Source organism: Alligator mississippiensis, chromosome 9, assembly GCF_030867095.1.
Source record: "Alligator mississippiensis isolate rAllMis1 chromosome 9, rAllMis1, whole genome shotgun sequence".
NCBI classification, from domain to species: Eukaryota; Metazoa; Chordata; order Crocodylia; family Alligatoridae; genus Alligator; species Alligator mississippiensis.
Window position 1 is genome coordinate 29935660 of NC_081832.1, and position 283782 is coordinate 30219441.

Genomic DNA, 283782 nt, shown 5'->3' on the forward strand with positions numbered 1-283782 from the left:
GGTTACCTTTCAGCATCATTTCCCCTGCTGGGCCTTCACAAATGCATTCCTTAATGTTTTTTTTCCAGTGTTTTCCCAAGGATAGAGGTTCACAGCCTTGGATCTTCTGCAGCTCAATTTTTGAGCTGGTCACCACTATTCATGCCCTCACAACTAGATTACTGTAATATGCTTTACATAGGGCTATCCATGAAGATTGTATGGAAGCTGCAGGTGGTGCAGAGCACAGTGGCCCACCATTTGACAGGGCTGGGTTGCTAGACGCACATAACTTAGGTATTCCAGAATCTATATTGGCTCCCGATAGCTATTTGGGCACTATTCACAGTGCTGATTTTGACCTAAATGGCCTTGGTACCTGTGGCAGGGCACTGTGTGTGCCTGCCACTTTCAGGGCCTGGAGCTGGCAGCCACCAGGTGCCTGACGAGGGCAGCCATTTTGGAGGCAAGGGCTGCCTATATAAACAGGGCAGTTTGGCTTCTGGAGGCTAGGCAGCAACATTGCCTGGCTGGAGGGCTGCTAAGAACAATCTGGAAGTAAGGGAGGAGCTGAAGAGGATGGTAAGGAGGCTCCTGGTCCTGGGCATGACCTAAAACTGTACCCTGCCAGGAGTGGGTGGCCTGGTGGGGCTCTCAGTGGTGCGAGAGCCCCCAGGAAATGCCAGGCCAGTTACCACCCCAGTGGAAGGTGGGTCGGGGCGCCTTAACCCCTAGCTCCCACCACTGGGTGGGTAACCCCAGTGTTTGTTTGAGGGGCCCAGAGGGCGGACCCTGGAAAAGAGTGAGGGGCTAGAGACCCAGCCCGAACAAGAGAGTACCCTCGGCTGGCCCATGCTGAGGCCAGGACCAGGAAGGTCAAAAGGGCCAGGGGCCCACTGTGAGGGATGCCCAAGAGCCAGGGGCCTGGGGTCCCAACTGGCCTGGAGGTGGGCCAGGGCTAGTAGCTGAAGGTCCCGGGGGGGACCATGCCCAAGAGGGGAAAATGGCTTCGGGGGGCTAGGTAGCCCGGATGAAGGCGGAGAGGCCGCCTGATTGGAGGGATTGTGGAGGGGTCCTGTTTGGAAGATTCTGGGGCCCAGCGTGGGGGCCGGTGAGGATATGAACAGCAAGATGCCATCTGCGAGGCTTGGGCTGCGGTATTGGGGAGGATAGGAGCCGCAGAGAGCGCCCCCTGGCATCGGGGCACTAAAATGGGCAGCCTCCCACTTAATTGACATCAGTCAGTGAATCAATTAACATCAAGGCGTGGTGGGAGAGAAGGCGGGCAGTTGGCCCAAGGACAGGTGGGTGGGCCACGGAGATCATCCCCGAAGAGGCCCCCTGTTACAGTACCACATACCTAAAGGATTGCCTTCTCCCTTATGCCCCATTGTAATTCCTAACATGACCTAAGAGCAACCTACTACGAGCACCATGAGTGTGACAAGTCCATTTAGCAAAAAAACATGCAAGGTCATTTTTCACAGTTGTTAGAGCCCAAGCCTGGACATGTTTTGGGAGCTCTGTAAGACCTTGTTCACCAAACAAAACTGGGATATGATGTTGTTTAGGGTTTGCTTTTTTTTTTTTTTTTTTTTTTTACCTTGATGTCCTAGTTCCCTTTTAAGTTGTTTTGGTCCTTTTTTCAATAACCTGTTTTTAACCCTCATCCATTCTCATGAAACCATAAACATTTTTGTTTTCATGGGATAACTTCTTACCCCGCAATTCAACATTTTGGTTTCATGGGGTAACCCCACCCGCATGAACAAAATAGAACTAGTGACAACAATATAAATATATGAAAAACTAGTTATTAAACATACAGATTGTTTGAAAGAGTATTTATGATGATTTGAACCCAAAATATTATTTAACTAGAACCATGAACAAAATTTAAACATTTTTTAAAGTTTCAAAACGTGAATGAACAATTTGCTAAGACTGCAGTTCACAGTTTTCAAACTAACGATTACTTCCAAAAACATTTCCTAACTGTTTTAACTAAATATTGGATTCCTCACAAAGCAGCAGTAATGTACTGTGGTGCATACAAGCAAATTGCTTACAAACTTCACATTGTTTCCAGGTTTTTCTGTCATCTGTCCTTGGACAAAATAAGCACAACATCCACTTATGCTTGCAGAAGGTTCTACTGGGGTGTTTTGGGGCAATTTGTAGTTTAGGGCAGCTATACCAGACTTAATGGACTTAGACAGATTACATGTATCCATCATTCTTTGTTTTATTTGTCCGTCAATCAACTGTTCTCCAGCCTCCTGCAAAAAAAGTGCCATCTTCTTAAATGTGATCTTTGCTTCCAGTTTGCATTGTGGCCTAGCCAAATGATGAGGCTTGCAATGGCAGCCTGTGACAGGGGGCACACTCAGGGCCAAGTCTCATGCCAGCCCGCCCACCTGTCTCTATGGGTCAGTCTGCCCTGTCTCGCCTGCCACGACTTTGCTGTTCCCATAACCTGGTGGAAAATGTGGGAGACTGCCCATTATATGCTCTGATGCCAGGGGGCACTGTCTGCGGCTCCAAACCTCCTCTATACTGCAGCCTATGCCTTGCAGATGGCATCCTTGCAGATGGCATTATGCTCCCAGCCTAGAGCTGGGCCAAGCTTAGCCCTTACTGTCAGGCCCCTTTTACACATTCACTCCACCCTCCTCTCACTAGGGCCTCTCACACTCCACCCTTTCACAGGGTTTCTTTCTTGCATCGACAACTTGTTCCACCCTGCTTCCTCTTGGAGTGGCTCCCGTAAGACATAGGCTTTATCTGTATTAAGTCTTGGGTGGCAGACATACAGTCTTTTAGGCCTCTGCTGTGACCCTCACCTGGGTACTGGCTAGCCACATTCCTGACCTGGGACAAGCTTGCCCTGGCCACTGCTGGGGCAGTTTTACATAAACATACACTAGGCCCCCAGGCCAACATACTGGGCTCCAAGCCCTCTGTTCCCTCTTTCTGGGGCTCTATACTTCCCTCAACTTGCTCTCCAGGGTTGGCCCATGTGCTGCCCTTCAGGCTGTCCCACAGACCTACTCAGCTCACCCCCTTGGGCTGCCCTCCAGACTGACCCTCAGTCCTATTCAACCCTCTTTCAGGCCCTCACTACTGCCCCTTCTCTGGGGTTACACATCTACCCCCTTCTTCAGGGGCTCCCTTTCACAATGGAAAGACCTTGCAGACTCAGGAGTAAATATTTGCAGATTTTAATTATATACAGTAATAATTATAATATGCAGATCAATATTAAATGATATCAAAAGCTTTAAATACTCTATTTGCAATACAACAAACAATTGGTGACAGATAGGGGGGACAAGGCTGAACTCCTCAACGAGTTCTTTGCCTCAGTGTTCCTCAGTGAGGGGCACGACAAGTCTCTCACTGGGGTTGTAGAGAGGCAGCAGCAAGGCGCCAGACTTCCATACGTAGATCCTGAGGTGGTGCAGAGTCACTTGGAAGAACTGGATGCCTTTAAGTCGGCAGGCCCGGATGGGCTCCATCCGAGGGTGCTGAAGGCACTGGCCGACATCATTGCAGAGCCACTGGCGGGAATATTCGAGCACTCGTGGTGCACGGGCCAAGTCCCAGAGGACTGGAAAAGGGCTAACGTGGTCCCCATTTTCAAAAAGGGGAGGAAGGAGGACCCGGGCAACTATAGGCCGGTCAGTCTCACCTCCATCCTTGGTAAAGTCTTTGAAAAAATTATCAAGGCTCACATTTGTGAGACCCCGGCAGGGCAAATTATGCTGAGGGGAAACCAGCATGGGTTTGTGGCGGGCGGATCGTGCCTGACCAACCTAGTCTCTTTCTATGACCAGGTTACGAAACGCCTGGACACAGGAGGAGGGGTGGATGTCGTATACTTAGACTTCAGGAAGGCCTTCGATACGGTATCCCACCCCATACTGGTGAACAAGTTAAGAGGCTGTGATGTGGATGACTGCACAGTCCGGTGGGTGGCGAATTGGCTAGAGGGTCGCACCCAAAGAGTCATGGTAGATGGGTCGGTCTCGACCTGGAAGGGTGTGGGCAGTGGGGTCCCGCAGGTTCGGTCCTTGGACCGATACTCTTTAATGTCTTCATCAGCGACTTGGACGAGGGAGTCAAATGTACTCTGTCCAAGTTTGCAGATGACACAAAGCTATGGGGAGAAGTGGACACGCCGGAGGGCAGGGAACAGCTGCAGGCAGACCTGGATAGGTTGCACAAGTGGGCAGAAAACAACAGGATGCAGTTCAACAAGGAGAAATGCAAAGTGCTGCACCTAGGGAGGAAAAATGTCCGGCACACCTACAGCCTAGGGAATGACCTGCTGGGTGGCACAGAGGTGGAAAGGGATCTTGGAGTCCTAGTGGACTCCAAGATGAACATGAGCCGGCAGTGTGACAAAGCCATCAGAAAAGCCAATGGCACTTTATCGTGCATCAGCAGATGCATGACGAATAGGTCCAAGGAGGTGATACTTCCCCTCTATAGGGTGTTGGTCAGGCCGCAGTTGGAGTACTGCGTGCAATTCTGGGCGCCACACTTCAAGAAGGATGCGGATAACCTGGAGAGGGTACAGAGAAGGGCAACTTGTATGGTTAAGGGCCTGCAGACCAAGCCCTACGAGGAGAGACTAGAGAAACTGGACCTTTTCAGCCTCCGCAAGAGAAGGTTGAGAGGCGACCTTGTGGCTGCCTATAAGTTCATCACGGGGGCACAGAAGGGAATTGGTGAGGTTTTATTCACCAAGGCGCCCCCTGGGGTTACAAGAAACAATGGCCACAAGCTAGCAGAGATCAGATTTAGACTGGACATTAGGAAGAACTTCTTCACAGTTCGAGTGGCCAAGGTCTGGAACGGGCTCCCAAGGGAGGTGGTGCTCTCCCCTACCCTGGCGGTCTTCAAGAGGAGGTTAGACGAGTATCTAGCTGGGGTCATCTAGACCCAGCACTATTTCCTGCTTATGCAGGGGGTCGGACTTGATGATCTATTGAGGTCCCTTCCGACCCTAACATCTATGAATCTATGAATCTATGAAACAATGGTGAGTTTATACAAAAATAACAGTTAATAACTATTTACACTTAAGAGTTGATCAAGTTGACAGATGCAAAGCTTTATACCAGTGGTCTCCAACCTTTTTAAGCACAAGATCACTTTTCAAATTAAAGTGCAACCCAGGATCTACCTCAAAGAAAATGTAGAAATGACAGTTTATATATATATATATATATATATATATATATATATATATATATATACACACACATATAAGGTTACCATATATCCAGTCCAAAAAAAGAGGACACCTGTGGGCAGGAAGGAAAGAGGGGGTGGGGTGGAGGACAGAGAGGAGGGTTATACGAAGGGAGGGACAGTGATATGCTCATGCCCTGCCTCTGCCCCTCACTCCCAAGCCCCTGCACCCCACAGTGCTGCCAGTGCCCCACACTCCCAACCTTCATCTCCCTGCCCCTCCAGCACTGTCGGTACCCCTCACTCCTGACCCACAGCCCCTGCCCCCCCAGCCCTGGTGTCCACACTGTTCACATGCACACACACACACACACACACACACACACACACACACACACACACACAATCTGTTTCTCTTACCTGGGAGTAGTTTGCCGGGGCCCGTGTACAGACCACATGACCCCCAACAGCCAATCACCTTGACTGCTGCTCCCAGCCCCAAGCAGCTAGCCTGGGAAAGCAGAGGAAAATCAAAAACCTGGACATTTGCTCACATGTTAAAAACCTGCCTGCACATGAGTACAGGGGTCCAAAAAAGAGGACATGTTTGGGAAAACTGGGACATATGGTAACCCTAGGACTGAGACTGAGATCAACTGTCAGAGACTCCACAATCAACCAGTCAATCACGATCTACCAGTTGGTGACTACTGACTTATACACTATGCTAAATACTCATTATATTAATCCTCCAATTAATTATTCACAACTAATGACTATTTACCCCAACTTATGCCCGAAGGATGGAAGGAGGGGCAGTCCCTTTCTCCTTTCATCACGTGCTTTGAGGGCTCCAACTGTCTCAGGCTATTCCACGTAGGCCCAGATGTCCTGCAGTCTGCAGAGGCTGTTCTCAGTCCAGACCCCTGAAAAATGCCATTTCTTCCTCGCACACCTCTGTACACACTTCTCCACCTGTGTACTGCCTCTCCAAGCCCGAAGTGTGGGGGCACAGAATAATTAATAAAGAAAAATGGAGGAGCAACCCATATTGCAAAGTTCTGTGACTGTTTACTATTCCCTGGCAGTTTTGTCCCTACCTCTACCAGGGGTAGTGTATGTGCTCCCCCACCCCATGCCCGTGTCCCCCCCACCCATGCCCCCCACCCACTGTGCCCACCACAGTGTTCAGCACTAGATAGCACAGCAGCATCACCAGAATTGTAAGTTTGCAACTATGTTTGGAATGTGGTACCCCTTAAAACTTCAATATTTCAAACCTTCCTATTTCTTATAATTGATATTCTCATTCCAGAACCACAACAAATAGTTCAGGTGGATGCTGCCTGCGAGACCCACCCCCCAGGATGTGCAGCATCCCTGGTGATATATAGGTAATATCAGAAATGTCCCACTGACTTGGGGGTGGGGTCTGCGGGCAGTGTTTGAACTTTTGTTGGTTCAAAATCCCCTTCTTCTTTCTTCCCCTCTGTGCAGGACACTTTGAAGATCTGAAATTGAAAATTTTCAGCATTAAAGAAAGCATAAATCAATACCCACCCATTAGAAGCAACTTGTTTCATTAAATAGGACTGTACCTTTTTCTATTTTCCTATTTTTCTGTTATTTTAACAATTTTTGAAATTTTCTTTAATCTATCATTTTAAATGATTTAAATGATTCATTATAATTTATAATAACTCTATAATTTTTAATTTTTTAATAGACAAATATTGTAATTGCACCTCATTTTCAAAATAAAGATTTGAAATCGTACCAGTTGTGTGGCATATTTTCTTTCTTAGGCAGATTGGTAGTTTCATAGGCAGATTGGCAGTCAGGGGTGGGTTGGGAGAGGTGATGACTGTGCACGGGGATCCTTTGCTCGTGGGGATCCGTCTCAGCATGGGGATCCTTTGCTTGGCAGGGTTTATCTGAGTGATGGCATTACTGGAAAGAGTTGCAGGGTGGACTGTTATGGGAGGTCAAATGCTTGTCCAAAATGCTTGTTTTATCCCCAATCCCAATGTAGGGTGATCCTGGCAAGCTGAGGGTGTAGCACCTTTTTTCAAGAGACTCCCCCTGCCCCCGCTCCCCACCTCCACACAGAGAGACCCATCCCAAGCCCAACAGGCAAGCTGCAATACTTGGGCAGGCATGGGAGAACTTTCCTTAACATTTGAAAGAGGGCAATTAGCAACTCTTCTGAGCCTAATGCTTGGGCATGGTGGGTCAGCTGCATGCATATATGCAAGATAGGTTCACAAAAGACAGGAGTCATATGAATCATTCTCTTTTAACAATCCTATAATGATTTTCATTTACCATTTCTTTTATTTTCAAGACTAAAACCACGAGTGAGTTACATTTGTATGAATCCAAGTATTCACTGAGAAATCACCCACCCGCCCATGCAGGGCAGAGACAAAAAACCCCCACAAAAAATAACATTCACAATTTCAGAACTCAATATTAATAGTTAGCATCAACTACTTACAATATTTCTACTAAGAGCATCAGAGATTATTCATCTTTGTGTTCTTTAGTTTTGTTTGCATTTTTTTTGAGTGAGGGAGGGAGTGTCATAATCTAGAATGTTTATAGTTTATATAACAGTAAAGTATAGACCAGAGTCACCAGCAGTTGGTATTGTATAGTTGTGTAGGTATTGTATAGACAGTTTATAGGTAGTGTAAATAAGCAATGCTGTATAGGTGCTGGGGAGGAAAATCCCATTTTTTTCTACTTTTTGTCTATTTTGCTCTTTTAATTTTTTTTCTTTATTTCTTATTTAAATCTGTTTAAATTATTCCTTTTTTTTGATAAAACAAAGTTATTTAAGTGCTCCACATTTTTGCAAGAAAGATTTGAAATTGTGTTTGTTATGTGTGGCATGTTTTGGCATGTGGCATGTGTGGCAGATTGGCATGCATCAGTCCATGTGGAGGTGGATAGGTTGAGAGACAACGTGATGACCACTTCCCTACCACCCACCTCAGTGTGCGGATCCTTTGGTTGGGGGCATTTATGGAGTGATGGCATTACTAGAAAGAGTTGCAGAGTGGACTCTTATGGGAGGTCCAATGCTTTTTTTACCCCCAATCCCAATGTACAGCTAAGATGCACCAAGCCAGGCCAAGCAGCAGGCAAGTGGGAGGGAAGCCCTTGGCCCAAACACCATCCCTGGGTGCTAAGACACACCAAGGCAGCCCAGGCAGCAGGCAAGTGGGAGGGAGGCCTTTAGCCTAAGCACTGTGCCTAGGTACTAAGGTACACCAAGGCAGGCCAGGCAGCAGGAAAGCAGGAGGGAGGCCCTTGGCCCAAGCACCATGCCTGGGTGCTAAGGAGCACCAAGGCAAGCCAGTAGAAGCAAGTTTGTTAAATAGTGGAGTAATCTTATTTATTCATATCACAGCTGAAATGATCGAAATGTTAGTTAGCCTAGCTCACTTAAGAAATGGAGGAGCAAGCCATATTGCAGACCTTCCAATGTGGAGGCCTTGTTAATTGTTTGTGACATGACCAGTACGCAGTAAGAAGGCGACCCACCAGCTGAGGGGGTGGAGAGACAGGGGAATGCCACTGGTAGTCAAGTGGTGAAGCATTAGGGGTTTTGGCCAGCACCAATTCTAAAATTAAAATGTTGTTTGAGTAGCATGGGTGTGTGCACATGCATGCATGTATGAATGTATGTATGTGTCTTGGTATGTTTTCAAACAAACAACCTGCTGAGGTTGCTTTACTATCACAAAGCATCAGTGTCTTGGAGAAACAAGACCAAGAATGTTGTTCTCACTCTGGCACGCAAAACAAATATCCTTGATATTGAAACTGACTTCAAGACTATATTTCAGTTAACCACTGTTGCTCTTGTAAATTGTAGCTTTTGTTTATGAAAGGTATTTAATATTAGATATTAAAGTTGGGGGGAAGAGTTTTGATTCACGGATTTTGATTCACAGATGTTGCTTGATTAGCAGGAGTGTGCATGGGTGTGTGCATGTATGTAATGTGTGTGCATGTATGTTGACCTAGCCTGTATGTATATGTGTGTGTGTGTATGTGTGTGTATATATGTGCATGTATGTATGTGTGCATGTAGTTGAAGTGTTGGAGCAGTCCATATTGCAAACGTGGGGTGGGGGGAAATGCCGTTGGTCAAGTGTTGAAGCCCTGGCCCTGACAGCGAGAGTTATTTGAAAAACTGCACTGTGGCAAAAATTATTTTAATTAAAAAAAAATTAATTGATTAATTTTAGTGATTTTTCATTGATTTTTTTGACTGCCATTGGTAGTCAAGTGGTGAAGCATTAGGCTTTGTGGCCAGCACCAATTCCAGAATTAGATATTAGGTAATTAGGTATTTAATATTAGATATTTAACATGCCCATGTACATTTGCTTCTAAATTAACACAGTAAAAGGACTGCAAGCCAACTAGCCTGGGTGGGGCAGAGGGAGGGGGAGTTGATTCACAGATTTTGATTGACAGATTTGGTGAATCTATTTATTTGTGAATAATTTGGAATACTATCCATGCATGTATGTATATGAGAAAAGGTGGGACCTCCCTCACCTGAACTCTAATAAGCAGGCAGGCTCAAGCCCTGGGCCTGACACCAAGCACAATTAGTCCTTGGTGTCACAATAAATTCAAATGTTATTTTCACTGGAAAGTCACAAGACATTAAAATGAAGGGTTTGTGGCCAGTTATTTTTTATTGAAAAAATCACAATAGATTGAAATTTCATTAGGCAGGGTTGGAAGGCCCACCATGCAGTGAGTGGGGAAGCTAGGATGCAGTTTTTCAAGCATTTGAACAAATCTTACAATGTAGAGAGCTTGTTCATTTGCTGATATATGTGCTGAGTGCCGTTGGTAGTCAAGTGGTGAAGCATATTTGTAGCATGAGTGTGTGTGCATGCATCTATGTATGTATGAATGTATGTATGTCTGTTGGTATGTTTTCAAACAATTAAACAACTTGCTGAGGTAGGTTTGCTAACACAAAACATGGAGGTATCAGTGTCTTGGAGAAACAAGGCCAAGAGTGTTCTTCTCACTCTGGCATGCACAACAAGCACCGCACCATGAGATAAAAAGCAAGACAGCTCTTTCTTCCCCTCAAAAAGGACAAAAATGAAGAAATTAGCAGTGCAGGAAAGAAACTGGATCCTGAGTATGATGAAGAAACAAGTTGTGTAGTGCTTATCCATACCATAGATATTGTATTGATAGTGTATATGTATTGTATAGGTATATAGGTATTGTATAGTTGCGTGGGTTTTTTTATAGATAGTTTTGATTCACTGATTTTGATTGACAGATTTTTGATTGACAGATTGAAAGGCATAAATTAGATGCCCTCTGTGGCAGGCTAGTACAGAGTGCTTCTGCGCTGACCTACTCCCCTTACTGTGCCTGACTACCTTCCAGGCTCCGAGTACCTCCCTGGGGGTGCCTCAAGTCTGGCTGACCCCCTTCCTGGAGCACACGTGCTAGCCTGGGGGTAGTGCCGCCACACTCAGGGTCTGGCGTGATCCTGTTGCTGTGTCCCCTGGGAAACACAGGCCTGGTAGCCCTTGAGGGTACTCAACTCACTTCAAGAACTTGGGGTGCTACCCTTAGTCTGAAGCACAAATAGTGGTCTCCCTTAGCTGAACCAAGGGGACCCCAAGGCATAATCTAGAACCACTCCCAATAAGTATCCCACGCTAGGTACAAAGGAGAACTTTATTGGTTATAAGGAGTAGGTTTGGAATAGAGTACAGGGTTGAGCAATATCAGAGAAATCCCATAGAGCAAACAAGGTGGCTGGGATAGCCTTTGACCATGCATCTGAGTTACTGCAAGCTATATATCTAGTTAGATCTCAGGTAGCTTACTCACGAGTATCATCCAGAGGCAGGTGGAGATTCCCTCTGGAGGCAGGCAGTTCATTGATCATGAGTTTCAAGAGAGAAAGCGAGTTTCAGATGGTCCAGTTCTTCAGTTTTCATCATGGCTACTGCCCCTCCTCCTGGGCAGTCCTTAACTTATATAGCACTTATGACCTCATTTACCTGGTCCAATGGAGGCCAGTACCTGTTGGCTGCCATCCAACCAATTTGAAATGCATCACTGGTTGCCGGGCAGACTGGCAGGATCTTTAGCCCTCCGCCCCCCCCCCCCCCAGTCAGGTTGGCATTACTTAGAACAATAGGGAGCGTAACCTGTAAGAGAACAGACTCTTACCTTTCCAAGGGAGATAAAGACCATCATGTCCCAGGATGCCCCTTTCATGGAAGTGTGTATTGTGGTTGAAGAAGCCAAAACCCACACAATGTCACCAACTCCAGAGCCGCAGGTTGACTTATTTGATGCAGGTGTCATGATACTGAGGCTTCCCCTCATGCCATGTCTCCCTGGGTCTTAGCCCACACAGGCGTCCTGGGAACTTTCCCTTGCTGGTATCTTTTTCCCAAGCTGACACAGTTCTACCACAGTTCTTTCCCCAGCCACTCACACAGGGGTTTATCCTACTCTTTTACCAACCCCAGGCTTCCAAACCCAGCAGGGAACCTAGCCCACTCTCTAGCGGCTCCCTGGGGCTATGTCCCCACCTGAAGGGATTTATGAAGCTGGCTAATGAACTTTGAGGGCTCTTTCTCTGCTCTCTCCTGCTTTACTCTCAGGTGCTGCACTGGCCTCTGGCCTACTTACAAAGGCTTCAGCATGCATCCACAGGGTGGGACAATGCTGCCAGCTCTTCCCAGACCTCTTCACTCAGCACACACCTCCTACTACCACCCCTAGGGTTGGGGCGACTCCTGGGCTTAAGGGGAGCCTACTAAGGCAATCCCTGGGCTGGAATTTTCCCAGGCTCCCTAACTGATTTTTTTTCATCTTGAATCCCCTGGCTGGGGATAATACATGTATGGTGTCCCGATTTGGGCAAAATTGACGGTAGTTCCAGTAAGGTGTCCCTGCTGGGACAATCTTCTTCAAGCGTTCAGGCAGAGCCCAGCATAGGACACTCTGAAGGTAAGTGCCCCTTAAACTGCTTGTTACTTAGTGAATGCCTAGTTGTGTGCAGTTTGGACACTGCAGAGCATAGGCGCTTTGGGCCTGAACAGTGGTGATGAATAGGGGGTGTATGTGTACCCCGAGAGCACTGGTGCACCCCTTGACTGGCTGTGATGGGCGGGGGGGAGGGGCTGGTAGGAGTGCTGACTTTCCCCCCTGCAAGTGCTGGCCAATTGTTGCAACTGCTGCAACCCCTTCCTGTGGTCAGCCACAGCAATCAGCCATTGCGGGATTGCCTGGGGGGGGGATGTCCCCCTCCTGGTCTGCAAGATTGGCTGGTTGGCAGGACTGGTTGCAGGGGCGTGGCACATGTCCCCCCCCCCCCGCCAACTAAAGCAGCACCAGTCACCCATGAGCCTGAAAGGTCTTTCTGGTTTTAGCATGATGGAACCAGAGAGCTCATGCAGAAGCAGCTATGAGTCTCGGGGAATACCTGTTGGCTTTCTAAATGTTGAGCTCCTTAGTTTTGTTTGCTATTGTGGAGAGTGACCAGAAATCAGGAGTTACAGTGTTCTGTTAAGTGTTGCTAATTTAGCAGTTGCCTTAGATGTGGTATTGCTGGAACAGATGGTTATATATTTCTTTAAACAGGATTCAGACCTCTGAACACAAGGTTAAAAACAAATTTCCAGAGCAGTCTGAAAGGCAGCAGGGTCCTCTGGCTAGTGCTTTAGGGGTTAATTCCTGTAGCTATGTTATAGGGCTCTGCTGAGTCATTCAAGGACTTTTTTCAGCATGAACTTGCATTCTGAAGCCATACATCTGGCTCTGACCTTTTAGTGCAAATCATGTTCATAGCTATTATTGTTAATGTGGAGAACCACTTTCAGGATAAAGTGGAGAGCTAAAGTGCAACCACTGTTCCTTTGAGGTATGTCTGCATCATGTGCCTGATGCTCTCCTGAGCTCACTTCACTGACCCACTCCTGTTCACATATGTCAAATGGCAAAATGTGCCAAAGAAGCTGCTGGTGACTGAGGTCTCAATAGCATCCATGGGGAGCTCCCTTTGGAATGGCCTTACCATCCACCTTCAGAATTCGGCATGCTCAAGTGTGCCTCTGCCTGAGAGCCCAAGGAATATTGTTGGAGACCTCACTTGGAATACAATTAACTGAGCATCCTTGTTTGATTCACCCACTGAAATCAATTCTGTTTTGTTTCTGCTGCAGTTGAAGAAAAAGCTGTGTTTGCTACAATACTGATCCTAAGCCCATGGAAGTCAAAGGGAGTATATCTAACAACTTGAATGGACTTTGGAACAGGCCCTGTTCAGCGAGGAGGAACCTAAACCACAAGACATAACAAAGCAGCTCCATACCCTGGGCAGCACTGGCTGTTACATGGTTGAAGGTGGCAGCATGGCTAGCTGCCACCTGTGGCAGTGACTATTTTTGTGTACCCCACCCCTCAGTTAATGCTACTGCCTGAACCTGCCTAGGTTCACCTGGAGAAAAATCCAATGAAAGCATTCTCTTTGCTTCATCTCAGTGTCAGGGTGGGTTTGATTTTGTAAGACTTCATCAGACTAATTTAGGCTTTGCCATAAAGCCCAGATGCTGGGAGCAAGTCAGATCCCAGTTTCATTTTCTCTGAACCACTAAAGTATGGAGAGATTGGATGAAGAATTCTATCTGCAGATAAGGTATCTGTCCCTTAGCTCCAGGTAAGTTGCGTCTCTTACAGTGCCAGCTTTGGCTCTATGGAATCATTTGGCAGCCATTTAAGGACCCCAGCCCAGTGTTTTTTTTTAACCTCTCTGAGAATACTCCTGACAACAAATTAAAATCTCTGCCATTGCAGTCCATTGAGAGAGAGACTCTGTAACTGCCTTGATAGATTCAGACAGAGGCCTTTAGTTCTGGCAGAGCAAACAAACCTTGCTCTACAGAGAAAACAAACAGCTGCTTATCCATCCCTGACCTTTCACCATGCTTCCTCCAGCACAAGGAAAGTTAAGTTATAAGAAGACTGACAAAATACAATGTAGTTACTAAGAGGGTTTCTTTAAAACAGCATCAGGCACAGCTATCAGCACAAGGAAAGGCAGACTGGATGTGTCTACATGTGCATTAATGCACCTTTTCTAAAGTATCCGGGTTGTAGTCATATTGGTCTAGAGCAGGGGTGGGCAAAATACAGCCCACAGTGGATCTTTGTACAGCCCACAGTGGGTCCCTTGGTCCTGCCTGGCCCAGGCACTGTCTAGCTGTGGTGCATCCTGCCACCCACTGGGCCCGCAGTGGGGCTGGGGCAGCTCTGTAACTGGACTGCTTTTCTAAGCAGCCCAGGTGGTAGTGGCTCCTTCCAGCTGCCACCACTGCTGGTCTTAGCTCCATGGTACCAGCTGGGATCCACACTGCACAGCCCTGACACCACACACCCTGTGCCTGTTCCGGGCTCATCCACCCAGGCTCAGCAGCAGTGGCACGGGACAGAAGATGTTGCTCAGCATGGGGAAAATGTGGCCTTGACCCCTCATTACTGCCAACTCTTCCTGCTGTAGGTGCCCAGAGCCTGGGCCGGGCTGTCCTGCATCTATGCCACCATCACTGTGTGCCTCCAGGATGCCCAGAGAGGCAGTGCTGGCAGCGCATAGCAGACACAGGACAGCCTGGCATGAGCTCCAGGAGACTGGAGCAGGAACGGCTGGCAGTGGTGAGGGGGAGGGGCCATTCTCCCCTCCCCTGTGATGAGCAACAGCTTCTGTCTCGCACCTGGGGTTACTAGGAATAATGGCCACAAATAGAGAGAAGGTTCAGGCTGGGCTTCAGGAAACATGAATTTACAGTTAGGGCTGCCAGACTCTGGAATGGGCTCCCAAGTGAGGTGGTACTCTCTCCTACCTTGGGGGTCTTCAAGAGGAGCCTGGACAGATATTTGGCTGGGGTGATATGATCCCAGCACCCATTCCTGCCCAGGGCAGGGGGTTGGACCTGATGATCTGTTTAGGTCCCTTCCGACCCTAAGTACTATGATACTATGATTGCTGCTGAGCCTGGGCACAGGGTGCATGGGGGCTCTGCAGCATGGGTCCCTGCCAGTACCATGGGGCTGGGGTCAGTGGCAGTGGGAAGGAGCTGCTGCCACCTGAGCTGCCTAGAAAAGCAGTCCAGCTGCAGAGCTACCCCAGCCCTGCTGCATGCCTGGGGGCGGCAGGACGTGCCACAGTCGGGCAATGTAGAACAAGCATGGGGGCCAGGTCAGGGCTGTGCTGGGTTCTGGCTGATCCACTCCGGTGGGGGTGAGTCTGTAGTAGGAGCGGGACAGGGTGGGGGCAGGGCTGGGGCTGCGCACTGTTGGTGGTGGTGGGGAGGCACCGCAGGGCACAGGGGCTCCAGGCTGTTGTGGGTTTGGGGCAGGTGCTGACCAGCTCAGGGGGGAGCATGTGGGGGACTCCCATGCACACCCCACCATACCCACAAACCCTCCCCCACAACAAACCCCACAGCCACACCCTCCCCCACACACAATCACACACCCCACAAACCCCACACTCACCCACACAATCCCCCCAAACCCCACACCCCTCTCCACACCCCTCCTCCTACATACACATACCCGAATGCCTCTGGGGGAAGCCCTGCTCACTGCTACATGTACATACCCCCTAATGAGCATCCTACACCCCCCACACACTCCCAGCCACCCTTCCCTTCCACAGCCCACAAACCCCATCCCCACCCACACACATGCCAACACATCCCCACAAACACCCCCATACCCACCCACATCCACGCCCACATCCTCCCTCACACCCCACATATGCATACATCCATACACACAACCCCCCACAAACCCCACACCCTCCCACACATACCCCCCCACCCCTCCACATCCCTCTCACAATATACAAGAGTTAGACTCTATTTTAAGCTATTAGGCAATCACCTCTATATACATCACACAAACACACACAAATCAGGTAAAAAAAATGTGGTTTAAAAAAAATAAAATTAAAATGTTATTGTCACTGTTTGATTTTTCGTATATAATTTGTTTTTTTCTGGTTCCAAGATGCAAACTCCCTTCCCAAAAAGAGTACTTCTGGGGGCAAAGGGAGGGACTTCTGGTGGCAAAGGTCAGGGGTTAGTGGGCCAAGATGGTGACCATGGGGTGGGGTACCTGTCAAGGAGCGGGCCTAACCTTGAGGTCCTCGACAGCTCACCAAAAATTGTTAAGCAGCCCTCCACCCAAAATAATTGCCTTCTGCTGGGCTAGCGGTAAAAAGAATCAAAACTCATGGCAGAGGTGATATCTTTTATTAGACCAACTAGATATTTGCAAACAAATGTCTTTATTTGCAAGCTTTCAGGCACAGGCATCCTTCATCATTTACCTAGGACAGAGGCGGGCAATTGTTTTGGGCAGAGGGTCGCTTAACAAGGTTTGGTGAGCTGTTGAGGGCCACATGCGTAACCCTGCCCCTTGACAATTGCTCTGCCCCCTGATCACCATCTTGGGACCAGAAATCCCATCCCTAACCCCTGACCTTTGCCAGCGGAAGTCCCTCCCCTTGCCCCCCCTCCCCCAAATGTACTCCTTTTGGGAAGGGGAGGTTGCCATCTTAGAACCACAAAAAACAACTAATATACTAAAAGTCGAACTCCTACTATAACATATTTTAATTTTATTACAAAAAATATTTTTGTCATGATTTGTGTTTGTGTATTGTATATAAAAGTGACTGCATAATAACTCAAAAATAACTTCTTAGTCTTTTATATTGTGTAGGGGGTGTGGGGAGTGTAGGTGTGTATGGTGGGGTGTGGGTATGGGTGTGTGCGTGTGTATGGTGGGGTGGGGATGTGCATGTATGGTAGTGTGGGGGGTGTGGGGGTGGGGAGAGTTTGAGAGTGGGTGTGGGTGTGGCTGTGTGGGGGGCATAGGGTATGTTGGGGGGTTGTGTGGCATTTGTTGGGTGTGGGAGAGTGGTTCTGGAACACAGTCCTCTCTTGCAGTCAACAGTGTGTGCGTGTGTGTGTGTGGTTTGTGGGGTGCAAGGGAGGGTGGGAGGGGTGTGGGACCCTCCCACCATGATGCAGCAGCAGGCAAGGGAACTGGTTCCTGGCTCTGGTCAGCACTGCACATCACAGCGAGAAGTGCAGACCCAACCAAGTTGTCTGTATCGCTGGCGCTCCCCGCACTTGCATGTCCTGGAGGGATGCCCCCAGGTGCTGGAGCTGGTTGCCTTCCCAGCCTCAGCTGGCTTCAGTGCCTGGGTCTTCCTTCCTGTGCTGCACTTGTGCCAGTGATACAGACTGCCCAGCTGGAGTTGCACTCCTCCCTGCGATGTGAGGCTGAACACCAGCGCCGAGCATAAGGGCCCCCCTGTGCTGCTGCTGCCCCCATTGCCTACCAGGGCTGCATGCCATGGGACAAGTGTGGGAGAGGTCCCCATACTCTCCTCATCCTCCCTCACATCCACACACTGCCCAGGCAAACTCTGTGCTGCCCTGTCTCAAATGGACTGTCACCAGTCCCAGCCCCAAGCTCCTATCTAGCTGCAGCCCTGCCCCCATGGCATCCCTTTCTGCTGCCCAGAAAGAGTGGGACACTGGGGAAGCCTGCAGCACCAGCCCCACCTGATGCTAGCGAGGCTGGACCCTTCTGCCCAGGAGGGAGGCAGCAAGGCATAATAGTGTATGTTGGAGGTGGGTGTATGTGCCTCGTGGGCGGAGGGGCTGGGCGGGGTACAATTTGTTGTGGGGTGCCACAGGCCAGATGCCTGGTGGGTGGGATGCAGACCACGGGCCATATTTTGCCTGCCTCTGGACTATGAGAACTTTTACAATTTTTGTAATCTCCTGTGCCTGATGAAGGGTATCTGTGCCCAAAAGCTTGCAAATAATATTTTTTTGCAAATATCTAGTTGGTCTAATAAAAGATATCACCTCTGCCATGAGTTTTGATTCCTTTTCTAAGGCACATTAAATTGAGTACCTCCAGGTGCATATACACGAGCATGGAAGCTGCTCTGACGCAGTGGAATTTCAGCTTTTTTAGTGATGCTTAATGTACAGTAAACTATAGTTTCATAGTAGGTAGGGTCGTAAGGGACCTGAGCAGATCATCAAGTCCAACCCCTTGCCATGGCAGGAAAGAGTACTGGGGTCAAACGACCCCAGCAAGGTATGCATCTAGCCTCCTCTTAAAGACCCCCAGGGTAGGAGCCAGCACCACTTGTCTTGGAAGTTGGTTCCAGATCCTAGCCACCCTGACAGTGAAGTAGCACCTCCTGATGTCTAGTCCAAATCTACCCTCTGTCAGCTTGTGGCTGTTGTTTCTAGTCACTCTTGGTAGTGCTCAGTGGAGCAGGGACTTTCTCAATGCCTGCTGGTCCCCCTGACTAATTTGTAAACGGCCACTAGGTGCCCCCTCAGCCTTCTCTTGTGGAGGCTGAACAGGTTCAGGTCCCTTAGCCTCTCCTCATAGGGCCTGCCTTGCTGACCCCTGATCATGGGAGTGGACCTCCTCTGGACCCTCTCCATGTTGTCCACATCCCTCCTGAAATGCAGCACCCAGAACTGGACGCAGTACTCCAACTGCAGCCTGACCAGTGTTGCATACAGGGGGAGGATCACCTCCTTGGACCTGCTTGAGATGCATCGCTGGATGGATGACAAGGTACGGTTGGCCTTCCTGACCGCGTCCCCACAGTGTTGGCCCATGTTCATTTTGGCATCAATAATGACTTCAAGATCCTTTTCAGCCTCTGCACTGATGAGAAGGGCATTCCCGAGCCTGTAGGTATGTTCCTGGTTCTTCCTCCTTAGGTGCAGTACTTGTCAGTGTTGAAACCCATCCTGTTCTCATCTGCCCACCCCTGTAACCTGTCTAGGTCCGATTGCAGCCTATTCCTCCCTTCTAGCGTGCCCACTTCCCCCCACAACTTAGTGTCGTCTGTGAATTTGAACGGGGTGCTTTTTACCCCCTCGTCCAAGTCGCTGATGAAGATGTTGAACAGTGAAGGCCCAAGGACTGAGCCCTGCAGAACCCCACTGCTCACTTCCCTCCAGGCCAAATAGGACCCATCCACCGCCACTCTCTGGGTGTGGCCCTCCAGCCAGTTAGTGACCCATTTGACTGTGTAGGTGTCGACGCCACAGTCTCCTAGTTTTTTAATGAGAATGGGGTGAGAGACAGTGTCAAAGGCCTTCCTAAAGTCCAGAAAGACTATGTCCACTGCTACCCCTGCATCCAAGGATTTTGTAACCTGGTCATAGAAGGCCACCAGGTTGGTCTGATAGGACCTGCCTCTAATGAACCCATGTTGATTGCCTCTAAGCATAATCTCCCCTGCTGGCCCCTCGTGGACGTGCGCCAGGATAATTCTCTCAAAAAGGTTACCCAGGATTGAGGTAAGACTAACTGGCCTATGGTTTCCTGGGTCCTCCTTCCTCCCTTTTTTGAAAATGGGAACCACATTGGCCCGTTTTCAGTTCTCTGGCACCACACCAGAGCACCACGAGTGCTCGTAATGCCATGCCAGGGGTCCCACAATGACCTCTGCTAATTCCCTCAGCACTCTGGGGTGGAGGTCATCAGGACCACCTGATTTAAATATGTCCAGTCCCTCCAGAAGTTCCCTGACTAGATCCTCACTGACTCTAGGCCTGGGTATGCCTCCCCTGGGGTCTATGGGGGTCCCGGTTGGGGGGGCGGGGTGACCTGATCCCTGCTCAGGAAAATGGAGGCAATGAAATTGTTGAATAGGTTAGCCTTGTCGTCTGGTGCGATGACCAGATTTCCTAGCGTGTCTTGCAGCGGCCCCACATTACCCGGTACCTTCTTTTTACCCTCTATGTATTTAAAAAAGGATTTCTTGTTGTCCTTGATCTGGGTAGCTAGTCCCAGCTCCATCTCCGCCTTAGCCTTCCTGACTGCCCCCCTACAGCCCTGAGCAACCGAGGTATAGTCCTCCTTGGTGGTGACCCCTCCCTTCCAATGGGTGTACGCCTCCTTTTTAGCTAGGAGACGTTCCCGTATGCTTTTGGTGAGCCATGGGGGCTTTTGAGCCCTCTTGCCCCCTTTGATCCTTGTTGGGATTACCTCCCTTTGGGCTTGGAGGATCGTCTCCTTAAGGAACGACCACTCTTCTTGGACACCCAACTCCTCTCCCCTCTGGGACCTCAGTGCCTCCCCGACTATTCTCCTTACCTCGTTGAAGTCCACCCTCCTGAAGTCCAGGGCTGATGCCTTGCTGCAGACCTTTGCCACCTTGTGCTGGATGGTGAATTCCAGCAGGCGATGATCGCTGTCGCCCAAGTGGTCGAGCACCCGTAGACCCTTCACCAGGTCATTGCCCATGGCCAGGACCAGGTCCAACAAGGTGTCTCCCCTAGTGGGGCTGTGCACCTCTTGGGATAGATGGAGGTCCTGTATCTCCGTTGTTGTGCCTCACATTAGCGTAATGTCGCAGTTTTTTACATGATACTTTCATGCACAGTAAAATAGTTTACTGGACATTAAAGTGTACATGTAGACACACCCAGTGACCTACTATAGGAATCCCTCTGGCTAGCCCATTTAACAAAGGCCTCTCTAACAAAGCCAGTGCCATTCTGAACCCATGCCTGAGGTCTGATAATGTACTAGTTACAGTGAAATGTGTGTGTCGAAGGGCCAGAATTAGACACCATGCAGTGAAGAGAAAGGAGTTTTGTTGCCTCTCCTTTATAGTGTTCTTTGTACTCATCCTAGTAATAGCTACAAAGCCTCACAACACCTACCTAGGTCATCTACTAATGACCACCACTGGCATCTGGCCAGAAGCCTGCCGATACCACTTGTCCTCACCACCAGCCGGTCCAGAGAGGTGATACTCCCCCTCTGTGCGACTTTGGTCAGGCCACAGTTGGAGTACTGCGTCCAGTATTGGGTGCCACACTTCAAAAGGGATGTGGCCAGCCTGGAGAGGGTTCAGAGGAGGGCCACCCGCTTGGTGAGAGGGCAGCAGGACACACCCTACGAGGAGAAACTGAAGGATGTGAACCTGTTCAGCCTCAGCAAGAGGAGGCTGAGGGAAGACCTGGTGGCTGCCTACAAGCTCATCAGGGGGGATCAACAGCAAATAGGCAGAGTTCTTTTCTCCCCAGCACCACCTGGGGTGACGAGGAACAATGGTCATAAGCTGACAGAGAACAGGTTTAGGTGATAGGTTTTGGAGATCAGAAGGCAATATTTTACAGTTAGGGTGGCCAAAATCTGGAACCAACTTCCCAGGGAGGTGGTCCTTGCCCCTACCTTGGGCAAATTCAAAAGGAGGTTGGACGATCACCTGTCTGGGGTCTTGTTCCTGCCTGTAGCAGGGGGTCAGGCTAGATTATCTGTTCAGGTCCCTCCTGACCCTGGCTACTATGAAACTATGAAACCAAGGCCCAAAAGATTTCTACCTGGCTTCAACATGGCTGTTGAAGTTGCTCAGGATAATGAGCCAAGGTGACTCTAAGAGCAGCTCATACTAACTCATAGTTGGGCATCTGTGGTCCAGGAAGGTGTCACATTCACCAGCACAATTCTCAGTTCTCTCCAGTCCCAACACACACACACACACACACACACACACACACACACACACACACTTGAATGAATTGTACCTAGAAATTGGCACCTTGTGTGCCTGAAAACAGATGTAATAAACACAGCTAGCCTGCCCTTTTCATACTAAGCTACTCTCTGGAAACATCTACCCCAAAACCCACCCAGTAGTATTAGCTAGCCAGCTGTAAGTAATATGCGCACAGGCAGGGGCCTCATTTATGATTAAATGCAGATCATGGAAAATGCATTACGCGGCACTGATTTATGAACCGCTATTCAGAGTAGCTTCTCTGATAAGGACACTCACTAATTAAAGATCTGGATCAAGACTACCAATTTATTTCACAATGGCCACAACTTAACTGTCAGTAATAAGCTCTGGTTACATCTGATATGGGCACATGTGAACCAGTACTTTAGTAAGAGAAGTCTCCAGAGCACACAATTAGCTCAAACAATTCCCCTGAAAGAGCATTTTGCTAATGTGATACAAGATCATGCACTGCCATCTTGTGGATCCAGTTAGTGACTCATGTTATAACTTCCTGTTGCTTTGTTGATAGTCTCACTCATTCTGCCAGATTATTGTCATTGGTCCATTAGAGAACAGATTATTACAGCATAATATGTTTCTCTTTGCCCCATCCCAGTGCCAACCTATACCCAAAAATTATTTGCCTGCTCTTAAGTGTCTCCCTTACTCACCTCTGGCTTTTTTCCCGCTGCTTCCCCCCTATTCCCGCTTTACCTTTTGTTTTCCTAATTTCTACCTATTTACATTCTCATTGACATCCTGTCACACTTTTAGCTTCTCATTCCTTGGAGTCTCAGAACAGCAGACACTCCCTATGCCTGAAGAAGGGCAATTGCGCCCAAAAGCTTGCTAAGAACTTTTTTCCACACACATTTACTCAATGGACACATTTACTCAAAGAACCTTGCCTGCCAATGAAACAATGCATTCCTTCAGCCCCCAATGCCCACAGGACCCTGGGCATCTTGTCAAAAATAAACAACATGATATTGACAAAATAAGTAACAGGTCCCAAGTGTCCATCCAGTGTGAAGCACAAAGGGAGGAGTCTCCACCATGCTAGAGGCTACATATGTGTTGCTGTAGTACCCTGCCTCCCTGCCATACCCAGTGTTCCAACAGGACAGAGCTCCTATTGCTTGCTGAGACAGGGACTGAACATCTGGATGAAGGGATTCTCCACACTGCTGCCAATTGGGATATTAGGAAATCTGTCCTTAATGCATGTAATGCAATTTAATGAGTACTTACTTGCTCAGCTGGGATTGCAGAGGTCCAGCAGCATGGTAATGTTTGGTGGGCTAAGACCCCTTGACTTCCTGATGGGCATGAGTGCTGCTTTCTCAGCCTCAGACAGAAGGTGTAAGGAGCACTACCGAGTTTGCTTGCTCAGCTCCTGATGTCAAAGGAGCATCAAGGGAGTATCTGGGCAAGTATGAAGCAAAGAGAAAGGAGAGAAAACTCATCCACACAAACATCTAGCTAGAGAGGGCGACAGCAGCTTAAAATAATAGGAATAACCCTCCTTCAGCGTGACAGGAAGCTGAGGGTCTCAATAGGAGGACTCAGGTGCCCGTATACCAATGCTAGGAGCATGGGGAACAAGCGGGATGAGCTAGCCCTCCTGTTCTCCTGTTCTCCGATGGGCAGTACAGCCTAGTAGGGATAACAGAGACCTGGCGGGACTCCTCACATGATTGGAGCATAGCCATGGAGATGCAGTAAGATGGAGGTGCAGCTCCAGTAAAGGAGCAATACACCTCCTTGGAGCAAGGACAACAAAAGTCCTTCTTTAGGTATGTAGGGAAAAAGAGGAAAGCAAATTGGAGTGTGGGGCCACTGCTCAACAACTAAGGATAGCTGGTTACCGACAATCAGGAGAAAACTGAACTAAATGACTACTTTGCCTCGGTGCTTCACCAGGTCCTGGGGAAAATCATGCCGGATAGGGTACAGAATGAGCAGGGCAGAAATGATTGCCTCCCTACTGTTACCATAGAACTGGTGTGTGATCAATTAAAGAAATTAGACAAATATAAATCAGCAGGACCCGATGAATTTCATCTGAGGGTGCTGAAGAAGCTGGCTGGCATCATCACGGAGCCCCTGGCAAAACTGTTCCAAAACTCGTGGCATTCCAGAGAGGCCCCTGAGGACTGGAAGAGAGCCAATGTTGTGTCCATCTTCAAGATGGGGAGGAGGGAGGACCTGGGTAACTATAGGCTAATTAGCCTAACTTCTATCACAGGGAAAATCCTGGAAAAATTAATTAGTCTATGTGTGATAGGCTTGCAGAAGGTAAGATTCTGAATGACAGCCAGCATGGCTTCATCATAGGCAGGTCTTGTCTAACCAACCTCATCTCCTTTTACAATTAGGTGACTTGCCACCTGGATAAGGGAGAAGTGGTGGGTATTGTATACCTTGACTTCCAAAAAGCCTTTGATCTGGTATCCCACGATGTTCTTGCAAGTAAATTGGAAGATAGCGGGCTTAACTGCGAGACAGTTAGGTGGGTACAAAGCTGGCTGCGAGGTAGGACCCAGAGAGTCCTAATGAACAGATCTGTGTTGTCTTGGCAAGAAGTGAGCAGTAGTGTCCTGCATGGGTTGGTGCTTGGTCCTGTACTTTCCAACATCTTCATCAATGATTTGGATGAGAGGGTGAAGAGCTCACTGGCCAAGTTCACAGATGACACCAAGTTATGGGGAAACATGGTCATGCTTGAAGATAGGCTACAGATACAGGTGTATCTAGCAAGTTGGGTGAGTCAAAACGAGATGAAATTCAACTTTGAGAAATGTAAAGTGCTCCACCTGGTGAAGAACAATCCCCTGCACACCTACAGGTTTGGTAACACCAACCTGACCATCAATATGAATGAAAGAGACCTGGGGGTAATAACAGACCACAGCATGAATATGAGCCGGCAATGCAACTCTGTTGCTAGCAGGGCAAATAGTACTCTGGTATGCAATCAATGCATCTCCAGCAAGACCAAGGTGATTCTTTTGTTCTACTCAGCACTGGTGAGACCCCAACTGGAGTAATGCATCCAGCTCTGGGTGCCACACTTTAATGTGGATCTGGTACAACTTCAGAGTCCAGAGAACGGCCACCTGTATGATGAGAAGCTTGGATGGCAAGCCATATGAGGAAAGGCTGAGGGACCTGGGACTCTTCAGTATGAAAAAGAGAAGGCTGAGAGGGAACTTGGTATCAGTTTACTGCTATGTCAGGGGAGTACATTAGGGGCTCAGTGAACAACTTTTCACCAGGGTGCCCTTGGGGAGAACCAGGAGTAATGGTCATAAACTCCTGGAAGACCACTTCAGGCTCAATATTAGGAAAAACTTCTTCACAGTCAAGGTGTCCAGACTGTGGAATAAGCTCCATCGAGAGGTGGTGCAATCACCTACCCTGGAAATCTTCAAGAGAAGACTGGATAGTCATCTTGCTGGGGTCAGGTGACCCCACTTGTCTTTCCTGCCTGGTGCAGGAGGCTGGACCCGATGATCTTCCAAGGTCCCTTCCAGTCCCATATGAATCTATGAAAAGGAATGCTAGTGCCAGATATAAAAATGTTTTTGTTAGATCCCAACTCCATGCGGTGCCCAGCAACTAGGGAGATGACGATCCAATTGTTCATGGATCCTGTTACTCATTAGCCAGAGCAAGCAGGGAGCAAACACCAGCATACATTGCTCACAACAGCTTTATTCAGAATGGAGACAGCTTTGGGCCAGGTCCCTCAGACACACAGCCTGTGAACCAGGGGACCTGCCCCGAACATTAGTTTTTTTCACATTTTATACACCTTGGTCCATGCTCATTAACATTTACTCCACCTTCACCCCTCCTTTGGTTCCACCCATATCTCCTCCTATCTCTAGCTCCACCTCTGTTTACTGTTTACTTCATTAGCATGGGATTGCTTATGCATTTCATTTATTTACATGCCTTTTTGCTATGGGCGCATGCTTAAGACTTTGACCTCCACTTCCTTCGGTCACTCGCTGGTTCTTTCTGGTTTCTTGCTGACTCCTTCATCTCCAAGGCCTTGCTTCTGCTTTATCTTCTGATGATAGCTGGTGAGCTGCATCTTGTTCTTCTTACACAATAGGCTCCATACTTTACAACACTACGACCTTGTTAGAAAACTGCTTGCCTACGTGTTTGCAATGTTATTTTTAATACATCATTCTGCCTTGTGGTCAGCAGCTCTGCTGAGACGTAGAAAAAAGCCCTGTATTCAGCTGCAAATCCAGTGCTCCCCAAGATCCAAATATTGTCACCCTAACAGCTTTCAAGATAGTAATGTGGGGGAAAAGATGTTTCTAAGGGAGATGGGGATTTTGGATTTGGATGTGGAAGGGGTTGCAGAGAACTGGTCAAACAGAACATTGCTACTCAGAGAAGCAAGTAGCACTATTTTAGCAGGCCTGCAGGGCTCTCTGGGGTTGCCCACACCATGGTAGCAGTGTGCCCTAGCAAGGATGTCTCTGAACATATCCCACTCACCTGCTCTTGCTCACATAATCCAAACACAGAAATACACTGGTGAAACTGCTTGTGCTGTTCCCCATGGCTAGTTTCAAGCATTCTGGAGGCTGAGGTCTCAAGAAAGGTGGTGGGCAGATGCCCTCAAAAAGACCATACTAGCGTATTTGCAGGTTTGATGCATACAAGTGGGAGTGGGTGGCCAGGGCATGCTTTAAGAATATCCCTGCCAGGACACACTGACACCATGACTTCAGTCCTATGATTTGGGAACAGAGAGCCAGCCAAGCAAGGCTAACTCAACAATTTGACTACAGCAAGTTGCTCATACTGCTAGCTGGTGGCTACAGGGAATTTACTGTCTTCAGAGATAATTACATGCTTTAAACAACTTTGTCTCATAAGCCCTTGTGAGGCAGAGTTACCTGCCTGACAGATGGCACAGAGAAGTCTATGAGGATCTGTTCTGGGGATACACTTTCCCTGTCTCACCAATTAGCAGACCCTTGCCCTCGTCCTCTGCTCCCTCTTTTCAGAGAGCACTAGCAGAAAGGAGAGCATAACAATGCTTGACTTATATGCAAGGAATACAAGGAGGCTGAGTAGAAGGCTGCTTAACTCTTTCTTCCTTTATACACCCACATAGGAGATAGACCGTATGCAGCAAAAACTGCCCTTTGTGAGGTCACAGTGACCCTGAGCTGGAATTCCCAACACCCCTCACTACCATACAATTGTAGCATGCACAAGCCTAGGTGCTATTCAAAGATAGTCAGCTTGCCCCAAGGTGGTTATAACCTAAGTGAAACAAGACCAAATGAGCAAACATATGTACCACAGTGAAGTGGGGGAGGAAGGACCAGGGTACTAGTAATGGGGACAAGTTTCTACATAGGCTCGCAGTACACATGACCTTTGGGGGCTGTAACTCAGTTAACAGTTTTTAACTAAATATACCAGTGGCTTTTGTCCTCTCCTAGGTGGTGCACTGCACTTCATCACCTCCCTTGGCTATCATCGTTTAGCAACTACTTTAATGTGAGAGTCATTATTCAGATACTTTGACATAAATTATCATTTCCATAATTTTAAGTCATTGTTTGTTGTTTCCACTCAGTGATCTCTCTCACACACTTTTAGGCCATAATGAGCTTTGCCTTCACAGATGACTTGTTTTCCTTTATCGTTTTCTAACAGCAATGATTTTTTGAAGCATCCTAAAGAAAATAAATACAATCAGAAAGAGGCCTTAGGAGCAAAGAATTTGTCTCCAGCTATTTGACTTCTGCCATGTTAAGGGAAATAGAACTAGATACAATCTTGTAAATGCATCAAAAAAACCTGACTACAATCAGTTTCCCCTTGCAAGTGAAATAACCCACAGGACCCTGAAAAGTCAGAAAGGGCTAACAGATCTTCTGGAATTGGATCACCAAATTCAAATCTCTTAACTCTACCAAATCCCTAACAGCCTCATCAGCCCTTCACAGCCATTTCCCAGCACTTAGGAAATACACACAACCAAAAAATAATAGGTAAGATGCAGGCATTGCTGCTTGTATATTCCCTGGACCAGGGGTAGTTAGCCTGCAGCATTCATGCTACAATGGCACAGGCAGCTGGGTTGTGGCATGCATCAAATAACATAAGCGGGGAATATAGTGACAGATATAGCAGGGCACAGAAAGCAGACCAATAGAAGATACAGGAGAAGGGAACTGGAGTGGCATTTGGAGGATGCGAGGCTTACCTTGTGGCATGTCTGCCAAAACCACTGCCTGCCCACTGCCTTGGAATATCACAGCTGCGACAATACCCCACCCTTGTCCCTTGAGGCATTTTTTATGGGTGTTACCTTTTCATATCACAAATGCTTTATAAAATTACACTAGTCATTATTTTGTTCCATTAAGTACCAGTTACATGGTAGTTGGGGATTGGTCAATGAAATGCCTGCACAATGCTATGAAATCATTCTTGTGATGTTGCTGTAAGAAGAGCTTATCAGAGTATATAGTTCCTAGAGTTGGCTAATTTGTTAGATGCAATTTAAGTGTAGCTAGGCTGTTCACAGGCTTTAGAGGAGGGCTCATTTGTGTACTTAAACAAATTAAATATGAAGAACCTGTTTTTTCTATATTCATATAAAGAATATACAATATCATATAGTTCAGAAACTGCCCTAGAAAATTATCCCTACAGATTTTCATTAGAATTTTTATTTTTTGATATGTTCTTTCTATCACAAAATCATAGAAAAGTATGGCTGGAAGGTAACTCACGATGTCACCTAATTCAGCTCCCTGCTCAAGACTGGATCATACCCATTTAAACCAGCTCAAATAAGTGTTTGTTTAATTTGCTCTTAAAAGTATAAGTCCTTTTTGAGGCAGCTTATTTGTTAAATTCCTGTCTCAATATTAGTTATTAAAAAGTGTAATAAAATAGTTCAGATGTTATTCCTTCTCTAAAAATATTTAATATTATCAGAGATGGATAGTAGGGCTGTGTGAAGCTTCAGTCCCTGATTCGATTCAGTGGAGATTTGGCCCAATTCGGTGGCCAGATCTCTGAATCCAAATGGAATGAGAGGACCCTTTAATCTCTCCAAATTGAATTGAAACCCTCCGAATCGATTTGCGGATAGACGCAGCTTTAAATGTTTTTTCTACATACCTCTAGGTAGCAGGCAGCTTGTGAACACTGTGATGGTGGGGTGCATGGAGCATCCCACAGAAGTGTGGGGGGCTCCCCAGCGTGCTTGGCAGCAAACCCAGAAGTGGACCAGAAGTACTTCCGGTCTACTTCCGGGTCTGCTGAGGAGCATGCTGGGGGGGCCCCCTGTGCCCCTCCGGCTCAGCAACTGCTGCCTCCTGGGTTGGGGGGGGGGCACCCAGGGTCCCCCTGGTGGCCAATCTCTGATCTGGGGGGGGGGGTGCAGGGCGCCCCCCCCCCCCCCCAGCATGCTCCCTGGCAGACCCAGAAGTGAACCTGCAGTGCTTCTGGTCCACTTCTGGGTTTGCTGCCGAGCATGTGGAGGGCCCCACCCTGTGGGATGCTCCATGTGCCCCAGCATTACAGCGTTCACAAGCTGCGCTGGTACCATGAGATATGTAGAAAAAACATTTAAAGCTGTGTTGTCTATGTCTGAATCATTGATTTCCAAATCAGCACTGAATATTCAGATTCGGATTTGGCTGAATCAAATCGGGGACAGTGATCTGAATCAATTAATCAAATCACTGTCCCCGATACAGGCCAAATCCGAATAGGGCCCACTTCGCACACCCCTAATGCACAGCATGTTTTGGTAACCCCAAGATCACTTCATCAGATGCATCAAAAAGGATTTATGTGATCAAAAGCTCACAAAAGCTTATGCTATATATGTTATATATTTCTGGTTTAGTTAATCTGTAAGGTGTAAATCTACTCTGCCTTCTGTGTGACTTCAGACTAACTACCTCTTTCCATTGAATATTAAATAATTTTGAGAATCAGTGTTTGTACTGACTGACCACTGCAGTGAAACTGATTAATTTTCAGCTTTGCATCTCAAATTGAAATATAAATTGAAGGAGCAAAAGTCCATTTTAATATAATGGAACAAATAAAACATAAATACTGATTCATCTAAGGCTACAGAACTCCATTATCTTGTTATTTGAAACCGAGTATAATCCACGATTGCATCATGTGTATGTACACACAAGGGGACAGAGTTCCTTCCTTCCTTCCTTTTTAAGGTTTTTAAGACTAGTTTAGATAAAAACTTGTCTAGGATAGTTCAGATAAGGATGATTCTAGTTTAAGCAAGCAGCTGGACTACATGATCACCTGAGGTCCCTACCAGCCCTACTTTTCTGATTCTGATTATGTCCGCTGCTGCTCCAAAAGGCGTTCCCGGGCTGCTTTTGCTCAGGTGGCTGACCGGGTCTGCCCCGGTCCTGCGGGCGGCCCCCAGAGGGTGCCCCGGGTAACGGTAGCAGACCCCCGAAACTTGCCAGCCACGGCCTTATCTGGACCATCAGTGGGTCCAGTGGAGCCGCAGCCTCCAGTGCCATCACGCCTTCAGCGGGCACTCATGGGGCTCCAACCTCCCCTACACCCCGGCCAACGCCACCTTCGGTCGTGGGTCTCTCAGTTTCTTCGAACCGACCCCGCCTTGTCTCTTCCCTCGTCCCCGACCAGCTTGACTCGATGTCTTAAGCTGGACTCTGGTCCGAGAACTACGAGACCTGAGGCCCTGTTGCCCCTGCGGGCTTCCTCCCCGGCTTCCCTGCCGGCTTTCTCTCCGGTTCCTTCACCGGCGTCCCAGCCGGCTCTCCCACCGGTTCCTTCACCGGCGTCCCAGCCGGCTCTTCCACCGGCTCCACAGCCGGTTCCCTCCCCAGCTCTCCTACCGGCTCTCTCGTCAGCTTCACAGCTGGCATTCCCGTAGATGCGGCTCTTGCTGCTTTCACCGCTCCCGGCGCTGCTGCAGCTTTTCCTGCCCGAGGCAGAGAAACCCCGTGTGTGCCCGCTTATGACCTCGGGCTTCCCCGCGGGCTCCATGGTCTCCTGCAGTCTCCTTCCTGTGCTCCCAGCGCTGTACTTTATTCCCACCGGGTGGCATCTCTCGCTGACGTCACCCGCTCTCAGCTGGATGTGAGCGTGGCTAACAAAATGCGCGGGTGATTTCCCGGCGTGCGCTCCTCTGCTGTCCTCGGCTCCTGCAAGGGGTAAGTGCTTCCTTTTTCTTTGGTTTTGGGCCAGGGTTTCCCTATAGCCCCGGTGTCCCTGGGACACTGATTCATAGTATTCTTCACTCCAGCCAGCCCAATATTCAGCTCCATTTAAACCTTGGGCAACTGTAAATTCACAAAATTCTGCACAGGCAAACCCATTCACGTGACTAAGTGATTAGATGAAAGAGGACTTGCAGCCCATCCTTCCCTGTTTTAGCCCAGTAGCTTAGTGGTCAGAGCACTTGCCCAGGAGGCAGGTTTGAGTCCCACCCCTCACCCAGAGTGGGGTTTTAACCTGTAGCTAACTAATGAATAGTGTACTAACTACCATGCTGCAGCTTAAGCACTAACCAGTCCCCTCTCCAGCTCCTCCTGAGGCTGGTCTTCCAGGCAATCAAGAAAGTGATGTGGGGCCAGGAGAAAGAATACAAGCTAGGGGATGCGTGGCTCAATAAGACAGCTACTGTCCTGGAAGGGTGGAGACCCTGGATCTTTGCTCACAATGGAAACTTCCTCATTGCTGTCCATCCAATTTATCCAGTAGCTATTCAATGGATGGTGCAGTGGCTCAGGTTCAAGGACAGGACACATGATAATGCCTAACCTACAGCCTGGTGGTTAAAGATACTGTGGTGGAAGTTGGAGCTACAGATTGAAAACCTGCTGGGTGAAAGGGTCAAGAACCCAGGTCCCCTACTTCATGGGCAAGTGCCTTAACCAGCAGGCTGTTGGGATATATCTCCTCTAGGTTTTTACCAGGCCACAATTTTAGTGCTTACATTGAGTGCAGGAGTATGGAGCTGTGTACCTCCCCAGGCAGAGGGCTGCCTACTCAGCAGCTGTATGTATGTGTAAGAACACAGAGTAAGATCAAATGTGTTTACATGCCAAAAATGACAGTTACATGGTTGGGTAAGTGACACCTAAGCATATAAAGTGAAACAGGATTCTGCCCAAGGTATTTAATGATATCGCATGAAAGTGTGTGGGTGTGCGTGAGAGAAATATTTTAAGTTGGACAAACCTGATTCAGGTCTTCGTCATTTCTCCTTAAATGTTTAGTTCTATTCTTCTCATATACAGCATTGTTTTCCATTCAGTGAAGTGGAATTTCTTGAGAACATGTGCACTGGCTTCTACTTCCCAGGCAAGGATCAATTGCAAATCCTTTCTCTATGCTCAAATAACTCTCAGGTACTTTCTGCTTTGCCTGGAAGCAGTTATAAGTGTCACCTGATGTGCCAAAATTTTGTTTAGCAGCAGGCTGGCAGGATGGGCAGCAGTAGAGGTGAGGAACAGAATACTTGGGTAGAGTTTGTTTTCCCTCACCATCCTCAGCAGGTGTTGAAGCATGTAAGCCATTTACACAACTTTGCTGCATGGTGGCAGCATCCATATCACTTCTGATATTTGTCTTTTCATCAGTTTCAGTTTTCCTACCTTTGTTTAAGAGCTCTTCTTTCATAGTCTTTGCTGGAACTCCATTCTCAAAGTAAGACTGTGTACTTGTGAAGTGTTTTCTTGCGTCTTCATGCTTATGTACATTTTCAAAAGACAAATGAGTTGGGAAAATAACTTGGTGACTACAGTGAGACGTTCTATATGCATCATCTGCTTTTTCACTCTGGCTACTCATCCTTGTTTGTTCAGGTTTACAGGTTCCTCTAATAGTACCAGGACTGGTTTTGACTATGTTTTTAACTGACTGGGAAATATCTCCATTAGGGAAGAGGCCATCTTGTGGCATAGTTCCACATCTACAAGACAAGAGTTTCTTCATGACTGAGTCTCTAGAAGGCACAAGGTTGGATTCAGAATCCAGATTCTCCAAAGGCATATAAGTATTATTGGCCTTTAATTTAGTTTCTCCACCAGAGGAGAAGGCTATGTTTTCGATATTCCTTGTATGAGGCAAGGTCATGGTACTTGGTTTATCTTCAGCATGTAATGTTCCAGCTGCAGGACTCCGACTCTCTTTTTCACTCTGGTGAAATGGGGGTATCACACCCCCCCCCCTTGGTGGAAGAAGAGGGGTGGTTGGGCTCCTGCTCTCAAGTAGGAGAGGTGGAGGGATCAAGAGACCCTCCTGTTTTGTGTCTGCATCCTCTGCAGCAGGAGGTATCTTTGCTTTAGATGGCATCTCACATTTTTTCTGACCTCCAGGCCACCCAAAGCAAAAGTTCAGAATACTTTGCATCTTCAAATCTCTTTTTCTTTTTGTTGAAGAGGTATAGCGGGACTTGTCACCACTGTATCTATCACTTAATAAAGAGTGTGCAGAAAATCTGGGTGTTACTGCACTTCCTCTTCTGAATGGTTTTCTATTACTGCTTAGGAATTTTTCAGTACCAGAATTTCTCCACTTTGAATGCACTACGACATTCAAATCACACAACTGACTGCAATGACATGCAAAAGCCTCTGTTAAGGGCACATACCCTGCTGCTGTTTCTTTCTTAGTTTTGTAGTTACAGAGATCTGGCTTTAAAGGACGAACACTGAAAGACCTTTCTTTGGATGTGACTGGCACAACAGGATGTACTATGGGACTGGAAATCTTTAACTGAGGCTTCTGTTCTTCAGATGAATGGAAAGGCTGAACTGTACACTGTGTATCCTTAGGGGTCACAGAAAATTGGTTTGCATGCACAGATTTAACTATGGTAAACACATGATCTATCTGGAGCCTAGGAAAGTCAAAATTAGATGATTTTGTCTGTGTTTTCAGGTGTTGCTGGGTTTTAGGAATTGGGATTTGTTCCCATTCTACCTGTCCAGTAACTGGTGTGAGCTGCTTATGTAACCCCTCAGGTTTTGGCAATATAGAAATATGTAACTTGTTAAAATATTGGTTAAGATCAGGTTCTTTAAGTTTGAAAGTGAAATGTGAAAGTCCTCTGCCTATCCTAATTTTTGGAGAAGTTGTCTCAGCTGCTCCTAATGAAATAGATGGAGTTGAATAATCTGTTTCCAATGTTAGAGATATAACAAGTGAAGATGAATCAGTGTGTGAACAAATATGCTCACTTATTTGTGGTCTTTCAAGTTTTGCTTTCAAAGGATAATCTAAACATATATTTGCTTGTTCACCAGATATTTCCAAGCAGAATACGCTATTTCCATGAAATACAGCAGTTTTCTTCTCATTTGATTTTCTACTCACGTGTTCATGCAGTGTTGACTGCTTTGGACACTCACAAGCAATAGTCTCACGAGAACACCCTCCTCTAGAAATAAAAGAAGTTTGTACAGTTTTGTTAGGCCTTGAGGTTGGAGGACAACCAACAGGCAGTTTCTTTTGACTTAATCTATTAGCAATGTAAGGTTTCTCAATTGTGAAAACAGCAGGCACTTGTGATAGCTGCTCAATACTGAGTAGCTGTGGGGATGCACTTTGAGAAGATAAACGCTTTCTAGAAGATAAGGCAAACCTTGACTGATGAACTCTGGCTGCACAACTTGCAGCCAAATTGTCAACTGTCTGATTTTTATTAAGATAAGATGGAACCTTTTCTTTTTGGCTGCTCCTAGAGTTTTGTGCTTTTGTTCCTTGTAGCGGAAAAAGGTCTTTCCAATTCTTATTTCTATTGGCTGGGCTATTTTCTGGGGCCAATAAAGCATCAGTCAAGTCACTGGCTCCTTTCTTTCTATCCCTTCCTTCTTGTAGAGACTGGTACTGCTCCTCTATATCAATGTAAAGTTGAAGATTGTTTTTACTGTCCTGGTCAGCAAAATCTAGAGCAGAAACATCAAGTTATTTTCAGTTAAAATTGACTCTTTAGAATACAAAAATGAGAAGGTTTTAGTAAGGAATCACCTGAAGTTATTCACAACATTTATAATAGCATATAATGCCATTAATTAAGTACCAGCAACAAATTCATTATAGAGAAACATATAATTCACTATTTAGTCTTCAAAACAAAACACTCTTGAAAGCTTAGAACAGAGTTTGGAGTCTGACCTTCCTTTACCTTTGCAGCTACAGTGACTATTTAAAAACCTTGATTCCCAAATACAGACATCAGATCGCTTTTCATGCCACACCCCGATGAGTTGTCATTGGACATAGCACCTGAAAAATAATAGAAGAAACTTGGAAAAATGCTTTGCAAAAGATAGATGGCATTGGACACAAAAAAATTCCAAATTCAGCATTGTTGGAATTTCAAAATGTTTTATTTTTATCCATTTAATTTATAGATTGCTTATATTTTTCAAGACTGAAAAGAAATAGAAAGATGGACCTATCATAGTACTGCCTTCATGCTTTAGAGAAGCTGGGGCCAATCCTTTTGGCAGGCATGCCAAAAGGTAAGCCCTACACATCTTCCCCAAGTGACATTCAGATCTCCTTTCCCTGCTTTCTGTCCCCTGCCTTACCTGCTGCTGTTTCCTTCCTGATCTGCCATGTGCCATGCACAGAAGCTATCTGTGCATGTCCTCTGCAAGCTGGCCCCCCCTGCTTTATACCATATTTAATGGGCAGTTACTTAGATCACTGGCCGTTTTTCATAGTTATTCAGATTTCTACTGAGATGCCCCAGTCACTGACCAGTACCTCACCCTGCTGCACAAACATAAAAGTCTCTTTTGCTGGTGAAGAGAACAACTGACATTACCACAATTGTGTGCTGCTGCCGTATAAAATGCAGAAATCTCTGAATCACAATAGATAGATGAGACAGAATCAGAAAATAAAAAAAGAGCTTCACACAAAGGATTCTAAAAATACAGTGTAACTACAGATTTTCATGGAGATGCGAGACCTAAAAGACCTGCTAATTCAGTTCTTATCCTATCTATGTAAGCATATTCATATTTCAAGACAGTGGAAAAAATCATGTTCAGCTAAGATGAATCTAAATCCACACACAACTGTTTAATATCATTGTTGTCAAGTAGACAGCATCCTCATCAGCACCACAAATTTTGAAATACCGGCACTTAAAACCTTAGGAGGCAGCAACCTATTTTCTGTAGCTACTGACCATTTCTGCCAAATTTTTTTGTTAATTTTAACAGGTTTTTCACTGTGGTAACTAAGGGGATTGAAATTCATTAGCTCTTGAAAACAGAAAAAAAAAATGGTGCTCATTATCTTTTATGAAAAGTTTTACAGAGCTCCAATATAGAAACTTTCCAAAAAATGTCTCTTGGATGTAAGATTTGTTTCCCTTTGCCAGTGGCAGCAACACTGGAAATTCTAGTGCTGACAAAACAATGACAGCATTTTAACACCATTGCACATAATCCTGCTCAGTGCAGATCTAGTTGACAGTGCGTAAAAATGCTAATGCCTCATCTATATTTAAGCCCCAAACAGTGTTACCACCAGCAGTAATGTAACTGGGGTGGGGACACAGGGCAAGCATGACACTAGTCCCAAGGATGCCAGCAGCATGCTGTTGTGCTCTGCTACCAGGCTTCCACCTCATCCTCATGCTTGGTATCTCCCCACTTTCATTGTTCTCTGGCACCTCTGCCCAGGGCACTGAAACTGCTAGTTATGCCTCTACCACTGAGTTAAACTGATGATGGCAATGGCATAAAAGCAACAGCAAATGGGTGGAGGAGTAAGTGACAAACCACTGCAACCTCTTCAGTCCAACTATAATCAGGAAGCATTTATATGACTCCTGCTTGGGGACTGCAAGGCACTTCCACTGCTCAGGGGGAGCAGTAGCTTGCACTACAATCCTACAAGGAAATATAAACAGGCCATATTCAGCACAGGTGATTGCGGGCTCCAGAGGGAGGCTTGTGCCATGACTTTGGACTCCCAATGCATATTAGCCTAATGATTCTAACTGCTATTACAACCCCCACCCCCGAGTCAACTGGTATTAACCCAGCTCCTGTGGACTGCCATAAGCAGGCATCACCACCCTTCCATCCTATCCCGAGAATGAGGTTGCCCCTATGTACTTGCCTTTCCATTACGCCCTCGCCCACCCCCGCCTCTTCTGTGGGAGACGAGATGCCAAGCAGGGTCCCCACACCCTGCCAGCCCCGCAGGAACTGCCCTGCGTCCTTCCCCAGGCAGAGCTACCCCATGAGGCTGCTCTCCCCGCTTACCAGCGCACTACCCTGCTCACAGCCGCTCCCCACCCTGTGCTCACCTCTTCCGGGACCTTTGAATGAACTCACTTGACGTAAGGCTGCCTCACAATGCCGCGGAGTGACGTCACACAGCTGTGACGAAGCTCCGGGCAACAACGCCATGCCCCAGCCGTTACTCCTCCCTGCCAAGAGGCCGCAGGCGCCTCCCCTGCGTCCCGCCTGTTCCCTCCTGTCCCCGCTTCCGGCCAGGCGCACACCGCCCTGCCCCATCGCCACGAGAGAGTCGGCTCTTCTGCCTGTCGGGCCGCCGCGCTTGGGGCCAGTTACCCTTCCCGCAACCCCACCCCTATCCCCTGCAGAGCTGAGCCGAGCCGGTAGCTGAGTCCGCTCCTAAGCGAGGCCAGTGACATCATGCCGGGGGTGGGGCTGGGGCTGAGGCCAGGGCTTGCTGCAGCTGTCACCAGCTTGAGCTGCACGCGTGTGGCGCAGCGGAAGCGCGGGCGGCTCTCCCCTCCCGCACTAAGCCCCGGGGCTAGCAGCGCTGCTGAAGCCCGGCAAAGCCGGGAATGTTTGGAGACCGCGTTACGTCACTCTAGTCTGATAGGCCAGCGCTCCTGCCAGTCAGAAGAGAAGGCTGCGCGGCTGCACTGTCTCGGGAGCGGATTAGGCTGCCTTCTGGTTCAGGCCGGAGGGAAGGGGAGCGTGTCGCCGTCCCTAGCAGCCCCCGCTTGGTCCCTGACGGCGTAGCGAAGCCAGGTACTGCCCCGGCCGGCGCATCCAGCTAGGCGGGCCGGGCCGGCCCCCGGCCAAGGCGGGTGACAGACTTGGAGGGGAAAGGTGGGTCCGGGGCCTGGGCTGTCCGGGCTCCGCTCCTGGGGAGGGGGACTTCCTGCCAGCGCAGTTAGGGAGCTCGGGCGCATAGGGGGGTTAGCAGACCACTCACTTAGGCCCGACAGCCCAGCCCCTGGCTTGTTTACTTTTCATTCCATCCAGGAAGAGCGCACACCAGCTGCTGCAGCTTCCTTAGCCTGATGAAGCGTTTTTGAACCCGAAAGCTTGCTTAATAACTATTCTCCAACCATTTGGGTTGGTCTAATAAAAGATATCAAATTCACCCAAGGAACCTTGTCTGCCTATAACCTTGGCTGCAGGCACAGTTGGGCCTTAACATGTGCAAAGAAAGGCGGGGCGCTTGCGAGTCTGTCTGGGCCTCTGTGTCCTGTGCCTGTCGCTCCCGCCCACCCCTGGATGCTCCAGCTCACACAGGCGGACAGGTGGCTCTGGCTCCTTTGCCACTTAACTGCAGAATTCGTGTGTGAGGCGCCTCCCAGAGTATCATTGCATAGGCCGGCCGTGCTGCCTACCGCCCTCTCCTGAAGACTTGAGAATGTATTAGCGGACATGCCTCCCTGGGAGGCCTCCCACCACTGGGATGCTAACATGACTTGGGGCATCAGTTTAGCGAGCTGTTATCCCAAGCAGCTCTAGCTTTTCTGCGCGCATTCAGGCTTCAGAACTGGTTGTCTGGGTGCATGCCAGGAACTCCCCTTTGCTCTTTTGTTTGCTAGGAACAAGCTGTGCTGGCAGCCCAGCAGTTCTGACTGGAGGATTATCTTTACAAACCAGTGGCAACCCAGTACTTTTGTTGTCACCAGCTTGCAGTCAGGTTAGGAACAATGGAGCTGTGCATTTAGAAACCCCGTCATAACCCTATTCAGGGTTATTACAAACAAGGAAATGATCTGTTGCACAGATCCCAGCATTGTAGGGTAGTAGGGCTGCAAGAGACCACGTGAAGCCATCTAGTCCAGCCCCTGCTCAAGGCAGGATCATCCTTGACTAAACCATCCAAGTGAAGTGTCTGTTCAACTTGGTCTTGTGGATTTCCTAGGATGGAGATTCCACACCTTCTCTAGGTAGCCTGTTTCAGTGCTAAAGTTCCTCCTAATCTTCAATCTACGTTTCCTCTACTGCAATTTGAGGCCATTCCTCCTTGTCCTGTACCCTATAGCCATATAACCTCCCTTTAGGTATTTGAAGACTGTTATTACATCTCCCTACAGTCTTCTCTTTTCCAGCCTAAATAATCCTTGTTCTTTCAGCTTTTCCTAATAAATCACATTTCCCAGGCCTCTAATCATTTTTGCCACTCTCCACTGGACTCTTTCTAATCAGTCTACATCTTTTTTTGAAGCTTTGGGCCCAAGATTGGTCACAGTACTCCAAGCGAGGCTTCACCAGTTGTGAATAGAGAGAAAGAATAATTTCCCTTGATTTGAAAGCAGTGTTTTGGTTAATACAACCCAGTATGCTGCTTGCTTTTTTGAGAGGAGTCCAGTTAGTTCCTGACCTCTTCGCAGAGACTGTTTTTTTATAGGAAATGAAAACCTTAGTGTAGGTAGGCAGTTCTCAACTTACAACGTTTCAAGTTACAACATTTCACACTTACAATGTTTATAAATTGACACCCTGTTTCAACTTTATGATGTCAGTTTTGACTTAACAATACTTGATCCGATGTGATGCTATGCCAGTCAACAAGTTTGCTGTGTTGCCTGCCTCCCTGGAGAACATCTGTCCCAACTTCCTTGGATACTTCGTTTAAGAAAGCAGACAAGACTCCAGAAAAACCTGCAGCCAAGACTCCTGAGAAGACTCCAGCCAAGAACCCGTCAAAAAGTCCAACCAAGAGCCTTTCAAAAAGTCCAGCAAAGTCACCTCAAAGAAGTCCTTCCAAATCGATATGATTGCTATTGACAATATAAATACATTAATGTAGCTATATTACTAATCTATAGTTGACGTAGTACAAAATTCTGCCGTATTTTTAGTAAAAATAGGGTATCGGGCTTTGGTTCAGGAACCAATCCCCCATTTATAACCTTGTTTCTTATGAGAAAATTGGTTCCAAGTTACAACGTTTCGACTTAAGACACAGTTTTCAAGAACCAATTGTGTCATAAGTCCAAGGACTGCCTGTATATGTGTTTTGTTACTTCCTTATTATCCTCTTTAAAAAAAAAAACCCCAAACTCCTCCTCTCCCTCAAATACATTTCTCTCTTCATAGATGCTACTATTTGTATTTTGATGGGCTATATTGGAGAAATGTAGGTGTAGTTAGGTCTGCATAGTATTGTTACAGCGCTTAATTGGATGCCATTTTTTGGCACTATTGTTAGCAGATTTGCCTGTCACTTTAGGATGTGCTCATTGATTAGAGTTATGTTTCTGGGCTCTCTGTAATTCTATCAACATACTGCTTGTGTCATTTGTATTTCTATACTGAGCTCTATCTCTCCCTTCTGCAAGTCCCCACCCTGCAGGGCTTAGTTTCAACAGAGCTGGGGTTCCTTTAGCCACAGAATCAGGTAAACACACACACATGCACACACATTAACAGAGTACGTCTGAGCAGGCAGGGTAAATAAGCACTTCTAAACTGACACCCTCATATGCCACAGACTCAGTTCAGCAGGGCAACAAAAAATGCAGTCAGACACACACACGCAAGTTAACAGAGCATGTCTGAGCAGACAGGGTCAACCAGCACTTCCAAGCTGACACCCTTATATGCCATGGACTCAACACTTCCCCAATTTCTTGCCACAGTTGTCCTGGTAGTAACCCCCTTGATGAGCAGACCCCACAGGATTTTTGGGCATTACGGGGATCTTTGGCTTAGGTAAGAGGAGCAGTGCTGCAGAGCAAATGGGGAAGTCGAGGAAAAGAAAGAGTAAACGAGATTCGGAGAGAGAGTATGGCATCCAGCTTGACCATAAAAGTTAGTTTATTGCCAGGTGTATGAAACTTATAATGTTACTAGTAATAATAGCTATACAAGGAGAGACAAACAGATGAAACGGTTACAATATTACATGGTTTCATTTGGGTATTTGGGGAAATCTAGCTCAATTTTGATCAATAAAAGTCAGGTTTAGAAAGCTATTCCTGGAGTGAGAGAGAGAGAGATTAAAATCAAGTCTGAAGTTTAGAAAGTGGGCTTCAACAAAGAGAGACAGAGTTGGGATCTCACCACTCAGTAAAGCGTGAGCTAGTCGAGGTTCCCAGGTGTTTGTTGGAGCTCATAGACAAGCTGCTCAGCTTAGGGTCCAGAGTGCTTGAGACAGGTAGAGCCCCCAGCACGATCAGTGAAGATATTCCAGGCAGAAAAAGGAGACGGTGAAGTCCCTGTGGAACTGGTGCAGCTTTTGGATCCAAGAACAGAAACTTGAGCTTGGGTAGGGGTTCTTGTAGGGAAACAACAATGGTTCAAGGGAGAACAGTATTTTGGGTACCAGTAAAAATCATCATTAGAATTGGTCTGATAAATGCTGGGCTGGGTGTGTGCAGGTGTGGGCTGATTAACATCTGGAGCAGAGATCCTTCATTATGCAGTGCTCCCCTGCTTCTCTGGTTCCAGAGTTCAGTGCAGTCCTTTCCTTGGAATCTGTTTTCCACTCTGAATGCTAAAGGAGGTGCCTCCCTGTCCCATCTTTGATGCAGATGAGACTAGGGTAGTTACCTTAATCCTGTCACCCTTGTCCAAGGGGTTTAGGTGTCTCTCTCACTGCATCTTCATTGCTTTTTGTAAATCCTTCTTCTGATCAGTTCTGGTTTAGGCAAAGGTGGGGGTGGTCCTTCGTAAGTCAGACAGGCTGGGTACTGTGCCAGGGTTCCCCAGGAACACAGAGCTGGCAGGTAACACTGTCTTGTGCAGGCCTCCTACTGAAGATTAATGTCAATTTCATTTGAGTGAGGAGTGTTGAATAAAGCCATGGTTATGGCATTGTTCAGATTCTCCTCCTCTTAAGGAGCCCTGAGGTGTTCAGGCCAGAATTAAATACAGAAGGGGGCTTGTCAAAGGTAAAAGAAACCAACAGTTTCATCTGGTTTAATTTAAAATAAAACCTCTTTGTCATTTCACCATCATCTAGCCCAGAAAGATTAGGCTGTACAAAGGCTGAAAGGACTGGAGCAAGGTCTTTTTTTATGTTACTTTTCTGCCTTCTAGCATTTGCAATGACTGCCTTGTGGAAGGACATCTTACATAATGAGCAGCTTATTCAGGATGTAGCAGCAATCGCTGTGGATGCAGCACTTCTTGAAGGAGTTCTGATGAGGACCGAAGAGGATTCCAATGTGTCTGATGTAAGCATAGAACTTATGTGGCTTGATGACTCAACGCTTTTACTTTGAAATATTTTCATCTTTTAAAAAAGATCAAAGATCTCAACAAAATTTCCACTCCAAAAAATAAGAGCCTGGTAAGGAAATGAGTGCAGCTGCCACAGCTTGTTTGTGAAGGCCTTGTGAAATATACAGCATGTTACAATAGCTGCATAAATTTCCAGGCTTTTGTGAGGACAAAGGAAACAAATGTTGTCCCATATACTACTGTATTTACTAGATTCTGAGGCGAGGTTTTTTCCACATTTTACATGGGGGGGGGGGGGGAGGGGGCGGGAAGCCTTTCATCTTAGAATTAAGTATGAGGATGAAGGTGGGGGGGGGCAGGCAGCACAGCTGCTGTGGCTCAGGCTCTGCCTGAGGTTGGGGCCATGGCTGCAACCACTGCTTCCCCTCCCCTCTCCCTTGCTCCTGCCTCTCATTTTGCCATCTCCCTCCCACAACCTCTTTCCCCCACCACTATTTCCCTTCCCACCCTACAAGCAGTCTCTGTTCCTTGCCTGCCCCTCTCCCACTTTACTCTTATTTTTGCTCTGCACTGGCAGGTTCTATCCACATGCAGCCTGGGACACTGAGCACAGCCCCAGCTGACACTGTAGCAGTCTGAATGGCTGCTACGGAGGTAGGCTTGAGGTGTGTTCAGTGCCCCAGGCTCAAACAGGGATGAAGCCTGCCACCATGGAGCAAGAGTAATTGGGGAGCGGGGGAAGGGAAGACCTGAGGTTGCAGGGGGTGGGGGCAAGCACAAGCAGGGGCAAGCTGCTTGACCTCCCCTGCAAAAGTGGGGGGATGAATTAATGATTACCCTCCAATAATTGGATTCTATGCATGGAAAATTATAATATTTATACATTTCCCATGTATAGAGCTTAATTATTGGAGGCTTGTCTTAAATTCATCTTAGATTTGCTTAAAGATGGTATTTGTTTTTGAGGTGGCCTCAGTTCTAATCGTGTTAGTTTAGAGGCATGTGAGATCTGGACTGACAGTGTTTAAAAGAAAAAAATGTTGTGTTAAGAGAGGCAGTGAGTGCTAATTTTAGAACTGAATGCCTGGAACTGCTCCACTGCTCAAGTAGAAACTGGGATTTTTCTCCTTCTAAATGAGAAATTCAGTGAAGCCTTAACTATGGAGTTGCTATTCCAAACTTTATGTGCTTACGGAGATGTCAAAGTCAAGCACTCAAAATTCATTAAATTTCACAGTCACACTGTAGAGCTTTAGGCCCAGAGGTATGCAGAGTGAAATCTGCAGGAAGGTTTTATTCTTAGAGTGTATAGATTTAAGGATCTCATCTAGAGCAGAGGTTGTCAACCAGGGCCTACCTGTGGGGGTACTTGGGAAGGCCCTAGGGGGTATGCATGGGTGGGGGTGGAGCACCCCCACCCACCGCCCCGCACCACCACCTCCCAGGAGCAGGGCTGGAAGTGGGGGGGGGTGGCGAGTGCAGCAGCTCCCCTTTGCAGGCTGCACAGGCAGTGCCCACCCAGCTGGTTGGCTGGCCACAGTTGGGGGGCTCGCATGTGGCAGCCACCACTGCCACCTACCACCCTGTGCTGGCGCCACTCCACATCCAGCCACGTGCCACCCCCTCCCCCTGCTTCATGTCCGGCCATACGCACTCCACCCCACCCTGCAGCCACCGGGGTACATCTATTAAAAAAGGTTGAGAACCCCTGATCTAGAGCATGCCAGTTTTAAATTGGAACCAAATCAGGCATCAGCCCTGCTGCTTTGGAGAGAGGAATATGAGGGTGACTTGTCCATTTTATCTTTATCCCAGGTGGTGAACTTTGCTCCCTTCACATTGCTCCCATCTCCAGTACCAAGCGCTCTCTTTGAGCAAGCCTATGCTGTTCAACAAGATTTTAATCTGCTTGTGGATGCTATTAGCCAGAATGCAGAATTCCTGGAACACACTCTTGCTAGGTATTTATTGCATGGTGTATTTTAACTAAACACTTAACATGTAAGGCTTACCTAACTTAGCACATATTTTTCAAATTGTTGCCACCTGTCATTTCGTTACGCCAAACCATATATATTCCTCCAGCCCTTCACGTTCTCAACAGACAATGTGAATACCTTACTTCCTACACTGCTGATTCTGGATATGCCTGTTCAGGTAGGACAGCCTTGTGCAAAGGTAGCTGAACCAGGTGTATCTGCATCAGTTTCAGATTTGGAAGCAGTGTAGCTAAGAGAGTTTTGACAGAGGGCTGCGGTTTCTTTGACTGGCTCTGTGTTGTGCTATGTAGACACACCCACACTGTGTGTTGCTTCTGTTTTCAGTCTGGCAGCCTTTCCCTTTCTCTAGCATGTTATTTTAATGACACAGTTGCTAGTATTTCATAAGTGGATTATACAGTTAGGTGCACTATACATTTTAAAATTCTTATTTAAACTTATCAGATTTTTAGCTGTGTCATCAAAAAGCTTTAATGTTTTTGGCTTTTCCTTACCAGCAGATTAGAAACCTAGACAAGAAAGTGGTGTTTGGGAGATGTCATCGTTGCCTCAGTATATTTTCCATTTTAGCTTGTCTTGTGGACTTGCAGCCTACTACCTGGCAGCTTGTTAATCCTTGGGCTTTACATTCACTGTTAACTAGGTTGCTAGAAGGACTCTTTAAGGCCTTGGGACCTTGCTCTCTCTGCTGCAGTTTATTAAAGGTCTTGTTTCCTACAGCCATTACCTTGAAGAGGAGGTTCTTGCAGTTTCAGATTCTGATTACTAACCTCTATGATTCAGTAAAGAAAAGGTGTATAGGCCTTGCCCTAAATTGTATCTGGCTTTCACTTCATTTTGTTCCTACCCCTGAAGATCTAGTAATCCTGAGGAGGTAAGGTTACAGCTATGGGATCTTAAAGGAGCTGTTTGCTGCTCAGATTTTCTCAAGCTGTTCAAAAATCAATCTGTGGCTTTTTGAGGGGGAGGGTGAAGGAACAAATGTTTGAGCCACCTGAATTGCAGAGTGCTCTCCATGGGTATATTTGTATACATAAACTCCTTTCCCTATGGGGATGGCTGCTGCAGTGGTGTGTGGAGGGCCTGCTCCACACCTCTGTGAAACCTGTTTCTTTCGGTGTTGTACCCAAAGCAGAAGTTTCCTAGGGAGGCATAGTGCTTGATCCCTGATCAGGTTGCAGAGCCTTCTCATCCTACCTCATGAAGGAGGGCACTGCTAGCTAGTCAATCCCCCCCAAAGCCTGGCCATAAAAAGGAAATAGAGGTCACTTACAAACAAATATTTTCTCAGTATATGACCCCTCTAGAGGCATATTGACCCTTCCTTCTGCTCCCTAGTCAGCTACAAATAGGATGAAAGAGACGATGGAAGAGAATCAGATGGTGGCAGGAAGTGGGATATTATACACTTGGTATATGGAAGGCAGAGCTTGAGGAACACATACTTACCAGTTGTCATTAGTGTCTGCATGCCCAAACCCAGGGTTCCTTCTTTATAGCTGTTGGGTGTCATGCATTAGGAATGCGAAAAGCTGCTGTGGCAGGGCACTGTTGGTGCTTGCCACTTTAAGGGCTAGGCCAGGGAGATGGCAGGTGTCTGATGAGGGTGGCCATTTAATATGCCCAGCTCTCTGTGCTGGGGGAGCCATTTGAGACCAGCCAGCAGGGGAAGAACATCTCCCTGTTGAACTTCTTGGGCCAGGAACAACTTGGAGGTATATGGACTGGGGCTGTGGGGATGGAGGAGGCCCCAGGCCCTACGCATGACCTAAAAGTAGCCCCAGGAAATGCCAGGACTGCAGTCCTCCCTTGTGAAAGGTGAGTAGGGGGTGCCTGATAACCTCCAACCCCTGCACAGTCCTGGCTGGGGAAAGACCAGGCCTGGGAGATCTGTGAGAGGCTTGAAACTCACTTGATCCAGTGGAGTTGTGAGGGAGAGAAAGCAAGCGGCTCAGACCTGACTGGTTGGATACCTAAACTGGTCTATGCTGGGGCCAGAACCCAAGGCGGGTCAAAAGGGCGAGGAGCCCACTGCGAGGGATGCCTGGAGCAAGAGGCTTGGGATTCTGACTGGCCTAAGGGTGGGGCCAGGGCCTAAGGGAGAGCCGCAGGTCCCAGAGAGAGGACCACAGCTAGAGAGGGAGAAGGGTTACAGGTGAGCTTAGCTGCCTGGGATGGCATCTGTGAGGCATGGGCCACGGTGTAGGAAAGGTATGTATCCACAGATAGTGCCCCCCTGGCATCAAAGTAGTGAATGGGCAGCCTCCTGCTTAATACATCAGGATAACACTCAAGTCATGGCAGGCGAGTCAGGGCAGCCTGCCCTAGGCAGATGGGCAGGCTAACTCGAGATCTAGCCCTGAGAAGCACCCCCCCCCCCCCAGTTACAGCTGCTAATAAGGTTTCAGGTTTCTATGCAAGGCCCTGATCATGACACCAGTGAACCTATTGATGTGCCAGTTTGGTAACTTGAATTTGGTAGTGGCTTCCATGATTTGCTATGTGAATTATACTAGGCTCCATTAGGGATAGGAAGATTGGTCTTTCCCTCTGTATTTTTCATTTTCTTTCTCTCCTCCTTTCCCCAATTAAGGCTGAAGTGCAGCTATAAGCAGAAATTGCCTCAGAGCTTTTGTGCACAGAAGCATTTTCCTATGTCTGTGCTTCTGAGTGATTTAGATAAGGGTTTGATCATTTGAAACTCTTGCCAAGTACACAGGGGGATGCTGCAGAGTTGTTGCTTGTCGCAGTGTTGGTCTAAGGACATACGCAGGCAAGGTTGTTTGGGTAGATGTGATATCTTTTATTAGACTAACTAAATAGCTGGGGAAAAGTTTTCAGGCAAAGGCTTTCAGGCACAAACACCTGTAAACCTTGGACATAAGGCTTTGCATTTAGGGCTTTTACCAGTGCTTAAGAGCTCAGTCTGGCCAGAGCTCCATATATTGGGCTGGTGAATAAACACATCTTGGTGCTTACAACACACGGCAGATTTTCTTGGATAATGATTTAATTTTGTTGCTCCTTTGTGACAAGGTAAAGTGATCAGTATAATGTTTTCTTTTCTCTTTAGCACCATCCAAGTAGATGCCTTCACAGCGCAACTTTTTAAAATCCACAAGCAAGTTTTGAAAGAAGGATTAGCCCAGGTAACCTGAAGTAAAACCACAGCCTCCCCTTACCCCCAACCACCTCTCCTTCTCTCTCTTTTTTTTAAATCTGTCTCACCTGTATTAGTTCAGACCACTAGGTAAATGTACATGGTTTGTCTTCAGATTACGTTGTGTTAGCCAGACACACCTTCAAAAATCAGTAATTTGTCCCTGTGGCATGGAGCCATCATGAGGCCCATACCAATGTTGGCCCACCCACCTGTCTAGGGCAGTCTGCCCTGTCTCACCTGGCGTTTCTTGATGTATTAATAACTGGTATAAAAATGCGGGAGGCTGCCCATTTTATGCCCTGATGCCTAGGGCAATATACACAGCTCCAACCTTCCCTATACTGTGTCCTATGCCTCACAGATAGTATCCAGATTATTATCCCTATCCCAGCCCCTAACTTCCTCACTCATACTAGGACACCTTGCCCCTCATGCACACTCTGGGCTCCTTGCTTCTCACTAGGTTCCATACCCCTCATTAGGCTCCATTTCCTTTCCACAAACTCTGGGCTCCTTGCCCCTCACTTGCTCTGGGCTCTTTGCCCCACTCTGGACCCCCTTGGTCATGCCAACTTCCTTGTTGGGTTACCCACCAGGTTGTGGGAGCTGAGGCCATAAGGCGCCCCATACTCACCTTTCACTAGGGAGGCAACTGATGTACCATTTCCTGGGGACCACCCTGCCACAGGCAGCCCCACCACACCATCCATCCCTAGCAGGGTGTAGTTTTAGGTCTTAACCCAGGGCCAGGAACCTCCTGCCATCCCCATAGTTCCTGCCCTGTACCTCCAAGATACTATGTGAGCGGCAGCTCCATCCAGGCAATGTTCCCACTCCAGCTGTTTGCAGCAAATTGCTGGCTCCCCTGCTCAGGCCTGCTCTTATTGCCAGCAACTGAGGCCTCTTCTGCAATCAGGTGGCCTCCTGATGGCCATGTGACCCCTGATTGGGAGTGCAACTACCTGCAGGGTTCTCTGCCACAGTCCCTTTGAGCAATCAGGCATATAAGTATATAGGGTGTTTTTAATGGAAACAGTTTACCCATGTATGGTAGAGTATGGTGATGATGGCATACGCTGAGAGTCTCAAACCCCCCCAAGAAATGGCTTCTAGTGTAGTGCCACTTTGTCAGCTGTAGCACTTTGTGGCTTTCCCATATAGAAGTTTATTTTATGCCATAGCTACATCAGTATTCTCTTGTCATGAGATGCTTATGAAAAAGGGACATGAATTGTACAGCCCTAACCTGCTGTGTTCATGTGGACAGAACCCAACTTGATCTCAGTTGGCATTTTACCTCAGTAAATTGACTGATCTGTCTGTGACCTGTAGCTATTGGTAAAAAAAAGTCTTACTGTGCTGGTCAGGAGTGTGGGAGAATGTCAGTCTGCTGGATTTTGCATTTCATTTTCCTTCTCATGCAGTCATTGATTTTAGGAATAAATCGTTCAGATTATATGTTTGACCATGGTGAAGAAGGCTCTCCAGCACTGAAGCAAGTTGAAATAAATACCATTGCTGCAAGCTTCGCAGGCCTTACCTCAAGAACTACTGCAGTGCATCGGTAAGGGCAACTTTGTAACATGCTACATGGAACACTTCAGCAAAGTGGCTCTTTATTTAGCCAAGGAGGAGGTCTCAGTGGTGCATCTGCTCCATACAGACAACCTGTTGTATCTCCTCAGTCTCCACTGACTCTCAGAATTAATGCCTTACAAGTCTGGGGTCAACACAGTAAACTGAGTTTGCCAATTTATTATTATTTCTCTCTTTTGCCATAGGCATGTGTTGAATATTTTGGGAAAAACAAAGGAAGCTTCAACATTAATGTATAACAATCCAGCCAAAGGACTTGCAATGGGCATTGCCAAAGCTTGGGAGCTCTATGGCTCAGACAGGTAAGAGAGGGAGGACCCTGCTGTTGAGCCCCAGCTCAAATCTGGGATCGTGCCCGGTATGCAAAGGCCAATAAAGATACCAGGGGTGAAAGTATAAAGAAGATTTATTGCTAGCAATAAAAGGTGCAAGCGGAATAATTTCACATAACAAGCACACAGATTTCTAATTCTAAGCATCTTTTATACAGGGGTTTTGGACCTTCATAAGCATCCTTGTTTGCTAATTGGTTATAAAGGAGTGACGCAAGGAGTTCTTTACTGAGCATGTCTCTATACCTGTGTTTTAGCTATGTATCTCATTTACATACATGCATGTTTCATTAGCATACTTTTTCCCCACCTAGGGGCGTGATTTTTAGTATTTTAATGAGCTCTTTGACCCAGTACTCTGATTCTGCTTTTGTTTTCAAGCCTCCTTTATCTAAGACTGTCTCCTCCTTATCATTGCAGATGGGCATTCGTCACATAACATTCACTTTTGCTTGGGCTTTGCATAGTAGTTTCTAGGTCACTCCTTACACTGCAAGAAGCTATGTGGCTGTGAATCCCTGAGCTGTATAGAGCACAAGTCTTTATTTCTTTGTCCCTTAAAACAGGGATGTCAGACTCATCTCCTTAGGGGCTAAACCTGGATTGCAGTGCTCCTTGGGAGCTGAATCCAAACCTACCTCTGGTGGTTTCTGTGGTGTCAGGGAACAGCAGGAATTAATGCAGCCATTGCATCCCCCTAACCCCTCACTGGCAACTTGCTTCCTCAGTAGGGCTCCATACTCCATGGTTCAGCAGCAGGCCCTGCCCCTTGAATTCTCAGCCCCTCTAGGAACGGCACAGGCCAGATAACATAGTTCCATGTGCTAGATTTGGCCAGCGGACCCTATGTTTGACATCCTGTCTTAAAAGAGGTCTGTTTGATGCACTCAACACACTTTAAATGCTGTATTTCTATCAGTCTGCTACCATCTTAGAAGGAGAAACTCCCATTTTTCAGAACATGGGGCCAATGGTTTGGGTGTTATACACTGCTTTATGTAAAGTGATATTCAGATGCTCACAAGCACAAGAAAGGGGTATGATGTAGAATGGCTACTGGAACACTCAGGGTGCTATAAAACTTCTTATAGCTGTCCTCTTTTCTTACTATCTTTGCCATTCGTGCTGGGGAAAAATACTATTCTAGTAGGAACATGGCAGCTGGCACTGTCCTTCCATCACACTTTTTTTTCCTTAGAAACAGCTAAAAAATGGCAGAGAACATCTGCTCGCAGGGCTTGCAAGCAGCATAACCCACCAAGGTGAATTTACATAAAAATATAGAGAGAGGTTTGAAGTATGGAGTATAGGCTGAGTCTCGTAGGTTCTAATGAAGTTCTTGGGTGTTTGTTTCAGGGCTGTGGTGATGTTCCTGGTTGAAGATATCCAAAGGAATATTTTTGATCAACGCTGTGTAGAGAATGAGCTGTGGAACAGGTGACTGTTTAACTTCACAGAATGATATTCTTTCAGATTTTTTTCAGTTAAAACTTTTGTTTCATCTCCCATTAATAAGATCGATATTGCATTTACTTGTCATTCATTGCCTGTCTGTATAGAACCTAGAAGTCTTTGGCCATGCTTACAGAGTGCTCCAAGCCCTTATGTCAAGTGCATATTTTTCCTATTCTCTCTGTCTTCTACTTGCTTAACCACAGGGTTCAACCTCATAAGATAAACTTATAATAGATGTGTGGCTGTGGTTCCATTCTTGTAGCTATGTGAAGTAGTTGGTATTTCATTATGTTTGCTGTACTTGGTTTTTCATGGACTTCCTGAAGTTCCTTACAAAAACTTCTCAACTCGTTATTCACCCTTGCTGCCTCGGTATCTTTATTTTCAAAAATATTTAGCTGTATTTTCAGTGGTATAAGCTGTCCTCATCGTGCCTGGTTCTATCATTCTTAGAAAACAATAAGCCTTGTAAAGGTCTACTACATCTGCAGCAGTTTTTTCTCAGTATTTTTTTTGAGCTTAGAACTGGCTGTAGAGAGCAAAGTTACAGGCAGTACCCACTCTGTACTCATGCCTGCTCTTCCTTCCTTCTCAAGTTATTCTTTGGAGTTCCTCAAAGTTTGGTTCTTCTGCTAATGGCTCAAGTTGCCTATAGAATGCACATTGGTTCACTTCTGTCAGTTCCCTTCATTGCTCTGTAGTTGCGTTTTGATAAGAGGTTTCCATTTTAGTCCTTTATTGGTGTTTGCTTAATATCTTTTTGTCTATCCATAAATATCCTTTTTAGAATGCTGTTACATTTTTAATAGATTTGAACACATCAGATAGATAAAAAGAAAGGTTGGCACAGTATTTTTCTCCTTGATATAAAGGCTCCCACCGAAGTAGCAGCAAATAATATGAAAGATAAAATTACACGTTCATGAAATATAATGCCACAGTTTTCTGGGCGACTGTAGTGCCAGAGTAGGAAAGGAGAATTCCCAGCTACATGGAATGAGTCTTCAAGACTAGCTAATGACAGTGGAATGAAGTTAACCAGTTCTAAAATATCAGTCACATAAGAAACAAAAAATCTTTTTCTCTCTTCCCAGTATCATCTTCAGTAGTTTAGAACTGAGTGGTAACAACCCAGGTTGTTTAGCCACCTGTGTCCTGGATCATTTAGGCTTGTGGTTTGGAGAACAGACAGAGGATGTTGAGGTTTACTCCTATTTATAGTCTTCCACATTTTGGCCACTGGATATTGGAGCTGCACATTCTATTCAGGACTCATTAGGCTTGGGTGTAACCCTCCCACACAACCTCTCTTTTGTGGTTTGAAAGACAGCTCACTGCTAGGGATGCACCGATAAAAATTTTCTTGGCCGATACCAATAGCCGATTATTAACCAACCATATTGACCGATGCTGATCCAATAACTGATTTATTTAACCTTTTCTCCTTTTTTTTTTTTTTTTTTTTAAGCACTCTAGCAGCCTCCTGCATCATATATATCAACATCCCAGTGCTTAAAATGGTGGTGGTGGCGATGTTTGAACTAAAGCTCATCAAATGAGCTTTAGTTCAAGCGTCACCACCATCATTTTGAGGCATAGACACAATTCTAAGCGGAGTAGGGCCAAGTGGGGCAAGGTTGGATGCAGACTGCCCACTGTGGGTTCAGGGCTCTCTGCCCTACTGCCTTTGCCCTGGGAGCTCCATGCTAGCTGTGCACCCCCTGCCTGCCCGGCAGTGGAGGGTACACCTAACTGCCCTCATTGTTGCTGAGCCGGCAGCCAGTGCAGGGCTCCCGAGGGAAAGGCAGCAGAGCGGAGAGCCCAAAGCCCCAGTGAGAAGTCTGGATCTGCCCTGTGCACAAACCTGGTGGGACATATGCCCCCTATGCCTCCCCCAGAGAGGTGTGCACACTGAGGGGGAGCCGCCTGGGGCTCTGTCCTGCTCCTGGCCCCACGTCCCATGCACCACCCTGGCTGGGCAGTGCCCCTAGCCCCTGCCCCGTTCCCTCCCTCACTGTAGCAGCCTTGATCTGCGCTACCACACTCCTTCCCTCCCCCATGCCCCTTCTCCTCCATAGATTTACCTACAGGGAGATGCTCTTCCCACTGCCCAGCTTTATTCTTGGTTACATGCATGTGTGGAGCCTTACATATGCATGTAACGTCTTGCTCCTGGCAGCCCCAAGTAGGACCTCTTGCAGACTAGAATGCTGCCCATCTGCAAGGGGAACCCCACCGTTTCCCAAGGGAACCCAGGCATCTGAGGGATCCAGACCCATGAAGGAAAGGGAGCCCAGGTTTGCAGGGCCCTGGCCAAAAGGCATAATTATCAGTAAACATTATAAAAAGCCGAGAATGTCATTTCCCCTTTTATCAGTGCCGATCCCATAGGCGCCTCTACTCACTGCTCATATCTTTTGCAGTGACTTGTCAGAGGAATCCTGCTACTCATACAGTGCTATAAAATTCGGAAAAAAGCAGCTGGGAACTCCTTTATGTTTCTTGATCTGCAGTGTTCTATGTAGGTCAATAGAATGGTCTGGAATGAGGGAATAGTCTTGGGATCATGAGACTATGGAATCATATATGGTTAACTTCATTACTCTGCTTTGTGCCCAGTCCTTCAGTTCTGTAGGAATTAAAGGTAAATAATTTAGAAAACACAAGTGAAAAAGAACTGGCAGGTTCGAGTTATACCCATTTCCTCTTAGGCACCATTAGGGAAGTTGACTTCATTTGTGACTGTGAGTTTGCTGTCATTATATTAAGTTCAAAGACTCTGTTAATTCTCTTAAAAGGAATGTCCAGGTGATCCGGAGACGGTTTAAAGATGTTTTTGAAAGGGCATCTTTGAACGAAGACAGGAGATTATTCATGTAAGTACATGTCAAGGTCCCATTAGCGGAGTACAAAATGCGGAACCTAGCTCGATGAAGGAGAGAAATGTGAACTGTGTTTTTCTTACGCATGTCCTGAAAATGGGCACTTCCAGTCAAAGTTGTTGACATTTTTGTTTCTCTCTAAGGTATAATAGCTTCTGCATTTTTTTTTCAAATGTACCATTCCTTTTAAAGAAATCCCAGAGCTTGATTTTCTTAGAACTGAAAGTAATGTTTATTAGTGTTGGGTGTTTTTTACATGTATAAATAGCTTTGTCACCTATAGAAGTATAAGCTCTCTCTTTTGAACCACAGCCTTGAGAGCCCTTCAGGTTTGCCCTGCTAAGTTTGCTTATATGCATTTGTAAAAAACCTTAACTATTTCACAGAGTACCACAGCATGATTTTTCTGTTTTACCATCAATCTAAGTGCTACCAGGAATTGCTGAGAAACCTTTTTTGTATAGTTATTTGTGCCCATGTAAGAAGCAGTGTGGTTCTTTGCTATATTCCTTTTATAGATCGCTAGCATTTCATTCATTCTACTGAACTCTGTTTTTTCATCTCCATGCATCCTGGCCCAGTTCAAACAATTGAAGCCATAGTATGAAATCCGTACATCTCAAACAGTGTGCTTATTAGTGTTGTTAAAACAAATTGAGACGGCTCCTAGACCCAGCCATGCAAGAAGGCAGGCATGCCCCAGAGCTTAGCTATGTAGTTTTATTAATATTTTTCACCAGTTTTAAATGTTGATATTTCCTTTCACATCTAGTTCCCTGGACTTTTAATTGGAAATTCTTGGGAAAGGCAGATACTAACAGAATGCCTGCATTTCTTTTAGGCAGACAAGGTTCTTTGGGTGAATCTGATATCTTTTATTAGACCAACTTAAACAGTTGAGTGTCACGGTGCGGTCCTACAGGAGGGCCGTGATCTCCTTAAGGCCCCCTCTTCCGTGCCAAGTTGGCCCAAGAGCACCCTCTGATTCTCGCCCGCCACATCTTTGATGGTTTGAATTGGATGGGAGGCTGCCTTACGTCTCCTTGGGCACGGTTAGTTGGGACCTCCGTCCCCGTGTTTTCCCGGACTCACCGGGGGTCTCTCTGCATGATGGGTGCTTCCCGGGCACCCTAGCCTTATGGGCTATGCGTGGCTCCAACCACCCCCGATACCACGTCCCAAGCCTCGCAGTTGGAATCGACGTCGGTCTGTCTCTCTCTCTGTACTCATGCCCGTGTCCCGGGCCTTCTCTGTTATCCTGGGGCTCTCTGTGCCCACTCGGGGCCTTCTCTGTACAGTGACCCTCTCTCTGGGGCCTGCTCAAGTGCTGCCCCCTTCTCTGGGGCTTGCCAGGCCCACCCTAGGGCTTCTCAATGAGGTGCTCCCGTCTCTGGGCTCGCCAGGCCCAACTTGGGCTTTCCAATAATATCGCCCCCTTTCTGGGGCTCGCCAGGCCCAACTTGGGCTTTCCAATAATATCGCCCCCTTTCTGGGGCTCGCCAGGCCCAACTTGGGCTTTCCAATAATATCGCCCCCTTTCTGGGGCTCACCAGGCCCAACTTGGGCTTCTCAATAAGGCGCTCCCTTCTCCGGGGCTCGCCAGGAGCATCTTGGGCTTTTCTAATAATGTCGCCTCCTTTCTGGGGCTCGCCATGCCCGCGCTGGGGCTTCTCAATAGTGCCCCACCTGGGGCTTGCTACACCCGCACTGGGGCTTCTCAAATGCCCCCTCTCTGGGGCTGGGGTCTAAGCATCCTGTAAGCTGCGCCCTCACTGGCACCAGGGCCCCCATGCTGCTGTGGGTTCCCCCTAAGTACGCTGCGCCCTCACTGGCGCTGGGGTCCTCACACTCCGCTGTGAGGCCCCTTTGAGGATACTGCGCCCTCACTGGCGCCGGGTTTCTCACACTCCATTGTGAGTCCCCGATGAGGCCTCCTCCAACCCCTTATAGCCTCACCCAAACCACCAGTTTAATAAACAACAAAATGCTACAGAAACTCGAGCCTCCTGGCTATAACATAATGTAAAGCCGCCTGGCTAAACCACGTTGCACAAACGCCCTAGAGCTGCCATCCATAACTCTGCTCAAGCAGTACCTGCGGGTCTCGCTGCGTCTCACATCCCTACTCTGGGAGCTCCTGCCTCTCTGGTTGCTGGCAGGGAACTGCCAGCCTGGTTTCAGCCCTGGGCTTTATAAGAGCCAGCCTCTGCCTCCTACAGGCAGCTGACCGCTGGCAGGTGTGGGTCATTTGCTCCCTCCAGTTGCCCTGGCAACCCATAGGTGGGCTCCTATTCCCTGCTAGGGCTCCCTATGCACTGCCAGAGCTTTTCCTCTAGCAGTTTCTGCCCTCTAGGAGCAGGGCACCTCAGTGCTCTGTGACATTGAGGAAAAAAAAATTAAGCAAGCTTTCAGGTTTAAAAACCCTTTGTTGGTCTGAGGAAGTTTCTGCAGTTGGTGTGTGCTCTTCTTGGATGGAATGAAAAGTAAAGAAGCTAGAGGCTAGGTTGGTATTTATACAAGATAGGCAGTCAGTGAAGATATTAATTGAGTCAGTGGGTGAGAGACAGGCTGGGTGAGGGGGAGAGAAGTGGGATGAATAGTGGAAAGGAACCTGGGGAGTCAGATGTCAGTCAGGTTATAATGTGTCATAAATCCAGTGTCTATATTTAGTCCATGATTTTTAGTATCCAGGAGGTTGATGAAGTGGAGTTCATAGGTTTGTCTCTGGGAAGTGTTGTGTAAGTTTCCTTTGAGGATCAGGACTGAGAGATTGGAGAGAGAGTGGTTTTCTTGCGAGAAATGTGCCCCAACTGGTAATTGGGTATTCTTGTCTTTGATAGATTTCCGGTGTGCGTTCATTCTGGTGCAGAGTTGTTGTTTGGTCTCTCCTATGTATTTTCCATCAGGGCATTTGATGCATTGGATGAGATGTATTACATTTCTGGAGGTGCAGCTGCAAGATGCAGGAATGCCGATGGCTCTGTTGTGGGGTGTAATAGTTGTGAGGGTGGTGAAGATGTGTTGACAGGTTTTGCATTTCTTGTCATGGCATGGTCTGGATCCATTTGGTGTGTTCTGGGCTGTAGGAAGTTTGCTTCTGGTGATGAGGTTAGTGGGGTTTGGTGCTTGTTTGAAGGCTAGGATGGGTGGCTCTGGGGTAAAAAACAAAAAGGCTCTGGGTAAAATCAATGTCAATTGCTGAATTTGGACATGATTTCAATAGGGTGGGTATTCGGGCAATGTGTGCTTTCTCAAGGAGTACAGAACCGTGCTCACATTCAAATTAGAGGTAGTATTTTCTTGAGGTCAGCAATGCACATAGCAATTGCTGCACTTGCCATAGGGATGCAGTACAGCAGCAAACAGGAGGGCCAGTAACCTGAGCACTGGGATAGGAGGTGCCTGCAGGGCTACCTGCCTAGAAAAACATGAAAAAATTGGGTAATGCTTTTGGAGTTGCTTAGCCTGAATGCCTCACTTCTAAAATTGCCAGTGGTTTGATGCATAAAGATAGCAAGTCCTACAGCTGCTCTTTTGGACTATGAAAAGTCTTGCCTGTTCATCTTCATTCAGTCATCCATTACCTGTTCCACTAGCCAGTCATTACACAAAGCTACTTCTGCCTGTTTAGTTCTTAACTGACATTCGGTCTCACTGTTGGGAGAGCCATCCCTTGTAAGTAGCCCAGAGACTGGAGGAGGATGGCATAATCTTTTGGTTTCTGTTTTAGAGATGGCCAGGAGGTTGCTGTGGTGTACTACAGAGAAGGTTATGTGCCAAAGAACTACAATAAACAGGTGAGTACTGACTGCTTTTGCATGTGCTTTTTTTAAAAAAGCACATGCAAATGTAAAATGCAGGGGAAATGCAGTGCAGTGCAAAATGCAGTGTTACCTCAAGTGTCCAAAACTGTCACCCTGAATGGGAATTGTTCATATCCCCAAGTCTGTTACTTGCATTGAAAATCTCCTGATGATCAGAACTTAGCGCCCCCCTGACATTTGGGTAACTCAGATTTGCGGGGTATCCAAGAAGTGGAACCAGGATTCTCCAGAAAACTTCCTGCTGCAAACTGTCATTGCCTTCATAAGAACAGTTCAGTGCTTTTACTAAGCTGAAGATAACATGCAATAGAAACCTACGCTTTTTGTTGGACAGAGCTAACCCTTTAATTAGAGACAGTGTGTGACCTGGAGTATTAACTTGGGCCTATGTTGAAAAAATACTTGATCTAAAATTCAGGTTAGCTTTACTTGAGAGGTTGCAGGAGATGAACAGGGATCCGGGTTTTTCGTTTGCCACAGAAAAAGGTGATTTTCTTTAAAGGAGAAAAACCCAAGAAACCACAGGCTTTACCTTGCAAGCTGGCAGACTTCCAGCTTGCAAGGGGCTGCTTGGGGCTGGGAAGAGCAGGCCACAGGGTGCACCACGTGCATATGCACACACAAATACATGTGGCAGCCAGATAAGCTCCCTCCAGGTAAGTCTATGGGAGGAGGAAAGTGGGTGGGAGTTCACACATGATACATGATGGGGCACAGGTCACTCAGCGGGGGGACAGGCAATATGAGGGAGTGGAGGGGGACACGTTCCTTCAGATTTCTGTACTCATAGTGGGGTGTGGAGCATTAGCCTGGCAGGACCAGTTCTGGGCAGGAGCTGCCTCCACAGCCCAGTGGGTGGGAGTCAGGACAGGAAAGAGCACTACGCCACACCACCATGGCCAGCAAGGTGAGGGACTCCCTGCCTGCCCAGCAACAGCAGCAGGCACAATGCCATGCTGCCATGCCTCACCTTGGCCATGGTGGTGCTGTGCTCCCTTCCACTCCAGGTCTCAACCACTGAGCTGTGGAAGCTGCTCCTGCCTGGAGCTGGTCCGGCCAGGCTGCAGGCCTGCATCCCATTGTGGGTGCAGAAATCAGGAGGAGGCACATGTTCCCCCCCCCACCCCCCAACGCGTTGTCTGTGCCCCCACACACCCTTTCCCATGTATGCACCCCCTTCCACTTCCGGGTCTGCTGCCGAGTGCACTGGGGACCCCCCACACTCCTGTGGGAGGTTCCATGTGCCCCAGTATCACAGCATTCATGAGTCGCCTGCTACCTAGAGGTACGTAGAAAAAACATTTAAAGCTGTGTCTATGTCCAAATCACCGAATCTCTCTGAATTGGTTTGCAGGGTTCGGATTTGATTCAGAGAGATTAAAGGGTCCTCTGATTTGATTCAGATTCAGAGATTTGGCCACCGAATTCGGCTGAATCTCTGCCGAATCGAATTGGAAACCGAAGCTTCACACAGCCCTAATACCTATATATATAGTGGTGCTTCATTTTAATCACAGAAAACGTGGATTTTGGGGGTTTTAATAAAAAATATTTGGATTTTTAAACTGAAAACCAGGATCCCTAGTGATGAGGTATTTCAGACCAGTGCCAGAGTTGCTGCTAAAGCTGCTGTTTGAGTGTAAATGCAAACAGTCAACTGAGGAAGTTAGACAGCATTAGACAATGGAGGATGGCCAGCCTTTGCTAGTGTTCTTTTGCTAGTGCTGTTCCCAGAAGCAAAAGTTAGAAGTCCATGTGTTGGTTACTGTGCACTGGTGCTCCTACCTAGACTTTAACTATTAGCAATTGAATACTAAAGGGGGGCAAGGGAATTTAGATTAAATCAAGTAAGTGTTGCTTTGTTTACCTCTTAGAACTGGGAAGCACGGTTGTTGATGGAAAGCTCCAAAGCAGTCAAGTGTCCTGACATTGCTACCCAACTTGCAGGGACCAAAAAAGTTCAGCAGGAGCTAAGCCAGCCTGGAACCTTAGAAAGACTGCTGCCCAACAATACAGAGTCTGTTGCTCGCCTGAGAGCAACCTTTACTGGCCTCTATGCTTTAGATATGGTAAGTAGTTGGTTTGTGAGTAAAGCAACAGTCCTGTGCCTGGCTTTTTGATCACAGCTGCTCTTAATTTGTGTGATTTTTTGTTTGTTTGTTTGTTTGTTTTTCATGTTTTTTCAACTAGACCACAAGAGTAGGATACTGAAAACACTTGAAAATCCATCTCTCAAAGGTGGTATCAAAACTTAAGATTTTTACAAGCAAGAGAGAGAGCATTTTCTCTGGCTTATGGCAGAGGTGGGGCTACTGTTTATGCTTAGTTTAGGAACGTGGATTATCTTGCTGCTTGCTAGAAAAGATATAAACGCAGACGGAAATATGCTGAAATGTTGCTACTGTTACTTTTTGCTTCCTCTAGGACAAAGAAGGGGATAAGATGATTGCCATGGCCATTGCTGATCCAGACCGATTTGTTCTGAAGCCTCAGCGAGAGGGTGGAGGTATTGACTTCTGTTACTTTTCATTAACTTCAGAGACCAAAGCCTGTTGTTCACTAGGGGACTTGTTTTGTATTTTCAGGGGAGTACTTGAGCCTTGTCTGTCCAAGGCATCTCACTGTAATGCTCTGTGGCTAGAATAGTTGTTTCTTTTCAACACCTCCTGCTCCTCCAAGCTACAAGTCTTGAGTTGCACTACTGAGAGGTGCTGCAGAAAATCTTTTTTTTTTTTTTTCTCATGTCCTTTTCCTTTCCAAATAGAAGGAACATTTTACTGTCCTTGTTCAGCATCCTCTGGTGGCTTAGTAGCTGGGGTTCTCCATCCCTTTCTTTTTCCTCCCGGAGCATGTTGGTGTTGAGAGCCAAGGAAAAGACAGATGTTTAATATTTTTTCCTGGAAGGTGTCAGGATTTTTCAGCATTCAAACCTGTTAGGGCCTGTTTGGTAGCGCTGTGCCTGCTGTGCTCTTGTGAGCCTTTGTCAGTATAGGTTTTGAAGACTGCAGTTACGACTAGGTAATCTCTGAGAGATTCTAGGACCACAACAGTGAGGGACCCTTGAGTCCAAACCATGGGTTGTAACCAGGAGTTCTATGGAGACCAATGTCGTATCTGCAGTATGGGGATTATATTTACAACTACCTGTGTTTGTATAGCAGGGGACGTTTGTATTCTTTTCTATTTAGGGCTTCTTCAGGGCCTTCAGGTGGAAATGAATCAAATGGCTTTTGCAGCTGTTGGGATTTGTTTTAAATTGATAATTATTTGCATCAGGGAACAATCTCTATGGTGAAAACCTCAAGCAAGTTCTGGAGAAAACTAAAGACAGCCCAGAGAGAACTTCCTATATCCTAATGGATAAGATCAAGCCTCAGCCAATGATGAATTACTTGTTGAGGGCCCACTCTCCCTTGAAAATATCAGAATGCATCTCTGAGTTGGGGATTTTTGGTGTCTACATCAGGTGAGGTTTTGGCTTGCTTTGCCATTTCACTTTGTCCAGGCCTGCATCATTCCCTGCACTTCAGTGAATTCTAACCAGCCCAGGTAGAAGGCATTGTAGTGAGACAGCACCAGCAAAAAAGGCGTGAAAGGGGGCATACACGTTCAGAACAGAATGCAGCTTGCCACAGGTTCAGCAGTTCTCTGTGCAGTTCACACAATTACCAACCTCATTCCTAGGTGCCAACAGATGAAAAACCCTTTAAAACAACAAAAAGCCAGGCCAGTGACTGACAAAGGTGCCTCCAATAAAAAAGATTAGAAATTAGAATACAAGAGTTGTCTCTTGGACGCTAGATACTGCAGGAGCCCTGAGGCTACAGGAAAAAAAAACTTCATGTGTTTTGTGCTTAGTTCTGCAGCAACCTTAAATGGATTTCAGACTGGGGATTTGCATTACATGGGCTATTCAACAGAATGGTGCAGTTATTTCATTATGTTATCCTGTGCTGCATATTTTGATATTATGTTGATCAATCAAGGGAACTTTTGAGATGTAGTCAGATAATGGTCAACCCTAACAAAGCAAATAGTTCTTTGGGATTGTGTACACAAAGATACAGCATGCAGATCCATGTTGGCCCCTGGTGCTGCCCCCCATGCACTACAGATCCCAGACTAGTTGGAATGGGTGTTGCATGTGGCATGTTCCCTGAATCTGATAGTGGGGTGGGGAAGATGAAGGGCTCAAACCCACTCACGGACCAGCCCTATGTTACTCATTAGGGGTGTTCGAAGCAGGCCCTATTCAACGTAGTGGGGCCTATTTGGACATAGACACAGCTTTAAATGTTTTTCTACATACCTCATGATACCAGTGTGGCTTGTGAACTCTGCGATGCTGGGGCGCATGGAGCGTCCCACAGGAGGGGGAGGCCCTCTGTGTGCTCAGCGGCAAACCCGGAGGTGGACTGGAAGTCCACTTCCAGGTCTGCCAGGGAGCGCCCTGGGCACCCCCCACTACACCCGCCCCCCCCAGCTCAGCGATTGGCCACAGAGGGACCCTGGGTGCCCCCCCAGACCCAGGATACACCAGTCTCTGTGGGGGGGAGGGGGCCCTGTGCACTCCCCGGCAGACCCGGATGTGGACCGGAAGTGCTTCTGGTCCACGTCTGGGTCTGCTGCCAGGCACGCTGGGGAGCCCCCTGCGCTCCTGTGTGACATTCCATGCACCCCAACGTCACAGCATTCACAAGCTGCCTGCTACCTAGAGGTATGTAGAAAAAACATTTAAAGCTGTGTCTATGTCTGAATCGCTGAATCTCTCTGAATCAATTCGGAGGGCTCTGATATGATTCGGAGAGATTAAAGGGTCCTCTGATTCTATTCAGATTCAGAGATTCGGCCACCGAATTGGGTCAAAGCTCCACCGAATCAAATCAGGGACCAAAGCTTCGCACAGCTCTATTACTCATCTGGTTCATGGGGCCAGATGAGTTTAACACCCCTAATTTATGCTGCAAAAACCCTGCCACTGCTGTGCTGGCAGAGCCCCCTAATTAAGACCAACATAGAAAATTGAAGAAGGTTGTGTTGGGACAGTAATGCCATCTCCACAAACATAAATGCCCTCCTGTCTTCATAACTTCATCCACACTGGAGGTGCTTCTGGCAGAGGCATTAGCCAGGGTGTAACCTGATGATGGTCTGCAGGCACACTTTGTAGGGGAGACTAAGCTTTCACTTAAAAAAGAACAGTTTGAGGCCTATGCAGAGTTTGTCTTGATTTATAATATAGCTCCGTTACATGTGGCTTTGAAAATCAACATTTCCCAGTGATATTTCCAGCCCTAACATTACAGCATATGCTGGTGACTAAGAACCAACCAGAAACCCACCAGCCTCTATACAAGCTGACTGAAAGGAACCAATGTCTCTGGTGTCTAGTTAACTGGGATTTTTTTAAATTGAAATTCAATACTGTGGGTGCAGGACATTTTCTTTTAGTTTTTAAGACAAATGCTATAACTAGTTTCCCCTACAACTCCCCCTGGCTTCACAAGCACAGAGACACAGTGCATTTTAATCTTGGTCAAGGCTGGTTGCTTCTCCTCCCTGCCCTGTGCTAAGAGGTCCCTTCCGTCCCTAGTGTCTGTGAATCTGTGAAGAACATATGGGGTGACTGAGTTCCTGAGTTTCATTGTGCCAGTTTGTGGGTGTGCACATGGGAATAATGTCTGTGGTGGTGTAGTTGTTATACTGCTGTTCATTGCCTTGTTAATTGCTCCATCCTAAGATTGATGATGACAGTCTAGCACCTGAGGGGATGTCCAAACATAGGCTTAGGGATTTGCATGTGCCATGAGACACCAAAGTAGAATTCCCCAGTATCAGCATAAATGCCAGTCATTTGCATTAAGCTTTGCATTTTGCCGATTATTCATTAGACCCTTTCTTTGCAGGCAGGGCAAAGACCTTGTGATGAACAAGCATGTTGGTCACCTCTTGAGGACCAAGGCTGTTGAGCATGATGATGGAGGGGTAGCGGCTGGTGTAGCTGTGCTGGATACTCCCTACTTGATATGAAGAGGATTCCTTTCTACCCTATGGCTGAGCTAGCCCAAGGGTTGACTTGCCAGGGAAAGATTTTTTTTTTTCCTTTAGGGTGTGTTTACCAAATGTCTTAACACAGGTCTAATCAAGTGAGTAGAGGCATTCCTCCTGTGTCAGGATTATATGAGAGAATGTATGATCATATTACACTAATATTAGTATACTAATATTTGTATGCAGTGCTCCCCTTTTAATTTTTCCCTCAGAACTGGCTTTTGTTAGGTTTTTCTTTTATTGCTATCTTAATTCTACTTGCTCAGTGTCCCAGTCACCACATCTGCTCCAAGCAGCCATGTGAGTGCAAGGCTCTGAAGTGTCCTGAATGCTCTGCATTCTCCTTGAAGGAGACTGCCCTGTTCCTTGGAGCTCTGTGGAACTGGGAGATGGGCTTTCCATTGTGCAGTGGTACAGAACATGACAGTTGTGTTACTCTTGAAGTTCCTGATAAGGGAGGGTTACATTTCCTTATTTTTGCTTGTCTTTTTCCATGTTTTCTGCTTTTTCACGTAGTTGCTGTCTTCAACAGCATTTGCTTCCTGAGCCAAAGAAAAACCTTATGGTCTAGGAAAAAGGCAACAAGGAGGAGTTTAGGCCCAAAGTTCTTTCCCTTACCTCGCTAACTTCTGTTTCTACATATTATGTGGGACCCTTCTAGCAGTTAATGTCTTTGTTTCTACTAGAGTAACCTTATGGGCCCAGGGAATGTCTGGGTGTGCTCCTGCTCTACCTACTTCCTGTGAGTTTTAGCTCTTCAGAGCTGAAAAATCTTCAGAGCAGGAAGTGGTGGATGGGTAGCAACACAGCCTCTGCCTAGTATCCTTTCTGCAGAGGTGCTCTGTTTCCACAGTGCTGTATGCCCTGGGGACTTGAAAACGTCACCGGTAATCTTAGACTAATCAGGCAGTAGGTGGTTTTACTGGTGAAGAGCTAAATCCAATAGCTTCTGTGATTTGAAGTAGAGCCAACTGATGATGATGCTATAAAGTGCTTAGGGGTAAAACTTCTGATTTCGCTGCAATGTGAAGTGGGGAAGAAAGTCAAGTGTGCAGAATTGGTGAATGCCAGACTTAAGGTAGCGTCTGCTGCCACCAATATATGCATTAGGGTGCAGTTGTCAGTATTGTTTCCCCTATACACACCTTCCAGCATTATTGCACACCAGTCAAACCTGGCTCTGAAGAGTCATACCTTTCAATTCCCTTAGGGCCTTTTTCTGTGATGCTCATGGCTGTGGTATCCAAGTGATTCACAGACATTAATTAAATTTTCTCCACTGCTCCTATGAAGTAGAATGTGATGATTCTCTTTACAGATGCGGGGGCAACTGAAGCAGGGGCAGCCTGACCAAACACTAACTTCAGAATGCTTGGATTCACATCTACAAGAGTGTTTCTTTACTATAGGGGTTTGGAGATGTGTAAAATAGCAAACTAAAAAAATGCCAGGATCCATTGTGTTACATGGTACTGACACGTATGTACATGGGTCATCACCTGGGCTGTACTCTTGAGTGTTACTGCACAGACCTCTTGGGCTACTGCAGTAAGTAATATGGAATGGCAGCCTATTACTACTCTCACCAATAGTAGCAGGAGCATTTTGAACAGGAGCATTTTGTAATGAGCACAGACTTTTTTTCCCCATTCTCTCTGTCTCTGTTTCTGTCTCATTTTTGTCCCTTCATTTATGTGGGTGCACAAATGAATTTTAATTTCATGCAGTTTTTGTTTTTTTGGGGTTTTTTTGCTGTTGAACTATGATTTACAGTCAATAACATTCCTGGAATGGGATCTTTATTCCCAAGCTACTACAGAAGCCATATGAGTTCAAAGAGAAGCAAGAAACGTACTCACAGTAAGATGCTGAGATGCCCTGGAAAGACTGGCACGTGCCCTGCACACTTCCCTGGAATAGTAGCAGGAGGAGAAAAGATTTAAATAAAGCAAATATTTCTTTAAAATAAGTTTCCATCTATCTGATCTATGCCCTCAACTCCCAAGATGCATTAATTGTACAGTCATTGCGTGGCATGCTAGCCATAGTTAAGATGGGTTGGGTGTTTTAAATAGGCACTTTTAGGCCTTAAAGGGTGCTTGTACACTTGACAAAATTTGCCCTTTCTTGTGGTTCAATGGTGTTACAGTTTTCACGTGCATGTTTTTCTGGCATTTTAAAAGTCTTCTGGTGTTTTAAAGTAAAACGCATCCCGACATATTTTAGTTTGGGTCGCAAGGAATTAAAACGCATCTATGGATTCATCATGTGCAGATAGAAATGTATTCAAAGATGTGTAATGAGCCCCTTTGTCCACCAGATAACACTGCAACTTTCGTGTAGTTCAACAGCTGGTGGACAAAGGGGTGCTTTGAATTGCAGATAGGAGGGGAAGAGGTTACCTGCCCTGTTTTGGTAACTGGGTGTAATGTGTTTCTTTAGACACCAGGTATTCCACACCAGATGTTGCGGTCCAGTCAGCCCAACACTGAATCAATGTTTGTTCTCCTGGGTGGATACTTGCCGCCCCGTCACCCCATGCCTTTGCCAGGGTGACAACGGCACCATCACCCCATTATCCATGGTTTCAAACTGCTTGGGTGCCTAAAGGGACTGCTTTCATTTACCTTTCAGTCAGACAGAGCAAATGGTGTTGCCTTCTCATAGCACCGCTTTTTTTTTCTTGTGCTGGCTGCTGCATCTGTGATTGCACAAGGTCACCCCGCAGTCAGACTCATAGCAGCAGGCAAGAATGGCACCTAATCTGCCACATCCTGGGCTATTTTCAGATGCCCTTAGAGCAACTGGTGCCTGCATGCCCATAGTACTGTGTGCAGCCAGCCCATTACCTCCACACTCCTTTGTGCTGCTGTGCTAGTCATGATTGCAGTCTCACCCCACATTCAGACCCACACAATGGCAGCAGGCAGCCAGCACTTACATTGCCGTCATTAGGGTTGCTATATTTCCAAGTTAAAAAATGAGGTGTCCTGGTTGAGCCCCATCTGTTGTCCCTCATTCTAGGACTGAGGCCCCTGAGCCATCCTACTGCCCCCAACTTGTGACGTGGGCACCACTGGCCCTGACTCTGCCCCTCGCTCCTAACCCTCAGTACAGTACCCTGCCCTGCTCCCCCCCTCCCCCCGCCATGTGCTGTGCTGTTGCAGCTTGTGGATTTACTGATTTTTTTCCAGTTTTACAAGTTAAGCAACCCTCCATAATGTTGCAAACAACTGTTCATTTGGCATTGATGACAACAGAGCCAGGAACAAAGCCTGGCAGCCTGGCCTGATCTGATGGGCACGTACACTGAAAGAAAAGAAGACAGAAAAGGTTTTTTACATAATTAACTGTTACTGATTTATTACGCATAACTTGCATAACCAACTGATACAGAATTTTCAAGGTAACCATTAGTAGACCTGTGCAAATAGATTTCACAGATCTACTAATTTTCACAGATCCAAATTTGATTTGGGTTCGGATTTGGCCGATTCGGATGCCAGCTATTCAATTCGGAGCTCCGAATTGGTTTTTCGCTTTGATTTGGCCAAAGAGAGAAGGGCAGTCCAGCTTGGACTCAAAGGCCAGTACTAGTGAACTGCCACCTTCTTCCTTGCTTGAGGCAGCAGGACATGCAGTCGGAACCCTGGTCGGCAACCACTCAGGAGTGGAGGATGGTCTGGCTACCTCTAGTCATCTATATGCTTGAAGTTTGAGTACATCCGTTAATTTGTGACAATGCCTAAAACCTATGTAAATGCCAAGATGGTGTTATTTGTTGTTTTGTGTCCTTACAAAATGTCTCTCAGCAAAACACATCAGTTCATAAAATTAGTAGATTCTGAGTTAAAATACATGCTTATACAATGCTAACTCTGTCCTCATTGAACAATGCTCTATATATCCATAGAATGCATAATATCACACTGCCCTACTACTGCCAACCTACCTACTGTAGCACTGGGAAGAGACATTCTGGTTTTCTCAAGGGACATTGTAACAGGGTGAAAGACAACCCTGTACTTGAGGGGGTAGCCCCAGGGAGGGGGCAGAGAATGAGGCCAGGATGAGGGCAAGGATAATTAGACATTGTTCACTGCTGAGGGGAGTTTCACACTGGGGGAGAGTTAAATGGAAGGCGGCAAGCTGGAGGGTTAAAAGTGGAGGTGTCTGAAGGGAACGCTGCCCTCAGGGCAGTACGAGATTGACGGCACGTGAAGACTAAAAGCCTCACTTCGGCAACTGATTGCACCCGTGTGGAAACCCATGGCAAGGGATTGGATTACGGAGAGGGGAGGAGGAAATATTTACTTACCTTTAGGGTCTGATGAGTACAGAATCACTGCGAGCAGATGAGTGTCTCTGGCATCTGAATGGCAAAAGAAGAAGTGGAGTGGAGGTCAAAGCAGTGGGGAAAATCCGTACAAAATGTGGCAAGAGACAAAAAGGGGGAGGAATAAAGCTTAGGAGACTTGTGAAGTGTGGTTGTAAACACTCGTGGGGAGCACAATAAAATGAAATTTCATTTTACCTATGGCTCAGGTAATTGACTATACTATCTCTTGGGGATGACTAATTTTCTCATTCTCCCAACATCTTAAGGTATGGCAGGCGAGTCCTCATGGGACAGAATTTGTTAGTCACCCCTATACCGGCCACAAGTGGTGCCTTGGCTAGGAAGACAATGCTAAACGCTCCCTGGAAGGATGGAGAACATGGAGGGGTAAATCCCCACAGACTGGCAGCAGGCACAACCACTGATATTGAGAATTCTGCAGGGCCAACAGGCTGAAATGGAGGAATAAGTGTGCATGATGGCACAGGAAAATGAGGCAAGGATTCACCTATTTTCAAGCTAGCAAGACCTCAGTGAGAAGATTGAAGCGCAGCAGGTAAACTGGTCTCACAAGGGGGAGGGGACCAGGATGCCCAAAATGTCACCCCAAGATGATGTCAAGGCTTTTCTAGAAGCCTTTGAGCAAGCCACCATAGTAGCCAAGTGGGATCCAGCCATCTGGGCAATTCACATTGAACCCCTGCTAATCAGTCTGGCACAAGCTGCCTATAGAGCGCTCACCCATGCCAAATCCGCAGCAATTTTGTATCAATTGCAGCTGTCCCCCAAAGCCTATAGACAAATATTTTGAGCAAGAAAGAGAGGGAAGGACCTATGACCTGAGCTGTTAGCTCAAAAGCTGAGGGATTTAGTTGAATGCTGGCTGCAACCTGAGGAATGTATCCTTGGAGAGGTCGTTGACCTAATCATATTAGAACAATTCCTGGTAGACCTAGGGTGGAGTGCCCAGCAGTGACTTATGAGGCATCAGCCGAAGACCATAGAGGAAGTTCTTAGACTGGCCAAGGATTATGTCATAGTGGAAGCAGAGGGAGATAGCTACAACAAGGAAAGGAATGTAGCCAGCTATGTCCCTAATAGAGGTGAAGGACAAAAAGGGAGAAGGTCTGAAATAGCTAGAGTCCCCATTAGGGAGTTTTGCAATGGGGAACCCTGAGAAATACTCTGTTACCATTGCAGGAAGAGAGGACACCTGGCACGGTCCTGCCCCTAGAAGCTGCACTCTGAAAGTGCACCAGATTATCCTCATGAGGAGAAAATAGACTGCAGCTTCAGGAGGCACAAGGGGCCATGAAAGAAAAACAAATTGCTAATTGATGTGCACATAGGAGACACCATTATCCCAGTGGTGGACATAAGGATGCACAAAGACCATGGTCAGGGCAGACCTCATCCCATCCCAGATGGGCACACCCAAAAATGCAGTGAGTATGGTCCACATACACAGGGCATCCTATACTTATGAAAGAAGAAAGATTAGGCTCACTGTGTCGGGATGAACTGAAGAAATAGCCATTGGCTTAGCGGAAACTTTACCATGCCCCATGCTACGCATAATTGATTGGCCCCACCTGAGAGGCACAGAATGCTTGGATGCAGGTGTTGCAGTGGACATAGTCTTTCTGGACTTTCAGAAGGCCTTTGACACTGTCTCTCACCCAATTCTCATTAAAAAATTAGGCGACTGTGGCATCAATGCCTACACAGTCAGATGGGTCGCAAATTGGCTGGAGGGCCATACCCAGAGTGTGGTGGTGGATGGGTCTTCTTTGACCTGGAGGGATGTGGGCAGTGGGGTCCCCCAGGGCTCGGTCCTAAGGCCCGCACTGTTCAACATCTTCATCAGTGTCTTGGACAAGGGGGTGAAAAGCACCTTGTTCAAATTCATGGATGACACTAAGATGTGGGGAGAAGTGGGCATGCTGGAGGAGACGGACTGGCTGCAACTAGATCTGGACAGGTTACAGGGGTGGGCGGATGAGAACAGGTTGGGTTTCAATACGGACAAGTGCGGCGGGGAAGAAGAATCAGCAGCATACCTACAGACTGGGGAACTCCCTTCTCTTCAGCACAGAGGCAGAAAATGATCTTGGAGTTGTTATTGATTCCAAAATGAACATGGGCTGCCAATGTGGAGACACAGTCAGGAAGGCTAACTGCACCTTGTTATGTATCCACAGATGCATCATAAGCAGGTCCAAGGAAGTGATCCTCCCCCTCTATGCGACACTGGTCAGGCCGCAGTTGGAGTACTGTGTCCAGTTCTGGGTGCCACACTTCAGGAGGGATGTGGCCAGCATCAAGAGGGTCCAGAGGAGGGCCACTCACATGATCAGGGGGCAGCAGGCCAGGGCCTACAGGCGGAGGCTACGGGACCAGAACCTGTCAGCCTACACAAGAGAAGGCTGAGAGGGGATCTGGTGGCCATCTACAAACTGGCCAAGGGGGACCAGCAGGCAATGGGAGAGTCTCTGTTCCCCCAAGCACTACTGGGAGTAACAAGGAATAACAGCCATAAGTCGAGTGAGAGTAGATTCAGGCTAGATATCAGGAGGCACTACTTCACAGTCAGGGTGGCTAGGATCTGGAACCAACTTCCAAGGGAAGTGGTGATCGCTCCTACCCTGGGGGTCTTCAAAAGGAGGCTAGATATTCACCTAGCCGGAGTTGTTTGACCCCAGCATTCTTTCCTGCCCATGGCAGGGGGTCGGACTTGATGATCTGCTTAGGTCCCTTCTGACCCTATCAACTATGAAACTATGAATGGTTGGAGGTACCAATAAAGCAGCATGTTATGCATGGAGGTCCCATTCCAATGAGGTTTTGCTACTTCACATTGGAAAGCAGCTCTCATATTCTTGGACTTCACCCTGCACTGGATCACTGTCTTGTGCCCCTGCTGGGCAAGTCTGGAGACATCCAAGTAGATGTGCAAGTTCATACTCAGGCTGTTGCCGATGCTGAACTGGCTTTATCCCTCAGGCTCCCCCAGCATCAGCACCAGGCTCTTAGTTTCTTCATAGGATGAAGTTGTCCTAGTCTTGCGCACCCTGACTGGCTGTCTTCTCTCCCTGGTCTGCTCTCTTCTCTCAGCCTCAGACATCTCATATCAATAAGGGGTATCTGTACCTAGGCCCCTGTGTCCTCAATTTATAGGGCTTTTATTCAGCAGGTCAGGAAAAGTTCACCCCCCACCTTCATGATGGTGCAAAAGATTTGTACAAAAAGACATGCTGGTGCCATCCTGGCAACTTTGTTTCTTTTGTCTTTCTTTTTGCAAAAAAGGCATCTAAAATCTGTGGACAGTGTAGGTAAAAAATGAGCCATGTACTGATGGGTATCCTAAGGAGGGTTGTCTACAGGATCACTTTATTCTGTGCTGTGAGAATCAGACAAGCGGAGAAGAAGCATTCTGGAAAAAACACCAAGGGCTTGCCTGCCTGCCCAGCTGTCCAAGTTGCAAAAAGGGTGCCTAAAATCTGTGGATGGTGTAGGTAAAAAATGAGCCATGTACTGATGGATATGCCAAGGAGGGCTGCCCACAAGGTCCCTTTTGGGCCATGGCACAACAGAGGGCTAGCCACAAGTTGCCCATGTGTCAAGGAACCAGTCCCTGCTCAGTCTCCATACCTGGTGAAGCAGTAAGTCAAGAACAAAGGAAGGAAGGAATAAATAACAGTATGTTAGCTATATGGCATGTCCACCCAGGGGAAGACAAGGAGGAAAGCCTGTAAACAGAGCAGTTGTACACATACTGGATTTAATCCTTATTAAATTAAATAGGTTTATAAAAATTTAAGTAGTTTATTTTAGAATGTTTCATCATTGTTTGCACGTAATAGGCACATACCAATATTGAGGCAGCAGGAGAGGCGCATACCAATCCACCCTGCTGCTGTCTTTGGTACTGAATTACAGCAACAGGTGCATGTGAACCACTAATAAACTACTAATCTGCTCCCTCCTCACTCCTGACACACCCCTCCCCACCAAAATACAAAGCCAGGGACCCTCATGCTAACCCCTACTGGTAAACTGTGCACTCCTGCACGGTCATAGGCCCCCACACCACACCCCCAAACCACATGAACTCCCACCCATTGTGAACTCACACACACACACACCACACAAACTCCCACCCCTCCCCCACACCCTCCCACACCCTTTTAAAGGGCCACTGAAAGGCTCCCTTCCCCAAGCCAAGGATCCGCACAGTAACTTTGTGGCCATCATAATCCCATCCCACCCACCCTCACAACTCCACCCCACCTCACCTCACCCCACCTACCCTCACAACACTGCAGTGGTGTGCAGTGACAATGGTAAGTCAAGTGGTCGTAAATGGCAGCCAGGAAGCTGCTGCAGGCCACCAACCAAACCCCATCCCCCGCCCCTGCTATGTCCACTGTGGGCAATCTTATGAGGTTTGATGGCCGGCCACAGGCGACTGCGGCTGCCACCGCCCCCCCCACCCAAGCTCCATCTGCCCATGCAGGACAACCACTATGATGCACAGTTGCACAGCCCTCAGCACCTGGGGTCATGTCGTATGCGGTTGCAAGACAACTGTTGTGAGGGTCCCGCTGAGCAGCCACCAGCCCCCCTGGGAGGACAGCCTCTGCTCCACAATGGCAATGGGCACAGACCATGCCACTATTGCATGTGCCCCAGGCCATGCACAATGCTCTTTATGCAGGCTGAAGTTCACCCTAGCCACTATGCCTTGCTGATGCTGATCCTGCTGGTGCTTCATGCACACCTGTACTCGTGGTTCGGGACAATTAGCTACAATGGTGCAGGGGGCAAGCCTGGTTTGCCACACAACCTCTGCCAACAACTGGATGGATACCTAGCACAGTGGATGGATACCGAGCACAGTGCTACATGACCCTAAGCCCTGATACTGAGGATGACATTGCCACAGGAATTGATGCCTTCCTCCTGCACAGTTCTGGGGAAGGGAAAGGGGATGACATATAAAAAGGTATGTGAACCTTATCACACCTCTGTGTGTGTGCTGTGCGGCAGTCCTCTGAGGTGGCGTGACCAAGAGGCTTGGGCAGTGCTGTTATGCCATTCTACCTACCCTACCTACGCCCACAAAAATAAATATCAATCTCATGTTTTAATATGAACTAGTTAATGTCCTTTATTTCTCGGCCACCACAACTTTGATGGAATAAGGTAGGGAAATAAACACAGTTCTGAGAGATGAAGAAGATTTTGTGTCTGCAGTTCAGCAAAAATAACTCTTTGGCACAGTTATGTCTCTCTTAGATAACTAACATATTAGATATATTTAGTTCCCTTTCTCTTTGGGAGCTCTCAATTTCTTGGTTGTTTGCCCCATTCTCCTCCGCACGAATCCCAAGCAAATGGCAATTCTATGCCACCTTGTATTTTCTACTGATATCAAAATCTGGGGTTCTCTTCTCTTTGTTAATCTTCATCCATTCTTGTTGCTTTCTCTTTTTTTAAATCTCTGGGATGGTACCCTATGTCCTCAGGTATCAGACTTACCAACTCAGAGGTCTCCCTCATCACCTCACTTCAGCTTCCCAGGTAAGTGTCTCTCCAGGACCCTTCTTCTGTTCCTTTCTCTCTTCCGTCTGTTGTCTCTCTCTCCTGTAGTCTTTCTACAGATTTCTTCCGGGTTTCTTCTCTTTTCTAATTCTGGGCTCCGTTCCCCTTTAAATCCTTTCAGCTGTTTCCTGCCTCTCTCATCAGTGCTCTCTCCTGGCTCCCTCTACACATGCTGCTCTTTGTTTTTGTTTTCATCCAGGTCCCCACTCTCCTCCATCTGGGTATCCCCACCCCTTTCTCTCTGGACTCATTGCTAAGGTAAATTCTCTGTTTCCCTTCACTCCTCTGGAATTCTGTAATAGGGAAGATGTGGTGCCCTGTTACATATTCCATCCAAGAACTTACTAAAATAGGAACATATAGAAACAAATAGGAACCCCTCTCCTGTCAATTGGCTTTCTTTCCTGACCATGCACCCCCCCCCACTCTTGCTCCCTGAACTGCACTGGTTCTCTCCTGATTCTGCTGGCATTGGGGTACCTCTTGGTCAACTACAATGCAGATGGGGGAACAGGCTTAGCTGTAAAACTCCTGGCTACCTCCTGGACAGGGACAAGCCAAGCGGAGCTCATATGCACTTCCCAGGGGGGCAAGGGGATGACCCACTTATAAATAAGGGGCTTGTTCACGCACTTAAGGACATGATCCTTAATGCACATGTCTCCTGCAGATCCACCTGGTACTGCATGGCCAGCTCAAGAAACTGGTTTGTGCAGTCTGGGAGCTGCTTTCTGAATTCAATGGTCCATGCGTTGCAGCTGATCATCCTCTCTAAGCTTCAGCGAAGCCTCCATCATGCTCTCTCTGGAGTGTTGCTGCATGTGCTCCACTCCAGTGTGAGCTGGGGTCTGAGTTTCAGATGCACATCCCCAGCTGGCATTGGACATGGTAGCTGGTAACAGGAACAGGAAAACAAAGTGTTTGTCATGAGATATCTCTTCTCCAAACATTCAAAAGGATGGTTACTGACCTCCAACACTGCATGCACAAAACCCCCAGCACATGCAACCCAGTAGCCTGCCATAGTGCCCAAAACAGTGCTTGCCATAGTGGCGCAAATGGCTATAATGCCCATTCCTCAGTACTTACAAATCCCTGCCCATGCATCTCGTTGCATCTCGGGAACAGAAACCAAAGTTTGGGTCTCAGGAGGAACTTCTGACGTTAACCTCATCTGAAGTGTTGTCCTCTTCATCATCATATGCTCACTGGTGGAGCGGTTGGAGAGACTGGGGTCATGATCAGGTTCTCCTCCTCTTGGCCATCCCTGTCATCCAGCAGCATCAAGCAATCACCCCACATCTCCGACATGTTTATTGTTTCCATCTCAGGACACTCTGTAGCTCCTTCATTAGGACACTCTATAGCTACATATTAGCACTCTGTAGCTCCATCCAGGACAACACCAGTCTCAAATGACAAGACAAGAAGCCTTGCCTGCATCATAGATTTTGTAGATTTTTAGGGTTGGAAGGGACCTCAGTAGATCGAGTCTGACCCCTGCCCTGGGCAGGAAAGAGCACTGTGGTCAGACGACCCCAGCTAGGTGCTTTTCTAGTCTCCTTTTAAAGACCTCTAAGGTAGTGGAGAGCACCACCTGACTTGGAAGCCCATTCCAGATTTTGGCAACCCTTACCGCAATGAAAATTTTCCTAATGTCTAATCTAAATCTGTCTGTTTATGGCCATTGTTCCTAGTAACCTCAAGGGGAACCCTGCTAAACAGAGTATCCCACATTCCTTGCTGCAACCCCTGATGAATTTGTAGATGGCTACAAGATCCCCTCTCAGGCTTCTTTTGTGGAGGCTGAAGAGATTCAGGTCCTTCAATCTCTCCTCATAGGATCTTACCTGTAGGCCCATAACTATATGAGTAGCCCCACTCTGAACCCTCTCAAGGTTATCCACATCCCTCTTGAAGTGCGGTGCCCAGAACTGGACACAATACTCCAGCTGCAGTCTTCCCAATGCTGCATAGAGGGGAAGTATCACCTGCTCATGACACACCTTCTAATGCATAGATGATTCATAGATTTCATGGACATTAGGGCTGGAAGGGACCTCGAAGATCATCAAGTCTAGCCCCCTGCCCCAGGAGCAGAAAGTAAGCTAGGGTCAAAGGATCCCACCAAGATAAATATCTAAACGTTTCTTGAATGAGTCCAGAGTAGGTACCTGCACCACTTCTGGAGGGAGTCTATTCCAGGTCTTGGGGGCTCAGACAGTAAAGAATTTTATGTCCAGCCTAAAATGGTCTTGGAGGAGTTTATGACCATTGGTTCTTGTTTTTGCTTGGGGCGCTCTGGTGAACAGACGTTCTCCCAGATACTGATATACACCCCTTATGTACTTATAAGCATTCACCAGCTTCCCCCTGAGCCTGTGCTTTTCCAGGCTGGAGAGTCCCAAGGCTCTCAGCCTCTCTTCATAAGGCCTATTCTCTTGCCCTCTGATCATGCGCTTGGCTCTCCTCTAGACTCTCTCAAGCTTCTTGACATCCTTCTTGAACTGTGGAGCCCAGAACTGGATGAAGTACTCCAGCTGCAACCTCACCAAAGTCAAGTACAGCAGGAGGATGACATCCTGAGATTTATTTGAGAAGCATCTGTGATGGGCTAGCTGGTAGTGATTTGGCCCAGGGGTTTTGAAAGGGTAAAAGATGATTGGAGGGCTTGGGATTCCCCTTCCTAATCAATCAGGCCCCAGAGACTCACTCTCCATGTCCCCAGATTGGCTCCTTGGGTCACCTGGAGGGGGATAAAAGGGGCAGCACAGCTGACTCAGGGGAGACCCTGTGTGGGATGATGAGGAAGGAGTTTCAAAGAGTTAGCAAGAGCTGGGCCAGTGGGACAGAAGCAGTTGCCCGAGAAGAGCCTAAAGGAGCAGGACCTACAGGCAGCAGTTGAACTCTCAGCAGCACAGCCAGCAGGAGAGGCTCCCTGCTGGGCTCCTGGATCCCCATCAAGAGGCTGCAGCCAGCAGGAGAGGTTCCCCACCTGGCTCCAGCAGAAAGCTGTGCAGTGACCCAAGAGGCTTCCAGCTTCTTTAGCAATAGGCAGGGCAGCTTGATGTAAGGCAGGGGCTTCCAGAAGGTCAAAAGCCTTAACAGCTTGGAACAGACCTGGCTGTGGGGTAGCGTTTCTGTTTATCATGTGGGAGATCTGAGTTCAAGTCCTGGTTGGGTTAAGTAGGGGTGAGTGAAGTGACAGGGGTGAAGTTCTTGTTGAAGTGGAGGGGGTCATTGTGTTTTCCCTCTTCCCCACTCCAGGTACCTATGCCCTACATCTCTTGTTATTTGGTATTTTTCATTTTGTGCACTTTATATTTTGTCAATCAGTATTGTTTGTGTTTTGTATTTTGTTAAACCTGTCTTTTGTTAACTAGATGAATATGTCTACAAATATGAATGCCTAACCTTTATTGAATCCCATCCCCTCAGGGTATTGCAGTGTCCCCTATACCCCCTGGTTTATATATGTTATGTTCCCACCATAGTTTCTCTCATTAAAAGGTGTGTGGTTAAATCCCCATTGGTGATCTGGCTCTGCTTGATAGAGAAGGAGGGTCCCTAGACCTCCCACAGCACTCATGCACCTGCTCTGATCCCTTCAATTGGAGAAGGGGTACATCTTGGAGTACCACTCGGGTTACACATCTATGGATGCAAGCCAGAGTTTTGTTTGCTTTACCAGCTGCGACATCACATTGGTGGCTCATGTTCATTTTGTGGTCAATCATAACCCCCAAGTCTCTTTCAGCAGTCTTTCAGCAAGCGTAGCACTGCTAAGCCTATAAGTATGCTGCGGGTTTTTTTCCCCGAGGTGGAGTACCTTACATTTATCAGTATTGAACATCATCAGGTTTGGATCTGCCCACTTACTGAGTTTATCCAAGTTAGTCTGGATCATTATCCTGTCCTCAGGTGTGGAAACTATGCCCCAAAGTTTAGTGTCATTGGTGAACTTATCCAGTGCACTTCTGACACCAATGTCCACATTATTGATAAAGATGTTAAAGAGAACTGGTCCAAGGACAGAGCCTTGGGGGACACCACTGGTCAGAGAGCATCATAATGATTCACTACCATTGACCACTACTCTCTGGGTCCTACCTTGGAGCCAATTTCCCAGCTATTGGACTGTGGTGTAGCCGAGGCCACAGTTGGCCAATTGTTCCATGAAGAGGTCATGGGACACCAGATCACAGGCTTTTTTAAAGTCCAGATATATGACATCAATCTCTTCTCCCTTGTCCAGGTGATATGTCACCTGTTCATAGAAGGAGATGAGTTTGGTCAGGCAAGACTGACCCGTGACAAACCCATGCTGGCTATCCCTCAGGATGTTGCCCTCAGCCATCTTATCCAGAAGGGTCACCTTGATAATTTTCTCCAGAATCTTATTGAGGTCAAGTTGATTGGACTGTAATTCCCGGGATCAACTTTCCACCCTTTCTTGAAGATGGGTACCACATTGGCCTTCTTCCAGTCTTCAAGTACTTCACCTGAGCGCCGTGAGTTTTCTAATATTTTTGCCAATGTTTGGGCTATGACACCTGCCAGCTCCTTGAGTACTCTAAGGTGTAATCTGTCAGAACCAGCTGACTTGAAGATGTCCAGCCTCTCAAGGTGATCCTTTACTAGATCAACACCAATGCTGGGTATACATATGCCCTCACCCCGGCCGTCCCATGTCTTGCTAGGCAGGGTGGTCCCATTGGACTGATGAAAGACCGACGCAAAGTACCCAATAAGCAGATTGGCTTTTTCTTGGGTGTTGGTTATCAGCTATTCCGTTTGGTTCAGCAGGGGTCCAATGTTACATTTGCTTTTTTTCTAACTCCCTACACATCTGAAAAAATACTTTTTGTTATCCTTGATATGTGAATCTAGATGGAGCGCAGTTGCAGCTTTGGCTTTCTTGATCCACTCCCTGCAGGCATGGACCAGTGCTGAGTACTCCACCTTGGTGGTAATTCCATCCTTCCATCCTTTATAAGTCTCTCTTTTGAGGTTGTGATGGTGGAGCTTACGATGCCTCTCCGTATCGTCTTATAATCTCCCAAAGAACTATAAGTACCCCAACTTTCCCACCTGCCACGTCTTGGAAGTTATTATAATATGTTCTAATTTATGATGTCACTCGTCGGGAGGGTTATTTTATATATTTTGGGGGGGGGAGTTGTTTGTTTTATTTATTTATTTATTTATTTTGTGTGTGTGTGTGTGTGTGTGTGTGTGTGTGTGTGTGTGTGTCTATTAGGAGTCCTGGTATTATAGAGGAAAACTTTGCAGGCCTTCTCGACTATGCACACGCACTCGCCGATATGTACATATATATTCACAGTCGGATGCAGATTAATACTTGTCTTTATTTTTATCATTTATCACGCTATACAAACTTTCTTTACCTTTAAACAGAAGTGGTCCATTTATATCTTTTTTTTTTTTTTTTTTTACCTTATCAGGTATATCAACTTTGCAATTCTATCTATATGCTGGTCTTACATAACTACTATCAGTTCGGTCGGCCTGAACTTGGTATTAGAAAACCAAGTCTCTTTATCCCTGGTTCGTCTGTTTATTTCTTTTTGGGGTGGAATTTTCTCTTCAAACCCTGCCGTATACTTTCTCTTTATTTCTGTCACTATAAGTGTGTACCTTTTATCTTGCGTGTGCCTGAAGCCTTGAATCCTTGTGACCGACACCCACATGCTGTCTCCAAGCTTGTGTGAGTGGGTCAATTCACTCTCTTCCTTTTTTTTTTTTTTTTGTTTACTTCTCCGGGCAACCACCAGCCGTGTCCTGCGTTGTGTCTCTCCGGGGATCCACCCCTCCTCCTCTAAGCTCTGCTCTCTCTGGCATTGTGAGAAGACCTGAGGTAAGTCTCTTATCCTCTGGGGATCTTCTTTTTCCCTCTTTTTCTTCTTCAGCCTCTCTCTCTTTTTTTTCGTTCTAGACTCCCATCTCTCCTTTTTTTTTTCCTCTCGGAGCTTCTATCCTTATATGGTAATGGCTCCAGAAGCGGCATTCTCCGGCTCCTTTCACTGCGTCGCTGTTTACTCTTTCACAGAGTTGTGAAAGGCCTCACATTCCCTGCTGAGCCAAGGGGGTTGCAGTGCCCTTTTGCTACCCGTTCTCTGAGATGGGATGGTCATCCCCTGTGCTGTCAGGATCACTCCCTTATGGAGCAACCAGTCCTCTTGGACTCCTCTTTCTGTCAAGTCATGGTCCCTTAGGGCCTCGACAATGAGCCTCCTGAGCTTGTCAAAGTCAGCTTTTCTGACATCGAGGACTTCTGTATTACTGACTGACTTGCCAGCTTTGTGATGGATAATAAAGTTGATCAGCTTGTGGTCACTATCACCCAGCTTTCCATCAATTCTTAGGAAACTGACTAGGTCATCCCCTTTGGCCAGTACCAGGTCCAGCAACGCTTTACCTCTTGTCAGCCCATAGACTTCTTGAGTCAGGTAGAGCTCATCCACGCATGTGAGGAAGCTTTGCAACTGATCAGATTTGGCCGAGTGCTCTTCCCATGAGATGTTCAGGTAGTTAAAATCTCCCATGACAACCATGCACCGAAAGCATGCAGCCTCAGCCAGTTCCCTGGTGAATTCTTGGTCTAGCTCTTGGTTCTGCTTAGGAGGTCTGTAGTAGACTCCTACCATGATGTCCCCTGTGCCATGTTCCCCATGTATTTTAACCCAGAGAGACTCCAGTCATCCTTCCTGGGTGACAATGTCAATTTGCAGGGATGTGTCCATGACATAGTGAGCTACACCCCCACCCCTTTTATCTGTACGATCTCGCCTGTACAGTGTATAGCTATCTATACCTGTGGCCCAGTCATAGGTGGAATCGCACTAGATCTCTGCTATCCCTATGAGGTCATAGTCATTCTTGTTTAGCAGGAGGACCAGTTCCTCCTGTTTATTCCACAAGCTCCTGGCATTGGTGTACAGGCAGGTAAGTGTCCCACTGGAGGCCTGTAACAGGAAACCCTAGCCCTGTTACCAAGAAACAGGGCAGTCCCTTTAACCCAAAACCTTCCATAGGGGTTAAGGATCGAGCCCTGCCTGCTGGTCAGGTGACAGGAAGGGGAAGGCCAGAACCATATAAACTACAAGTGGAGAAAGCCAGAGAGGGAGCAGAGAGGGGGACTCCCAATGACTATGGCGCAGCTGCAGCAGCCTCTTTGAGAAGAATACACCACGCTGTGAGACAGAAGCATGATCAAATAAAGAAAGCAGGCACTTTGTCTCTCTTATTTCTTTATCATTATTTTCATTTTATGGCCATAGGAGCCTATGGTTTACGTTTGATGTTAAAAAAGCCGGTGGTTTGTGGCTCAGGCTATAGGGCTGGAGGAGACCTGATTAGCACCAAGGGGTACTGTGAGAGAGGACTCGAGAAGCCCTGCTGCATTAGGGCCATGAGCCCAAAGTTGCTTGATAGGAGCCTTGAAGCCAGGTCCTAGTGGGTGGACTTAGGTGAAAGGCCCTAACTACAGAAATAGGGGTAAAGCCAAAGGGGGCTGAGGCCCCAACAGTCTGGTGCCACAGGGGTGCACAGTGTAAAAGGGCCAGTAGGCCTGGTGTCGTAGAAATCGTGGAATGGAGGGCATTGAGCCCAAGTGAGTTAGAGGGCTAGAGCCTTGGAGTCAAGCCCCGATCGGTGGGTTTTGACTGACAGGCCTATCTAGAGAGAGGGTAAGCCCCCAGCGGCTAAGATCTCCAACATAAAGAGAAATGTATAAAACCATCTGTGAGGCATGGGGCACATCAAGGGAAGGTAGGAGCATGCATTTTTGCCCTTAAGGCAATACCTCATTATCCTATGGGTGGTGAGCTTGGAGCCTGGCTGGGAACCTATGGGTCAGCCTCCCTCTTTCTTTAGAACCAAGTAACAGCAAGTTGTGGCAGGTGAGTAAATGGGTGGGGGGTGGAGGAAGCTGATCCCCAGAGAAGAAAAATCCAGCAAAACTTGATGGGGGCATATTTACCGGCATATTTAAAAAAAAAAATACAGCCAAAGACAGCCCTCTGTCACAGGGCCCCTGCCTTCCCTACAGACCATTCCGGGGCTAGGGTAGGGGTGGGTTCCCTTAAGTGCCTTAGCCTGCTGGATTTACAAAAGTTGCCCAGTGGGCTTGCAGTGGAGGTAATCCCCACCCCAACTCCTGGCAGGCTTAGTTTAAAGCCTGGTCAAGCAGGTCAGCCAGTCTGGCTGAGAAGAGCCCCCTCCCCAGCGGAGTGAGGCCATCTCTCCCCAGCAGACCACTCTCTCTCTCACCAAAGAGAGGTGAGTTTTGTCTTCAGCATCCCCATCCCCATCCCCTGATGAGCTTATTTTAAAGCCCTGAGTAGGAGATCAGCCAACCTGCAAGAGAACAAACACTTCCTGTGGTCATGGAAGCTGAAGCGTTCTTCATGAAAGAGTGCGGTTGGCTTTACTTATCACTTCGTCACATTGACGACTCATGCTTATTTTGGAGTCAACTATGATTCTGAGGTCCCTTTCTGCTGCTGTGCTGCTTAGAAAGTCACCTCCCAGCCTGTAGGTGTGTTGGTGATTTTTTTCTCCCTAGATGTAGCACTTTGCACTTATCCTTGTTAAAATGCATCCTATTCTGTTCTGCCCACATTCCCAACCTGTCCAAATCCCCTTCCTGGGCTCCCATCTCACTAAGGCTCTTGCCCTTCAGTGCCTTGCTTATTTATCTTCTGAGCTCATCGAAGTTAGCCTTTCTGAAGTCTAGCACTTCTGCCCTACTAGTTGTCTTTCCCACCTTTCTCCGGATAGTGAATTCTGACAATTGGTGGTCACTGTCCCCTAGGTTTCCCTGTATCTGCAGATCATCCACCAGGTCATCCTCTGTAGCAAGCACTAAGTCCAGTAAGATATTTCCCCTAGTGGGACTGTATACCCCCTGCATTAAGTGAAGGTCCTGTATGCTGGTTAGGAAATGGGTAGATCTAGCTGATTGCTTCTCCCAGCAGATGTCAGAGTAGTTTAGGTCACCCATGACAACCATGTCCCTTAAGTGAACCACCTCTGAGAGCTGCCTTGAGAATTCCAGGTCTAACTTATCCTCCTGTTGTGCTGATCTATAATAGACCCCCATTACCAAGTACCTTTCCACCTGGTCCCCTTCTATTCTGACCAACAGTACCTCAATTTGCCCCTCATCCAATCCCATCTTGATTATTGTGTCACAACCCAAAGTTGTGATTTTTTGTTTGTGTGTGCTTCGGCACTGCTAAATTATTTTCCCGCTAAATTGCAGCTTCCTTGCACGGTGGAGTTTTCTGCTGCAGAAGAGAACCCCGGTGCAAAGGAGAATTTCCCGCCAATTTGTAGCTTTCTTTGCAGGGTGCATTTCTCCTCTGCAGAGGAGAAATGCTCGTTGCAAAGAGTTCCCGCCATTCGTATTATAATTCGAGCCCCATTATTGGCTAGTTCTAAAATATGCACATGTGGCGGCTAGTGATTGGCTTGCTAGCCGTATAAAAAGCTTGAGTGGTTTCCGCCCAAGTTGGAGGACTCCACGAACATCAGGAGGAATTAGAGAACTCACCAGGAGGAGGAGACTTCGCGCTGTGTGAAGATCTCTAAGCGCTGCGGATCCTTATGGACCCAACGCATTTCTTAAGAAGGCAACAGAGGTCTAAACAGCCTCTGGCCTCTCCCCATCGCTGAGCGCAATCCTAGACATATCCCTTTCCTGTATACTAAAGATTTGAACCCACGGAGCTTTAACAACTCCAGGGCCAGAGAACCGAACTAAACCCACGGAGCTTCGACAACTCCGTGGGAAAGAAATTACCGAACCCGCGTAGCCTTAACAACTCCGGGGCCAGAGAACCGAATTTCTCGTAGTCCTCCAACAAGGATTTAAGCGGAGCTGCACCTGGAAACTGTCCAGCCTACACCGCGACCATCTTGGGTGTAAGTAGATAATCTTTAAATCAACCATTACGCCTCCGTGACTAATTCTAGCTCGCCCCCGGTCTCCTCCGGCCCCGCGTGCCCGGGCTGCTGGTCACAGCCCGCATGCGCAAAGACGGGCCCGGCTCACCCCCAGCCTGCACATATTGAAGACGTGTATTGCTCCTTAACATGGAGAGCAATGCCCTCCCCTCCCTCTTTTTCCCCTCTATCTCATCTGTATAGCCTGTAGCTCTGAATGCCTACTGCCCAATAATGGGTAGGGTCCCACCAGGTTTCTCTTAACCCAACCAGGTCAAAATCTTTGTGTGTAAGCAGGAATGTGAGTTTCTCCTGCTTGTTCCCCATGCTCCTAGCTCGTTCCCCTAGAGACACCTAAGCCCCCTGATGGGTATCCTTGGTACCCCTCTCCCTGATGCCTAATGGGTTCCTTAGTACTTACGTGGACTGTTCCAGTGTGTGGCTCATGGTTTGTTGATCCTAGGTTCATCCTGTCTTCAGCATCCCCATCCCCTGATGAACTTATTTTAAAGCCCTGTGTAGATCAGCCAACCTGCAAGAGAACAGATGCTTAACTTTTGAAGAGAGTTGTAGCTCATCATGTCCCAGCATGCCCCTTTCATGGTAGTGTGGAATTGTGGTTGAATAAGCCAAAACCCACATGATGGCACCAACTCTGAAACTGCAGGCTGACCTATCCAATGCAGCTGCTCTGATGCTGGCCACAACCGCTGACCAGGAGGATAGATGAGAAGACCATCCTTGGAGAGAATGATGGAAAGCTAGTCATAGAATGGAACAATTGTGCATGCTGCCCCAGAACAAGAGTTCTCATCCTTGGCCTGATGAAATACACATTTCAGGGCCTTGATCTTGCTCTGGCACAGTGTCCAGTTCTGGTTGTGCCTGCATGACTTCATTTGCTTTGTTATTGTGGTATACACTTGCTTCCTACTTTTCAGCTGCTCAATGATCTTTTCCTCCAACAAGTCAGTCAAATCCTTAATTTCTTCTCAGGTTCAGTTGGGGCCATGGTTGACAAATATATCAGCCTCCTGGTCCACTGCCTGCATATTGGACTTGTTCTTCTGAGACATTGAGAAGCTTTTTATCCCAAAAAGTTGTCAAGACTGAGGTAGCCTGACAACAGTGTCACGGAATGGTTTTGGCAAATTTTGGGAGCTGTTATATAGACATGTTGAACAAACCTTTTTGAAAGTTTCATGTACCCATACCTATGAAGGTGTGAAATGTGTCTCAGAACTAGCAGTCAGGGCAATTTGATCAAGTAACTATTCCAAACAAAGCAACGGTGATAGGAATAGTCTGGCCCAAATCAACCCACATCATCCATACAGATTGATAATGTCCCACTGCTGATCACACCCAAGAGTCTGTGGCTGGCAGCTCTTCCTTCAGGCAAAACTTCTTCTACCCCTCACTGTACCAACTGGTACCTCTGGTACAGACACCTAGATTGGTGAGGGATCTGATAACAAGGAAGAGGCAATCACATTGAAAGGGGAACTTATTCATAATCAATTTAGAGCAGTTGGGCATGGGATATACTTGATACCAAAGTCAGAGATGAGATTAACTGTATCAACTGAAACTGTTATGTTTCAGGTGGTCCCAGCCATGAGTTTACATTCTTGTGCAAAAGGGAACTGATATTATAATTTAGTCATTTGAATACTGCACATAGGCCCAGATAAACTCAGTGTCCAGCATCTTACCCCTAAGGTCCATGAACGGGTTCCTGGGGTCATCCTAAATCCCATAACTTCTCAGTGGATGGGTGGTACATCATCTGCCTCATACCTACCCACCATGGTACAAAGTAAAGTCTCTGCTGTGCCAGTGCCCAGTGAATGGCCTACTGAGCAGGGTAATCATTGAAATGCAAATAGCAGGTCACTTTCAATGCTGTTCAGCTGTATTCAGCTACCATATCTATTTAGACGACCCCCCCCAGTGAACCTTGGTTGTGCTGTGTGCTAAACAGTGACCATGCTGCATATTGGAAAACAACATGGCTTCATGGAATCCAGATGTAATGAGCGAGGAGAACCAAATGGAGATTCCAGATGAAATGTGTGAGGAGGATGACATGGAGAATCCTGGTGAACTGAATGAGGATGCTGAAATGGAGAATCTGGACGAAATGAATGAGGAGGACAAAATGGAATTGAGTCTCCTGCTGATAGTCTTGGATTTACTGGATAGCATAGAAGCACAGCTACATATTGCAACATATGTGATGATGATCCTTGTACACATTTGCAATGATATACCAGCATGTAAACATACCTTGCAAAAAAGGGCAGTTAAATGTGTGGTGGATTGGGAGAACTGAGAGGCAGGCACAGAACTGGCAGCTGACAGGGATTTGTGGATCAACATGAGGAGCAGTGACTGCAGTGTCTGGGTCCATGAAAGCAGCTCTGACTGGTGGGAACGAATCATTCTGATGACTTGGAACAATCAACAGTGGCTGGAGATGTTCTGAATGACTAGGATGACATTTAATCACATTGTCTCAATGCTGGGGTTTAAAATAGTGAGGCTGGCCATGAGTCACTCCATCAGGCTGGGCAAGAGGGTGTCCATGGCCATCATGAAACCAGCCACCCCCACCAGCCTATGCTACATTGCAAACCAGTTTGGCATGGCTCTCTGCATGGCCGGGATGGCAACTTGCAAGCATAGGCAGATTAATGCATAGACCAGTTGTGCATGAGCCCAGGGGCCCCTACCAATCTGGGGCCCCAGCCCCAGGATCCTCATCAGCAGGGAAATGAAAGCTGCGGTTTTAAACTCAGTGCCCACCTTTGGCGCCAAGTTTAAAACTGCGGCTTTCACATTTGTTTCCCTGAGATCTGAAAGCGGGGCCCCTTCACCAATGGGGTGTGGGAAGGGGCCCACAGGGCTAGGGTTGGGCAGGAGAGCCATGCTGCACCTGGGGGAGGGGGTGGGCTGAGCGGCACTGTGTCTGGGGGGAGGGGGCTGACCTGGGCTGGGAGAGCTGTTCCCCACCTGGGGGGAGGTTGAGGCCGGGCTGGGCCAGGAGCCCTGTGCTGCCCTGTGCCTTTGCAGGCAGCAGTACTGGGAGAACTTTGGGGGCTGTAGCCCCACCCCTCCAAATTCATCTTAGCCCCCTGCAGCCACCCCTCCCAGTGCCCATGCTCACTCGCAGAGACATGGCATGGCACCACTGGCTCGGCCCAGTCCAGCAGGCCCGCTGCATCTGCCTGGCTGCACGGGACAGCGGACAGCAGTTCCCTGCATGTAACTATAGCAGTGGCCAGAGGGGGGAGCGAGACTGAGCTGCAGGAAGCTCGTGGCAGGGGAGGGAGGCATGGGGGGAGGGGGATGGAGGGCTGCCTCCATGATCAAGAGTGGAGGAGGGGGAGGTATTCTGAGGGGAAAGTGTGTTTCTGTGTGTTTGTGTGGGTCTGTGTGTGTGGGTCTGTGTGTGTGCCTGTGTGTCAGCCTGTGTGTGTATGTGTGTGTGTCTGGGTCTGTGGGAGGGTGTCTCTGTATGTGGGTCTGCATGTGTGTGTGTGGGTCTGTGTGTGGGGGGGGTCTCTGTGTATGTGGGTCTGTGTATATGTGTGCTAAACCCAGGCCTGTGTGTGGGTCTGGGTGTATGTGTTGTTCTGTGTCCATGTGCAGAGACAGTGGAGTGTATGTGCCTGTGTCTGTGCCCACCTGTGTACATGCACATTGGGTCATAGTGGGGGCAGGGAGCAGCGAGAAAAGGTGGGCATGTGCCCCCCCAGCCCAGCAGGGTCCACCCAGCCTCCCCTGCCAGCAGTAGGAGGAGAAGGGGCCCCTCTGCCCCCCTGCAGCCTAGCTCCCATGGGATGGATCATGTCCTGTGAAGGGTTAATAAAACCTGGGGGAGAGTTGGTATGAGCCTGCAGGAGTTTGTGGCTTCTTGGTGGAGGGGAATTGGTATGAACCTGCCTGCAGCTTGGTGGGGGACTGCTTGCTAAAACTCCAGGAGCACTTACCCATGGCTATGACTGTACTAAGAGGTAGTACACAATAATTACATGCCATGGCAAGACTAGTTAATTGGTGCTAAACGTTCCTTTCATGTAGGAAAAGATTGCAGCAGGGCAGATGGAGGGACAAACCCCTGACTTGACCCCCAGCTATGAGGCTAGTACCAGTGGTGGTGTTTGCTCAGCTTTCCCCACCACCCCCGCACATCTTAAAAGCACCCACCCTAGAACCCACCCATGCAGCAGGAGGTGCCAGAGGTGGTAAATTGCCATTGAGGGGGTGTGGCTTGGCACATGTTACCATGTTAGTGGTAACTTGTGTTGCTTCTATAATTACCTTCCAGAAAACCCAGGCACACATGATCCCAGACCCCTCAGCCAGGATATGCTGCTACCAGACTGATAAATAGTTATTGAAATCTCCCACAGTTGATTTTGTAGCCTGTAGGGGGGAGGCTAAGAAGGTGGTTTTGAGAACATGGGGCAAAACACATTTGCTTTCTTCCCCTGCAGAACAATAAGACATAGAAGATGATGTGATGCTGGCATTGTGCACTGGAAATTGTTTTTTAGTTATGTTAAATAAAAAAAAAACAAATATAAATTGTCTTGAAAAAAGCATTTTTTTGCATTTGTAAATAAAAGGTAGTTTTTATTTATTTGGTTTTCTTGACAAATAAAAGGTTTTTATTTATTTATTTTTAATTTGTAAATAAAAGCTTGTACCTTATAGTTTCTTCTGGATATGGTGTGTTTTTTTCATAACCAGTGACAGTGGGGGGTGGAATGGGTGGAAGGGCTTCCTGCAGTTACCTGAACTATGAGTAGGTCCCTGCCAATGGGAACTGCAGCAGGGCATTGGGGAAGAAGAGGGAGCAGCTGCCCAGGCAGAGGAAGGCTTTCTTATTTTTATTTCTTATTTTTAAACAGGTATTTCTTTTCTTAAAGGTACTTATTTTTGTAACAGCGATTGATTTTGCTCTGTACCAGGAGTGGGCAATTATTTTGGGTGGAGGGCCGCTTACCCAGTTTTGGCAAGCTGTGGAGGGCCACATGGGTAGCCCTGCCCCCTGGTTACCATCTTAGGACCAATGTCCCAATGTCTTGGGACCAATGTCCCAGGGCCAGCACCAGTGGGGTCCAAAGTGGGGAGCAGGCTGGCAGGGGTCTTTGGAGTCAGGCTGGGATGCACCAGCAGGAAGAGGGGAGAGCTGGCCCAGCTCGATATTGCCCCTGCCAGCCAGGACCCTGTACCCCTGCTGCCCGGCTCTGGGCCCTGCTGGCACTGGCCCCAGGACACACTGGTGTAGGTGCCATGCTCCCGCTGGCTCCCCGCCCACTCACTCCCAGTGTCCCTAGCCCCATGGTACTGGCAGGGGGCAACGTGCAGCCCCGACCCCCTGCTCACTGGCGGGGAAGGAGCTGGTGGTGAAGAGGTGGGACTTCTGATGGCAAAGTTTGGGGGTTAGGTGGTGGGACTTCTGGTCCCAAGGTGGTGACCAGGGGGTGGGGCACCTCTCAAGGGGTGGGGCTACCCATGCAGCCCTTGACAGGTGCATGCTTGCTGCTTGCTAAACAGCACTTCACCGGAAATAATTGCCCACCCCTGTCCTAAGCGATGCACTCTGCATCCACCATGCACTGGGTTCCCAGAATGCAATGATAATAAATAGGAAAGTTACCCTGAAATATGTAAGTGTGACCATGTGCCAAGGCACACCCCCTCAATTGCAGACTTACCGTTGGCTGCTCTAGCACCTTGCTTTATTCTGTGGCAGCTGCTTTTCTTGGGTGATGGGTGTGGTGGCTGAGGGTGCCATGTAAACAGCGGGTGGTGGACCACCATGACCATCACCAGGTACCTCATTACTGACACAAGGGCTGGGGGGATTTACTGCTCTGTCCCACCATGTTTTTTTCTATCAGTAATGAACTACATTTCCCAGAAGTCCCTGCCATTGTGTCTTGGGACAGTTTCCATGGAGACCCCTGCAGCAGCTATTCTGTGATAGCACTGACCAGGGGTTTCTATGGATAGCAGTCTAGATGTGTGGGGCTGTGCATAAGGACACATGCAATTTTGGGATGGCTAAAGCTTCTTACCTTAGCTAGCACTAGTCCTGTTGTCAGGGTGTGCAGTGGGCACTTGGCATAGCATGGAGTTGTACCACAGGCTTCCTGGTATCTTGTGGCAGTGATAGTGTGATCTGCCAGTGGGGCACAGCCATGATCAGCAACCTGCCGTGCCCTATGTCATCACCACAATCCCTCCCACACCCCCAAACCACATGAACACTCCTTTCAGCAAGGGGCTTTGCCATCTCAGAACCAGAAAAACACCTAATTATATTCTAAAAAGTGAACAACTACAACGCTCATTAATTTGTTTTCAAAAAAATATTTTTGTCACAATGTACATGTATTTTTGAGTGTATATAAAGGTGATTGCACAATAGCTTAAAATTAAGCCTTACCCTTATATACCGTAGCGGGTAGGGGGCATAGGTGGTGGGTATGGATTTGTGGGGAGCTGTGGGTGTGTGGTTATGTCTCGGCGGGGGGATGGATAGGTGGAGGGGTGGGTGTAGGGTGAGGGACCATGTAGCTATGTGAGGATATGTGGGGTGCGGGTGGGTATGGGGTTTGTGGGGGTATGGCTGGGGTGTGTGAGGAGGTGAGGGTGTGGGGGTCTGCAGGTAAGGCAGTGTGAAAGGGGTGTGGGTGCATGTGTATAGTGGGTTGTGCTTGTGGGACTCTCCCTGTGAACACACATGCTTACACACACACACACTCTGTGCCACCCTCACTCTACACAAACACACACCCCGACACACTGTGCCTCCCTCACTCCACACCCTCCCCCCGACACACACTGTGCCTCCCTCACTCCACACACGGACACACACTGTGCCTCCCTCACTCCACACACACACACACACATACAACACATCTCTGTGCCTCCCTCAATCCACAAACACACTTTGTGACACACTCAGTAAACACACACACACTGTGCATCCATCTGTATGCCCCACGCTCTGAGCCTCCCTCACTCCAAATACACTCTGCACCTGCCTCACTCCACATGCACACTCTGTGCCTCCCTCACTACACACACACACACACTGCATGCACCAAACTACACACACAAGCACGCATGTGCACGCACACATGCACGCACACACTCTGTGCCTTCTTCACTCCAGACACAAACTCTGTGCTTCCTGCACTCCAGACACACACTCTATGCCTCCCTCAATGCCAAAACACACATAACACACACACTGTGCTTCTCTCAACACACACATACACACTCTCTTCCTCCCTCATTACACACACACTGTGCCTCCCCCACTAGACACACACAAACTCTGTGCCTTCCTCACTACAGACACACACTCTGTACCTTCCTCACTGCAAAAACACACACACTCTCTGCCTCCCTCACTCCGTGCACACACACACACACACATACTCACTCTATGCCTCCCTCACTCCACACACACACACAGTGCCTCCCTCACTACCCACACACACACCAAACCTGCCTTCACTCCACACACACAGTCTATACATCCCTCACTCCACACAGACACACAAACACTGTCTGTGCCTCCCTCTCTCCACACACACTCTGCGCCTCATTCACTTCACACACACACACAGAGCGACTCACTCTGTGCCTCCATCATGCCACACACACACAAACTGTGCCTCCCTCACTACGCACACATACACACCTCCTCTGCCACTCTTAGTATACACACACATAAAGCCTCCCTAAATACATACACACACAATTTGTGCCTCCCTCACTGCAAACACACACACATACACACACACACTGTGCCTCCCTCACTCCATGCACACAAACAAACTCTGTGGCTCCCTCACTCCACACACACAACACTCTGAGCCTCCCTTATGTCACAAGCCAAGGGTGTGATTTTTGTTTGTGTGCGCTTTGGCACTGCTGAATCATTTCCCGCCACTCGTAGCTTTCTTTGCAGGGTGCATTTCTTAGTTGCAAAAAGAGAAATGCACGTTGCAAGGAGTTCCCGCCATTTGTATTCAGATTCGTGCCCCACTATTGGCCAGGTCTAAATTATTCCTACGTGGCGGCTAGCAATTGGCTTGCTAGCCATATAAGAGGCTTGAGCGGTTTCCGCCCAAGTTGGAGGACTCCATGACTATCAGGAGGAGGAGAACTTCACGTCTCGTGAAGATCTCTAAGCACTGCGGAGCCTATCGGACCCAGCGTGTATTTCAAGAAGGCTATAGGGGTCTGATCAACCTCTCGCCTCTCCCCGTCGCCGCCTGATCCCTCGACGTACCCTTCCCTGTGCGCAAAGTTCCACGGAGCCTAGCAAACTTCGTGTGAGTGAATCCAGAGCTCTACCCAGGTTCAAGTCCTGCAGTTTTTTTCTTCCCGTCGCCGAAACCCCATTGCAACGTACTCCTAAGGTTTTTGTTCATCTCCCGTCGCCGAAACCCCATTGCGATGTGCCCTTATGTTCTGCAGGTTCGAGTTTTTTGTTTTGTTTTGTAACTGCAACTCAAGCAAGTTTTCCTGCCTGCACCACGACCATCTTCGGTGTAAGTAAAATAATCTTAAATCAACCACTAAGCGTCCGTGCCTAATTCTAGCGTGCCGCCTGTCTTCCCCGACCCGGCATGTCCGGGCTGCTGGCCACAGCCCGCCGTGCGAAAAAGGCCTCGGACTGCTCCCCTTACTCCACACACACACACACACACACACACACACACACACACACACACACACACACACACACAGTGCCACCCTCACTACACACAAATATACTCTGTGCCTCCCTCAGTACACACACACACACTGTGCCTCCCTCACTCCACACACACAGTCTGTACCTCCCTCACTCCACACACACACCCTGTGCCTCCTTCACTCTACATACACACACACACACACACACACACTCTGTGCCTCCCTTCATCCACACACACTCTGTGCCTCCCTCACTCCACACATACACACACATACACTGTGCCTCCCTCAATACACACATACACATGCTGTGCCTCCCTTACTGCCCACACACACACACTCTATGCCTCCCTCACTCCACACACACACTATGTGCCTCCCTCACTACACACACACACACACAGTGCCTCCCTCACTCCAGATACACAGTCTGGGCATCCCTCACTCCAAACACACACACACTCCATGCCTGCCTCACGACACAAAACTGCGTTGTGCCTCCCTAACTACACACACACATTCTGTGCCACCCTTAGTGATGAAGCACCCCTGGACTTTCACTGCATTTTAACCAGGGAACAGCTTTGCATGTTTTGAAAAATTATTTTATCTAACCAAGGGCATAGAGTAGGTTGTTTAGGCTGGGGAAAATTTCTTGTTGCGTAGTTGCTGATTGCTGGCCTCGCTAGAAGGAAAAGCTGTATCAACAAAGTTCCAGAGCTGGAAGGGGGGTTACTTGCTGGGCTTGCTATACATTTCATCACATCAGCAAGTTTAACCTGTTACGTAGCTATATAAGGCAGACGCCCACTGGGGTGGGTGTGCTTGCTTTGCGAATGATTGCCAAGCACCACTTTCTGTGCAAAAATAAAGATTAAGTTGGATCCTTCACCCCTGTGTGTTTATTGGCACAAGCGCACCGGGCACGAACTCACTGTCCTTTGGGGACAACAATTTCTGGCGACCCAGATGGGATGCTAGCTGACTGCCTTGCCTGGTCCACCTCTTCGGCTCCGGCAACAACTGTGGACGGCGCGAGGGCCAGGCGCCACCGACCTTATTTGTCAGAGGTCTGACTGTCTCCTGGTTGCCTGACGGAGTCAGGGAGGGGCACAACGGCGCAACGCTCAAAGGACCAACTTAATCAGGTGGGGCAAGGGAGGTTTCAATGGACTGGTGAGTACTTCTTTCCATATTTTGGGCAGGTTGGGAAAGAGACGGCTTTGAAAGTTCAGACCGTGTAGACGCCCTAGGCGAGTGAAATTGGGTGGCAGCCCCATGAACTCCCTTTAATCAGTTTGGTTGAGGCTGAGCGGCGGTCGCTGTCCGGTAGTTGGATAATGGGAAGTAACCAGTCTAAGATTCCACCCTGCAGTCCCTTAGGATGCATTTTGAAAAATTGGCCGAAGTTTGGAAGTGACCCTATGACAAAACAACAGATGATTCGGTATTGCAATACATGTTGGCCACAGTACCAACTTGCGGATGGTGCAGCCTGGCCGGAGAATGGGTCTTTGGATTATAACACAATCTTGCAGTTACAATTGTTTTGTAGGCGCCAAGGGAAGTGGGATGAGATGCTTTATGTAGAGGCATATATGACTTTGTATGGGGATGGGGCCACGCAGAAGTCGTGTGGGATATTTAGGGAAAGCAGGGTAATGGCTTTACAGGGGGTCACCACAGTATGTCCAAAGGAGCTGGAGGAGAAAGACATGCAGTTGCTAATTGCTCCCATGGCTCCCCCGTCTCATCCTGTGAGCCATGCGTCACCACAGGGAACTTTCACTGCACCTGTAATGGCTCATCAGGGACTCCCGGCTGGCTCGTCCAGTTCATCGTCCCCCACCTCCCCTGACAGCCTTGGGGTGCTGTCCCCGGGTCCAGCGGATGCAGGTGATAGCAATCTGGCGATAAAAGGGACTGTAGAAGATGGGGAGTTTAGCCCTGTGGTGAGTCGCGTACGATCAGGGGCCCAAGCAGTAGTTCAGGCCCCTTTACAACAAGCGGTGGGTCCTGAGGGTGAACCAGTTTTTGTCCATGTGCCATTCAGCACGGCAGACTTGATAAATTGGAAACAGTCCATGGGCCAATATCGCCAGAATCCGGAGGCAATGGCCCAGTTGTTCTCTACTATTTTCCTCACCCACCAACCAAACTGGATAGATATTCAGGCCTTACTGGCCGCTCTTCTGACTCCAGAAGAAAAAAGGTTGGTCTTAGAGAAAGCACGCATGATAGCACAGCAGAGTCACCCAGCCGGTGATGTAGATGAACTTTGCCCTAAGGAAAATCAAGACTGGGATCCCAACACCCGAGGGGGCTGGAAGGAGTTAGAGCTGTATCGGGAGTTTGTGCTGGCTGCTCTCCGGGAGGCTATCCCCAAGCAAAAACATCTGTCTAAATTGTATGAAGTGCGGCAGGGTCCGAAGGAGGATCCATCCAGTTTTTATGGGAGGTTATGCGAGGCAGCCAGACAGTGGACGGATTTAGATCTGGAGCTGCCAGAAAATGCCAAGATGTTTAACACACTGTTTATAGGACAGTCAGCCCCAAATATTAAAAAAAAAAAAAAACTACAGAAAACTAAAGGAGCAGCTGGAATGAGAATCAGCCAAATAACTGAAATTGCTTATAAAGTATACTCCAACAGAGATCAGGTTAAGGAAAAAAAGGAAGATAAGAGAATAAAGGCACAGGCGTCGTTACAAACATCGTTGTTGGCAGCGGCAATTGTAGATCAGAGAAGTAGAGGATGGGGCAGGATAAGTACAGGGCATAGAGGAGGCGTGAGCTATGCTCCGGGAGGCTACAGCCAGGGTCCCAGGCTGGAACCTAATCAGTGTGCTATTTGCAAGCAGAAAGGGCATTGAAAAAATGAGTGCCCCAAGAGGGGAGAGAAACTGGGAGGAAAGAAAGTGTCTCATCAGTTCCTGTATATGCCTGAGTGCCCCATACCTTTGTTTGGGAGGGATTTGCTGTGCAAATTGCAGGACTATGAAGATACCAACTGAGGAAGCCTGGAAAGCTCAGGTGTGTCTCCTATTGCAGGAGGGGGAGGAAGGGAGAATTCCCCCAGAAGAAGATGCTGTAGTACCATGGGTATGGGCGGGAGAGAAGCCAGGAAGAGCCAAACTGGCCACCCCTGTAAGCATTGATTTAAAGCTGGGAATTACCCTGCCCAGGGTGCCACAGTATCGATTAAAAATAGAAGCTTGAAAAGGCCTGGAACCATTGATAAAGAGATTCCTTAAACATGGTTTGCTTCGGGAGTGTCAATCATCTTTCAATTCCCCCATTTTGCCTGTAAAAAAACCCCACAGTAATGAGTATCGTTTTGTGCAAAACCTCAGAGCTGTGAACAAGGTCACGGTGACCCTTCATCCGGTGGTAAAGGACCCTTATACTTTGCTAACTACTTTGTCTGCAGAGGAACAGTGGTTTACAATCCTGGACCTAAAAGATGCCTTCTTTTGCATCCCACTTAAAAGAGACAGCCAAGAGATTTTTGCATTCGAGTGGAAAGACCCGAATAATAGGAGAAAAACCCAATTGTGCTGAACAGTTTTGCCTCAGGGTTTTAAGAACAGTCCCACTATTTTCAGCACTGCCTTAAGTACCGACCTTCAGAAGTGGGACAAAGGAACATCAGGAACCCTGTTACAGTATGTGGACGATTTGTTAATTGCAGCAAAAACGAGGGAAGAGTACCACCTGCTGACCGTAAGTTTACTAAACTTCCCGGGACAGGTTGGATACCAAGTATCTCAAAAGAAAGCCCAGATAACAGAAAAAAGGGTACGATATTTGGGATTTGACATCTCACAAGGCCAGAGGATGTTGGGCCCTGAAAGAAAAGAGGCCATCTGTCAGATGGCAGTCCCAAAAACCAAGAGACAGTTGCGAGGCTTTTTAGGTATGGCAGAATTCTGCCGGATCTGAATCCCCAATTTTGAACTAATAGCCAAGGCTCTTTATAAGGCCACTACTGGTAGTGAGGGAAATTTGCAATGAACGGCAAAATGCCGAAAAAGCTTTAACACTATCAAACAGGCCCTTATGACAGCGCCGGCCCTGGGCCTACCCGATCTGAGTAAACCATTTCAACTTTATGTACGTGAACGCCAAGGAGTAGCATCAGGAGTGCTAACCCAGTACTTAGGTAGCTGAAAAAGAGCAGTGGCCTACTTCTCCAAACAATTGGATCCCACTAGTTTGGGATGGCCGGCCTGCCTGCAAGCAGTGACAGCTACCGCTATGCTAATAAAAAAATCTAAGAAACTTACTTTAGAACAACCAATAACTGTATATACCCCACATTCAGTGCTAACAGTGATAAATGCAAAGGGGAGAACCTGGCTTTCCCCTGAACGAATGGCTAAGTACCAGGCAACTCTCCTGAATCAAGGAAACATCCAGTTGCAAACCTCTAGTACCCTGAACCCAGCTACGTTGATGCCATTGGAACAGGACGAAGGATTACAGCATAATTGCATTAAAACTATTGAGAGCGTGTGTGCTAGCTGGCCGGATCTTAAAGATGCCCCGCTACCTAATGCAAACCTTGAATTCTACACAGATGGAAGCAGCTTCATGAACAATGGAACCCGAAAGGCGGAATACGCCGTGGTTACATCATGAAATACCGTGAAAGCAAATGCCTTGCCTCCAAATACCTCTGCACAGAGAGCTGAGCTTATTGCGCTAACCCGAGCTCTCCATTTGGCAAAAAAAAAGATAGCCACTATATACACGGATTCGAAGTACGCCTTTGGAGTCTTACACGCCCACGGAGCTATATGAAAAAAAAGAAAACTCTTAACGGCAAGTAAAAGCCCAATAAAGCATGGAACAAAAATCCTGAAATTACTTGAAGCCGTAACGGAACCACTAGAGATAGCTGTGGTGCACTGTAAGGCCCATCAAAAGGGAGATGCTAACGTTATTAAAGAAAATCAACGAGCAGATGCTGCGGCGAAAAAGGCAGCTAAAAAACAAGTTCAAAAAACTCAAATGTTGGCATTGATGCCTCAGGTAGTGTTACCTGAGAAACCTCCCAAATATACTGAAAAAAAGAACCAACTCGCAGAAAAATTGGGAAGCAAAGAACAACAAAATGGATGGTGGGTTTTGCCTGAGGAACAAGTCCTGATGCCAAAACTGATTCTTAACAAAGTGCTCCAAAAATACCACCAGAGCACCCATATGGAAGCTAACGCCATAACCCAAGGTCTCCAAAAAATTGTAGTAAAACCTAAAATAAAAAAAACAGCAGAACAAATAGTGCGTAGAAACCCTGTCTGTTGTGCCAACAATCCTAAAATTTCTCCCAAACCTCCGCCAGAAGCAGGAAGGCAAGAACTACTAGCAGAAGAGTGTTGGCAGATAGATTTCTCTGAAGCTCCCAAAAAGGAACACTACAAATACCTGTTAGTACTCGTGAACACTCTAACTGGATAAACTGAGGCCTTCCCGTGCCGAACCAACAAAGCGAAAAAAGTGGTCCGAGTAATGCTAAAAAAAATGATTCCACGATTTGGAATCCCAGAGGGATTAGCCTCAGACTGAGGGCCACACTTTGTGTCAAAAGTGACCCAGGCAGTTTCCCGGGCTCTAGGGATACAATGGAACCTTCACACAGCATGGAAACCGTAGTCAAGTGAACAGGTGGAACAAATGAATCAAACTCTAAAAAGACAGCTGGCTAAACTATGCCAAAAAACTCAGCTAAAATGGCCCGAAGCTCTGCCTCTTGCCTTGCTTAGAGTGCGCATAGCCCCTAGAGCTAAATTGGGAATTAGTCCATTTAAATTAATGTATGGCAAGCCATATCCTAAGAATCCAGTGGTAACGCATGAAAGTCAAATGCATGTAAAAGGGAAAGGTTGGGTAAAAGATTATTTGTATTCTTTATCTGCTGTATTGTCTTTTCTCCACAGGTATGTCCAGAAGCAACTTCCACTCCCCTTAAATATACCAGTCCATAAGTTCCAGATCAAAAACGAGGTGCTGGTCTGGATGTGAAAAAACGAGCCGCTTCAGCCCAGGTAAAAGGAACCATATCCTGTGATTCTCACCACTCACGCTGCAGTGAAAGTTCAGGGGATAAAACCGTGAATACACTACACCTGGGTAAAGGCCACACCAAAAGTACCACCTGCAGGAGAAGTTGCTGAATGTGTCGCACTGAAAGCCAACACAAACGAACACCGTTGAACAGCAGAGCCAGTAAAAAAACTTAAATTTCTGTTTAAACGTCAACCATGTAAACAATAGCTCTTTGCACAGGCATAATGTTTCTAGGGTCTAAGGGGTTGGTGCATCAAAGGTTCGATAAAAGTCAAAATGTGTGGGTTCATTTGGCAAAAAACATATTAAATGTCACTCATTTTTGTTTAACAAGTGAAATATCGGTTAATAATATTTTCACGTCATGCCTTATAGGGGTGCCCACTCCATTGAAAGCACTCCAGAATCAAACTTGGTTTGCATCTGGGGAAATAGGAGGTCCAATCAATTACACTAACAACTCCATGTGGGGAACCATTACCACAAAAAAAAAACACGCTAGCACCTTTAAAATAGATTTGTTAACAGTCACCTCCCCTAATAATACCAGCTGTGCCAATTTTGTAAACTGTACCCAAGCTTGCAAAAGCCTAACCAAAGAAACAAAAATTTTCAATTGCTCAAACGTAACTAATGTATCTTGCAACTACGGTCATGTTATATTACCCAGGGGGGTGGTTCCTCCTTTGTGGAAAAACTGCCTATTCATATATCCCAGCCAATGCCACAGGAGGCCCTTGTGCTCTGGGCCTGTTAACTGTCTGGCTACCGGGTATGCCTATAACCTCTAATAAGTGTCACCGGAGAGGTTTAAAAAAACTAAGAATCCTGTAATAGTAACATAAACCTCCTAAATAAGGCCGAGGTAGTGTCCTTAGCAGTTTCCATAGTAGGGGTGCCAAGCCTAGTAGTGAACGCTGAGAGGCAGCTTGGTAAGGTGGCCTGTGCCCTGGCAAAGGGCCTAAATACAACTTCACAGGCCCTAGCTGCCCTCAATATTGAAATGAAAAAACTAAAAAAAGCTACTCCGCAAAACAGAGCAGCCATAGATTACCTGTTGCGGAGGCATAACCACGAATGTAAAAAGTTCAAGGGAATGTGTTGTTTTAATTTAACAAATAACTCCGAGTTAATAGAGTCAAAAGTGCAAAAGTTAAAAAAGGTTCTGTCCCACATTAAACAAGGGGAAGGGTTCAACTTCTCATGGCTTACTTCTTGGCTTCCTAATTTTCCGTGGCTTAAGCAAATTTTCCTATTAATTGTGGCAAATATATGTATTTTCTTGATAATCTGTTGTAAAATACAGTGTGCGCCAATGTGTTGTGAGGTACTCAAGAAATCAATTTCTTTCCCCGTTCACTGTGTAATGTTTGTAAAATTATCAGTTACAAACCCGATCCAAAATAATCAGGAGGAAGCGAAAAAATTTCTGAAAATGAAAAAATAGTCGAGGACTATGGGCTTTTTCCATAAAGGCCATAGCCTTGAAGGGGAGATTTGATGAAGCACCCCTGGACTTTCACTGTATTTTAACCAGGGAACAGCTTTGTATGTTTTGAAAAAGTATTTTATCTAACCAAGGGCATAGAGTAGGTTGTTTAGGCTGGGAAAAATTGCTTGTTGCGTAGTTGCTGATTGCTGGCCTCGCTAGAAGGAAAAGCTGTATCAACAAAGTTCCAGAGCTGAAAGGGGGGTTACTTACTGGGCTTGCTATACATTTCATCACACCAGCAAGTTTAACCTGTTACGTAGCTATATAAGGCAGACGCCCACTGGGGTGGGTGTGCTTGCTTTGCGAACGATTGCCAAGCACCACTTTCTGCGCAAAAATAAAGATTAAGTTGGATCCTTCACCCCTGTGTGTTTATTGGCACAAGCGCACCAGGCACGAACTCACTGTCCTTTGGGAACAACAGTAGTACACACATACTGCCTCCCTCAATACACACAGACACACACAATCTGTGCCTCCCTCACTGCCCACATGCACACACACACTCCGTGCCTCTCTCACTCCACACACAAACACACTTTGTGACTCCCTCTCTACACAGACACACACACTCCGTGCTCCTCTCTGTAGAGACACACACTCTGTGCCTCCTTCGCTCCACACACACACACACTCCATGACTTCCTCACTCCAAACACAGTCATCTCTGTGTTGCCCTCACTCCACACACACACACACACACTCTGTGCCTCCCTCTGTACACACATCTATGCCTCCCTCACTAGACTCACACACACACACATACTGTGCCTGTGCCACACACACACACACACTGTGCTGCTCTCACTACACACACACTCTGCACCTCCCTCAGTATATACATCAGTGCCTCCGTCCCTAGAGACAGCCACACACACGTGCACACTCTCTCTGTGCTCCTCCCTCAATCCACACACACACACACACACACTCACATTCTGTGCCACCCTTTGTACACACAGACTGCCCCCTCAATACACATACACACACATGCACTTTGTGCCTCCCTCACGGCACACATAAACACTGTGCCTCCCCCACTCCACACACACAAACACACACACACACTCTGTACTTCCCTCAATCTACACACGCACTCTGTGCCTCCCTCACTCCCCACACACAAACTCTATGCGCCTCCCTCACAACACACACACTCACTGTGCCTGACTACACACACACACATTCTGTGCCACCATTAGTACACACATTCTGTCTTCCTCACTACACATACACACATACTCTGTGCCACCCATAGTACAGACACACATACTGCCTCTCTCACTCCACACACACACACACTCTGTGCCTCCCTCACTTCACACACAAACAGACATCTCTCTGCCTTCCCTCACTCCACACACACACAAACACACTTTGTGACTCCCTCTCTATACAGACACACACTTCTTGCCTCCCTCTGCACAGACACACACACAGACTCTGTGCCTCCCTTACTCCACACAGATTCAAACACGCTTTGGGCCTCCCTCACTACACGCCCCCCACCCCCTTTGTTTCTGCCTCAGTTCACACACACACTCAGACACACTGTGTGCCTCCCTGACTACATACATGCTTTGTGCCCCACTTACTACACCCCCATGAGCCTCCATCACCACATAAACACTCTGTGCCTCCCTCAGTACACACATCTATGCCTCCCTCCCTAGACACATCCACACCCACACACTCTGTGCCTCCCTCACTCCCCCCCCACACACACACAGAGTCTCTGCATCCCTCACTCCACAGACACGCACACACTGTGCCTCCCTCACTCCACACACACATTGTGCCAATCTCACTACAAACACACACTGTGCGACTCCCTAACTGCACACACAATAACATATTCTGTGCCTCTCTTAGTGCACACACACACAAGCACTCTGTGTCTCCCTCACTCAACCACACACATTCTGTGCCTCCCGCGCTCCAAGCACAGACATCTCGGTGCCTCCCTCACTCCACACAAACACATTTTGTGACTCCCTCTCTACAGACACACACACTCTGTGCCTCCTTCTGTACAGACACATACAATCTTTGCCTCCCTCACTCCACACACACACACACTGAGCCTCCCTCACTCCATGCACACACACATACTGCCTTCCTCACTATACACAGATACCCACACAGATGTGTGTGTGTGTGTGTGTGTGCGCGAGGGAGGCACAGTGTGTGTGTGTCTGTGTGTGCCACCCTTAGTACAGACACACATACTGCCTCTCTCAATACACACACGACTCTGTGCCTCCCTCTCTCCATGCATGTCCCCACCTCACTCCACGCGCACACACATTCTGTGCCTCCCTCACTCCACAGACAAACAGACATCTCTGCCTTCCGTCGCTCCACACACACACAAACACACTTTGTGATTCCCTCTCTACAGAGACACACACACTTCCTGCCTCCCTCTACACACACACACACACACACACACACACACACACATACTCTGTGTCTCCCTCACCCCACACAGACTCAAACACTTTGGGCTTCCCTCACTACACCCCCCCCCCCTTTGTGTCTGCCTCAGTCCACACACACACACACACACACACACACACACACACACACACACAGTGTGCCTCCCTGACTACACACACATGCTCTGTGCCCCCCTTACTACACCCCCGTGCCTCCCTCAGTACACACATCTATGCCTCCCTCACTAGACACACCCACACCCACTCTGTGCCTCCCTCACTGCACACACACACACACACACACACACACACACACAGAGTCTCTGCATCCCTCACTCCACACAGACACACACACAGTCTGTGCCTCCCCCTCCACACACACACACACACACACACACTGACTCCCTCACTCCACACACAAATAGACATCTCTGTGCCTCCCTCACTCTACACACAGTCTGTGCCACATACTGCCTCCCTCATTAGACACGCACACTGTGCCTCCTTCACTCCACACACACAGTCTGTGCATCCCTCACTCCACACAGACACACGCAGTGTGCCTTCCTCACTACACACACAACACACAGCCTTTGTGCCTGCCTCAGTCCACACACACACACTCTGTGCTTCTCTGACTACACACACATGCTCTGTGCCCCCTTACTACACACACGCATCCTGTGCTTCCCTCACAACACACATGCACTTTGTGCCTCCCTCACTCCATACACACACACACACACACACACACACTCTCTCTCTCTCCCTCTGGTTCCCTCACTCCATACACAAACACACTTTGTTCCTCCCTCACTACACACACAGGCACCTTTTGTGCTTGCCTCTGTTCACATACACACACACTCTGTGCCTCCCTGACTACACGCACATGCTTTGTGCCTCCCTCATTAGACACACACTCACTCCACACACATACACACACACAGTCTGTGCCTCCCTCACTGCGCACACACACACGCTGTCTCGCTCACTCCACACACACACACACACACACACACACACACACACACTCACTGTGCCTCATACTACTATACAGTACTGTATTAGCATGGCTTTTGCCCCACATGCTACTGTGCAGTATTATTGGCAGGGATCCAGGTTTTCCATTTCCCATGGGAAAATGTAATATACAGCAGATTTTCCCCAGTACTGGAATAAAACTCATATTTCTCATTTTAGTGGAGAAACCCTCATATTTTGAACTTTTGCAGTGAGCTTTCTGCAGGCTGGCAGAGTTGCAGCCTGGGGTGGCTTGTAGGGAGCAGGAGGAGGGCAGTCAGGTAGGGAGTGCCACATGCATGTATATGCACATGGCCGCCAGGCAGCCTGGAGAGCAGCTCCTGCAGGTAAATGATGGTGTGGCAGGGCACTGTTTGTGCCTGCCAGTTTAAGGGCCTGAAGACAGCAGCTGGCAGGTGCCTGATTAGGGCAGCCATTTTGGATTCAGGCTTGCCAGTATAAACAGGGGCCCACTGTGAGGGATGCCCAGCGCTGAGGGCGTAGGGTTCTGACTGGCCTGGAGGAGGGCCAGCAGAGCCAAAGGTCTTGGGGAGATCACACATGTAAGGGGGAAGCAGCTCAGGGAGCCTGGAATGAAGGCAGAATAGGTCACCTGAATGGAGGGATTGAGTCTGTGAGGCTTGGGCTGCCGTGTAAGGGAGTAATGGATCTGTGGATAATGCCTCTGTCATCAGGGCAAGAAATGGGCAGCCTCCTGCTTAATGATCAATTAATTTAATTAGCAACAAGGTGTAGTAGGTAAGAAGGTGGGTGGTTAGCCCAGAAACAGGTGGGCGGGCCACAGGAAAATCAGCCCTGAGAAGGCCCCCATTACAGGGGGGAAGTTGGGCAGGCTGGGGAAGCTGCCCTGTGGGGCTGGGGGCCACAGTGCATGGTTGCAGGGCCCCAGCTGGGAGCAGGATCGGGTGCTGGCGGCTTGTCTGGGGTAAGCAGGGGGGAGGGCTGCCTCCCCACTGCTGGACACCATCCTGGGGGATGCGGAGCAGGGCAGGGGAAGCTTTGGGGGTTGTCAGAATTTTTTTTTTTTTTGTATTTTTTAAATTGAAGAAAGCCAGGAATCCTGGCTATTACGCTACTGCGCAGTTAGTGTCTCGTGTAGACGCACCCAGTAGGGAGGAGATCTACTTGCCTCTAAGGCTGCAACCCCTAGTTCTGCTTGTACCCTGTCCCAGGGACAACGGGACTAGAGGGAGTCCCTGGCCCAGGGCCAGGGGAAACACTTACGTATGCTCCGCAGGAGAGGGGAGCAGCGGCGGCGTGCAGGCCGGGGAACCACCCGCACGGCTCGTTAGCCGCGCTTTCATACGGCTGAGGCGGAGTGACGTCAGCGAGAGGCACCGCTCAGGAGAAATAAAAGGCGGCGGGAGGACGCGGAGCCCGAGAGGAAGCCTGGGAGTGGAACCGGGCCCCCGCAAGGGGCTTTAGCTGTGGGCCGAACAGGCTGCAGCCGCGCCGGGAGCAACGGAGGCGGGGAGAGCCGCGCCGCCGGAGAAGAGTGGCGAAACTGACGAGGGAGCCGGCAGGAGCCCCGAGGAGGAGCCCAGAGAGAGGGCCAGCTGGAACCACCGGTGAGGTAACTGGGGACGAGCTGGCAGAGGCTCCGGGGAGCCGGCGGGAGACCCCGGTGAAGGAACCGGATTAGAGCCGGCGGAAGCTCCGGTGAAGGAACCGGATTGGAGCCGGCGGGAACCCCGGTGAGGGAACCGGGGAAGACCAGAAAGAGACCCCGGCGGGGTGTCGGGGAAGAGAGCCGCAAGGGGCGGAGAGGGCCCTCGACTCCCAGTCCTCGCTCGGGGAACGAGGGACAGAAGGTCCACGACCAAAGGTGGCGTTGGCCGGGGTGTAGGGGAGGTCGGAGCCCCGTGTAAGCCCGCCCATGGGCGCTTCGGCACTGGAGGCCGCAGCGAGGGGGACACCCCTGCTGCGGGCCCAACCGCGACCACGGTTGGCGAGTTCCAGGGACTCCCCAGCGAGAGCAGGGCAGGCCCGGTTAGCCACCCGCGCCAGAGTTGCCCGGGAGCACCTCCTGGAGCAGAGGCGGGCACATACCCTTTGCAATAAGTGGGCAATGCATGAACAGAATAATCTATTTGTAGAGGAGAATACTGGAGTCAGAGATTCCCCAAGGAGAAGTTGCGGGGAACAGATAAAGATGAGGCTAATCATTCTCTGCATCTGACCTTTTCCCAGTCTCAGGGGGGAGTTGGATCAGAACTGAACTTCATGAGTCAGCTTTATCTGTTAGGGTGACAATATTTGGATCTTGGGGAGCACTGGATTTGCAGCTGAATACAAGGCTTTAACCTGTGGCCTACCAAAAGCTGCTAACCACAAGGCAGAATGAAAGCTAAGCCAGTCATTTGCTTATGCTAAGTAACCATCTTAACTGTGTCAACCATTTTCTAGGAAAAAGCAGCAAGTGAGTCTGTGTGCTGTGAATGAGGTGAAGCTTTAGGAATGCGGAAGATGGTATAACATAATTGGAATGTGAAAGAACAACACATAATTGGTAACAGAATCTGAGATGAATGTATGTGAAAAGGTGAATGGTGATTGGTGAAGAAGCTTCCAGGTTTTGGTCAAAGTCCACCCATTGACTGAAGAAGTAAGTTCAAGGCCTTGGACATGCACTCATAGGAAAAAAGCAAGTAAATGAATGAAATGTATGGGCAATTCCATGTTAATGAAGCAAATAATAAACAGAGGCAGAGCTTGAAATAGGAGATATGGGTGGAACATAGGATGAGCAAGGGTAGAATGAATGGTAATGAGCATAAACCAAAAATGTATAAACTGTGTAGAAAACTTTGTTCAATGCAGGTCCCCTGGTTCACGGGCTGTGTGTCTGGGGGATGCTTGTCTGAAGCTGTCTCCATTTTGAATAAAGCTCTTGCTAGCAATGTGTGCTGGTGTTTGCTCCCTGCTGGCTCTAGCTAATGAGTAACAGGACCTGTGAGGAATTGGATCATCTGTCTCCCTAGTTATTGGGTGCCACATGGAGTTGGGGTCTAACATTATCCCTTTAAGGGCAGGCAAGATCTAGAGGGTTCCATGTGAATATGAGGCAGCAGCAGGTTATTTGGGTGAGGCAAGGAATCCATGCAGCTTTCCTAACAAGATTGAATGGTTATTAGGGGCCACTGCAGGTTGTGTGTAGCCAGGGAGAGATGGAGTGTAAGATTAATGAAATTTTTTTCTTCCTACTCCCTCCAGGGAAGTGGGCAAAAAGAGATTAGTCAGTCACAAGGCTGTGGGGCATGAATGGGTATGGCTCATGACAGTTACCTACAAGACACAGGAGTTGAAGTAGAACTGGCTAACATGGAAACCCCCAAGACCACATGGGGCAGAATTTTAACCAACTCAAGGAGATAATAGGCCTGGTGCCATGGGAGGACAGACTGATGGATAAAGTGTTCCCAGGAGAACTGGGAGCTTCTAAAGAGCACAGTATTGGCCTAATAAGAATAGCAAGAGACCAAGGAGCTTCTAGGGTGCCTCAAAAGTAAAGAAAAATATACAGGCAATGGAAAGATGAGGCAGGTCACCAAGGAAGTACGTTAGGAAATATCTAGAGCTTGCAAGGACAAAACAGGTAGGCAAAGGTATAAATAAGATACAACTGATAAGGGAGTTAAGGACAACAAGAAGAGGTTCTATAAATATGTTGGTCGAAAAAAAAAGACAAAGTAAGAAGTGGGTCTACTACTAAATATCCCTGGTGAACTCTTGACTGAAGATGCAAAGAAGTCAGAACTGCTCAATAGCTACTCTTCCTCCAGGCTACTTCAGAAAATACTTAAACTGTAACCAGACAGCTAACAAGGGTTATTTAAATAACTGGGATTAGCTGAATGTTGCTATAATGAAAAAGACTGTCAGAGAGCCTTTGATGCATGAGAATGAGTTCAAGTAAGCAGAGCCTGATGGATTTCATCGGGGGAGGGGGGGGGGAAGGGGGACTGATGGAACTTACAGAGGAGATCTCTGTACCTTTGGCAATAATATTTACCAAATTGAGAGACCTGGAAGAGGCAGCAAAGGACTGAAGAAAGGCCAACATAGTACCCTTCTTTAAGGAGAAAAGAAAAGGAAAAAAAAAACAGGCTAAAAGGAGGACAAGGGGATTGTAGGCCAGTTAGCCCAGTGATTCTTAACCAGGGTACAGCACAACATTAATACTGTTAGATGCGAAACCATGATTCACAAGATAAACCCAGAGATTTCAAACAAATCCATAGCATTAAAAACATTATGACCTGATGTATTTCTGAAGTTGGTAACAGAAGAATTGCTCTAGTAGTTTTTTTTTATAGTAAACACAAAAAAACAAAACCTAGGAGCCGCCCTTTTTCCAAGGTGTGCCTCAAGTCTAAACAGGTTGAGAACCACCGGGCTAGTTAAAACTCCTACAAATGGATCTATGCTGGAATGGCAGGATGTTTCAACTGGAGTCTCGCAGGTAATCCATATAAGGAGAGGTTGAAAGAGAGGGACATGTTCAGCTTGCAGAAAAGGTAATCTTCAGATATTTGAAAAAGGTTGCCATAAAGAAGAGAGGAAACACCTTTTTTTCCACTGCTGCAACATGCAAGATATACCAATGGCTTAAAGTTGCAGTAAAGTAGGTATAGATTGAATAACAGGAAAATGACCTTCGCAGTTAGAACAACGAGGCAATGTAACAGACTGTCTCGGGAAGCTACAAGAATCTCCATCTGATATTTTAAGGACAAGTTTGATAAGTATTGGTTGAGGATGATCTAGGAGTAGCTGCATCTGGAGTGTTCTGTAAGGAGGAGCAATTGGAAGCCCAAAAGTTCCCCTCTCTCCCCCTTTGACCCCAATGGATTTCTGGGATATAAATAAGAAAAGCTCTGCATACCAGAGCAGGTGGATATTGGCTAGGACTGTAAGTATGGAGATACAAGACATCTTGTGGGGTGCAGTTAAGCAGGTACCTAAATCTGAAGGGAATCCCAATTAGCAGTAAAGGCTGCACCAGAGAGGTAAAAAACAGATGGTCAGACTCGTATTCCTAATTGAAAACAACAGCCATGTTTGTATACCAGGTCAGGCACCCAGGAGTCCAGATGCACAGCAGTGTAAGAAGGGTCCAGGACTGAGCTACTACAGAGTATGAAGCACTGAGCAACCAGAACCCAACTGAAGGGCCTGAGCTTATATACTCATCCCAGTTGGCTCTGCAGTTGATCAGCTCAGTGTTTGCAGCTTGTGCTGCTCTGGGGCCAGGTGGTCTTGCTGAGTGAGCAGACTGCCCTCCAACAAGGACCAGGCACAGCAGCAGAAGAATGAAGCACAGCTCTACAACTGATTTATGAAAGAAGATTAAAACCTCCAAGATAAGATTATGGAGGAGATGCAGAAAGGGGAGTTCTGGCTGTCCAGTTAGAGGGTGTGATGTGTGGTCTCACGCTGTTTGCTATGCCCAAGTGGCAGAGCTGAAAGCAGGGTGATTGGGTTTTCCCATGCTTTCCTGGCTTTCCCAGTTATGTGGGGCCAGGAAGGAAATTGTCCCCCTCCTGTTGTGGCTGGTGCTCAAGTCCTTGTTGCTTATAGGTGTTGGGGGTGGGTGGAGGATCTCTTCTTCCAGAGCATCAGGTGTTGTATGAGCGACCAGGTTCCAATCGGTCTGACCCAGAGCACAGGTGCAAAACCCTATAACTAGGAACCTCTGGGTTTTAGTCCCATCAGGAGCATTGGCATAGCCCAGTCAGAAAGCCTAGCTTTGTTCCTTCCTGGGATCAGGGAGGGATGTTGCCCTATGGTCAGACTGGTATAGACTGGGGGGGGAGAGGGGTTGACTTCCTCTATAGCAGGGGGACAGGCCCTCTTCTGTGGATTTCTCCAGTGCATTTTAATAACTTGCAGGGGCAGGGTACTGACAGCCCTCATCCCCTCCGATTTACTGTGCCAAGCTGGGGTGCTTTTGATGTCTTTAGCCATTGTACCTTATACTTGTCAAACAGGATTGACTGTGTCATTTTAGGAATAGATTAGACAAGGACTTATCTGGGATGGTTTAGATAGGGGAGCTGAGCAGGGAACTGGACTAGATGACCTCCTGACTGATTTCTTTCCCTCTGCAGCTAATAACCAGGAGGGTCAAAGCAGGGACTTGAGCACCAGCTCACGGTACCATCCTTGCTGGGCTGCTTGCCTGTCCCGGCTACTTATCTAACTTCTTTCTCTTGCATCTACCACTACATCCCAGTCCCTGTGTCTCCCCAGAATCGGTTTTACTCCCCACAACTCCTTGTCCCACTCTATTTCCCTGGCAGCCTGAATTCTATCCTAGATTTTGGGTCAGCTCCCAGCCAGAACTAGTCTACCTTGCTTTCTATCTTCTTGCACAATTTCTCCACTACAGTCTCAGTCTCCTCCTACTCCTATGCCAGTCACTACAGCTCTTCCTCCCCTCCAGTCCCTTTCTCCTGATTCCTGGTCTTACTCATTTCCTCTCTGCACTTAAACCAGACATCTTCCCCTCATGATACCTGGATACCAGCAGGAGGGGCAGTGCAAGCCTAGGAGAAACGGGCTTCCCTTTCCCATTTCCAGTGCCCCAGCCTGTGCCACCACTGCCAAGGAGAAGCTGCCTTGAGGCCAGGCATACTGAGATGCTCTGTGGTGATGGCACATGTGCAGGCTGCAAGGGTGGAATCTTCAGAGATGGTAGCTGTCACTGGGTATATCTACACAAGACTCCAAATGTGCAGTAGACTAATTCTACTGCACATTAGTGCATGATGGCAAAAACCATACTAATGTGCATTACCATCACTAAAGAGGTATGCACGCTGGTGCAATAACTATGGTACATTAATGCACATGTAGATGTGCCCACAGTTCAGGAAATCTCCAATGAACCCATGCGAACAGCAAATGTTCAAAGGCTTGTAGTCTGGGTAAATTAATGTGGACTTACAAGCGAATGGAAAAAGATGGATTCCAGACAGAAAGGTTATCAATTTTCAGTTGCTGCTCCAAAGCTTGTGGGTGATACAGCTTTTCAGAGGAAATGTTTCCAGAAATTTTAGCAGGGCCAACATTTTTTTCCCAGCTTTTCTCAGGAACAGCTGAATGGCTTTGGCTGAAATTTCCCAACAATCCTGCCTGAGATTGTCCTGCTGTAGAAAAAATTCAGTCCAAACAGTGCAAGTACTACAGTACATCCCACAAAGCTTCCTTAGGTGCTGAAGACCCAGAGATCTTGAGAGCTTAATTAGACTGTCTAGATGAAGGAAGATGAATCCTTTCTTGAGTGACAGCTGTGAATTTCTCCCCCTTTAAGGGGAAGAAAGGTCCAATCTGTTAGCCTTGAGTATGTGAGGGCAGAAGCTGGCACAGAGGAATACCTCCCTCTGTTCTTGAGTTTTCTTGAAAGACCTTTGAACTGTGGCCATCTTGATCCTGTGTTCTTCATGGGAAAGAAAATATTTTAGTGGTCCATCGTGTGTACGCAGAACAGACTCACCTGAAGGACAGTGCTGAAGCTGGGGGCGGTAATTGAGTTATTTCTATCCTATAATACAGATGTCATTGAAAACACTCCAGGGCTTCAGCAAAAACAAAGGATTGTCTTATCTGGAATAAAATGTACTTTGGCAGCTAAGGCAATCTGTACACCAAGCAGAGCATACCTAGCTGTTATACAATAAATAAGTGCTTAATGAATGAGAAACTGCACTGGCAATGACATGGGCACCTGCAGTTCATTGAGTGGAGAAGGAGCTGAGTGCTGGTATGGCTACAATGTAAGCACATGTACTGCTGTCTATAGTGGAATTTATATGTGCACAAGCATTCAAAGACCTTGCCCTACAGGAAGGGGAAGTGCTACAGATTCCATCTTCCAAATTTCAGCATGAACAGCAGGGGGCCACAAGTGCACTAAGAATGGGAGCAAGTGGTTACTGACCTGACCTAAAAGGCAGAGAGGGGAGCTAGGGAGCCAGAAGCCTGAATGATTTGGCATATAGAATCACAGGGCGCATCTACATGTACCCCCAACTGAGCAGTTGCTACTGCACAGTCATTTAGTACTTGCTTAAGCTAAAGTACAAGCTAAAGCAAGTACCAAATGACTGTGCAGTAACCACTGTTACTTGCAGCCCTGGCAGCATGAGGATTGTTTCTGACGCTACTGCGCAGTAGCAAAGAGCTACTATAGTAGCATAGGTGTCATGGTTCATGCCTCTGCCACTACATTGCTGTAGTGATGAGCTACATCACCGTAGTTTGTTGCTATGGCAATGTAGTGACTTGTGTAGACACACCCATAGTCATTGAGAAATAGGGCTGGAAGGAACCTCAAGAAGTCATAGTCCAGCTCTCTGCCCTAGTCCTTATCCCAACCATCTTATACAAATCCTTGTCTCATCTATTAGTGAAAGCATTTCCAGTGCTCACCTCCATGCACAAGGAAGTGTTGGCTAGTTTGTCCTCTGTGCTCGTTACAGGAGTTTAGTTTAACCAGGGGGTTGGTACAGTCTCAGGATAGTGCAGGGAGAGGAATCTGAGGAAAGGGTGGCAATATGGGGTGTCATAGCTGCACAGGGTGGTGAGGAGGATGAGAAAGCTACTCAGGACATGAGGCAGGAAAAGGAGGATGAGCAAACTGAAGGTTCTGTCCCTGCTCCATGTGGCCATAACTCCAGAAAAATTTTTTTCCCCTTTCAGTCTGCCTTCCCCAGAACAAGGTGTGTGTCTCATTGGGATGCACGTGGTAGGCAGGAAAATATGGTAAATGCTTCTTACAATGAGTCAGAAAACAAGCTCTTGGTCCAACCATCTGCATTAAGGAGGCCTGTGACTGTCTGCACCAATGACACCACGCAAAGGACAGCAATTAGCATTTTCATCATAGCAGCATGAGCCATTGGCGAAAGCACATCTGTTTACAGTGTGCACTAATGGCCACCCTTTCTCCCAAGAGCTGCCCTGAGAATGATGGCACAATGATTAGGACACTAACCTACTACCTGTTTCACCTAGTTCAAGCCCCTGCTTGCATATGGATTTCCTGCATGACCCTGGAAAAATCTCCCAAATGCAACTTTCACTCGCCTGGTCCCAGAGTGGACTCCAAAGTGCTCAGTGCTCCCTGACCAACCAACAGGAAGATGCAATGTACGAGTCCCCTCAAGCAGGGTTGATAATGGCAAGAGAAGTCTGATCAAGGAGCTGCCTGAAGTCAGCTAAAGGGAGGGGGGGGGGGAACAAACCTCAGGGTTGGGGAGGTGTTATAGGTCCAACACTTATCCAAAGCATTGGAAGGAAGCCACAAACACAGAGTTAAATATGCCTGGTTGGGCCCACCTAAAACTTTACTGAGCCCACAAGGCACTGGTGTCCAACGTGCAGTGTACATCACTGGTCCAGCCATTTAGTGTCTCAACCATAAAGAGCATGCAGCTAGGCAGCCCTCCACTGGGTAATGTGAATGGCCTTCAGTAGACTTTCAGTGGTGTTGTAACACTGAGGTTCTAATCCCTGCTCGGGGGGAGTGGGTCTAGTGACCAGAGTAGGCAGTCAGTAGGCCTGAGGAATACTGGTTATGGAAGTTGATCTAGCTGCATAGAGACAAAACACCTGCCCCATTCAGATACCAAGGAGCCTGAACTTGGAGACAAATGTGGATCCTAGACTCTGAAGAGCCTGAAAGACATTTATTCCTTCATGTCTTGGTTTCCCCAGCAAACAGCAGTGATATTCAGCTACAGCCTGCCCCGTACAGAGCATATGATGGGCTATCCCAAAGATCAAAGGGATAGAACCCCTAGAACAGTGGTTCTCAACTGGGGTGGGCTTTATATCAGGTAACTCTACTGCAGGCAGGAGCACACTCTCTTCCCCCAGCCCTTCCTAGTTTGCTGCATACAGGCTAGTGTCACCAATTGAGAAGCACTGCAATAAGCTGAGGCAGCATAACAGTGGTTCTGAAGTGATGGAGGGATGCCCTGACTCTAAAAACGTGAGAACCCTGCTCTAGAGGGACCTTCTAAGTTGATCTTGTTGTAGGAAGGGCTTCCATCTTTGCCCATAGGAATAATTATTCCTCTTGAGGTGTGTTCTGGATGCACTGAGAATTCACATTCAGAAAGAAGATAGAACCCAGGAGGCCTGTCTCTTGTCTCCCCACCCCACAACCTAAACTATGAGAGCTGGGAAAGATCCCAGGAATCTTTGCTCCTAGACCCCTGGCCAGAAAACCTACTTCCCTCCCAGTGCAGCCTCATCCCCATCCCCATGACTTTATATCCTTTGCCAAACTCTCCATGCCAGGAGCAACTGTAGTACTGAAAACTTTCCCCATATCCCATCCACCTTTGCTCCCATGGTGTTGCCAATCCTGCTTGGTCCTGTGGGTCAACAAGGCCACTCCCATGGAGGACCTAGGGAGCACAGCCTAGAAAGGAAGCACCTAGGTGGGGTTCACAAAACAAGCCAAGTGAGGGCCACTTGTGGGGTAAATAGGGCAGGTCTCCAATCCTATCCTTAGGCCCCCTGGACCTTTGACAGGGGGAAAGGAGGTAGGTATTACTGCTGGAACCAGTGCCTGCTTGGTTTGTTTCAACAGGTTCTACTTTTGTCCTGCAGAACTGTCTGCCTGGCCTGGACCTCCAGGCCTGAGTGCCCCAGCAAGGGAGGTGAGGGGTTGTGGATGTCAGGGTGTCAAGAATGTGGGGGAGTTATGGTGCCACTAGTGCTTCAGGCTGCAGAACCCATCACCTTCTGATCCAGCACCCACAGGAGGAAGTGCATGTGTAAGATAACTCAAGACTTTTCAGAGCCTGGGCCATGAAGCTCAGGAGAAGGAGAGATCATTAGGGAAGGATGGGAGTGTTCATGGATGGGGCAAACAGGCCTGCCCTGGTCTAATCCTGCTTACAGCTTTTGGGGGCTACTACAGTACAAATACTGACAGATAACACAAGGCTTTACTGACCAGCCAGTTGAAAGAGATGGTTCCATGCACAAATTCAAGAAGAAATTCCCACCCGTTTGCCCCATACTGAAATCAGTGACAGCAGGTCTTAGTCAAGTCTACTGTAAAACCCATTTTACTACGTGGAACAAAGTACTGGTGTCTCTTAAAACTGTGTGGCAGGTCGAGTTCTATCAGGGAGAAGGGAGGGGCGGGGGCTGAGGAGCCACATGACTAAAGGAAGATGTAAGGCTGAAGCAGCATATAAGTCCAGGGCTGAAGCTAGCCCTGCAGGCTGCCCAGGAAAGAGCTCTGCACTGAGACAACGGTGGCAGAGCAATGGTCAGAGAGCCCACTGCTGCAAGGCCTATACCCAGAGAAGAGATGCTGTGCCAAGGTGACTCTGACCAGAATAACTGAGTTACTACAGAAGAGAAACTGACTATGGGGCTGAGATCTCAAAAGGAGCTAAGCCCAGGACACAATGGGTTTTCATGATAAAGCCAGCATGCTTGGAGGTTGGGCTGAGGCTAGCTGGGGTTTAAGACTACAGGGGTGGCATGGATGTCCCATTAGAGCCAGAGGGGCACATGACTGCTTGAAGCCCTGCCAGGGGTTAGGCTCAAAGCACTGATAGGGCCAGAGAGCTCAGAGCCTTTGTAGGGCAGAGATGGGGCCACGGAGCCCGCCACTGCTCTAGAGGAGAGAGAACCCATAGCCCATGAGGGGCAAGATCAATCCAAAAGGTCAGGGGCCCAGAGACAGAGATACAAAGGCCAGGGGCCTGAGATACTGACAACCGACAGGGCTGAAGCCCAGGAGCCAGGTCCAGAACAGTGGGCCTTGGCTAAGGGACCAGCTAGAGCAGAGGGGCGAAGCCCCAACAAGTGAGTAAAGGCCTGAAGTGGCCTGGTGACTTTGAGGAAAAGACTTCAAGTGGAGTGAGGATGCAGAACACCTGTGAGGCATGGCCACATCTGTAGGGGAGGTGAGAGACTGAATAGCTCATAAGGCAATGGGTGCCCAAAGGGCACACCCACCGACGGACCGGGTTTGGGTTAGTGGAGTATCCGGGAGGGGATCCACTGATGAAGGAAGGATAAGGACATATTCTAGGACCCTTAGGCAGCTTCCCTTTAATGATCTAATAATGACATCAAGGCATGGCAGGAAAGAATGGAAGGGAAACTACCTACGCCCAGAATAAGACAGTAGACATTTGGCCTCCAGGGGATGTCAGAGCTGCCCCCGGGACCCTGTCCTGCTACAATGTAATTTAATTCTAACACTATTTATACACTGGGAGAGGGGTTCCCATTTCATAAATGCTTCTCTGAAAATCTTCTGCCAGTTTAGACATAAAGATGTAGAAACATGGTCTAAAGCTGCTGGACATGCTCTGAGACTTGCATCATGAAGGTCTCAGTGAAAATGCAAGAAATAACAAAGTTCAACTCCTGGCTAAACAGCCTCACTGCCTTCTGTGATGCCAAGTAGAAACAATGAAATCTGAAGTGAACACAACCCAAGACCCTGATGACACTAGGAACCCTAACCTCCAAGTCAAAATAGAACACCAAAAAATAATAAACAAACCAAGGTATGTTGCAGATTGACTTGTATCTTTTGACTTGTATTCCAAGTAGAACAGAATTCTCACTGTTTTCCATCCAAAATTATATAACAAACCAAGATTAAAAGATTCCATCCAAAATTATATAACAAACCAAGATTAAAATATGCTTTTGGAGTATTAACAGGAGGTAGCAAGCCAATGGCACATCTCTGCCACTATTGGAGCATATGGATCTGACATCCACACCAACGTTACCGATCACAGACAAATACTTTTCACATAAGGACAACAGGTGAGGAAAGAGCAATACGATATAACCAAGTTTTGGCATTTGTGATAAAGCTCTGAGTTTATTTTACCCAATACAAGCATCAGACATTTCTCTGGACAAAGCCAGCACTTTGGGCTGCCATACAATGGTCACTGTAGCAAATTTAAACACCTATATTTTTCCCCATCTGGTAAAAGTGTAAATTTATTAAAAGGTCAAAAACTATTTCTAATACAAACATGTAACAAAGAAAGTATCTTCCCAGGTCAGAACTAAGTAAGTGCTGGAGTTAAACAACATGACAATTCAAGTGTAGCAGAAATCCTGTCATTGTCAGCAGCCTTCATTACTGGTTACATTCAGGCCATCGGTCTTGAGTACAGTATCAGTATTTCCACATCATAATGCATCCACAGGTCAAATTTAAGCACAGATTTGATTGAAACAACTTTTGCTAATTTCTTTTGATGAGGAAAGTGACATGTTGGAATAAGGCAATTCTGCCTGCCTTTTGCTACTCTCCCTTGTAACTACAGACACGTATCATCATTGCCCATTAATAGGAAAGATACCGTTGCATAGTTTTCTTGATCACATTTCTCTTTGGTATAAGTAGCACCCACTCTATACCCCATAACCTTAAAAGGCAACTAGAGGAGCTGTCCCTAGTGAGATTAACTGGCTTTGGTTCAGAAGGGACTTCCTGGCACCACAAATCAAATAAAACAACAGTGCATTACAAAGCCTGCTCAGGGACTAAACTCATCTTTCTGTGACTATGATTCCCCTGTGCTACGACAATTTAACTCCTGGTACCAAGCAATTAAAAAATAACAAAATGTTGATACCAGAAATCTTATATAAAACTTTAATAAAAACCAAAGCCCTCTCCAGCCAGTCATTATTCCCATGTTAAAACAGGCTCAGTAGACAGACAGAAAATTAAAAATAGCTATACAGCTACAAAGAGAAAAAGAATTATTTTAAAACTCCCTTCCAACAACATATTGGTACAGAAGAATTTTATGTGGGGACATCTAAATGAACCATGCTAGACTGGCTTGTTTAATTTAGATAGATATATATTACTTTAGAGACATTATTGCTCAAAGTCTTGAAACTCATGGTCATCTGCAGGTGTGCATATCATGCCCATGAGTGGAGTGCTACTTTCCATCAAACCCACTAATTCCCACAATAAGCAAGAGGCCAGGCCCCACCCATTACACAAGGTTAAATAAGGAAACACCAAATAAAGTGATGAACAAAATGATGGAAAGGAAACAACTGGGAGTCATTCGGCAGCAAGTGAAGGAGGCTGGAATTTCAGATATGCAGTATAAATTGATAGTAAAATGTATGCACTTTCCAGAGGCGCACACATCTACAGCTACAGTCTAAGAGGATGACTGACAATCTCACTCGTCGGTTTTATTTTCCCTCATTTACAGCATTGTACTTTCAGCTTTTCAGAAAATGGCTTCTCTCCCAGAGAATACAATACTCACTGGATGGGCCACATTCATAAGGACCTTTGTTCAGAATGGTGGCATATCATTTTGCTACAGGACAGTGTTACACCTATTGTTGAAAAGGAGGCTTATAACAGATTGATCTGCCACTGTTGAGGTATCTCCCAGGTCCCGGTCATTTTTGGCAATCTGCCTTAATACACGCCTCAAAATTTTACCTGTAAAAGCAAACAATCACTGGAATTATATTATACCTGTCCATAAAAAAGACAAACCTATCAGAAAAAAGAACAACTGGTTTCCAAGTGACCACAGAAAATGACCCTCCCTTCCCCACTGCCCTTGAATAATCCATAATGGGAAGCAGTGACTTCTTTACTGAAGTCTAAATGTACAAGCCAAAGTCATTTACAAAATGTACAGGATCCCCCCCCACCCTCCCTCAAATCTGAAGTAACTGTTCTGGACTTCAGACACACACAAGGAGCTCTTCACTACCTCCTATCCCCTCACAAAGCCCAAGCATTCAGGCACCAGGAGCCATGCTCTTAAGCAACAGTGAAAACAGACTTCTTACCAGAGCGGGTTTTGGGCAGGCCAGGAGCATGCTGGATGTAGTCGGGGGTTGCTATCGGTCCGATTTTCTCTCTGACTACAAAACAGAAGTTTTATGTGATACCAAGTTCTGCCAGAAGAATTTTTAAGGCCAAGTGACTCAGCAAAAACTTGAACCAAACTGATTAGTAAGCAGGATGGATGTGCACACTACATTGCTCACAACTCAGTTTTCAGTAAAGGGAAGAGGATAGGCAGGATCCCTGCACCTGAGGGCAGAGCCTGGGGAAAGAACAGAACATGCAGCTCTCAAGATAGTAAGGGGAAAGGGTGCATGGTAGGTTTTCCATCGACAGGCAAACTTCAAAACATTTTCGTTCTTTCCATTGTTTAAAGGCTTAAAATTCAGACTTCTTTCCCCAGGGCTTGTGCCTTTTTCTTGTAGTAACAATTTACTCCCCCTGTGTTTCCTATACAGCAGAAGGAAACAGCTGCTACTCATTTAGTGCCTTCATGTCCCATATTCATTTGTAATGTCAAACCTTGTAACAGTTGAATTTCAGCTCCCTCTAAGGTAGATCTCAAATCATTGTGATTTCCACATTCAACATTTTAATGAATTGCTCTGGATAGTGTAATGATACCCCAGAAGCTTATTCCCAGTCTTTTTGATCTCCCACCTTTATTTGTGCCAGGTCTGTGTATTTGCAACAGCATACCACAAGCTGTTACTATGCTTAGTCGTGAGAGAGAGAGACACTGCAAAAGGGCTAGTCCTTGGGACCACCTACATGCCATTATTGTTATTCTCACAGCAACCTTTGTCTGTACTTCCTTCCTCTAGTAGCACAGGCTGGGTTTAGAAGAAGGACACTGAGGCTGATGCTAAGTGTTTGCACACATTAAAACAACAGATATTGATGAAACCATCTTTATTAAATTCTACACATCAGGAAATAGATCAGTGTGAGGAACTCTGCAAGCAATCCCACTCCTCTGCCAGAGAGAGAAGGTGGGCCTATCCCATCACAGCTGACACGAAGCTTTGGCAGGAGACACAGACTGCCTTGAAGAACAGAAGCCCTAGAGATCATATTCAGCTGTCAATTCATGAGAGGCAGGGATGGCATCACATGATAAGCTGTGATGCTGAGAGGTCTAGTTTTAGCTTTTGCCAGCCATGTCCTGTATAGGAGGGCACCTTTCCCCAGACATACCAGTGCTATATTCTTATGTTAGTTAATTAGCCCTCCCAGAGTCTTCATCTAATTTCAACAGTGTACCTCACCTCAAATTCTCCACAGCACGGAAACTCCGACCATCCCATTCTGCATCCAAAACACAGAGAGTTCTGTCATAATTACCTTGTTTCTTCAGCTCCTCTTGCAGGGTCTTGCTGAATTCATGGCCATCTCTCAAGGTCACAAAGCAGTAGAGGCACTCGCCTTTCACTGGGTGTGGGTGACTAACCACTGCTGCCTCAGAAATGGCCTTGTGCTCAGCCAAGGCAGACTCTACCTCTGCAGTGCTCAGCAAGTGGCCTGGAAAGCAGAAAAAGGTAGTGCTTTACTGGATCAAGCAGTGTCTGGCTTTCCCATTCTCTGGAGCTTTCCAGCAAGCTGAGAGCTCACTGTGGAAACTCTTATACTGAAGGCAACCCTGCCATGTGCTTAAGAGAGATTCTTCTCTGTTTTACAGCAGCTGCCAGCTTGCTCAAGGGAGAAGGGATATGGGACACACTTTTTTATCTTGCCATCCTCTCTGTGCCTTCTAAGAATGATAGGACTTTTGTACAACACAGGCTGATGTGCATAAAGCTTTTTGTCCAACTGATGGACAAAAAGAGCTGGAACAGGACTCTTCATGGTGGAGTATACTGCCCCTGACCTTGCAGTGTCTGACTACCATTAACAGGCACCAGCATTTCAATCAGAAATATTGCAATGCTGCATAATACTTATGGACTGTCACAGAGTTATGTGTGTCATGTTATCAGCCCACTGTTTGAGAGAACTTGCATTCCTTTAGCGCCTTCTACCCTAAAGGAAAAGGGGGATGACAATCAGATAAGCTTCCTTTGACACTTACAGGACAGAAGGGAAGTAAAAGGCAGAATAAGAACCCCCCTGCCCCCACTGTAGAAATGTGTTTGTTGTGCTGTCTCAGCATTTTACTAGGACATTTTATCCAATTGGGATTGGCTGAAGGAACAAAGGCTATGCTGCCATTGGTTAGTAAACTTGAAAAAGTAAGTTCAGTGTTAGAGATCTGTTTTTTATTTAACATTCGTATGAATTTTCCTGGTAGTTGCCCTCACCAAATAAATATTGCTAGTCATAAGACATTAATAGAGTCATTCACCTGACATCTCTGATCCATAGAACTGTAAGCAATAACCATGGCTGTACACTCCGAGAGCCCCCTGAACTCACACAGCATGGAATTCAAGTACACTCTCTGAGCCTCAGTAATCTCAAATCAGTCACATAGGGAAGGCCATGCCACTGTGGAAATAAGTTTAACCAGGCCTCTAACGTGACCAAGAGGAGAGACAAAGAGAGAGAAAGAGAAGAGAAAAAGATGTTGATGCTATGTGTTTCAAAATGTTCTAAGATAAAAAAAAACCTTCATGCCTTGTTTTGTCTGTGTGCAGATGTTAACCTCCTCCGTTCCAGGAACCAAAAAACCCAAAGCTGATAGCTGTTCCCAAAACAATGTGTTTGCTGAAAAAGTAAACTGCCTACGCGTGACAAACGAATAATCAACTTCTTCCTGTTTCTTTCAAGGTTGCTTTGTCTGAACCCTGCATCTTTTCTCGCTGTCTAAAGTATAAATACGCTTGTAAACTTGTAGAGGTCAGAGTTCCTTTGAGAACCCTCCTTGTGATCACTTGTATAGCTTTAAATAAACCAAGATGGCTCTGCCATTTCTGATACAACCACAACACGAAGTTTGATTTCTTCCACACCACAAAGATAGATCATGGGGTCAGTGGAACAGCTCCAGCAAACACTGTTCCGCAGAAGCACTAGGGTGGTAGATCAGTCATTGTTTCATGTGACACAATGGGATGTACCTGCATCCCTTCATGAACATCACTGCTAAACCCACATCTGCAATTGTCCAGGCCAGCTTGTTGTACTGCAGGTAGTGCCTTTGCCCAGGAGAGGTGGTTGACATCCTGTTGAAAGACTATCACTGAGGAACCATCAAAATGGCAAACTAAGCCAACTCACTGATTTTCTTTATTGACACTGCCTACTAAGTAAAGCCTAGAGCCCACAAGATGGGATAAGCATGACCAAAAGTGGGGACTGGCATGTCCCAGGGAAGCACCTAGCAAAAAATGGGAACCACATCAGAAGGAGTAAAGATCTGTGCAGGGATCAACCACATTTCACAAAGGGATCACCAGAAGGAGAGCGAGAGCGTGCCTGCACACATGGAAGGAATTCTGTTGGTCTGACATACTAACAACCCCTGCAGGCTTGGGGCATTGCTTTCCCGGACTTCAAAGACCTGCAGCTCTTACATATCTAACAACGAATTGCCTTGGTCAAGAAATTCCTCTGCCAGCCCTGCACTCCTTTCTTTCCTGGCACACTGTCTCCAAGAGGTTAACTTAGAACCTCAGCATGCCTCTTAGGTGGGTGGGGAGCTCTGGAGAAGCATGCATAAGTGAGATTTAGGGAGGTCTCTGCCACTGCAGCTACTGAAGAGGTGCTGCTGCCCAACCTCCCTCGTGTCCCACTGAAGGGTGTCAGACAAGAAGAGTATGTCAGCAGTGCACTGTTGGGCACCAAAATTAGAAACAGTGACCAGTCTCAACCTAAACCTAGCTGGTCTGGAGACAGGCAAGACCCAGTGATTAGGCCCACTTCCAGACTGGTGAACATACACAGGATACTGGGCCAAGATGAAAAAGGTAGTATATAAGTATGTCCTATGCACCTATGTATATAAGTATGTCCTATGTATTACCTAGCAGGGTTGCTTCCAGAGTTTTGCAGCTCCATGCTGCTCTTCCCAGCAATTTCAGCTGATACCAGCTAGTAGTGGCCAAAGACTGCCATGAACAGGTCCTGATGGGGGAGCTCATGGCAAGGCACATCCTGTTGGAAGGGCGAATCCCAGCTCCCATGACCCTATAAGGACTTTGTACTTGTACTGTGGATTTTATACTTGTACTGTGAATAAAAATACCTTCTATGCCCACAGAAAACAAAAGCTTTTGATCTCACCAGAAACATTCAGCATGTCATCAATGCGTCCTGTGATCCAGTAATAACCGTCTTTATCTCTCCTGCAGCCTAAAAATAACCAGAGGCATCAGTACAATGAGACTGCCAGAACATAAAGCAACTGATCAAAGACTTGTAGGACTGGAATACAACATGATCTACCATGTTTACTTGAATGCAAAATGAGGTTTTCCTCCCTAACTGGGAAGATGGGAAAAGTCCCTTGTCTTATAATCATGTAGAAGAAAATCTCATGTAATTTCTATCATTAAATTGCTACCAAAAGCAGCACATGCTCAGTAATACAAACCAGCTGTGAAATTGATTAAATGCAGCTAAGACTATGACTTTTTATGTCACAAATCCTGGAATGCTCAAAAGTTATATGCAGAAGAGGGGCAGAACATGACTATGAAGTATGTGGCCCATGTTGGGCAAACATGCTGATGGGAATTCTTTTTTTTTTTTTGGCCCTTAAAAAATGGACAGGTGTTCCCTGCTCAGAATTCCTCAGTCACCACTTCTCTCAGCCTCTCTCAGGGTGTGGCCCTGCTCTCCATGAGTTGAATCCAGATCAAGGCGCCCTGCACCTTATCTGCATATAAGTTTTTGGAGCATCCCTGGACTCGTAACAAGAACACCTGGTTCCAGTCACATGTGGGGGCTAATTAGCACATGGCTCCTTTGTGTGTGTGTGTGTGTATGGGGGATGGTTACCTAGATTACACACACATACTGAGCAGTGCTGAGCTGTGGGGTCACCATGGCTTGAAATGCTGTTGATTCTGGAGAGGCCCAGCCCAATTAACTATGTGGTAAATCACAAGCCTTTGGCTTTGGACTAATATCATGCATAGTTTGTACTACATATAAATAGGTGCCAAAGTGCTGCTCAATAGTGTATTTATGGAGTACCTATACTAAAACTTGCAGCAGTTTCAAAAAAGGTAACATACCAGTTCTGGATAAACTAAGTGCATGGGTACCATATGCAAATTGCTACAGCCATGTTTAATTTCAATGTTATTGTTTTCAAATTTGCTCCTTGCTTCAATGTGCTCAGGGAGAACAGGGTCTGACAGTAAGGAGAGAATGAAAGGGCTGCCAGGGGAAAAAGCTGGAGGAAAGCACAGAGCAAAGGGCTACCTGACTCCCCAGATTTATTTTCTCTGTTGTAGCAGTGGGAGGGGCACAAATTCAAGGCAAACCTCCAACAGTTAGATTCTATACCTGGAAAATTATAACAAATTTATAAATTTTCCATATATAGAACTTACTTATTTGGAGGGGATCATCTTATAATCAGGGTTGTCTTCTATTTAAGTAATTCCCTCCTCATGCCAGGCTCCACCAGTTCTAAGCTAATAGAACCCCAGACAGCCTGCACATTCTCCCACTCAAAAGCAGGGACATTAAAAAGTCATAAGATCTGGGACAGGACTGCTGCATGAGTCTTACCATCCCCTGTAACATAGTACCCTGGGAACTTCTTGAAATAGGTGGTCTCAAATCGTTTGTAGTTTCCATACACTGTGCGCATTATTCCTGGCCAGGGCTGCTTAAATACCTAAACAAAAAAGAGCACATAAGGGATACTGAATTAGATATCAGGAAACAGGAAGACAGAAGCCTGTATCAGTTTTAATTCTTGGCTGATAATGTAGGTTACTGTTTCTAACTGTTTGTACTTAGATCATCAAAGAAATGCAAAGATTTCTAGCCAGCAAGTCATCTTTTCTGTCCCTGCACCACTCCTTAGAGACTATCAACCAGTTCAGTGGGGGCCAGTGTTTTTGGTAGATGTACCACAAATTAGCTCCACCCCTCCGTGTGCAACTCTCAACCCGTTCCCTTGCCTGCTCTGCTGCTCTGCTTTCTGCTTCCTGTCCTGTGCTATTTGCCCTATTCGCTGCTGGGCTGCTTGTCTCCTCCCTGATCTGCCTCATGCTGTACACAGAGGCTGCCTGTGCCTCTTGTGCCGCAGGTTGGCCACTGCTGTACTAGTTTATTCTCGAGTCCATTTTAAGATCACAGCTGCACAGAGTAGGGTGCTATGTCTATTAACAAGAGCTTCCCTGCATTAGTACATGAAATAAAATGTGCTCACACTACTTTTCCTGGTCCCACAATTTTAGATTTCATAATTCTGGGGCACTAAGTTATTTTACCCTTTTGCAGCGGAATGACTTAATCATGCAGGCGAAGAGCCACTTCTTAATCATCAGAGACAAGCAGGATTTCCCATGCACAAGCCAGCATTAGAGGTCAGACAATGGGAATCCATACAACTTGCCTCGGGGCTGTAGGGAGCAATCAGCTGGGAAAGCCCCATTTCACTCTGGTCCCAATGGAATGCTTTCTTGGGAACTTCCCATAAGGAAGTGTTCAAATGAAGAGCCCCCCAAATCCTCCTGGCTTCCACAAGCTACAGAAGCAATGAAAAACATTTAAAAGGCTTCTGTGTGACTAGCAGAGCCCTGAGTCATACTCAGTGGTAAAAGGGTATCTCATATAACACCAACTTGAAGTCTGGAGTCAGCCATACTTAAGGGGGTGTCCTCACAGCAGAAGATAGGCCCCCTAGCTTGGAACAAAGATGAGTTTGTGGATTCATACACCCAACAGGAAACTGTCAAGGTCACTATGGTGGCCATGGTTTAACTGACGAGGGTGCAAGACACAAATCCAGCATTCTTTACCAGGAAGCCTTCTGCCTCTCCTTCCAGTTCTTGCCCCGACTCATCCAGGATGGCAGGCACAACACCAAAGAATGGGAATGTCTGCAGGGGAGGTTCACCACCATTAGGGAAAGAAAAAGTTAAACAGTACAAATTAGAAGCCTGTAAAAATGACAAACAAGGTGTGTAGAAGCCTGTAAAAATGACAAACAAGCAAGACAGGGTCTAGAGAAGAAATAGCCCACAACATACATCAAAAGCCAGAGAGATGGAGCTGTGGATCTTTCATAGACATTAGGGCTGGAAGGGACCTCGGAAGATCATCGGGTCCAGCCCCCTGCCTCAAGGGCAGGAAGTCAGCTAGGGTCAAAGGATCCCAGCAAGATAAGTGTCCAAACGCTTCTTAAAGGAGTTCAAAGTAGGTGCTTGCATGACCTTTGGAGGGAGTCTATTCCAGGCCTTGGGGACTCAGACAGTAAAGAAGTTTTTCCTTATGCCCAGCCTAAAATGGTTTTGGAGGAGTTTGTGACCATTGGACCTTGTCATCCCTTTGGGCGCTCTGGTGAACAGGCATTCCCTCAGATCCTGATGCACACCCCTGATGTACTTACAGGCTGCCACCAGGTCACCCCTGAATCTGCACTCTTCCAGACTGAAGAGTTGCATGGCTCTCAGCCTCTCTTCATAAGGCCTATTTTCTTGTCCTGTGATCATGTGCGTGGCTCTCCTCTGGACTCTCTCAAGCTTCTCCACGTCTTTCTTGAATTGTGGAGCCCAAAATTGGATGCAGTACACCAGCTGCGGCCTCACCATGGCCAAGTACAGTGAGAAGATGACATCCTGAGATTTACTTGAGAAGCATCTGTGGATGCAAGCCAGAGTTTCATTTGCTTTACCAGCTGCAACATCACATTGAAGGCTCATGTTCATCTTGTGGTCAATCATGACCCCCAAGTCTCTTTCAGCCATGTTGCTAGCAAGTGCAGCACTGCCGAGCCTATAAGCATGCTGCGGGGCTTTTTTCCCCAAGGTGAAGTACCTTGCATTTGTCAGTATTGAATGTCATCAGGTTTGTATCTGCCCACTTTTTGAGTCTACGCAAGTCGGCCTGGTTCACCAGTCTATACTCAGGTGTGGACGCTCTACCCCAAAGTTGGTCATTGGAAAAACTTGGCCAGTTCACTTCTCACACCAGTGTTCACATCGTTGATAAAGATGTTAAAGAGAACAGGTCAAGGACGGAACCTTGGGGGACACCACTGGTCACGGAGCACCATGATGATTCACTTCCGTCGACCACCACTCTCTGGGTCTGGCCTCGGAGCCAATTCTCCAGCCATCAGACTGTGATGTAGCCAAGGCTACAGTTGGCCAATTTTTCCAAGAGGAGATCACGGGACACTAGATCAAAGGTTTTTTTAAAGTCCAGATATATGATGTCAATCTCTTCTCCCTTGTCCAGGTGATATGTCACCTGGCCATAGAAGGAGATGAGATTGGTCAGGCAAGACCTACCTGCAACAAACCCGTGCTGGCTGTCCCTCAGGATGCTGCCATCAGTCAGCTTGTCAAGAATGGTCTCTGATAATTTTTTCCAGAAACTTTCCAGGGACTGAGGTCAAGCTGATTGGCCTGTAGTTCCCTGGATCCACTTTCCGCCCTTTCTTGAAGATGGGTACCACGTTGGCCTTCTTCCAATCTTCAGGTAACTTCACCTGAGCATCAGGAGCTCTCAAATATCTTTGCTAGTGGCTGGGCTATGACTCCTGGCAGCTCCTTAAGTACTCTGGGGTGCAATCTGTCAGGACCCGCTGACTTGAAGGTGTCCAGCCTCTCAAGGTGCTTCTTTACAAAGTCTGCACTGATGCTGGGTATAAATTCACCCTCACACTGGCCGTCCCACATCATGCTAAGCAGTGAGGTACCACTGGGTTGATGAAAAACCAACACGAAGTACCCACTAAGCAGGTTGGCTTTTTCCTGAGTGTCAGCTGTCCATTGTCCAATTTGGTTTAGCAGGGGTCCAATGTTACCTTTGCTTTTCTTCCGACTCCCCACATATCTGAAAAAGGACTTTTTATTGTCCTTGATACGTGTTGCCACGTGGAGTTCTGTTGCACCCTTGGCTTTCCTGGTTCGCTCCCTACAGGTACCGACCAATGCAGAATACTCTTCCTTTGTGGTGTTTCCTATCTTCCATCCTTTATAAGCCTCTCTTTTTTGGTGTAGGAGGTCCGCGAGTTCCCTGCTGAGTCAGGGGGGTTGCTGTGCCCTTCTGCTACCTTTCTTCCGAGATGAAATGGACATCCCTTGTGCTTTCAGGATCGTTCCCTTAAGGAGTGACCACTCCTCTTGGATTCCTCTCCCTGTCATGTCATGGGCCTTAGGGCCTTGACAACAAACCTCCTGAGCTTATAGAAGTCAGCTTTCCTAAAGTCAAGGACTTCTGCATTGCTGGTTGACTTGCCAGCTTTGCAATGGATGGTAAAAGTGATCAGCTCGTGGTCACTGTCTCCCAGCTTTCCTTCAATTCTTAGGCCGCTGACTCTGTTATGGCCATAATCTTTGAGGGATTGAACCCTACCCTGCCACTAAACTTGGCTCAGAACTGGCAGTCACTTGGGGCAGCTTGGGGCAGCCAGGACTCTTGGGACAGAGTGCTTCTCCCCAAAGATCACTTAGATAAAGGATGCTCAACCTCCAGTCTGGGGGCCAAATGTGGCCTGCAGAGCCACATCTGGCCCCAAATACTTCCCACAGGTCAGGAAATTTGGTGGCAGGGGAACAGTGGCAAGTAATACTGCCACTCCCCACCCCAGCCCTGCATGGCTGGATTGGGGATGGGTCGCTCCTCAACCCCCCATGGCTGGATTGGGCCCCATCTTGCCACCCCGCATGCCAGGTCTGGCCCACAGATAGACTAAGCACCATCTATCTGGCCCAAGAAGAAGAAGGTTGGGTACCACTGATCTAGATTGCTTGGTGTTATGCCTGCCCTAGGCAAAGTTTCAAATGTCAGGTCACAAACAGGATTTCCATTCATGCACATGTGGCTCAACTGGTGGCGCTGACCCCAGGACTCTTTTTGCAGTCACTGCCTTGGGGAAAACCCTCACCCACCAGGTGAGAATATGAAGAATTGGGTCACTGCAAATGTGAATGGATTCTACTCACAGCAGAGCCAGGCTTCATAGCTGTGACAGCAGGGAGAGGCGTCAGCATATGACCACCCTGTGAAAAGGGGGAACAGATGACACATTAGCCATGGGTTTCCTTACTATCAGCTATTCATACTGCCTACAACTCATAGGTAGCCATTTCCCATGCTAGAGGTACTTCCAGGCAGGCATCAGCAAAGGAGAAGGAGGGAGCATAAGATGGAAAGGACGACATGGAGGTGCAGATTAGAATGGGGAGCAAGATCCCATGTCTGAGTGTATCCAAGCCAGGAAAGGAACATGTGGGAAGAAATGAAGGGAGGAGTGTACTGGTGCAAGGCCTGGGGAAGGGAGGGAGCTCACAGTGGAGAAGGAACTGTAACAGCTCAACAGGAAGCCACAGAACAAAGAGACCTCACATCTCAGCCATCTCAACAAACCCCTGGTGCTGCCCCATCTGAGCAGAACCTACTTTTACAGAGCTTGGTTATAGTTAGAATAATAGGGTCAAGAAGTGACAGTAGCATTCTGCCTTGTTCATTCCCAACCGTCATGGAGAGCACAAGCTTCTCCGGGGCATACAGAAATGCTAGTCCTCATTGTACAGAAATTTCTTCAAAGCAAACCTGCCAAGATACCCAGATCCTTGGCAGGGAATAAAAGGGGTGCAAGGAAAGCCTATCATTTATGTCCCTCCCAAAGCTTTGGGAAATTCCAGATCCCCAGGGTCTTTTATTGTAGGGGATGAAGAAACCTGCCACAAGAACTGGCAGGTAAAACTCACAGTCTCTGTTTGCCAGAACGTATCCACAATTGGACATCTCTCTTCTCCAATAACATGATAGTACCACAGCCAGGCTTCGGGGTTAATGGGCTCACCAACAGTTCCCAGTATTTTCAGAGATTCCCTACTGCATCTGCAGTGAAAAATGGTGGCTTTTACAGATGTCTGCTCTAGCCTAGCCAAGGCCAGAGAAACTAGCTTATAACTTTGCTTATGAGCATGTCTGTTTTGGTAGAAGGGGAACTCACTGACCCGCCTAAAGGAAACAGAGTTTGAGTTTTCACAGAAAGGTTTAGTCACTTCTAATTCTCCAGTGATTTCAACATATACAGAGAAGGGAAGGACACAGAGAGTAACACACAGACCCAAAAGGTGTGCCTTGATTGTCCCTGTGACTCAAATACAAAGTACTTGAAGTATGCAAAACAAAGCTTAAGGAGGATTTCTGCTGCCTTCACCCTACAGTCTGTCTGGAAATGAGAGGCTGGCTGTAAACATGGAATACTCAGGATGCAAAAACTCTTCTTTCCCATACCCCACTTCCCTGTCCTGGTTTGGATTTTGGGTGTTGATGAGCTCTGTTCTTCCAAACTACCTAGGAATGTCCTACAACAGTAGTGCTCAACCTTTTAGCCAGGTGGGGGGCATGGTACCCATCTGCGGGTTGAATCAGGCCCTAAGGGCCAAGAACTGCCCTCTCCTGCCCCCTGCCTGCCAGGATTCCATCCCAGGGTTTCTGCCCCCTTTCAGCCCTTCCTGCCCTCTGCACACTGGGATTGGGACCTGGGGGCCTGGCACCATCTCCTCCGAACCCTGCACACCAGAACTGGGTCCCAGTGCCACCCCCACCCAGTGCTATACACTGGGATTGAGCACCAGATCCAGCATGCCAGGGTCCGGAGATTTGGTATCTAAGTAGTGCTGGCATTGCACCTCCAATGCCAAATTTCTAGACCAATGGGGAGCCTTGCAGGCTGAGTGACACAGCATCATGGGCTGGATCTGGCCCCTCAGCCAAAGGCTGAGCACCCCTGCCCTAGATTATACAAGTTACTTACAAGCAACTGAAGTTCTTCAAGGGGTATTTTTCAAATGTACATTTGCACTGGTGGGTATGTCTCCCACCCTGCACTTTGACTAGAGAATTCCCTGCTTTAGTAGTATCTTCTGTGAGGTCTAGCCCCACCTCTTCTCATATTCCCACACTGTGGATAAAAGTGTACTACTACTTCCTGCTTACCTGTTTCTTCTCAACTATTGCTGCTGGGAACCCATCATCCTTCGTGCTCAGAGAAGGGCAGGAACTTTAAGAACTCTGGAGTCCCACATGTTCCCAGGCTGCTTGGTGCTATTAGAGCTTAGAATGCACCCCTCAACCAAGAAGCTGTGCTTACTTTTTGACAGGCTCATCTCCAGACTTCATAAGTGCTCGGATGGCTGTGGGTGAAGTGTAGAGCTTGGTCACCTTGTACTTGTCAACAATGTTCCACATTCGGCTGACATCTGGATAGGTGGGAACACCTTCAAACTAAGCACGAGACATTGGTCAGCACAACTGCTCCCTAGCCCTACTTTCTAGGTCACAGCATCTTCCTTGGCAGCCCAGAGCTCAGGGAAGTAGCATGTTTGACCTGGATAGGGTGCTGGGAGTGCCTCACTTATTCCTGCATTCTCTAGGTTTACGACTGCTTGCACGGAGGAAAACAGCAGGAATACTGAGTGAGAGGAAGGGTCGCCACCTCCATGGAGCAGTGACCAAGCCTCCTCCATGCCCTAGATACTGACAAGCACTGGCCCACCTGGCAGTGTGAAGGAACAAGGCCTGTTTAGAGGCAAGAAGCCAACCTCCGATACTCTGAACAGTTCTCACACTGAACAAGCCCTGCAGATGTCACTGGTTGGGCAGGAATGGTAAGATAGATGGAAGACAGCTGTGTGGGGGTGGGAAGGATATTTACCCATGAAGCCATAAAAGTAATTGTACCTGTGAAAAACAACAATGAGGAAATGTTCTTCTGGTCTCTGCTTTTCCCAACAAAAAATTCCACCTTGGAGGATGGGGAGAATACAACCTCCCTTCCCCCCACACAGTGGGGTAGTGTCTCATGCTTTCCTCATAGCTACTATTTCAGCACAGAGGTGCTTCTGGGCTCTCTGCCAAGTTCCAACCCCCATCTGCTGCTGTAGCTCTAGTCTAAGTTCTAGCTCTAGCCTTTCCAGAATGAGGCAGGGGCCAGAACCTGGAAGACAGGAGAGGTGCAGAAGGACATGTGTGGATTGGATCCATGCCAGATTGCCAGCCTGGTCAAATCTCATTGCCTCCTAGTTGTGGGTCTTAACAGGTACCCAGGACAGGGGACTAAGTGACTTGGACAGCTATTATAGCAAAAGGTAGTCCCATGATCTCAATAACAGCAGTTGCAACACAGCCAGACTAACAAGTGATAGGAATAAAAACAAGGTGGGATACAACCCCAAATGGGATCAGAAGGTATGCAGCCAACAAAGGCTTTCCCAGCTTGTTTTTCCCCAGAGAAGTCTCAGACAGGAGGTTAGCCCCTCCTCCAAGGGTTGTTTAGGTACTTGAGATAAACACATACTAACACCTTTCTAAGGAGAACTTAAAATCCCTCCCTCTCAACACCTCAGATTTCATACCATCCACCAAACCATTCCCTCTGTTACACCAGTCTCATGCACTGTGTTCAGCCTGTATTCTGTATCTTGACAGAGCACAGCACTTTGCAAGGCAATGCTTACTGCAGAACATGCCCCCTAATTTCCAGCTGAATTTTCAATGAAAGCCAAGGAAAGCATGTCATGAAATTGCACTGTTTCTAGCCTGACTCTCTACATAACAAGATGGCACCAAATGAAGTGGATCAGCTGTGCTGAAATGTGTCCCAGAGCAGCTGATCTGCTACACTGCGAGAAACGGAATTCATCTGTTGCCTTGTAGGGTAAGGCCCCTGCCACTCCCAGGGCTTCGGGAACCTAATCCTGCAGAACAACACTCAGGGCATGCCTCTGCAAACAGGCAAAACCTAGGCTTGCAGGATCAGGTCCTTCGAGCCCCAAGACCAACAGCCTGGGGAAGCTGGAGAGCACAGGCAGTTCTAGGTTGCCTGTGTTCTCTCCCCTTAAAACAAAGAGTTACACTACAAAGCAGCAGCACAAAGTTACGCTACCTATTGTCATGCCCACAAATTTGGGCACTTATGGTATGACAGAGGGCCTGGACATCTGCTTGCTTTGGCTTTCTGCCACTGTAAGAATTCTTATGGCAGCACAAAGATGACATCTGTTTGCAGCCTTAGATAATAAGGAAGGCTGCTCAGCATGACAGTCTAACATCTAGGAGAGGTTTCCAGCTCCTGTGCAGAACTTACCAATACGCTGGTTGCCCCATTTGCCAAAGGTCCATAAGTGAGATAGGAGTGGCCCGTTATCCATCCAATGTCACCTGTGCACCAGTAAATGTCCTCAGGATGGTAGTCAAATACATACTTAAAGGTAGCAGCAGTAAAAAGCATATATCCTCCCACTGTGTGCACAACACCCTGCAAGAAGAATACACATGATCAGCACGACGCGTTCCAAGTGCAAAGCCATAACACTAATTCCTGGTCTGAACAGTGTCCAACTGACAAATACCAGCAGCAGAACTTCAGTACATGACCAGAGAAAGCATAACCCCTCTTCCAATGGGCCCTCATCTCCAACCTCTCAAAGTTAAGCAAACAGGAGAAAACAGAAATTAAACTACTCGTTGGCAAGCTCCTTAACTGAAATATGTCACTTCCTTCAAGGGGAAAGCCTTTATAATTATGTCTGGGACCAAGAAACTGGGAAAGGGGATGGAGTAAGCCATTGTTAGCCACTGTTCTCCGTGATGAGTGACAAAACAAGGAGCAATGGTTTCATGTTGCAGCAAGGGAGTTTTAGGTTGGATATTTGGAAAAACTCTCTCATTAGGAGGGTAGCGAAGCATTGGGACAGATTACATAGGGAGGTGGTGGAATCTCCATCCTTTGAGGTTTTTAAAGCCCGGCTCGACAAAACCCTGGCTGGAATGATATAGTTGGGGGTGGTCCTGCTTTGAGGAGGGGGTTGAACTAGATGACCTCCTAAGGTCCCTTCCAACCCTAATTTTCTATGATTCTATCATTCTATGATTGTGAAACGTACCTTGGGTTTCCCAGTTGATCCGCTGGTGTAAAGAATAAAGAGCTCATCCTCAGAATCACACCACTCAGGCTCACACTCTTTACTAGCATTTCTCATTAGTTCATGCCACCAAAGATCAACATCTGAGTTCCATGGCATCTGAAGAAGAGCATAAGATGAAAACATGATCTCCAAAAGCAGTTAGAGTAGAAAATGGAATGTGGCCCCCAGTTTAAAAATGGAAAACCTTTCAAATGTGACTGAGATACAGACACAGTGATGTCCATTTTAGTCTACAAGATGACATTAAAGCATGGGTGATTGGTGCCTCCTGAGACTGGGGGGGCACAGTTTGTGGGTGTTGGTGGCAGGATGGCAAGCGGTGACCCCCTGCAGAAGCTGGCAGCGGCATTGGAAGCGGGGCAGGGGGGAAGGAGTGGCAAGCAGCGACTGGCTGCAGAAGCTGCCGGAGGTGGCGGGGTGGGGCACGAGCAGCGACCGCCCACAGAAGCTGTTGACAGTGGCAGTGGGGTAGCAAATAGCGATTGCCCACAGAAGCCGGCAGTGGCCAATCTCAGGTGGGTCACGTGTCTCCCTGTGAAATGACTCCATGACTGTTATTTACCCAATTAAATACATAAAATAAATAAAGATTGTTAGTAAAGACACCATAAAGATTATTAGTATTTGCTTTCATAAGTAGTCCTGTCTCCATGTTATTTTACTTTAACAAATATTGCCCCAGAATTTCAATGTGTCTCAGAACCAGGGACCCTTGCTGCAAAATACAGGTTAAGCAGGTGGGATCCTTGAATTTGTTGTGGTAAGCAATGCACTCACAACCTTTCCTAGGGATCAACAAATAAGCTTGGAGTGTTAGTGACCACTGCTCTAGAGTTAGCTACTGCTTAATATTAAACTGAATGTCTTCTTCCCACCATTCTTCCCACCATTTCTTGCCATCTACATAAAAGCCATTTCTAGTCTTCAGCCCTATCTTACTGGAGATGCCATTACACTGTTCTGCCTAGAGCTCATTGTTTCTGCTTTCTTTTTTCATAGAGCTATCAATGCTCTGTTGAGAAACCCCAGCCAAAGCCCCAACTCATCTTAAGGGGCACAGCTGGATCACATATACGACTTAGGGTGGCTTTACATCTTTTGGCCATTCCTGAGGAAGCCATCTTCCAACTCCTGTCATCATTTTTGCTGCTCTAGTCTGACCTTCCTCCAGCTTAATCAACACATTTCTGGTAATGTGATGCTTTTAGTGGAGGCAATATTCCAGAGGAAGTGGCACTAATGCTCTGTGATGCCTCTAACTCAGGGGTGGGCAATTATTTCAGTTCCGGGCTACATAGGGAGTTTTGCTTAGGAGGTGTCATGGCTAGGTCAGCACCCCTCTCCTCCCATAACAACTCGCCAAAACTCCCTATGTGGGATGGGGGCACAGGAAGGCTGGGAGTAGTGGTTATTTTTGTATTATTCTTTGGTATAGACCAAAGACTTTATCTAGCCAAGATTCCGTACTCTAGAACAGTGTCTCTCAACAAGGGTGGCATGGCACCCTGGGATGCCTCAAGATCCTTTCAAGAGTGCTGGGATCATGGGACAAATTCACAGGAAATTGAAGCTGGAAGGATCTGCTGCCCACATGCCCATGAGATGGGTGTGGGTTCTGCGGGCAGGAGCATGCAGAAACCAGATTGTGGCTCTGCCCCGACAGGCCCCATGCTGACAACGACCCAGGATCCCAGGGTCTCCATGGAGATCCACCAGGAGCCATGCGAGCAGGATGCTCTGATCATGTCCACCCACCAGAGCACCCTGCCAGCAAAACTCCCAGCAGGGGCAGGGTCTTCATGGAGCCCCGCCCAGAGCCATACAGGCAGAGCACTTAGATCACATCTGCCCAGTGAAGTGGCCTGCCCCACAGCTCCCTGGTGGGTCTCCATGGTGCCTGGGGAGCGTGGCTGGGTCCACTGGCAGCCAGAAGGAACTGCTACTACTGCTGAGGCTGCCAGGAAATGGGAGTCCAGCAGCCCCAGCTCTGATGTGTGCCCCTGTGCCTGGGCTGGGTAGAGCCAATAGACCTGCTGCAGGTTGGTCAAAATTGCTCCGTGGGCTGTATTTTGCCCACCCCTGCTCTAACTGTACTGGCCCTTCCACTTTGTACTTTAATCTGTATTTCCTGACCTATTTTCCCCAATGAGCCCCTACAGCATGACTGATTCTTCTTTCTATTCAATGTATGATCTGTATTAGTTCCCAACTTCCCTAGGTTGACTTCTTGGTACTGTCTCCATGTCACTTGTCTCCAATGCATTTCTTGGTTCTAAGTGGCCTTTGTAGCTCTTTCCATGCTCAGGTAATCATTGAATTTCACTAGCGTTCAACCAGGTATGCTTTAAGTAACCCCAAATAATGTCTACACTAACCTCAAATAATTCCTTCTACACTGCTCCCTCCCCCTCTTCTTTGTCTTTATTGAATAAACTTTTCAGCAGATTTCAGGCAAGCAGCAAAGATGCAGTTTTTGATTACCATCCAGTAGAGAGATACTGAAACTCATCTTAAAATCCTAAGCTCATAAGCACATGCTTAAGCATTGCATGCTTAAGCGTTCTCACAAACAAGCTAAGGAAGTATGGGTTGGATGAATAGACTGTAATGCTGATAGAAAACTGGCTGAATTGTCAGGTTCAGAGGCTAGTAATCAATGGCTTGATATATAGTTGGCAGCTGGTATCAAGTAGAGTGACCCAGGGGTCAGTCCTGGGGCTGGTTTTGTTCAATATCTTCATCAACAACCTGGAAGATGGGATAAAGTGGACCCTCAGCAAGTTTGAGGATGACACCAAGCTGGGAGGAGTAGTAGTTACACTGGAGGGTAGGGCTAGGATTCAGAGACCTTGACAAATTGGAGGACTGGATCAAAAGAAAGTTCATGAGGCTCAATAAGGACAAGTGTGTAGTCCAGTACTTAGCACAGAACAATCTCATGCACTGGTACAGGTTGTGGTCTGACTGGCTAAGCAGCAGCTCTGAGGAAAAGGACCTGGTGGTTACAGTGGACAATAAACTGAATATGAACTAACAATGTACCCTTGTTGCCAAGAAGGCTAATAGCATACTGGGATGCATTCATAGAAGCATTGCCAGCAGATTGAGGGAAGTGATTATTCCCCTCTGTTGGGTACTGGTGAAGCCACGTCTGGAGTACTGTGTCCAGTGTTGGGCCCCCACTAAAGAAAGGATGTGAAAAAATTAGAGAGTCCAGCAGAGGGCAATGAAAATAGTTAGGGGGCTGGGGCACATGACTTCTGAGGAGAGGCTGAGGGAACGAGGCTTATTTATTCTAGAAAAGAGAACTGAGGCTTAACAGATGTTGTTAAGGAGAGAAGGAGACAGAGCCAGGCTTCCCCGGATGTCCACAGAGGATGACGTGGAAGCCTACTTAGAAGTCTTTGAAAGGATGGCCACGGCTGCAAAGTGGGACCCCAGCAGCTGGGCAGTAAGGATCGGGCCACTTCTGATTGGACCAGCACAAGCCGCCTATCACGTCCTTAACAGGTCCGAGGCCAGAGATGATCGGAAGGTGAAAGAGGCAGTACTGTAGCAATTGGAAATCTCCTCTGAAACATACTGCCAAAAGTTCCAGGCCCGGAAGAGGGCTGAGGGGGCCCGTCCCTGCCTGCTGGCGCAGATGCTAAGGATTTGGCAGAGCTGTGATTACAACCTGAGACCCGCACACTCCAGGAAATGGTGGAGCTCACAGTCTTGGAGCAATTTCTGATGGACCTTAGCAGTAGCTCCCTGCAGTGGGTCTGATGCCACCAACCCAAGATAGTGGAAGACGCTCTGCGGCTTGCCAAGGATTATGCTGCTGCTGAAAGAGATGGAGATACCCCCAGAAGAGATCATCCAGGGGGCCTGACAACAGGATCCCAACCCGGGGGACCCAGCCAGGGCCGAGGGAGGTGGGGTGAGGCAGGGAACACACAGAATTCTGGTTGGGAAGCCCAGACCTGGGACTCCAGAGAGGTAGTGTGCTACAGGTGTGGGGAAAAAGGGCACGTATTCCAGGATTCTGCCCACAGAGGTCCCAGGCTGAGACACCTATTGATAACTCCCATGACGAGAAGACGGATTGCAGCTTTGGTTGGCATAAGGGGACAGACTGCCATGACAAGCCCCTGGTCGAAGTTAGGGTGAGGGACACCATCATCCCTGCAGTTGTCAACAATGGTTGCTCGCAATCGATGATAAGGTCAGACAGTTCGATGATACTGTGACAGCTGAAAATTATGTTTGTGTGATAAAGGTGCTTGCTGAACTCTCTATGAAGATTAGACCAAGTGTTTTTATCTCATTTGTTTAGATATTAAGCTATATGTTGTTGCTAAGAGCCAATTTAAGTTTAAGATGTAGTAAGGCCTAGTAAATTTAGCAAAGCCTTGAAGTAGTAAGGCCCTGTGGGGTAGTTAAAATTAACCGTATCAAAGGAATGCAAGGCTTGTACTGCTATTGGTCAGTCTAAGGACAGTTGAAGTAAAAAGAATCTGAGTGGCTGTAAGTTATCAGCACAGTTCAGAAGCTATAAATTGGCTAAAACATCCGGAAATCATTCAGAAGGAAGATACGGCTTTGTGAAAAGGATTAATTAGCTGTTGACCTGGATTAGTGGGCCCGTGGATCTCGAGGAGCCCAAGGACTTAATACCAGGGTCCTTCTTGGTACCTCTCGGACAGCGCTGATAGGGGACACCTGACTTCGTTGAGCTTTGTGGAAAGAGAAACTTGTTGTACATCAGGCATCAGAGGGGATTGCTGATAAGTTGCTGATGTAAATTATTCTTGTCTGTCATTGTTTGTCTTGTTACTATGTGTAGTTGTATTTTTGTTAAGTCAATAAACCTTTCTTACCTTTCTACCTCCGACCATACTCTTAATCCTGAACTCTCCGCAGGCGGCTGAGACATAAATTGGCATCATGAACAGGATTGAGAGGCTCTGGTTCGGAGAGAAAGGTCAGAATGGAGGGAGTTATGTGGGCCCCGTTGGTAGCTTTGCTTAAGGAAGTGACAGGGATAGAGAATCCCGTGTGGGATAAATATAGGTTCAGACCTGCCTGGAGTGACCCAGGAACTGTACCTGATCATTGGGCTAGGTTTGCTACTGCTCCCCAGGGCAAGCCCAAGAAGGGATGCCTGTCGTGGCTGTTGGCCACGTGCTTGCGGTTAGGGGCCGAAGAACATGCCCAGCTCCAGGAAAAGGTTACCTGGCTGAGTAAGGAGTTAGAAGACGTGAGAGATTCCAACAGCATGACATGTGAGGCCGCGTGAGCTGCTCAAAGTCATTTGGAGACTTTAGAACGGAGGGAAGGAAAAATGATGATTGTGCGCGTGGTCACTTCCCTCCAGAGGAGGGTGCAGTTAGCACAGGCTGTGGAGCCATCCATCCACAAGGTACGACAATGTCTTTATGGCGAGAAACTGGAAGCTGAGCTCTGGGAAGATCCAGGGGAGGAGACTGAAGATGAGCCTGGTGCTGAACCATCCCTGTACGTCCCTGCCCAGAGGGAGGAACCTAGTTAGGTCTTCCCCGTGGTAGTAACCCGCTCAGGGCCGCAAGGAGAGAATCCCTGAGCAGAGCTACAGTCTTTTACCCATGAGGAAATTTGAGATATACAAGAACAGCATAAGTCCAAGACGGGAGAGCCAGTGATAGACTGGGTAGTTCGAATGTATAGTGAAGGAGCTTCTGCAATTTCAGTGAGTAGAGCTGAAGCAGCACAAATCATTCTGTACCCCGAGCTCCAGTTAAATCAGTTTGCAGGAGGTGATGAAAATGTTACTTTGTTTTCTGCTGCAGTCCAAGCCACTGCAGCCAGTTATGGTAATATGGAAGAAAAGCTTAACCCTGCCCCTTGGGCATGGCCCAATTTAGAGGAGGCTGTCTGCTGCTTGTATCAGTTAGCACTAACTGAAATCATTCATGCAGCAGTTTGGACTCGCACACCAGATGCAGAAGTTGTGACAGCACCGTTGCAGAGGAGGTTTTGCTGATGGGCACCAACAGAGTCCATACCTCAGCCCTGTTGGCCTTGGAGCCAGAGGTGGTGGATCACATGGTAAGAGATATGATCCGGCGATTAGTGCAGCTTTTACCCATTTTGCAGAAGCCAGGGCTGGCTAAGCCGACAAAAACCGCCAAGGCCATGGCGGTGGCCTCACTAAAAGACAAACCCGCTGATCCCCCCGAATTGCTAGGAAAAGCTGGGGAAGGCCATCCCAAGACTCTGTGAGCAAAAATGTGAAAAGACTTGTTAGCTGCTGGTTTTAATAAAGTGAAGATTAATGGATTGCCCACCAATGTTTTGCAAGGGCTCTGGGCTAAACACTGCAGTAAAAAAGCAAGCCCAAAAGCGGAGCCGTCTGCACCACCAGCAGTGCCACTGGAGGGATTCTCTGCCCTGAGGGCAGAACTGTCAACATTTTGCCAGGCACATGCGGAGCCACCAGCCTCCCCCCCCACTGATTATGTGGCCTAGGGAGCCCAGCCGGCCCAAACCCCAATGAAAGGGGCCACAACAGGGTAATAGTGGAACGGGGACTGGTATGTAAAGTTAATATTGTCCCCTTAATTTGGATACCTGTACAGATTCAGTTAAGTAAAAGTGAAAAGTTAATTGATATGCTATTAGACACGGGGGCCCAGATTTGCATTTTAGATTCTACAGATTGGAAAGGGGAGAAAGAACCACTTTATCAAGTAATTGGAGTCAGAGGCACCAAATGACCAAGACATCTGGTCCGAACAACCTTCGCGTTACCTAATGGCTCTAAAATGACAGCAGCAGCAGTAATACTTAAAAGGAGACCAAGTTTACTAGAACTTAATGTACTAAGAGGACAGCGGTTTGCCCTTGAACAAGAGAACTGGCAGTTTGGGTGTGCAGTCAATGTAGCATGATCCCACTAACCCTGCCTCCCATGAATGGAGTACACAGACCCCAGTATCAAACTCCCCCCCGAGGCCACCCAACCTATCCAGTGTATCATAAGTCAGCAGTTAGAAGACGGGACTATTATCCAAACCCACTCTCCATATAACAATCCAGTGTGGCCAGTGCACAAACCAAATAGAGGGTGGCGGCTGACTTGATTTTTGAGCTTTGAATGCTAATACTGACCCCTTGACGGCTGCTGTCCCATCACTACCAGCCTTGACAGAAAGCATCTGGTGTTATGGGCCTGCATGGATGGGATCCGTTGATCTCAAGGACATGTTTTTTGCTATTCCCACCCATGAGAGTCACTGGCCAGTATTTCCTTTCACATGGATAGGGCAGCAGTATACCTATACCATGTTGCCCCAGAGATGGATACACAGCCCCACCCTGGCTCACAGGGTTTTAGCTACAATAGCTCATGAAGTGCAAGAAAACTACCCTGACGTACACATGTGGCAGTATATAGATGATGTCATGGTAGGCAGTCAAGACAGAGAGGCTGCCACCAAGGCCTTTGAATCATTAAAAGAGAAAGTGCGTACCTTCGGATTCACACTGTCTAAACGGAAAATCCAAAAGGTAGGGCCCCCGTGTGAATTTCTAGGAATAGAATGGCAGAATGGGGGGCCCACAATATCAACTGAAGGGCTGTAAAATATAATAGAGACCCCGACTCCCACTAATCTGAAAGAACTGCAAGCCCAATTGGGAGCACTCGATTTTTGGCGTACGCATGTTCCTGAGTTTAGCGTATTAGCTCATCCCTTGTATAACCTATGTAAGAAGAGAACTAAATGAGAATAGGGTCCTGAGCATAAATATGCCTTATGAGCCCTTAAAGAAGTGGTAACTGTTCATGCCTCCCTAGCAGCACGACGTCCTGAAGGAGAGCTTTGGTTCTATATAGGTGTCTCGGAAGGAGGACCACATTGGAGCCTGCGGCAGAAGGAGTCCTCAAAAGCAGAAGGAAAACCCCTTGGATTCTGGACCTGAGGCTGGAGAGGGGTGGAAACAAGGTATACTCTCTTAGAATAGATGTTGTGTGCAGCAACAGCAGCCCTGGAAGCCTCAGAAGCACTGACAGGAGACTTACCCACAGTTATCACTACTCCGATCTCTATTCTCAGAATGGCTGTCAGACCGCCAGCTACCACCTGGGGGGAGAGCCCAAGACACACGGTCCAAAGGTGGATTTATTACGTTTTGAGCCAGGTCCAACAAGTAACCCCAAAGGGATGCCCTGCATTAGTTGAAAGAGTCACAGAAAGTACAATTAATGTTTATTCTGATCAAACAAGCCTTCACCCATCAAAGAAGCACCTCCTTTCTCGCATGAAATGGAGACCTCAGCCGATGTTAAAGTCGAGTTTACAGATGGGTCTGCTCGAGGTTGTGCCTGGAGAGCAGCTGCCTTGAGAATTTGAGATGGCAAGCAAGTAGTATTACAAGGCCTCGGAAAAAGAGCACAGTATGCCAAGCTCCAAGCAGTGCTCCACATGGCTATGTGGGAATTAGTAGAAGGTCCACGTCCTAAAAAGCCCATTTATATTTATAGCGACTCCTGGATGGTGGTAGAAGGATGCACTAAATGGCTACCCCTATGGAACAAAGAGAACTTTAAAAGACGAGGACAAGACATTTGGAGCCACGAGGAATGGGAGAGCTTACAGAAGTTAGCCCAAGATAAGCTTCCTCTACACATCTGACATGTGAGTGCAGCACATGGGAATAAGGCAGAAGAAGGCCTGGAGGCAAAGTAGAATAGGCAAGTTGATCAGCTAACAAGAGAAGAGGGCGCTGAAACCTTGTATGTTGAAGAAGAAAATAAAGCAGCTAGTCCATCATTGCCCAATTCCTCCTCCCACTGTACACGTGGAAAACGAGCTGCAGAATGGCTACATTGACAACACGGGCACCCTGGGCATGATAGAACCGCCCGTCTGGCCACGTCTTAAGGCATTCATGTAACTAAAAAAGAAGCACAAGGAATAGTTGACGCATGCATTACCTGCCACAACATCAAAATGTGACTAAAACCCTGTCCAACTGTCCTGTTGTCATTACGTGAGGGAAAGGTAGCGTGGCAGGTATGGCAATGTGATTTCATATGCCCCTCCCTCGGACCTCCCAGAAGTGACAGTACGTGTTTGTAGTTGTAGAAGTCGCCACAGGAACAACGTTTGCCCACGCCTCAGCGATAGCTACAGCCCAGGACACCTGTGCAGCACTGGAAACTCTGCTAGCTGTGTATCCACCACCTATAGAACTACAGACCAATAATGGCCCTCACTTCCGCACTCATCTTGTATATGACTGGACCACGAAACACGGCATGTTATGGACATATCACATCCCATACCATCCACAGTCTAACAGATTGGTAGAACGAGCTAATGGCATCCTCAAACGCAATTTGCGGTTAGCCACTGGCTCGGCTCTTAAAGACTGGGACTTGCACCTGGATCAAGCTATCAATTGGGCCAATAAGTGACCCTGTCCGGGAGGTAGCCCTATGCAGCAGGCCTTTGGATTGGGTGGTCTCCGCGAGCCAGCAGGAGAGTGACCTAGGGGTGGTGACCCGGGAAAGCTCCAGGCAGGAGATCTGGTGGTAGTGAAGCATCCTCAGGAAGATAAATGGGAGGAGACACTATTAGCAAAAGGTATGCATAATACATGGTGGGTATTTAAGTCAGATTCATCTAACGGGAGCCAAGCTTCTTGTTGTCTTGTTCCTACAGATAGGATCTGTCCACAAATGCAGCCATAACCATTCCTAATTGAGCCTGCCACTGAAAACAAGTCCTGCTCTGTCAACAGTCTAAACTGACTGGCACAATAAAGTGGTGGACTGCTATAACCGTACTCTTTTTATTAATGCCTTATTGTGTTTCCCGGGTAGGGCGTGTCTACCTTCCTTCTTATTACCCAGATATTAATGAACTTGCTCCTGAAGATCTCAAGGAGTGGCCTGACCCTGAAAAGCATCCCCCAGAAACACGTTCAGTTGACCTTCACACGGTCCAGCCACAGTATCCATATTGGAAGAAACCCACCACCCTGGAGCAAGTGAAGTCCTGGTCTCTGAGTAGAAGAAACAGGATAGTTGACTGGCAAGGTGGTAACTGTCAGTGCGCCTGTGGCACAAGTTATTATCTTGGGTACATTTCCTACCTGAAGGCTGGAATGGCTAACTGTGGGAGGGGAGGTGATTGTTGTAGCTCTGCTCGTTTGGGAGTTAGTTGTTACACACTTCCTGAAGGAAACCTGTTGAGCTCAACGCCCCTGAGTCTGTGACCCCAATCATGCATTCTGCATCTGTTCAGCCTCTTGAGCCACTGTGTTTATGGGAGAATCTGGCCCCTCCCATTCCTATGGCTGACAACACTCTCCATCGATGGTGTGAAGTCCACCAGGTGGGAGAGCGCATTACAAATTGGAACAAAGTTATTACATGGTTTGTAAATCATACCTACACACAGGCATGGTGAAATGGTACCCACTTTAATACAACTAGAAGAAGGCTGTATCCGCAAGTCTCCATCACTTATCCCCATCCTTTTATACCAGTAGAGTTCCTAAAGCAAATTAGTGCTATGATTCTGCCAGGGCAATACTGTTTCATTAACCCGATACAGCATTGTCCCATGAGCGACAGTGGGAACTCTTTCGGTCTTTGGGAGGTGAAGCATGGTTACAAGCTCCTGAAGAGGGAAAAATAAATGTAATCTATAAAAGAATGGAGTGTTCGCTACTATCTCTAGGCGCTCCCCCATGGAAGGCCCCGACACCGCCCGTGTTGTTACATCTCAGCTGTGTATTCTTGGGCAACCCTGTGGCACAGGATGCAGTCTGTCTGACTCACAAGGACTCACCTCCCTTCCCCCCCTCCTCTACATAAATGAAACTGATTAAGATGCAGTGAGAGACGCACCTAAGACCCTCCAGATAAGGGTGAAAAGAGTGAAACAACTGCCCTAGGTCTCATTTGCATCCGAGATAGAACCAGATGACCATTCATTTACATGAGAGATGGAGAACAGAAAGCCTGAAGCAGAGACTGCAGTGAATTCTGGGACCAGAGAAGCAGGGGAGCACTGCATGATGGGGAATCTGTGCTCCAAATTCTAATCAACCCATATTCACACACACCCAGCTCAGCATTTATCAGACCAGTTTTAATCTGGATTTACAAGGACTTTTCCCCGCCCAGACACACACACACCTCTAAGTTTAATAGGCATCTTGGGCCATACATTCCCCAGTCCCACTATGGGAGGTCTATTTAAACTTGATTAACTAAAACTCGGTTGCCGGGTTAGGGAATGCTGAGGCAAGAGACCGAGTCAGAGGGGGTATGGGCAACATTTGAACAATGGTTAAGGGTTCATCACAGCGTCCAGCCCATTGGAGCCCTAATCACAGGTGTTGTCATACTTTTCCCGAGACGACTGGTGGGAGTCCTCTCCACAAAAGATTATGAGCACCCCAATAATTATCTTAAGTCTGTTAAAAGACTATAGTAAGATCTGGAAAAGTCATGCTAAGCTGAGGCTTGTGCACAACAAGTAAAAATCCAAAATCCTGATGCTGCAAGCTATCTATTGTTCCTGAAGAAACCATAAGATATCCCATCAGTATATCTGCTATCCATAGGAATTTCAAGCTGGCTCCCAAGTTTTTGGTTACTCCCTAATCTTAAGTGTTTTCTGATTATTAATCAGTTTCTTGAGATGTTCCAAACCAGATAACCCCTTGTCAATAGAAAAGACAATGATTTACACAATTAAGGATGCTTCGAAGCAGCTGAACTGAGGGTATAAAAATCTGAAAAAGTGTGTGTGCTTCAGAAAGAAGAAGAAAGAACAGAGAAAGAAAGAAGAAAAACTCCTGTGCTGACACCATCCCCTGTTGTTCTTGGGACGCTGGAAGAACAGATCATCTCCCTTCAAGGACTGTGCCTGTCAGCTTTGCAGCCCGAGTACCTTGGACTGGTGAGATCCCAGTGCTCTCTCTCTCTTTTCACTCTAGGCATAAACTTCTGAACCTGAACTGTATCAGTTAAGCTTGAGCTCAGTTTCCCCAAATACTTAGTGAAACCAGGGTAGTACTGTAATTGTTTGTGTTTGTTTTTCTTTTGCATATCTATTACTACTAGTACCATTATATATTTCATATGCTTAGCAATAAATAACTTTTATAGTCAAACTGGTAGTAATTGGGTATATTTTTCCTTCTCTGCTTCTCTTTCCTCCCGTGCTCTGCAGCAACACTTCTTTTACCTAAGCTAAAGATCCCTGTGAAGTCCAAAAATATTGTGGGGTCTGCTCATCAAGAGGCTAAAGATTGGGATGTGCTGAGTTTGAAACACATAAGGGGATCAGCTTGTACAGGCTGATTGACCCAGTTTGACTCAGACGTGCCCTTATGAACTGAATGCTGGCCCATGAGGGTGTCAGCAGGGCACCCAGACGGATTCAGAGGGATTCTGTTCACCTGTGTGCTTGTGTCTGACTGCATTTTATTGTTGCTCTTATGAACTGATTCTTGGCATATGAGGGTGTCAGCCTATCCATGCTGATCAGCCCGGCCGAGTCAGGCGTGTCACGTTAATTTGTGTGTGTTTGTGTGTATGACTGATTTGGTGACTGGAGGAACCCAGCCCCATTGAGATTGAGTCCTGCAAGATAGCTCCATTGGGGGTGAGGGCTTGCAGAAGGGAGAGATACAGCTCCGTATAGTAACACAAGCGGCACATTGACAGAATCACCAAGACCCTAGAAACTATCCCTAATAAATGAGCACACTCCAAAGTAATGGGCAAATCTGGTAACAGTGTATAACTCCACAACCTGGTGGAGGTTTAAAGGTGAAAATCCCAACCCTCCTACATGCTTCATTGTTCACTGCCCGAGTATTGTTCAGACCAGAAAAATGGTATGTCCGACCTACTTTTCCAAACTGTTCGGCAGGAGCCCGTGTAGCTGAAGGGTTGGTTAGATGGGAATGGCCAATTATTTTCCATTCCATGAATACACTTAAGTCCCGTAGACGAAGAGATGCTCCATGTTATCTTTGGGCAGACTTAACTCAGCTATGAATGTATGGAACTTAGATAAATCCCAGAAAAAACACTGAAGGAGTAGCCAATCTCTAACAGGTGGTAGGGCTGCTCACTAGGGGAGGCATGCTCGAAGGAAAAACTTTAGAGCATACTGACGAATTGCTAACTGATGTAGAATTAGAAACAGCCCGTCTTGCTCAGGTCATAATGGATACTGCTTTTAAAGCAAACCAAAATCAAACTTTGAGTACTGCTTGTGCACAAGTTCAATTATCACTAAATATGTATTTTTCCCAGGTAATAAACAATGTTAAAAATAGAGAATGGCCCCCTGGCTTAGAGCATCATGGGATGCCTGCAACATTTGAAAAAAGATATCCCTATCAAAGTACCTGGATTACCACTTGGGAAGGCTGTGATAAAGGAAAGTGTTCATTCCTGGTGCAGGGGGTAAAAGATGGAAACTGGACCACTGCTTATTTGCTAAGCATGGGGCTAGGAAGAGGATGCCTTTGAGACTGGAATCTGCATCACGCCATATGGGAAGTAGTTACCTGCAATGGCCCTCGGTATGTAGCGCAGTCCCCCTTAGTTCAAATTAGTAGCATCTTGATTAGATTAGGGACCCTATGGAGAGGCTGACCTCTCAGCCCACCTAACATGACCTGCATATACAAGTTACCTAATGTGCCATATGTAACAATAGGGCAATGTGTTTGTTGGGAAGGACCAGGTCATTTGCTGCATGAAAATGGTACCACCTGGACTTTGTGCAATTTGTGTTGCTTAAGAGCTAAAAGTGAAGCCGTTGCTCTACTGCAATTAAGTAACCATACTATTACCCTAAAATGGCCAGAAATTTCCTCTGAGACTATGCTCATCAACTTTACAATACCCACTTCATGGGTATCAGATGTAGACATGCCACGGTTAGAAAACTGAAATGAAATAAAGAATAAGCTGCAACGCCTTGAAGCAAAGGCTCAGCAAGGCACTCAGTTGGCTCTCCTTGCTCAAGAGAGTGGGCGAATCATCTGTCTGGCTGTCAACGTGCCCGAGCCATGTAAATGGTATGATGTAATCTGCACTATTTGTGTGTCACCTAGTGTCACCTCAACTACGTGGCTAACCATCTTAAGCATCATAGTACTCTGCATTGCCCTAGTGGCAACAGCTAAATGGTGTTTTAACCGCTGTTGTAGTAAATCTGTTCATGCTATGCAAGTAAAATTTAATGGTCTCTCCCCATTTCCTGATGTAGCACATGTGGTTTTGGCATCTCAACTGTAGCTATCATAGTGCTTCAGCAAGCCAGGGGTAGAGTGTGACAGCTGAAAATTTTGTCTGTTTGATAAAGGTGCTTGCAGAAGGCTCTATGAAGGTTAGACCAAGTGTTTTTATCTCATTTGTTTAGATATTAAGCTATATGTTGTTGCTAAGAGCCAATTTAAGTTTAAGATGTAGTAAGGCCTAGTAAATTTAGCAAAGCCTTGAAGTAGTAAGGCCCTGTGGGGTAGTTAAAATTAATCGTATCAAAGGAATGCAAGGCTTGTACTGTTATTGGTCAGTCTAAGGACAGTTGAAGTAAAAAGGATCTGAGTAGCTGTAAGTTATCAGCACAGTTCAGAAGCTATAAATTGGCTAAAACATCTGGAAGTCATTTAGAAGGAAGATACAGCTTTGTGACAAGGATTAATTAGCTGTTGACCTGGATTAGTGGGCCCGTGGATCTCGAGGAGCCCAAGGACTGAATACCAGGGTCCTTCCTGGTACCTCTCAGACAGCGCTGATCAGGGACACCTGACTTCGCTGAGCTTTGTGGAAAGAGAAACTTGTTGTACATCAGGCATCAGAGGGGATTGCCGATAAGTTGCTGATGCAAATTATTCTTGTCTGTCATTGTTTGTCTTGTTACTACGCGTAGTTGTGTTTTTGTTACATCAATAAACCTTTCTTACCTTTCTACCCCCGACCATACTCTTAATCCTGAACCCTCCGCAGGCAGCTAGGACACCGCACCATCTGGGGAGCCCCGAAAGCATGGTCTGCAACCATGGGGCCTTGTACACCTATGAGCATCAATTTGTCCGGCTCACAGTGCTGGGTCGCACAGAAGAGACTGTCATGGGCCTAGCCGAAACCCTCCCCCGTCCCATGCTCTTATGAGTGGATTGGCCTTATCTGGAGGAGGTGGTCACCCGGGTCCTAACCAAGAGAGGTGGTGAGTGGGAAAAGGACCCAGGGGCAGTTTGCTCTGGGAGTCTGGAGGAGAAAACCTAGATATGGAACAACTCATAGGCGATGGATACTTCTGGGACAAGCAAAGACAAGAACCTCTGTTCCATAACATCTGGTGGTCCCAAATGGCTAAGGACAAAGGGGGGGTGGACCCCTGGAAGGCAAGACAGAGTCCTCAGTTCGAGGGGGCATCCTCTATTGGGTGGAGGACCAGGAAGATGGGGAAAGGTGCCAGATTCTAGTCCCCTGGAGGTACTGGGAGGTCCTGCTGTGGGTCACACACATGCTTCCCATGGGGGGGAGGGGGGCATCTGGGCTGGGAGAAAACCAAAGCATGCCTAAAGCGGCAAGTCTTCTGGCCTGGCCTCTATAAGATGGTGGAGAAGTTCTGTGCAGAGTATCCTGAGTGCCAGAGGACGGGAGGGGTGAAACCGGCTAAGGTCCCTTTCATGCCTATGCCCCTGGCAGGGTGCCCCTTTGACCAAATTGCCCTACACATGGTGGGGCCATTTCTCCAAGCAGGGTACCAATTCATCTTGGTAATTATTGACGCCACTCGCTTCCCCAAAGCTGTTTCTCTAAGGTCAATGACAGCCACTGTGATAGCAGGGGCCCTTCTGAAGAGGATTGTGTGGGTTGGAATTCCTAGGGAAATCCTTACCGACCAGGGAAGAACTTCATGTTCAGGATCCTGAAGGGGATTTGCCAAACCCTAAAGATTAAGCAGCTCCGAACTTTCATTTACCATCTGCAGATGGATGGCTTAGTAGACCACTTTAACCGCACCTTGAAGGGGATGATTCTGGCCTGCATACAAGGGGATCCACAGGGATGGGATACCACGATACATCCGCTACTTTTCTCCATCAGGAAGGCACCTCAGGTCTCCATGGGATACGCACCGTTTGAGTTGATTTATGGTCACAGCCCATGAGGGTTAATGGACATTATATGTGAGGAACAGGGAAAAGAGGGCAGAGACCCAGCTCAGTCGCAAGCAACTAACCCCGGCAGAGACCTGTTACTCAATGATTGAGTGGGAGTGTTTAGCCATCCAGTGGGGGGTAGAGCTCTTTTGTTATTATGTTATAGGGCGGGAATTTGTCCTGATCACAGATCATGCCCCTTTGTGCTGGCTGCGAACAGCTAAGCAGGTTGATGCGGCGGGCCCTGGCTTTAAAACCCTTTTAACCCAGTAAGGCACTGAATGGGGAAGAAGAATGGGAACATCGACTTCCTTTCACATACAGAAGAAAGGTGAGACAACACCACAGATCACCAGGCTGATACAGGGTAAAGATGCCAGCTTTAAAAGTCCTTTTTTTCCTTTCTTTCTCTTTTCTTATTTTTATCATTGTTGGGTTTTTTTCTTTCCTTTTTCCTGTTATCTCCCCCGGGGTGACTGTTGAACTACGGGGGGAGGTGTGTAACAGGGACTCAGGCAGCCCTGATTACTGAAATGAGCCCTGTTACTGAAATGGTTTTGGGCAGGATTGACCTGACTATGCACTCCGCCAGGTGAAGGGAATCATACACCCAGGGAAGGGCAAGGTGATTAGCCCGCCACGGCCAGTATAAATCCAAGGGCGGGACAAATGCACTTTGCCTTTGGGCACAGGAGGACAGATGAGGGGCTATTGAGACCCCAGAAGAAGAGGAGGACAAATGAGGAGCCCGCCTTGTGATCTAAGAGGATGCCAGGACCCTGGGACTCCAGATGGCATAACCAGTCAATCACAAGGCAGGCTACTTACCTGGGAACTTCAGCGATTCCGGTGAGTGTGGGGAAGAACTGGGACTCCATGGAGCGACCCTGCGGGGAGTCCAGAGAGAAAGGAGTCTCCCCAGGATGATGTGCTGGCAGAAGGAAATAGCATAAGCCCCCGGCCCATCGGGACAGCAATGACACTGAAAGCGGTGGTGCAGACAGTGAGAGAGCAACCAGGGTCAATCCCGGCATGAGGGACATGCGAAAGACGCAGAGAATGTGCCTCGTTAACAAGGCAATTAGTGATAGAGACTGTGATAGCAACAAAGTATCTGTAAAGCATCCGGCGCTGAGTTCCCTTATCGGGAGCTCGGACGTCCCTCGCTAATGACGTAATTAGCGAGGCTACTGTAAAGTTGCAACACCCTGCTGGGAAATAAAGTAACACTATGACAAGTTACCACCTGGGTGGCATTAGTGATTCCTAGTGCAGAAAGACCACTGAAACCCTCTTCTTTTCCTTTTTATCTAAGTCATGGCAGACGAGCCTAGAGGGAGACGGAATTAGGCTCGATCACCCATTCGCAATGGCAGGAGAGTTGGAGATTTGTTCAGAAAGAGTAAGCTATTTTTTAACCTGGCAGTATTCCTCTTTGGCCAGTTTTAGATTTCAGTTCTGTAGGCCAAGATGGTTAACCTGTACCCTGCAAGTCCTCATCGATGAGGGAGTTGAGTCAAGCCTTAAGTCAGATGTCACTTGGGTGATGTACCTACAAAACCCATTTACACTGTAAAGTGAAACACGCTCCCAAAATAGAGCAGTTCTTTCCTAGAACAGTGTGTGCACTGAAGTCCTCAAGAGTTAGCTGGGGTTCCTTCATGACTACAGTCTGAATTGAGATGAACCAGAATTAATTTACTTGCCAGAATCAAGCTGGCAAGCTTTTCCCCCCGCATAGGATGTGCTGAGTTTTACTCAGACTTTAACAAAAACAGTCTTGATGAGAATAAATTATGGCGTATTAGAAACTCTACATTTAAGTTGGGCTATCAAAGCTTTACAATGAATCACCTCAGGATTACACAGGTTTAAGGAGCAGACCACTAACATTTGCAGCCAAGCTTATAGGTCAAAGTGTCATAAAAATGAAATTTCAGCCACGCTAAATTTACCTAGCAAACAAGTCTGAAGTTAGACAAGTATGGCAAGAATCTTTTACATAGGTGGGTAGATGGCATCCAAGTGAAATGAGAGCAACATACAGAAATGTAGATTCCTCTCTTTTTCTATTATGCCCAGCAACACATAGGAGCTATAGCTAAGTAAATGCAGACAAGAACTAGTTATAGCAGGCATACCTAAATCACCTACCATTAGATTCAAAACTCAGGTCCTTATCAGTTTCCTTGTAAAGATCTCATAAACTCCTGGCACCACACTGTACAAATGTGCAGTGTGCCCAGCAGCTGAAGGATGAGTACTACCCAGATTATCAATGCAAGCTGTTGTAGCACCACTATAAAGAAGTCTTGCATCACCGGAATTCATTGGTCTAGGCTGCTAGGAAATGCCCATCAGTAATTTTACAGTAGCTGAAGGACATGTACAGAGATTCTGCATTTCCTCCAACAAGCTAGCATTCTGCCAGCCCAAGCTTAGGTTCTTTAGTATATCGTCACAGAGTCAGTCTCAGCTAGCAGTCCCTCCACAGTGGATCCATTGTACAGTGAATGCCAATTGTTCCTGTACTTTGCAAAGCTGTACTCTCAGTGAAGAATATTTTTAGCACTCACATGGAATTCTAATGAGCTCTTTGGCCTGATTTATAGACATTCTGCAAACTAAGGTGTGTACTGGACCAGCAAACACCCAGCTGAGACACACCATCATATATATACAAGTTGAGCACATACTGAGACATTTTCAGTATTAGATTACACTGATTGGCCCTTTTATTATAGGGATCGTGCTTGCCTAATCTCCCTTCTTCCTGCCACATTCTGTCTCTTTCATGTCCCCTCACTAAAATAAGTCATTTCAAAACTTTTTTGAGAGGTATTCTGTTTTCTTTGTTCATTTCTAGGTCTCCCTTACTCCTACTATACTGCAGCAGGGCACTAAGGTGCCTGCTACTGAGAGAGCTGGGAAGACTGTTCAGGTGCTGGTTGCTGAGGCAACTAGAGGGAGCTAATGGTCCGCACCTGCCTAGCCATCTGACAAGAAGGGGCAGGGCCTGGCTCCTATATAAACCACAGGCAGGAGGCCAGGTGGTAGTTCCCTACCAGTAGCCAAGGAGGGAAGTGCTCAGCTATTTTACAAAGGAGAGGCCTGATGAAGGAGCTGCATCTGATACTGTGGAGAGAGAAAGGATCCCTGGTAGGATTGAACGTTGTTATGGCCAGGTGGCTTCTGTTTACATTGTAGCCAAGAGGCTTGTGTTTGTTTGCTATTTGTTACACTGGTGGTTTGGGTGAGGCTATTACGGGTTGGAGGAAGCCTCATAGGGGACTCGCATTAGTGTGTGTTAAGATGTCTTCATGGAATCAGATTTGACCCTACTGGCAAGGTGGGAACAACTGGGCTAGCTCAGAAGTACTCAGTTGCTTTGGCTTATGCATGGGCTTAAGCTGGGAATCTGTTAGTATGAAAGCTGTTAGGGTGACAATATTTGGATCTTGGGGAGCACTGGATTTGCAGCTGAATAAAGGCTTTACCTGTGGCCCAGCAAAAGCTGCTACCCACAAGGCAGAATGATAGCTAAGCCATCCATTTGCTTATGCCAAGTAACCATCTTAACTGTGTCAACCACTTTTCTGAGAAAAGGCAGCAAGTGAGTCAGTGTAAGTCTGTGTGTTGTGAATGAAGTGAAGCTTTAGGAATGTGGAAGATGGTACAACATGGGACAGAAAAACAGGTTGGAATGTGAAAAAACAACACGTAATTGGTAAAAATCTGAGATGAACATATGCAAAAAGGTAAATGGTGATTGGTGAAGAAGCTTCCAGGTTTTAGTCAAAGTCTGCCCATTGACCGAAGAAAAGTAGTCAAAGTCTTAGATATGTGCTCATAGCAAAAAGACATGTAAATGCATGAAATGCATACGCAATTCCATGCTAATGAAGCAAACAGTAAACAGAGGCAGAGCTTGAGGTGGAGTGAATGTTAATGAGTATAAACCAAAATGTATGCATGTGAGGGGAAAAAACTATTGTTCACTGCAGGTCCCTGGTTTGTTAGTTTTTTTTGGAACCCTTGCCCAAAGCTGTCTCCATTTTGAATAAAGCTGTTGCAAGCAATGTGTGCTGGTGTTTGCTCCCTGCTTGCTCTGGCTAATGAGTAACAGGACCCATGAGCAACTGAATCGTCATCTCCCTAGTCATTGGGCGCTGCATGGAGCTGGGGTCTAACAAAACCATTCTGACATAAATATGCTTTGTATTCCACACCATTCCTTCCCATCAGAAAACCAACATTTTTGTACCAGTTAGTTACAAAAGGGGGGAAAAAGGGGTAAAGCTATTAGCATTGGGCAGATCATGGCCCACATAAGGCTCTCTATTAGTTGTTTCTCTTTATATGCAACTATTCATTTAGGCAACTACAAAAGATTTCTGTAAGTGTCAACATGCTTCTCTCCCCTCTTTCCCATGCTCAGGGGAGTGGTGTGCAGACATCTAGTGACTAAGGCCAAAGGCAAGTGTGATGTCTACTGCTAACATGCAATTGCTGGTAACCAGATCAGAAAGGCTTGTGTGGCTGTGTAGAGACAAAAGCAGTTTAGAGTGGAGCACTGGAGGGAGAAGCAAAGATGAGAACCAAAAAGAGAAAGCTGCTGCTAGCTATAAATACCTTAGGATGGATTCTCTTTGAAATCTCAGTCTTTGTTTCCTGTTTAAAAATCCACAAACAGGGTGAGTAGACAAGCACAGGATGCACATCAGGCCCTTGCCCACTTACATTAAGACAGCGAGGTTTAGGGCCGCTGAGGAAGGCCCACCAGAGAGCATACAGCTGTTTCCAAGCCAAAGGATGCCTTGACCCTGGGCCCAAGCCAGGAGATGCTCTCTGAACAGTCTCCACTTTATTTCCCAAAGATCTGTCTTTTTCACGTCTGTGTTACCACTCTGAGTGTGCACGGGGCTCAAGGGAATTAAAAGCACAGACCAATTATCCTGCAAATTAACATTAACATGGTCCTGTCAATGCAGGAGGAGTCGCCTAGTAAGAAAATTAGAGGCGCACCGATACATCGCTCTGATATCGGATTAGTACTGATATAAAGAAAACTGGCTGCATTGGATATTGGGCCAATTAATTTGGCCAATAAATGCCCATGCTGCACGCAGCCACAGTGCAGCACTCGGGCAGCAAGAAGCACAGCCCGTAGCATGGAAAGCTGCCTTCAGCTGGTAAGTCTGGTGTGGTGGGAAGGGGTGTGTGGGGGGTGGGGGTGGCAGATCAATGTTCCCCATGGTGAGGGAGTAGGCAGAAGCAGATGCTGCCCAGGCAGGGTGAGGACGCAGCTCGGGGGGGGGGGGGGGGGGGGGGGGGGAAGGTGGCTTCTGCTACTGCTTGCACCCTGGGAGGGCAGCATGCCCCCTGGATCTGCATGGGGTGGGGTGGGTTGCAACCGGAGCTCCATGAGGCACTTCTTGGCAGGAGCTGGGCTTGGAGAAGGTACCGGCAGTGCTGGGAGGGTGCTGTATACACCCCACATCTTGCCACTGCTCTGCTTTCAGTGCCACTGCCGTCAGCTGCTCAGCGCAGCCCCACCTCTTCCTGGCACATTGAGCCAGGGCTACACCAGGAGGCTGGCAGCGGCAGTGCTAAAAGCAGAGTGGCAGCAATCTGGGGTGGATGCAGCATCTTCCCAGCGCCGCTGCTGCCCTGCTCCAAGCCCAGCCTCTGCCAAAAGAGCCCACACAGCTCTGGCTGCAGCCTGCCCCACCCTGCGCAGATCTGGGGGCACACATCCCTCCGTCCATGCCTTCCCAGGGTGCAAGCAGCTGAAGAAGCCTCCTTCTCCCCCCCCGCCCGCCCCCCCACCATGGCCCTTCCCCCATACCAGACATAGCAGCTGGAGGCAGCTGTATCGGAAATGGGACTGGTATTGGCTGATATGCCTCCTTAAATATCGGTTATTGATATCAGCCCCAAAAATCTCTATCAGTGCACCCCTAAAGAAAATAAGTCTTTTTTTTTTTTCTCACCTATCCTCCTCCCAAGGCTTTGTAAACAAAAACTCAGCCATTGCGTCCCACTGACAAGCAGGGCCCAACATTATTTACTCAGTATACAGGCATCCACTGATCACCTGAGAAACTGTTAGCTACATTAAATGGAGCAAGAACATGCCATGTTGCAAGGCTGCCATTAATATATTTGTTAAAAAATGTTCCACAGGCTGACAATGAATCCTACTTTTATGACCAGCACGGAGAAGGCAGGGGTCTGGGTTATACCCTTCTCATCTTGACAGAAGTGCCACTACAGAAATGGTGTACTCATCACAAGCAGCCAGTACATCTGACCTGCAGAAAATGGTGCCTGCCTAGCCAAGCATACAACTATCCCAGGGACTGCAGTCTTTATTTAGGGTGTGCACATAAACAATCATTTTGAAAAACATTCCCCAAAATACTACCCACAGCTCAATCCCGAGGTCTCCCAATAAAGTATAAAAGAAAGCACACTCCTCACTCTGACAAGTACACAGTGCAAGCCTCAATAGTCAACCAGTTTCCTTAAAATGTTCAGCCACACTGATTGGTTCACATAATCCTTGTCCCTTCTCTGTACATGTCATGCTCTAGCATCCACACAGCTCTCCTCAGTTCCATAGAAGGGACTGACAACAAAGCCACTGAACTGCAAGTGGGGCAGCAGGAGCAGCTTACAGACAAAGTAAAGTGTATTTGCAACCCTGCATGTCAAATTGAGGGATTTCACACTGACAAGAAGGTTGCAGTCTTATTCCAGTGAGTGGTAATGAAGTAGGGCAGCGCTGTCCAACTGGCAGTTTACTAGGGGTAACAACAGCAGCTGGAGTCTCCAGGCTTCCCCTCCCTCCTCCAGCTTCTATTTTTTGTACCCACCCAGAGAGCAGGGCAAGGAAGCACAGCACAGCATGTATAGGTTGGAAATTCCTGGTACACAGCGAGGCAGGGAGGGTATATCCATGCAGCTTGTAGCCTGGGGGCATGAGGCCCTTGCTGGTGTGGTCCATATGACAAGCATCCCCCAGTCACTTAGAAGTTGGACAGCTCTGGAGTAAGGTACCTGCAAATTTACCCCAAATGCACACAGTATGACTGCGTGCACCCTCCCCTCCCACACCTTCACAAGCAAAGCAGGGGACCCATACTAGAGTGTCTCTCCTTTCTTTCAGTTCCCTTCACTAATTTCTGCTCCACCTTAAAAGCATTGTGTTCATGCATCTGACTTGAAGTCCCTTAGCTCATCTCCAGCAACTGCTCTGTAGCTGCAAGACCCACTAAACAAAGTTCTCTCTTAACCCCCAAAAAGGAATTGGATGAGACTGCACTCCAGAGATGTCATAAATTGACTGAGGTGCCAGACAGCTGAAGAGTCAGCCTGTGCTGATAAAATCATACCTAAGCATCACTATTTCTATGATTAGGTAAGCATTTCTATGATTCTATCACTCTGTACAATGCTTCTTCCACAAGAACTTGCACTAGAATTTGTAGCTCCTAATCACCTAAAAGTGTTACCTCATTTCCCCCCAACCAAATGCTGTCAAAATTCTGTCACATCTATCTTTATCTTCCAGGGAAAAAGAAGCTCACACCAGGGTAATCAAAAATGGACCTTAAAAGAAGCTGGTTTCACAATCGGGTGAGGGAGCCCTTTTCTACAGACTGGCTGCTTCAGATATAAAGCAAGAAGCTCTACCTTGCCTGAAGAATCAAGGGTTAACTGTACAGCAATTACATCTGTTTGACGTTTCTAACTGGCTACTATAATAGTGTGGGGCTAGGTTACCCCAAGGTCACCATTATGAAAGCTCCCATGTACCCCAGTTTGAGCTGCTGCTTACAGGGCATAGTGATATAGTTAAATCCCTGAAACTGGACATTGTGGCATTTTGGCTGAGGGGAGGAAAACAAGGCTGGGATTCACAGCTTTCACCAGGTTATGGACACTTTCTGAGAGGGCTTGTCATTTGCCCCACTGCCTGCCCCGAGGTGCCCGTGCAGCTGCCGCCAGCATACAGCTGATGCTGGAGCTGTGCAACCTGGTGGAGCTGTTTGCACTCTTCCCACTGCTTGGTGCAGCTGCCCAGAGTGCGGGCTGGCTACAAACAGCTGCGCTGGGCTCGTCACCTCCGTGCCGGGAGCCGGGGAGAAACCGGGACTGCACTGCCTCAGGCCCCACACTGCCTGCTCTGAGGCGCATCTGCACTTGCCGGTGCAGAGCTGGTGCCAGAGCCCGGCACAGCTGTTTGGAACCTCCAAGCTGCAGCTGACCCTGGCTCTGGGGAGTTGCTTGCCAGCTGGGATCCCAGGCTGCTCCCAGCAGGCAGCTGGGACGCTGCAAGCCCTGCTGGGAGCATTCCAGGCTCTGTTGCTGGCAGCAGCTACACGGAGCTGGCGCTGGCTTTGCTTGCCAAGCAAAATGGCCTTGCATGTCACACTTGGCACACGTGCCAGGGTTTGCCAACCCCTGCAGTACACAAACAATTAAGAGGGGAGGGAACAACATCCCTTCCCCCACATGGTATCTCATGGGAACTTACCTGTACATCCTGGCACAGCCGCTTAACAGGTGGCGACTGGCTGGTTGTCCCATCTGACACTAGTTCTTCCCTTCCCAAATGGTTGACCACAATACAGTTTCGCACAAGGAAGCCCCTATGAAAGGAAAGGAGTGGTTAAACTACACAGATGTTATGCAGGCCTCTGTAGAGAAGCAGAGGCATTTGAGGCTGCATTTTATTCCACCTACTGGGTAACTAAGTCAAAGAAACCAGTGAGGAAGAAGACCCACCCACCTTTGGCTTTACCTATTTTCAGGGATTTGAGTGGGATGTAACAAAATTACACTTAGGCACATAAGTCCACTAACATGCCTATTAGGTAGAACAGAATTCAGCCCTCAGTGTGCATTTGCTGAGTTACAGTCCATAAACCTCCCTCCTGGGCTAATGAGGTGTATATGGGCCAACTACAATTAACTGTTGCTGAAAGCAATTGTTCCATCACTAGCTACCATATGCTACACTGGCCTGCTCATTCCAAAAGCACTGTCCCAAGGAACCAACTGGTAGAGATGGTAGAGCAGAGATGCAACCAGATTCTCCCCCTCAACCACATTTCTCAGCTTCCAATCTCTGCACCCCACTGAAATACAAACATAACTCAACAATAAGACTAGTGAAAATCCTCAGCACCCTGCATTATTTCACCGGTTTACAATTGCCTTCATTATTCTCCTCCTATTTTCACCCACATTTCCTTTTCCCTCTATTGCTAAAACCTTTCATTTTCCAGATTTTGCCAGATCTTTGTAGGCTATTTCCTGTCAGCTGAGAGAAGTTTGAAAAACACATACACTATGCATTTGGAACAAGATGCAGCAGCTCATAGTAAAGAGGCACCTTTGTATATCTTCACAGTACATATCTGGTACTTGCTAGTGTTCTCCAGTTCCTAGTCACTGATTTTTTTTGACAATTTAGACTAAACCTTTCCCAAATGGGTGTTATTCTTTGGTACAGGCCAAGGACTTATCTAGCCAAGATTCCATACTCCAGAACAGTGTCTCTTAACCAGGGTGCATGGCACCTTGAGATGCCTCAAGATCCTTTCAAGGGTGCCAAGGAGTACCACACAATGTTAGCACTGTTACATGTGCAAACAGGATTCACAAGATAAATGCACAGTTTTCAAATATGAATTCAAAGTTGTAGTCTTTCTGAGTTTTTTGCAACAGAAAAAAATTGCTCTGTAGTCAAAAACCGAGTGAAAATTAAGATCTGACATTTTCCAAGATTCTGCAATGTTTAGCAGACTCTTATAATTTAGGATTATATAAACAAATATATTTCAGGAAGAATCTTTTCATTCCAGAAAGGTCAACTTACTTCTCTTTACATTTCTGCAGGGCGTCATCTGCAATCTGTTTCAGGCTAATTAGTTTATCACCTCTATAAAAGGCATCTGAAACATAGTAAGTAAATCATTAAACAGGCTCACTAGCCAGAACAGCCTGAAAAACACATGAAGGTCACTATTACTAAGAAACTAAACAAATGGCTCTGAAAGAACTGACTAGAAATGACAGAACAACATAAGAGGAATATCTGGCTGATGTAAAAAATGGTTTATAACACAACTAATTTGACAACCGAAGAAAAGAAGTGGTAAAATCCCTCTCTTGGGAGGCGGGGGGGGGGGACGGGCAGGGGGGAATAATCAAATACAGGCTGGAAAAAACCCCAAATCCCAAAGATATTAATCCTAAACTGGCAGAACACATACTGTGTAGGGGTGCACTGATAAAGATTTTTTTGAGCAGATACTGATGGCCGATCATTAACAAGCCATATTGGTTGATACCAATCCGATTGCTGATATGCAGCCCAGCAGCTTGGAGAGTAGCATCTGGTTGGTAAGTCTCTTGGAGGTCAGGACGGGAAGGCCACAGGAAAGGGAAGAGGTGTGAGGAGAGCAGATCGAGGCCTCTGTGGTAAGGGAGGGAGTCGGGTTGGGGCTGGGGTAGGGGCTGCTCAGCTGGGGCAGGGCACAGGATGGAACCGCAAGCAGCTCATCTCGGGGTGTGGAAGGTGTGGCGGGCCAGTAGGGGGTGCTCCCGCGTTGAGCCGCCCACCTCCCTGCACCCGCCCACCTTCCAGGCTCCGAGTGCCTCCCTTGGGGTGCCTCCCGTCCGGCCGACCCCTTCCCTAGAGCACAACTGCTAGCCTGGGGTTTCCGCTGCCACCATCCAAGGCTCTGGACTCAATTCTGGCTCTGTGCACCTTGGAGAACACAGGCCTGATCGTCCAATGGGTACTAGACCCAATACCAGCACTTGGGGCACTTCCCTAAGTCAGGGGCTGATTAGGAAAGTCTCCCTTAGTCCGCAGACCTAAGGGCCCTCCTAGGCATAATTTCGACCCACCCCTCAATAAGTCTCCCACACCGGTCACAAAGGAGAACTTTATTGATTACAGGGGGTAGGGCGGAAACAGGGTAAAAGGTAGAGCAATATCATAGAAATATTAGAGGAATATCAAAGGAATCCCACAGACCAAACTAGAGTGGCTGAGGTAGCTGTTTTAACACGCATCTGAGTTACTGAAGCTAAATATCTCGCCTGATCTTGAGTAGCTTACTCACTCGCATCATCCAGAGGTGGTTGGAGTTTCCTCTGGAGGCAGGGCACTCTTGGAGCATGCGGTGATGAGGAGAGAGCCAGTTTCAGATTCACCTGGATGACCGCATGGCTAATGGCTCCTTCTTCCTGGCCCAGGCCCTTAAATAACCTCTCTGACCTCAGCAGCCCGGTCCAATCGAAGCTGCCAATACCGGCCACAAGCCGACCAATCTACCAAGCATCCCTGGCTACCTGGGCCCATGCGCAGGGCCGGGCCTTTCCCCCCTGCCCAGGTGACCAGAGCATTCAGGCACCAGGCTTTTGTCATGTAGACAAGGTGGGAGATCCCCGCCCTGAGGGATTCAACACCAGCCTCTCAGGCTGGCAGAGACAGATCTCTGGAGAGGGGCACTGATGGTGGCATTTCTGCCACAGAAGGCATGTGACACCCGGATCTGTGTGGTGTGAGGGCAGGCTGCAGCTGCAGGCTGGGGCCGGGGGCTCTTCTTGGTGGGGAACAGCCTCCTGGGGTGGCTAGTCACCCTGGAATTCGCTATAGCCCCCTCCCAATGCTGCTGCCACCCACCCCGAGGAAAGCTCCGGCCCAACCCACCCACCAGGAACAGCCCAGCCCCGGCCCCAGCCTCGACCCCGGCCCCAGCCCGCAGCGGTAGCTCACCCTCGTCCCACGCACAGATCTGGCAGGGCAACGTGCCCCTGATGCCTCCCCCAGGAGTGCGCCCAGTGCTGGAAGCTGCCCCATCCCCCCACACCTCCCCCCCAGACAAGCTGTCTGCGGCTCCATTCCACGCCCCTCCCAACCCCACCTGGGCAGCACCTGCCCATGCCCCAACCCCACTCCCTCCCTCACTGTGGGGGCCTCAGTCTGCACCCCTACTGCCCTTCGTTCCCCTCCGCCCCTTCCCCCCAAAAGACTTAACAGCTAAATTCTGCTCTCCAAGCTGCTGGGCTGGGTCGCGTGCATGCTGTGGCTGTGTGCATGCACGTGGCATTTATTGGGGACATTATCAGTCACATCAGCCAAAAAAAGCCAACTGCCAATAATGTCAATTTTCCTTTTATCGGTGCTGTTATGATATGGACTGATTCACTGGTGCACCTGTAATACGGTATGGATTAATAGGCCTTTTCTATATCACTGTTCTGGGTATGACCATAAACTGCATCTGACTGGAGGGCTAGGTGGCAATGTGATGGGGCTACTCATGGCAGGGTACCTCCTAAAAAATACCACAATGCTGCACCCTCCAGAGTAAGGCAAGTATAGGGCACCTTAAAGCTCTAGCACCCGCTGCCTTGTGGATACTTCTGGGATATCACCCTGACAGAAACACTTGCTTCCTGAGATGCCAGGCAGTCAGCAGTTCTAATCTGTTGCTCTCTGGCAGAAGATACAACCACTGAGGCAATGAATGTCTGCACTTGGTCTGGCCTTTGGACTCTGTCTTGGTCTAAAGAGGGGATGGTAGGTTTAGGGCACCTTGCACTCCTCCATATTCTTTCCTAGGTGTATGTGCTCAAAGTGTTGGTGTAATGGTCACATAGACCTCTTGTGTGTACACCATGATCCAAAGGACTGAGAGCTGCCAAATAATATCGCTGTTGTATTAAAAATGTAATAACTGCCACAGAAAATATAGGTATAGGATTGATATGCAAATTTCACTGTAGTCCAGATGGTTACCTCCTTGCTTTACAAGTGACTAAATTCCACAAAACTGGCAGAGGCAGTCCCAACTCGGAATAAGGTCACAGACAAGGTATCTGGAAGCATACAGCTTATTTTAAGAGAGAAACACTGATGAGAAACTAGCTTTTGAAAATGCACTTGCTATTAACCAGTTGTCAGCAACACAATCCACTAAACAAAGTGTGCAGGCTGTTTTATATGCTCCACTCTTTATCAGCAAAGGGAGAATGATACTAAAGCCTATGCCCTTAAAAATGATCCCTTAGTTTCATAGTAGCTAGGGTCAGGAGGGACCTGAACAGATCGTCTGGCCTGACCCCCTGCCACAGGCAGGAATGAATGCTGGGTTCACAAGACCCCAGACAGGTGATCGTCCAACCTCCTCTTGAATTTGACCAAGGTAGGGGCAAGGACCACTTCCCTGGGAAGTTGGTTTCAGATTTTGGCCACCCTAACTGTAAAAAATTGCCTTCTGATCTGTAACCTAAACCTATTCTCCATCAGCTTATTAACATTGTTCCTTGTCACCCCAGGTGGTGCTGGGGAGAAAAGGGCTCTACCTATTTGCTGTTGATCTCCCCTGATGAGTTTATAGGCAGCCACCAGGTCCCCCCTCAGCCTCCTCTTGATGAGGCTGAACAGGTTTAGGTCCCTCAGTCTCTCCTTAGTTTCTAGAGGTTCACCGATATATCGGTCCGATATCTGATCGGTACCGATATAAAGAAAATTGTCTATACTGAATATTGGCCCAATGGGGCTGATAATTTGGTCAATAAATGCCTATGCTGCAAACAGCTGCAGCACAGCACCAGAGCTGGCAGTGTAGAGAGCTGCCTCCAGCTGGTAAGTCATAAGGGGAGGGGGAAGGGAAGAGCATGGGGGCGCATCAACACCCTTGCAGTGAGGAAGGGGGCAGGGGCAGACGCTGTGGGGGGGGGCGGTGGAGAGGGATGGAGGCATAGCTCATGTGGTGGGGACAGCTCCTGCAGCTGCTTGCACCCCAGGAGGGCAGGGGCGGGGGAGAGGGGAGAAGTGTGTGCCCCTGGATCTGTACAGTGCAGGGTGGGCTACACCTATGGGGTGGAGCCAGAGCTGGCGCTGCAGGGGGCTGTTCTTGACAGGGGCTGGGATCACAGTGGGCTCCAGCAGTGCTGTGAAGAAGCTCCAGCCACCCCAAATTTCACTGCAGCTCTGCTCCCAGCCCTGTACTGCTGCCCCATGCAGCCCTGGTTGAATGCCCCACCTCCACCCAAGTGCCAGGAAAAGCTGCAGCAGGTGGCGGCGCAGGACTGGGAACTGAGCTGCGGTAAAATTTGGGGGGCTGCAGCCTCTTTCCTGCGTCACTGGAGCCCGCTCCAAGCCCAGCAGCTGGCAAAAAGAGCCCCGCACAGCACCAGCAGTGGCTCCACCCTGCAGCTCCAGCTTGCACTGCAGAAATCTGGGGACACATGCCCCCCGCCCTCCCAGGGTGCAAGCGGCAGCAGGAGACACCCCCCCCCAAGCCATGCTTCCATCCCGCGCCCCCCCCCCGCCCCCCCCCCCACTGGGCAGTGCCTGCCCCTCCCTCCCTCCCCACGCCCCTTCCCTCCTACCTGATGGCACCTATATTGGAAATCGGATCGGTATGCCTCCTCAATATGCCTCCTCAAATATCTGCTATCGGTATTGCCCCCCAAAATCTCTATCGGTGCACCCCTATTACTTTCTAGTCATTTCCAATACAGCCCCTTTGTCCACACAATCTAAGAGGAATATAGAAAGCTCAAGGATATTTCTCAATTGACTTTTAAGATTAACAATTACATCTTCCAAAACTAATGTGAATGATTATGGACTTGCAGCTTGAAGAGGAATATTTTACCTGCTGTAACAAGGAGGGAACAATTGGAATCACGGATCCGTTCGCAAAGGGATTCTGCTGAGAAACCTGCAAACTGACAAAAGAATATGGTCCTTCAGCTCAGCTGCAGAAAAAAATGAAGTACTAGATTGATAAAGGAAAAAAAATACCACCACGAGGGTAGTCACAGATGCAGCTAGAGAGCAAGAATGCACAATGCACTTCAACTGGGCAGTCAAACACAGGAAGCTCCCTTAGGAAGGCTACAGTGCTTACATGGCATGAGCCCAAAGAAAGAGCAGAAACCCTGCAAAAGCTGCTTTATTTTTCAACTCAACTCTTTTAGCAAGGACAAGATAGGAAAATGTCACTTTAATGTAGCCACTGCCCATCTTTTCAGTACTTCTCAATCATTTCATTGCTGCTGACTCAAGATTGCAGAATTTATATTCCAAGCAATGACCTAGTACTACATTTACTCAAGTCCAAGATGAGGTTTCCCCCTGATACCATGCGGAAAAAAAGCCTTGTCTTAGATTCAAGTACCAGCCTAAGGCAGGTAGGAGCCACTACCTGTCTTGGACTGGGATGACTCGTGTGGTGGTGAAGGCAGTGGCACATGTACAGGGAAGTGTGGGGGAGACTGCATGATGGGGGGACTGCATGAGGGAGACCTGTGTGTGTAGCTTAGAGACGAAGTGTGTGAGACACTGCACAGCCTGCTCCCACATGGCCTATCCCCCTAGCCACTTGATCTTCACCCTCTCTGCTGCTTACCTTCAGTTCATGTTCTGGCCCCAGCCCTTCATTCCCAACCTGGCCAGGCCCAGAGCTGCTGCCATTACTTGTTCCTGGCATTGCTGAGTGCCCTGGAGCCAGAGAAAGGTAAGCTGCAGGGGGAATGGGAGCAGGTACAGGCAGAGGCATGGAGAGCAAAATGCGGGGGGACAGGTGGCAGAGGGGCAGGCATAGGCACGGGGGATAAGAGGAATAGGAGAAAGCAGTAGGGAACAGGCACAGGTATGCGGGGGCAAGGGGTAGAGGGTCTGGTCCCCTGCTGCTGCTTTGGGAAGACAAATTTAAAATGATCTCCCAATAACTAGATTATATACATGGGAAATTATAACAAATTCATAATTTTCCATATATAGAATCTAACTATTGGTGGGTTCTCTTATATACAAAATCATCTTGGATTCAGGTAAATATGGTAATTAGAACTAATTAGAACAATTCCCAGCACTTGTCCTTACCACAATGGAATGAAGAGCTCCAATTCTGGCACAGGCTAGCATGGCTACAACAAGCTCAATAATCATTGGCATGTAGATGGAAATTCTGTCTCCTTTTTTTATGCCTACAAAAAAGAAACAGAAGATAATTCCCTTGTCAGCACCCCAGCAGAGTAGTGAGTAGTTAAGGTTTCAAGTGACATGAAGTCAAAGATTTGTGCATTGGTGTTTCTAGGGAAAGCACATAGTAGAAGAACAGGATACAGAAAGACAAGTGAGAAGAATGTTTAAATTAACTACAGACAGTCAATTTAAGGCTCCACTACTTTTCATGTTTAAGGACTCCACTACTTAAACTTTATGTTTAAAGCTCCACTACTTTTCTCATGTATATTAAACATGATATTTTCCACTGAAGAGTCCCAGTGACATTTGCTTGTAGAGTGATGATCAAGTACCATGATAGTGGTCATCAGGGAACACAAGCAATAAAGCCACAGAATTAAATATGATTACTGAACTTTATGACTAAATGACAAATATATGGACACAAAGCAATTTCAAAGTCATGTATGCCCAAGTAAATGTGTACAACACTGAGACATAGAGCTTTAATCACTGAAGTTCTTGTCATGGTGACTGAAATGACTACATCTTGAAGTGTACTGAAGCAATGTCCTTTTTCCTAACACTAGCACTAAAATCTCTAAGGAGACAAGTTCAAGCAAGGTGTAAGTTGCAAGCTAATTCAACAGGATAACCCATTTAACATTACCAACATTACTTAGTTTTTAAGGAGAAAACTTGAGAGGAAAGGCAAAATGAATATTATGGTTTTCACCATTTCTGAGATGGGGAAACTGAAATACAGATGTGAAATGATTTAAGGAAAGTGTTCCTCAGCAGGTCAGTTGCTGAGCCAGAAGGAGAACCTGGATCTCCCAAATCCCACATTTGTACTCTGTACCTTGTTCCTGGAGAACATTGGCAAATTGGCAGACATCCTGCAACAACTGTCTGTATGTAATACTCATGGAAATCCCAGGGTCGTTCCCTTCCCTAGAAAAGAGAAAGCAGTTCATTACAAGAGGGTTACAAGGTAAAGTAGCAGCAGCCTAAGTTCAGTATTACATCCAACTCTCAACAGAAATGAGGTTATTGGTGAGGTTATTGGATACTCTTCTGAGCACAGAACTAAAGCCTAATAACCACCCCCGAACCAAACTCCCAACAGTCATAGGATTTTATTGAAAGCCACAGCCAAACTGAAATCCAGCTCCAAGGTGTGACACTAAAAAAGGAAGCAATGAGAATCAGCATTGGGCTCAGAGGGTAATAATCAATGGCTCAATGTCTAGTTGGCACCTGGTATCAAGTGGAGTTACCCAGGGGTTGGTACTGGGGCCAGCTTTGTTCAATGTTTTCATCAGTGGCCTGGAAGATGGCACAGAGTGCACCCTCAGCAAGTTTGCAGATGACATCAAGCTGGTGGGAGTAGTAGATATGCTGAAGGGTAGGGTAGGATTCAGAGTGACCTAGAGAAATTGGAGGACTGGGCCAAAGGAAATCCACAACATTCAACAAGGACAAGTGCAGAATCCTGCACTTGGGGAAGGGCAAACCCATGCAGCAATACAGACTGGGGGCTAACTGGCTGCGCAGCAGCTCTGCAGAAAAAGACCTGGGGAACAAGCAGCTGAATATGAGCCAGCAGTGTGCCCTTGCTGCCAAGAAGCCTAATGGCATACTAAGCTGCATTGGTAGGAGTGTTGCTAGCAGGTCAAGGGAAGTGATTATTCGCCTCTATTCAGCACTGGTGAGGTCACAACTGGAGTACTGTGTTCAGTTTTGGGTCCCCACTACAGAAAGGATGTGGACAAATTGGAGAGAGTTCAGCAGTGGGTAACAAAAATGGTGAGGGGGCTGGGGGACATGACTTATGAGGAGAGGATGAGGAAACTGGGCTTATTTAGTCTGGAGAAGAGAAGACAGAGGGGATTTAATTGCAGCCTTCAACTACCTGAAGGGAAGTTTGAAAGAGGATGGAGGTAAACTGTTTTCAGTAGTGGCAGATGACAAACCAAGGAGCAACGGTCACAAGTTGCAGCAAGGGAAGTTTAGGTTAGGTATTAGGAAGAATCTTCTCACTAGGAGGGTAGTAAAACACTGGAACAGATTACCCCAGAGAAAAATCTGTGAAATCTCCATCCTTGGAGGTTTTTAAGACCTGGCTAGACAAAGACCTGGCTGGGATGATCTAGTTGGTGATAGTTCTGATCTGAGCAGTGGGTTGGACTAGAATCACTAGATGACCTCCACAGGTCCCTTCCAGCCCTAATTTTGCATGAGTTCCCATGGACAGAAAGGGTTACAAACAACATTGTCTGCATGAGGCAATGAAAGTTAAGCTGTAAGCACACACTCTCAAAAACAATGCTCAGACCCAGGTCATTGCAATTTGTATGTACCCACCCTCATTAATGCAGATTCTCCAGACACATACATTCTTTGAAATGTAGGGCCACATCATCACTTGCTATACAGGAAGGGCCAGCTCAGGAACCCCCATTGCTTAACAGCCCCAAAACAAATGGTGCAGCTTGAGGAAAAATCCACTCTTCCCCAATACCTTTTACCCTTCCATTTGGAACAATGAATGAGAAGGTACCAGAGGGTTTTGAAATGGCTTGCCCACTCTGTACCACCCCAATTCTGGTTCCTGCTGGATGATGGCCCACTGACATTAAGGCTTCCTGCTGTGATTACTGAGACCTAGCTGCAGATTCAAAGTAAAACCTTCCCATGAGCACTCATGATAGTGACAGAAGGAAAAAGCAAGTGTTGTGATCCTCTAAGGCAGTCATTTCCAACCAGGGTGTCAGAGCATGGAGGGGTGCTAGCAGATCCTTTGAAGGGTGCCCCAAGGTGTGAGGAGATAAGCAGATATGTGCAGGCTCACGCTTTTCCTTGCCTGGCTTCTGCCCCGCCCCACTGCCTGGCAGTAAGCACTGAAATAAATTCATTTTTAAATGGGGAGCTACGCAATACACAACAGTCATGGAGGGGTGCCCTGAATCTAAAAAGATTGAGTAACACTGGTCCAAGGGAAGGAACAGAAACACCACATAGCCAGGGGAAAAAAACTTGCTGCCATTCTTCTGAGAATGATAATACAAAAATGACCTTGTTTTTTATTTTGGTAAAATAGTAGGTCTTGCCACATGCCTGTCAGACCCAGGCCACATGTAAATTCCACCCATTTGTTTGGAAACAACTTAAAAATATTTCCCACCAGTGCTAAGAGCATCAGCAGTCTTCAGGAGAAAGACACACCTCCAACCAGAATAGATGATGCATCTAATTAAGTGTTGACAGCTGAGCAGTAGGCAGCCTCATTTGCAGTGGGGCTCCCAAATATGTCGTCATTAGTGAAGCCAAACTTGGAAATTTGACAAATCCCTTGTATAGACAGGATTAGGGCAAGGGTCCAGGCACCAAATTCAGAATTGTGATGAGCAGTTGCAGCTTAGCTAGCTTGAAGCAGATGCAGCTGTTTTCACCATGTAAGAACTCCTTAGAATTCTATTTCTGGTCTAGCCAGAAATTTCTCTGTGACTTTAGGCTTAATCCACCCTTGATTGAATATTATTTTGTGAAGAGCATTTAATTAACACTCAAGCACCAAATCATAGCCTTCATGGTTACAGCCCTCAAAAAACACACTAGCAGAAATGGTTAGTCCACACAGAAGCATGGTTTGTAACTGTGGGAGCATGCCTAACAAGAGCTAAGGTTAGCGTGCTTGCTGAGTGCTCACATGAGCACCATAGCGTTGGTAAAATCCTGCCCTGGCTGGCAGGAAGACGTGCTTTAGATAAGGGCACAGGAGGCAGACTGCCTGCCACTGTGCAGCTGTGGCAACACTCCCTCCCGCTTTGGTATGTAACATAATGGTGCCCAATGCATACAGCTCCAGGGGGCTGGATGAGTGGCAAAGGGCTGGCCCCTGGTCAGACCAGGCCAGTACACAGGGCCAGTTTGCAGGGCAGATAGGGCCAGGGTGCTGAATTAGGCTGCAACCCTGCATACTGGCACAATCCAGTGTGCGAGGCCATGTCATCTCATACTCCTCCACCACCAAGTTTCTGGACCCATGAGGCATAGCACTCACCTGACAACAGTGTGGGAGCCTCAGCAATAATATGCAGAACCTCAGAATCCTGTACTAGCTCCTGCACTTCAAAGCATACTGGAATTGAAAAAAAAAAAAAAGAAAAGAAGAGAAAAATAGGACAGAGAGAGAAAGAGGGAAAGAGAAAGAAAGATAAAAGAAGGGAGAGAGAAAAAAGAAAGAGATAAAGAAAGAAAAGAGAAGAGAAAAAGGTGACAAAAAAGAAGGGAGAGAAAAAACAGAGAAAAAGAGAAGAGAAAGAGAGAAGAGAGAAAAAAAGAGAAGAGAAAAGGAGGGGAAAAAGAAAGGAGAGAAGAAAAAGAAAAAGAAAAGAAAAAGAACAGAGAAAGAAAAGAGAAAAAAAGGAAAAAGAAAGAGAATGCGTCCCTCACACCAGTGTCTCCCACTGCTACCAGCTGTGGCTCCGACTGGATCCTGGGCAGTGTCCTGAAGAGGGAGGTAGTGACATCCCAGCAGCAGCACCAGGGCTGGGGCGCTCAGGCCTCCCCAGCCGGGGCTTGGGCAGATGGACGTCCCATCCCACTTGGACTGGGGCAGCACTGGGGCACAGAGAGCCAGAGCCAGAAGCTTGGGGCATGGTGCAAGAAGCAGCAGGCACAGGGGGAGGTACTGCGGGCAGGCTGGACTGGGCGGGCCCTTGGGAAGGTGGCAACTGTAGGAGAGTAGGGGCTGGGAGGGAAGCGGAGGCTGCCCCAGGGCTCCTGCCATGGTGGGCAGGTGAGCCCAGCAGCACTCGAGGTCAGCCCAGGCCAGCCCATGGAACTCTGTAGGGATAGGGTTCAGCTGCCCTGCTTGTGAGGGGACGCCGCCTGGCCAGGGCAAGCTGCCAAGCTCAGAGGGCTCCCGGCTCAGCCTCTGTGCATGCTGGGTACAGTGCAAGCAGGGTGGAGCCCCACAAGCCACAGTGGGAACCCCCCAGACACTGGTAGCAGCCAGTGTAGGTGGCGCTTGGGGCTGAACCAGCTGATAACTTCTAACACAGCGACCTTGCACAGCCCCTGCCCTGGTTGGGCCCCAGCTCCTTAGGGGAGCTGTGAGTGGGCAAGGCCAGGCCCCGGGCTGGCTGGGACAGCTTTCCCAGGAGCTCCCGCGGTCAGGCCCTTGCACCAGTGGCGGCTCTGCCCTGCTCACGCTATGCCCGGTGTGCAGGGAGGCCGAGCCTGGAGATGGAAGCCCCCTGAGCCCAGCATCTTGCCTTGGTAGCAGTGTACCCCCACTGGCAGGGTGGTTGTGCCCCATCCCCATGGAGCTGTGTGGGCTGGCCTGGGCCAGGCCGGGCCAGGCCCCACCTCGGGTGCCACCGGGCACCTCTGCTGGCCCACCTGCCTCCCACGGCCTGAGCCCATGGAGCCCTGGGGTCAGCCTCTAACTTGCCACCCTGCCCCCATTTTCTTAAGGGCCTGGCCTGGCCTGCCTGCCCACAGCACCTCCCACGTGCCTGCTTTGCCCTGTGCTGCCCAGACCCTCCCCCGATCATCTGGCTCCAGTGCTTGATGCCTCAGTGCTGCCCCTACCCGGGCAGTACAGGGCGTCCGCTGCCCAAGCCTGGGCCCAGGGCTTGCCCACCTGCTGGAAGCCACCAGCACAGCTGCCCTGTGGAACGCGTGCCTAGGCCCCAGCCCTGCCCACCTGCAGCTCCCCTCCAGGGGCCAGGCCAGGCTGAAGGGCACAACCCAGGAACAGGGGGCAGGGCCAGAAAAACACAGGCAACTTCCCTGCCTGTGTTCTCCTGACTCTGCCCCCAGTGCCTGCTGCAGTGCTAGGACCTGTGGCTGCTCAGGAGAACCCAGAGCAGCAATTAACCCCCCTCCCCCCCCCCCCCCCAAAAAAAAACAAAAAACAAAAAACAAAAAAAACCAATTTCCTCACACGTCCCCTGACGTGCTTGGGAAAATGTCTCCACGTGCCACTAATTGGCACGCATGTAGAGGGTAGCCGATCCCTGATCTAGTCCCTCCTCCCACCCAGCCTTGTCCATGCCAGTGACAACAACCACAGGGAGACTGCAATCCAGCCCAAGCAGGCAGTCATAGAGCACAGCAGACTTTGGAAACAGATGAGATGCCTGCAGTGTATACTGTTCTCTTTGGCAGTTCTGGACTGACTCATGGATTTGGAATTTGATTTGGCTAATTTGGCTTGGAATACAGAATTTTTTTTTTAAAGTACTGTTTTCTTTGGCTTCTAGTCTCTCAAGTTATTGTTCCCAGCCTTGTTCTTAAAAGCTGTGGTTATTAGTCTTCTTAGAGAGCACAGAGGTCAACAGGTAAAATGCTAGGTGTCAACAGCACAGATTTGAGTCCCAAAACATATACATGGATTTATGTATCTTCTTATTAATATCCTTTTGTACCTCTATCTGCTCAAATTTTACTAGGTTTCACCTTCACCTGCACTAGAACCTCAAACATTCTGACAGGTTTCAGGTGCAAAATTCACATTCTAAGAACACTTTCCTCTAACTGGAAAACAGCAACACTGCTCATTTCTAGCTTCACTGCATCTTCTGCAAGTACAGTGCCTCTTCATACTTCACTGAACTGCAACTGATTTTTAGCCTCCTTATCTGCGAGTATAGCTTGAAGTGCCAGTAGAAACATAGTGAATTATGGCAACTGCTTCTAGCAGGCAAAGAAATTACTCTTGCCCTTCTCTCTAACACTAAAAACAATCAACATACTTTAAAATACTGGCAGTCCTCGACTTAAAACGTTTCGAGTTACAACGTTTCGTACTTAACAATGTTTATAAATTGACACCCTGTTTCAACTTTATGATGTCAGTTTCGACTTTACAATGCTTGATCCGATGCCAGGTCAGCGAACAGGTTCGCTGCATCACCCATCTCCTGGGAGAACATCTGTCCAAACTTCCTTGGACACTTCCTTTAAGAAAGCAGACAAGACTCCAGAAAAACCTGCAGCCAAGACTCCTGAGAAGACTCCAGCCAAGAACCCTTCAAAAAGTTGAACCAAGAGCCCTTCAAAAAGTCCAGCAAAGTCACCTTAAAGAAGTCCTTCCAAATCAATTTGATTGCTATTTACAATATAAATACATTAATGGCTATATGACTCATCTATAATTGATTGAGTACAAAATTCCTGCTTATTTTTGGTGAAAATAGGCTATCAGGCCTTGGTTCAGGAACCAATCCCCCATTATAACATTGTTTCCTATGAGACAATTGGTTCCAAGTTAAACCATTTCAACTTAAGACATGGTTTTCAGGAATCAATTGTGTCATAAGTCTGAGGACTGCCTGTACAGTACTCAGTGCTGTCTATGTGCTCCAAGCAACACAATGTACCCTTCCACATTTAAATGAACCTGAAGACTCCTGTTAAGTAAGAGCACAACTGATGACAATCTGACCACCACATCCATCGTTCAGTGCAGACCTAGTTCCAAAAAACAAATGCCTGGGCTGAGTCTCTCTCTTGAAGTGCAGCCACTCATTTGGAGGCAAGCGTCTCAAAAAGAAGCCCAGTGACTTCTTGCTGAAAGGCAAGGAGTTTGTCTTATAGAAATTATAGAGGAATAGGGCTGGAAGGGACCTCAAGAGGTCTAGTCTAATCCCCTGCCTGAGGCAGGAAATGTCTTGTGTCCCCTATTGGAATCAGTCCTGCGACCTTGGCAATACTGGTACCGTGCTCTAACCAACAGAGCTAATCAACTAATCATCTGGAAAATTTTGTCCAAGGTACTGTTCATTTCAAATCTTCATAAGAACATTAGAAAATCCATACTAAAATGTTAATTTTCAATAAAATAAATGGGTAGTCAAGATAGCAGCAGTTAAGAGGGAAGGACGTGTTATTAGAACAGTGGTGCTCAACCTTTATTCCCAGCAAACCGGATGGGCAGTGAGTGCCTGGTCCAACTGTGGGCTAGCACTTGTTCCTATCCAGCACCTGGGGTCAGCATGGCAGGCACTGTCTGGTAGGTAAGAGGGCTTCACCCAGCTCGCAAGGAAGGAGTGAGGGAGGAATGTGACCTGGCTGGAGGATGAGGGGGGTTTGACCTGCCCTGCAGGGGGAGGGTGTGTGGCTCGGCCCCAAACCAGCCCTGTGGGGGGAAGAGGGTGTGGCCTGGCCATGCAGGGGCTGGAGGCAGCCTGGCTCCAACCCAGTATGTAGGGTTTGGGGCCTGCAAATTTGGCAGGGGGGGAGAGTTGAAGGGTGGCTATGTTAATGGCCACCACTGCCCTGCTGCCTATTTTCCCAACCCATGAGGAGCCCCACAGGCCAGATGCAATGACTCTGTAGGCCTCATTTGGCCCACGAGCTGCAGGTTGAGCAAGCCTGATTTAGAAGTATGATTTTTAACTTAGCACCAAGTGTTTGGTTTATTTAAAAAAAAAATCCTTTCACTCAAAAACCAAATTCCCAAGATTGTTACTATGGAAAAGGTTTCTGCAATACTGTAGTACACTAAATATAAATACATTATACAACCAAGAACTCTTATTCAATCTTGACACTTTCCCAATCCACAGCACCAATCTGAATCCTGAATTTAAGTGTACTTGGGAAACTGTTGCTTAAAATATCTAACATAGAAGCCTACTAACATCAGAAGATTTACTAACACTTTCAGCTCTAAGAAAGGTTGTATAAGAGTGATGTTGGAGTGTGGTAGTACAGAAATTATGTGAAAGGCATGGATTTCTTACAGTGATATTTTTTACTGAACCAGGTATGTAGTTTGAATAAAGTTAGACAAGCTTTCAAATGCAAAGCATTCACCCTTAAGTTTCTGATCACAGTAGGCTAGGCACAGCACAGTGAAAAACAGCAAAGGGGAAGGAGGGAGAGTAATTCTCAGGGGTAACAGAAACACAAATAGCAGAAGAAAAGCAGCTGATTACTGGTTGATCAAGGCGTATCAAAAGGGATAAAGGGTCAGTCTCACCTGTTCTAGGTTGAAAAAATTCAGAAGTTGGGTAAAATATAATGTGCCATAAAACTGCTATCAATGTTTTAGTCCTTGGATATCCAGTCCTTCTGCCAACTGGTGTGGTTTTAGAATAGGATGTGCAATAAGCTTTTCTTCGTTCCTCTGCACAGTGCAGCAGACCAACTCAAACAGCAGAGAAAACTGTCCTATTTTGGAGGCCAGTCTTCCACAAGTGACTAACTATCCCAGAGAGAGAATTCATCTGTGGCAAAAACTTTTCAGTCTGTGCTGACAAGGTTCTTTGAGTGAATGTGATACCTTTTATTAGACCAACTAAATAGTTGGAAAAATTGTTCTTTGCAAGCTTTCAGGTACAAACACCCTTTTTCAGGCAGAGGGAGAGGCTATAGTTGTGTAGTGCTCTCTTGGAAGGTGCTGGATGACAGTACTGGCTTCTGTCCCTTCAGAAGTTTGGATTAAAGACATATTACAAGGGGATAGACTCCTCTCATGCCTCACCTACTAATGGGCCAAGAGGCCAACTCTCCTGCCTTTTCAATACAGGCCAGCTGACAAAGCAGATAATTCAAAGAGCTCTGGGGTTTATGAGAACAAGTGTCAGAAGAAAAAAGTATTTTCTGCAAAAGTTTTGCCCTAATGCCCACTTTTTGCCTACTCCCAGCAGTCAGTCTTACATCCTATTTCCTCATGAAAATAAACAGGTTTGGATGGAAGAAAGATGCAGAAGTTGTTTAATGTCAATATTTGGGGGCCTTTCCACAGGGTGGGTTCTGGGAAGATTCTGTTGAGAAACATTTCCTAGCAAGTTTTGACATATTTGGCAATGATTTCACAGGGAAGTGTTGGTGTGAAATGAAGCAATAGAAAATATTTTGGCAAACCTTGCCTTATCTGTGCAAAGAAGTCACACTGCTATAAATGCATAGACTTAGGAGACAAGGTTCCTTGGGTGAATTTGATATCTTTTATTAGACCAACCCAAATAGTTGGAGAATATTTATTAAGCAAGCTCTCGGGTTCAAAAACCCTTCGTCAGGCTCAGGAAGTTTCAGCAGTTGGTGTGTGCTCTTCCGGGATGGAATGAAAACTAAACAAGCCAGGGGCTGGGCTGGGCTGGGCTGGGCTGGGCTGGGGAGTCAGTTGCCAGGCAGATTATAATGTATCAAAAATCCAATGTCTATGTTTAGTCCATGATCTTAGTATCCAGGAGGTTGATGAAATGGAGCTCATAGGCTTGTCTCTGGGAAGTGTTGTGTAAATTTCCCTTGAGGATAAGGACTGAGAGATTGGAGAGAGAGTGGCCCTCCTGTGAGAAATGTGCCCCCACTGGTAATTGGGTATTTCTGTCTTTGATGGATTTCCAGTGTGCGTTCATTCTGGTGCGCAGTTGTTGTTTGGTCTCTCCTACATATTTTCTATCAGGGCATTTGGTGCATTGGATGAGGTATATTACATTTCTGGAGGTGCAGCTGTAAGATTCTGGGATGCTGATGGCTCTGTTGTGGGGAGACAATTTCACTAAATGTGTTTCCTACATGTATGCAATTAACCTATTAATATCATCTTAAAAAGTAACCCAAGAAACCAGCCCCATAAATATTCCACAAAATGTGTTTCTGTAGCTGGTTACCATTGTGTCTTAATTTGAATGTGTGGCAGGGTTCTCGCCATGTAGCTTGATACCAACTGCATGGTGGGGCTTGGTTGACAGCTCTCTCGTGTCAATAGGCTGACAGCTGTGTGGTGCAACCCTGCATGGAGCTGCACACTGCTGTTCTCATGGTGTTGAGTTCAAGGGGGTCCATCAGCTGGGCTGGGGTGCCAGGTCTTGGGGAGTTCCTTGCAACCTGGTAGGTTGACTGCCTTGCCCCATAACTCCCAGACAGCTGTGCAGCAAAGCATTTGACAATCCCAGCCACACAGACCGTGGAATCAGGGAGAGGTGCCCTGATCTCAGGGTCTCCATTCACAGAGACCTTTAAAAACTAGACATGCAGCCCAAATGCAAACATGGTTTTCTGGGGTGTAGCATGGTTTTCTGACATCCCTAGCACACTGGGATCTTAAAAACTGCATGTGCAGCTGGGCTCCAGCCCCAGTGTAGTCCCACAGCTGAGACTCACAACCAGCTGATTGCTGGCCCCAGTCCTCAGACCACACCGATTCATGATGGGCCACGAACACTTGGCTTTAAACTTGTCTGGGCAGGAGGAGCCCGGGATCCCTAGGCTCCCCCTGAACTGGCAAACAGTAATGGCATTATTGGGATCTGATCCCCAATTCCAAAATCACATGTGAAGATGTGATTTTGGGATCAGGGATCAGAACCCAATGTACCATTAAATAAACACATGCCAGGGACCCAAGAAAATGTAACACACTGACCATCACAATCTGATAGAAAAGGGCTGGCAAATGTACCAAACATACCTCAAAAATACTAAATATGCTAACTGGAAGCTCAAAACGAGATAAAGGGAAAGCTGCCACCAGTAGTTAAACTAAAGTTGGGCAATTGAGGCAGCAGCTGTTGCCATTGGCAGTTTTGGCTGCACCATTTACCTCAGCTGTCTTGTGCACTGCTTCTGCCCAGGATGCCAAGCTGCCACCCCTGACTGCCAGCAAGATTTGGTTGTAGCAACTTACAATGAAGGCCAGTCCAAAGTACCAGGAGAAGCAATATTGATACTGTTCTCAAATACAGGTTTCCCTTGCTTTATGCGCGTTCTGTATTTGTGAATTCACTCTTATGCAACAACACTTTTTATACCAAAAATTTGTTATATGCAAGGCAAATTCACTCTTACGCGATCTGTGTGCTGAAAGCCCAGTCAGCAGCTTTGTGAGGTGCATTGCATTGCAGGAGTGACTACTACCAAAATATAATGTCCTGTGTGGATCTGTGCTCCTCACTCATTGTCTGCAACACGTTTCTGTAGTTGTCATCCCCATTACGATAGTGCCCTGTGCTTGTGAGTCATGTCTGCTGCTGCTGAGTACCAAAATTGTCTTGTAGAAGTGATAGAAATGGGTCTGGGGTACAGTACAGTTGAGAGCTTGGAACATATCCCTATTTGTTACATTGTAAAGTGGGTTCCCTTTATGTGAATTCGAGTTATGCTTCATTTTCCAGGAATTAATGTACAGCATAAAGCAAGGGAAACCTGTAATAGCTTGTCCACATTTAGGTGATCCACAGTCAATGGAACCAATTAAATTTGCCCACACGGAAACCCCAAGCATGCCACCCCTATTTTCCCGAATCAGATTTGGCTCTGCTTTGATAGAGATCTCATCTAATCTAATTTCAAGTAAGGCAGTCAATTCTGAATTGCTCACACTATCTACCTTTCACTAGGAGTTAAGTAAACTACATTTGTTTTTCTTTCCACTCTAAATGTTGCTCACTACTCATATCCTAGGTTTCTCCTATAGTAGATAATTCACCTCCTCAATATGGACACTGCACTAATATATACAGATTTATCTACTGAACATCTAGAACCCTTCCAATCTTTTTTCTTATTTGGGGATTTTTGCAATAAAACTCATCACAAACATCAAATTTAACGAGAGTACAGCCTTTGTGGCTACGGGCAGACATTCAAAATGCCTCAGCTTGAATTGATTCAATCTTTGCAGGTTAGTTTAACCTGGCTAGGTTAAGTTTGTAACCAGACAGAAATCCCAGAAATGCAGGCACATGCCTGCAGTGGCTCAGGCTAGAAGGCAGAGGGTTCTAGAGCAGCCCTTCCTTCCCTTCCACAGAGCTGAGCTAAGGAGGGGCGTGGCCAGGCCCCAGCAGGGTGCTCTGATTAGGGAGGGGTTACCCCCTCATGAGCAGCCCAGCAGGGAATGTTTATCACCCCTAACTCAGTATTTGCCAACTCATTAAGAAAAGAGCAGAGGGACATTACCAGCTACCTGTTGATTTTGCCTTTGTCTTGTGTGCCACAGCTCGAAAGTAGCCAGCATGTGGTCTGCTAGCCAATGCTGAGAGGTGTCTGTGAGAGACAGGGGAATGCCTACTTAGCAGAGAGCGGGGAGGGGAGTGGGGGAGCAAAAGCCACATATACCCCTACAGAGACTGCCTGAGCTGCAGCCAGGGAGCAGAGGAGAGGGGCCAGCCCTGCTGTGAAGCAGAGAGCCCCACCCAGCCCAGAGAACATGCCGGGATGCTGGGGGAATCTGATCTAATTTAAACCAGCAAGGGGTCTGGGACAGACATTGCATAAACCAGTTTGAGCCAAATCAGTTAAGTCTGCATTCAACCAGATTTATCTCAAACCAGTTTCAACCATTTTCAAACTGGTTTATGTGCACTGAACATCTGTTCTCATACAGTTGGTATTGTCTGGTATGTAAACATGGGCAAGAGAGAAGTCTGAATCTCCATCACCAAGGGGTTTAAATTATGCTGCTCTGTCAGTTTAAATAATTATCCCTATCCTCTGCCTAGCACCTATGTAACTTTTTGATCGATACTATGTGAGCATGGATTAGAGAGGAAATATCTTGAATTCAAGGTCTTGTTTAGCCAGTACACGTCATTCATTAAAGCTTAACAGTCTAAAAAGAAAGATGCTTCCTTTTCCCTTTTAAACAGATAATTCTCTTTAGATACAATAAACAATTTTTTAAATGAAAGGGTTCTGAACAAAAGTCTACATCTATATAACACCCCTGATGCTTCAGCATTTTTCACATGAAAAACTATTTATCATTCTTTAGACTACAGTACTACTACCATAGTTTGGTTACCTTAGACTACCAATCCTACCCTATGAAATTAAAAGTTATTTGGAGATAATGCTGCAGTAACCAAGCTGATGAGAATGTTTCAGATGACAGCAAACATTGTAGGTATTTATCTTCAGTGAAGCATGGGTTATACCACTTGTACCACTCCATATGGGAGACAGGCTTTTTCAAATTCTCCAAAGCTTAAGTAATTTCCTTGGTCTGGATTCTATTTTTCCAAGTTGGCAATGAAAATGCAGATAGCGTCCAACTTAGTTATTCAACGAAAAGTGCTAGAGTGACTCTAGTACTCCTCTGGGATTCCATTCATAGCATCTGATGAAGTAGGTTATCACCTATGAAAGCTTATGCCTTTCTGAATGGGAATCTAAGGCAAAGTACAGACAGTCAAACAGCCCAAGGCTGAAATGATTCAATCTTCACAGGTTAGTCTAAACTGCATAAATTGAACTGATATTAATTTTTGATTCCAGAAATGCAGCCACATGCCTGCAGTGGCCCAGGCCAGAAGCCAGGGAGCACTAGAGCACACCTCCCTGCTGGACTAGACTAGACAACACCATGAGTTAGAGCGCCCCCTCCCCCTTGACCCAACAGGTAAACATCTGTTGGGGGAGGAATCGAGCCTGCCTGTACCAGCCCTCCTTGCCAGCAGAATCGAGCCTGCCTGCACTGCCTCTCTTCTTAGCCCTGCCCTGACTCCCAGCTTTGAGACCGTCAACAGGGCGGAAAGTGAGGGGGAGGGAAAGAGGGAGGGGAAGGGAGGGAGTAGCTCTGAGCTGCTGGCTGGGATTTGCTGCCCAGCCTGAGCTGGAAGGACAGGAGGTAAAACAGAGCCCACCCCACCAGGTAACCTGGCTGGGATATTGGGAGGAGCCGGCCTGGGACAGTGAGGCAGATGGTCTCTGTTCCACAACCCTCCCGCTGCAGCTTAGGCCAGGCAGCAAACCCTAGCCAGATGCTTAGAGCTGCTCCCTCCCTCCACTTCCCCCTCCTGCTGCTGACAGCCCCTGGGGCAGGCTAGGGCTGTATTAGCTCAGCCTGAATGCATGAAAAAATAACCCTAAGGAACACAAGTTCCCTACAATGCTCTAAAGCAGAGCATCTTCATCTAATATGGGGTTGGCAATGTTTTTTTGGCCAAGTGCCAAAAAACCCCTCAACCTGGACTTGGAAGCTGTAGTTGGGCCAGGGATGGACAGCAGGGGAGCCACAAGAGGCACAATCCTTATTGTGGCAGCACACCCTCGGCCATTTCCCTGCAGAACTCCCTGAAGAATGTGTAGGGCCGCTGCTAGCAATGAGCTGGACCAGGGATCTGAGCCTCAATGCAACCACTTGCAATCTTGCAGCTATCTGCTGCAAGCACCCCTGGGCTCTAGGCAAGGCCCTGCTGCCCACCACGGAGTCAGGGTTGCTTGCAGCAGGCAACTGCAAGCCTGCAAGTGGCTGCACTGGTGTCTGGAGCCCTGGCCCAGCTCATTGCTGGCAGCAGCTGCACATGTGCCTTGGGAAGCACCGCAGGGAAGGGGCTTGCTAGGGTAGCTTGTTATATTTAATGTTTTGAAGTTGCACCTGCTTATAGTATTGTTTATATTTAGCCTGATTTAATCATTGCTTAAGTTTTGTCCTCATTATCTTTTTCTTTTCTATTAGCTGGCTTTGATTTGTTTTTATAGAGCTCATAGGTGCTCATTATATTATATCTTTTTATTTTTTAAATCACTGTGAGAAATTCTTTTAACATAACATAGCAATGGCCTTGTTACGAGCTCCAATTAACTGAACTTGGCAGTAACCAGCTGAATTAGAAGGATGGAAGGATTGGATATAGTAATGAAAGGTGATAAAGGAAACCAATGAGCAATACCCAAAGTAAGACACCCGAAAAAGGCCAAATTAAGAGGTGTGATTGTGATGGGTCTGTTAGACAAAGAAATATGCTGACGGGATAAAAAATGGACAGTATGATGACTGCAAAGAGACTGATCCCAAAAGCAAAGAGTCATCAAAGGAATGAAGTTGAACAAAAGCATAAAAGGGGGAAGCAAGAATGTTAGTTGTCATTGTTGTCATATATCCAGCCTTCAACACCTGCCTGGACCACCCTAGCCTATGATGTACCCTTTGCTTCCAGGAACTGAGTGACCATTTTTTTTGTTGAGCAAAGTAACATCTGGGATTGGGCGAGGTTATTCTACTGAATGTTTTTCTCTCTCTGTATGTAGAAACTGCTAAGATAATACTTGTTGTACTAATAAAGTAAAGACTTTGATTTTAAGACGCTGAGTTGGGTGCATTCGTATTTCACGTTCCATTTAAGGGTTAATTGTGATTTAATGATCCCTAAGTAGGGGTGCACAGATAGAAATTTTGGAGGCTGATACAGACAGCTGATTTTTAAGAAGGCATATTGGCTGATACCAATCCGATTTCCAATACAGCTCTGTGCAGCTAGTAAATCTGTTGTGGTGGAAGGGGAGGGAAGGGGCGTGGGGGAGCAGATCAATACCCACTGTGGTGAGGGAGGGAGGGAGTGGGGCTGGGGTAGGCACTGCCCAGCCGGGGTGGGGTGGGTTGCTGCATGGAACCATGGCTTGTCCAGTGGGCGCGGGGGGGCCGCTCCCACCGCTGTGCACACCCCAAGAGGGCATGGGGGGGGAGGGAGGGGCATGTGCCCTCCAGATCTGCGCAGGGTGGGCTGCTGCTGCAGGATATGCTAGGCTCTTCCCAGTGGGGGCTGTGCTGGGCTGGGCCGGGTTGTGCTCCGGGTGGGCAGCAGTGCTAGAAGGAGGGCTACAGAGGGGGCTGCAGCCACCCCAAATTTCAGTGTAGCTCCCCTGTAGCCCCCTTTCTAGCACTGCCGCCGCCTGCCCTGAGTGCAGGCCTCCTCTACATGCACCAGGAAGAGTCCGGCACAGCCCTGGGCCCAGCCCACAGCTGCAGCCCCTTCCGCCCCCCACGCAGATCCTGAGGCACACACAGACCAATTTCCAATACAATCAATTTTCTTTATATCAGTGCTGATCCAATATCGGACTGATGTATTGGTGCACCTTTATCCATAAGCACTATCTGGTGGACAGTGGTGCTAGCAGGCTGGGGCTGTATTGCCTTCGGCCCCTTTCCTGCCACGCGCCTCAAGACATGCATGCAGCTGCCACCGACAGAGCCCAGGCTGCTCACAGCAGGCAATAGGCAGGCTGCAGACAGCTGCGCTGGGGTTTACAGTCCTGGCCTGTGTCCATGGCATAAGCAGCTGGATGCATGCCTCATGGTGTACAGTGGGGAAGGGGCTGGGGTTGCGCTGCCCCAGGTTCCTTCCCTGCCACCTGCCCCAAGGCGCACACGCAGCTGCCACGACGGAGCCTGGCCAGGGCTCCGGACCCTGGTGCACCAGTTGCATCCTCCTGGCTGCCTGCCACATCTGGCTCAAGCTCTGTAGCCAGCGGCAGCTGCCTAGATCCCAGGCTGGCTGTGGTGTCCTGAGCAAAATGGCCTCATGTGCCATAACCTGGCATTCGTGCCAGGGGTTGTCAACTCCTGATCTAATAACTCATTTGAGGAGGGTTAATTTTTCATGCGATCGTGCATTTTAAAAGCTCTCTGCAGCTATGTACGTGTGTCACAGCACGGCTGTAGAGTGCTTTCGGGGAAAAAATGTAACTTGTGTAACTGCCCTTTGTGCACTGAACTTCTGTTGTAATACAGATTTAAACCGGTTTCTGATCACTTATACCTGTTTTTGTATCATTTCTGTCTCTAGCCTAAGGTGCCACTCTGCCCTGTCTTCTACCTGACTTCAGACAAACAAGGCTAACTACCCCTCTCCACTATAGAAACAGAGAGCTGGGCCAGCCCGCAATTTTTTGGGGCCCCCCGCAAGATATAGTTTTGGTGCCCCCTGATCCATCGGCAGAGATGACTGTAGCAGGGTGCGGGGCCCCCTTTCCCATCCCATGGCACACGTACGCCAGTAAATGAACGTCTTGGCACATCGGACACGGGGGGAGGGATTGCAGCTGGAATTTCCGGCTGGAACAGTTAAACATCCAACCCACCAGGTGGGTGGGTGGGCTATACCACAAACGCAGCAGCCACCGTCAAACGCAGGACGGGCCGTGGTCTCTCCACTTGGTTCTGCAGGGCCCCTTGGCTGCAGGAACCCCTGCAGCCGCAGGTTCCGCAAGATAGGATGGGCCGGCCTTGACAGATAGAGATCTGTGCATCTCTAGAAAGCAATCATACTCCTAATCTTGGGGGACTTACACGTCCAGAGAGGAAACAGAATTGTTCCTACATTATTTTGTTGGATAACTTCAGAGTTGGTAACAAGCTGCACTTTGGTCATTCACTAGGCAAAACAAATCCTGCCCCTGTGTAAATACGTTGCAAAGTCCTTAAGATACACAAGCTATAGAACAAAACCTCCAAAGTATGATAGTCCTCAGTTGACAAGAGCTATTAAGCAACCTATTTTGGAAGGTATTGCTCCCTCCAGAAAAGCAGAACTGTTCAAACTTATTTGGTTAACAAAACAACACACCTTTTAAAAATAACTTGAATGCAAAATTGTGGAATAAAATAATTATTCACAGACTGGATTCTGTTAAACATGGTCTCAATGAAGACTGAGGATTCTTATCCCATTACTTGGACTAGCTGCCCAACGTTCCTCAGGTGTTGACTGCCTTGTTTATCCCTACTGATCTGATCTACACATTTTTTGCCCCTCTCAATAGCATCCCCTCCCTCTCTCTATATACTTGTTTCTTTTTGCAGTCCATTATAAAATCTGGGGAAGTAGGCTGTTGTCTACAAATGTTCAAGTCCCTGTGAAGTAAGTATCCTCTCAGGCAGGGGTTGTCAACAGGGGGTACAAGTACTCATAGGAGTACTTGGAAAGGTGACAGGGGGTACGTGCAGGCCGGAATGGATCAGGGCGGGGGTAGGGGGCAGCAAGGGCAGCAGCGCCCCTCTGCAGACAGGTGTGGGGTGGGGGGCTCGTATGTGGCGGCTACCCCTGCCACCCACCACCCCACGCCGCTGCCTTGCAGGAGCAGGGCCAGGAGGGTGAGAGCAGTGGTGTCTCTCTATGGGCTGCACAGGCGCTGCCTGAACAGCAGCTCCGCAAGCCGATGACAAGCAGCATGCGATTGCTCAGGCACGAGGTCCATCAGTAACCATCAGAGCCACAAGTGTGACCAGCCGTGGGAAAACAGGGCACAGCAGCAGTGTGGGGGGGCACGCACAGCGGCGTAGAGTGGTGGGTGCTGGCAGCTTGGTTAAAAAGGTTGAAAACCCGTGCTCTAAGGCAGTGATTTTCAAACTTTTGAGACTCAAGGCACCCCTCCTTAGACCCTTTTACTCATTTATTGATTTCAGAAAAATAATAGAGCAATTCTTGTATTTCAAAGAACTCAAAAAAAATCAAAACAGGTCAGAATGATTTTGATACTACAGTTTCCTATTTAAAATCTCTGAATTTGTGAATCATGCTTAGGTGTTTGCACGTTCAACAGTGAACTCAACAGCACCCTTAAAAGGATGTCACAGTACCCTGGCTGAGAATCACTGCTCTAAGGTGCCTCCCTACCCTGCATTCTGCCTGGTTTCAGACTAACACAACCAACTACCTCTCAGACCTTATTGGAATTACTGAATGGAAAGTAAGTTGATTTTAAGGGTGGCCCTAATTTGCTGTCCAATTTTGTGTTCTTTATGAAAAATAAATCCTTTAGCCCAGTGGCTCCCAACCTCGGATCACGACCCAAATCAGGGTCACGGGGGGGGGGGGGGGGGGGTCCACCACTCGCTCCGCTCCGACAGACTAAGGGCACATAAAAGACCAAAATAAACAAGTAAACCACATCTGGCTATGGGAGAAAAAGTTGTGAGGGCACTTGTACAAGCAGTAGTGGAACATGAGACAAAAAGTGAAAGCTGCCCTGTTAGCTACCTTGCAAATATTACCAAACTTGTAAGACCCTGGCTCTGTTCAGCTTGCTACAATCCAGGTGCAACGCAGAAAGAAAGAGAGGGTTAATCATATAGCTACAATAAATGTGAAAACAATGTTTTCTTGTCAGAAAGCCAGACTGGAGAGTTTAGCCTTCTGGGAGAGGGAGTGTTCTAACCTGTGTCTAAACTAAGCCACCACGCAATTTATGAAGAATCTTTATCTGCAGTTCTGTCTACCCTGTGGACATTCATACCTTGGTCAGCTGTCCTTAAGTAATCATTGAACCCTTGCCTGTATTAAGTAAGCTAGAGGTGCCAAACATGTGGGTTGGATCTGACCTGCAGAACTGTTCCATCCAGCCTGTCAGGAGTCTGATAGGTTGCTGGAAGTTCAGGGCTGGGGTTAGCGGCCACAGAATTTGGGGTCCCTAGGCCTTGACAGACATGACTGTCAGCAGCTGATGGAGGATTGAAAAGGCTATGTAGATACAGCCTTCACTTGCTGCCCCACCAACTGACCCCTACTAGGTCCCCAACACTTTCTGGGACCTGTGCCGTTACCACTAGACCTGTTACTGCTGCCACTGGTCCCAGATCTGGCCCTGGATGAGCTCTCACAATCCAGATCTAGCCAGAGGCCCAGGGTGAGTTTGATATCGCTGAAGTAAACTAATCCTTAAAATTAGTTTAGATACCTTTAACAGCAGCTGAGATTACAAAATGTAATTGCAGCACATGTTCTTAGTAGCCTGAGAGCATATAATAACTATTGTGTGCATCCATGCCATGTACTTAGCACACACCTACAGATAAGCAGGCAAAATAAGACCAGAGCAACAGGGAGTGTGAAATGGCATAAGCTAAGTTATATTATGTTATGGTGTAAGAAGTTAGATTCCATGAACAATATTTTCCACTTTTAGTGAACCAAACAAGTCAGACCTTATAGCAATTAAAGAACCTGGAAATAAGTCTGCCACAGAATGTTATTCTTATGGTTTTTAATTCAATAGTGAGGAGGGATCCGGGTTTTCCATTTCCCATGGAAAAACAGGAAAAAAAACATAGATTTTCCCTTTTAACAGAGAAAAATACAGATTTTTCATTTTAACGGAGAAACACATGGGTTTTCCATTTTTACAAAGAGCTCTCTGAAGGCAGTTCCAGCCTGCAAGGGGGTGGGGGGAGCAGGAAAAGGGCAGTCAGGCAGGGGCTTGCACATGGCTGCCAGGCAGCCTAGAGAGCAGCTCCTGCAGGCAAGTCTGGTGATAGAGAGAGGATTGAGGCCCCCACAAGGAGGGAGGGAGAGCAGAAGGGAGTGAATTGGGCAGGGCTGGGGCTGCTGCCCAGCTAGGGCAGTGTGTGGGGCTTGGGGCCAGAATGCATAGCTGCAGGGCCCCAGCAGGGAGCAGGATGGAACTGCAGGCAGCTCATCCAGGGGTGGGGGAAGTGGGGCTGGCTTTCTGGTGCTGCATGCACTCCCAGGAAGCCAGGGGAGACACATCTCCCAGATCTGTGCGCAGGGAGGGGGTGGATGCGGGCTACCTGCTGTGGGCTCAGGGTCTCTGCCCTGCTGCCCTCCCCCCAGGGCCTTCATGGCCCAAAAGGTGGGACTCGGTGCTGAAGGGCAGAGTAGGGCTGGGTGGGGAAGACTCATTGATGCTGCTGGGAGTGTCACCTTCCGGCCCAGTATCAGCAGGAGTGGCAGCACTGGGCGGGCGGGGGGCACATTGTCACAGTGGCGCAGGCCTCATAGTAGTGGCAACGAACTTCCCTGCCTGGCTCTGTTCTGCCTTGCCATGCCAGGTCCTGCCCGCTGAGCAGCAGATGCCCAGGGGGGAGGGCAGGAGGGCAGAAGGGCAGAGAGCCCGAGCCCAAAGCTGGCAGCCTGCATCCACCCCTTCCCCATGGGCTGTGCTTTGGCCATGCTGCCCATGGGGGAGCCAGGCTCTGTGCTCCACTCCACCACAGCAGTTGCCACCTTCCCTGGGTGGCAGCTGGAGTTCAGATACTGTTGCAGGGGGAACAAGGGGCTGCAGACCTGGGTCCCTGGCCCTGTGGCCCTGGCAGCTGGGGGGCCTTTTCTGGCAGGTTTGTTGGGGGGGGGCCGGAAACACACGGCGGGCTGTGGGCGAGGAGTGACGATCACCAGCAGGGCTGAGGGCATGTGCGTGGGTGAAGTAGTGAGCAGCACCAATAGGGCCAGAGGGCTGTGGGTGGGAAGTGAGGGGCACCAGCAGGACTGGAGGGCTGTGGCTTGGGAGTGAGGGGGCCTGACCTGCGTCCTGGTGGGTGAAGGGGGCAGAAGAAGCTCTAATTATCCATGATTAAAAAACCCAAAATCAAATACCAAGATGTATAGGTACTTAGAATTAATTTTATTATAGTGATTAAGGCACTGGTAGGCTTCCAAACTACTTTAAAATTGCAGATACATCAATAAAACATTGCGTTGAATCAATATCTATACATATATAGATATAGATATATAGTAGCATTTCATTTTAATCATGGATTTAGGGGGTTTTTAATTACAGAAATTGCAATTTTTATATGAGAATTTCCAATTTTTAAACAGAGAAAAATCAGGATTTCCGATAATGAGACATTTGATTGTCTATTGCCTGCTTTTATTCAGTTCTATCACTAAACAAAAAGAAATAAAGAGAACTGGGGAAAATGAGACCTTTTGAAGAGGAACCTATCGCCAAGAGTTATGCAGCCTGGGAGACCAGAAGTAAAAAGACATTCCAGGAATATCCCACAACTGTCTTATTTAGTAATGTTTACGCAAAAAGGACGGTTCTCCTGCTCTGGATGTTACATTTGTTCTGTAGAATGATTTAGCTTCAAAAAGTGTGTTTCAAACAAAATGTCAAGACTTCTGACAAACAAACTGCAGGATTTAAGAATCATTAAGACAGGATTTTTTTTTTCTATTTTCTTCATGCTTGTGTCTGTTGACCTGCAGGACTTGGAAAAACTCCTTTTATTCAGAGTTTACAAGAAACTTCCTGCAGCAAAGTGCCAACTTTTAAAAATGAAAGCTCAATTTCTGTAAGTTTTCAGCCCTATGGTTGCAAAGATAACCCTCCTTATGTTAACCAAGGTTAAACCAATGCACTACTAAGACTGCAGACAGATTGTGTCAGTGTCGCTTCTGATGTTGTTCAGATCTTCCACAAATATCAAGTGATATCTTGGCTATTCTTGGTAGTTCACACTGTACTTTTCACCTTCCAATGGACAGCTGCCAGGCTTACAAGAATCAGCTCCATTTCATTCTGCTAAGAACTTGTGTAGGTTAAAACAATGCTAGAGGCAAATACTGGAGCTATATCTGAAGAAGTTAACTAGTGAAAACTATAATATTGGAAACACGTTTACTGCAGCAGCCTGAAGTGTATAGCACGGGGTGGGCAATTATTTTGGGCAGAGGGCCATTTACTGAGTTTTGGCAAGCCATCAAGGGCTGCATGACAGGCAGCCAGGGGCAGATAAATATTATTTTTCTGAAATTTTTAGGGGCCCCGCAAGCCAGATAGAATGGCCTGGCGGGCTGCATTTGGCCCGCTCCTGGTATAGCAGGAGTATAGTAAGAGAAGCACACTTACAACAGCAACCAGTAGATCAGAGAAGGTGAGAGGTAGCAGCAAATTGGCACCCAAACAGTAACCTTTCTTTTTTTCTGTAAATGGGGAAGGGGGGGGCAGAGAAGACAACTGCAAATGTAATAAACACATACAGAACAACTAGAACAGTCCTTAGAACAAGCCCCTTAGATGAAAGCAAGCACCCTTCTCCTTCCAACAGTCAGAGAATTAGAAATCACCTTCCTACCCAAGCACTTTTTCTAATCTGTGAGCTTCCCTTTGCTCCTTTCTCATAGGTGTCTGTGCACAGTAGGTGTGCTCCTCTGGCTATTGAGTGTGTACTAAAATTTCCAAGCTGCATGGTTGAGACAAACTGGAAAGGCTTAATGAAAGAAATTAGAAGAGAGAGCAGTATGAATACAGTTTTATGGGGAAAAGGAAAAATTAAATATGGCAGAAGTTAAAGCAAATAAACAGATATTGAAGACACGATACTATATATTTTAACGAGTGAAAAAACAGGAGAGAAAAGTAAAGAAGTCTGAGGGTACTCATGGGTGCTGTACATTTAATTTAGTAGACTAATACTCAAATATACCACTAGAAGTATTTTAGCCAATTAACTTGACTATATGAGTAATGCTTTCTGGTTATTTAAACACCACTCAGCAAACAGATAAATTATGATAGAACTGTACAAAACATCTGTAGTGATCATTGGGTTCCATTCAAAGTCAGGCATGTGTGAGAATAACTTGTTTATTGTGGAGCAGTAGGTGAGCTTCTGCAGTCCTTTAGTATCTCTAACTACTATAACTGAGAGGAAATCTCTCCAGGTGCCTATACTTGTGCAGCAAGGCTACTATGATGTACTGTAATTACACATGCTGGAGTGTGGCAATTAATGCTCTCCAGCAGACTCCAGCGTCACATGTACCAATGTCCCCATGCTGAAAAATGGCAATGGGGGCGCTTTAATTAAAGCTTATTCAACAAAGTTTAGTTAAAGCGCCCCCACTAGCACTTTTCAGTGCAAGAACATTGATACATGTGATGCTTCAGGCACTTTAATTAGTGCAGCTCTTGTAGCCACTCTAATTAAAGGGCCCCCCTCATGCCTGGAGCACATCTATAAATGCCCCCAATTCCCAACTTCTGTAGCCTTCAAAGTAATGAAGTGTGACTAAATTTTTTTTTTATTACAAAATTGTCCAGTAACTACCATTCCCTGCAATGTGGAAACCAGCCCTAAAAATGAGTGACAACAGTATGCAGCAATCTTAGGAGACGGGTGACTCAATTAATTTTCTGCTTTGCACAGCAGGCTTGTTCTCAAGACATGGAAGAGGTAATGTGACTTTTTGAAAATCTGTTTTGTAGTTGATTATAGAAAGAAAGTCATCTTCATAAAAACATGAATGATTAGTCCAAAATGAAACTAATGAACACCATAAGCCTCCCCCAACCCATGGTCAATCCCTTTCCCACCCACCTATTTCCCAACAGCCGTCTTCCCTCAACAGAAGGGGATGCTCACTCAGAACATCTTTATACTTTGCTGAACTGCTTTTCTAGGACAGCAGCAGCTAGTTACCCACACATGCTGTAAGATCTTAGTCCCTGTCATGCTCTGACACTAGGAATGTCCTGCTTACATGACTGTCATCCAGAAATCCCTCCATACAATTCTTCCACCAAAATTTCAGAAACATGGGAGTATTGGTTGAGGAAGCTGCATAATTCTAATATTATAAAAGCCTTAGTCTGTCTGTCTGTTCGTAACGCTTTATTCGAGCTCTGACTGGCTGTCTCAGCAGCCAATCAGAGTGCTCTAAACGGACAGAATATATGGCAGAGCGCTGCCATGACAGTGGGGACTGAAGGGCTGGGGGGTGGTCAGGCCAGCTCCCCCACCCCCCTGCTCCTTTGAGGCAGAAGGGGACGGTGGGGACTGGAGCCCTGCCATAAAGGGGATGGAGCCAGAGAGCGAAGCCACCTCCTTGGAGCCAGGGGCCAGAGCACCATACCCCTGCCCCCCAACAAGTGCCGGCAGGGAGGGGAGGCAGAAGGGAGGGGTGGGGGTGGTTACCAGTAGCTGTGGCCACCAGCCTATGCCCGCCACCCTGTGACCGCAACCACCGCACTGGGCCCACACCCATAGCTGCCCCGCTGGGCCCATGCCAACCGCCAGGCCTGGGCCTGAGGCTGCTGCCACTTCTGCCACCACTGCTGGACCTGCGCCCGCCGCTGCTGCTGGGCCTGGGGCTGCCACTGTGGCACAGATGCATTGGCAGCTGTGGGGGGCAGGAGGCTCGGACCCAGAGCTGCAGGGGGGGAGAACAGGCCCAGGCCCAAAGCAGCAAGGGAGGGGGGGGGATGGAGATGGAAGCCCCAAAATGGAAGGTAGGGGTGGGGGCATGCCGGGCTCAGCCCCGAAACAGCAGTGGGGAGGTGGGGGAGGGGCAGGCCCAGCCCTGCAGTAGAGTGGAGGAAAGGGGGAATGGGCACAGCCCCAAAAGGTGGAGGGGAGAGGCAGGGAGCTGGATGCAGGCCTCTGTCCCCACCCGCACTCCACACCGTCATTCTTGACAGGCAATTGGCTAGTAAAATAAATAAAATAAAAAAAACAAACAAACCCATGTACCCATTACTCTGCATTTGTGAGGATTTATTGAGGGCATTTTCCTTTCCTACAACCCATGGCAGAAACTTGTTGGAGACAAGTTTTGTTGCATTCTATGTCATTAGGGAGTTGAGTATTAACATGTAGTAGATACCAGAATACATTAGTATTTCAATCCCAGAACCGATACCTGAAATTACTGTGGGAAAAAGCTTCATCTCAAAGATGTACATCTGTTTTCTTTCCAAGTGAGCACAAATTCCATAATGAGCACAAACAGTAATTTGGAAGAGATATCGAACTCAGCATAGATACTGAATTTAAATGCTCACAGCCTAGCACAAATATAGGACAGCAAAAGATGCAAGATTCAGGTGTAGTAATTTATCTTACAGTGGAAAAATACTATGACAAGGAGAGAGAGTTGTTCTCATCGGCATAAAATACTGCAAGGTGCAATGTAGCTTACTCTGAAGCTCAAGTTGCATTAAAGACGGAGCAGATCCTGTTTTAGTCTGTTAAAAGCCTGCCCCTTCAGTTTTGTAATAGGAAAAACTATGGGAATCATCTAAGGGAAAAGACGTTGATTTGGCAGATTGACATAATATCCCCTCCATCTTCTGCCTATAGGGATTGTATTATTGAGCCCAGTATTCCATTTGGGGGAATCATTATCCTTCCCCATGTTTTGTCATGTCCAGCAAGTCAGACAGCATTACATCTTCCCTCTCACTTTGGTATTTCCCAATATCAAGTTCTGAAGATTTTGCTTGGAGAAATAAAATAAATCCTTCTGTTTGAATAATTGTGTTGATTGTTTCATTTTGGAACTGTATGTGAGATCTGAGTCCAACAACACTAGCCAGGCTTTGACTAGACTTGAAAAAGAGATTTTTCTAAAAAACTGTTAGCTAACCTAGAGGTTGACCATGATTGATCAGCCAATGTGTTCTATACAGTGTTAAAGATTTCTAGACAAGATGCAACCATGGTAGAGAAAAGCACATATTCAAATGAGCTTGCTTACTTTTTTAAAAGAGACTTTTGTTAATTTGAGAGCACCTCACTTAGAAATCAAGAAGAAGATCCTTTGTCTTCTTATAAGTTTGTTCTTACAGTTGTACTAAGCTTCCTCTTAGCCTCTGAAGTTAATGGAAGTGAACTATCAGTCTGTCTTCTCCTGGCACCAGTGAAGGGGTATTTTACTTTAACAGCCACGCTTGTAACAGCCATGTGGCCTTGTAACATGTTCTAGACCAGAGGTGTCAAAAACACAGCCTGCAGCTTGGATCTGGCCTGCAGAACTCCTCTATTTGGCCCACCAGGCTACTGACAGGCTACCAGATATTGGGGGGCATAGCTGGGAGGCATAGCCTGTTGCAAAATTCAGGACCCCGGGGTCCAATTGAACATGGCCCTCAGCAGCAAGAAGGCGAGTGAAGGCTGAGAAAGTCATGGTTGCACTGAGGCCACATGGCCCATTGCTGCTGTGGCAAGTGGCTGCTTGGCCTGCAAGCCTATCTCTGGCCTATGTTCTTAGCTGCCAGTCCTAACGCCATCCTGTGACAGAGCCGGGACCACTGCTGCCCTGTGCCAGAGCTGCAGCAGCATGCCCAAGGCCAGAGCCAGGATATCTATTGCAGGAGCGGGCAAAATATGGCCCACAGGCCAGATCTGGCCCACCAGGCCATGCTATCTGGTCCACAGGGCCTCTAATAAATTTAGAAAATTAATATTTATCTGCCCCTGGCTGCCTGTTAAAGATGACAGGAGCTAGCAGCAGCAGGAACCAGGGTGAGCTAGCAGCCGGACCCAGCAGCTGCAACAGCTGGAACAGCCTGGGTCTGCCCCCCTTAGCCCCCAACCAAAAGCCTCTGTCTAGCAGAGGTTTCTGGCCTGGGCCCCTGGGGCTGTTTCCACCTCCCTCTGCCTCAGAGGAAAATTCAGATAAGGCGGGAAGAGGAGGGAGGCAGGGAAGGCTGGGCTGGGATGACTCCTACTAAGTCCTGCAGTCATGGCCATGCAGCCAGGAACCATGTGGTGCCGGAGTGCTGCAGCGATGGGCAGGAAAGTGGGGAAATGGCAGCAGTGTTCCCTCTAAGGTGCGCACGTGCGCAGCCATGTACAAGTAAAAATCTTGCTGCACACAAACTTTTAAAGGTGGCACTCGCCTGGAGAGAAGCTGGGCACAGAGCGCAGCGGAGGCACCAGGGCCGGGGTGGGACACTTACCGAAGGTAAGCTCCTCACTCCTCATGCAGGGCAGGGCAGGGCAGACAGTGGCTCCTCCCCAAGGGGGGCAGGGACAGGGACAGAGAAGGGCTGGTGCGGGCTCTGATGGCTCCGGCAAACTGCTCCATTCCCCAACACCACCCTGGGGAGCGAGGAGGCACATGGCATCAGGGCTGGAGAGCAGAGCAGTTCCCCAGAGCTGGCAAAGCCTGCAAAGCAGTTCCCTGAAGCTGGCAGAACCTCACATAGGGCAGGCAGCAGCTCTTCCCCGAGGTGAAGCAAGGCAGGGAGGGGGGCTGGGGCAGGCCCTGCTGGCTCTGGGGAACTGCTCCACTCCCCAGCCCTGATGCCATGTGCCTCCTCACTCCCCAAGGCGATGTGGGGGAGCAGAGCAGTTCTGAGGGACTCCTGCTGTTCCCCAGGAAAAATAACCAAAATAAGATATCTGCAATGTATATGGATGGCCAACCATCTTTCTAGATGTGGCACAGACTTCTGGAGACTGTAGACAAGTGACCCTCAACCAGGCTGCTCTAGCACCCTGGGGTTTCTTGAGATCCTTTCAAGGGTCCCGTGAGGTGTTGCACAATTTTAACAGTTGGGTGTGCACATATGATTCACAAAATAAACCTAGAGATTTCAAATAGGAAGTCATAGTGTTAAAAATATTTTGGCTGCTTACAGATGTCAACCCCCCGCCCCAAAATGGCACTTTAATCTTGGTGTGCCCCTGCACCAAATGCAGTGCATGCCTGGAAGAAGCACTGCATTCTACCGATTGATTGTGTCTGGCCCATGGCTGCCCCACAGCACTCCACTGCTCTAGGCAGCAGTTGGCATGGAGAAGGGTGGTGGCCGAACCCTGTCTGCTCCCACTTGGACACTTACTTTGGGACACTTACCGGCAGACTACGCTGCACTGAAAGGGGGAGGCAGGACCAAAGCGGCGTGCTCACGGACCAAAGCAGCGCGCTCACGACCGCTACTCCTTAAAGGGAACAATGAATGGCAGCAGCAGGCAGGGGTGGGTGGGAGTGAGTGGGTGCACGGGAGCACAGCAACAGCTGGGTGGGAGTGTGGTGCCCACCCTGGTGTCCTGGGACCAGAGCTGGTGGGGCTCAGAGTGGAGCAGCAGGAACGAGGGGCCTGGGCTGGCAGGGTTCTATGGAGCCAGGCCAGGTGTGCAAGGAGAGGTGGGAGCCAGCCCAGCTTCATACAGCCCCTGCTGGCTTGGGCCCAGCGCTCCTGCCACCCCACTCTGGGCACTGAGGGAAAAAGAGTGTGTGTGTGTGTAATGAAGGAGGGGGAGTGTGTGTGGGTGTTTGTGGCAGGTAGAGTGCATTTGTCTCTGTGTGACCCTGTGCAGAGAATGAATAGAGTGTGCACCAGTCTGTGTGCATGCATCTGCGTGAGCATGCATGCATGCATCCATCCATCCGTGTTCATGGCAGGGAAAGTGTGTTTGTGTCTGTGTATCCATGTGTAGAGAGTGAGTAGAGTGCATGCCCATTTATGCCTGTGTGTGCGCACGTGTGTGTGCATGCGTGTGTCTGTGTTCATGGCACGAGGGAGAGTGTTTGTCTCTGTGTGTCCATGTGCAGACAGTGAGTAGAGTGCATGCCCGTCTGCATATGTGCATAGGTGTCTGTGCATGTGCTCCGTCTTTAATAGGTGTCTGTGCATGCGCATCTGCATTCATAGCAGGAGGGAAAGCATGTTTGTCTCTGTGTGTCCATATGCAGAGTGAATGAGTAGGGTGCATGTCTATCTGCATGTATGCATGCTTGTGTCTATGCTTGCATGCGTTTGTGTTTATGGCAGGCAGAGTGTATTTGTGTCTGTGTGTCCATGAGCAGAGAGAGCAGAGTGGATGCCCGTCTGTGTCTGTGCATGCATGTGTCTGTGTGTGTGTGCATGTGTGTCTGCATGTATGTGTCTGTGTTCATGCCAGGAGGGAGAGTGTGTTCGTCTCTGTGTATCCATGGGCAGAGTGATTAGAATGCACACCCGTCTCCATAGGTGTATGTCCGTGTGTGTGTCTGTGCGTGTCTGAGTTCACAGAAGGAGGGAGAGTGTGTTTGTCTCTGTGTGTCCATGTGCAGACAGTAAGTAGAGTGTATGCCCGTTTGCATGTGTGCATACATGCCTGCGTGCGAGTGCTTGCGTCTGTGCATGCGTGTGTCTGTTCATGGCAGGCAGAGTGTGTGCGTCTGTGTGTCCATGTGCAGAGAGCGAGTAGATTGTGCACCTGTCTGTATGCGAGCGTCTGTGCATGCATGGGTGTACGCATGTACATGTCCGTGTTCAAGGCAGGGAGAGTGTTGGTGTCTCCATGTGCAGAGACTGAGTCAAGTGTGCACCCATCTGCACGTGTATGCATGTGTGCATCTGTGTTCGTGGCAGGAGGGAGAGTCTTTGTGTGTTCATGTGCAGAGGGTGAGTGAGTAGAGTGCGCACCTGTCTCTATGCACATGCATGTCTGTGTGTGCATGTGTCTGTTCATGACAGGGAGAGTATGTTTGTCTCTGTCCATGTGCATGAGTAGAGAGCGTGTGTGTCTGCATGCATGTGCGTGGGTCTGCATGTCTGTGCGTGCATGCATCCATCTGTGCGTGCGTGCGTCTTTGTTCATGGCAGGGAGAGTATGTTTGTCTCTGTGAGTCCATGTACAGAGAGTGAGTACAGTGCACACCCATCTGCATGTGCGAGTCTGGGTGCATGCGCATGTCTGTGAGTGCGTCTATGTTCATGGCAGGGAGTGTATGTTTGCATCTGTGTCCACGTGCAGAGAGCGAGGGAGAGTAGAGTGCGTGCCCATCTGTATGCACGCTTATGAGTATGTGTGCACGTTTGGCCATGTGCTCAACACATCCAGCCCTACAGGCCAGATAAGTGGTGCAGGGCTAACTCACAGGCTGGATCAGGCCAGAATGTGAGGCTGGTCCACAGCCAGATCTAGCATGCAGAGCCAGGTTGCAGACCAACCCCCCAGATCCATGCGCAGCCCAACCCCATACACCAGATCTATCCTTACACCGACTCCATGCACCAGCCCAATCCAGCTTATGGTGCTCCCCAAAAGCATACACAGGAAGACAGCCCCTCACCTGGAGCAACTGCAATATACAAGAGCTATACACAGAGCTGCACCAGCTGCCACCACACCAATGCCAGCAATGTTGTCAGCCACTGCTGCTGCAAGTAGCTACTTTTGCACACCCCCTACAAACACAGCACTCAGGGCTGCTCCACCAGTCAGTTATACTATGGGGGCTCCCCATGGCTCCAGCAATTTGGCAGCAGGAGAGTGGTGGCAACATTAATTGCCACAGCTCTCAGAGCCACATCAAGTAATGTTACAACTGCTATCCCAGCATTGATTTTCTGGGCTCCCATGGGTCCATGGGCTGGACTGGAGGCAGTTTCTTAATTCCCTGGCTGCTGGCCACAGAGCAACTCCAGCATCTGTGGGATGGGTGGCAGTGTCATTACCCTGCTGGCTGGGTGCACCAGCACAGTGGCTCTGGCAGTTGCAATGGGAATCCCCATGAACCAGATCTAGTCTGTGAGAAGTCCCATAGCCTAGATCAAGCCCACCAGCTCATTTGAGTTTGACACCCCTACCTTACAGTTGTTAAGGTAGTCTTATGCAGCATGGCATCTTGTAAACTATTTCTGAACCTTTATCACCTGACTAACAATATGCTTTAAACAGGGACTATGGATTCTTATCCCATTACCTGGGTTAGCTTTTGTGACTTCTTTGTTCTTGCGGGTTTACTGCTTGCATGTTTCCCTCTCCCAGCACTGCCCCCTCCTCACTCTGTCCCTCCTGCTTTTGTATTCAAATGAATACAAAAAACATTCATAAAATTCAAAGAACATGCATAAAACATTATAAATAAACATAAAAATTCAAATAACATGCATAAAACATTATATAAGGAGAGATCCTTATATAATGTTTTATGCATGTTCTTTCATAGCATCTGATGAAACAAGCTTCAGCTCATGAAACCTTGTTTTGTATATGTCTGCTTTGGTTACTGTAGCAGGACCAGGTCCAGGTCCCAGGGATAACCATAGGACCCATTGGCAGTTCCTCACCCCTGGTTCCTGGGTTTCCCCTTTCCTCTCCTGCCATGCCTTTGATATTGTTCTGAACAAAAAAACCCCAGGAGGTTGACCAAGATTCCCTGGAAAACACTAGCTTAGCCCTTCTAGATTTATAAGGGTCTTGGGTACCCAAGTGCCTTAAGGGATACATACATGGCCTCTGACAGCCACACCCATGCCTCACAGGCATAACCAAGGTGGACCCTCAGCCCAACTTTGTGCCTCTCAGGGCCCCTCTGTCCTAGTTGATGTCCAGCCCTGGTCAGGCATCTCTATCACTCTGATTCCATCTCTCCCAGGCCTTCACAGCTTTGCCTTTACTCCTGTGGGGCTCCGAGTTCACCCATCAAGTCCCTGGTCTTGTCCTTCTAAAGCCCTGGGTTCTCCCCTTCACGGGTTCTGGTCTTCTCCCTCTAGGGCTCTCAGTTCACCCCTCAAGGGCTCTGATCTCACTCCTTGGGGCTCTGGGATCAGCCTTCAAGGGTTATAGTTTCGCCCCCTCCATGGCTCTAAGTCCAGCTCTCCATGGCTCTGATCTCACTTGTCTCTGCTATGGGTTCACCCTCACAGAGCTCAGAGTGCCTATCTGGCACCCCTAAAACCCCCACCTTCTCTGTCAGACCCAAACCTGGATCCTCTGGTATAAACTGGAACAAAAGGTAAACTCCTGGGCTATAAAGGATATTATAAGCACTTTGGCTGCATAACAAAGCTGAGCTATTTACAAGCTGTCAGTTTCTTATTTGTAGTCCTCATGTCAGGCAGGCCCCATTCAGTCACTCAGCCCCAGTCCTCTCAGTGCAGAGCTCCTTCACTGGCAGCTTTCTGGGCCAGAAGGGTGGATAAAAACAATTACCAAAATAATAATAATAATAGGATTTTTTTAGATTTAAATCAGATTTTTTGATTTAATCATCTTTTTTGTTGATGCTTTATTTTAAAAAAGATAAATCTATATAGTTTGATTTAAGATATGTTAAAGCTCAAAGATATGATGGACTAGGAATTATAACTCCTAATTATACAGTATTTGAGACAATATATTCATGTAACCTTTTAGAAAATTTCATAAATAGGTCACAACAGGCCATGGACTATATTAGGGGCCCTATTTGATGGGGTTCCCAGAGGCTCCTCTAAAGATTAGGAAAAATTAAAGAAAACTCACTCTACCCAACAGGACTCGGTGCTTTGTCTAGAAGTTCCCATTAAGCATCTCTGATGTTTACTTTCAGTTTTCAAAATGTGAACTTGTGTCTCCAGAGATAACATCCCTGTCTCCACGTACTGTGGTTAACGAGAGAGAACTGATCTGATCCATCAGCCCTACTGTCTCTCTGTAAGTTACCTGTGCACAGAGTCAAGCCCTTACCTCTCTCTAAAAGTGTGAAGTTTCAAGAATTTAAATGAACAGAGAATTGTGGAGTAGATCTTGGCAAGGAGGAAGAGTCTGGAGATAAATGCAAGGAGGGAGGGGCAGTAAAAAGAGAATTTTTTCAGCAGAACATTCCAGAAGTCTTGAGGTTTCTGAGTATAGCCTCTCCATTGATTTGAGATCTAATAAGGGAATGGTATAGTAGACGGGCAAATCTATCACAGCAGCAGGCTTGCCAAGCCGTAAAGGAGGAAAAAAAAAAAAAAAAAAAAAAAAAATCGAAGATGAGAAGAAGTCTAGAAGAAAGTGAAGAAAGCCCCAAGCTAATAAAATATGGCTGCAGTGCTCATTTGATGCCCTCCTAATACCACACAGCAAAAATATGCCCCAAATACCCATGATTAATCTAGTGAATTGGAGATAGTTGACCTCCCAATCACTTCACAAATATCTGCTTCAATTAGCTTTGGTAAATGAAATAAACAAATCATAATTCATTTTTCTGATGTAACTGCAAAATTAATCTGAAAAAAAAAATCAACTTAAATCACTGCTATAAAATTCATAGCATGTACCTTCTAAAAATGAAACCTACATCTAGCTCTGAGTTGTGAATAATATGTAGTAAGGTTACATCAAAACAACAAGAATGCACTTTTTGTAGAAAACAATGATTAAAACAAGGCTTCTTCACCAGTGATTTAAATTGACTGGATTCAGGGTGTACTGATAAAGATTTTTTAGGGTGATACCGATGCCCGATTATTAATTGCCCATACTGGTTGATACTGATTCAACTGCCGATATGCAAACCCAGCAGCTTGGGGAGCAGCGTCCAGTTGGTAAGTCTGTTGGGGAGAAGAGGGAGGGAAGGGAGTGCAAGTGGGGCTGGGGCAGGTACTGCCCAGCCAGGACAGAGTGGGGCATAGAACAAAGCCACGAGCGGCTTGTCCAGAGGGCATGGGTGGGGGCTCCTGCCACTGCGCACACCCCCAGGGGAGGCATGGTGGGACACGTGACCCTGGAGCTGTGCATAGGGTGAGGGTAGGTTGCCACTGTAGATTGGGGCCAGAGGTGGTGCTGGGCTGCACTTAGGGTGGGCAGTGGCAACGGCACTGGGAAAAAGGACAATGGGGGGGGCTACAACAACTGCAGCCCACCCCATAGCCCTCCTTTCAGCGCCACCGCCCCCACCCCTGCCCATCCTGAGGACAGCCCTAGCCCAACCCTCCCCCCCCCAGGAAAAGCCCAGCACTGCCCCCAGCCCCAGCCCATAGCAGGCAGCCGGCCCTCACCCTGCTTACAGATCCAGGGGACACATGTCCCCATGATTCCCCCAGGGTGCATGTCGTGGTAGGAGCTGCCCCCTGCCCTCAGATGAGCCACTCACAGTTTCATCCCGTGCCCTGCACTGGCTGGGCAGCACCTGCCCCAGCCCCACTCCCTCCCTCACCATGGGAGCTTTGATCTGCACCCTCAACCCTTCCCCACAACAGACTTACCAGCCGGACATTATTCTCCAAGCAGCTGGGCTGGCCATCTGCATGCTGCGGCTGCGCCCATGCATGTGTCATGTATCAGCAACATTAATCAGCCAGATCATCCACAGAAAAGCCTACTACATCAATTTTCCTTTTATCGGTACTGATATAATATGGACTGATATATCAGTGTACCTCCATATTTGACTAAAATCAAATCCACCCTGTGGGCCAGACCACCTCCCTAGCTCCAGCCTAGAGCTTATATGCTGCCTAAGCCCTGCCTGTTTTGGTCATGTGGCTTTTCCAGCTGCCCACAGGTGTTTCTACTTAGGCTGGCTGCCCTCCAGAACAGCTTACAGCTGCCAGGTTAGGACTTATTGCAGTGCCCCAGCTATCCAAGCCTGACTGCCAAATTATGATGCTATTGCATAGCTGCTAGCTCTGCAACAGGTGTCACCGAGCTGGCTCAGCCCTATTGTACTACTGCAGTGCAGCTCACTCTGCAATAGGCACTCACAGCCTCTAATACCCTGGCAGCATGTTCTCCTGTAACCCATAATGAGCAGCTTAACCCAGCCAGGGCTCTCCCTACTGCTAATTCTCCCTTAAAGTAAGGAGGACTCTCTCCCTCCCTGTTACAGTTACTCTATAAGGAGCAAATCTACCCTGCCTTCTAACAAAAGGATTTACAGAGTTAGAGAGGGTTCAAGAAATTAGATGTACAACCATAGCTTATAAAAAAAGCCATGGACTTCTGTTTCTTTGGGGTTCTTGTGGAGTTCTTCATGCATTTCTTTTCTTCTGTTTTCCTTGTCACTGACAAAACTGTTTACATTACAGTTGTACTTTTATTTTGCTTCGTTAGCTTTTATTGCAAGAGACAAATAGTACTCCAGTCTCTTATGAATACTGGTATAGAACATTTTGGTAGTATTCAGGAATTTTGGAATTTTGAAAATGTTTTGAGAATAATATTCTCAAACGTTTGAGAATATTTTGAGAATAGTATTCAGGAATTTTGAGAATGTTTGCCTAATAAAAGCCAGTTTCAGGTGATCTAAAACAGTTTTAGGTGGTTTATATCAATTTTGACCACTGTCCTGGTCAAAACTAAAAAAATAAAAAAGGAAAGTGGGGGCAGAGGGTGTTGCCAGCCCTGGGTATAGGTAACCATTCAGCAAAAGAAATAAAACCTGAATTGTTAAGTATTTCCTTTATTACATTCTGACACCAGTTATTTAAAGTTCTCTCCTAATACAGAAGTGTATGCTCAAATACGCTGCAAGTAAATTTGGTAGGCCAACTGAATTCATCACTATATCAACAATCTAATCAGTACCCTACAACCTATTTTCTTGTCTATAATGTGTTGCAAAAGCCAGCTTCAGCTTTTACTTAATTACCATGTGCACAGTCTATTACTGCTGATGCAGTGCAATTTCTGAAATGAAATCTTGAAAGACCCATACATTTTATCAGCAGACCAAACCAGGATTAACAAGAATGAATGAATGCCAAACATGACATACAAGAAAAGTTACAGATTATATTTTCACTGAAGAACTAGGATTTGCCACATCAAATATGGCCTTTTCATACTGGTACCATAACTCTACTAATGAACATTAGCAGATATTTCAAAGGAAGGTTGAAAAACTTTAGAACAAACAGCTATAAAATAAACAGTAAAAGAATCTTCTTTCCACATTCATATTTACTTATAAACAGATTGTGGTCACTACCCTTTCTCTTTGGTCCTACTCCTGAGTCCTGGACTGTAATTATTGGGGATCTGGAACTTGTGTCACCCTCAGAACACAATATTCAGAAGTCCAAAACGTGGTGCTGGGGAGCAAGAACAGAACCTTGTCTAAGTTCCCAACGTAGTCAGGCTACTAATACAGCCTCACAGAAGGACCCTTTGCTTGAAAAGTGTTTCCCGACTTGCTCTGAATAAGACTTCTCTGTTGTAGCAGCTCAGAACTGTTTTTCCTGCAGTGCTGCATTGTCTTTGGGAATCAACATGGCTTCTCATCCTCACCTGGGCTGGAGTATTAATTATAGTTCAATAAAACACAGTAAGATCTGTAATAGGTGAAACCAAGAGAATTTTTGCTGGCACAGCATAATATCTACATAGTCAGTTTCTTATCTCCATTGCAGGGTTGGCTCGACCATAAAAGTTAACTATTTTCACTAAGTTCCAGATACATTTGTATGAAAGATGAACAAAAAGCATTAAAAAAATACCATTAAAGACTTCATGTCAATAAATGTATTTAGACTGGCCACCAGTCTCACATGACTAAATGGGAGGAAAACTGGTAAGGAACAGGTCGAATTCTACATTCAGAAAACCCCAGAGAGACAGTTTAAGACAGTGATTTTCAACCAGTCTTGTGGCACCTTGGACTACCATGAGATCTTCTTAAGGGTGCTGTACTATTAGATGTACAAACACGTACCTTTGATTCACAAGATAAACCCAGAGATTTCAAACAAAAATCCACAGTTATCAGACCTGTTGTGGACTCCTCTGTAAAAGGAGAATTGCTCTATTTTTCCACAGCCAAAAAATGAGTGAAATAAGCTTGTCAAACAGGATGCTGCTAAATTCAGAAAAGTTATGAAAGTGTGTGCCTTGTGTCTAAAAAAGTTGAGAACCACAGATTTAAGGCATTTTCTTTATCTGACAAGTGCCAGGCTTTAGATTTCTCTGACTCCAAGTAATGGCATCATTAAAACATCAAGGCAACGTAGAGACAGGCTCAGGGCACGTGGGTCCCCATGTTGACTGGTGATGGAGTCCTAGTAGCAGGTCTTACACCCTGGACAGTGCATGAAAGCTTTCTGAAAGGAGGACACCAAGCTGTCCACCTCAGGGAACTGTGTGCGCCAGATGTCACCTACTAGGGAGAGAACATGTGCATTGGAGGTGACATGAACAGTGTTGGGCAACATTCCTTCGAGCATATCAGAGAAAGCCTTGCATGTGTACATGGCACTGTTGAAGAGGAAGGTTGAGACCTGGTTAAAATCAAGCCATAGTTGCAAAGTACCTTCCCTATGGCTTGAGACACAGTGGAAAAATTGACTGAGGTGAGGAGGACTGGCTCAGCCTGAAACAGAGGGAGGTCCCTGTCAATTCAGCAGGTAGCTGTCGGTGCAGCAGGTAGTTGTCTTCAGGGTTGGTGGCTTTGTCAGCCACAACAGAAAGATTCATACTCAGACAGGGCAGCCCTCATAGACTCGGCCCAGGTAGATAGTCCTGGTGCAGCTTGTAAGCACATGGAAAATTGCCAACATTTGGAACATTTTTTTTCAGGTAGTCCCTCAGCTTCGGGTGATCCAGCTGCTTCAGCGGGATGTTCGCCGCTGCAAAAGCCTCCACAAGGGAAAATTCTGCCTCTTGCCTTGCCAGCCTGCTGCCTTATTGAAGAGGGAGGACAGGGTCGCTTGCTTCTTTTTATGACTGTCAGCCTCTGCAGCAGCTTTCCGTTTCATGTGTGCCTCCGACTCCAGGTTCCAGTTGATGCTGCCTTTCCTAGTCACTTCCAGGTTCAGGTTGCAGGTGGTGCAGAAAAGTTTGTCACCGTTTGAATATAGGGTACCTGCAACATACTGCTTGGTGCAGTCTGCCACTGACATGTACTTGGCAGTCTTTGATGGCTACTTTGTGTTCATGCCTGCTCTTTGTCAGGCACAAGCAAGCAGGCACGCAGCAGCAACGTGTCAGCAAGCATTTTTAAAACTCTCTGGGCTTCCCAGGCTGACCCCTGACTGGCTCCTGGACTGGCTCCAATGTCAGGGGCTCAGCCTCTGATAAGCTCTGCTCTGACTGTCATCCTGCCCCTACCCGCTTCAGGAGAAAAGGACTTTTGGAGGCCTTTTCCCTGCTTCCCCCCTCCCCTTTTGGAGACAGAGATGGGAACTTCTTCTGCCTCTCTCTCTCCCTCCCCATCCTTCAGGAGATGAGCAGTCTGCCTCCTCCTCCCCCCCCCCCCCCCCCCCGCATCTTTCTCTCTTCCCCTGCCCTCCTAGGAGACAGCTTTTTGATGCCTCTTTTGCCAACTTTTTGAACAAAGCTAGTTCCCCATGCTTTTTCCACGGGGAACCGGCTATTTCACAGGAGACTGCCAGTTACTCAATTTCTGTGAAATCGTGTATTTGGTAGGTCCCTGTTCATAGGTACTTAAAGTGGTACAACAGACTGGTACATCTGTAGGCTTCCCGAACAAAAAGGCTCTCTTCCAGGAGAAATAGAACATTTTTGTAGGTATCCAAATCCTACAAAAGGACTATGGGGGGCTACAGCAACTGCAGCCCACCCTATAGCCCCTCCTTTCAGTGCCACCACCCCCACCCCTGCCCACCCAGAGGACAGCCTTGGCCCAACCCCCTGCCAGGAAAAGCCCAGCATTGCCCCCAGCCCCAGCCCATAGCGGGCAGCCAGCCTTCACCCTGCTAACAGATCCAGGAGACACATGCCCCCATGACTCCCCCAGGGTGCATGCAGCGGTGGGAACTGTTCCCCTCTCCCCCGCACGCCTCCCTGGATGCCAACTCATGGCCAACAATACAAACACCACTCTGTCAGCAGGCTGTCCCAGGGCCAGTCACAGTACCGGCCCACACGCTTGTCTAGGACAGTCCGCCCTGATTTGCCCACCACGCTTTGATGCAACTAAACCAGATGTAACATATAGGAGGCTGCCCATTTAATGCCCAAATACCCTAGGGCGTTATACACGGCTCCAACCTTCCCTTCACCGTGTCCCATGTCTCACAAATGGCATCCAAAGATCACTTCCACTATTACTCCACCGGCCCATTACTGGACCACATTTGGCCTCTGGCCCAAACTTGGCTTCAGGTGTCCAAAGACTTATCCTAACCTCGTGCCCCCTCACTGGGCTCCCTGCCTTTCATTAGGCTTCTAGCCCTTCTCACTCTAGTCCTCTCTGGGGTCACTACTCCTCCTCTTCACTGGAGCTGCAGGGCCTTATGCCTCTTAGGCCTCAGGTGTCTGTCGACATTCTTGGACCTCACTCTCAGCCTGTGGCTCACTCAGGCCTCAGGTGTCTTCAGACATACCAGGACCTCACTCTCCCTCAGGCCTCTCACTAGGCCTCACTTGTTCAGGCTTTGGGCCTGAGGCCCTCCTGGCCTCCATGTTTTTGCCCAAGCCTGGAGCTTTTCTGTCAGGGTGTGCTCCCTTAGCCTTTCCCCTCCAGAGGGTCACCCTCAAGGCAGCGGGGGCTGAGCCCTTCTGGCACCCCATGCTTATCGTTCACTAGAGAGGCACTGGTATGGCATTTCCTGAGGAGTGTCTCGCCACCGGCAGCCCCACCACACCATCCTCCCCCAGCAGGGTGTAGTTTTAGGTCATTCCCCTGGAGAGGGCCTACCTGCCCTGGTCTTATTCCCTCACTGGGCTTCTGGATGTTGTACCTGGTCTGATCTCGCCCCAGGCCCTCTGTTGCAGCCTCCATCACATGGCTTCCTCTCACTGGGCCCATCTTTCTCCAATCCCTTTACTGGATTCCTCCCATCAGGAGGCTGGGCTTCACTCTCTGTCATCTCAGTGTGCTGATCAACTGATCCTATCCTCTCTTGGCAGTGATGCTGTGGTGAGCATGTTTGTTATTACCCTGAAATAAAATAGTTTTCTGATAGCATACTGTTAAGTAAACAATAATTTGGATTATTAAGAAGTATTAGCTTTGCAGCTGAATACAAGGCATGACCTGTGGCCTAGCAATGCCGCTAACCACAAGGCAGAATGATAGCTAAGCCTTTGCTTGTGTTAAGTAATCATTTTAACTGTGTTAACCATTTTCTGAGTAAAATGCAGCAAGTGAATCTGTGTCTATGTGCTGTAAACCAGATACAGCAAGAAACAAGATAAGACAAAGAAGCCATTGTGCTAAGTACAGTGATCGTGTCCTTAAGAAGTATCTACCACTGTGCAAGTTCTTGCTAACGTATCATAATGTTACTGTTACTTAACTTTTAGCTTTTAAAAAGTGCTAGTTCAGCTTAATAGAAATATGCTGTTATGAGGATCTGTGAAGCACCACCCAAGTATTGCTTTTGTTAACCCTGTAGTCTTGCCTTGTTGTAAAAAGTATAAAAGAACGCCCCACCCTTTAGGGGGGGCCATTTTGCCTTTTTGCTGGTTTAATAGTCATTGCTCGAGCAAATAAACTGCAGTCAATTCTTTACCCGTGTTGCCTGGTCCCTATGCAGCTACACAACGAACTCCAAGGAGTTTTCTCCCACCACAATTTGGCGACCCAGGTGGGACCCGTCTAGCTTGGCGCCTTTGGAGACCTCCACCCCCTGACACCCCAGCGTGCACCAGGTGAGTTCACCTATTTGGGTCAGTCTTGGGAGGTGGACGGTCCCCTCAGGACCAATAAGACGGGATCCTCAAATCAGGTAAAGGAACGGTACCGGCAAGTACCTCAGATCAGGTATGTTTTTGGTTTCTATCTGGTTTCTGGTTTTCTCGTTTAACCTCTAGAGGTCTCTGGAAGCAGTCTTTGAGGGTACCCGTCTGCCACTTTAAAAGCTGTTAGAGCGGCAGCCTGGCCAAAAGGCGAAAGACACGGATATAAGGTAGAAATGCTGTTATAACGGCCAATGACTATGGTCTCGGACTCAAGACGCCCCTCCTCACGGAGAAAGCCAGTGGGGTCCGAGAACACCTGTTGTTGTACGTGGACGAAACAGCTTCTAGGCAGGTAGAACTTAGGGAAACAAGACTGCTTGTGCTTGGATATAATCATGGGTTCCAGCCTAGGGAAAGGAAAAGCTATTCCCGATTCACCCCTTGATTATATGATCAGGAATTGGAAACATTTGGAGGGACAGGCAGAAATGTCCAAGTCTCGTATGGCAGAACTCTGTTTAATTAATTTGACGTCTTATACGTCTCAGTTAGATTTGGGAAGACAATGGCCAGAAAATGGATCATTTGACCCAAATCGCCTGGCTGCCTTACGAAAGATCTTGGAGGAACTCTGCCTCAACCTAATGAATTATTAGTATTTATGAGACAATGTTGCTAGCAAGCCTTTAGTCACCCCGGCCCCTGTACTTTTCCCGAATTTGTTAGCTCCCCTTCAATGTCCAAAACCTTCCACACCACCTTCATATTCAGATAATAATTATAAACCCATGCCCAGACCCCGTATCCCACCTGATCCATTCATTCCCGTGCCGGCAGGGGACTTGGGAAATCGTGGAGAGGCATCACCCTGACTGCCTCCCGGCGACCGCTCAAGTCCTGAGCCTGTAGATGGATCAAGGCATCCCTCTCCAGACTCAACTTCCCCGAACACTGATCCGACTCCCATAGCTAATCGTACCCGACAACGAGTACCTGCCCCTTGCATTATGGCTCCCCTAAGAGAATACTCTGTGCCTGGCAAGGGTGGAGAAGTTATCAGTCACTGGAAACACACTCCGTTCTCCACCACCGACCTCTTAAACTGGCAAGAAAACACCCCCAGGCTCAGAGATGATCCCAAAGTAGTTCTAAGACGCTTCAAAACCATTTTCATGACTCATAACCCCTCCTGGTCAGATGTCACGCAGCTTCATGAAAGCCTCTTAACCTCAGACGAGAAGACCCAAGTACTACGCCACGTTGACCAATTTCTAGCCGATCAGCAGCATCAAAACCACTACATACCTAATAGCGTACCTAGGCAAGATCCAAATTAGAATTACAACCAGGAAGAGGGACAGAATGCAATACGTATGCTAAGAAGGACTAAAAAAGGCAGGAGATAAAACTACAAACTGGTCCAAAGTGACAGCTACTGTTCAGGGTTCAGAAGAACACCCTTCAGACTACTTTGAAAGACTCTGTAAAGCTATACGCCAGGATGGAAACATGGACCCCGAGACATCTGCCACTTTGCCTGTGTTAAGACTTGTATTCTTAAGTCTGGCTAGCAAAGATATTAGAAAGAAGCTCCAACATAACACTCAGGGTGTTGAGGGTAAATCCATGGCAGAAATCTTAGCCATTGCTACTAGAACTTTTAATGGAAGGGAAGAAAAAAGAAGAAAAAAAAACAAAAGGAAGACCAGTCCAACATTCGCGTGTTGGCAGCGGAAATACAGCTGCCAAATCCCTATAGAACCAATCTGCCCCGTGGCCCCAGGCCCTTTGTGCCTAGGCCACCGTACCGTACCCACCAACCGTATGGGCCATTACTGTAAACAGGGAGGACACTGGAAAAAAGAGTGTATGTTAAGCACCGCACTAGCCGCCAAAGGCCACAAGGTGTCACCAAGCAAGCTTCAGTTCTGTAAATCCACTGTTAAATGCTTAAAAGGAAGTTAACCGAACCTCTTGTGCAGCTTACCACAAAAGATGCAAAAAAAACAGTCTTTTAAGATCATAAAGCCACCCGCAGCTTACTTCTCTGCACAATTAAATCCAGTGGCAAAGGGGGGAGTAGGCTGCCTTCGCGCAGTGGCAGCAGCTGCAACAATAGTCGAGAAAGTCCAGGAATTAGTCCTCGAATACCCACTTATCCTAAAGGCTCCACACGCAGTAGCCCTCCTCCTCCTCCAGAAAAATACTCAACATTTTTCTCATCAGAGAATGAACAAGTATGAAACCACACTTTTAATGGCCACAAACCTGGTCATAGAGAGATGCAATACCCTGAATCTGGCTACTCTATTACCTCTACCCAGCGACGGGGAACCAGACTCTCACGATTGCCTTCAAGTTGCAGTATTTTCAAACAAACCCAGGACAGATCTTAGTGACTTACCCTTAGACAACCCTGACTTGATTTCTTATGTAAATAGCTCTTCAAAAATAGTCAACGGAGTTAAAAAAAACAGGTTATTCAGTAGTAACTCTAAATGGAGTACCTGAAGCTGAACCACTGCCTGAGCAGTTCGGCGCGGTAGCAGACTGTGGCTTCCAGCTTGTGCTGTGCCCTGGTCCCTCACCAGGCTGCTTTTGTTTTTTCTCAGAGTGAAATGCCGAAAGTTTTTGCACATGTACTATGAGACAGAGAAGAGTAGAACTGCTCGTTTCTCGAGAGCTATATGGAATGTTAGGCATGATGTGTATTACTGCGAAAGTGTTTGTCACGGTGTGAAGTTCTGAATGTCCTGGAATGGTTTCTCTTTAGTGAGATTAATGTTTGTTTTTTTACTTTCTGTACCTGATCTTTCGTGAAATAAAGTAGTTAAAAAGGATAGAATATGGCGATTGCCGGACGGAAGGATAGTGCTACCTAAAGCAGCCCTTAAACCTTATCTACAACAACTTCACCAAAGCAAACATTTAGGTTGTGAAAAAACTTGCTGCTATCACTAATAGGCTATTCTACGCACCCGAAGTCTACCAGGAAGCAAAAAGACTTTTAGAACACTGCAGTATATGCAAAAAGTTTAATATCAAAGGAGAAAAATCAGAACCCCCTGGAGCCTGCCCCTGGGCTTATACTCCCTTTGAAAGACTACAAATAAATTTTACAAATATGCCTAAAGACAATGGGTACAAAAACCTCCTAGTAATTGTGGACCAACTCACGGGGTGGATAGAAGCCTTCCCCACCAGAAGAGCTACAGCAAAACAAGTAGAAAAATACTACTTAACGAAATTATACCCAGGTTTGGTCCTCCACGTATCATTAAAAACAATCAAGGATCACATTTTACTACTGACATAAATAATACACTAACCAGCTGCCTAGGAATAGAATGGAAATTCCATACCCCTTGGCACCCAGAAAGCTCAGGACAAGTAGAAAAAATGAATCAGACCCTGAAACAAAAAATTGGAAAGCTATGTGCTGAGAGCGGATTAAAATGGACTAAAGCTCTCCCACTGGCTCTTATGTCCATCAGAACCACCCCTAGGAGAAAACTAAAGCTCAGCCCTTACGAGCTGCTGTTTGGACACCCTGTTCCCCAACATTTCCCCTTACTACCAGCTCACACTTCGTCTCTTTTAAGCAGTGAAGGACTCACCTCTTATATTTTATCTCTACAGTCTCAGTTAAAATCTCTCCATAGGTATGCTGCTTTAAGCCAACCTTTACCTGCCGATGTTCCAGCACATCGCATCCAGCCTAGAGACTGGGTGTATGTAAAAACTTGAAAACGGTCTCCCCTTGAACATAAGTGGCAAGGACCATATCAAGTCCTCCTCACCTCCCACACCGCCGTAAAAGTAGCAGAAAAGGACAACTGGATTCATTATACTTGTACAAAGAAGACAGAAGTTTCACCAGAGCTCAGGATCAGCTCCAATGCAAGCTTCCCCGATCTGAAAAAGGGGAAGCCAGAAGAAGACGACTGCGGACTTCGCGGGAGCACCGCACGCCCACCTGACCGCGACGAGGGTGAGCCAGAAGCAGATGAAAAAATAAAAACAAACATCTCCTGGACCTGCAGCCCATTAGATAATATAAAACTCAAACTAACCAAAGTCTACTAATGAACTGTCACCCTTTTGGGGTCCTGCCCAGCCCAGAGAACACCGAACTCCAAGTACTGCATCCTTTAGACACTTTTGGATCAGCTAAAACAGAGCACTTTAAAACTGTAACATGCCCCAGAAGAACAGTTATTGGAGCTGCAGGGTTGTTTATACTGTTTATGCTAATTTTTGTTATAATATGGTTTTTATAACTATGTTATTTCTAATCTTTCTCTTTGCTGGAGAAATAAGTCTTTTACAAGGGTCAGCTATAGCTACCAGTTACTGCAGATGTGCTAATCCTGGCACCCGCAGTTTTCCTGTCTAGATAAACAATTCAATCAAACTCTCTGAAACAGACAGAAAAGTCAACATTGCCCGCTGGTATCCTCCCTCACATTGCTGTAGTTCAGCAGAAGTCCAAGTATTTACTTATGGAACAGAATATTGTGTAAAACCTAGCCACCCAGTTTTCAAACAATTTGCAGAGTCTCCTCAGGCTAAGACTACTCTTAAACCTACTGTTGCCCATATCTCTGATAACAATATGTACCTCCAATACGTTAAGAGAGCCGCTAAAGCAGAAAACCAAAGTAACTGTTGAGTGTGCAGTCATTTTCCTCTCCACACCCAAGGAGGAATTCCCATGACTCCCATCCCCTGGGGCCCCATCGAGTCACTTTTAAACCACTCTAATAACCAAGCTTGGGACCAAAGTGAGCAGGAGTTCCTTTTAGTAAAGCCTGTTGTTAGAGCTTGGTGTTTTTATGTAAACTGTTCAGTATCGAACTGCATCAATTTAGGCACCAGCATATGTCACCACTATTTTACTGGTTCAATTGGAGAAGACTGGTGTAATAATGATACAGCAACTCCTACCTGTTGCAGATTTTACAATGATTTCTACAGCAGCAAAAACTTAACCAAGGACACTAATCCTATATGCACCCCCATCTCCTCTTTAAATAATACCTTGTGGTATTGTTTGTACACTGATACCTCCCAGGGACAATGCTTCTTCAACAGAACTGCAAATCCTTCCTTTAGATCAAAGGGTGAACGCGGAGTGCTAGGATTAGAGAACAGGGGCCGAATACCTCCTAAGTATTCAAACCTCGCTGCTTTAAAAGGACAATACTGGGTCTGTGGCTCCCACGCCTACCATAAAATCCCTGCCAAAGGAAAAGGTATCTGCTATCCGGCAATGCTAAAACCCTCTATGTCCTTCGCCACGCACCTTCCACGGGGCAGGTGGCGAAACAAGAAGAATTTGCAAGAAAGCCATGATATAATAAACAAATATCAAAAAACTCCACTTACCAAAGGATTATTACTCAGGTGTTCTTTAGCAGGTATACTCCCGGGAATAGGCATTGCGTGCCTTGGAAGATTTACACTACGCCTCCAAGCTGTGATAGAAATCATGGCTCACGAATTCAGCGAAGGTCACAAAGACCTCTCGAAGGCCGTTGCTGCCTTAGCAGACACCCAAGAAAAACTCCAACAAATGGTAATTCAAAACCGTATAGCCCTTGATTTTCTCCTCGCTGCTCAAGGGGGAGCTTGTGCTGTTATCGGACCAGAATGTTGTGTATGGGTTAACAGCTCTTTTACCATAGTACAAACCCACCTCAATGATGCAGCTGTCCATATCCAAAAAGCCGAAGATATAGCTAAAATCCCCAAAGATGCATCTCTTAGTTGGTTTACTAATTAGTTCCCTTTGCTTACAGGATGACTTAGACCTTTTGTATTAAGCTTAATTGGAATTGTTTTAACTGTAATCTGCATGTTGTGCTGTTTTCAGTGTTTATGCTGTCTAAGACAACAGTTTATGCAAAGGCAAGTAAAAATGTATGGTCAGTTTGTACAAATATCCAGCAACAATCATCAAAACCTTACCCCACAGGAATTTAAATACCTAAAAGTGTGTTCCAAAATTCCCTCTGGAAAATTGGAACAAAGGGGGGACTGTGGTGAGCATGTTTGTTATTACCCTGAAATAAAATAGTTTTCTGATAGCATACTGTTAACAATAATTTGGATTATTAAGAAGTATTAAGTTTGCAGCTGAATACAAGGCATGACCTGTGGCCTAGCAATGCCGCTAACCACAAGGCAGAATGATAGCTAAGCCTTTGCTTGTGTTAAGTAATCATTTTAACTGTGTTAACCATTTTCTGAGTAAAATGCAGCAAGTGAATCTGTGTCTATGTGCTGTAAACCAGATACAGCAAGAAACAAGATAAGACAAAGAAGCCATTGTTCTAAGTACAGTGATCGTGTCCTTAAGAAGTATCTACCACTGTGCAAGTTCTTGCTAACGTATCATAATGTTACTGTTACTTAACTTTTAGCTTTTAAAAAGTGCTAGTTCAGCTTAATAGAAATATGCTGTTATGAAGATCTGTGAAGCACCACCCAAGTATTGCTTTTGTTAACCCTGTAGTCTTGCCTTGTTGTAAAAAGTATAAAAGAATGCCCCACCCTTTAGGGGGGGCCATTTTGCCTTTTTGCTGGTTTAATAGTCATTGCTCGAGCAAATAAACTGCAGTCAATTCTTTACCCGCGTTGCCTGGTCCCTATGCAGCTAGACAACGAACTCCAAGGAGTTTTCTCCCACCACAATGCCCCCCCATCAAAGGGACCTTCAGCCTATTTCTGGCTCTGGCCCCACCTCCAGGTCAGTTGGGGTGCCAGATGGCTCTCCCCAGCCCTGGCCTACCCCTCACAGTGGGCTTACTTGCCCTTCAGCCTTTCAGCCATGGCCCCCTTCCTTTGACCAGTCAGGATTCTCTGGCATCAGTACAGCAACAGCTGACCTTCTTACTCAGCAGGGGTCCCTGCTGAGCACCACTATGTACAGCCATCTCTTACTGGGTTTGCCTAGAGCCCCAGAGTTCTTATACAAGGTAGCCCTTCACTCAACTGGGCTCACCTGAGCCCTTGGCCTCACCCCTAATGGTTCTGATCAGGGGCTTGCCTAGCCCCTGGGTAGGCCCACAACTCCAAGCCCCATTTACATAGCTGGCCTTGCTCTTCCCTAGGCCCAATGCCTTCATACTGGGGCTTGGGACCCCACTGGGTCCCTATGAACCTCCTCCATCCCCATAGTTCCTACCCTGAACCTCCAAAGTGTTCCTGGGAGCAGCAGATCTCAAACTGGTGATGTTACTCCAGCAGTGCCCCAACAACAACTGCAGGCTCTACCCCTCACGGACTGCTCTTATACTGAAACCCTGCATCCCAGCTCCAGTTAGGTGGCCTGCATGTGATCACCTGATTGGTGGGAGGCAGATGGGCTGGGGTGCCTGGGCAGCAGGGCGGATCTGGCAACAGCAGACACTGGCAGTGGCAGCTGGAAGAAGCCACCACCACAGGGGCTGCCAGGAAATGAGTCTGGCTGCTGCACTGCCCCAGCCCTGCTGGGCGCCCAGGGGTGGAGGGACCAGCCACACAAACCATGGCCTAGGTTGCCCTGTGCCTGGGCCAGGCAGAGCCAAGGGACCTGCCGTGGGCTGGACAAAATCCCTAGGTGGGCTTTATCTTGCCCACCCGTTTTAGAAAGTAATCTTATTCAAAAACGATAATGCATCACTCCTACCAGTAGATTTATGTGGAACTGTGTATATCACTACTACTAGTGACATAACAGCTCACCTGTTAATACTACATTTCTGATTAAACATCTGGGCAAATAATTTAGGATATAGTAATCTCTGGGAGCAGGAGGCAATTTTTTTTTTAAACAGCAGTCAAAAGTGTTGAAGTTATTTAAAATATCTGTATGTAGGAAAGCCCCAAGCCTATAACTCATCTCACGAAGGGAAAGCTGGTGGCTACGAAGCTTCAAGTCAAGTTCACGAAAAATTAAAAACTGTCCCAGAAACAAGTTTCAGGGCAACTGCATTTTCTGAACCATTCATTCCTTTGGGCCAAGTCAATAGGCTCTGGCAATGTTTATCTGCCCTGTTGCCAAAGGTAGCGCCAGTCCCTCAGTTGCTGACATACCCCATCACAAACTTGGCCTCCTGTAACCATACCATATTAGTTATTTTACAGTCAAATACATATTCCAATCCTGAATGGCTTACAACTGAAATGAAGGCTTTACCTAGATAACTGCACCTGAAGAATAAATTGCACCCAAAGAACAAGTTCCTTTCAATTTCCTTTTCTTTGTGCTTTATACAGAAAACATTTAAACTGAATTAGTTTCCCACCTCTGCCATACCTCAATTAAAGAGCTGGGGAAACCATTTTCAAAAACTTAGGAAGCACTTTTTTTACAACCCTTATGGTTGCTTGTTCTGAGAGACTTTTTAGCTAACTCACTTAGGAGAACACCTAGAAAGGTAAGAAATCTATCAACAGCATATGCTAAGTGAATACCAAAATTTCATCATCTCAATACCAAGATAAGTGTGGTTTCACAAAATGCTTCTATTTCACCTAGCACACACTTTCCCCCCCTCAGGCTGGTAGACCAGATCTAGCACATGAAGCGGGGACAGATCTGGCTGTGTGGCAGTGTCAAGGAGTGTCCCAGCCAATATCAGTCCCCCCTCCTCCTCTCCCCCCCCGCCAAAAGGAGTATGGCTTGGCCCTGAACCACCCTGGGGGGGGGAGGGAGGGCATAGTATTTCTAAAGTGGATCTGGGCCACACTTGCCAGCACAAAGGTTCCCGCTGAATCAACTGGATGAGCCTGCAGCTGATACTGCAGGGTGCTGCTGGGCAGGACTAAGCCATTAGCTGGCCATCCAGACACTGCTCACTGCCCACCCAGCTCGCCTAGAGAAGAGATGTTGGGCAGTTTGGCTCATCACGCAGAACCTGCAGTGTCTTACAACTACAGGGTTAACAAAGCAGGTATAATGTTTAGCTCCCACCCCACCCTACCACTACTGAAGCTGAACAAGGTGTATATCTTCATAGTTGGTAGGGTCGGAAGGGACCTAAGCAGATCATCAAGTCCGACCCCCCGCCATGGCAGGAAAGAGTACTGGGGTCAAACAACCCCAGCAAGGTGTTCATCCAGCCTCCTCTTAAAGACCCCCAGGGTAGGAGCCAGCACCACTTCTCTTGGAAGTTAGTTCCAGATCCTAGCCACCCTGACAGTGAAGTAGCACCTCCTGATATCTAGTCTGAATCTACGCTCTGCCAGCTTGTGACCATTATTTCTTGTCACTCCTGGGAGTGCTCAGGGGAACAGGGACTCCCCCAATGCCTGCTGGTCCCCCTTGACTAGTTTGTAAACGGCCACTAGATCCCCCCTCAGCCTTCTCTTGTGGAGGCTGAACAGGTTCAGGTCCCTTAGCCTCTCCTTGTAGGGCCTGCCCTGCTGACTCCTGATCATGTGGGTGGTCCTCCTCTGGACCCTTTCCATGTTGTCCACATCCCTCCTGAAGTGCGGCGCCCAGAACTGGACACAATACTCCAACTGCTGCCTGGCCAGTGTCGCACAGAGGGGGAGGATCACCTCCTTGGACCTGCTTGAGATGCATCTGCGGATGCATGACAAGGTACGGTTGGCCTTCCTGACCGTGTCCGCACACTGTTGGCCCATGTTCATTTTGGCATCAATAACTCCAAGATCCTTTTCAGCCTCTGCACTGATGAGAAGGGAGTTCCTGAGCCTGTAGGTATGTTGCTGGTTCTTCCTCCCCAGGTGCAGTACCTTGCACTTGTCAGTGTTGAAACCCATCCTGTTCTCATCCACCCATCCCTGTAACCTCTCTAGGTCCAATTGCAGCCTATTCCTCCCTTATAGCATGCCCGCTTCTCCCCACATCTTAGTGTCATATGCAAATTTGAACCGGGTGCTTTTTACACCCCCGTCCAAGTCGCTGCTGAAGATGTTGAACAATGCAGGCCCAAGGACTGAGCCCTGCAGAACCCCACTGCCCATATCCCTCTAGGTCGAATAAGACCCGTACACCACCACTCTCTGGGTGTGGCCCTCCAGTCAACTAGTGACCCATTTGACTGTGTAGGTGTCGACACCACAGTCTCTTAGTTTTTTAATGAGAATGGAGCGAGAGACAGTGTCGAAGGCCTTCCTAAAGTCCAGAAGGACTACGTCCATTGCTACACCTGCGTCTAAGGATTTTGTGACCTGGTCATAGACCAACCTGGTGGCCTTCTGACAGGACCTGCCTCTAATGAATCCATGTTGGTTACCCTCTTATTTGAGAGAGTGTTGTATGCAAGAACATTTCATCCACTTCAATAAATGCCCTCTGAAAAGGATGCTGAAGAACCGTACAATTATCCTGCCTTTGGAATGTGTAACCTTACTGCTCTGAGATGCTCTGGCCATGTTTTACAGATTCATAGATTTTAGGGTTGGAAGGGACCTAATTAGTCCAACCCCCTGCCCTGGGCAGGAAAGAGGGTTCAGATGACCCATGCCAGGTGTTTGTCCAATCTCCTCTTAAATACCTCCAAGGAAGGGGACAGCACTGCCTCCCTTGGAAGCGTATTCCATATTTTGGCAACCCTCACTGTAAATTATTTTTTCCTCATGTCCAATCTAAATTTGCTCTCCTTCAGTTTGTAGCCATTGTTTCTAGTTACCTTGATGGGTGCCCTGGTAAACATTGTATCTCCCATTTCCTCCTGTCTCCCCCAGTAAGTGTGGAGACAGCCACAAGATCACCTCTCAGCCTTCTCTTGAGGAGGTTGAAGAGATTCAGGTCCCTCAATTGGTCCTCGTAGGGTTTTTCCTGTAGGCCTTTAACCAGACGGGTGGCCCTGCTCTAAACCCTTTCCAGATTATCTACAGCCCTCCTGAAGCGCAGTGCCCAATACTGAATGCAGTACTCCAGCTGCAGCCTGACCAATGCTGCATAGAGGGGAAGTATCATCTCCCTAGACCTGCCTGTGATGCACCTACTTATGCAAGAAAGAGTGCGGTTAGCTTTACTTATTATCACATTGGTGACTCATGTTCACTTTGGAATCGACATCCCTTTCTGCAGTTGTGCTACTTAGGATGGTACTTCCCAGGCTATAGGAGTGTTGATGATTCTTCCTCCCTAGGTGCAACACATGGCACTTTATCTTTGTTAAACTGCATCCTATTCTGTTCTGCCCACTTCCCCAGCCTGTCCAAAGCCACCTGGATTCACTCCCTGCCCTCTAGTTTGTTTACCTCCCCCCATAGCTTGGTGTTGTCTGCAACTTGGACAGAGTGCTTTCTACTCCCTCATCAAAGTCACTAATGAAGATATTGAACAGTATTGGTCCTAGGACAGAGCCTTGAGGGACTCTGCTGCCCACATTTCTCCAGGCAGAAACTGACCCGTCCACCATCACTCTCTGGGTACATCGCATAGCCAATTTTCCACCCACTGGACTGTATCATAATCTACACTGCAACTGTTTAATTTATGTATAAGAACTGGGTGTGTGACACTGTGTCAAAGGCCTTTTTAAAATCTAAGTAAATAACACGTACCTCTATTCCTTCATTCAAGCATTTTGTGACACGGTCGTAAAAAGAAACCAAGTCAGTCAGGCAGGATCTGCCTGTTATAAACCCATGCTGGCTGCCCCTTAGCATTATTTTATGTGCTGGTCCCCCACAAATGGGATCCTTTACAATTTCCTCAAAGGTCTTGCCAAGGATAGAGGTGAGGCTAACCAGCCTGTAGTTACTTGATTCCTCCTTCCTCCCCTTCTTGAAAATAGGGACCACATTGGCCCGTTTCCAGACCTCTGGAACCTGTCCAGAGCACCACGAGTGCACAAACAGTTGCACCAGTGGTTCCGCTACGACTCCAGCTAATTCCTTAAGTATCCTAGGATTAAGTCAACGGGCCCTGATGATCTTCAATACATCCAACCCCTCCAAATGCCCCTTAACTAGGTCAGCGCTAACAGTTGGTGGGTTGGTATCTATCTTGCACTTACCTGAAGTCCCATTGGGATGGTATCTGTGTCCAGGAACACAGACGCAAAGAAATCATTTAGGAGCTCCACTTTCGCCATCCTATCTGTTACCAGTTGCCCTAGTCCATCTTGAAGGGCCCTATTTTACACTGCACTTTCTTTTTGCTTCCTATGTATTTAAGGATAACAACAAGTCATTCTTTAACTTTGGCTGCCAGCCTAAGCTCCATTTCTACTTTGGCTCTCCTCACTGCTTCCCTGCAAGCTCGAGTCAAGCAGGTATGCTCCTCCTTGGTGGCTACCCCCTGTGGCAGGCCAGCAGGGGGTGCTCCTGTGCTGAGCCACCCACCTCACTGCACCCAACCATCTTCCAGGCTCCGAGTGCCTCTCCGGGGATACCTCACTTCTGGCTGACCCCCTTCCTGGAGCACACCCACCAGCCTGGGGGGGTATAGCTGCCACCACCCATGGGCGGGCTTGATCCTGGCACTGTGCCCCCTAGGAAACACAGGCCTAGTAGCCCTTGAGGTTACTTGATTCACTTCAAGAACTTGGGATGCTTCCCTCAGTCAGTAGAACAAGTAGTGGTCTCCCTTAGTCAGCCAAACCAAGGGGACCCCAAGGCATAATCTAAATCCACTCCCAATAAGTCCCCCATGCTAGGTACAAAGGGGAACTTTATTGGTTACAGGGAGTAGGATTGGAATAGGGTACAGAGTTGAATAGTAACAGAGAAATCCCATAAAGCAAACAGGGTGGCTGGGGTAGCCTTTGATCATGCATCGGAGTTACTGCAAGCTATATATCTAGTTAGATCTTAGATAGCTTACTCACAAGTATCATCCAGAGGCAGGTGGAGATTCCCTCTGGAGGGAGTTCAGTTCACTGATCATGAGTTTCAAAAGAGAGAGCAAGTTTCAGATGGAGAGCTCTTCTCTCTCTCTCTCTGAGTTTTCATCATGGCTACTGCCTCTCCTCCTGGGCAGTCCTTAACTTATATAGCCCTTATGACCTCATTTACCTGGTCCAATGGAGGCCAGCACCTGTTGGCTGCCAGCCAACCAATTTGAAATGCATCCTTGGTTGCTGGGCAGACTGGCATTGCTCAGAACAATAGGAAGTCCAAGCCCCTCACCCCGGTATGTGATGCCAGTCAAGTAGGCCCAGGGAGCAGGTTTCCCCCTTCCCTCAGGAATGTATCCAACTCAGGCTACCTAAAGGAATGGGATGTCTGCCGTCTGCAGGGCCCATGTTAACCAAATTGTCACAGAGCAGAGTTTTTGGGGAGACAGAGATGGCCCCAAAGCCTGTAGCCCTCTCTTTTCCCCTCCAGGCTCTCCTAGAATTCCCTGCTCAACCAAGAGGGTTCGTTTGCTCTTTTGCCCCCCTTGAGGTATACTGGGATGGTCCCTTTCTGTGCCTGCAGGATCAGTCCCTTGAGAAATGCCCACCCTTCCTGGACTCCCATCTCTCCAATGCTTTTGCCCATCAGTCCCTCCCTAACTAATCTCCTGAGCTTGTTGAAGTTGCCCTTCCTGAAGTCTAGCACTTCAGCCCTACTATTATCTTCCCCACCTTTCACCAGATAGTGAACTCTATCAATAGGTGGCCACTATCCCCTAGGTTACCTTGTACCTGCAGATCCCCCACCAAGTCATCCCCTGTGGCCAGCACCAAGTCTAGGCAATTCCCCTAGTGGGAACATTTACCTCCTGTGATAGGTGAAGGTCCTGTAAGCAGGTTAGAAACTTAAGTGAACAGGCAGAACTGGATGCCTGTTCTTCACAGCAGATGTCTGGAAAGTTTAGGTCAACCATGACAACCAGGTCCTTTGATTGCACTGCCTCTGAGAGCTGTCTTGAGAATTCTAGGTTTAACTCGTCCTCCTGGTGTGGGGGTCTGTAATAGACTCCCCACTACCAAGTCCCTTTCTCCCCAACCCCCCTGTAATCTGATCCATAGTACCTCAATTGGTAAACCTGTGAAATGTTGGATGCATCTGCTAAGATGAAAATCAAGGCATTTTCTCGCAGAATGACTAAGACCTTTGGTCATGACTATAATAAGTAAAGGTAGCCTGAAAGACTTTTTCATTCCATAGGGATATTAGGAACATCAAGTCTTCTTTTCTGGAGGACTCCTAAGATTAGAGATGAAATGGCTCTCAAAAGAAAGGACAGTGTTGTCTCATTTTTAACAATTTTTTTTCCTGACTTCAGGAGTTTAAGTATTAAACATAAAAGAACAGTTTAAGACTATCCCTCAACTGCTTGGATTTTAGTTGTCTGATGTTGTAGCCCACATCAGTTACCTGGCCAGTCAGATGCCTACAAATGGAAAAGGTACTTCCAGGCTGAAATCCTGGCCACAGTGACAAGATACTGGCTCAGGAATGAAAAACTAATGAGGACATTAGGCAAACCCAGCATCTAACCATCTTTAGGAAATACTCAAAAAGAGTATTTGTGAAGGCTTTTGATATGATGTGAATACTGCCTCCTGCTGAGGAAGTGCAACCAAACCCAACCACCCACAACAAAACTGGAATCTAACAACCTAAAATACCACAAAGCAAAAGTCCAAACGTTTAGAAACACAGAATTGCACTAGTTCTTATTTGCAAGGCTCTCTATCATCAGGAGTGGTAGAAGCCTGAAGCTACTTAGAGGTTCTTCTATTGTACTAATTGCTATACCTTCTAGAACATAGGCATCTGTCAAATGTTTGCTTTCTCATCCCTTTCCCAGAGGGAGCCATATAGAGTGGCTTTTGTTTGTTTATTTTTTACCTTATAGAAAGCAAGGTCAGAGGAGCATGCCTAAACCCTAAAATGTTCCTTAGTTCCTGGGGGACTTCATGTCACCAGCAGCCCCTGAGAAAGCTCAGTCTCCTGCACAGTTGAGCTTTACTTATATGGAAAATTCCAATGTGCCAGAGGAGTGTAGTTGTAGATTAATCTTTATCCCTGAAGCTTCTGGTAGTTTTAGATATCTTGGACCCACATCATGAAGTGCCTTAATGGTAAGGACAGTGACCTTTCAATTTATTTGAAGTTTCTGGGGAGGTCAGTGTGGCCAACAGATTGCAGGTGTGCTCTCCTGTGCTCTGATGAGATGTACGAGCTGGAGTTTCCCCACATGCTGCAGGCTCTGCCTCTTTGTATATCACACTGTTGCAGTCCACCCAAGAAGTGATGAATGAGAGAGTAATTGAGGGCAGGTTAGCTTGCCATGACAGATGGCATTTCCTAGCCAGCTGACTCATATTTCTGAAGTTATGTCCGTTTCCCCCAGCTAGACTCAATGTAGCCACTGCCTTTATATCATAGAATCTAATTACTAAATGCTACCTTTCTAGTTGCAATTTTATGAAGTTACTTCTTGTCAGAAGGGTGGAGATTGTAAGCTGTCTATAATCAGGGTTTTCCTTCAATGTTCCCCAACCCTTCTAGGGCAGAATGTACTGACATATAGACAGGCAGCAAGGGTTTTTTGTGGTAATATCTTTTACTGGACTCACTGAACAGCTGGGAGAATTTAGATAAGTTTTGGGCACAGTCTCTCTCAGCTATTCAGCTGGTCCAATAAAAGATATTATAAAAAAAACACCCTTGCTCCTTGTACATTCCCTAGAACATTATGGCTGCAACCTTCTAAACCTACTTAACATTTATAAAGATGTCTACATTTCCTCCTCTTTGCTTTTTCCTTCTAAACAAGAGTCATAAATTCATCTTAAAGCTTTCCTTTCCATTTGGAGAACTCCTCGCCAAGCTCTAAACTATCTCTCTAGAATCTCCAATGCCACTGTCTTTCCAAAAGATGATACTGGATAATATCTTCCCAGGCTACCTCTCACCTGAAGAACAAGATCACTGACAGCTTGAAAAATAAGCTCAAATTAGTATGAAGTGATATAATAGATATTTGGTCTTGACATGTCAGTCACAATCTGTGTTCTAGACCTCTATGAAATTTCAGGAAGAGATCACAAGAGGCACTGAGAAAAGAATTAACTAAGCATTCTTCCATGTAATTAAAACCATTTTCAAAGAACAGAGACATTTTTTATTCTTTGTCTGGTGAGTTGTCACCACAACACTTTACAGATCAGACTTTACATGATGAGTAGAACAGGACTGGAGAGATACTAACTATATTTAAGGCCAGCTAAACAGTGAAAGGGTAAAGACAAGTTTACAGTAAAAATTTCCATGCCTACATTATAAAACATATAGAATTACATCCTGGACCTAGAAATATGGAGAATTCTCAAATTCCAGAGAGGGGCTAAGTTCAGACAGCCAAAAATACCAAGGCTGAATCAATTCAATCTTTGCAGGTTAGTCTAAACTGCAGATTGAACCGATAAGCCAGTGAGCATTTATTTATTTTTTATTCCAGAAATGCAGCCACATTTCTGCAGTGGTACAGGCCAGAAGCTAGGAGGTGCTAAAGCACGCCTCCCAGCCTGACAACCACTGAGAAGTTATGGGAGGGAAGATGGGAGGGAAGATGGGAGGGAAGCCCCCCCTCCCCAAGAGGATGGGCATGGCCAGGCCCTACCCCAGCCCAGCAGGCTGAGGCGGAGAGGGTTTAAACCTCCTCCCTGGCCAGCACCAGACCCCAGCTGGGACAAGAGGGAAAAGCCTGGGAGGGGGCGACTCCCCTGGCCAGGCAGACTCTGACTGGGGTCCGGTACAGGCCAGGGAGGGGGTTTACCATCCCCCACTCTGCCTCAGCGTGCTGGGTCAAACTGGAGCCTGGCCATACTCCGCACTCCACTCAGGTGGGGAGCAGGGAGAATGCCTGAGAGAAGCTGCCCCCCACTGCCAGGCAGACCCCAGCTGGAGTCCAGTTCCAGGTTTTCCCCCCGCCCCCTTATCAGCCAGTCAGAGCAGTGACAGTGCTCCAGCTAGGGAGTGGAGGGATGGGGCCAACCCTGCTCCGCTGGAACAGATGGCACAGCCCAAGGCTGCCAAGCATCCTGGGATGCTGATGGACTGAGAGTTAACTTGAACTGGGAGGGGGTCTGGGACACAAATTCCATAAAACAACCATAAACTGACCTAAATCAGTTAAACTTGATACTACATTCAACCAGGTTCATCTTAAACCAGTTTCAGCCATTTTGGAAGTGGTTTAAGTGTACTGAACTTCTGTTCTGTTACAGGTTTAAATTGGTCTCTGATCACTTAAACCAGTTTGTGTGTAACTTCTGTCCCTAGCCTATAGAACACAGGTACCAAGTCCATGTCTTCTGGTCCCATGGTAGGCAGGCTCTGCAAAACTTAAGCTTTCACTTAACGGTTTTGAATTCCTGCTCAAAATTCAGCTTCAATAAAAAGGAGTAAAACCACGCGCAAGGGAAGGGAAGGGAAGTGGATAGGGCCATTTGCGCTGCTGCCGCAGAGGGAAGGACCAGGGCCTCCCACATCTCATGGCCCTAGGCATGTGCCTACTTTGCTTATGCGTTAATCCGGCCCTGGCTCCCACATCACACAATTGTATAGTCTGGTGATGAAGACACTTATTTTGGGTGGGAGGATGTGTAGGAGTTTGAATCCCATCAAGCAGAATAGGGAATACAACCTTGCTGTCCCATACTGGGGGGGGGGGCTGAGAGCATCGGCACCTCTTGCTCCAGCTGATTTTTTTAATTATTTTTTTTTAAACAAGAAAAGTATGACCACTGCTAAGTTTTTAAAAGAAAGAGGTATGGCACATATCTTCAGGAGACAATTTTGGACCATGAATCCTGAGTGGAGAAAGATGCTAGAGCCCTGATAATGAACAGGGCTGAAGATATCCTTTTGTCCTTTTACCATGGATAGTTCTACGCAACAGCTTGCTGAGCATACTGACTTTGAGTGGCTCACCACTCAAGTGCCCATCCTTATGTGCCTAATTTTCTCCATCCATTCTCGAGGTGCCTAGATACCTCACTTGGGGGTTTAGGTTTCCTTCCGGGGGCCAGACACCCAACTGTTCAACACTTCCACACTCAATGTTGCAGGGCCCCAAGTCATTTTTCAATCTCTTTCAAACTATTAGAGAGTGCCAGAGATACCAAAGCCACCCCATCTCCCTTCCATGTAAAATAATAGAGTTCTGTGTGTTCACTGGGTACTATAGTTAACATCAATATGTTACAGTTAGAAAGACAGCTTGTCATTTGACTTTTTAGCCAATTTAACTTACTGCCTCACTTGTTTTAATAATTCCTTTTTCACTCTCTCTTCCTCTAACAGATAGAAGGGGTGCAGAGGCCCCAGGGAAGGGCAGCAGGGCAGGAGCCCGAGCCCACAGCAGGTGGTCTGGAACCACCCTGCACATAGACCTGGGGGGCATGGCTCTCCCCTGCCCCCCAGGAGTGAGCACAGCAGTGGGGAGCCAGCCCCACCCCCACAGCTCCATCCCACTCTCTGCTAGGGCCCCATGGTTGTGCATTGCAGCCCCAAGCCCTATGCACCGCCCAGCTGGGCAGCATCCCCAGGTCCAGTCCCAGCCCTGCCCAACTCCCTCCCTCCCTATGGGGGCCACAATCCTCCCCAACCCCCCCTTACATACAGAACCTCTCCAGGCTGCCTGGCAGCCATGTTCATATACATACACACAGTGCCTCTGCCAGCCTGCAGAGAGCTCTTCGCAAAACTTCAAAATCTGAGGGTTTCTCCATTAAAATTAGAAGTCCGCGTTTTCTTGGGTAAAGGAGAAAATCCATGTTTTTCTCCGCTTTTCCATGGGAAACAGAAAACCCAGATCCCTGGTCCTCAGTGACCCCTCTTAAGATGTCTGTTTCTAGCAGGCTTTAACATGACTGATTTGTCTTCACTGACATTTCCAGGGTTGGTGCATGACAGGGAGTTTCCCTCCTGTATGCATAACCTTGTAAATCTAAAAAGTTTGGAAATCACCTTCCACCACAGCCCTCTTCTGTTCCTCTGTCTGAGGAACAGAAGAATTTTTCCTTTGTGTCCTACTCCCCACCCCAGAGCCTCCCTACCGATGCAAAAGTAGTGGCAATGTGCTTCAACTAATCTACTGTTCCCAAGACTCCAGATAATTTAAGTCAGCCTTTCCAATGAACAGATTTAATGCCTTTATTTGCTACAACTCAGAGATGTTAAAAGACATAATATCCCAAAGTTGACATTTTCATGATTGTTTAAAAGTTTCCAGATAGCAACTGTGTTCTTGAACAGTCTTAATGCTAAATCTACTAAACAACAGACAACATACATCACCATCTCTGCAGACCCTGAAAGAATATACTGCATCAGTGCACTTGGTTCATATTTAAGAGATTTCCTTTATACCCAAGGGGCCTCAATAACCTTTAAAAAAAGTAGGCACTTCTGAAAAAATCACACTACAGACCATGTATTTCTAAATAAAAGCTTAGAAACTGCAGAAATCAAGAAGGGTAGTAACCCAGGACAGGTTATTATTTACCATGAACAAGTAGATTTTTCAAGTTAGGTTAGCAGTAAGTTTACAAACAGGCATAATAGATTGAAGGTACTAGATTGAAGACTTTAGCTTTGTGGTCCAGAAGTAACAAAAGGTGAAGGCACATTTTACAAACAGGCAAAAGAAAGCTCATCTGAAAAAGCCTCTCAGAACAGCTACATTTCAATCCAAAGGAATTCTGACCAGGGTCAAAACCAGATATTTATAACATGGAGAGTCCATGGGCAAGTAACCCATTAAGGATCTGTCACCACTAGAGTGGAACTCAAGTCAACTGATATGTATATATATTAGCAATTATGAACAATCCACATAGATGTGTTACTCCAAGGGTCGTGTTCAATTCAAAGATTGTTTTAAACAACAGCATTTACTGGGGCACCTATTAAGCCTGGCTAGCATGTAAGTTCTTAAGTATGGGAAGTCTCTCATGTTGAAAGCTTTCACCTCAAATACAATGCAGCAATGTTCTCTAACAAGAATATGTTCTTCCCAGTCTCCTGGGCAAATATGTCCATCCTGTCTTCTTGTTAAAACTGTTGAGGGATTTTCTGGGAAGAACATGAACCTGAAAAGCATATAGCATTGGTCAACTCTACCCCAAATGAAGTCAACAGAAAAGTATTACAGGTAACTACAATGAGAAAGGAATTTGGTTGACATTAAATATTTTTGAAATTCCTACTTCTGATGTTTATAGCAACACCTGATACAATGTTTAACCCAAAGAGAGCACAAAGAGGTTTGTAATAGATTACTAACCACTAGAGGTACACCAATATATCCGTTGCATATCGGATTGGCACTGATAACAGAAAAATTAACGGTATCAGCAATCGGCTTTTTTTGGCCGATCATGGCCGACAAATCATGCATGCATGCATGCTTGCAGCCAGAAATGCAGCCCAGCAGCTTGGAGAGCAGCATCCAGCCTGTAAGTCTGGGGAGGGGAAGGGCATGGGGAGGCAGCTCAAAGTCCCCACAGTGAGGGAAAGAGCAAAGCAGAGGCAGAGGCAGGGGCAGAGGCTGCCCAGCCCAGGTGGGGAACAGGACCCCAGGGCGGGGCGCAAGGCAGAAAGATGTTTGAGTGACTATAGGATGAGAAGCCTAAGCACTCTAGTTATCAGCTAAAGTAGAAGCAGTAGAAATTACCTAGACCAGGGGTTCTCAATCCCTAGGCCGCGGCGCGGTGCTGGGCCACAGTGGATCAGCTGCTGGTTTGCAGCACGGTCAGCTGCCGGACCAGAAGTGGCCATGAAGCGGCAAACTACGGCCCCCCCAGAGCCGAGCATAGGAGGCCGCAGCTTCTTCTGAGGGCCCACAGGAGCACAGGGTTTGGCCCACCACGCCCACCCTGGGGGTGAGGGTATCCTTACCTGTGTTCTGACCAGAAATTCCAGCCAGTCAGCTGCGACTGCTGAGCCATAATTTGCCAGGCCGCAACCACTTCCAGGCCACAGTTTGCCAGGCCACGGCATAAAAATTTGGGAACCCCTGATCTAGATGCTTTTCCTCTACAATTCACCCTAATTTGCTCTTCGTTGATTCAACACTTTATATTTACTCCAGATTCAGGAAGAGCAAATCCACTGATTGTAAATATCTTTTTTTTTTAAAGCATTAAAAGGCTGCCAGAATGTGTTACCATATCTGCTTCTCCTTTTTAAAACTGATGATTCATTAGTGTCAAGAATGCCAAAAACACACTTGTTTTACTGGAGATCAGGAGAGAGCCAGCAGACACTGTTGATCTCACAGTTGATTTCAGCTCTGTAAGGACCCTAACTGACCATCAGCATGCCAAAACTATCCCAAGTCCATGGCTCCTCTCATGGCTCCTTGGTCCCAATATACAGCAAAACCTGATATTTCCCTTCTGACTATCATACCCTTCAATCCCAGCCTGCTGCCACAAGTGGATGATGGAAAGTCGTGAAAGGTCAAGTTTTATGCTGGAAACTCTACTATACAAAGAGCAGGAGTCATTTATGACTGGTTTTTAATGCAGTTCTTGAATTGGGGATGGGAAAACTTTTTTACAAAACAGGTTTGCCTTTCACCTGACATCTGGAAATTTTTAACACTGAACTACTGATGGAAGTGGTCCTATAGCTAGGGTGACCCTTCCCCACTGGGATGCTGATTTTACATTTTCACCAACCAGCTGGAACCAGCCTTCAAAATCAGGGACCGTCCCAGGGCAGTGTCCCAGATTTCCTTATGATCACCCTATCTACAGGTCTTTGATCTAATACAGGGCTCTCCACCTTCCCCCTCTCCCCCCCGCCCCTGGGGGGCCACACGTGGCAAGGTGTGCAGCTCATAGGCTACGTATTGCATGGGCCACACACTGTAGGGGAAACTGTCTCTCCATGCCCCGCCCCCTCCCCACCTTCCGCAAAATCCATCCCTCCTGTACCAGTGGCATGAGGCCCCTGCAACTCCCCAGGCAATACACATCTTCTCCTCCTCCCACCTGGATCCTCCCCAGCAAAATGGCAGCAGTAGCCATGGCTTCAGGACACAATAACCGTCATGGGCTACATGTAGCCTGCATACTGCCAGCTGGACAAACTTCAGTCTAACAGACTTCAGCAGAGGTAGCTAATGGGTCTACCATTAGGGGTTTTAGGGCAGGGGTATCCAACCTTTTTGAATGTGGGGCCGGATCATGAACTTTTTATCACCCAGTGGGCTGGCAGGGGCAGGAGCAGGTGCTTGCACGGCCTGAGGGCTTAGGGGTCAAGGGGCGCCACCTGACCCCGCTGTGTCCTCCCTGCCACCTGGGCAGCCTCAAAGATGCTCCCACATCTGTGTGCCTGGGCTCAGCAGCCACGGGAACATGTGGGGACCCTACAGGGCTGCGGGACGTGCAGGGACACCCCCCTGCTCCCTCTCCCCCAGGGCAACCTGAGCCCGACCGGCAGGGCTCCTTCCCTCCCCGAGGCCCGCAACTCACCACCCCCAGTGCGATGTCTGCAGGTGTGGGGGGGATGCAGGGAGGCGGGAGCGGCGTCAGCTTCCCACCCCAACACCCACAGCAGCAGCGGCAGCAGCATCCCTCCAAGCCAGCACCTGCGCACCCACTGCACCACAACCTGCAGGTGTGGTACTCTTCCCCACCGGCGGGGACCGTTGCAGGGTGGGGCCGGCATGCAAATGAGGAAGGAAGGGGGCAGGGCTAGGAAGGGACACTGTGAAACGAGGGGGGAGGGGAGGAGCTACACCATGTTTGCAATGTCAAGCTGACGCGGTGCGTGTGGGAACCTTGTCCCTTCCTGAGCCCTTCTGCAGCCATTAGGAAGCTGCTGAGGGGCTGGGGGAGGGACAAGGGGTGGGAACGAAAGTAAACAGTGTTTACTTTCGTTTCCTGTTGTAGCACTTCAGGCCTTAGAAAATGGCTTAGCGGGCCACGTGGCGGCCCGCATGTTGGACAAGCCTGTTTTAGGGTATTTCACCATTTTGTTTAGAATGTATTTATCTCCAAGTTCTAAAGTACAGATTTCATAACCACCTTCTAAAAAAACGCTCTCCCATTTACCTCAGGTCACCACACTGTAGATCTACCTTACTAGAAAGAGTTATATATTTACCACTGCTATAATATGCAAGTATATAGAAGTAAGCACAAAACTTTACCAGTAAAAAGCAATTTTGTCCCCAAGTTTCTTTTCATTGACATTTCTATCCAACAGATTGTAGCATATGTTGGTTGTAGACCCTTTCATCCACTCAACAAAAATCTTCCCTTTTGTCACATCAAAGTTGTACTGCAGAAATGGTCCAGAGTGATGGCTTTTCCAGTAAAATTCCTTAGCAATATCACCCCAAAATTCTGCAAAAACAACACATTCAAACTTTAAGCTACAGAGAAAGAATGATTCAGAAATATTTAAACTCTATACAAAACTGACTGGTGTCTATTGACACACAAAAACTGAGATACAGTTCATTTCTTTCAGCGAACATTTGCAAGGTTTATTTAAAGGATTTAACAGAGCGCCCCTGTAACACTTTTGGTTGCATGGGAGTGAGCAAAACCAGTTCCACTGGGATGACAACTTGGTAGTGTGGCTGTCAATCATATTTTTCAAGCATAAGAAAATGTTTAATCTTCTTCCAGAATTCAGGCATAATCTTTTGAGTTATACATTTGCAATTTATTTTGATGTTCAAGAGACTAATTTCCAGCTGTACTCTTCACCCTCACCTTTTCCAAAGTAAAACCATGCCCTTTTTAAGCAGTTTTCCACTGTCGAATTCCAAAATACTTCAAGTCATCCACAGTAATTCTTGGAAAACTCACCACTCCCTTAAGAGTATTTAGAAAGAGTTAACTGGATGCTCATAAAAAAGGGATTGGTTAATATGATCTGTATCTTACACGTCTACCCTTATTTGCACTCTTGGGAACACAAAGTGCTTACAGAATAAGACTGTTTGATGCAGTAAGCACAGTTCCGATTCAAAACACATTACCTGATGTTCAATGTAGCAGCAACAGAGTAATTTGCATTCGGACACAAATATGTCACACAGAAGCACAAATTACTTCCAAGAATAATTCTGAAAGCACAGGACCAAAATGTGTGGAGACAGAGGAGAGTGACTTCCAGACAGCTTACTTCCACCAAATGCCTCCTCAAAACAAAGATTTACACCACCTAATGCAAAATGGGTTATATCTGTCCATGATGCCCACCCTTTTACTTACAACAGGGCTGTCCAACTTCTGAGTTGCTGGGGGCTGTAGGCCTGTGGTGGCTCTACCTACCGCACCATGGCCCAGTGCCCCCATGCCTTCCAAACCATATTGTGTCATGTGGCCTCCGCCATACCACATGGCAGGTGCATCCTCCCCCTGCACCCCAGTGTACTGTGTTGGCCTCCCTTCTGCACTGCAGGGGGTCTACCCATCTCACCCAGCTGCAGGTTCCATTAGTCCTGCAAGCTAAACCATGCCCCCCTGGGGGTGGGAGCAGAAAGTGGAAGCTAGAGGTTTTCTTCCATGGTGCACTTTACCCACAGCAAGCCTTCCCTAGGCTCATGCTTACCCTTTCCTCATTCCAGGCTCTCTGGAAGACAAGACATCTTTTTTGCCATTCAAATAGTAAAACTGCTAAATAATTATGTCATATTGGATGAATTAATTCAGCATTTAAATATGTGTATATACTAAAATGGCTAATAAATGTATATCAAAGTCTGCTTAGATCCTTGTCTGCCTAGGTAAGTGGATTTCTTGGAGTAGAGACTCCAACTTCTCAGTTGCACACAATGGACCCTACCAGAAACAGTACCAAAATTAATATATTTTCTCACTCACAGTGTTATCCTTCATTTTGAGGAAAGCAACAAAGGCACAGTTCAGTTCGGATAGTAAGGACGGTCAGTAACTGCCTACTCTCCCCTTCCAAACAGTGACAGGGTTGTGTTACATCAGGGTTGACAGTAGTCTGATGCAGAGCTTAGACTACATACTGTATAGAATGGTTTGGATAGGGATGATCATGCCTGGGGCAGGAGGTTGGACTAAATGACCTCTGGAGGTGCATTTCAGTCCCACGTTTCTATGATTCTAGGATAACAGGTGCCTTCTTAAGTAGGCTTTTATAAGCCCAGCAGTAGCAGCATTACTGTTAACTACATGTGTGACCACAGACCAGTAGTTATCTGAGTCGGAGTTTCTTTCAGTAAAGCAGGAATAACAATACATGCCCACCTCTGCAAAGCCCTTCCAGTGCTGCAGATGGAAAGCACTGTTACTTGGTAATCCTCCCACGGCAGTTTTTTTTAGTGCTAAACTGCCTGAAACTCCTGGAAACAGACTTAGTGCTAATTAAAGAAAAACTTAGGAGCTAATTAAAGAGAAATAGGAGAAAATTATCCCCATCACCATTTTTGGAAGGAGGGTTTTTCAGTTTTAGACAACAGCCTTGTCTTATAGAAATGGGCTTTTTCCTCTACCACACTCATACGCAGGCAGGAAGGCGAGAGGCCAGGGTGGGAAGCAGTCTTTGGATTTGTGACAGGGTATAAACAGAGCTGTGGAAGACATAAGAGGCTGCCTGCCTCCCAACCCCAGGGGAACACCTGCTGTTGAACTCTGGACAGGATACTGCAGACCCGAGGCTCTCGGAAAGGCAGGGAGAGGCATCGGTAGCTTGTGCCTTGCGACCAGCCTGCCTTTAATTAAAAGTGACCCTGTCCCGAGCGCTACCCGCCCGAGAACGCCAGTTCCCCAAGCAGCAGCAAGAGGGCGGAGAGACGCAGCCCCGAGGGTCCGGCTCTACAAAGGCCGGGGCGGGCGAGACAACTTGCCAGCCCGGGGCCGTAATCGGGCCCTGCTCCCGCCTGCGCGGCTTTGATACGGGCCGAGCTCCGCCTCTGCCAGTCCCACGTGCCTGACGCCCCCAGCCCCGGCCGGGCAGCGCTTGGCGCCGGGGGGACCCGACTAGCGTGGATCCCAGGGCCCGGGGCAGGCCCCAACGGAGCGGGACCATTCCGAGGGACTGCGGCGGAGGCGTGAAGGGCCGTCAAGCCCGGCTCCTGCGCACTCACCGTGCGGCTCCTCCACAGAGCGACGGTACAGCTTCTCGTACTGCGCCAGCGAGGAGACGTGCGCCTCCCGCGCCAAGGCTGCTGGCGCCCGATACAGCCTGCCCGCCTCCTCAGGCGCCATCCTGGGAGCTGAGACTGTGCACGGAAACGCAGGCAGGGGAAGAAGCATGGCCCGCCCTCCGTAGCTGGCTCCGCCCCCGCCGCTGACATCGCCGCTGGGCTCTGAGGCTCGGGGACTGGGCCTGAGCTCGCAGCGTTGCCCGGCTCTTGCTTGTCCACTGAAACACGGGCGAGGCGGAGTGTATTGGGAGGGCTGTATGGCTGCCAGGCATTAAACAGACACAAGGTGCCATGTCTTTGGTCTGGGCAAGAGCAGATGCTTCCTGGTCTGTGTCTGGTTATTTCCCGGAGCTGAGGAAACACCTTTTGCCTAAAAACCTTGGCTAAAAAACTCTCCCAACTATAAAACTGGTCCAATGAAAGGTATAACCAAGCAAAGCCTGCTTCTCCTAGTTCTTGGGCCATCATGGCTACCACAGCACTATGGTCGTATGAACCTGAACTGTTTAGTTCACTCGAGCATGGCCTGGAACCCTGAGGTGCCTTCAGTTCCTTTCCAGGGTGTAGCGTCCCACACATTGCTAGTACTGTTGGGTGTGCTAACATTATTCACAGGGCAAACCCAAAGATGTTGAAAAGGAATGCATAGCTTGAAAAGCACTCTGACCTGTTGTAGTCCAAGTTCTTTGCAACAAAAGAATAGCTCTATTTTTTGTAGTGAAAACTGAGTGAAGAGTAAGAGATCACATTTTCCAAAGGTGCCTTGAGTCTAAATAGGCTGAGGACCCTTAATCTAGTTAAAATGTATTTTCATTACTTTATGAAATAAAAATGGCCTATTTACCCATATTTAGGTTTCTGAGGGACATTTGCTTGGAAAAAAAGTTCTTTTCGGTAACCGTGAGTTGTAACCTGACTTGGATACATTCCTGAGGGAGGGGGAAAACCTGCTCCTTCTGCCTATGTGACTGGGATCACGTACCTGGACGAGGGGCTTACACGCCCTATTGTTAAGCAATGCCAGCCTGACTGGGGTGGGGCTAGAGATTTCCAGTCTGCCCAGCAACCAGTGATGCATTTCAAATTGGTTGGCTGGCACCCAACACACGCTGGCCTCCATTGGACCAAGTAAATGGGGTCATAAGGGTTATATAAGTTAAGGACAGCCCATGAGGAAGGGGCAGCAGCCATGAGGAAGACTCAGAGAGAGAAGAGCTGGACCATCTGAACTTGCTCTCTCAAAACTCATGATCAATGAACTGCCTGTCTCCAGAGGGAATCTCCACCTGCCTCTGGATGATACTTGTGAGTAAGCTACCTAAGATCTAACTAGATATATAGCTTGCAGTAACTCAGATGCATGATCAAAGGTTACCCCAGCCCCCCTGTTTGCTCTATGGGATTTCTCTGATACTACTTAACTCTGTACCCTATTCCAACCATACTCCTTGTAACTGATAAAGTTCTACTTTGTACCTAGTGTGGGAGACTTATTGGGAGTGGGTCTAGATTATGCCTTGGGGTCCCCTTGGTTTGGCTGACTAAGGGAGACCACTACTTGTGCTTCCAGCTGAGGGAAGCACCCCAAGTTCATGAAGTGAGTTGAATACCCTCAAGGGCTACTAGGCCTGTGTTTCCTAGGGGTCACAGTGCCAGGATCAAGCCCATCCCTGGGTGGTGGCAGCAATACCCCCATGCTGGTGGGTGTGCCCCAGGAAGGGGGTCAGCTATACGCGAGGCACCCCCAGGGAGGCACTCAAAGCCTGGAAGGTGATTGGGCACAGTGAGGTGGGTGGCTCAGCATAGGAGCACCCCTGCTGGCCTGCCACAGGCATATCACTGCCTCCCCATAATATACCCCTCCCTCTTATCCTAGCCCCCAGGGCACCGCATGGGTTAGCTCACAGCTACGGACCTCCTTGAGGTCCTCATAGCAGAGGAACAGTATAGTGTGCACTGCCTCTGCCCTCCACCAGCCCCGCACACACTCATGCCACAACCCCCCCGGCCACTGTGGGGACAGGAGAGACATGTGCTTTCTGGGGTAATGGCTACATATAACAGTATATAATGAGGGCTGTGCTAAGCTGTTTTATATGGCCGTTACACCCCAGAGCTGGGTGCATCTCAATCCTCCCCATACACTGTTATATGGAGCCGTTACACCCAGAGCTGGGCACATCTCTGCCCTCCCCATGCACTGTTACATGTGACTGTTACACCCCAGAGCTAGGGCCACCTCAGTAGGAGTGGGGAGGCGAGGGGCACCAGCAGGGTTGGGGAGCAGTGGCTTGGCTGTAAAGCATGATCATTTTTCTGTGTGATTGTTGTATATTGTGCCTCCTTTAGGACTAAGAGAGAACCATAACATGTAGTGTTGGGTGCATGTGGTATGAGTCGGGTATCTCTGGGTAATTAATCATCATGGAACAGGCCTTTGGCATACTGGAAGGTAATGCAGGAATAGGGATTTGTCTCTATGGACTGCTTGCTAAATTTAAGAGCATGCACTTCCTCCATTCCTAATGGAGTAAGCAACAAGAAAACAATAATATTGCTGGCCCTAGAAGAGTTACATCACAGAAGTCTGCTTCTAGAGAAGGAACTTTATTGGTGTTTGTTCAAACTCCTGTGGAAAGCCACATTTGGATGCCTGCTTCAATGCACAGGCTGATGAAAGAACTGTAACTTGAGCTGAAGGAAACCAGAATTGACATGCAAATAGGGTTACTGTGAAAATGCTGATAGGACAATGCAATGTCAGATTTTACATCTCCCCTCAAAAAGCAAACTGGGGGTCCTTGGACTCTGCAGCATAACATGACGAAACCACGTCTGACTCTGTATGGAAATTTAAAAAAAATTGCTCATTAAAAAAGCATGTAGCTATTGATTTGTCATGCTTTGGGGTGCCTCTCACTACCAACCCACAGCCCCTGCCCCACCAGTGCTGCTGCTGCCCCTCACTCCCAACCTGCAGCCCACACTGGTAGGCTGAAATGCAGCAGCTGTAAAACAGCAAAAAGGGCCCAGGCTTATGGCTGCAGCCTGAACAGTTAGACTCACCCCACTGAGACACTACAATCCCCAACACAGGGACTTGCCAGGACCCTGTTTCCCAGTCACTTTCCATTAGGAAATGATACTTTCATAGCATCATCCCACTCAAGGCCTCCTTGGCCAGTAGCTGCCAGGACACCATTCCTGGGCAGGCTGCACTAGGGAATGATACTCTCATGGCATCATCCCGCTCAAGGCCAGCATTGCCAAAACAGCCAGCAAGACATGTAGCTGGGGTCAGTGACACAGCTATGCTGAACCCAGAAGAAGTTCCAACAGCAACTAGAACATGCCAGGCTCTCAGTCCTGACCTAGAACATGCCAGCAAAACTGCCAGGCTCCAACCTTGGCCACTTTGCCATCATCCCACTCAAAACCCAGAAAACAAAAGGGGAAAGAAGAAGGAGAGAACAGAGATCTTAAGCCCTGAGACAGACTTTTTCTCACTGTACCTGAGGCTTTCCCTTCACATAGCATCAGTTTACTTCATTGGTGAAGAGCGAGGAGTGCTCCCCCTGGAAACAGGCCCCTCTTCCTCCACCAGGCTTCAGCAGCCCCAGGAGGAAGAGGTGGCCTCAACCTTAAATAACATTTCAGACCCCATCCAGGGCCCCAGCCAAAAAGCAGCTTCACTGGAACACTGTTAATGCAGACGAAGCAATTCAAAGAGGGTCACCACTCCAAGATTTGGCCAGAGTCACTCAACTGGTTTTACAGATTCTGTTGAGGAATCTTAAGTTAATGGTTTGAAAGGGAATGGGAAATGGTTCTCTCCAGTCCTACAGGATGCATAATATACAACAGTCACATATAAAACATGATCATGCTTTACAGCCAAGCCACTGCCCCAGCCCTGCCATCATCCACCCACTCCTGCCGGGGTGGCCCTCCCTTACATGTGGAGTGTAACGGCCACATGTAACAGTGCATGGTGTTACCTCTCAGCTCTGTGTTCTTGGGGAGCCCTGGCACAGGACACAGTCTGTCTGACTCACAAAGAATTCCCCCTCCCTCCCCTCCTCTACTTAAATGAAACTGATTAAGATGCAGTGGGAGACGCACCTAAAACCCTCCAGATAAGGGTGACAAGGGTGAAACAACTGCCCTAGGTCTCATGTGCATCCGAGATGGAACCAGATAACAACTCATTTACATGGGAGATGGCGAACAGAAAGCCTGAAGCAGAGACTGCAGTGAATTCTGGGATCAGAGAGACAGGGGAGCACTGCATGATGGGGAATCTATGCTCCAAATGCTAATCAACCCACATTTACACACACTCAGCTCATCATTTATCAGACCAGTTCTATCTGGATTTACAAAGGACCCCCCCCCCCCCCCCCACACACACACCTCTAAGCAGAAGTAAAGTTTAATAGGCATCTCAGGCCGTACATTCCCCAGTCCTGCTATGGGAGGTCTATTTAAACTTGATTGGCTAAAACTCAGTTGCTGGGTTAGGGGATGCTGAGGCAAAGAGACCAAGTCAGAGGGAGTATGGGCAACATTTGAACAATAGTAAAGGGTTTCATCACAGTGTCTAGCCCATTGGAGCTCTGACCACAAGTGTTGTCATACTTTTCCCGGGATGACTGGCGGAAGTCCTCCTGCCCAAAGGTTATGAACACTCCAATAATTGCCTTAAGTCTGTTAAAAGACTGTAGTAAGCTTTGGAAAAGTCATGCTAAGCTGAGGCTTGTTCACAACACGTAAAAATCCAAAATCCTGATGCTGCAAGCTATCTATTGTTTCTGAAGAAACAATGAAATATCCCATCCGTATATCTGCTATCCATAGGAATTTCAAGTTGGCTCCCAAGTGTCTGGTTACTCCCTAACCTTATGTGTTTCCTGATTATCAATTAATTCTTTTAAATGTTCCAAACCAGATGACCCCTTGTCAAGAGAAAAGACAATGATTTACACTATAGAGGAAACTACAATGCCCCAAGGGGGCAGGATTTAATAAAAGTTAGGTACTTACAATTGTACACGTACTCATCCAGTTGACAAAAGACAGGTTTAACAAAATATAAAACACAAACAGCAGAACAAACAGTACTGGTTGGTAAAATATAAAAATGCACAAAATACAAAATGTCAAAGAACAAGAAATACAGGGCCTAGGTACTGGGGGGGGGGAGAGGGAAAACAAAATGACCCCTTTCCCACTGCAACAAGAATTTCTCCCTGTCACTTCCCTCACCCCAATTCATACCAGCTGGGACTGGAATCTCTCATATACTAGGCAGAAACTCTACCACACAGCCACAAATGGCAGTACTGTTCCAAGCTGCTGGGAGTTTTGACCTCCCAGGAGACCCTGCCTCATTCCGGTTCTCCGGATCCGGACCGCTGGAGTCCGGTTTCCAGGTTTTCCAGCTCTCTGGACCCGGATCCGGGCCCCCGGAGTCCAGTTTCCGGGTTTTCTGGCTCTCTGGACACAGATCTGGAGTCTGTTTTCTGGGTTTTCCAGCTCTCCGGATCCGGGCCTCCGGAGTCTGGTTTTTGGGTTTTCTGGCTCTCCGGACCTGGATGCAGGCCCTGGAGTCCGGTTTAGTGTTTTGCAGCTCTCCGGACCCAGTTCCAGGTGCCCGGAGTCCAGTTTCCGGGTTTTCCGGCTCTCCAGACCCATATTCGGGCCCCCGGAATGTGGTTTCTGGGTTTTCCACTCTCCGGACCCGCATCCTTGCCCCCGGAGTCCGGTTTACAATTTTCCGGCTTTCAAGACCCGGATCCGGACCCCCTTAGTCTGTTTTCTGGGGTTCCAGCTCTCCAGACCCGGATCCTGGCCCCTGGGGTACTGTTTCCAGGTTTTCCAGCTCCCCGGACACGGATCCGGGCACCGGAGTCCAGTTTCCGGGTTTTCTGGCTCTCTGGATCCGGGACCCTGGAGTCCATTTTCTGGGTTTTCCAGCTCTCTGGACCCAGATCCTGGGCCCCGGGTACGGTTTCCATGTTTTCCAGCTCTCCAGACCTGGAACTGGGCCCCCGGATTCCGGTTTCCGGGTTTTGTGGCTCTCTGGACCTCGATACGGGCCCCTGGAGTCCATTTTCCGGGTTTCCCAGTTCTCTGGACCCAGTTCCTGGCCCGCCGAGTCTGGTTTCCTGGTTTTCCTGCTCTCCAGACCGGGATTCCCGGCCTCCGGAATCCGTTTTCTGGGTTTTCCGGCATTCCGGACCCCGATCCGGGCCCCCGGAGTCCATTTCCCAGGTTTTCTGTCTCTCTGGACCAGGATCCAGGCCTCTGGAGTCCGTTTTCTGGGTTTTAAGGCTCTCCTGACCTGGATCCGGGCCCCCAGAGTCCAGTTTCCATGTTTTGCAGGTCTTCGGACCTTGATCCGGGTCCCTGGAATCCTTTTTCCAGGTTTCCCAGCTTTCTGGACCAAGTTCCTGGCCCCCAGAGTCCAGTTTCTGGGTTTTCCTGCTTGCTGGACCCAGATTCCTGGCCTCTGGAGTCTGTTTTCTGGGTTTTCTGGCTTTCTGGACCCAGATCTGGGACCCTGAGTCTGTTTTCCAGGATTTCCAGTTCTCTGCACCTGGATCTGGGCCTCCGGAGTTTGTTTTCTGCGTTTTCTGGGACTTTGGACCCGGATCCAAGCCCCCAGAGTCTGTTTTGAAGGTTTCCTGGATCTCTGGACCTGGATCCAGGCTCCCGGATCCGTTTTCTGGGTTTATCGGCTCTCTGGACCCGGATCCGGGCCCCAGGGGTCTGTTTTCCGGGTTTTCCAGCTCTCCGGATCCCAATCTGGGACCCTGGAGTCCTGTTTCCAGGTTTTCCAGCTCTCCAGACCCAGATTCGGGCCCCAGAGTCCAGTTTTCAAGTTTTGCAGCTCTCCAGACACAGATCCGGGCCCCCGGAGTCCGTTTTCCAGGATTTCCGGCTCTCCGGACCCGGATCTGGGCACCCAGAGTCCATTTTTGGGGTTTTCTGGCTCTCCGGAGCCGAGGCAGGGCTTCCCGAGTCCATTTTCAGCATTTTCCAGCTCTCTGGACCCGGATTCGGGACCCCAGAGTCCATTTTCCATGTTTTCCAGCTCTCCAGACCTGGATCTTGGTCCGAGGAGTCTGGTTTCCAGGTTTTCCAGCTCTCTCGACCCGGATCCGGGACCCAGGAGTCCGGTTACTGGGTTTTCGGGATCTCCGGATCCTGGTCCGCGAGGTCCTGTTTCCGGGTTTTCTGGCTTTCCAGATCTGGACCTGGGCCCCCGGAGTCCAGTTTCCGGGGTTTCCGGGTATTCCGTTGTCCGGATCCGGATTCGGGCCCCAGAGTCCGATTTCCGGGTTTTCTGGCGCTCCGGACCCGGCTCTGGGCCCCCAGAGTCCGTTTTCTGGGTTTTCCAGCACTCCGGGATAGGATCCGGGCCCCAGGATTCAGTTTTCTGGGTTTCTGGCTCCCCGCACCTAAATCTAGGCCCTCAGAGTCTGTTTTCTGGTTTTCCCCTCTCTCCGGATCCGGGGCCCTGGAGCCCGTTTTCCAGGTTTTCCGGCAAAAAAACGGGGCTCCGTTTCCAGGGGGATCAATTTAAGTGCAACACCGGGGGTAGAACCAAAAAACGGGGGTAGGAACAAAAAAACGGGGCCCCGTTTCTGGGGGGACCCATTTAAGCGTGACACAGGGGTAGGAACCAAAAAACTGGGCCCCCGTTTTCGGGGGACCCATTTAAGTGTGACACCAGGGGTAGGAACCAAAAAATGGGGGTAGGAACCAAAAAAAGGGGCCCCGTTTCTGGGGGGACCCATTTAAGTGCGACACCGGGGGTAGGAACCAAAAAAGGGGGTAGGAACCAAAAAAAGGGGCCCCGTTTCTGGGGGGACCCATTTAAGCGTGACACGGGTAGGAACCAAAAAACTGGGCCCCCGTTTTCGGGGGACCCATTTAAGTGCGACAACAGGGGTAGGAACCAAAAAACGGGTAGAAACCAAAAAACCGGGGCTCTGTTTGTTACATCTCAGCTCTGTGTTCTTGGGCAACCCTGGCACAGGATGCAGTCTGTCTGACTCACAAGGACTCACTCCCCTCCTCTACCTAAATGAAACTGATTAAGATGTAGTGAGAGACGTACCTAAGACCCTCACCAGATAAGGGTGACAAGAGTGAACAACTGCCCTAGGTCTCATTTACATCCTAGATGGAACCAGATGACCATTCATTTACATGAGAGATGGAGAACAGAAAGCCTGAAGCAGAAACTGCAGTGAATTCTGGAACCAGAGAAGCAGGAGAGCACTGCATGATGGGGAATCTGTGCTTCAAATGTTAATCAACCGATGTTCACACACACCCACGTCAGCATTTATCAGACCAGTTCTAATCTGGATTTACTAAGGACTTTTCCCCCTCCAGACACACACACACAGAGCTCAAAGTTTAATAGGCATCTCGGGCCGTACATTCCCCGGTCCCACTATGGGAGGCCTATTTAAACTTGATTGACTAAAGCTCGGTTGCCGGGTTAGGGAATGCAAGAGACCGAGTCAGAGGGGGTATGGGCAACATTTGAACAATGGTTAAGGGTTCATCACAGCATCCAGCCTGCTGGAGCCCTAATCCCAGGTGTTGTCATATCTTTCCCGAGATGACTGGTTGGAGTCCTCTCCACAAAAGGTTATGAGCACCCCAATAATTGTCTTAAGTCTGTTAAAAGACTATAGTAAGATCTGGAAAAGTCATGCTAAGCTGAGGCTTGTGCACAACAAGTAAAAATCCAAAATCCTTAGGCTGCAAGCTATCTATTGTTTCTGAAGAAACCATGAGATATCCCATCAGTATATCTGCCATCCATAGGAATCTCAAGCTGGCTCCCAAGTATTTGGTTACTCCCTTTCTTAAGTGTTTCCTGATTATCAATCAGTTTCTTGAGATGTTCCAAACCAGATAACCCCTTGTCAATAGAAAAGACAATGATTTACAGTACTGAGGGTGCTTCGAAGCAGCTGAACTGAGGGTATAAAAATCTGTAAGTGTGTGTGCTGAAAGAAGAAAAAAAAGAAGCAGGAGGAAAGAAGGAAAAGAGGAAAGAAGAACAAAACTCCTGTGCTGACACCATCCCATGTCGTTCTTGGGACGCTGGAAGAACAGATCGTCTCTCTCTTCAAGGATTGTGCTACGGACTATGCCTGTCAGCTTTGCAGCCTGAGTACCATGGACTAGGTGAGATCCCAGCGTTCTATCTCTTCTCTCCAGGCATAAACTTCTGAACCTGAACTGTATTAGTTAAGCTTGAGCTAAGTTTCCCCAAATACTTAGTGAAACCAGGGTAGTATTGTCATTGTTTGTTTGTTTTTCTTTTGCATGTCTATTACTACTAGTAGTATTATATATTTCATATGCTTAGCAATAAATAACTTTTATAGTCAAACTGGTAGTAATTGGGTATATTTTTCCTTCTCTGCTTCTCTTTCCTCCTGTGCTCTGCAGCAACGCTTCTTTTACCTATGCTAAAGATCCCTGTGAAGCCCAAATTATTGTGGGGTCTGTTCATCAAGAGGCCAAAGATTGGGACGTACTGAGTTGGAAACACATAAGGGGATCAGCTTGTACAGGCTGATTGACCCAGTTTGACTCAGACGTGCCCTTATGAACTGAATGCTGGCCCATGAGGCTGTCAGCTGGACACCCAGACGGATTCAGAGGGATTCTGTTCACCTGTGTGCTTGTGTCTGAATGCATTTTATTGTTGCTCTTATGAACTGATTTTTGGCATATGAGGGTGTCAGCCTATCCATGCTGATCAGCCCGGCCAGGTCAGGTGTGTCACGTTAATTTGTGTCTGCTTGTCTGTATGACTGATTTGGTGATTGGAGGAACCCAGTCCCATTGAGATTGAGTCCTGCAAGATAGCTCCAGTGGGGGTGAGGGCTTGCAGAAGGGAGAGATACAGGTCCGTATAGTAACACAAGCAGCACATTGACAGAATCACCAAGACCCTAGAAACTATCCCTAATAAATGTGCATACCCCAAAGTAATGGACAAATTTGGTAACACGTTTCCGGGGGGAACCATTTAAGCGTGACACTAGGGGAAGGAACCAAAACACGGGGGTAGGAACCAGAAAACCGGGGCCCCGTTTCCAGGGGACCCATTTAAGCGTGACACCGGATGAAGGAACCAACAAAGGGGGCTAGGAACCGAAAAAACAGGGACCCGTTTCCGGGGGGAACCATTTAAGCATGACAGAGGGGGTAGGAACCAAAAAACGGGTAGGAACCAAAAAATCAGGGCCCCGTTTCTGGGGGGACCCATTTAAGCGTGAGACTGGGGGTAGGAACCAAGAAAAGGGGGTAGGAAGCAAAAAATCGGGGCCCCGTTTCCAGGAGGAACCATTTAAGCGCGACACGGGGTAGGAATCGAAAAACTGTGGTAAGAATGAAAAAACTGGGGCCCCGTTTCCGGAGGGACCCATTTAAGCGCGACACCGGTGGTAGGAACCAAAGAACGGGGGTAGGAACATACAAAACAGGGCCCCGTTTCCGGGGGGACCCATTTAAGTGCTACACCGGGGTAGGAAACAAGAAACGGGGGTAGGAATAAAAAGGACCCATTTAAGTGCAACACCGGGGGGTAGGAACCAAAAAACAGGGGTAGGAAACAAAACATCGGGTCCCCGTTTCCGGGGGGAGACATTTAAGAGCGGAAACGGGGGTAGGAACCAAATAACGGGGGTAGGAACCAAAAAACTGGGGCCCGGTTTCTGGGGAGACCCATTTAAGCGTGACACCAGGGGTAGGAATCAAGAAACGGGTAGAATAAAAAAAACTGGTCCCCATTTCCGGGGGGACCCATTTAAGTGCGACACCGGGGGTAGGAACCAAAAAAACGGGGTAGGAACCAAAAAACCGGGACCACGTTTCCGGGGGGACCTGTTTAAGTGCAACACCGGGGGTAGGGACAAAAAACCTGGGCCTCTTTTCCAGGGGGACAGATTTAAGCGAGACACCGGGGGCAGGAACCAAAAAACAGAGGTAGGAACCAAAAAACCGGGGCCCCATTTCCAGGGGGACCCATTTAAGCATGACACCAGGGGGATGAACCAACAAACGGGTGTGGGAACCAAAAAAACGGGGCCCCATTTCCGGGGGGACCCATTTAAGGGCGACACCCGGGTAGGAACCAAAAAACGGGGGTAGGAACCAAAAAAAGGGGGCTCCGTTTCCTGGGGGACCCAATTAAGAGAGACACGGGGGGTAGGAACCAAGAAACGGGCAAAGGAACGAAAAAAAACGGGCCCCGTTTCTGGGGGGGACTCATTTAAGAAAGGCACCGGGGGTAGGAACCAAAAAAAGTAGGAAGGAAACAAGAAAACTGGGCCTGTTTTCAGGGGGACCCATTTAAGCGCAACACCGGGGGGGTAGGAAACAAAAAAGGGGGTAGGAACAAAAGAAATGGGGCTCCATTTCCAGGGGGACCCATTTAAGCTCGACACCGGGGGCAGGAACAAAGAAATGGGGGTAGGAACCACGAAACCTGGGCCCCGTTTGCAGGGGACCCATTTAAGCTCGACACCAGGGTTAGGAATCAAAAAACGGGGGTAGGAACCAAAAAACCGGATCCCCGTTTCCGGGAGTACCCATTTAAGCAGGACACCTGGGGTGGAAATCAAAAAAGGGGGGTAGGAACCAAGAAATGGGGCCCCGTTTCCGGGGAGATGCATTTAAGATCGACACCAGGGTTAGGAAGTAGGAAACGGGGTAGGAACTAAAAAACAGGGCCCCAGTTTCCGGGGGGACCCATTCAACCGTGACACCGGGACTAGGAAACAAAAGATGTGGATAGAAACCAAAAGACCAGGGCACGGTTTTAGGAGAACGACCCATTTAAGCGTGACACCGGGGGTAGGAACCAAAAAACAAGGGTAAGAACCTAAAAATAAGTGCCCCGTTTCTGGTGGCAACCATTTAAGCGCGACACCAGGGGTAGGAACCAAGAAACGGGGGTAGGAACCTAAAAACCGGGGCCCCGTTTCCTGGGGAAAACATTTAAGCGCAACACCGGGGGTAGGAACGAAAAAAACGTGGACCCGTTTCCACTGAGACGGATTTAAGTGCGAGACCGGGGTTAGGAACCAAAAAACGGGGATAGGAACCAAATAAACAGGTCTCTGTTTCCAGGTGGCCCATTTAAGTGCAAGACCGGGGGTAGGAAACAAAAAACGGGAAGGAACCAAAAATACGGGACCCCGTTTCCAGAGAGACCCGTTTAAGTGCGACACTGGCTGTAGGGTCCAAAAAACCTGGGCCTCTCTTCCAGGGGGAAACATTTAAGTGAGACACCGAGGGAGGAACCAAAAAACGGGTTGGAACGAAAAAACCGGGCCCCTGTTTCCAGGGGGACCCACTTAAGCACGACACCAGGGGCAGAAACCAAAAAACGGGGGTGGGAACTAAAAAAATGGGGCCCTGTTTCCGGGGGGACTCATTTAATCACGACACCGGGGGGTAAAAACAAAAAAAAAGGGTTAGGAAGCAAAAATGGGCCCTGTTTCTAGGGGGGACCCATTTAAGTGCAACACCGGGGGTAGGAATGAAAAAACGGGTAGGAACCAAATAAACGGGGCGCCGTTTCCGGGGGGACCTGTTTAACCGTGACACTGGGGGGTATAAACCAAAAAATGGGGGTAGGAAAGAAAATCACAGGGCCCTGTTTCATGGGGGACACTTTTAAGTGCAACACCGGGGGTAGGAACCAAAAAAGGGGCAGGACCCCAAAAAAGGGGGCAGGAACCAAAAAAACGGGGACCTGTTTCCGGAGGGACCCATTTTAGCGCGACACTGGGGTTAAATACCAAAAAACGGGGGTAGGAACCAAAAACTGTTCCTGTTTCCGGGAGGAGCCATTTAAGCAGGATACCGGGGGTATGTACCAAAAAACGGGGGTAGAAACCAAGAAATGCGGTCCTGTTTCCGGGGAAACCCATTTTAGTACAACATCGCGGGTCGGAACCGAAAAACGGGTAGGAACCAAAAAAACGGGGCCCGGTTTCCGGGGGGAACAGTTTAACCGTGACACTGGGTAGGAACCAAAAAATGGGGGTAGGATACAAAAAGGAGGGCCCCTTTTCCAGGGGGACCCGTTTAAGTGCGACACCGGAGGTAAGAACCAAAACAAAGGGGCCAAGTTTCAGGGGGGACCCATTTAAGCGCGAAACCGGGTGTAGGAACCATAGAACGGGGGTAGGTACTAAAAAAACGGGTTCCTGTTTCTGGGAGGACCCATTTAAGCAGGAGACCGGGGGGTAGGAACCAAAAAACGGGGGTAAGAACGAAAAAACCAGTGCCCTGTTTATGGGGAGAACAATTTAAGTGTGACACCAGGGGTAGGAACCAAAGAACGGGGGTAGGAACCAAATATACGGGTCCCTGTTTCCCGGGGGACCCATTTAAGGAAAAAACCGTGGGTCGGAACCAAAAAACGTGGATAGGAACCAAAAAAAGGGCGCCAGTTTCCGGGGAGACCCATTTAAGCGCAACACCGGGGGTAGGAACCAAAAAACGTGGGTAGAAACCAAAAAAACGGGCCCCCGTTTCCGGGGGGACCCATTTAAGCGTGGCACCGGGGGTAGGAACCAAAAAACGGGGGTAGGAACCAAAAAAAGGGCCCCCGCATCCAGGGGGACCCATTTAAGCGCGACACTGCTGGTAGGAACCAAAAAATGTGTGCAGGAACCAAAAAAACGGGCCCAGGATTCCAGGGGTACCCATTTACGAACGACACCTGGGCTAAGAACAAAAAAATTGGGGTTGGAACCAAATAAACGGGCCCCTCCTTCTGGGGGGATGTATTTAAGCATGACACCGGGGGGTAGGAAACAAAGAACGGGGGTAGAAACAAAAAAAACAGGGCCCCGTTTCCGGAGGGACCCATTTCAGCACGACACCGGGGTTAGGAACCATAAAACTGGGGTAGGAACCAAAAAATTGGGCCCCCGTTTCCGGGCGGACCCAGTTAAGCGCTAGAAAGGGGTTAGGAACAGAAAACGGGGGTAGGACCCAAAAAAAGTGCCCCCTTTTCCGGGGAGACCCATTTAAGAGTGACACCGGGGGTAGGAACCAAAAAATGGTGGTAGGAACAAAAAAAATGGGGCCATGTTTCCGGGGGGACCCATTTAAGTGTGACACCGGGGTTAGGAACCAAAAAAATGGGCCTCCGTTTCCGGGGGGACCCATTTAAGCGCGACACCAGGGTAGGAATCAAAAAAACGGGGATAGGAACCAAATAAACAGGCCCCCGTTTCTGGGGGGACCCATTTAACTGTAACACCAGGTGTAGGAACCAAAAAACGGGTGTAGGAACCAAGAAAACGGGCCCCCGTTTCCAGGGGGGACCCATTTAAGAGTGACACCGGGGGTAGGAACCAAAAAACAGGGGTAGGAACCATAAAAATGGGTCCCCGTTTCCGGGGGCACACATTGAATTGCGACAGCGGCGGTCGGAACGAAAAAACGGGTGAAGGAACGAAGAAAATGGGCCCCCGTTTCCACGGGCACCCATTTAAGCGCGACATCGGGAGTAGGAACCAAAAAACAGGTAGGAACGAAGAAAACGGGGGACCGCTTCCGGGTGGACCCATTTAAGCGCCACGCTGGGTGTAGGAACCGTAAAAGAGGGGTAGGAACCAAAAAATGGGCCCCCGTTTCCAGGGGGGACCCAGTTAAGCGCTAGAAAGGGGGTAGCAACAAAAACGGGGGGTAGGAACCAAAAAAACATGCCCCCGTTTCCGGGGGGACCCACTTAAGCATGGCACTGGGGTAGAACGAAAAAACAGGGGTAGGAACCAAAAAAACGGGCCCCAGTTTCCGGGGAGACCCATTTAAGCACGAAACCGGTGGTAGGAACCAAAAAACGGAGGTTGGAACCAAAAAAACAGGCCCCCGTTTCCAGGTGGAGCCATTTAAGCGTGACACCAGGGTAGGAATCAAAATAAGGGGGTAGGAACAAAAAAACAGGCCTCCGTTTCCAGGGTGACCCATTTAACCTTGACACCGGGCTAGGAACAAAAAAACGGGAGTAGGAACCAATAATACAGGCCTCCATTTTGGGGGGGACCCATTTAAGCGCGACACCGGGTGTAGTAACCAAAAAACGGGTGAAGGAACCAAAAAAACGGGCCCAGGTTTCCGGGGGTTCCCTGTTACGCACGACACCGGGGCTAGGAACAAAAAAACAGGGGTAGGAACCAAATAGGCCCCTGCTTCCGGGTGGATGTATTTAAGCGTGAAACCGGGGGTAGGAACCATAAAACGGGTAGGAACCAAAAAATTGGGCCCCGTTTCCGGGGGGACCCAGTTAAGCGCTAGAAAGGGGGTAGGAACAAAAAACGAGGGTAGGGCCCCAAAAAAGTGCCCACTTTTCTGCGGAGACCCATTTAAGAGAGACACCAGGGGTAGGAGCCAAAAAATGGGGGTAGGAACCCAAAAATCGGGCCCCCGTTTCCGGGAGACCCATTTAAGCTCGATACCAGGGGAGGTACCCGAAAATGGGGGTGGGAAAAAAGAAAACGGGCCCCCGTATCCCTTTGGGGAACCATTTAAGTGTGACACCGGGGCTAGGCACCCAAAAACAGGGTAGGAACCCAAAAATCGGGCCCCCGTTTCCGGGGGGGACCCATTTAAGCGCGGCACCGTGTTTTGGAACCCAAAAATGGGTGTAGGAACCCAAAAATCGGGCCCCCGTTTCGGGGGGGACCCATTTAAGCACGGCACCAGAGGTAGGCACCTAAAAACGGGGGTATGAACCCAAAAATCGGTCCCCATTTCCCGGGGGACCCATTTAAGCTCGACATTGGGGGTAGGAATGCAAAAACGGGGGTAGGAACACAAAAATCGGGCCCCCGTCTCCGTTGGGACCCATTTAAGCGCGACAGCGTGGGTAGACACCCAAAAACGGGAGTAGGAACCCAAAAATTGGTCCCCCGTTTCCCGGGGGAACAATTTTTTCGCAAAACCGGGGGTAGGCAACCAAAAATGGGTAAGAAACCAAAAATCGGGCCCCAGTTTAAGGCTGGACCCATTTAATCGAGACACTGGCGGTAGCATCCCAAAAACAGGGGAAGGAACCCAAAAATTTGGCCCCCGTTTCTGGGGGGACCCATTTAAGCACGATAACGGGGGTAGGAACCTAAAAATGGGGGTAGGAACCCAAAATTTGGGCCCCCGTTTCCAGGGTGACACATTTAACAACGACACCGAGGGTAGGAACCCAAAAAATTAGGGGTAGGAACCTAAAAATCGGTCCCTCGTCTCCGCGGGGACCCATTTAAGAATGACAACGGGGGAAGGAACTAAAAAACGGAGGTAGGAACCCAAAAATCGGGCCCCAGTTTCCGGGGGGACCCATTTTAGTGCGACACCGGGGGGGTTGGAACCCAAAAAGAAGTATAGGAACCAAAAATCGGTTCCCCGTTTAAGGAGGGACCGATTTAAGTGCGACACCGGGGGGTAGAAACCCAAAAACGGGGTAGGAACCCAAACATCGGGCCCCCGTTTCCGGATGGACCATTGAAGCACGACAACGGGGGTAGGAACCTAAAAATGGGGGTAGGAACCCAAAATTCGGGCCCCCGTCTCCAGGGAGACCCATTTCAGGGCATCACTGGGGGTAGGCACCGAAAAACGGGTATAGGAACCCAATAATCGGGCACCAGTTTCCTGGGGGACCCATTTAAGCACGACACCGGGGGTTGGAACCCAAAAAGAGGTATAGGAACCAAAAATGGGGGCCCCGTTTAAAGGGGGACCGATTTAAGTGCGACACTGAGGGGTAGGAACCCAAAAACGGGGTAGGAACCCAAACATCGGGCCCCCGTTTCCTGGGGGAACCATTTAAGCGCGACACCGGGGGGTAGGAACTCAAAAACAGGGTTAGGAACACAAAAATCAGGCCCCCGTTTCCCGGGGGGACCCAATGAAGCACGAAAACGGGGGTAGGGACCTAAAAACGGGGGTAGGAACCCACAATTTGGGCCCCCGTCTCCGGGGAGACCCATATCAGAGCATCACTGGGGGTCGGCACCAAAAAACAGGTGTAAGAACCCAATAATCAGGCCGCCGTTTCCGGGGGGACCCATTTAAAAGCGACACCGGGGGGGTTGGAACTCAAAAACAGGGGTAGGAACCCAAAAATCGGGCCCCCGTTTCCGGGGGGACCCATTTAAGCGCTGCACCGGGTGTTGGAACCCAAAAACGGGGTAGGAACACAAAAATCGGACCCCCGTCTCCGGGGGGACCCATTTAAGCAAAACAGTGTGGGTAGGCACCCAAAAACGGGAGTAGGAACCCAAAAATCGGTCCCGTTTCCCGGGGGAGCAATTTAAGTGCAAAACCGGGGGTAGGAAACCAAAAACAGGGGTAAGAAACCAAAAATTGGGCCCTAGTTTAAGGGGGGACCCATTTAAGCGAGACACCGGCGGTAGCATCCCAAAAACGGGGGAAGGAACCCAAAAATCTGTCCCCCGTTTCCCAGGGGACCCATTTAAGAGCAAAACCGGGGGTAGGCACCCAAAAACAGGAGTAGGAACCCAAAAATCTGGCCCCCGTTTAAGGGGGGGTCCCATTTAAGCGCCACACCGGCGGTAGGAACCCAAAAACGGGGGTAGGAACCCAAAAATTGGTCCCCCATTTTCGGGGGGACCCATTGAAGCACGACAATTGGGGTAGGAACCTAAAAATGGGGTAGGAACCCAAAAATAGGGCCGCCGTTTAAGGGGGGTCCAATTTAAGCACCACACTGGCGGTAGGAACCCAAAAACGGGGGTAGGAACCCAAAAATCGGTCCTCGTTTTTGGGGGGACACATTGAAGCACGACAATAGGGGTAGAAACCTAAAAACGGGGGTAGGAACCCAAAAATAGGGCCGCCGTTTCCAGGGGGACCCATTTCAGCGCGACACCGGGAGGTAGGAACTCAAAAACAGGGGTAGGAACCCAAAAATTGGGCCCCCGTTTCCGGGGGGACCCATTTAAGTGCTGCACCGGGTGTTGGAACCCAAAAACGGGGGTAAGAACACAAAAATCGGGCCTCCGTCTCCGGGGGGAACCATTTAAGCGCGACAGCGTGGGTAGGCACCCAAAAACGGGAGTAGGAACCTAAAAATCGGTCCCCCGTTTCCCGGGGGAGCAATTTTTTCGCAAAACGGGGGTAGGCAACCAAAAACAGGGGTAAGAAACCAAAAATCGGGCCCCAGTTTAAGGTGGGACCCATTTAAGCGAGACACCGGCGGTAGCATCCCAAAAACGGGGGAAGAAACCCAAAAATTTGGCCCCCGTTTCTAGGGGGACCCATGTAAGCATGATAACGGGGGTAGGAACTTAAAAACGGGGGTAGGAACCCAAAATTTGGGCCCCCGTCTCCAGGGTGACACATTTAACAATGACACCGAGGGTAGGAACCCAAAAAGTAGGGGTAGGAACCCAAAAATCGGTCCCTCGTTTCCGGGGGGAAGCATTTAAGCATGACAACGGGGGTAGGAACTAAAAAAGGGAGGTAGGAACCCAAAAATCGGGCCCCCGTTTCCGGGGGGACCCATTTAATTGTGACACCGGGGTGTGGTTGGAACCCAAAAAGAGGTATAGGAACCAAAAATCGGGCCCCCGTTTAAGGGGGGACCGATTTAAGTGCGACACCGAGGGTTAGGAACCCCAAAACGGGGTAGGAACCCAAACATCGGGCCCCCATTTCCAGGGGGAACCATTTAAGCGCGACACCGGGGGGTAGGAACTCGAAAACAGGGGTAGGAACACAAAAATCAGGCCCCCGTTTCCAGGGGGACCGAATGAAGCACGACAACGGGGGTAGGGACCTAAAAACGGTGGTAGGAACCGAAAATTCAGGCCCCCGATCCCGGGGAGACCCATTTCAGAGCATCACTGGGGTTAGGCACCAAAAAACAGGTGTAAGAACCAACTAATCGGGCCCCCGTTTCCGGGGGGACCCATTTAAGCGCGACACCGGGGGGGGTTGGAACTCAAAAACAGGGGTAGGAACCCAAAAATCGGTCCCCGTTTCCGGGGGGACACATTGAAGCACGACAACGGGGGTAGGAACCTAAAAGCGGGGGTAGGAACCCAAAAATAGGGCTGCCGTTTCCAGGGGGACCCATTTCAGCGCGACACCGGGAGGTAGGAACTCAAAAACGTGGGTAGGAACCCAAAATTCGGGCCCCTGTCTCCGGGGAGACCCATTTCAGAGCATCACTGGGGGTAGGCACCCAAAAAGAGTTGTAGGAACCCTATAATCGGGCCGCCGTTTCCGGGGGGACCCATTTAAGCGCGACACCGGAGGGTAGGCACCCAAAAACAGGGGTAGGAACCAAAAAATCTGGCCCCTGTTTAAGGGGGGTCCCATTTAAGCGCCACAACGGCAGTAGGAACCCAAAAACGGGGGTAGGAAGCAAAAATCGGTCCCCGTTTTCGGGGGGACCCATTTAAGCGCTGCACCGGGTGTTGGAACCCAAAAACGGGGGTAAGAACACAAAAATCGGGCCTCCGTCTCCGGGGGGACCCATTTAAGTGTGACAGCGTGGGTAGGCACCCAAAAACGGGAGTAGGAACCCAAAAATCTGTCCCCCGTTTCCCAGGGGACTCATTTAAAAGCAAAACCGGGGGTAGGCACCCAAAAACAGGGGTAGGAACCCAAAAATCTGGCCCCCGTTTAGGGGGGGGGGTCCCATTTAAGTGCCACACCGGCGGTAGGAACCCAAAAACGGGGGTAGGAACACAAAATTCGGGCCCCCGTCTCCGGGGGGATCCATTTAAGCGCGACAGCGTGGGTAGGCACCTAAAAACGGGAGTAGGAACCCAAAAATCGGTCCCCCGTTTCCCGGGGGAGCAATTTTTTCGCAAAACCGGGGGTAGGCAACCAAAAACAGGGGTAAGAAACCAAAAATCTGGCCCCATTTTAAGGGGGGACCCATTTAAGCCAGACACCGGCGGTAGCATCCCAAAAACGGGGGAAGGAAACCAAAAATTTGGCCCCCGTTTCTGGCGGGACCCATTTAAGCGCGACACCGGGGTGGTAGGCGCCCAAAAACAGGGGTAGGAACCCAAAAATCTGGCCCCCGTTTAAGGGGGGTCCCATTTAAGCGCCACACCGGCGGTAGGAACCCAAAAACGGGGGTAGGAACCCAAAAATCGGTCCCCCGTTTTCGGGGGGACACATTGAAGCACGACAATGGGGGTAGGAACCTAAAAACGGGGGTAGGACCCCAAAAATAGGCCCGCCGTTTCCAGGGGGACCCATTTCAGCGTGACACAAGGAGGTAGGCACTCAAAAACAGGGGTAGGAACCCAAAATTCGGGCCCCCGTCTCCAGGGAGACCCATTTCAGAGCAACACTGGGGGTAGGCACCCAAAAAGAGTTGTAGGAACCCTATAATCGGGCCGCCGTTTCCGGGAGGACCCATTTAAGCGCGACACTGGGGGGGGTAGGCACCCCAAAACAGAGGTAGGAACCCAAAAATCTGAACCCCCGTTTAAGGGGGGTCCCATTTAAGCGCCACACCGGCGGCAGGAACCCAAAAACGGGGGTAGGAACCCAAAAATCGGTCCCCCGTTTTCGGGGGGACACATTGAAGCACGACAATGGGGGTAGGAACCTAAAAACGGGGGTACGAAGCCAAAAATAGGGACGCCGTTTCCAGGGGGACCCATTTCAGCGCGACACCGGGAGGTAGGAACTCAAAAACAGGGGTAGGAACCCAAAATTTGGGCCCCCGTCTCCGGGGAGACCCATTTCAGAGCATCACTGGGGGTAGGCACCCAAAAAGAAATGTAGGAACCCTATAATCGGGCCGCCGTTTCCGGGGGGACCCATTTAAGCGCGACACCGGGGGGTAGGCACCCCAAAACAGAGGTAGGAACCCAAAAATCTGGTCCCCGTTTAAGGGGGGTCCCATTTAAGCGCCACACCGGCGGTAGGAACCGAAAAATGGGGGTAGGAACCCAAAAATCGGTCCCCGTTTTCGGGAGGACACATTGAAGCACGACAATGGGGGTAGGAACCTAAAAACAGGGGTAGGAACCCAAAAATAGGGCCGCCGTTTAAGGGGGGGTCCCATTTAAGCGCCACACCGGCGGTAGGAACCCCAAAACGGGGGTAGGAACCCAAAAATCGGTCCTCGTTTTTGGGGGGACACATTGAAGCACGACAATGGGGGTAGGAACCTAAAAACGGGGGTAGGAACCCAAAATTAGGGCCGCCGTTTCCAGGGGGACCCATTTCAGCGCGACACCGGGAGGTAGGAACTCAAAAACAGGGGTAGGAGCCCAAAAATCGGGCCCCCGTTTCCGGGGGGACCCATTTAAGCGCTGCACCGGGTGTTGGAACCCAAAAACGGGGGTAAGAACACAAAAATCGGGCCTCTGTCTCCGGGGGGACCCATTTAAGCGCGACAGCGTGGGTAGGCACCCAAAAACGGGAGTAGGAACCCAAAAATCGGTCCCCCGTTTCCCGGGGGAGCAATTTTTTCGCAAAACCAGGCGTAGGCACCCAAAAACAGGGGTAAGAAACCAAAAATCGGGCCCCAATTTAAGGTGGGACCCATTTAAGCGAGACACCGGCGGTAGCATCCCAAAAACGGGGGAAGGAACCCAAAAATTTGGCCTCCGTTTCTGGGGGGACCCATGTAAACATGATAACGGGGGTAGGAACCTAAAAACGGGGGTAGGAACCCAAAATTTGGGCCCCCGTCTCCAGGGTGACACATTTAACAATGACACCGAGGGTAGGAACCCAAAAAATTAGGGGTAGGAACCCAAAAATCGGTCCCTCGTTTCCGGGGGGACCCATTTAAGCATGACAACGGGGGTAGGAACTAAAAAAGGGAGGTAGGAACCCAAACATCGGGCCCCCGTTTCCAGGGGGAACCATTTAAGCGCGACACCGGGGGGTAGGAACTCAAAAACAGGGGTAGGAACACAAAAATCAGGCCCCCGTTTCCGGGGGGACCCAATGAAGCACGACAACGGGGGTAGGGACCTAAAAACTGGGGTAGGAACCCAAAATTTGGGCCCCCGTCTCCGGGGAGACCCATTTCAGAGCATCACTGGGGGTCGGCACCAAAAAACAGGTGTAAGAACCGAATAATCGGGCCCCCGTTTCCGGGGCGACCCATTTAAGCGCGACACCGGGGGTTGGAACCCAAAAAGTGGTGTAGGAACCCAATAATCGGGCCCCCGTATCCGGGGGGAGCCATTTAAGCGCCACACCGGGGGGTCGGAACTGAAAAACAGGGTAGGAACCCAAAAATCGGGCCCCCGTTTCCGGGGGGAACCATTTAAGCGCTGCACCGGGTGTTGGAACACAAAAAACAGGGGTAGGAACACAAAAATCGGACCCCCGTCTCCGGGGGGACCCATTTAAGCAAAACAGCGTGGGTAGGCACCCAAAAATGGGAGTAGGAACCCAAAAATCGTTCTCCGTTTCCCGGGGGAGCAATTTAAGCGCAAAACCGGGGGTAGGAAACCAAAAACAGGGGTAAGAAACCAAAAATCGGGCCCCAGTTTAAGGGGGGACCCATTTAAGCGAGATACCAGCGGTAGCATTCCAAAAACGGGGGAAGGAACCCAAAAATCTGTCCCCCGTTTCCCAGGGGACCCATTTAAGAGCAAAACCGGGGGTAGGCACCCAAAAACAGGGGTAGGAACCCAAAAATCTGGCCCCCGTTTAAGGGGGGTCCCATTTCAGCGCCACCGCGGCGGTAGGAACCCAAAAATGGGGGTAGGAACCCAAAAATCGGTCCCCCATTTCCGGGGGAACCCATTGAAGCACAACAATGGGGGTAGGAACCTAAAAACGGGGGTAGGAACCCAAAAATAGGGTCGCCGTTTCCAGGGGGACCCATTTCAGCGCGACACCTGGAGGTAGGAACTCAAAAACAGGGGTAGGAACCCAAAAATCGGGCCTCCGTTCCCGGGGGGAACCATTTATGCGCTGAAGCGGGTGTTGGACCCCAAAAACGGGGTATGAACCCAAAAATCGGTTCCCATTTCTGGGGGGACCCATTGAAGCACGACAATGGGGGTAGGAACCTAAAAGCGGGGGTAGGAACCCAAAAATAGGGCTGCCGTTTCCAGGGGGACCCTTTTCAGCGCGACACCGGGAGGTAGGAACTCAAAAACAGGGGTAGGAACCCAAAATTCGGGCCCCCGTCTCCGGGGAGACCCATTTCAGAGCATCACTGGGGTTAGGCACCCAAAAAGAGTTGTAGGAACCCTATAATCGGGCCGCCGTTTCCGGGGGACCCATTTAAGCGCGACACCGGGGGGTAGGCACCCAAAAACAGGGGTAGGAACCCAAAAATCTGGCCCCCTTTTAAGGGGGGTCCCATTTAAGCGCCACACCGGCGGTAGGAACCCAAAAACAGGGGTAGGAACCCAAAAAATCGGTCCCCGTTTTCGGGGGGACACATTGAAGCACGGGAATGGGGGTAGGAACCTAAAAACAGGGGTAGGAACCCAAAAATAGGGCCGCCGTTTCCAGGGGGACCCATTTCAGTGCGACACCGGGAGGTAGGCACTCAATAAACAGGGGTAGGAACCCAAAAATCGGGCCCCCGTTTCAAGGGGGACCCATTTAAGCGTTGCACCGGGTGTTGGAACCCAAAAACGGGGGTAAGAACACAAAAATCGGGCCTCCGTCTCCGGGGGGACCCATTTAAGCGTGACAGCGTGGGTACGCAAACAAAAACGAAGTGGGAACCCAAAAATCGGTCTCCCGTTTCCCGGGTGAGCAATTTTTTCGCAAAACCGGGGGTAGGCAACCAAAAACAGGGGTAAGAAACCAAAAATCGGGCCCCAGTTTAAGGTGGGAGCCATTTAAGCGAGACACTGGCGGTAGCATCCCAAAAACGGGGGAAGGAACCCAAAAATTGGCCCCCGTTTCTGGGGGGACCCATTTAAGCATGATAACGGGGGTAGGAACCTAAAACAGGGGGTAGGAACCCAAAATTTGGGCCCCCGTCTCCAGGGTGACACATTTAACAATGACACCGAGGGTAGGAACCCAAAAAATTAGGGGTAGGAACCCAAAAATCGGTCCCCCGTTTCCGGGGGGACCCATTTAAGCGCTGCACCGGGTGTTGGAACCCAAAAACGGGGGTAAGAACACAAAAATCGGGCCTCCGTCTCCTGGGGGACCCATTTAAGCGTGACAGCGTGGGTAGGCACCCAAAAACGGGAGTAGGAACCTAAAAATCGGTCCCCCGTTTCCCGGGGGAGCAATTTTTTCGCAAAACGGGGGTAGGCAACCAAAAACAGGGGTAAGAAACCAAAAATCGGGCCCCAGTTTAAGGTGGGACCCATTTAAGCGAGACACCGGCGGTAGCATCCCAAAAACGGGGGAAGAAACCCAAAAATTTGGCCCCCGTTTCTAGGGGGACCCATGTAAGCATGATAATGGGGGTAGGAACCTAAAAACGGGGGTAGGAACCCAAAATTTGGGCCCCCGTCTCCAGGGTGACACATTTAACAATGACACCGAGGGTAGGAAACCCAAAAAGTAGGGGTAGGAACCCAAAAATCGGTCCCTCGTTTCCGGGGGGAACCATTTAAGCATGACAACGGGTTAGGAACTAAAAAAGGGAGGTAGGAACCCAAAAATCGGGCCCCCGTTTCCGGGGGACCCAGTTAATTGTGACACCGGGGTGTGGTTGGAACCCAAAAAGAGGTATAGGAACCAAAAATCGGGCCCCCGTTTAAGGGGGGACCGATTAAGTGCGACACCGAGGGTTAGGAACCCCAAAACGGGGTAGGAACCCAAACATCGGGCCCCCATTTCCAGGGGGAACCATTTAAGCGCGACACCGGGGGGTAGGAACTCAAAAACAGGGGTAGGAACACAAAAATCAGGCCCCCGTTTCCAGGGGACCCAATGAAGCACGACAACGGGGGTAGGGACCTAAAAACGGTGGTAGGAACCGAAAATTCGGGCCCCCGATCCCGGGGAGACCCATTTCAGAGCATCACTGGGGGTAGGCACCAAAAAACAGGTGTAAGAACCAACTAATCGGGCCCCGTTTCCGGGGCCCCATTTAAGCGCGACACCGGGGGGGGTTGGAACTCAAAAACAGGGGTAGGAACCCAAAAATCGGTCCCCGTTTCCGGGGGACACATTGAAGCACGACAACGGGGGTAGGAACCTAAAAGCGGGGGTAGGAACCCAAAAATAGGGCTGCCGTTTCCAGGGGACCCATTTCAGCGCGACACCGGGAGGTAGGAACTCAAAACGTGGGTAGGAACCCAAAATTCGGGCCCCTGTCTCCGGGGAGACCCATTTCAGAGCATCACTGGGGGTAGGCACCCAAAAAGAGTTGTAGGAACCCTATAATCGGGCCGCCGTTTCCGGGGGACCCATTTAAGCGCGACACCGGCGGTAGGACCCCAAAACGGGGGTAGGAACCCAAAAATCGGTCCTCGTTTTTGGGGGGACACATTGAAGCACGACAATGGGGGTAGGAACCTAAAAACGGGGTAGGAACCCAAAATTAGGGCCGCCGTTTCCAGGGGGACCCATTTCAGCGCGACACCGGGAGGTAGGAACTCAAAAACAGGGGTAGGAGCCCAAAAATCGGGCCCCCGTTTCCGGGGGGACCCATTTAAGCGCTGCACCGGGTGTTGGAACCCAAAAACGGGGGTAAGAACACAAAAATCGGGCCTCTGTCTCCGGGGGGACCCATTTAAGCGCGACAGCGTGGGTAGGCACCCAAAAACGGGAGTAGGAACCCAAAAATCGGTCCCCCGTTTCCCGGGGAGCAATTTTTTCGCAAAACCAGCGTAGGCACCCAAAAACAGGGGTAAGAAACCAAAAATCGGGCCCCAATTTAAGGTGGGACCCATTTAAGCGAGACACCGGCGGTAGCATCCCAAAAACGGGGGAAGGAACCCAAAAATTTGGCCTCCGTTTCTGGGGGACCCATGTAAACATGATAACGGGGGTAGGAACCTAAAAACGGGGGTAGGAACCCAAAATTTGGGCCCCCGTCTCCAGGGTGACACATTTAACAATGACACCGAGGGTAGGAACCCAAAAAATTAGGGGTAGGAACCCAAAAATCGGTCCCTCGTTTCCGGGGGGACCCATTTAAGCATGACAACGGGGGTAGGAACTAAAAAAGGGAGGTAGGAACCCAAACATCGGGCCCCCGTTTCCAGGGGGAACCATTTAAGCGCGACACCGGGGGGTAGGAACTCAAAAACAGGGGTAGGAACACAAAAATCAGGCCCCCGTTTCCGGGGGGACCCAATTGAAGCACGACAACGGGGGTAGGGACCTAAAAACTGGGGTAGGAACCCAAAATTTGGGCCCCCCCCCCCCCGTCTCCGGGGAGAGACCCATTTCAGAGCATCACTGGGGGTCGGCACCAAAAAACAGGTGTAAGAACCGAATAATCGGGCCCCCGTTTCCGGGCGACCCATTTAAGCGCGACACCGGGGGTTGGAACCCAAAAAGTGGTGTAGGAACCCAATAATCGGGCCCCCGTATCCGGGGGAGCCATTTAAGCGCACAACCGGGGGGTCGGAACTGAAAAACAGGGTAGGAACCCAAAAATCGGGCCCCCGTTTCCGGGGGGAACCATTTAAGCGCTGCACCGGGTGTTGGAACACAAAAAACAGGGGTAGGAACACAAAAATCGGACCCCCGTCTCCGGGGGGACCCATTTAAGCAAAACAGCGTGGGTAGGCACCCAAAAATGGGAGTAGGAACCCAAAAATCGTTCTCCGTTTCCCGGGGAGCAATTTAAGCGCAAAACCGGGGTAGGAAACCAAAAACAGGGGTAAGAAACCAAAATCGGGCCCCAGTTTAAGGGGGGACCCATTTAAGCGAGATACCAGCGGTAGCATTCCAAAAACGGGGAAGGAACCCAAAAATCTGTCCCCGTTTTCCCAGGGGACCCATTTAAGAGCAAAACCGGGGTAGGCACCCAAAAACGGGTAGGAACCCAAAAATCTGGCCCCCGTTTAAGGGGGGTCCCATTTCAGCGCCACCGCGGCGGTAGGAACCCAAAAATGGGGGTAGGAACCCAAAAATCGGTCCCCCATTTCCGGGGGAACCAAACCCATTGAAGCACAACAATGGGGGTAGGAACCTAAAAACGGGGGTAGGAACCCAAAAATAGGGTCGCCGTTTCCAGGGGGACCCATTTCAGCGCGACACCTGGAGGTAGGAACTCAAAAACAGGGGTAGGATCCCAAAAATCGGGCCTCCGTTCCCGGGGGGAACCATTTATGCGCTGAAGCGGGTGTTGGACCCCAAAAACGGGGGTATGAACCCAAAAATCGGTTCCCATTTCTGGGGGGACCCATTGAAGCACGACAATGGGGGTAGGAACCTAAAAGCGGGGGTAGGAACCCAAAAATAGGGCTGCCGTTTCCAGGGGGACCCTTTTCAGCGCGACACCGGGAGGTAGGAACTCAAAAACAGGGGTAGGAACCCAAAATTCGGGCCCCCGTCTCCGGGGAGACCCATTTCAGAGCATCACTGGGGTTAGGCACCCAAAAAGAGTTGTAGGAACCCTATAATCGGGCCGCCGTTTCCGGGGGACCCATTTAAGCGCGACACCGGGGGGTAGGCACCCAAAAACAGGGGTAGGAACCCAAAAATCTGGCCCCCTTTTAAGGGGGGTCCCATTTAAGCGCCACACCGGCGGTAGGAACCCAAAAACAGGGGTAGGAACCCAAAAAATCGGTCCCCGTTTTCGGGGGGACACATTGAAGCACGGGAATGGGGGTAGGAACCTAAAAACAGGGGTAGGAACCCAAAAATAGGGCCGCCGTTTCCAGGGGGACCCATTTCAGTGCGACACCGGGAGGTAGGCACTCAATAAACAGGGGTAGGAACCCAAAAATCGGGCCCCCGTTTCAAGGGGGACCCATTTAAGCGTTGCACCGGGTGTTGGAACCCAAAAACGGGGGTAAGAACACAAAAATCGGGCCTCCGTCTCCGGGGGGACCCATTTAAGCGTGACAGCGTGGGTACGCAAACAAAAACGAAGTGGGAACCCAAAAATCGGTCTCCCGTTTCCCGGGGGAGCAATTTTTTCGCAAAACCGGGGGTAGGCAACCAAAAACAGGGGTAAGAAACCAAAAATCGGGCCCCAGTTTAAGGTGGGAGCCATTTAAGCGAGACACTGGCGGTAGCATCCCAAAAACGGGGGAAGGAACCCAAAAATTGGCCCCCGTTTCTGGGGGGACCCATTTAAGCATGATAACGGGGGTAGGAACCTAAAACAGGGGGTAGGAACCCAAAATTTGGGCCCCCGTCTCCAGGGTGACACATTTAACAATGACACCGAGGGTAGGAACCCAAAAAATTAGGGGTAGGAACCCAAAAATCGGTCCCCCGTTTCCGGGGGGACCCATTTAAGCGCTGCACCGGGTGTTGGAACCCAAAAACGGGGGTAAGAACACAAAAATCGGGCCTCCGTCTCCTGGGGGACCCATTTAAGCGTGACAGCGTGGGTAGGCACCCAAAAACGGGAGTAGGAACCTAAAAATCGGTCCCCCGTTTCCCGGGGGAGCAATTTTTTCGCAAAACGGGGGTAGGCAACCAAAAACAGGGGTAAGAAACCAAAAATCGGGCCCCAGTTTAAGGTGGGACCCATTTAAGCGAGACACCGGCGGTAGCATCCCAAAAACGGGGGAAGAAACCCAAAAATTTGGCCCCCGTTTCTAGGGGGACCCATGTAAGCATGATAATGGGGGTAGGAACCTAAAAACGGGGGTAGGAACCCAAAATTTGGGCCCCGTCTCCAGGGTGACACATTTAACAATGACACCGAGGGTAGGAACCCAAAAAGTAGGGGTAGGAACCCAAAAATCGGTCCCTTCGTTTCCGGGGGGAACCATTTAAGCATGACAACGGGGTTAGGAACTAAAAAAGGGAGGTAGGAACCCAAAAATCGGGCCCCCGTTTCCGGGGGGACCCAGTTAATTGTGACACCGGGGTGTGGTTGGAACCCAAAAAGAGGTATAGGAACCAAAAATCGGGCCCCCGTTTAAGGGGGGACCGATTTAAGTGCGACACCGAGGGTTAGGAACCCCAAAACGGGGTAGGAACCCAAACATCGGGCCCCCATTTCCAGGGGGAAACCATTTAAGCGCGACACCGGGGGGTAGGAACTCAAAAACAGGGGTAGGAACACAAAAATCAGGCCCCCGTTTCCAGGGGGACCCAATGAAGCACGACAACGGGGGTAGGGACCTAAAAACGGTGGTAGGAACCGAAAATTCGGGCCCCCGATCCCGGGGAGACCCATTTCAGAGCATCACTGGGGTAGGCACCAAAAAACAGGTGTAAGAACCAACTAATCGGGCCCCCGTTTCCGGGGGCCCCATTTAAGCGCGACACCGGGGGGGGTTGGAACTCAAAAACAGGGGTAGGAACCCAAAAATCGGTCCCCGTTTCCGGGGGGACACATTGAAGCACGACAACGGGGTAGGAACCTAAAAGCGGGGGGTAGGAACCAAAAATAGGGCTGCCGTTTCCAGGGGGACCCATTTCAGCGCGACACCGGGAGGTAGGAACTCAAAAACGTGGGTAGGAACCCAAAATTCGGGCCCCTGTCTCCGGGGAGACCCATTTCAGAGCATCACTGGGGGTAGGCACCCAAAAAGAATTGTAGGAACCCTATAATCGGGCCGCCGTTTCCGGGGGGACCCATTTAAGCGCGACACTGGAGGGTAGGCACCCAAAAACAGGGGTAGGAACCAAAAAAATCTGGCCCCTGTTTAAGGGGGGTCCCATTTAAGCGCCACAACGGCAGTAGGAACCCAAAAACGGGGGTAGGAAGCAAAAATCGGTCCCCGTTTTCGGGGGGACCCGTTTAAGCGCTGCACCGGGTGTTGGAACCCAAAAACGGGGGTAAGAACACAAAAATCGGGCCTCCGTCTCCGGGGGGACCCATTTAAGTGCGACAGCGTGGGTAGGCACCCAAAAACGGGAGTAGGAACCCAAAAATCTGTCCCCCGTTTCCAGGGGACCCATTTAAAAGCAAAACCGGGGGTAGGCACCCAAAAACAGGGGTAGGAACCCAAAAATCTGGCCCCCGTTTAAGGGGGGGGTCCCATTTAAGTGCCACACGGCGGTAGGAACCCAAAAACGTGGGTAGGAACACAAAATTCGGGCCCCCGTCTCCGGGGGGATCCATTTAAGCGCGACAGCGTGGGTAGGCACCCAAAAACGGGAGTAGGAACCCAAAAATCGGTCCCCCGTTTCCCGGGGGAGCAATTTTTTCGCAAAACCGGGGGTAGGCAACCAAAAACAGGGGTAAGAAACCAAAAATCTGGCCCCATTTTAAGGGGGGACCCATTTAAGCCAGACACCGGCGGTAGCATCCCAAAAACGGGGGAAGGAAACCAAAAATTTGGCCCCCGTTTCTGGCGGGACCCATTTAAGCGCGACACCGGGGTGGTAGGCGCCCAAAAACAGGGGTAGGAACCCAAAAATCTGGCCCCCGTTTAAGGGGGGTCCCATTTAAGCGCCACACCGGCGGTAGGAACCCAAAAACGGGGGTAGGAACCCAAAAATCGGTCCCCCGTTTTCGGGGGGACACATTGAAGCACGACAATGGGGGTAGGAACCTAAAAACGGGGGTAGGACCCCAAAAATAGGCCCGCCGTTTCCAGGGGGACCCATTTCAGCGTGACACAAGGAGGTAGGCACTCAAAAACAGGGGTAGGAACCCAAAATTCGGGCCCCGTCTCCAGGGAGACCCATTTCAGAGCAACACTGGGGGTAGGCACCCAAAAAGAGTTGTAGGAACCCTATAATCGGGCCACCGTTTCCGGAGGACCCATTTAAGCGCGACACTGGGGGGGGTAGGCACCCCAAAACAGAGGTAGGAACCCAAAAATCTGAACCCCCGTTTAAGGGGGGTCCCATTTAAGCGCCACGCCGGCGGCAGGAACCCAAAAACGGGGGTAGGAAACCCAAAAATCGGTCCCCCGTTTTCGGGGGGACACATTGAAGCACGACAATGGGGGTAGGAACCTAAAAACGGGGGTACGAAGCCAAAAATAGGGACGCCGTTTCCAGGGGGACCCATTTCAGCGCGACACCGGGAGGTAGGAACTCAAAAACAGGGGTAGGAACCCAAAATTTGGGCCCCCGTCTCCGGGGAGACCCATTTCAGAGCATCACTGGGGGTAGGCACCCAAAAAGAAATGTAGGAACCCTATAATCGGGCCGCCGTTTCCGGGGGACCCATTTAAGCGCGACACAGGGGGGTAGGCACCCCAAAACAGAGGTAGGAACCCAAAAATCTGGTCCCCGTTTAAGGGGGGTCCCATTTAAGCGCCACACCGGCGGTAGGAACCGAAAAATGGGGGTAGGAACCCAAAAATCGGTCCCCGTTTTCGGGAGGACACATTGAAGCACGACAATGGGGGTAGGAACCTAAAAACAGGGGTAGGAACCCAAAAATAGGGCCGCCGTTTAAGGGGGGGTCCCATTTAAGCGCCACACCGGCGGTAGGAACCCCAAAACGGGGGTAGGAACCCAAAAATCGGTCCTCGTTTTTGGGGGGGACACATTGAAGCACGACAATGGGGGTAGGAACCTAAAAACGGGGGGTAGGAACCCAAAATTAGGGCCGCCGTTTCCAGGGGGACCCATTTCAGCGCGACAACGGGAGGTAGGAACTCAAAAACAGGGGTAGGAGCCCAAAAATCGGGCCCCCGTTTCCGGGGGGACCCATTTAAGCGCTGCACCGGGTGTTGGAACCCAAAAACGGGGGTAAGAACACAAAAATCGGGCCTCTGTCTCCGGGGGGACCCATTTAAGCGCGACAGCGTGGGTAGGCACCCAAAAACGGGAGTAGGAACCCAAAAATCGGTCCCCCGTTTCCGGGGGAGCAATTTTTTCGCAAAACCAGGCGTAGGCACCCAAAAACAGGGGTAAGAAACCAAAAATCGGGCCCCAATTTAAGGTGGGACCCATTTAAGCGAGACACCGGCGGTAGCATCCCAAAAACGGGGGAAGGAACCCAAAAATTTGCCTCCGTTTCTGGGGGGACCCATGTAAACATGATAACGGGGGTAGGAACCTAAAAACGGGGGTAGGAACCCAAAATTTGGGCCCCCGTCTCCAGGGTGACACATTTAACAATGACACCGAGGGTAGGAACCCAAAAAATTAGGGGTAGGAACCCAAAAATTGGTCCCTCGTTTCCGGGGGGACCCATTTAAGCATGACAACGGGGGTAGGAACTAAAAAAGGGAGGTAGGAACCCAAACATCGGGCCCCCGTTTCCAGGGGGAACCATTTAAGCGCGACACCGGGGGGTAGGAACTCAAAAACAGGGGTAGGAACACAAAAATCAGGCCCCCGTTTCCGGGGGGACCCAATGAAGCACGACAACGGGGGTAGGGACCTAAAAACGGGGGTAGGAACCCAAAATTTGGGCCCCCGTCTCCGGGGAGACCCATTTCAGAGCATCACTGGGGGTCGGCACCAAAAAACAGGTGTAAGAACCGAATAATCGGGCCCCCGTTTCCGGGGCGACCCATTTAAGCGCGACACCGGGGGTTGGAACCCAAAAAGTGGTGTAGGAACCCAATAATCGGGCCCCCGTATCCGGGGGGAGCCATTTAAGCGCCACACCGGGGGGTCGGAACTGAAAAACAGGGTAGGAACCCAAAAATCGGGCCCCCGTTTCCGGGGGGAACCATTTAAGCGCTGCACCGGGTGTTGGAACACAAAAAACAGGGGTAGGAACACAAAAATCGGACCCCCGTCTCCGGGGGGACCCATTTAAGCAAAACAGCGTGGGTAGGCACCCAAAAATGGGAGTAGGAACCCAAAAATCGTTCTCCGTTTCCCGGGGGAGCAATTTAAGCGCAAAACCGGGGGTAGGAAACCAAAAACAGGGGTAAGAAACCAAAAATCGGGCCCCAGTTTAAGGGGGGACCCATTTAAGCGAGATACCAGCGGTAGCATTCCAAAAACGGGGGAAGGAACCCAAAAATCTGTCCCCCGTTTCCCAGGGGACCCATTTAAGAGCAAAACCGGGGGTAGGCACCCAAAAACAGGGGTAGGAACCCAAAAATCTGGCCCCCGTTTAAGGGGGGTCCCATTTCAGCGCCACCGCGGCGGTAGGAACCCAAAAATGGGGGTAGGAACCCAAAAATCGGTCCCCCATTTCCGGGGGAACCCATTGAAGCACAACAATGGGGGTAGGAACCTAAAAACGGGGGTAGGAACCCAAAAATAGGGTCGCCGTTTCCAGGGGGACCCATTTCAGCGCGACACCTGGAGGTAGGAACTCAAAAACAGGGGTAGGAACCCAAAAATCGGGCCTCCGTTCCCGGGGGAACCATTTATGCGCTGAAGCGGGTGTTGGACCCCAAAAACGGGGGTATGAACCCAAAAATCGGTTCCCATTTCTGGGGGGACCCATTGAAGCACGACAATGGGGGTAGGAACCTAAAAGCGGGGGTAGGAACCCAAAAATAGGGCTGCCGTTTCCAGGGGGACCCTTTTCAGCGCGACACCGGGAGGTAGGAACTCAAAAACAGGGGTAGGAACCCAAAATTCGGGCCCCCGTCTCCGGGGAGACCCATTTCAGAGCATCACTGGGGTTAGGCACCCAAAAAGAGTTGTAGGAACCCTATAATCGGGCCGCCGTTTCCGGGGGACCCATTTAAGCGCGACACCGGGGGGTAGGCACCCAAAAACAGGGGTAGGAACCCAAAAATCTGGCCCCCTTTTAAGGGGGGTCCCATTTAAGCGCCACACCGGCGGTAGGAACCCAAAAACAGGGGTAGGAACCCAAAAAATCGGTCCCCGTTTTCGGGGGGACACATTGAAGCACGGGAATGGGGGTAGGAACCCAAAAATAGGGCCGCCGTTTCCAGGGGGACCCATTTCAGTGCGACACCGGGAGGTAGGCACTCAATAAACAGGGGTAGGAACCCAAAAATCGGGCCCCCGTTTCAAGGGGGACCCATTTAAGCGTTGCACCGGGTGTTGGAACCCAAAAACGGGGGTAAGAACACAAAAATCGGGCCTCCGTCTCCGGGGGGACCCATTTAAGCGTGACAGCGTGGGTACGCAAACAAAAACGAAGTAGGAACCCAAAAATCGGTCTCCCGTTTCCCGGGGGAGCAATTTTTTCGCAAAACCGGGGGTAGGCAACCAAAAACAGGGGTAAGAAACCAAAAATCGGGCCCCAGTTTAAGGTGGGAGCCATTTAAGCGAGACACTGGCGGTAGCATCCCAAAAACGGGGGAAGGAACCCAAAAATTGGCCCCCGTTTCTGGGGGGACCCATTTAAGCATGATAACGGGGGTAGGAACCTAAAACAGGGGGTAGGAACCCAAAATTTGGGCCCCCGTCTCCAGGGTGACACATTTAACAATGACACCGAGGGTAGGAACCCAAAAAATTAGGGGTAGGAACCCAAAAATCGGTCCCTCGTTTCCGGGGGGAACCATTTAAGCATGACAACGGGGGTAGGAACTAAAAAACGGAGGTAGGAACCCAAAAATCGGGCCCCCGTTTCCGGGGGGACCCATTTAAGCGCTGCACCGGGTGTTGGAACCCAAAAACGGGGGTAAGAACACAAAAATCGGGCCTCCGTCTCCTGGGGGACCCATTTAAGCGTGACAGCGTGGGTAGGCACCCAAAAACGGGAGTAGGAACCTAAAAATCGGTCCCCCGTTTCCCGGGGGAGCAATTTTTTCGCAAAACGGGGGTAGGCAACCAAAAACAGGGGTAAGAAACCAAAAATCGGGCCCCAGTTTAAGGTGGGACCCATTTAAGCGAGACACCGGCGGTAGCATCCCAAAAACGGGGGAAGAAACCCAAAAATTTGGCCCCCGTTTCTAGGGGGACCCATGTAAGCATGATAATGGGGGTAGGAACCTAAAAACGGGGGTAGGAACCCAAAATTTGGGCCCCCGTCTCCAGGGTGACACATTTAACAATGACACCGAGGGTAGGAACCCAAAAAGTAGGGGTAGGAACCCAAAAATCGGTCCCTCGTTTCCGGGGGGAACCATTTAAGCATGACAACGGGGTTAGGAACTAAAAAAGGGAGGTAGGAACCCAAAAATCGGGCCCCCGTTTCCGGGGGGACCCAGTTAATTGTGACACCGGGGTGTGGTTGGAACCCAAAAAGAGGTATAGGAACCAAAAATCGGGCCCCCGTTTAAGGGGGGACCGATTTAAGTGCGACACCGAGGGTTAGGAACCCCAAAACGGGGTAGGAACCCAAACATCGGGCCCCCATTTCCAGGGGGAACCATTTAAGCGCGACACCGGGGGGTAGGAACTCAAAAACAGGGGTAGGAACACAAAAATCAGGCCCCCGTTTCCAGGGGGACCCAATGAAGCACGACAACGGGGGTAGGGACCTAAAAACGGTGGTAGGAACCGAAAATTCGGGCCCCCGATCCCGGGGAGACCCATTTCAGAGCATCACTGGGGGTAGGCACCAAAAAACAGGTGTAAGAACCAACTAATCGGGCCCCCGTTTCCGGGGGCCCCATTTAAGCGCGACACCGGGGGGGGTTGGAACTCAAAAACAGGGGTAGGAACCCAAAAATCGGTCCCCGTTTCCGGGGGGACACATTGAAGCACGACAACGGGGGTAGGAACCTAAAAGCGGGGGTAGGAACCCAAAAATAGGGCTGCCGTTTCCAGGGGGACCCATTTCAGCGCGACACCGGGAGGTAGGAACTCAAAAACGTGGGTAGGAACCCAAAATTCGGGCCCCTGTCTCCGGGGAGACCCATTTCAGAGCATCACTGGGGGTAGGCACCCAAAAAGAGTTGTAGGAACCCTATAATCGGGCCGCCGTTTCCGGGGGGACCCATTTAAGCGCGACACTGGAGGGTAGGCACCCAAAAACAGGGGTAGGAACCAAAAAATCTGGCCCCTGTTTAAGGGGGGTCCCATTTAAGCGCCACAACGGCAGTAGGAACCCAAAAACGGGGGTAGGAAGCAAAAATCGGTCCCCGTTTTCGGGGGGACCCGTTTAAGCGCTGCACCGGGTGTTGGAACCCAAAAACGGGGGTAAGAACACAAAAATCGGGCCTCCGTCTCCGGGGGGACCCATTTAAGTGCGACAGCGTGGGTAGGCACCCAAAAACGGGAGTAGGAACCCAAAAATCTGTCCCCCGTTTCCCAGGGGACCCATTTAAAAGCAAAACCGGGGGTAGGCACCCAAAAACAGGGGTAGGAACCCAAAAATCTGGCCCCCGTTTAAGGGGGGGGTCCCATTTAAGTGCCACACCGGCGGTAGGAACCCAAAAACGTGGGTAGGAACACAAAATTCGGGCCCCCGTCTCCGGGGGGATCCATTTAAGCGCAACAGCGTGGGTAGGCACCCAAAAACGGGAGTAGGAACCCAAAAATCGGTCCCCCGTTTCCCGGGGGAGCAATTTTTTCGCAAAACCGGGGGTAGGCAACCAAAAACAGGGGTAAGAAACCAAAAATCTGGCCCCATTTTAAGGGGGGACCCATTTAAGCCAGACACCGGCGGTAGCATCCCAAAAACGGGGGAAGGAAACCAAAAATTTGGCCCCCGTTTCTGGCGGGACCCATTTAAGCGCGACACCGGGGTGGTAGGCGCCCAAAAACAGGGGTAGGAACCCAAAAATCTGGCCCCCGTTTAAGGGGGGTCCCATTTAAGCGCCACACCGGCGGTAGGAACCCAAAAACGGGGGTAGGAACCCAAAAATCGGTCCCCCGTTTTCGGGGGGACACATTGAAGCACGACAATGGGGGTAGGAACCTAAAAACGGGGGTAGGACCCCAAAAATAGGCCCGCCGTTTCCAGGGGGACCCATTTCAGCGTGACACAAGGAGGTAGGCACTCAAAAACAGGGGTAGGAACCCAAAATTCGGGCCCCCGTCTCCAGGGAGACCCATTTCAGAGCAACACTGGGGGTAGGCACCCAAAAAGAGTTGTAGGAACCCTATAATCGGGCCGCCGTTTCCGGGAGGACCCATTTAAGCGCGACACTGGGGGGGGTAGGCACCCCAAAACAGAGGTAGGAACCCAAAAATCTGAACCCCCGTTTAAGGGGGGTCCCATTTAAGCGCCACACCGGCGGCAGGAACCCAAAAACGGGGGTAGGAACCCAAAAATCGGTCCCCCGTTTTCGGGGGGACACATTGAAGCACGACAATGGGGGTAGGAACCTAAAAACGGGGGTACGAAGCCAAAAATAGGGACGCCGTTTCCAGGGGGACCCATTTCAGCGCGACACCGGGAGGTAGGAACTCAAAAACAGGGGTAGGAACCCAAAATTTGGGCCCCCGTCTCCGGGGAGACCCATTTCAGAGCATCACTGGGGGTAGGCACCCAAAAAGAAATGTAGGAACCCTATAATCGGGCCGCCGTTTCCGGGGGGACCCATTTAAGCGCGACACAGGGGGGTAGGCACCCCAAAACAGAGGTAGGAACCCAAAAATCTGGTCCCCGTTTAAGGGGGGTCCCATTTAAGCGCCACACCGGCGGTAGGAACCGAAAAATGGGGGTAGGAACCCAAAAATCGGTCCCCGTTTTCGGGAGGACACATTGAAGCACGACAATGGGGGTAGGAACCTAAAAACAGGGGTAGGAACCCAAAAATAGGGCCGCCGTTTAAGGGGGGGACCCATTTAAGCGCGACACCGGCGGTAGGAACCCCAAAACGGGGGTAGGAACCCAAAAATCGGTCCTCGTTTTTGGGGGGACACATTGAAGCACGACAATGGGGGTAGGAACCTAAAAACGGGGGTAGGAACCCAAAATTAGGGCCGCCGTTTCCAGGGGGACCCATTTCAGCGCGACACCGGGAGGTAGGAACTCAAAAACAGGGGTAGGAGCCCAAAAATCGGGCCCCCGTTTCCGGGGGGACCCATTTAAGCGCTGCACCGGGTGTTGGAACCCAAAAACGGGGGTAAGAACACAAAAATCGGGCCTCTGTCTCCGGGGGGACCCATTTAAGCGCGACAGCGTGGGTAGGCACCCAAAAACGGGAGTAGGAACCCAAAAATCGGTCCCCCGTTTCCCGGGGGAGCAATTTTTTCGCAAAACCAGGCGTAGGCACCCAAAAACAGGGGTAAGAAACCAAAAATCGGGCCCCAATTTAAGGTGGGACCCATTTAAGCGAGACACCGGCGGTAGCATCCCAAAAACGGGGGAAGGAACCCAAAAATTTGGCCTCCGTTTCTGGGGGGACCCATGTAAACATGATAACGGGGGTAGGAACCTAAAAACGGGGGTAGGAACCCAAAATTTGGGCCCCCGTCTCCAGGGTGACACATTTAACAATGACACCGAGGGTAGGAACCCAAAAAATTAGGGGTAGGAACCCAAAAATCGGTCCCTCGTTTCCGGGGGGACCCATTTAAGCATGACAACGGGGGTAGGAACTAAAAAAGGGAGGTAGGAACCCAAACATCGGGCCCCCGTTTCCAGGGGGAACCATTTAAGCGCGACACCGGGGGGTAGGAACTCAAAAACAGGGGTAGGAACACAAAAATCAGGCCCCCGTTTCCGGGGGGACCCAATGAAGCACGACAACGGGGGTAGGGACCTAAAAACGGGGGTAGGAACCCAAAATTTGGGCCCCCGTCTCCGGGGAGACCCATTTCAGAGCATCACTGGGGGTCGGCACCAAAAAACAGGTGTAAGAACCGAATAATCGGGCCCCCGTTTCCGGGGCGACCCATTTAAGCGCGACACCGGGGGTTGGAACCCAAAAAGTGGTGTAGGAACCCAATAATCGGGCCCCCGTATCCGGGGGGAGCCATTTAAGCGCCACACCGGGGGGTCGGAACTGAAAAACAGGGTAGGAACCCAAAAATCGGGCCCCCGTTTCCGGGGGGAACCATTTAAGCGCTGCACCGGGTGTTGGAACACAAAAAACAGGGGTAGGAACACAAAAATCGGACCCCCGTCTCCGGGGGGACCCATTTAAGCAAAACAGCGTGGGTAGGCACCCAAAAATGGGAGTAGGAACCCAAAAATCGTTCTCCGTTTCCCGGGGGAGCAATTTAAGCGCAAAACCGGGGGTAGGAAACCAAAAACAGGGGTAAGAAACCAAAAATCGGGCCCCAGTTTAAGGGGGGACCCATTTAAGCGAGATACCAGCGGTAGCATTCCAAAAACGGGGGAAGGAACCCAAAAATCTGTCCCCCGTTTCCCAGGGGACCCATTTAAGAGCAAAACCGGGGGTAGGCACCCAAAAACAGGGGTAGGAACCCAAAAATCTGGCCCCCGTTTAAGGGGGGTCCCATTTCAGCGCCACCGCGGCGGTAGGAACCCAAAAATGGGGGTAGGAACCCAAAAATCGGTCCCCCATTTCCGGGGGAACCCATTGAAGCACAACAATGGGGGTAGGAACCTAAAAACGGGGGTAGGAACCCAAAAATAGGGTCGCCGTTTCCAGGGGGACCCATTTCAGCGCGACACCTGGAGGTAGGAACTCAAAAACAGGGGTAGGATCCCAAAAATCGGGCCTCCGTTCCCGGGGGGAACCATTTATGCGCTGAAGCGGGTGTTGGACCCCAAAAACGGGGGTATGAACCCAAAAATCGGTTCCCATTTCTGGGGGGACCCATTGAAGCACGACAATGGGGGTAGGAACCTAAAAGCGGGGGTAGGAACCCAAAAATAGGGCTGCCGTTTCCAGGGGGACCCTTTTCAGCGCGACACCGGGAGGTAGGAACTCAAAAACAGGGGTAGGAACCCAAAATTCGGGCCCCCGTCTCCGGGGAGACCCATTTCAGAGCATCACTGGGGTTAGGCACCCAAAAAGAGTTGTAGGAACCCTATAATCGGGCCGCCGTTTCCGGGGGACCCATTTAAGCGCGACACCGGGGGGTAGGCACCCAAAAACAGGGGTAGGAACCCAAAAATCTGGCCCCCTTTTAAGGGGGGTCCCATTTAAGCGCCACACCGGCGGTAGGAACCCAAAAACAGGGGTAGGAACCCAAAAAATCGGTCCCCGTTTTCGGGGGGACACATTGAAGCACGGGAATGGGGGTAGGAACTAAAAACAGGGGTAGGAACCCAAAAATAGGGCCGCCGTTTCCAGGGGGACCCATTTCAGTGCGACACCGGGAGGTAGGCACTCAATAAACAGGGGTAGGAACCCAAAAATCGGGCCCCCGTTTCAAGGGGGACCCATTTAAGCGTTGCACCGGGTGTTGGAACCCAAAAACGGGGGTAAGAACACAAAAATCGGGCCTCCGTCTCCGGGGGGACCCATTTAAGCGTGACAGCGTGGGTACGCAAACAAAAACGAAGTGGGAACCCAAAAATCGGTCTCCCGTTTCCCGGGGGAGCAATTTTTTCGCAAAACCGGGGGTAGGCAACCAAAAACAGGGGTAAGAAACCAAAAATCGGGCCCCAGTTTAAGGTGGGAGCCATTTAAGCGAGACACTGGCGGTAGCATCCCAAAAACGGGGGAAGGAACCCAAAAATTGGCCCCCGTTTCTGGGGGGACCCATTTAAGCATGATAACGGGGGTAGGAACCTAAAACAGGGGGTAGGAACCCAAAATTTGGGCCCCCGTCTCCAGGGTGACACATTTAACAATGACACCGAGGGTAGGAACCCAAAAAATTAGGGGTAGGAACCCAAAAATCGGTCCCCCGTTTCCGGGGGGACCCATTTAAGCGCTGCACCGGGTGTTGGAACCCAAAAACGGGGGTAAGAACACAAAAATCGGGCCTCCGTCTCCTGGGGGACCCATTTAAGCGTGACAGCGTGGGTAGGCACCCAAAAACGGGAGTAGGAACCTAAAAATCGGTCCCCCGTTTCCCGGGGGAGCAATTTTTTCGCAAAACGGGGGTAGGCAACCAAAAACAGGGGTAAGAAACCAAAAATCGGGCCCCAGTTTAAGGTGGGACCCATTTAAGCGAGACACCGGCGGTAGCATCCCAAAAACGGGGGAAGAAACCCAAAAATTTGGCCCCCGTTTCTAGGGGGACCCATGTAAGCATGATAATGGGGGTAGGAACCTAAAAACGGGGGTAGGAACCCAAAATTTGGGCCCCCGTCTCCAGGGTGACACATTTAACAATGACACCGAGGGTAGGAACCCAAAAAGTAGGGGTAGGAACCCAAAAATCGGTCCCTCGTTTCCGGGGGGAACCATTTAAGCATGACAACGGGGTTAGGAACTAAAAAAGGGAGGTAGGAACCCAAAAATCGGGCCCCCGTTTCCGGGGGGACCCAGTTAATTGTGACACCGGGGTGTGGTTGGAACCCAAAAAGAGGTATAGGAACCAAAAATCGGGCCCCCGTTTAAGGGGGGACCGATTTAAGTGCGACACCGAGGGTTAGGAACCCCAAAACGGGGTAGGAACCCAAACATCGGGCCCCCATTTCCAGGGGGAACCATTTAAGCGCGACACCGGGGGGTAGGAACTCAAAAACAGGGGTAGGAACACAAAAATCAGGCCCCCGTTTCCAGGGGGACCCAATGAAGCACGACAACGGGGGTAGGGACCTAAAAACGGTGGTAGGAACCGAAAATTCGGGCCCCCGATCCCGGGGAGACCCATTTCAGAGCATCACTGGGGGTAGGCACCAAAAAACAGGTGTAAGAACCAACTAATCGGGCCCCCGTTTCCGGGGGCCCCATTTAAGCGCGACACCGGGGGGGGTTGGAACTCAAAAACAGGGGTAGGAACCCAAAAATCGGTCCCCGTTTCCGGGGGGACACATTGAAGCACGACAACGGGGGTAGGAACCTAAAAGCGGGGGTAGGAACCCAAAAATAGGGCTGCCGTTTCCAGGGGGACCCATTTCAGCGCGACACCGGGAGGTAGGAACTCAAAAACGTGGGTAGGAACCCAAAATTCGGGCCCCTGTCTCCGGGGAGACCCATTTCAGAGCATCACTGGGGGTAGGCACCCAAAAAGAATTGTAGGAACCCTATAATCGGGCCGCCGTTTCCGGGGGGACCCATTTAAGCGCGACACTGGAGGGTAGGCACCCAAAAACAGGGGTAGGAACCAAAAAATCTGGCCCCTGTTTAAGGGGGGTCCCATTTAAGCGCCACAACGGCAGTAGGAACCCAAAAACGGGGGTAGGAAGCAAAAATCGGTCCCCGTTTTCGGGGGGACCCGTTTAAGCGCTGCACCGGGTGTTGGAACCCAAAAACGGGGGTAAGAACACAAAAATCGGGCCTCCGTCTCCGGGGGGACCCATTTAAGTGCGACAGCGTGGGTAGGCACCCAAAAACGGGAGTAGGAACCCAAAAATCTGTCCCCCGTTTCCCAGGGGACCCATTTAAAAGCAAAACCGGGGGTAGGCACCCAAAAACAGGGGTAGGAACCCAAAAATCTGGCCCCCGTTTAAGGGGGGGGTCCCATTTAAGTGCCACACCGGCGGTAGGAACCCAAAAACGTGGGTAGGAACACAAAATTCGGGCCCCCGTCTCCGGGGGGATCCATTTAAGCGCGACAGCGTGGGTAGGCACCCAAAAACGGGAGTAGGAACCCAAAAATCGGTCCCCCGTTTCCCGGGGGAGCAATTTTTTCGCAAAACCGGGGGTAGGCAACCAAAAACAGGGGTAAGAAACCAAAAATCTGGCCCCATTTTAAGGGGGGACCCATTTAAGCCAGACACCGGCGGTAGCATCCCAAAAACGGGGGAAGGAAACCAAAAATTTGGCCCCCGTTTCTGGCGGGACCCATTTAAGCGCGACACCGGGGTGGTAGGCGCCCAAAAACAGGGGTAGGAACCCAAAAATCTGGCCCCCGTTTAAGGGGGGTCCCATTTAAGCGCCACACCGGCGGTAGGAACCCAAAAACGGGGGTAGGAACCCAAAAATCGGTCCCCCGTTTTCGGGGGGACACATTGAAGCACGACAATGGGGGTAGGAACCTAAAAACGGGGGTAGGACCCCAAAAATAGGCCCGCCGTTTCCAGGGGGACCCATTTCAGCGTGACACAAGGAGGTAGGCACTCAAAAACAGGGGTAGGAACCCAAAATTCGGGCCCCCGTCTCCAGGGAGACCCATTTCAGAGCAACACTGGGGGTAGGCACCCAAAAAGAGTTGTAGGAACCCTATAATCGGGCCACCGTTTCCGGGAGGACCCATTTAAGCGCGACACTGGGGGGGGTAGGCACCCCAAAACAGAGGTAGGAACCCAAAAATCTGAACCCCCGTTTAAGGGGGGTCCCATTTAAGCGCCACGCCGGCGGCAGGAACCCAAAAACGGGGGTAGGAACCCAAAAATCGGTCCCCCGTTTTCGGGGGGACACATTGAAGCACGACAATGGGGGTAGGAACCTAAAAACGGGGGTACGAAGCCAAAAATAGGGACGCCGTTTCCAGGGGGACCCATTTCAGCGCGACACCGGGAGGTAGGAACTCAAAAACAGGGGTAGGAACCCAAAATTTGGGCCCCCGTCTCCGGGGAGACCCATTTCAGAGCATCACTGGGGGTAGGCACCCAAAAAGAAATGTAGGAACCCTATAATCGGGCCGCCGTTTCCGGGGGGACCCATTTAAGCGCGACACAGGGGGGTAGGCACCCCAAAACAGAGGTAGGAACCCAAAAATCTGGTCCCCGTTTAAGGGGGGTCCCATTTAAGCGCCACACCGGCGGTAGGAACCGAAAAATGGGGGTAGGAACCCAAAAATCGGTCCCCGTTTTCGGGAGGACACATTGAAGCACGACAATGGGGGTAGGAACCTAAAAACAGGGGTAGGAACCCAAAAATAGGGCCGCCGTTTAAGGGGGGGTCCCATTTAAGCGCCACACCGGCGGTAGGAACCCCAAAACGGGGGTAGGAACCCAAAAATCGGTCCTCGTTTTTGGGGGGACACATTGAAGCACGACAATGGGGGTAGGAACCTAAAAACGGGGGTAGGAACCCAAAATTAGGGCCGCCGTTTCCAGGGGGACCCATTTCAGCGCGACACCGGGAGGTAGGAACTCAAAAACAGGGGTAGGAGCCCAAAAATCGGGCCCCCGTTTCCGGGGGGACCCATTTAAGCGCTGCACCGGGTGTTGGAACCCAAAAACGGGGGTAAGAACACAAAAATCGGGCCTCTGTCTCCGGGGGGACCCATTTAAGCGCGACAGCGTGGGTAGGCACCCAAAAACGGGAGTAGGAACCCAAAAATCGGTCCCCCGTTTCCCGGGGGAGCAATTTTTTCGCAAAACCAGGCGTAGGCACCCAAAAACAGGGGTAAGAAACCAAAAATCGGGCCCCAATTTAAGGTGGGACCCATTTAAGCGAGACACCGGCGGTAGCATCCCAAAAACGGGGGAAGGAACCCAAAAATTTGGCCTCCGTTTCTGGGGGGACCCATGTAAACATGATAACGGGGGTAGGAACCTAAAAACGGGGGTAGGAACCCAAAATTTGGGCCCCCGTCTCCAGGGTGACACATTTAACAATGACACCGAGGGTAGGAACCCAAAAAATTAGGGGTAGGAACCCAAAAATTGGTCCCTCGTTTCCGGGGGGACCCATTTAAGCATGACAACGGGGGTAGGAACTAAAAAAGGGAGGTAGGAACCCAAACATCGGGCCCCCGTTTCCAGGGGGAACCATTTAAGCGCGACACCGGGGGGTAGGAACTCAAAAACAGGGGTAGGAACACAAAAATCAGGCCCCCGTTTCCGGGGGGACCCAATGAAGCACGACAACGGGGGTAGGGACCTAAAAACGGGGGTAGGAACCCAAAATTTGGGCCCCCGTCTCCGGGGAGACCCATTTCAGAGCATCACTGGGGGTCGGCACCAAAAAACAGGTGTAAGAACCGAATAATCGGGCCCCCGTTTCCGGGGCGACCCATTTAAGCGCGACACCGGGGGTTGGAACCCAAAAAGTGGTGTAGGAACCCAATAATCGGGCCCCCGTATCCGGGGGGAGCCATTTAAGCGCCAAACCGGGGGGTCGGAACTGAAAAACAGGGTAGGAACCCAAAAATCGGGCCCCCCGTTTCCGGGGGGAACCATTTAAGCGCTGCACCGGGTGTTGGAACACAAAAAACAGGGGTAGGAACACAAAAATCGGACCCCCGTCTCCGGGGGGACCCATTTAAGCAAAACAGCGTGGGTAGGCACCCAAAAATGGGAGTAGGAACCCAAAAATCGTTCTCCGTTTCCCGGGGGAGCAATTTAAGCGCAAAACCGGGGGTAGGAAACCAAAAACAGGGGTAAGAAACCAAAAATCGGGCCCCAGTTTAAGGGGGGACCCATTTAAGCGAGATACCAGCGGTAGCATTCCAAAAACGGGGGAAGGAACCCAAAAATCTGTCCCCCGTTTCCCAGGGGACCCATTTAAGAGCAAAACCGGGGGTAGGCACCCAAAAACAGGGGTAGGAACCCAAAAATCTGGCCCCCGTTTAAGGGGGGTCCCATTTCAGCGCCACCGCGGCGGTAGGAACCCAAAAATGGGGGTAGGAACCCAAAAATCGGTCCCCCATTTCCGGGGGAACCCATTGAAGCACAACAATGGGGGTAGGAACCTAAAAACGGGGGTAGGAACCCAAAAATAGGGTCGCCGTTTCCAGAATTAGGGGTAGGAACCCAAAAATCGGTCCCTCGTTTCCGGGGGGAACCATTTAAGCATGACAACGGGGGTAGGAACTAAAAAACGGAGGTAGGAACCCAAAAATCGGGCCCCCGTTTCCGGGGGGACCCATTTAAGCGCTGCACCGGGTGTTGGAACCCAAAAACGGGGGTAAGAACACAAAAATCGGGCCTCCGTCTCCTGGGGGACCCATTTAAGCGTGACAGCATGGGTAGGCACCCAAAAACGGGAGTAGGAACCTAAAAATCGGTCCCCCGTTTCCCGGGGGAGCAATTTTTTCGCAAAACGGGGGTAGGCAACCAAAAACAGGGGTAAGAAACCAAAAATCGGGCCCCAGTTTAAGGTGGGACCCATTTAAGCGAGACACCGGCGGTAGCATCCCAAAAACGGGGGAAGAAACCCAAAAATTTGGCCCCCGTTTCTAGGGGGACCCATGTAAGCATGATAATGGGGGTAGGAACCTAAAAACGGGGGTAGGAACCCAAAATTTGGGCCCCCGTCTCCAGGGTGACACATTTAACAATGACACCGAGGGTAGGAACCCAAAAAGTAGGGGTAGGAACCCAAAAATCGGTCCCTCGTTTCCGGGGGGAACCATTTAAGCATGACAACGGGGTTAGGAACTAAAAAAGGGAGGTAGGAACCCAAAAATCGGGCCCCCGTTTCCGGGGGGACCCAGTTAATTGTGACACCGGGGTGTGGTTGGAACCCAAAAAGAGGTATAGGAACCAAAAATCGGGCCCCCGTTTAAGGGGGGACCGATTTAAGTGCGACACCGAGGGTTAGGAACCCCAAAACGGGGTAGGAACCCAAACATCGGGCCCCCATTTCCAGGGGGAACCATTTAAGCGCGACACCGGGGGGTAGGAACTCAAAAACAGGGGTAGGAACACAAAAATCAGGCCCCCGTTTCCAGGGGGACCCAATGAAGCACGACAACGGGGGTAGGGACCTAAAAACGGTGGTAGGAACCGAAAATTCGGGCCCCCGATCCCGGGGAGACCCATTTCAGAGCATCACTGGGGGTAGGCACCAAAAAACAGGTGTAAGAACCAACTAATCGGGCCCCCGTTTCCGGGGGCCCCATTTAAGCGCGACACCGGGGGGGGTTGGAACTCAAAAACAGGGGTAGGAACCCAAAAATCGGTCCCCGTTTCCGGGGGGACACATTGAAGCACGACAACGGGGGTAGGAACCTAAAAGCGGGGGTAGGAACCCAAAAATAGGGCTGCCGTTTCCAGGGGGACCCATTTCAGCGCGACACCGGGAGGTAGGAACTCAAAAACGTGGGTAGGAACCCAAAATTCGGGCCCCTGTCTCCGGGGAGACCCATTTCAGAGCATCACTGGGGGTAGGCACCCAAAAAGAGTTGTAGGAACCCTATAATCGGGCCGCCGTTTCCGGGGGGACCCATTTAAGCGCGACACTGGAGGGTAGGCACCCAAAAACAGGGGTAGGAACCAAAAAATCTGGCCCCTGTTTAAGGGGGGTCCCATTTAAGCGCCACAACGGCAGTAGGAACCCAAAAACGGGGGTAGGAAGCAAAAATCGGTCCCCGTTTTCGGGGGGACCCGTTTAAGCGCTGCACCGGGTGTTGGAACCCAAAAACGGGGGTAAGAACACAAAAATCGGGCCTCCGTCTCCGGGGGGACCCATTTAAGTGCGACAGCGTGGGTAGGCACCCAAAAACGGGAGTAGGAACCCAAAAATCTGTCCCCCGTTTCCCAGGGGACCCATTTAAAAGCAAAACCGGGGGTAGGCACCCAAAAACAGGGGTAGGAACCCAAAAATCTGGCCCCCGTTTAAGGGGGGGGTCCCATTTAAGTGCCACACCGGCGGTAGGAACCCAAAAACGTGGGTAGGAACACAAAATTCGGGCCCCCGTCTCCGGGGGGATCCATTTAAGCGCGACAGCGTGGGTAGGCACCCAAAAACGGGAGTAGGAACCCAAAAATCGGTCCCCCGTTTCCCGGGGGAGCAATTTTTTCGCAAAACCGGGGGTAGGCAACCAAAAACAGGGGTAAGAAACCAAAAATCTGGCCCCATTTTAAGGGGGGACCCATTTAAGCCAGACACCGGCGGTAGCATCCCAAAAACGGGGGAAGGAAACCAAAAATTTGGCCCCCGTTTCTGGCGGGACCCATTTAAGCGCGACACCGGGGTGGTAGGCGCCCAAAAACAGGGGTAGGAACCCAAAAATCTGGCCCCCGTTTAAGGGGGGTCCCATTTAAGCGCCACACCGGCGGTAGGAACCCAAAAACGGGGGTAGGAACCCAAAAATCGGTCCCCCGTTTTCGGGGGGACACATTGAAGCACGACAATGGGGGTAGGAACCTAAAAACGGGGGTAGGACCCCAAAAATAGGCCCGCCGTTTCCAGGGGGACCCATTTCAGCGTGACACAAGGAGGTAGGCACTCAAAAACAGGGGTAGGAACCCAAAATTCGGGCCCCCGTCTCCAGGGAGACCCATTTCAGAGCAACACTGGGGGTAGGCACCCAAAAAGAGTTGTAGGAACCCTATAATCGGGCCGCCGTTTCCGGGAGGACCCATTTAAGCGCGACACTGGGGGGGGTAGGCACCCCAAAACAGAGGTAGGAACCCAAAAATCTGAACCCCCGTTTAAGGGGGGTCCCATTTAAGCGCCACACCGGCGGCAGGAACCCAAAAACGGGGGTAGGAACCCAAAAATCGGTCCCCGTTTTCGGGGGGACACATTGAAGCACGACAATGGGGGTAGGAACCTAAAAACGGGGGTACGAAGCCAAAAATAGGGACGCCGTTTCCAGGGGGACCCATTTCAGCGCGACACCGGGAGGTAGGAACTCAAAAACAGGGGTAGGAACCCAAAATTTGGGCCCCCGTCTCCGGGGAGACCCATTTCAGAGCATCACTGGGGGTAGGCACCCAAAAAGAAATGTAGGAACCCTAAAATCGGGCCGCCGTTTCCGGGGGGACCCATTTAAGCGCGACACCGGGGGGTAGGCACCCCAAAACAGAGGTAGGAACCCAAAAATCTGGTCCCCGTTTAAGGGGGGTCCCATTTAAGCGCCACACCGGCGGTAGGAACCGAAAAATGGGGGTAGGAACCCAAAAATCGGTCCCCGTTTTCGGGAGGACACATTGAAGCACGACAATGGGGGTAGGAACCTAAAAACAGGGGTAGGAACCCAAAAATAGGGCCGCCGTTTAAGGGGGGGTCCATTTAAGCGCCACACCGGCGGTAGGAACCCCAAAACGGGGGTAGGAACCCAAAAATCGGTCCTCGTTTTTGGGGGGACACATTGAAGCACGACAATGGGGGTAGGAACCTAAAAACGGGGTAGGAACCCAAAATTAGGGCCGCCGTTTCCAGGGGGACCCATTTCAGCGCGACACCGGGAGGTAGGAACTCAAAAACAGGGGTAGGAGCCCAAAAATCGGGCCCCCGTTTCCGGGGGGACCCATTTAAGCGCTGCACCGGGTGTTGGAACCCAAAAACGGGGGTAAGAACACAAAAATCGGGCCTCTGTCTCCGGGGGGACCCATTTAAGCGCGACAGCGTGGGTAGGCACCCAAAAACGGGAGTAGGAACCCAAAAATCGGTCCCCCGTTTCCCGGGGGAGCAATTTTTTCGCAAAACCAGGCGTAGGCACCCAAAAACAGGGGTAAGAAACCAAAAATCGGGCCCCAATTTAAGGTGGGACCCATTTAAGCGAGACACCGGCGGTAGCATCCCAAAAACGGGGGAAGGAACCCAAAAATTTGGCCTCCGTTTCTGGGGGGACCCATGTAAACATGATAACGGGGGTAGGAACCTAAAAACGGGGGTAGGAACCCAAAATTTGGGCCCCCGTCTCCAGGGTGACACATTTAACAATGACACCGAGGGTAGGAACCCAAAAAATTAGGGGTAGGAACCCAAAAATCGGTCCCTCGTTTCCGGGGGGACCCATTTAAGCATGACAACGGGGGTAGGAACTAAAAAAGGGAGGTAGGAACCCAAACATCGGGCCCCCGTTTCCAGGGGGAACCATTTAAGCGCGACACCGGGGGGTAGGAACTCAAAAACAGGGGTAGGAACCCAAAATTCGGGCCCCCGTCTCCGGGGAGACCCATTTCAGAGCATCACTGGGGTTAGGCACCCAAAAAGAGTTGTAGGAACCCTATAATCGGGCCGCCGTTTCCGGGGGACCCATTTAAGCGCGACACCGGGGGGTAGGCACCCAAAAACAGGGGTAGGAACCCAAAAATCTGGCCCTCTTTTAAGGGGGGTCCCATTTAAGCGCCACACCGGCGGTAGGACCCAAAAACAGGGGTAGGAACCCAAAAAATCGGTCCCCGTTTTCGGGGGGACACATTGAAGCACGGGAATGGGGGTAGGAACCCAAAAATAGGGCCGCCGTTTCCAGGGGGACCCATTTCAGTGCGACACCGGGAGGTAGGCACTCAATAAACAGGGGTAGGAACCCAAAAATCGGGCCCCCGTTTCAAGGGGGACCCATTTAAGCGTTGCACCGGGTGTTGGAACCCAAAAACGGGGGTAAGAACACAAAAATCGGGCCTCCGTCTCCGGGGGGACCCATTTAAGCGTGACAGCGTGGGTACGCAAACAAAAACGAAGTAGGAACCCAAAAATCGGTCTCCCGTTTCCCGGGGGAGCAATTTTTTCGCAAAACCGGGGGTAGGCAACCAAAAACAGGGGTAAGAAACCAAAAATCGGGCCCAGTTTAAGGTGGGAGCCATTTAAGCGAGACACTGGCGGTAGCATCCCAAAAACGGGGGAAGGAACCCAAAAATTGGCCCCCGTTTCTGGGGGGACCCATTTAAGCATGATAACGGGGGTAGGAACCTAAAACAGGGGGTAGGAACCCAAAATTTGGGCCCCCGTCTCCAGGGTGACACATTTAACAATGACACCGAGGGTAGGAACCCAAAAAATTAGGGGTAGGAACCCAAAAATCGGTCCCTCGTTTCCGGGGGGAACCATTTAAGCATGACAACGGGGGTAGGAACTAAAAAACGGAGGTAGGAACCCAAAAATCGGGCCCCCGTTTCCGGGGGGACCCATTTAAGCGCTGCACCGGGTGTTGGAACCCAAAAACGGGGGTAAGAACACAAAAATCGGGCCTCCGTCTCCTGGGGGACCCATTTAAGCGTGACAGCATGGGTAGGCACCCAAAAACGGGAGTAGGAACCTAAAAATCGGTCCCCCGTTTCCCGGGGGAGCAATTTTTTCGCAAAACGGGGGTAGGCAACCAAAAACAGGGGTAAGAAACCAAAAATCGGGCCCCAA

The 283782-nt window shown here is 48.6% G+C and overlaps 3 protein-coding genes and 5 long non-coding RNA genes across 28 annotated transcripts; 5 read left to right on the forward strand and 3 right to left on the reverse strand.

The window, feature by feature from the left end:
- Window positions 1-408: 408 nt before the first annotated feature.
- Window positions 409-6942, forward strand: LOC132243382 (uncharacterized). The gene is made up of 3 exons (XR_009454922.1): window positions 409-561; window positions 6494-6572; window positions 6676-6942. It is a non-coding gene; the product is annotated as an uncharacterized LOC132243382 (long non-coding RNA).
- An 18575-nt stretch (window positions 6943-25517) lies between these two features.
- Window positions 25518-37629, reverse strand: LOC106737931 (hypothetical protein). 14 transcript variants are annotated; one of them, XR_002094046.2, is made up of 5 exons: window positions 37198-37629; window positions 35022-35122; window positions 34211-34782; window positions 30724-31032; window positions 25518-27537 (listed from the first exon to the last, which is right to left on the reverse strand). XR_002094046.2 is itself a non-coding variant. In XM_019499278.2 (3 exons), the coding sequence occupies exon 1, from the start codon at window positions 33242-33244 to the stop codon at window positions 32144-32146; it is 1101 nt and encodes a 366-aa protein (XP_019354823.1). In that variant the 5' UTR covers window positions 33245-34204; the 3' UTR covers window positions 25518-27537; window positions 30724-31032; window positions 32072-32143. The 14 variants fall into 14 exon arrangements, 3 of the variants coding, with proteins under 3 accessions (XP_019354823.1, XP_019354824.1, XP_019354822.1); XR_002094043.2 differs by having other exon boundaries at window positions 34211-34274; window positions 35012-35122; window positions 37170-37629; XR_002094039.2 differs by having other exon boundaries at window positions 35012-35122; window positions 37170-37629.
- Window positions 37630-37658: 29 nt separating this feature from the next.
- GSS (glutathione synthetase) lies at window positions 37659-77042 on the forward strand. Of its 4 annotated transcripts, none has more exons than XR_002094048.2 (13): window positions 37659-37866; window positions 42124-42260; window positions 44083-44228; window positions 47341-47416; window positions 48855-48994; window positions 49212-49328; window positions 50715-50795; window positions 53612-53689; window positions 57426-57492; window positions 59394-59588; window positions 59944-60025; window positions 68176-68465; window positions 69110-77042. XR_002094048.2 is itself a non-coding variant. In XM_019499280.2 (13 exons), the coding sequence occupies exons 2-13, from the start codon at window positions 42132-42134 to the stop codon at window positions 63547-63549; spliced, it is 1425 nt and encodes a 474-aa protein (XP_019354825.1). In that variant the 5' UTR covers window positions 37659-37947; window positions 42124-42131; the 3' UTR covers window positions 63550-65539. The 4 variants fall into 4 exon arrangements, 3 of the variants coding, with proteins under 3 accessions (XP_019354825.1, XP_006262153.1, XP_019354826.1); XM_019499280.2 differs by lacking the exons at window positions 68176-68465; window positions 69110-77042 and adding exons at window positions 60796-60985; window positions 63426-65539 and having other exon boundaries at window positions 37659-37947; XM_006262091.4 differs by lacking the exons at window positions 68176-68465; window positions 69110-77042 and adding exons at window positions 60796-60985; window positions 63426-65539.
- Window positions 65369-92964, reverse strand: LOC132252443 (uncharacterized). The gene is made up of 2 exons (XR_009464361.1): window positions 83904-92964; window positions 65369-67942 (listed from the first exon to the last, which is right to left on the reverse strand). It is a non-coding gene; the product is annotated as an uncharacterized LOC132252443 (long non-coding RNA).
- Window positions 92965-93058: 94 nt separating this feature from the next.
- Window positions 93059-100137, forward strand: LOC132252442 (uncharacterized). The gene is made up of 2 exons (XR_009464360.1): window positions 93059-93391; window positions 98155-100137. It is a non-coding gene; the product is annotated as an uncharacterized LOC132252442 (long non-coding RNA).
- A 4605-nt stretch (window positions 100138-104742) lies between these two features.
- LOC109286108 (uncharacterized) lies at window positions 104743-106162 on the forward strand. The gene is made up of 2 exons (XR_002094035.2): window positions 104743-104831; window positions 105665-106162. It is a non-coding gene; the product is annotated as an uncharacterized LOC109286108 (long non-coding RNA).
- A 9945-nt stretch (window positions 106163-116107) lies between these two features.
- Window positions 116108-233049, reverse strand: ACSS2 (acyl-CoA synthetase short chain family member 2). Of its 5 annotated transcripts, XM_006262092.4 has the most exons (19): window positions 232898-233049; window positions 229976-230171; window positions 166222-166313; window positions 165276-165379; window positions 164044-164116; window positions 159240-159315; window positions 157893-158007; window positions 153983-154021; window positions 133133-133270; window positions 132334-132504; window positions 130339-130472; window positions 128945-129077; window positions 128177-128233; window positions 125024-125104; window positions 123783-123891; window positions 122325-122393; window positions 119448-119624; window positions 118106-118180; window positions 116108-117746 (listed from the first exon to the last, which is right to left on the reverse strand). In XM_006262092.4, the coding sequence occupies exons 1-19, from the start codon at window positions 233016-233018 to the stop codon at window positions 117619-117621; spliced, it is 2088 nt and encodes a 695-aa protein (XP_006262154.1). In that variant the 5' UTR covers window positions 233019-233049; the 3' UTR covers window positions 116108-117618. The 5 variants fall into 5 exon arrangements, with proteins under 5 accessions (XP_006262154.1, XP_059589250.1, XP_019354827.1 ...); XM_059733267.1 differs by lacking the exon at window positions 128177-128233; XM_019499282.2 differs by lacking the exon at window positions 125024-125104.
- Window positions 152388-157895, forward strand: LOC132252444 (uncharacterized). Its single transcript, XR_009464362.1, has 3 exons — window positions 152388-152509; window positions 156659-156773; window positions 156927-157895. It is a non-coding gene; the product is annotated as an uncharacterized LOC132252444 (long non-coding RNA).
- Window positions 233050-283782: the final 50733 nt, after the last annotated feature.

What these genes read in the sequence shown, in the direction of transcription:
- LOC106737931 (XM_019499279.2), bottom strand. Translation starts at nt 33,244, where the DNA reads ATGCAAAGTATTCTGAACTTTTGCTTTGGGTGGCCTGGAGGTCAGAAA.
- GSS (XM_019499280.2), top strand. Translation starts at nt 42,132, where the DNA reads ATGACTGCCTTGTGGAAGGACATCTTACATAATGAGCAGCTTATTCAG. An exon ending in TGAAAGAAGGATTAGCCCAG is followed by an intron (nt 47,417 to 48,854) that starts GTAACCTGAAGT and finishes CTTCTCATGCAG; the next exon opens with TCATTGATTTTAGGAATAAA. An exon ending in GCCTCAGCGAGAGGGTGGAG is followed by an intron (nt 60,026 to 60,795) that starts GTATTGACTTCT and finishes TATTTGCATCAG; the next exon opens with GGAACAATCTCTATGGTGAA.
- ACSS2 (XM_006262092.4), bottom strand. Translation starts at nt 233,018, where the DNA reads ATGGCGCCTGAGGAGGCGGGCAGGCTGTATCGGGCGCCAGCAGCCTTG. An exon ending in CAAAGAGAATCCATCCTAAG is followed by an intron (nt 133,271 to 153,982) that starts GTATTTATAGCT and finishes GCTCTTCTTCAG; the next exon opens with ATGCCATGGAACTCAGATGT. An exon ending in CTATGAAGCCTGGCTCTGCT is followed by an intron (nt 125,105 to 128,176) that starts GTGAGTAGAATC and finishes CCTCCCCTGCAG; the next exon opens with ACATTCCCATTCTTTGGTGT.